At 38.6% G+C, this 250889-nt stretch overlaps 3 protein-coding genes across 3 annotated transcripts in view; all 3 read right to left on the bottom strand.

Moving 5' to 3' along the window:
- Positions 1 to 19952: 19952 nt before the first annotated feature.
- Positions 19953 to 178333, bottom strand: GAS7 (growth arrest specific 7). The gene is made up of 14 exons (XM_070934587.1): positions 178022 to 178333; positions 100478 to 100598; positions 55270 to 55347; positions 51743 to 51828; positions 44066 to 44119; positions 38385 to 38474; positions 36044 to 36159; positions 33220 to 33294; positions 31154 to 31232; positions 29156 to 29284; positions 27642 to 27765; positions 22133 to 22212; positions 20446 to 20544; positions 19953 to 20066 (listed from the first exon to the last, which is right to left on the bottom strand). The coding sequence occupies exons 1-14, from the start codon at positions 178238 to 178240 to the stop codon at positions 19953 to 19955; spliced, it is 1464 nt and encodes a 487-aa protein (XP_070790688.1). The 5' UTR covers positions 178241 to 178333.
- A 25370-nt stretch (positions 178334 to 203703) lies between these two features.
- LOC139312585 (myosin-1B-like) lies at positions 203704 to 227627 on the bottom strand. The gene is made up of 39 exons (XM_070937496.1): positions 227521 to 227627; positions 225925 to 226158; positions 225366 to 225509; positions 224674 to 224830; positions 223485 to 223512; positions 223035 to 223152; positions 222850 to 222942; positions 222696 to 222759; positions 222468 to 222566; positions 222257 to 222360; positions 222019 to 222157; positions 219742 to 219860; positions 219508 to 219657; positions 218873 to 219043; positions 218363 to 218669; positions 218180 to 218253; positions 217623 to 217710; positions 217414 to 217531; positions 217152 to 217275; positions 216932 to 217068; positions 216531 to 216786; positions 214885 to 215127; positions 214613 to 214789; positions 214378 to 214523; positions 214199 to 214289; positions 213721 to 214110; positions 212713 to 212839; positions 211862 to 211980; positions 211382 to 211578; positions 210032 to 210215; positions 209745 to 209910; positions 209297 to 209421; positions 208828 to 209136; positions 208533 to 208736; positions 207978 to 208103; positions 207718 to 207888; positions 207514 to 207618; positions 204983 to 205078; positions 203704 to 203969 (listed from the first exon to the last, which is right to left on the bottom strand). The coding sequence occupies exons 2-39, from the start codon at positions 226126 to 226128 to the stop codon at positions 203817 to 203819; spliced, it is 5823 nt and encodes a 1940-aa protein (XP_070793597.1). The 5' UTR covers positions 226129 to 226158; positions 227521 to 227627; the 3' UTR covers positions 203704 to 203816.
- Positions 227628 to 234687: 7060 nt separating this feature from the next.
- The window catches only part of LOC139312587 (myosin-1B), a 31594-nt gene continuing 15392 nt past the window's right edge, over positions 234688 to 250889 (bottom strand). The window contains exons 19-39 of the mRNA XM_070937498.1: positions 250885 to 250889; positions 250659 to 250795; positions 249763 to 250018; positions 248989 to 249231; positions 248716 to 248892; positions 248481 to 248626; positions 248302 to 248392; positions 247824 to 248213; positions 246870 to 246996; positions 245914 to 246032; positions 245163 to 245359; positions 244661 to 244844; positions 244374 to 244539; positions 243652 to 243776; positions 242861 to 243169; positions 242369 to 242572; positions 241670 to 241795; positions 241415 to 241585; positions 241222 to 241326; positions 239993 to 240088; positions 234688 to 234970 (exon numbers count right to left, since the gene is read on the bottom strand). The exon at positions 250885 to 250889 is cut by the window's right edge and continues 119 nt beyond it. Of these exons, the coding sequence (XP_070793599.1) occupies positions 234815 to 234970; positions 239993 to 240088; positions 241222 to 241326; positions 241415 to 241585; positions 241670 to 241795; positions 242369 to 242572; positions 242861 to 243169; positions 243652 to 243776; positions 244374 to 244539; positions 244661 to 244844; positions 245163 to 245359; positions 245914 to 246032; positions 246870 to 246996; positions 247824 to 248213; positions 248302 to 248392; positions 248481 to 248626; positions 248716 to 248892; positions 248989 to 249231; positions 249763 to 250018; positions 250659 to 250795; positions 250885 to 250889 (3530 nt within the window). The 3' untranslated portion in view covers positions 234688 to 234814. The remainder of the gene's footprint in view (positions 234971 to 239992; positions 240089 to 241221; positions 241327 to 241414; positions 241586 to 241669; positions 241796 to 242368; positions 242573 to 242860; positions 243170 to 243651; positions 243777 to 244373; positions 244540 to 244660; positions 244845 to 245162; positions 245360 to 245913; positions 246033 to 246869; positions 246997 to 247823; positions 248214 to 248301; positions 248393 to 248480; positions 248627 to 248715; positions 248893 to 248988; positions 249232 to 249762; positions 250019 to 250658; positions 250796 to 250884) is intronic.

Here is a 250889-nt window from a genome sequence, read left to right as displayed (position 1 = left end):
GGACTGTGGGTGGTGGTCAGTGGGGGGGTTGTTATCGGTTCAGTTCAGATCTTGCGAACCGGTAGTAATGGCAGTGGGAAGCTCCACCCGCCTGCCCAGACATCATCACAGATGCGCTGCACATGCACACAAGCTTCTGCGCATGTACGCACACCAGTGGTGGGTTTCAAAAATTTTTACTACTGGTTCTGTGGGTGTGGCTTGGTGGGCGTGGCATGGCTTGGTGGGCATGGCAGAGGAAGGATACTGTAAAATCTCCATTCCCACCCCACTCTGGGGAAGGATACTGCAAAATCCCCATTTCCTCCCAATCAGCTGGGACTTGGGAGGCAGAGAATAGATGGGGGCAGGGCCAGCCAGAATTTTTACTACCGGTTCTCCAAACTACTCAAAATTTCTGCTACCGGTTCTCCAGAACTAGTCAGAACCTGCTGAAACCCACCTCTGGCGCACTCCCATTGCGAACCGGTAGCAAAGGTAAATGGAACCCACCCCTGGCAGTGGTTGACCACTCCTTCACCTACTAATTTTATTTTAAAACTAAACTAATTTAAATGTAATTAAAAATGTCCATGCATATAAAAATAAAGGAAAAAAGACCAGAAAGAAACTCACCCTGCTGTGTTATTATAGGTGCAGCATATATTTGTTAGTTTATGTCTGTGCGTTTACTGGGGACCAATGTAAGGAACATGGATGCAACTAATAATTGGCTGAAATTTATTTCCTGAATAAGATCTTAATGCTACCTATTGATAGAAAGACTGTACAGTGTTATACAATTTTAGGCTATAATTTCCACAGTCTCTTGTCATTGGTCTACTGGTTGGGATTAATGGCTGTTGAAGTCCAAAACCTAACAGTTAGAAGAGACCATTAGATCCTCTGCTCAGTTTTCAGGGATCCAAATTAAAGCATGCCCCAAAGATGCTGATCAAGTTTCCATTTGAAAATCTCCACAGCATGGAATCCCACCACCCACAGTAATGGAATCCCGCGGTATTTTGAACTGCTCTTACAAGCACAATTTATTCATTCAATCTGAATTTGGCTTTCTGTAAAAGGACACCCATTATTCTTTGCCCTGTGTTCTAGAACGAGTGACAGCAAGTCTTGAGATTCTTCGTTGCAACTTCTTTGAGTACTTCAAGCTCTCTTGCCCCCCTCAGTTTTTTCCCCCCCTCAAGGCTAAGCATGCCCAGTTTTTCAGCCTTCATAGGATTTCATTTCCAATCCCCAGAGTAAAGAGAAGCAATTATTTCCTGTGATATGGAAACTCTATTTCTGTTCATGCTGCCTAAAATTTCACGAGCCTTCCTAAAGCTCTATAATGCTATTTGAAATCAATTACTCTTTCAAGATCATTTGTCTGGTGTGAACAACCAAACCTACATGAGTAGAGTTCAAACTAACTACTTCATTGTTCTCTGCTTGTTATACAGGAACCTCTCCAGACTGGTAGCTTTTGCTCAAGAATGACCAGATAAGGATCAAAGGCATTGGGAGGAGGTGGGGAGAATCGGACCTAGCCCTCTAGTATTTATGTAGTGAGTCCAGGCTCAAGAGTCTTCCCATCTGGGATGATTCGCATCTGGGATGGTTGCTCTCCAATGCATTTTCTTAAATATTACAAAGAGATGTAGCTCATATTTAATATCTCCACATCTGAGTTCTATTTCCTAACTGAAGAACTTTGTAATTGTCTCTGTTAATTTTCCTTCTGTTATTCTCAACTTATTTTTCTAGTTTTCTAATTCGATTTTAAATTTTACTTCTGTCTTCAAGAGTGTATTAGTTATTCCACCCAATTTTACATAGAATGCAAATTGGATGAGCATCTTTATTCAAATTGTTAATTTAAAAAATTGAAGCATACAGAACTGAAACTTTTGGCACGTTATTTAATACCACACTACAATTCAGTGAGGAACCAATGATGATCCCTTGCTCCAAACAAACAAAGTGCTTGTTTGCAAGTGCTATAAGCAAAGACCATTTTTACAGCTTTGTGACATTATTGCCACATTAAATAGGACTACCTTGAGTAGTTTAGAGAAAGAACCACAATATTCCCATTGAAATTGTTTCAAGTGAATCAGATGGCCTTTACTATACTTTTGGCACTTTAGATATTTCATTACAAGAAGTTAAACATCAACTTTGAAGGTCACCACTAAAAGTACTAAATATTGGCTTCCTTTCAGAAATACATTTTTGAGGCAAGAAAAGTAATATCTCTAGAGTCAGACAGACATGCTGTAAACAAATCAACCAACTAACCAAAAAAATCCAAATTATAGTGTATATCAAAAGAAGGTAAATTTGGTTTGCAATGTTAAGATAAACAATGTAGCTTGGAATACATCTCTTCATTGACCTATATGATTACTTTTATTTACATAATTTCTTTATTTTTATTATAGCCAGAAAAGTCATGAGCAAATACCACAAGAACCTGTAGGTTTGCTGTAAACATTTTCAAAGAGCTGATTTCAGGAATGTAGAAGTACCCCAGGTTTCAATTGTAAATAAAAACATTTTTTGCTATTTTGAAAGGAGAAGAGTATTTCTAATAATGCATCTAAGAAGATACATTTAATTTTAGGGAGGGAGAATGCCTATGCACTCAAAATAAATAGTGCAGACTAACTTTTCAATACTTTCTCCATCTACTTTAAGTTTCGAGTTCTGACATACTTGCCATTTTTCCTCTTTGGCCAGGTGCCCCCTTTCTATTCCATTTTTTTCTTTTATGTTAGTTATAAGATGGCTTTTACATAATTCAGCTGACACCATGTGTAGACTAAGCCCAAGAAAGCTTTTAGAAATAAGCTAACCCTTTCAACAATAGACTTCTATATCTTTAATGTTAAAAATAAAAGGCAATGGATTTTTATTTTGAGACATTTCATAAGAGCTAACAAGCTTTGAAAGTTAAAATATGTCAGATTTCTCAAATCTGTCTCTAAGAGAATGAGAGCTACAGAAGCTTGTTTTTTTTTTATGAATTAAAAAATAACAAAATTGCATGGGTTATAATTCTCATAATCCCTGACTATGCAATGTTGTCTATAAAACATCAATAATTGTTTCAGTGCTTCTCTCCCATTTTCTTTAACCAGAGAGATCTGTCTTTGCACAGAGATAGGAAATTAAAATAGGAGTGGAAAGGCTGCTAAATTGAATTATCGTCTACTTGGCATTTCCTCTCAAACCTTCATTCCTTTCCTCAAGCTTCAGAAGATTCATCAAGAAGTCATTTGAATTTAAGCCAGACTAAATTCCACAACAGACTTGATGAAAACTAGAACAAAGCAATAATTTTTCTGAAATCCAATCCTTAAATAATTCCTATGATCATCATATGACTGTACTAACAGATTCAAGCTGGGGACAAAGCATTTCGGTCACTAGTTATCTAGCTGTGCATTTCAAAAAGCTGTGTTTGACCTTGCGCATCAAGAGGAGAGCCCTCTCTTCCTAGCAATATCATCTAGTAAAAATCACCCCATGAATCACTGCCCTCTGAAAAATGAGTTCGCCCTCCCTTGCTGTCAAGCAGAATTTATGTGATTTGTGGGTCACTGGCTCCCAAATGCATAAGGTATTGAAATAAACAAAATGGCCGTCACATAAGAAATTCACAGCGAGGGGACCAATTGATATATCATCCTAAACACCAGCAATCTCCAGGTTTGGAAAGGGAATACAATTTTTTTCTCAAACTTTTTTTTCACAACACATTTCCCCAAATGCAGACATGTCTGAACAATCTGTTTGAGTATTTGAAATAATAACATTTGAAATCCTTGTTCATGCCCAGGAGCATGATAATAGCCATTTGAAATCCTTGTTTATCCCCAGGAAGGCATACCAAGAAAAAAAAAAGAGAGAGAGAGAAGAGGAAGATTGAGTGAAAGGCCAGGTTAGCTTCCTCTCCCCCCTCCCCAATTTCTTTTATTGAATTCTGGAAGGAGAACAGCTGCCACCTTCCACATGGCTTCTCCCCTCCTTGGGATTCCAAGCATAACTGCTGGATTGTCATGCAATTGTTTTTAAAGAAACTTCTGGATGTTCCTAAACCACACTTCTCAGCAGGTCTGGCCAACATGATCCATGATGAGGCAACTTAGTAGTTGTGTCTTAGCAATAACTGGATAGCAATAGCAGTTTCTATCCCTAAACAAAAAGAGGAATGGAGAACGGGAAAGAACTCATTGCTATTTGTGTTGACACAGAAGTTGATGACTAGACATTGTAGGCTGAACAAACCCTGAAAGGAACAATCAGCAGGAAAAAAATCCAATTTCATTCATTTCTGATACCTCCATGCTGCTATCCTCCATAACTGCTGTGGGCAGAATACAATAGAAATAGAACTTAAAAATATTAAGATAGTGACTATATACGGTGTGTGTGTGTGTATGTGTGTGTATCTTAATATTTCATTATTTTTAATATATGTATATTAAAGATATATATTCCCCCTATGCCTGAAGACAAAAGTTTTCAATCAGTGTGTATGCTATCTGTTCTAACATATGCCAATGAAACATTGACACTAATCTCACAATCAATACAAAAGTTGTGATTTCCGCAAAGAGCCATGGAAAGATACATGCTTGGCATCGCAAGATGAGATAGAAAGACCTGCACATGGATTAGAGAACAAACGAAAGTATATGATATCATCAAGAGAGTAAAATAATGGAAATGGAAATGGGCTGGTCCTATAGCAAGAAGAACTGATGGCAGTCATAGAATGGATTCCACTTGATAAAAAGCCTCCACAAAAGAGACCAAAACCAAGATGGATCGACGACATCCATCGTCGATCCATCAGTATTGCAGGCCCAATTGGCAAAAGAAAGCTCAGGACCATATTCGTTGGAAACATGCGGAAGAGGCCTTCATCCTTCTGCAGTGGATAGACAATGGCTACAGGTTGACCATAAATGAAAACCTAACAACCCTGAAGTATTAGATTCGCCCATTTTTTTTTCAGAAATTCAATTGGGAAGAGGTAGTTCTTGTATATCAGGGCAATCCTTTCCACAGGAGGGATACCTCCATTGAAAAAAACCTTGTTGCAAAATATCTGTAAGTGGAATTTCTTTGGAAATAGGGCACTTCAGAAAGTGTTTCCCAATTATTACAGGATAAGCAAATTCATTTTGGAGAGAAGAGTCCTGGAGGAAGTAGTTCTTAAAGGTGATAAACAGTGGTGGAATTCAAAAAAATTTACTACCTGTTCTGTGGGCGCGGCTTGGTGGGTGTAGCATGGCTTGGTGGCCGTGGCAGAAGGATACTGTAAAATCTCCATTCCCAGCCCACTCCAGGGGAAGGATACAGCAAAATCCCCATTTCCTCCTGACCAGCTGGGACTCAGGAGGCAGAGAATAGATGGGAGTGGGGTCAGTCAGAGGTTGTATTTACCGGTTCTCTGAACTACTCAAAATTTCTGCTACCAGTTCTCCAGAACTGGTCAGAACCTGCTGAAACCCACCTCTGGTGATAACTAGATTTTCATCATCTTTGTCTGCCTGTCCTCTGCAGCACAGACACTTTAATTTGGATTCCTGAACTAAGCAGAGGACCTTCTATGGTCCTCCAGCCAACCAAATCTTTATTACACACTTGAAGGGCATAATGAATAGCTTGGAGAAAGTAGAATTGCATCTCTCTGTCATTCATTCAGGGGCCATTTATAGAAGTGACATTAGGTCACCTCTAATCATGCAGACCACAATTCTGCTGTATTTATTATCATATTAGTGATGACTTGCTTTATTTCAGAAGGGGCCACATTTTAATTCTGCATTTCATTTGAAGGGAGGCAAAATGTTGAAGATAATGGATAGCATCTAGCAAAGGGGAATAACTGGAATTTGGTTCTGTTTTGCATTTTACAGAGATCAATTGTATTTTAGGAGTTTTACTTTTAAAAGATGCTCACAGGTACTCCTCACTAAACGTCCCTTTGTTCAGCAACTGTCCACAGTTAATGAACAACTGGTTGGGCTTGCCACTAATCCTTGAAATTTTAACCATTACAGGGCCCTCTGATCATGTGATAAATGTTCAGGCCAGCAACATTTATAACAGCCCCTCTTGCCCCTACCACCTGATTTTCATCATCTTTGTCTGCCTCTCCTCTGCTGGGCTCACCATTCTGGCTACACACAGTAAGGTGCTGAGGCTCTGGGGCTTCTTGCACCCTTGCACACCCTTCCCCACATGGCAGCATGGTTGTTAAGTGAACCCAGCTTTCTCCATTGACTCTGCATGTTAGAAGCTCCCTGGGAAAGTCATATGTGGCAATTGTGTGACCCAGGGATGCTGCAACCATTGTAAATGCATCCTGGTTGCCGCACCAGGAGCCCTGGTGGTGCAGTGGTTAGAATGCAGTATTGCAGGCTAACTCTGCCCACAGGCTGGACTTTAATCCTGTTTGGTTCAAGGTTGACTCAGCCTTCCATCTTTTTGAAGTTGATAAAATGAGGACCTAGATTGTTGGGGGCAATATGCTGATTCTGTAAACCACTAAGAGACGGCTGTAAAGCACTGTGAAGCAGTATAAAAGTCTAAGTGCTATTGCTAAGTGCTATTGATCATGTGACTTTGGGAATGCTGTTACCATCATAAGTGCGAGGACCAGTTGTAAGTCACTCTTTTCAGCACCGTTGTAACTTCAAATGGGTATTAAATGAACAGTTGTAAATTGAGCACTATCTATGTGTGTTTATTCTATCACTAATTGCTGGGCTCCAAGCAGGGGTAAGCCAAGTATGTTTTTTTGAAGTTTTATCCTTGAAATGTTTACTTTTGCTGAGACCATGAGGACTATAAAGAGCAAAAAGATTGCAGCACATACCAGTATCAATGAATAGATGTCTCTCCACTTTAAGGTAAAGATTTATGACTTTACATAAAGAGAGAACCTGCCTACAAGATCAAACCTCAGGAAAATGTATCCTGACAACTTCCCCAAAGGCAAACCATGTCAGTGTTCTCTAAGTTATTCCAAAACAACTTGAAAATAAATTAACTATGTTGTAGCATATGCTTTATGCAGGTAACAGCCTACCTGCCCAGAGGGGGTAAATGGTGTAAATTACAAATTACAAAGAGAACCTGTGTCATATTCCAAAGCATCTCATTAGTCAGGAAATAAAACTAAGTCATATTTTGTGTATTGAGAAAAGAGCAATTGCTACACAGTAAGACTGTAGTCCAGCGATCCTAAATTGAATGCTTTGTTGGTAGTATTTATGTAGGGTTGATTCATATTACTCAATTCAGAACCAGGGGATGCCATAAAGTATCTCTTAAGTCTTTGGGGTGAAGTGTGCTGTAAGTTAAACTAATAAGCGCTTTGAAGAAAAGTGTATCTACCTTTATGAAAATTGTGAAGTGAGCCAACATGATGTAACATTTACAGTGCTGGGCTAGGATCAGGCAGACCCACATTCAACTGGGGTAGCAGACTCCACAAAGCCTGCTTCTGGGTCAGCTCCCTCTTGACCTGCCAAGAAGTAGATATTTGGAATGCCTCCATGGATTGATTGAACAGGATGATTTCTCTTCTCTCTAGATCTCTCTCAAATCTGTAGTAACTTGGGCCCAGGCCATATAGGGCTTTTTTATTATAATAATGATTAGTATTTTGAATATAAACACAAAACAAACTCCAGCCAATGCAACTCCTATAAAATTAGTGTAGTATCAATATGCAGTTCTCATATGGACCACCACATGTTGCATGAGTTGAAGCTTCTGAGTACAACTTTATGACTGCATCTCTTAGTGATGGAAATTCTGAGCTCAGTTGTTGTTGTTGTAAGTTGAGGACTACTTGTATTCTTCAAGAACAGCCATCCCAAATTGAGAGCACTGGAACATTTTGATTCTGAAGTAACTCTTGCTGAAGCTTCCCACTTAAAAAAAATAATAATAATCTACAATTGGCACACTAGTAACCATAAGTGTAAGTAGGAGTCCTAAATTATTCCTTCAAGGAGAATACAATGCCATCCAGAGTTAATTTAGGGACTACCAGAGAATCTGCTGACACCACATTGTCTTATAGTGATTCGGTTACAGTCTATTTTATCACATCCAGATTCTTTACTGGTGAGGCCACAACATCCACATTTTTTGAATAATACAAGATGGAGATATATAGCTGGGTATCATCTACATATTGATGATACCTAGCTCCAAACCAATGAATGAGCTCTCAATTAGACTTATATAAATGTTAAATAAGGGAAATAGTACTGTGCTTTGTAGCACCCCATAGTGAACTAACAATGGACTCAACCATTCCTTCCCCACTAAAATCACCTAGAGCAACCCACTTAGGAAAGAGAAGTATTGAAAAACAGTGACCCATAATTCCTTATCCTTGCAGGTTCTCAAGAAAAATACCCTTGTTGATGGTATCCAACACCACTGTGTGGACTGGCTGAGAGGGAATTGTCATTAACACCAGACAGGAAAATGTCCTCTTTAAGTAGAGGCATACCACCACTGTCTTCTTCACCATTCATCTAAAAAAGGAATCAATCCTCTCCTGAACCCTCCCACCCAGAGCTGCCTGAAGGAGCCAAATGGGGTAACGATTAGAGATGGCCAAGATTGTACTTCAGAAAACTCCATTTAATCAGTTTCTATAGGCAGGAATCATAATTACTCCGTTTGATTCTGCCCATGTGAAATCAAGATCTAAACAAATGTGAATGATTTTATTAGTGAAATATTTAGCAAGTGTGTCATAGCAACCTAAAGGAAGGTCTTCCAGCCCACTTTCCCCACAGAGATACAGGTCATTAATAATAGGAAGTCATTCTACTGATGCGATAAAGTCATAATGTCTTGCCACCATTACTATTGTGGTGGCTTGTGCCTAAGGGTATATGGAAGAAGATGCTCATATACACTGCCTAGAAGTCCTGCAGAAAGAGGACATATTTTAAGAAATAAAATAAATTATATCATAAACCAGTATTATCAAGGCAACTGGGAAATGAGCAGCCAAGCCAGAGGCCCAGTCCATGAGGCCTGACCAGGGCCTGTAATATCATTTGCTTCTATGTACACCACAAAAAATTAATAACTTATAAAAGGATGCCCATTAAGTCAGCCATAGTGAGTAGACAAAGCTCTGTCACTGAAATCCAAATACTTTGCTTCGCACTACTGAAAACTGGTAAATTGGTTTCCTTTGTGCTTTACCATCATCCCTACAAATGGCCAATAATAGTAGTATTGCAATTACCTCTCTAAGATATTAGTTTCAATAAGGTTCCATTAATTCATATATTGTTTCTTTATATGGCCTATATATTGTACTCTGATGCGTCACCTTTGGATGAGTTTGACATTGTAAAATGTGTTGTGGAAAGAGTGTTTGTAAGTTTAAAAAATAATCATTCAGGACTTAATTTAATGGACTGTACAGTTTATTTTACATGAGATGAGACAAAGCTTTTCAAGTGCATAATACAAATTTGCTAAAATAGGAAGAAAATACAAAGTTTATGGAAATGTTTGTACATAAAACAATTTTTTATAGCAAATACTTTCAACATTTAAAGGATAGATCTTTAGCTGGGGTAAATCAGTGCAACTCCATTGACATTAACACACAGGAGACATACCTGAACCAACAAAGTTTCCCTTGAATCTTAACAAGCATTTACCTCTTCAGCCACAGTATTTTAATGATACAATTGCATGGGACAAAAAGCCATATAACATTGTTCAAAATGATTAAAGACTCATTGCTATTATTAATACAGAGGGCTTACAGTAGAATTAAGTTTCTATATGTAGTTCGCCAAAAATCAGCAGTAAAGTATTATGAAACTCAAAGCCATTACCGCTGGCAAAAGACATATTTTATTGTAAAAAATTAGAAAGTGTTTAGTAAAAGGGTAGAGAATAAAAATACCAGATAGGCAATGCCATTTTATTTTATTTTGTTATAAAAATCTGCCTTGGAGGAGAGTTGGTGGCTGGCCAAATCTATCCTCCCAAGCTAATATATTTGAAAAACAATTATTTGGGATAATGAAAATGAATACATTATCCAAATTTGTTTATACCTATAGCTTGTGTTAAGTCTAAAACATTTGGAAATACATGTATGAGTAAAATGAACTGCTCTGATATCAGGGATATACTGCAAATTTAGATAATTTAGAGAAAAGCAATGAAAAATAGATTCTCATGAAAATTAGTTTCAGAAATGAATAAAGTTTTTATCTGCCCTATTTCAAAAGCAACGGACACATATTAAGCATGATGATGGCTCCTATGAACACTTAAATGGAAATAATGTTTACTGCCTAGTAGTAGTAAATGTGCATAGGGTTTAGGTTTTGCTAATTGTAATGGGTTATAAATTCATCTTGCTAAGTTTTTGATTGCAACCATTTTCACTTGCTTGTTCAGCAACCAATGTTATTGCTACTACATAGTAATGACTACTACCAAGTACTCAAACATTGAAGATGGTCTCTTTTTTTTCTAGATTTGATCTAATGTTTTCAGTTCAAAAGATCATTGTATAGCATAACAAAGACCTATGTTCCTTTATAAATTCAAAAAAATCTAATATAATTGATTCAAACCACCTTCCATAAACATTTCTTTGAAAAAAAAAAAAACAGGTAATAAGCAGAATCATTTGTAAACAGTATCTGTTTGGATCTAAGATCACCAAGTCTGGAGTTTGCTGGTTAAGCATGATGTGTACCAGTTGTAAAAAAAATGCTGAAGTCTACACCTAATACTTTATTATTGTTAAATCTCTAAAAAAAATGTTCTATTAAAATTCACAAAGTGGATTTTTACCTCACAAGTGCAAATTCTCTAAAGTCTCTAGTTATAATCCCATTCATCTATATTCAGGAAAATATAATAGAACATGTTTCTCACTGACATGAACAGGACTGAAACAAATCATTTTAAAACATCATAATTGGCATCTGAATTTTAGCAAAAAACCATATTTGACTCTATTATAAGAATATGTCAAGATCAATGCAATCACATATAACGTGCTAATCTATTTTTGTTTTAATCAGGCTTCTTTTTTTAAAAAACACACACACGCACAAGTTCACACATCGTATTATATTTTTATATATATAAAAATAAAAAGCATATTTTTAAAACACAAAAAAATGGGCCCCTTGGAACACCTAAGCCAAATAAAACAAATGACATTAAAGCTTAGTGCAGATGTGACAACTTCTAAAAGTTCAGGAGCCACAATTCAGGTTAGAGGTTGAAATATTTTGGTCTGTTTGGGCTACTATGTCTATTTAATGACCAGAGAACCTTGGAAAGCAACCACTACCATTCCTATTCTTAAATCTCTCCCAAACAAGAAAAATAACCCAAAGAATCACAATGAAATTTGGCCACTTTGCTACCCAATTTTAATGATATGCTAAAATTACCACTTGGCCTCCTTAGCATTTCATGGTGATAAAATTTCATTTCATCCCAATTTCATTTTAAACTGTATTTTATCCAATTCCATTTTAAATTGTTTTTATCAGATTTTAGTAATAATTTGTGTCTGGAACTTTGCACTTTGATATGGCCCAAGGGCTAATCAATAAAGTAAAGTAAAGTGTGAAGGAGACCAAGGTCTGCAGGTTATCTAATCTCGTCTTAGTGTAATATATAAACTTGATGAGAAATTATTGTGTATTGTCCATCAACAGATTTAGCAAACAAATCATGGTACATGAATAGAGAATGCATTTCAGCACTTGTCTAGCTAGAGGGTTGAAAAGATGCCACCCACCATTCTAAAAAATGAATTAAATACTTTGAGTAGCTAACGTATATATAAACATAATCAGAAAACTTCATTGACTCAGAAACAGAAACCTATAAGATTCCTGCATTGGAAAATATCAAACTAACAAGGATATACTACTCTTCTTTTATAGCTATTATTGCCATGCCTTCAGGAAATGATAGTGGCAAACTGCCAAGACATCTTTGAAGATGTTTCACATCCATTTTGGGTTACAAACGTTTTTTGTTGACATACTTAGATGAAAAGCAAATGAAAGTTACAGAAACTGTAAGCAAGAAAATCCATATAGCATTGGCAACATTAGATGCCATGTGGTAGTGCCACCTCCTGGTACAATATATATAGTGTGCAAGACTACACTTAATAGCAAATGCCCATCAAGTTGCTAAGAATGATTTGAGAACATTGTGCAAGTTATCCATGATTTGTTTCAAATGGTCAATCTGAATCATCAATTCAATTTAATTTTGCACAAAAGCCCATGGAACTCTAGAACTGATCTCAAAGCAACTGAAACTGAACTGAATCCTACAATTCAAAGAATGATTAAACCCAATTCCCAACTAAGCTTCACATAGCTCTTCTTGTCTTTTCCTGTGAATGCTATGTCTCTGAAGTTTAAAATCTATTTTGATAAATGCTAGGGCCAAAAAATCATCTCTGCATCTTTGGGCTTATCTCAATATATTTAGCTATTTTTCCAGCTGCTTTCAGCAGAAATAACACCCATAATAATTCTTTGCTATGCTTTGGTAAAACATTAGCAAAGCAAAGAATATCTTACTGGTGGACAGAAAAAAAAATCAAGGTATTGGACTGCATAAAATTTATTTATTTACACTATTCACATATCCTTATCCACATTATCTACATAAGCACTGGTATTAACGTTCATAACTATACTCCTACATTATCCCAATAGATACTTCTTCTCTTCTGGTGGCTCTGGAAACTATGCTTCTGAACAGGAAGTTAAAAATCTCTAATGAAATGTTGTCACCAAACTATTAACTCCAAGGTTCTTTGAAAGAATCTACAGCTTTTCAATGGATAAATCTTGTAAATATACATGGTGTATAGAAATTTCCATCAAAATACTTGAAGTGCAAGCTTTTAATCCCGTTTTTTATATGGGAAAATTGTCTTTAACTAAATGTTCGTCCTGCTGTCAGAAGAAAAGCACAACAGCATTCCAGATGATCCCATTTCATCCGTCTATTTAGAGGCATATGATGCAATGTTTAAGTAACTTTTAAAAATACTTCAAGTAGCTTTCTTAGCCAGGGACACTATAATACTGATTGAAAATTGAAAGATTGGGTTCAAATCAATGTTTCAGTGGAGACACCAAATTCCTTTAGGCATTGAAAAAAACCAACTCTACCTGCCATTGGAATTACAATCTAAAAAGTCTTAGGAGGGTGTTTCAAATGTTAATTTTCCACTGTGGCCATCAGTGACTTGCTTTGTACAACATGCTCCAAATTTGAGTGGTAACAAATCAGAGGCATCACAACACATGCAAATATATTGTTGATTCTTTGCGTACATGACCATTAATATATTAATTATCTAAACATCTATTTTCTAAATTTCAAATGTTTGCAAATAAATCTATGAGGGGGAAAAAGGATCAGAAGGTATCCTAATATTGGTTTCTCTCAAAAATAACTTTAGAACAATTGTTATAATCTTGAATGTGATAGTGGCTATTTCTGAATATGAAGAGGAAAATCTGAACAAAACAGGGCAAGTAATACAGGTTTGTCATTCCAATTCCTGCAAAAAGAGCAAATACTGTACAGAAAAAAGCTAATTCAACTACTTACTGATTGACACATATCTCCCATTTATTTACTAAACATTTTCTTTTAATCAATCTGATATTTAAATAGCTCAATCCAAACTCCTTCATGGGTTAATTGCTTGGGATATTTTTCTCTTTTGTGTTATCCACAGAATGACTTTTTTTTTTTAAAAAAAAAATTCATCTGGCTATTCTGAGACATTGGTCTTATCTGTCACTTTCCTTTCTTTCAATTTTCTTGAAAGATGGAAACTTAAAGCTGTTTTTATGATGGCCTTTCTCTGCCACTTTCACACCCAACCCTGGGTTAGTAACAGAATGGAGACTCACCATGCCAGCAGAAAGCAACTGTGATGGTAGTTGACTACAGTCAGTGCCCATCAAAGTCTAGAAGACACTTGCATTTTCTTTGACGGCAGGCAGTAGTTGGCTTTACTTGCCATTCCTCCATAGGCCTGGGCTAAACAGAGCAGAAATGTTTGTTGTGTGCAGAAAAACCTGATAGAAGAAAATGCCCCTTGATAAGATTTAAGAATCTTAATAAGAATCTTCATCCCTGTTGCAAGGGATGAGGGGAAAGAGAGAGGTGTGCATAGAATTTGAACTTTTTGATACTTTTATTAGCCTGGGAGGACAGTGCCTTAAAAGCATAAGAAAGAAAGGTTCTGGGTGCCTCCAAAGGTGTGCATTTTACAGCTGGAATTTCAGCATGCTGTGTCATTAATTTAACAACAACACTGTTACTTTTTCCTTCCTTATGAGCCGTAGATATTGCTCTCTTAAAGATGAGTTCAATTCCGATACAGGAGAATGTAATTCTGAAGAGCAGGTAGGGTTGCACTAAGAAAAGGTAAACCTATTTGCTTAGGCTTTCTACCTGTATTAAAACAGAAATAATTTAAAGAAACTTATAAATAGAGAAACCATACTTATTTTTGACCTTTCTTCACTGAATTCAGGATTGGAAATTCAATGTTAAGTCTGCTCAGTCCCATTCACAAGAGAGACGCAATATTAAAGTAAGAAAAGCAGAGGTGTATTGTTATATTATGAAGTTCACAAGAGAACAGAACCAAGATTACATTGCAGAGGATTTGCTGTGGTCAGTAGATTTGAAGAACCAAACTAACTGTGTGTTCCAGATCTGATCTGTGACAAATCACACTGACAAGCATTGTGAACAAGCTAGATACTAACTAGTCAGCAAAATAAAATAATAAGGATCAGCTACTCATTGTGGGCAGATAATACAGGATGAAAATCCAAACAGAACCCAAAATACTACTTTCTATTCGGATGCTACAAAATCTGTAAAGAACATTGTCATATATGAGGTGGTTTCTCAATTCTCTGAATGCCAATCCTTATATAAAATGCCACCATCTATTTTCAGGAAAGGAGCAACAATAGAGTCACGGGAGCCTCAAAGTTTGTAAAAATTTGCAAAGATATTTATAGCAAAACTTTGGGAAGGAACCCTCCAAATAGCTTAGTGAGAACAGACTATATCCAGTGAACATGTAATCATGCTTGGAGAGGTAAAAGAGTGGCAGAGTCACAATATTAAATAAGAAGTCTACAACATTACATTGTTGATCTATGCTTGCATTCATCTCTAAACTGACATGGAACCAAAAATATGCCAAATATTGCACTTCTATTTCAGTAATCCAAAGTGCTTCCTTTGGGGAAAAAAATGCAATTCTCTCTTAATATTTTTCTCTCTAAAATACTTGGTTAGAAAGAGAATTTCACAAAGCATTACTATCTTGTGAATCCTGAAAGGAAAATAAATCAAATCTTGAGCTTTGGGAGTGTTTTAAGGAATGGGAGCTATGTAATTAAGAGAGATTAAGCAGCTAGAAACCACATTAAACAAAATCAAGTTGTAAATGTCTGGCTAATCTGATGAACATCCAAGCTAAATATGAACGGATATAAACATTCCGTGAAGCAAAAGGCACAAAGTACACTTGCAAATCATCCCACAATTGTAAGTCATACCAAAATGTCATGTAATAGGAATGCAGTGAGTAAGATTTGCAAAGGAAAAAAACAACCCAGTGGCAAATGCATTGCAATATAAAAGGGTAATAACAGGCACATTTAAAAGGCAGTGAGGTGTTGAACTTCAAAAACAGAAAAAGAGTCTCACAGGTCTGACATGCTAATCCTCTTCTCCCTCTGTGTCCCTAATATATGGGCTTTCTCATTCTACCTTTTGGACACAAGGAAATCTAGATGTAGACATATCACCAGTCCAAAACACAAATCAGAATGCAACTGAGCAGTGGAATGTTCCAAAGAGTAAAGCTTAAGAGAAAATATGCAGGTTTCACCCACAACTGCTTTCCATGGTGAAAGAAAACTTCAACAAGAACATTCAAGTGAGTTATATCTTGTCCTACAAAAAAGGAATGGAAAAAGAATACTAAAAGTAGCACCGGTGATTTGAGTCTGATGGGCCAAATAAATTTGAAAGCTCAATGGTTCTGAAGAAAGCTGGCTAAAAGACTTCTACCAAGCCAAAACAAAGGGATTGGTGGTTACTTTCCTTCAAATAACTACAGGTAGTCCTCGATTTGCAACAGTTCATTTAGTGACCAATCAAAGTTACAATGGCACTGAAAAAAGTGACTTATGACCATTTTTCATTCTTACAACAGTTGCAGCATCCCTATGTGTGTATGATCAAAATTCAGATGCTTGGCAACTGGTTCATATTTATAGCGGCTGCTGTATTCTGAGGTCACGTGATCCCCTTTTGTGACCTTCTGACAAGCAAAGACAATGGGGAAGATTCACTTAACAATCATGTTACTAACCTAACAGCTGCCGTGATACACTTAACAAATGTGGCAAGAAAGGTCATAACATGGGTCAAAAACTCACTTAACAAATGTCTCGCTTAGCAGGGGAAATTTTCAGCTCACTTGTGGTCAGAGGTGGAAGATCGCCTGTAAGGGATCCCAAATAACATATGTTTTAAGTAGATCTTCAAGATCTTTGCTATCTCGCTATCACCCCATGGTTATATTAATCATGGCCATACAGGAATGACTGCATGATTGCCATAAATTGCATGGAATGCTATCATGAGACTGAGAGCATCTGAGCTTTGTATGACACGTTGAAGGCTGCTGAACTCGAAAAGTACCAAAACCATGGTGGCCTGAGGAGTTTTAAGTGGTGAAATTAGCATCTTAAGCAATTGCAAGGCTTACATCCCTCATGTTGGCCCTTAATAGCTCAAATTCCCCAAAGACATAGAAATGGTTCCAATCTTTTCACCCAAACCCTGGGAAGCACAAAAAGGAGTCTGGTGAACAATGTGTATTTTCATCCTTCATATAAAATAATAATGTTTAAAAGACACGTAGAACTTGAAAGGAAACATAGATTAAGCTACAGTCAGGGAAATAGACTGTAGTATTTGAAATAATTACAGCTAGAGACCTACGAATCTATTTACAAGCTTCTCAGGGGCGGGTTTCAAAACCCGTCGCTACCGGTTCGCTCGTGGGCACGTGCGTACTTGCGCATGAAGCGCATGCACAGAAGCATCTGCGTGGGTGGGCGGAGCCTCCCGCCACCGCTATCAGTTCGCCCAATCCGGTGCGAACCGGTAGCAACCCACCACTGAAGTTTCTGTAAAATCTTGGGGATTTTTCTGCAATCAAATTACATTTTGCCATCAGCAATCACTGGAGCTTTCAGTGAAAGAAGAAAATAGAAAAGCAAAGTAATGTAATGGGTAAGATAATCATGAAAGATATAGAAAAAACAAAAAAAGAGACAATTGTTAGTTATAGAAACTAACAGCAGATACATGAAAACCAAAGGATCCAGGCAGTGTTTTACATTTACAATTAAGGTGCTTTGACTATTTTTTTATCTAGAAAAATAAGACGGATATTTTAAATTCAGTCAGATTTAAAGTGGAATCTTAAAATACAATTTGGAAAGAGCAATTTTCGTAATATGCCACGAGCAGTTTGCTTGATGATCGTGAAGAAAGTTAGAGTGGAATGTACAAAGAATTGCAGTCCATTTTATCAAAAGAACATATAGTTAAACAGTATCAAGTATGGAAAACAGAAAAAGCCCAGAAATCAATGGGCAGCAATTGAAAGAAGTTCTGAAAACAATCAGTTAGAGAAAGGTTGCAAGGAATACTGAAATATCACAAGCTTCAAAACAGGAAAGGAATTGAATAGATGCCTTAGAAATTATTTTTATATTGTTTTTGATCCAGGCCTTAATGTACTCACACATACCAGCAGGATAAATTGTACTTTTTGCAAATCTTGACAGTCAGCTTCTTGGGAAAAAGACAAAATATATATTTTTATTATAAACCTGTGATGCCCTTGGAGATGAAAAAAGAGGATTTTGTTGATAATAGAAAACAAGCTGAAGGGAAAGGGAAAGGGAAAGGGAAGAGAATCAATCAAATGAGGGCACATTTGAGTGGTAATTAACTGGAATAGTTTGTGTGCCAGTTTTCTTCATACTGTATTTAATAATGTAAGCAGCAAATAATCCAGCAAAAACAATGCCATTCTTATCCCAAATTTCTTCCTATATGTTTTTAAATTTAAGAAGCTCAGGTTATCTATATTACACTTCTGTAGTTAAAGTTAAAATCGTTACTTTGAAAATAGAAAGGACAAGAGTTATAGTGCTGATGGAAAGTCTGGTCAAAAAACTGACAAATGCATTCCAGGAAAAAAAAAAGATTTAAGAAATAAAGAAATGAATAGTAGATGTTTGTGACACATGTTCAAACAAAATACTTGGCAGTACAAAAAAAATTAAAGCTCTGAAGCAAATATTTGTCCTGTACAAACACCATTGCAAGACAAATGAAAAAAGGAGGGGAACAAAGAACATGGTGGTTTTTCCCCAACAGTTTCTGAAATACAGGAGCTCAGGATCAATTGATAAGGCCTTGTAGTACCATCATAAATAGCTGCACTTCTGAAAATATCTAGCTGTATAATGCATCTTTGGCTGGATTCATATAGTCACTTCTTAACTCACTTGTGCTGATTTTTGACCATCTGATAGTTTTATAATTAGACTTAATATGGCCTGAACTCTGTTATAAAATAAAACACTTTTTTAAAAAAAATAGCTGCCAGAGTGTGGGAACTCAAGAGCCAAAGGCTTGCAAAAACTTCCCCCGTACCCAAGTTCCACTTGAATTTTGCTGTGTCATCAATGCAGGGATCTCTGTGACATGAGCACAAAATTGGAAATCAGGGAAGACATATTGGCAGAGGCAAGATCCTACCCTCTGAATAACCTAACACTCATGTAGGTTATTTTGCAGATTGAGATACACTTTGAATTTGGTTTCTTGCATTCTTCCAAAGGCTCTTGAAGCACACATGACAAGAGGCAACTGTCTGTGTCTTGAAAGTGCTATTCTTCTAGTGTGTGTGTGTGTGTGTGTGTGTGTATGTGTGAATGGTTCCAATTCTCTGATCGTTTTTGCAGATCCTGGAGAAGTCAAAAAATCACAAGTAGCTTGAGGACTGCAGCCAGTTAAGTACCTGAGACAGTATAAAAGGGGGCCAACCCAAGCGTTTTTCTTTGGGTACATTGTCTCCTGACCCACAGCCTCCTTTTCTTTACTCAAAAAAGCCTTTTCACTGTAGCCTTGCAATAGTATTTGCAGTTATAGGAGACAATGGTTGTTAAAACATAACACTCTACACAGATATTATCCTCACAACATCCCTGTGAGGTAGGTAAGCATTATGAATTCCATTTCATAAAGTGTAGGTGGGAGAGGAGGTGGGAGGGGGCTTTAAAACCACCTCCCCACTTCCACCTAATTTAGTGGGAACATTCAGGAGGATCTCCCTGCTTCCAGAATCACATTCAAACTCATCCGTCCATAGGTTTGGCACAGCCTTATTTGTGTCTTAACACTACAGTACAAAACAGAGCATCATGCAAGGGGAGCAGCACAAAATAGATAACCACAGAATAGCAAGATTCTTTTTGTACCAGCAAACAGACCCATGGATCCTGGGAGCTGCACGTGCTTGGCTGCTAGGAGCCAGTTTCAAAAAGAAGGAAAAAGAGCAGCTTCTCAACCCTGGAATGTTGGATGTTTAAGGCATAGCAATATAAGAATGGAATAATGATCAAACATGACAGAAATAGTCCCTACAGACAATAATAAATAGATACGGAAGCTGACAGTGGAACATCTCTCCTGTTCCTCCTCTTGAAGCTGTATGGAAATCCCTCGAGCTGGGTGGACTCAAAAGCCCACCTGGTCACGGAAGTCTATATCTCCATATCCACAGGTCTGATGTTACCGGTTTTGTGTTCTTTTACCCACAGTTCTCTGTCTTTGGCTGGATCCACTTTCTGAAGCAACTGATCCACAGGTTCCACTGTCTGAAAAACACAAGGGCCACATGCCATTGTTTCCCAATATCTACAAATGAATACCTGGTAGACAGTTAGAGTATAGTACACCTGATGAGACCATTTATTTTTCTTCTTCAACATGCAGGTCTGCTCTTTTAGGTTTAACTTTATGGAATTAGGCATTATAAATGCCCACTTCCAATGTGGGTCTTGAATCCTGATCTTATACTGTCAAGAATCTCATTTCAAGGGCTCCATAAACAATAAGTAAACAGTACTTATTGAGAGAGCCGAGTTATCTGTTTTTATGCAGTCATATACATTAGCAGACAGAGGATTCTATCAGATTTCTATAAAGCTTGCAGAAGTACAGCATGAGAAAGGATTCCAAGATAAGTAGACTCACACTTTGGTTGAACATGTCTGTCTCGTGTCGCAACTGTGTATATTGGCAAAGGTGCTGCCGAATCATTTCCACCCTCTCGACTTCTAGCCTCTCAAGTTCCTGAAATGAAAGAATGAAATATGTTCATTAATGGATAAGGAATTAAGCCCCACCACTGTGAATCAAATATAAAGCAAATTATTATTCACTTTAGTCTGTTTTGGTACTTTGTAATTGCTCCTTAAAGCAAAGGTGGGCATTATCTAAAGCAAGATAATGGACAATTTTTATGGCCTTTGAGAGCCCCCAAAATCACGCTATCTTGATTTAGCTAGGTGTGATTGTTTATTAAAAGCCTAGGTATATGCTCATTAAAAAGTAAAATAAAATCAGAAATAGAACATCAAATTCTTTGATAGGTTTAATCCCTTAAAATATATTATTTTATTGAACTCTAACTTTCAGCAATACAAGCAAAACAAATCAAAATTTCTCACTATGCTACACTATTATGACTCCCCTTGAAAATTTTTCCTTTCCTTTCCTTTCCTTTCCTTTCCTTTCCTTTCCTTTCCTTTCCTTTCCTTTCCTTTCCTTTCCTTTCCTCCTTTCCTTTCCTTTTTCCTCTCCTTTCCTTTTCTCCACATTTCAAATATAATCCATAGTTCTGATATGAGTGGACAAATAAATATTTTCTCAAAAATTGTAAAATTGAAGATAGGCATATATGTGCTAAATAAGCCAATAGTGTGAAAAAAATGCAACTTAATTTTTTTATGTGTTTATGTTTGTGCTTTCAAGTCAGCTTTTTGATTCCCTGTGACTGTCTAGACTAGTCTCTGCAGTTTTCTTGGCAAGGTTTTTTGGAAGTAGTTCATCATTGATTTATTCCTAGGGCTCAGAGTGACTGGCTCAAGGTCACCCAACTGGATTTGTACTTCAGGCGGGACTAGAACTCCCAGTCTCTAGTGTGGTGGCTTAACCACTACAGGCAAAACTGGCTCTTACCTCTTTTACCATGTATTTATTTAACATGGTATCTCACTGGCTATCAAGATGTCTCAGCATTTTATAATATTAAACAATTTTAAAATGAAGACATTAAAAACAGTTAAAATGGCAATTAAAACAAACTAGTTGAAAATGTTCATCATTGCATTTAGAACAAAAGAATATATTTTTAAAGGCATTTAAAAAAAAAGGTAATTAAAGGTGCCAGGCCCCTCAACATTGCAGGCCATGCATTCCAAAGAGCTGAGTTAGTAACCAAAAAGGCTTAATCTTGACTCACCACCAGACAAGCTCATAGCAACTGTTGACAAACCTCCTCAAGTGATCTCTTAAAGCATGGAGATTCATATAGGAAGAGGCATTGCTTCAAGTGGGGGGTCTACATAGTGACATGACATGGAGCAGTTTCTAGACAGAAGTTGTAGGAAATGTAAAGGGTAAATGTGGGGATTTCTAAACATGTGATGGGACTGCTGGTTCCAAAGGTAGCCCCATTATTTATTTATTTTTTAAAAAAGATAATTTCAGTCTAAGGAAGGGGGAATATAGAACCAAGTTTGAGCAAAAATTCAAGTACAGGGATTTCAGAATTGGAAACACTGTTTAATATATAAACTAGTATGTGTTATTACACTCAAGGTGGGAAAAAAACACTTCTGAAATATGCACTGTAGGACAAAGCTAAAATTTAACTTACCAGAGAGGTGGTTACCATTTCTTCAAACCATTTTGACTGAGCTTGGTTATACAAATCCACGCATCGCATGAGATCATCTCCTAGAAAACAAATTCCCCAAACCATCATGTGAGTTCTTGCAATTCATTCATCTACCCAAAGGGGTGCTTTACTATTAATATCAATGCCATTATGATTTCACTTTTTGATCTTTCCTGGGATTGTATTGCAGCTATGCAGGGCAACTGCGCAATTTTACTGAAAGATAATGCTGCTTTAAGGAAATGCTATGTGACAAGACAGGTATTACATAATTGCCTTCTTGCATAGCAAAACACTTTTTTGCCTTTCAGTATGAAGCACTGCACTACACAGCCCTAGTAGTTAATTCAAATTAATTAAGAAAAAAGCAAAAACTAATCTCTTGATCCTTATTAGAAGTGAGAAAGTCATTAAGAAACATATTGCAAATTCAGCTGGTTGGTCGGCATGTCTCATTAACTTCATATTAAGAATGTTTAAGAGAAGATGAAGAAACAAACTTCAGTGCTATTACTGCCTACCCTTTTTTCCCTTTAAGGAAATCTCCCTAGGATTCCCTGACCAAAGAATAATGAAAAATAATATTTAACTACAAATGAAAAATTATTGTTTCCTTCCTTTGGAGATTCCAATTTATAAATTGCATTCTTAGGTTTAGATACTAGTGATCAAATTATACTTATCAAAGAATCCTTAGGTGAACAGAGTTGATACAGCTTCCACATGGAAGTTGTAAGATAAAATCCTTCTGTGATTTGATTGCATACTGCCTATTTATGTGTAGTGGATTTGAATTTGAAATAATGAAACAGCCACTCAGTACTTTAAAATACTGTTTCTTGGGCAGAAACAGAAGCCTTCACATTTCTTTTGAAATTTCTTCCCGCTCTACCTTGGAGAATTGCACATAAATAGTAAGGATGTGTTCAGATTTGCAGAAAGATGCCCGGTTTAAATTTGAACCTCAGCCATGTACAGCCTGTGTCAACTTCTGTTCACTTCAGGATTCAATGAAACATACGATTTGACCAGCAGTAAATAAACTTTGCATGCAGCTGTAAACAGAGGCACATGTCAGAAAACTAAACGGGAGGATAATTTAACCAAAAGTAGATGAATCTTCACACATTTGCCTATTGGCAGTTTTGCTGACTGAAACAAACACACTTTTCAGTGGCTTTTGTATGCTTGTTTCTTTCAAACCCAGTAATTCAATAAGTCTCAAATTCTGAATTGAGATAGAACAGTAGGATCTATATTAATTGTATACAATAATACATATTATTGTATTGTATTACTGTGCCCTCTGTGGGGGCACTCGCCCTCTGGAATGAACTGCCCCCGGAGATATGGATGATCCCTGACCTACACACCTTTCGCCATGTCCTCAAGACGTTATTGTTCCAACAAGCTGGGCTGGCCTAAACATTAATTTTAATGGGTTGCTTTTGGTTTTTTAATGATGTCGGGGCCAAATTATTTAATATGTTTTTAAATTGCTTTTAGATTTTATATATGTGTTTGTTTTATCTTTGGCTGTGCACCGCCCTGAGTCCTTCGGGAGAAGGGCGGTATAAAAATTAGATTAAATAAAATAAATAAAATAATAAATATATTTTATTGTAAAGCTGACTTAGGTGATAGTTTGACTCTCTCTCCTGCCATCTACTGTACAATGTGAACAGTAAATTTTTTTTACAAAAGCAAAGATAAGTAATTTCACACTGAAAAAAAATAAAGGTTAGCTCAATTCTGTTTGTCATTCAGTTTAGATCTCGAGTGATCTCAATTCTGTTTGTCATTCAGTTTAGATCTCGAGTGATCTCGAGATAGGGGACATAGCCATCGAGCCCTTGTCATGGTCGGATCACTCTCTCCTTCGCCTTGATCTTCGAACCGCTGCTCCCCGCCGCAGGGAGGCGGAACCGATAAGATGGTACCGCCCCAGGCGCCTGATGGAACCTGATAGGTTCCAGACGGAGCTTGGGCCAATGTCTGAGGTCCTGGCTCACGCCTCGACTGGAGACTTAGTGGCCGCCTGGGATAGGGCGGCCGCTGGAGCTCTGGATCGAGTCGTGCCTTTGCGGCCTCTGACCCGGCGCCGATCTCACCTGGCTCCTTGGTTTACCGAGGAGCTGAGGGAGATGAAGCGCCGGAAAAGACGCCTAGAGAGTAGTTGGAGGGCCAGTCGCACTGAATCTGACCGGACACTGGTAAGATCTCATATTAAGAATTACCTAGTGGCGATAAAAGCAGCAAAACGTACTCATCTTGCTGCTCTTATTGCGTCATCAGATAACCGCCCGGCCGCCCTGTTTAGGGTGACCCGCTCCCTGCTCCACCAGGAAGCGAGGGAGGACCCCTTGGAGGGAAGAGCCGAGGACTTTGTTCAGTATCTGTATGACAAAATCACTCAGATTCGGGAAGATCTGGACTCCGACTGGGTAGATCCAGTGGGGGTGACGGAGGCAGGTCCTGAGAATGTTATCTGGGATGAGTTTGACTCTGTGACCCCTGAGGACGTGGACAGGATTCTGGGTAGACTGAATGCGACCACATGTTTGTTGGACCCGTGCCCCTCCTGGTTAGTGCTGGCTTCCCGGGAGGTGACGCGAGGCTGGCTCCAGGGGATTATAAATGCTTCATTGAGTGAGGGTGTCTTTCCCGCCGCCTTGAAAGAGGCGGTGGTGAGACCTCTCCTCAAGAAGCCTTCCCTGGATCCGGCAATATTGGCTAATTATCGTCCAGTCTCCAACCTTCGCTTTGTTGCGAAGGTTGTCGAGAGTGTGGTGGCACGACAGTTTCCCCGGTACCTGGATGAAACGACGTATCTAGATCCGTTCCAGTCGGGCTTCAGGCCTGGGTACAGCACGGAAACGGCATTGGTCGCGTTGGTGGATGATCTCTGGAGGGCTCGGGACAGAGGTTGTTCCTCTGTCCTGGTCCTATTAGATCTCTCAGCGGCTTTTGATACCATCGACCATGGTATCATGCTGCACCGGTTGGAAGGGTTGGGGGTGGGAGGCACCGTACTGCGGTGGTTCTCCTCCTTTCTCTCTGACCGGTCGCAGTCTGTGTTGACAGGGGGGCAGAGGTCGACCCCGAGGCCCCTTATATGTGGGGTGCCACAAGGATCGGTCCTCTCGCCCCTTTTGTTCAACATTTATGTGAAGCCGCTGGGCGAGATCATCCGTGGTTTCGGGGTGGAGTACCATCAGTACGCTGACGACACCCAGCTGTACATCTCCACCCCAGACCACCCCAACGATGCCCTTGAAGTAATGTCCCGGTGCCTGGAGGCCGTACGGATCTGGATGGGGAGAAACAGGCTCAGACTCAACCCATCCAAGACCGAGTGGCTGTGGTTTCCGACGTCCCGATATAGTCAGCTGGTGCCATCGCTGACTATTGGGGGCGAAGCATTGGCCCCCACGGAGAGGGCTCGCAACTTGGGTGTCCTCCTGGATTCACGGCTGTCTTTAGAAGAGCATTTGACGGCCGTGACCGGGAGGATTTTTCATCAGGTTCGCCTGATCCGCCAGTTGCGTCCCTTTCTGGATCGGGACTCGTTACGCATGGTCACTCATGCCCTCGTCACCTCCCGTCTGGACTACTGTAACGCTCTCTACATGGGGCTCCCCTTGAGGAGCACTCGGAGGCTCCAACTGGCGCAGAGTGCAGCTGCGCGGGTGGTGATGGGAGCGACGTGGCGCTCCCATGTAACGCCCCTCCTGCGCGAGCTGCACTGGCTCCCGGTGGTCTTCCGAGTGCGCTTCAAGGTTTTGGTTATCACCTTTAGAGCGCTCCATGGCTTAGGACCTGGTTATTTACGGGACCGCCTGCTACCACCAATAGCCTCCCACCGACCAGTACGCTCCCATAGAGAGGGGCTCCTCCGGGTGCCGTCGGCCAAACAATGTCGACTGGCGGCCCCCAGGGGGAGAGCCTTCTCTGTGGGGGCACCTACTATCTGGAACGAGCTCCCCCCCGAGATACGGAGGATTCCGGATCTGCGTACCTTCCGTCGCACGCTTAAGACGTTCCTATTCCAGCAAGCCGGCCTGACCTAAACTTCTCCGCTTTTAAATGGGAATTTTAAATTTGGTTTTAAATTATTGGGGTTTTAAATATGGTTCAGCCAAATTTATTTAATTTGTTTTATCTCTATTTTAAATTTTGTATTTCCATGTTTTATTTTTATGGCTGTTCACCGCCCTGAGTCCTTCGGGAGTAGGGCGGTATATAAATTTAATAAAATAAATAAATAAATAAATAAAATAATAGATAAATACATAAAAAAGAGAAATACTTTAAATCAATTTATCTCTATAGTACCCTGTTTCCCTTAAAACAAGACATCCCCTGATAATAAGTCCAATCGGGCTTTTGAGCGCATGCGCTAAAATAAGCCTCCCCCCGAAGATAAGCCCTCCCTGAAAATATTTAAACGCATGCGTAGCCGGTCCCCTCCATTTCCTCTGGTTAGGGTTAGGGAGACAGATCTGGAAATCAGGTAAGACAGCAAGAGGAGCCCCGTCTTGCTCCACGTGCCCCAAAATAATAAGACATGAATATTTCAGGGTTCAAAAAAATATAAGACAGGGTCTTATTTTCAGGGAAACATGGTACCAAAATGTTCACATGATTCAATTAATTTAAGAAATATTGATACAATGATGACATAGATGCCTTCCCTTCTGCAGTTTATGTTTGAGACTCTCAAATCCATTTGATAAGGCCAAGGAGGCCTTCCTGGCTGGAGGTATAAGAGATGGTCCAACCCAGCTGAAGATTGTGCTGGACTCATGTCCTCTAATACTGGCTACTTTTCCTTAATTTCCTTAAGGTAAAGGTAAAGGTTCCCCTCGCACATATGTGCTAGTCGTTCCTGACTCTAGGGGGCGGTGCTCATCTCCGTTTCAAAGCCGAAGAGCCAGCACTGTCCAAAGACGTCTCTGTGGTCATGTGGCTGGCATAATTAAACGCCAAAGGCACACAGAACGCTGTTACCTTCCCACCTATTTTTCTACTTTCATTTTTATGTGTTTTCGAACTGCTAGGTTGGCAGAAGCTGGGACAAGTAACGGGAGCTCACCCCATTACGGGGCACTAGGGATTCGAACCTTTCGATCGACAAGTTCAGTGTCTTAGCCACTGAGCCACCGCGTCCCTTTTAATTTAATTTCCTTACATGCATCTTAAAAGTGAAAGTATGGGATAATCTTTATTACAAAGGAACTAAATCCTGGAAACAGGATCAATAGGGCCAGAAAATCCAAACTGGCTTTTCATATATGGTTTATCAGACAAAATATAGATAAAAATTTAAAGAATGCAGTTTTGATCAAGGCCAAAATTTAATGAATCATGCTCTTCTTCCTAGCTAAATCAATAGAAGGTTTTTTATACCCCATTTCCCTTTGACATTCAAATTTCCTTGTTTCTGTGTCTTTGTACCGCACAGTGTCCTCATTCTACATACACTCACCAGCTTGAGTAGACTTCCGCCTGGCCTTTTTAATTTCCTCTTCTGTCTTGTTGCTCAGTTTTATCTCCAACTGCTGTGTTTTCATCTCTAAATCCTTTTGCCTCTCTGTTAATGCTTTTCGAGCCTTGAAATAAACCAAGAGTCATAAATTTCTTCACAGAAAGAAATATCTATCTGCCTTTTCCTTTCCATAAGATTTATTCTTCTACAGACTAAATCACTGCAAAAACAGAGTACGTGCTATGACTTTTGTAGCTAGAACATCAAGGAAATGAACAGGTGCGCTATCTCCTGGATGAGACCTTGAGCACCAAACTATTAGGAACCAAAATACCACCAGTGTCTGAAAAAAGGTGGTATCAAGGTGATACTATTGAGGGCCCTAGTGGCACAGTGGTTAAGTGCAGTATTGCAGGCAAAAATCTGCCCACAGCCTGAAGTTCGATCCTGACGGGGCTCAAGGTTGATTCAGCATTTCATCCTTCTGAAGTCAGTAAAGTGAGAACCCAGATTGCTGGGGGCAATATGAAAATAATGCTGACATTGCAGCCCAGAGAATGCTGTAAAGCACAGTGGGTGGTATTTAAGTCTAAATGCTATTGTTCTTTAGTCACTTTAAAACATTGCTGAATAGATTACATTGTATTTCCACAAGTTGGTTCTTTTCAGGACCTTTTGCCAGCAGAAGCAAAGGATAAAATTATTGACCTACTAATTTCACTTATCAAAGTTGCCCAAACATAGTAATTAAACATATTCAGCATTGTTTATAGGACACTAAGACAGCATCTTCTGTTATACGTTAGAACATAGGACATAAAATATAGACCAGAGAACATGGCATAAATAATCTTGCCCTCCTTTCTCTATCCTGGCACTTTCTTTTCTTCCCAGGGTGACTGTCACTCCACTAGTATGGCCAACCAGACCGCTTGGAGTGGTGGCTTACAGCTTGAAGAACCATATTTTTCTTACAGTCAAATTACATACATACTATTTTTTCAAATGTCTGCCTGCCTATCTATCTGCCTATCTGTCTGTCTATCTATCTATCTATCTATCTATCTATCTATCTATCTATCTATCTATCTATCTCTTTGTCATCTCTCTTTCTGTCATCTATCTATCTATCTATCTATCTATCTATCTATCTATCATCTATCTATCTATCTATCGTGGTGGTGCAGTGGTTAGAGTGCAGTACTACTTCTGCTGACTGCCAGCTGCCTGCAATTTGGCAGATCGAATTTCACCAGGTTCAAGGTTGACTCAGCCTTCCATCCTTCAGAGGTTGGTAAAATGAGGACTGATTGTTGGGGGCAATATGCTAACTCTGTAAACTGCTTAGAGAGGGTTGTAAAAGCACTATGAAGCGGTATGTAAGTCTAAGTGCTTTTGCTTTTGCTATTGCTATTGCTATTTATTTATCTATCTATCTATCTATGCATAAGGATTTCTATGACAAGCTTTTGAGCATGCACACCGGTTTTGTCTTATTTATGAGACATTCTTACCTTTTCCACTGCTGCATACCTACTAACCAGCTGTTTTCGCAAATCAGCAATATGATGGTCATACTTTTTCATATCTTTCTTGAAGTTTTCACGGAAGTTGAGTAGTGGTTTCTCCACTTCTGCCTGGAGCTGGCATAAAGAAAAAAAGAAAAAAAATGGTTTAAGAGGTTTTAGATGTTAAGAACCGGGGCGGGGATGGGGGAGAAATACTTTGATTTAGTGTAGGAGAAGTGGGGATAATTCTTTCTTCCTTTTTGAACTTTAGAGCCAATTAGTTTCTACACATTGTGGGGTAGCAATAACCAATCTTGGCTAAAAGCTAATATAAATGAGTCAGATTGGTTTATAGTTAAAAAACAAACAAACTAGGAAATACCGGTAATATGAACTAATCAAGAAAACTATATGGACAGGTGCCTGAAGTTATTAGAACTTGAAGTTAACCTGAAAAGAAAAAAGCTATCCCTTTTGAATGGGAGGAAGAACTGGAAAGTGCTGTAGAAAGTTCTGAAAAGAAGAAAAAAGCTAAGTGATATAATCATGGATTTCATATCTGTTTTGATCCTCACATATCTGTGTGAAGCAAACACTTCAAAGCAAAGAGAGGAAGAACATAATCCTGAAGATTTCAAAGCAGTTGCCACTTCTACAATGAGATATATATGATTTTTTTCTCTCTCTCTATGTTGAACAGATGGGGGAAGGGATAGCAAATTCTGATACAAAATATGAGCCCTTAGGATACAATCAATTTGAGTCCTGCCACTTAGAATAGCCTATTCTAAAATTTCAGCATTTCAGAGAGGAATCAGTTACTTTCTAACTGTAAATCAGAATCCAAATTGAATCAGTACATGGTTATTTAGGCCTTTGTCCAAATATCATCAAATTATAAAATATTGAGATTGCAATCTTGTATGCGATTGTGAAAACAAGAGAGATTACTTACCTAATACATGGGGCTCCCCTTGGGGTGCACCCGGAGGCTGCAGTTGGTCCAGAACGCGGCCCCGCGGGGATTATGGGAGCAACGGGGCGCTCACATATAACACCTCTGCTGCGCGAGCTGCACTGGCTTCCTGTGGTCTTCCGGGTGCAATTCAAGTTGTTGGTGACCACCTTTAAAGCGCTCCATGGCTTAGGGCCGGGGTATTTGCGAGACCGCCTTCTGCCGTCAATAGCCTCCCACCGACCGGTTCGCTCACACAGAGAGGGCCTCCTCAGGGTGCCGTCGGCCAGGCAGTGCCGGCTGGCGACCCCCAGGGGGAGAGCCTTCTCTGTGGCAGCGCCTGCCCTCTGGAATGACCTGCCCCCTGAGATACGCACGATATCCGACCTCCGGACTTTTCGTTGGGCCCTGAAGACACACTTGTTCCATCTAGCTGGGCTGGCTTGATCCCATCCTCTCAGTTTTAATTGAATTGGTTTTAATTGGGTTATTTTAATTACTGGGCTGAAATTATTTAATTGTTTTTAAACTGTTTTTTAAATTTTATATGTTATGTTTTATCTCAGCTGTGCACCGCCCTGAGTCCCGCAGGAGAAGGGCGGTATAGAAATATAATAAAATAAATAAAAATAAATAAAATAAATGGCCATTTCTTACTACTATTACCACTACTATTAATATCTTGATGAGCACTAGGATATTATTTTTTTTTGGGGGGGGGACTGAAGAAATGATATTGTCCAATCCAGGGGTGTCAAACTCGCAGTGTCACGTTGTCGTCATATGATGTATCGTGACTTTTCCCCCCTTCGCTAAACCAGGGGTAGGCATGGCCAAAGCATGATGCATCCGGCCTGCAGGCGACAAGTTTGACACCCCTGGTCCAATCACTGATAAACATTAGCACATACTTAAATTTATTCTATCACAACCCATAATTTTGGGAATGAAATTTTGTCAGGATCAGGAATAAACAATGCAATCTCAGGTAATCTCAGGCCCATAAAAACATGATTACATTTAATAATTTAGAGGAAATGATTTGATACCTTAGAGGAAAATTTAAGATGAACCTCTGCTTCGTCAGCCATGCTTTTTTTTAGCTGAGACCAAGATTCGCCAAGTGTCCTGCAATGCATAAGTCTGGTTAATAAGAAATGACTTCTTCATTAGGATCTGAAACTCATCATTACCACAGCTAGTGGGATTAGCTATTAGCCAAAGCACAATGTTTAACATTATTCTCAATAATTCTCTCTCTAAATGTATACTCCTATTTCAATTCAGCGAAGCATAATCATGAATATCTTTAGAAAAATCTCATCCAAATCTCAGTAATAATAAATGAAACTCACAATATAAGGCTTAAAACTAACGTTTATTTCAAATAAACCATCAACTTTTATGTGTTCTTAGTTTTAGATTCAGAAGATGAAACTAATGAAACAGGAGATTTTGGTGAATAAAATTATACTTTTGGAAAACCAAAAGTTAAATCTAAATTTAAACATGTCATATGAACTGGCTATAAAATGTGAATTAACTCCAGAGAATTTTTCTATAAAACTCCCTTAAACTTAAGCTTTAAGATTGCTTAGAGCAGGGGTGTCAAACTTGATTTCATTGAGGGCTGCATCAGAGTTGCATTTGATCTCGGGGGTGGGCAGGTGGGCATGGATGTGGTGGGAGTGGCCAGCTCAATATAACTCGTATCAGGGGTGCCTGTGGTGGCCCAAGTGCTCTGCTAGCAAAACCAGGCTCCCGAGCTCCATTTTCATTGGCAGAAGCAGTGGGGGCCAGTCCTTCGCTGTTTCCAGGGTAGCCCCTCAAGCCAGATCTAAGCACCCCATTGACAGATTTGGCCATAGGCCTTGAGTTTGACACCCCTGGCTTAGAGGGATGGACCTTAATGATTTAACTAATGAGGGTATTTTGATTCTTTTGGCAAAATCATTTACAATGTAAAATGATTGGAAATAAATAATAAAAACACAGGTTTTAATCTGTTCTGATGACTGAAAAGAAACTAGATTTGTCAACATTAAATTTGTTAAATGAATTTTTATGCATTCTAAGCATAAAAGCCCATAATCTTATGACAGTTGATGTAATATAATTCAGTAGCTAACAGTGGAAATTACAAATCTATGGAATCAAACTTTACCTGTCATATTTACATATTATAACATATCAAGCCAAGAGTTTAGCATATGTGGAATGTACACGATAAATTTACCAAACTATCTATATTTTGAGCACTTTTTACACATACAGCAGATGGAAAATTTAGGAGAAATATTTCTATAGTCACTTAGAATACTTCAGTAGAATATTTTTATTACAACATGTTGAGCAGGCCATGTTCTGGACCCACAAAACAACAATAACAGCAAGCAGATCTAGATTAGTTTAGAACCTGAATGGGAAATCATATGGGGAATCAACGTAACATCTTCAGCAACATCATGAAAAGAAAGATAGGAAGTAAGTGACAAATGCATTTCATCTGGCTTTCTTCCCCTAAAATGTCTAAACAAGAGCTAAGGATAATCTACTCACTCTGAAACGTAAAGCGCCTTATTAATATATAAACTGTATATTATAGTACACGAGTATGGGAAATTATTCAAACAAATTATATTCACAAATATTGGGGGGGGTATATTGCTATTCCATATATGACTGTTCTAAAAGGTTTGAAAAATATTCTGTTCTTTCTGTATGGATGACATTTTATAGACTTGTTGTTATAGTGAATGCTTTTATTTTAAAAATTAACTAGAAAGTCCCAATGCTTTGACATTACTCTATAAAGAGTTACCTTGGGTCAGCTAGGTATCTTATTTCAATTGCAGCAAATATGACAACTTTGGACATCATTTTAAAAAACCCAACCAGTTTGATTAGTTCAATATCTTTGCCAATTCAATTCTTCCTTCATCTGCTATAATATATAGCTTACATATCACAGTCATATATGGAAGACGAATTAGACAAGATGGTCCAATAGTTTAATATTCTTCTTGTAGAAGAAGATGAATCTCCTAATAATGCAATCAATTTTAGAGCATACTGTAATCTGGCAGGTAATTAGAATACAAAAATGCAAATTTACCCTTCTTCCTGGGCAGCCAGGGAGTTCTGTGATAGTTTAGATAGGTTCTTGGCATATTCTTCTTCAATTTTTATTCTGGAAAAAAAAAGACCCACCAGTGACATCAGCCAAAAGCTGTTATGTATTAGAAATGTAGCTTGTAATTACAATCAAAGGCAGTACATTTAGCAGCTCACCTCTTGGGAACCTGTATTTTTGTATATTTATAGTTTTACCCACAATGTTTGCCAAGAAAATTAATAATTTAATAATTTCACTAAACTCATGGATTATAATCACAATCCGATATAGGATATCCATGAGTTTAATGAAATTATATATTATATAAATTATAATACACAAGGTTTGTATTTACCCACTTCTTTCCAAAAGTTTCCACTGATACTTATTTGTCAAAAAAGGTCCTTGCATGCACAAGGAAAGAACGAAGAGCAAAGCAAAGAAAGATTTACAAAGTCTGGCAAGTACAACTAGATTTCAAGCTAAAAAACATTCCCTGTGCTCTGAAGAGTGAAGATGCCCATGTTTTGTCAAAGGGATGGTAAATAGTTTTTATACTTAAAAGCTTCCATTGAGTCATGAGAGCATTTCACTATTAATTCGCCAAAGTATAATTGTAGGAACTGATGCTGCAGTCCTTTTATTTTTTTCCTCTCTGATCAGGCAGACAAGTCCATTCATGGAACAGAATGTTCCAATCGCCAGTTGCAAGTTGCTCTCCCTCCTATTATTATGTGGAAAACGATTTAGAAGAATGCTCTTTTTAAAAGAAAAATTATAAATAATGAGCAGCTATAAATAATAGCTGTTTATCTTTCTCTCTTGGTTTATCCTTCCATGTCACACAGACATTTTAAGTTATTTAAATGACCAGAGTTAATGTGAGCATTTGGGTGGAAGGGGTGGGGGTGGGGGTGGGTGGAGAGATTTCTGAGATATGTCAAAATCAGCAAGAAGCATGACTCATCTGGACTCGGAATGAACTCAAGCAAATTGTACTCCTCTCTTTCTGCAGCAAATATTTAAACGGGTCCTTAGTAATTATAAGAGCTGTTTTCATATTTAAAAAAAACCACCTGAGGAAACATAGCGCTTGCTAGTTTTTAATCCATCCAGCCTGGAGCAATGACATTATGAAACAGAGCTCCTGAGATTGAAATTCCTACCAAGGAAAGAGGAGGCAATGATTTTTGCCAACTCCCTCCTTCTCTCAATTGCTGCGCTCTCTGAAAATCAGAAAGAAAAGATGCTTGAAAACAATATGGGGATAGATAGGGACCGGTATGATTAATTGAAGATGATGGAATTTTCTTAAGAGGCCCTCTTTATAAGAATTAGCATATTTCTGTTGCTACAAACTTTTGATTGTTGATATTTTGCTACACAGAAAAAAATGTTTTGCTTCTTTTCTCACTGTAGATATCTTTCTGTATATAAAGTGAGAGAGCTGAAAGTGAGAAGATATTTCTACACACGATGGCTGTAATTTGTTGAAGATGGAGCTGCTTTTAAAGACCACTCAGAAATTTCAGCTGCTCCAATATGCAGCAACTCACATCTCATTGGTCCATTGTGATACTGCTATCTTACTCCATTGCTGTTGCAGATGGATTGGCTACTACTAGATCTCCAAGTACAATTCACAGTATTGGTTACTATTTTTAAACCCATTAATGGCTTAAAGTCTAATATATTTCAGAGACTGCCTTTCCCTGATCAAATTTGTTCACCTGATCCTGCCAATCATAGAATACCTGCTCAGGACTCTTGTGTAGCGTGACAGGCCCTCCAGGAGCCCTCCAGGTGGGCACTCTCTTTGACAGCTTCCCTCCTATGGAACCCTCAACACAACTCTGGGTCATCCTTACCCTTACAGTCTTTCTAGCTTTTCTAGAAGGCCTTTCAGTACTGATTCTGGAACCCTGTCTTCGTTTTTATTATAATGACATTGATTCTATTTTATAGCTGTCTTATTTTTATACTACCATGTTTCATTATATATGTTGTAAACCACATGCAGTCTGTTTGGATTGAGGCAGGGGGTCCTCGGGTTACAACGGTAATTGGGTCTGGAATTTCTGCCACTAACTTATATGGCCGTGAAGGACAATGTGACCACACTGCTTGACAATCCCAGCAGCCCCTGTTGCTGTTGACAGCAAGTCTTTCCTTCTTAGGTGGCTAGCTAAGGGTGAGCTATGAATGGGTGGAAGTCATGGAGCGTGGGTGGACAGGACCAAGTAAAGGCAGATGGAGAGATAGATGCTACAGGCAGGCACGAGTGGGAGCTACAGGTAAGAGCAGGTGAAGGAAAGTGTGTAAATGGGTGCTACAGGTGGGCATAAGTGTGTATGGATACTACAGAGTGCAGGTGGGCACTATGGAGCATAAGATCCCCCTGCCACCAGGGGCTCCTCTGGAAAAAAAGCAGCAGGAGCAACTTGAACTTCTGCCAGTTTTTCCATTGACTTTATTTAAGGGAAGCCAGTAGGGAAAATTGCAACAGGTAATCACATGACCTCATGATGCTGTTGATAATTGTAAGCCCTCTGTTACAATTTGAATGGTCACTGAATGAATGGATGATAATGGATGGTAGATAACTACCTGCATACATTTTATTAATAAATATATACATGAAACTATTAGAGTAAAAAAAAGGGTAACAAACCTGCCCTTCCATTTGCTGTCTGATCTCTGAATATTAGTTGTGTTTAACAGAAAATGCTCCACTAGACTTGTACGTGGATAGAATCAGGAGTCTCGCCATAACCCCAAACCACAACTGAGTCAATTTAGTTCATTACTGAGTTTTCTAAGTTACCTTTCCCGAATAAATTCTGCCATTTCTTTCTGCATTTGCTTCCCTTTCAGTTGTTTCTGCAGAAGAATTTCAAATCCCGATACTGTACTGTTCCCTTGGGGGTCCTTCTTATCAGTCTAAAGAAAATGAACAGCAAAAGAATGGGCCAGGTGAGATGTGTTAGAAAATGCAATCACATCCTTACGCTGTAACAGGCATTTGCAAATATGCTGGGAAATATCCAGCTGTCATAACACCCTCTCCTCCGTCCTAATAACAGAGATATAATTGGTGCTAACAAATCTGCCAGGATTTCTTTTTGTTTTTTTTTAAAGGCAAATCATGGGCACCTGAGCTTGTTTTTGCATACAGGAAAAAAGCAATTCAATAGCAGGGGATTTTACAGTCACAAGAACTGACAATGACTATTATAAAAGGATCTCATAATGGACTGCTCGGGATTGTAAAGGTTGAAAAAGGAACCATCTCCCCTGAGGCGTCCAGGGCTCTGGTTAACTGGGAAGTTGAAAGAACATTCTGGAATAAGGCAGTGGCAATCCAATTAAAATTAACAAGAAGTCTTCCTAAATGCAGTCTCCAATTCTAGGTATTTCTTCTCTGAGTTTGCAACTTCCAGGAAATTCTACCTTTTTTTTTTTATTACCAACATCTTCACCCTCACTTTTCAAAAGTTCAAGGATGCTTACAACCCAGTATTAAAAATTAAACAAACTTGAAAGATTTAGCAAACTGGTGAACTCACCTCAGGTGGGCAAATCCAAGTAAAGAACTGAATGTACTGAGCTCCTACCTATCTATGGGGTTATCTATGCCAGATGAATTGCAACAAGAACAAAACTGGTTGTATAGTCCCCCTAGTGGTTAGTAGCGAGTATAAACAGTTTGAATACAAACAGGCGGGGGGGGGGGGAGGGGAGGAGGAGTTGTACGGTGAGGCTTCTAATACCAGGCTCAGACAAATTGACATTTATAGGTCATTAATCTAAGAGTACAAGACAAATGAGAAGGGAGGTAGACCATTCATAGTGCATTTGGTAAATTTCACTTTCTCTGTCTCTGCATCAACCAAAAATTAACCAAGAGTTCTTGATGCTTTAAGGTAACATGAAATTGGTAACTTGATTGAGAAAGATATCAACCTAGACTTAATATTTTATTCACCCATTTAGGCATGATCATGCATATTCACACACACACACACACACACACACACACACCTTTCTTACTATAACTGTTTTGGAAACCATCTCTGTTGAATAAGACATGATGAGATAGATGCAAATGAGCTGAATGATACATAAAACACTATTTCTCAGATCTATATGGAATGTTAGGTTCAAATATGGCTGGACACACTTTTATGGTTCTAATGGCTACCGTGATTACAGAATGGAGATCATTACCCACTTATATGCAGCCACTGTCTCTCAAACACACACACACACACACACACACACACACACACACACACACACACACTCTTCTTCTTATCTTGAGCATATGGTCAACAAATAGAACAGAGAAGCAAAAAAGACTTTTGCAGAATCCAATCTGGGTCAGTCATTGGGACCAGAGATTTTGTCTTCTGAGCTTTTGGACTCGTGCTGGAGCCCTTCTTCAGGGAACTTCTCTATATGTTTACATAGAGTGTGTTACACTCTGCTAGAGAGAAGTTCCCTGAAGATGGGCTCCAGAACAATTCCGAAAGCTCAGAAGACAAAATCTCTGGTCTCGGTGACCAACCTAGATTGGATCTTGCAACATTATCCTGGGATACGTATATTTGGCTTAATTTGTGAGAAAAAAAACTTTTGACTGTCCCGATGTAATGCAACTTTCAGATTTCTGGTTTTACACTATGGGAAATTGAGGAGGGAGAATTTATGCTGTGCGAGCTGATCGACATTACTAGATAACAAGTGTTCAATCTGTGACTTTTGAAAGGAAGGCTCTTTTCTCCTTCTCCTTTTCTTCCCTCCCTCCTCAAAATAATTGTTTTTCTCTAGCCATTAACACAAAATAGGAATCTGCTGAGTGATCTGCTGCCTGATAGGTGGGGAAACACTTTTTACAGCTATGAATCACCCATCTCATGTTTAGAGCATTGCAGGCTGGAAGGCTAGGAAGTGATTCTACTTCATTCCAGTCTTCTGGTTTTCCAATATAATGATTCTGCTGGATTTCATACATAAAGAAAGAGAATAACTTTTGCAGTGTCTTATGCATCAACTTTTAGGCTTGAATTTTATCATGTTTGCTATCAGAGAAGTTAGCAATATGTCTCATCCTGTGTAAAGCTCAACTGCTGCAGTAAACAGCATATGGGAAGCTGCTCACTTACCCAGAAATAATCACAGTAGCTCCATTCAGAAGGTTTTAGCAACTGCTGTTCTGGCATTGTGTCAGGATGGGGAAAAGTCACACAGTTTATCTAATAAAGAATAAAGTAATATAAATATGCTGGACATGCAAAGCAACTCAGAAACAGAGACACGTTACATATGTAGAAGCCGGATGCTTAAACAGGACATAGATAAAGGCAGTTATTGGCGTGATTCTCTCTCCAGCCAGAAGATGTCATCAAAAGCAGGTAGAAAGGGCTTCCTCGGTCTGAAAGCTTCTACAATAAGCTTTAGAAACAGAAAAAAGACCTCGAGCAAGATAGAACCACAATTTGAATTACATTTTTTTTCCTTCAGAAAAATCTAGAAACCCTTCAAAATAAAGCTATTTCTTACAAACCGTATGTGCAGAACTATTCAGGTAAATTAATTCCAAAAACAGTTAAACCCAAAAAGATGGTGTAATACATGAAAGCTGCTTACCAGAATATATATACTAATCACAAACATGGTTATTAAGGTATATTTATTCAATTATCTATATACCTAGAACTCAACAGAGCACTAAATTCTCTCTGAAAGTTGCTAGGGTATTAGTATTCTCTGAATCCCATGGGTAGATAAAAAAATCCACATATAATCTCTTTAGCTGAATGATAAATGTAATATTTGTTTTATGTGGTTGTTGATGATATCACATGAGTTATGCATAAATCACTACAGGCAAGTGACTTCCAATAATTTGCAGATATATATTGTGGGTCCTTAAGAGAGAGAGAAAGAAGAACAATTAAGGGTTTAATTTTCATGCTTATTTTCTCTAAAGTGTACAACTGATCTCTGGAAAATGTTCACTAATTAAAATTATGAAGCTGCTGAGAGAACGTTTATTTCCTTCATTTCAGGAAAAACAAGTATACCAAAACAAATGCCTAAGTTTCTAATTATCATTGTTTTAGACATACAAGCTTTCCAGAAACACAAAGTACATCAGAATGCTCTTTATATGCCTTTTGAATCACAGAATTATAGAACATTGAACCACTTATGGAGTGGGTCTTGTAGATGATCTAGTCCAATCTCCTCTTCAATAGAGGAATCCCATACGATAGACTTTCCTGCAGATGGCCACCATACCTCCAGCAGATGAGAATCCATCACTTGCCAAGACAATCTTGTTTCACTGTTAAACAGCTTTTGCTATTAGGATGTTTAACCAAATACAAATCCTTTGTATTTAAACTCATTGCTTCCTATTTTGTCCTTGGAACAACTGAACAAACCTACGCCCTTTTTTCTGCATGACATTTTTTTCAGATACTTCAACATAGCTGACAAGTCTCTTTGTTGTCTTTTCTTTCCAGAAAAGAAAAATGCAGGCCTTCTCCATATAATGGAGAATATACTGATATTATCCAGTGTTATCAATAATAATTGTGCAATTTTGACATTGCTCCAACCACATATGATTCTATGCATTTTGTCTGGTAGGATGGACATGGAATATGTATGAGCATTTTTCCAAAACAAGAAATAAAAAATGTACAGATTATTTTTGTGGAGCAACAGGTATGGTTATTGGAGCTGTCTAGTGTTTCAAGACCTGAAACATGTGAGTGTGAGGACACTCAAATATCACCTATTCGCAATTCCCTACAGCTGCATCTTTTCTCAGAATCATGCAACAGTCCTCAACTGCAGCAAAATCTTAAGCTTGGTTACAAATAAGCCACAGATAGATGCTTCCTGTATATCTCAAAAGTCCCTTTTTGCCTTGAAATTCAAAGCACCTAAGGGCCCAAGCATTACCTCCTGATTTTACAGGAGCAATAAACCCAAGATGGTTCTAGCACTTTTATAAGATGGAAAATCTTCCTTCAAGCAGAATAGGTTTTTTAATCAAGTATTGCAGGAAGATGGAGAAATAGAGTGTTTTAAGAAAAGGGCATTTCTGTAACAAATTGCCAAAGGCATGGGTTATTGTTCTATTTTTGTAGAGTTATGGGAGTGCTCATGCCCATAAACAATTTTTTAAAATGTAAAATAAATCTGGAATGTATCTTTATATGGTGGCTATATGTGCTATGTGGGCAGCATCTAAGAAGCATCTCTTTCCTTCATACTCAGCATAGGTGTTTCTGCTTGTAGTGGCACTGCCTATGTTTCTAGGGTTTTAAAAATGTTTTCCAGGTCAGAAATGCTACAAAACTTTGAGAACGTTAGATTGACCAGAATTTGATAGGCAGAAATAAACACAAAATGGTAAAATTGTCCATTTTAAGATTACACTTAATACCCTGAACCTATGAAAAATAATTGCCTGTTTTCTACCTGAAAAATAACATCGCAGGAAAAAAATAACGTGATAGCTGTTCATTTCCCTCAAAAAAATAGTTATTATACTGTTTTAGGGAAGGAAAAGAAGAATATATGAAGATCCATGAAACAAAGACCAAAATCATAATGAGTGCTTCATTCAAGCCTCGGAACAGCATCACTGGGGACAGTAGAAAAGCTATCTAAAAATAGTATCCAAGGCATGTTCTGAAAGACAACATCTTGTCCAACATCTCCTGCTCGCAGTTCCTCTCATGAGGATTCCAAGAAATATCGAATGATTTCATTTACAGCCATGACTTCTCTATGAACACTTGTTGGCATCTGAAGGACGTGGCTGCCCAATGGAACATCATTTGGTCATAATGTGGCTCGGGGGCATTTCCAGATGATTTAAATACCGACTAAATCCTTTTAACAGAGTGTCAGTGTTGAATGTGACCGAGTGCCAAAAGCACAATTTCCTGTGAACTTGCTGAAAATGCTGAAAGTCACAGCTGCATACCTACTTGGAATATGTACTGTATGTTGTGCAGGTGTACAACGTACATATTGCAGGAAAATGCAAAGGGAATAAGAATAATCTTTATTTTCACACATCAAAGGATCTTTGCTGATGCTACTTTGAAACATTTGCCTAAAGTTAACACTGTTCTGTGTGAAAAAAATTTTGGGCAAGAGTCAAGATATTTCAAGTGTTACAGATTCCTGCTAGCATATGAGTAGGAGGTTGTGTAGTTCCACCTCTAATACTACATAAATAATTTGATTCTTCTTTCCCATTTTCATATACTGTGTACCAGCAGGTACAAGCATAATTCCTTATCATGAATGTTGTATTTAACCTCTTAAGTTTCAAGAATTGGTTGCATAAAAAGGCACCCGGTTTGGGACAAAGGATCTATGTCACTGTTCAACAGCACTACAATGAGGATATATTTATAGATATCTGATTTATCCACTCCATATATGCAATACTTTAATTGGAGGAACAATTTTTAAAATGAGATTATAGTAACGGGAGCATAGGGAACTAATTTTTGACCACAGAAACACTTTCTGGGAAAAATCTCAGTGAATTGAAACTGTATTTTCCATAGAAACAAAATAGCTGTTTTCATACCATATTTTAATATTATAGGAATGAATCCAGGGATAGCACCTCCTCCTGTAGGACATCAAACATTTGTGCAACCTCCGATTTTCTTCAAAATCTGCAAACCAAATAATGGTTTGTGCCTACCTGGAGACACCGCCATTATTTGGCTGTTCTGATACTAATGCCAACTTACATCTTGTTGATATGCCCAAAGTCAGTCATTCTGAATTGTGATATACAGGGAAGAAGACAAGATGGGGACAGACAAGTGAGCCTAGCAATGATTGGTGCTAGTATCTCTAATTCCAAAACATGATTTCGTATTATTTATAAACGGCATTCTTTGAGACCTTTTCAAAGTCTTCTGATCATCTGATATATTTTAATAGATTTAACAGATTAACTGTTGGAGTTAAATTAGTTGGAGTTGGAGGGGACCTTATCTAGTCTAAACCCCCACCTAAACTGGAGATCCTACACCATTTCTGACAGATGGCAGTCCAGTCTTTTCTTGAAAGCCTCCAGTGATGAAGCTCCCCCAACTTCTGAATTTTTTATTCTGAAGGAAGAAAAATCAACAGATAGTTTGTGTTTTCCGGTCTTTGGAAGTCAGAGGTAAACATCTGAGATATCCAGAAGAGCAAAGTTGAAAGAGACTTCGGAGGTCTTCTAGTCTAACCCTCTCCCCCCATTCAAGCAGGAAACTCTATGCCATTTCAGACATTTCCTTTAGAAATGATGATGTTACTCAATGTTGAGTTTGGAATTTAAAAAAGGAATGGAAGAAAATCTGTAGTATTGGTGCAAAATCAATCCACTTTAGAAATTAGGATAAAGGATATAATAGGAATAATAAAATACAATTTTTCTTTTGTTTCATTTGTGATTTACTGTGATTATTCTGACTTTGTCAGAAAATGACATTGCTTCAGGCAAATTTAGGAACAATGACTTCAGAAGAACTGTTAAGTAAAGTTAGCCGAGTTGACATTACTAAACACTTATTCTGGTGTAACAATTCCTGAAGTAGTCTAAAGCACAAATAAACAACAGAGTGAAGGCAACCAAATAAAAATGAATATCCTTTGTCAAAATTTGGGGCTGTTGTTTTAGTAACCTGCTAGTTGGAAATCAATGTAAGGTATTTATTTTGGTTGCTAACAGTTTCATTGAGAAGCGGAGCAATCTGCAATTCATTCAGTAAATCTGATCCTATTGCAGCCCTTCATCAAAACAAATCCAAAATCGCAGTTCCACAATAGAGATGCATTCCAAAAATCCAAATGAGCCCGTATTTTCACAGCCCAGTGTATAGCCTAAAAGGTCTAAGTTGATAAAACACTAAAATTACATTTCAAATCTGTAAAAACTGAATGGATATGAAAAGAGAACATCAACACCTATATAAATAATCATTCCACCATATACTAGTTCCCTGGTGTTCTCTCTCTTACTCAATCATTGAGGGATGTCATGTTGCTTCAACAGATTTCTTTCCATTATTGTTTGCAGCAAAAAGGCAGACCTCACATTTCAACAGAGAATCATTTATAGCTTTTTAATCACTGCTTTCAAATTTTGAACATGTGGTCCATGTTTATGAGCAACAATGGTGTGAAGAATAAGTTTACATTGATTTAAAAAACAGAATTCAAAATATAACATCTCAACCATCCACACTGAAAAACAACTTTAAAGTGTATGTATTTCGATGTATGTATGTATACTAGAGAAAAATAACTGTGTACACACACACAAAAGCACACACGCACAATTATTTCCTCTAGTCACTGAAATCTGAAAGGAAAGCCACTGTAGAAAACAGGTTTCATGAAATCTTGGTGTCAACTTTTTGCATTGTCTACACTGTTCACAAGAATGCTCCATTCTTTAGATGACTTCACCAGCGATAAATTGTTTGAACGAAATGAATGAAAACTGCTCCAACTGCAATTTAAAATTCCCAGCCCACAGAAGGGTCTCCCACCCTCTCTTTTGCTTTCTGATGTTTCTTTCCTATCTCTGTATAACAGGCTTTTTGCTAGCTTCAGCCTTTTAAACATGGCTTCATTGCAGCTACCGCTGAGGAGAGGAAGAACCATGTTTACATCTGGAAAACATGAGGCAGACCCCAGCACACAAAATCCTGTCTTCACCCCCCTCCAGCCTGGCCTGCAGTGCTACTTGCTGACTGGATCACCATAGCAACTGGATTGGTGATTATCACTCCAGGATTCTACTTACCGTAAAGGTGTTCTCCTTATTTTGCTTTCGAGTAGGTGATGGAGACCCAGGACTCTGAGGAGAGAGGCAAGAAGCATCATCAAAACTGCATTCCACATCCGACATGGTATGTTTCTTGGGAAATTGTGTGTATGTAAGGATATGTGTATGGAGGTGGTGTTTAAAGCTGAAGGCAAACCAATTGTGAGCAGAGTCCCTTCTGCTTGATTCCTGGATTAGCCTTTTCCCATGTCTGGAAGTGTCACAGCTTGGCAGCTGGGCTTTTGCATGGGAGAGTTCTGTATTGTGATCCTGAAGCAGCACATAAGCGCTGTACGGCCAGATAATTCATTCGAAAGAGGGTGACCCCTCCCCTTCCAATCACTGCTTTGCTTTGGTATTAACCCTTCAACTGCACACCAATGCTGGATTTGGACTCTCTCGGTACTAAGTCTAAAGAGTTATCAGAAACTCCACAGGTACACACCGCAGTTGGTATATATAAACAATGTTTTGATTGTAGGTTCAGACACCTTTCATTCCCCCCTCCCTTTTGGATGGCTTTGAAAACTCAGTCAGAAGAGGTAAAGACTTATTTCCTAAGTAGAGATAGGGAAGCAATTCATTTAACACAAGCTTATCTAATTTGCATTTTCCAGAATTAATATCTACACTGTTTCAGTGTCAAGATGCAGCTCTCCAAAAGAGTGCATAGGATAGTCTTTACTTTAATGGAATGATTTGTACAGAAATGCATGCATTGATACAAAAAAATAAAATAAAATAAATCCAACACATTTTTTTTTTACACCCAGCTTTCTTGAAACTAAATAAACACAGCTAGCCAGCATTAGGAAAAAAATATGGTCTTCTAAAATGTAAACTGTTATAAAAACAAGGGAAAATGAACAACTCCGAAAACATTAAATCCTGAACAAAAGTAATTGCTTCATCCAGCTATAGCTGTCTGCATGTGAAGCTAAAACCACAATGCAGCTGTCTCTCAGGCTTCCTCTACTTATATTTGCAAAAGACTAAAAGCTTTATAAAGCATTCCTTGCATAAAACTGACAGACACAAAATGAACTAAACAAAAAGCACTGGGTCCAATGCTCTATCAAGGAGACAACAGCTATATGTTTTAAACTGACATTTGCTCTGTTATTCCATCTCAAACCCCATGCAACAGCTAACAACAGCATGATGGACATGTCCTGCTGCCTCCTTAATTGCATCCATTATTCTTGAAAGGTTCATTTATTGTCTATATCTCTTACAAAATAAAGAAATAAATGTACACTGTATTACCCAGCACTACACAGAACAAAAAAAAAAAAGTACTTCAAAAACAGAGCCCACCTGTTATGTTTTGTTTTGTTTTGTTTTGTTTTGAATTGCATACGATAAAATGATAGACAATAGTAACAAAAACCTAGGAAACAGATTTAATATAAAGAATAACCAGTTCTTTAGGGGCCATATTCCCCAGGTTAGAGCATCTTGCCAGTCCATCCTTATCTGCACTATAGTGTAATCTGGAATAGAGCATCATGCTCTTCCCTCCTCTCTGATTTCTGGGACAGAATTTCTTCTTTCTCCTTCAAAGCATCCTTATGTAAGTGAATCAGCTTCTCTTAATTTCATTTTAAAACAAAATACATCTTTTATCAATCTTTAATCCAGGACATGAATGTAAGAGCCAAGAAACACTTTAATCTCTCACACATTTATATCTTAAAATGTCTCAAGGGTTTTTTTTTAAAAATAACACTGTTAGCATTAGTTGTTTACATGTAGAGAAAAGGAATCACCAAGCAGCAGGCCAGTATTAGTTCTACAACAAAGTTAGGGCTGATTGCTAATTTTACCGGAAAGAACCAGCTAATGAAGAATTCTAAATCCTCTATTTTCTTTATAAAAATAATCATTAAGAGCCAGTTTGGTGTAGTGTTGAAGGTACTGGCCCAGAAACAAGAAGGCTGTGACTTCTAGACCTGCCATGGCATGAAAAACTGGCTGGATGATTTGGGACCAGTCATTTCTCTCAGCCCAATCCGCCTTACACAGTTGTTGTTGGGGGAAAAATAGGATACATACACAACCTTGAGTTAAAAAAAGGCAAAATAAAAGTAACAAAAAATATTCGCTTTAAAGCTACCAGCTTTGCCTGAATGGAATGTACTTTCATGCTCAATAAACTGCTAGCAGCTTCAGTAGTAAACCTAAATTATCTGAGCTTTCAAACCAGCAAATTGCTTTGGTTAATATCAAAACTTCTTTGAACCAACTGTTTGTATCACATTAGCTAAGGATATTCCATTTTCCCCATTCTTTCCAGTTGGCTGACTGGGTTGAGTCTTGCATTTCAAAGCCAGTATAAGAAAAATCACTTGAGCCTTGCATGAAACTACTCTGATGACTGTCTGGCCATTTCAAATCACCTACAGTTAATGTGAATATGAAATCTATGCACTGTATATAGAATAATGAATAATCTATATAGAATAATGTGCTTAGTAATCATCTAATTCTGTGCCATTCAGATAGAATCCTCAATAAATCCAAAAGAAAGACCCTTAGTTTAAATTCTTACACCAAGACCAGATGAACTCAAAGTGATCGTTATCCTGGGTGCTACAAAACAACAACAACAATGAAGACCAAGATAGACACACACAAGAAGTATCTACAAAGCAAGGTTCACTCCCAAAGTGTTCAAAGTGGTGAGATATGCCAGAGGCATAAAGGAAGATACAGAATATAGTAACTATTCAATCTGCCTTTTCATCTAGAGAGAATGAGTCTTCAAGAAAAGTAAAAACTGGATGCAGAATTTGTTTGTTCAGTGGACCTATTCCAACCATGCATTTATTTTAAAAATGCATTTATTTCAGGTGATTGTTAGATTCAAAGTTTTAGAGAATGCACTCAATTTCAGACCTAGTTTTCTCCTCTTGTATGCTAACTTTGTGATTTTCTACATGCATCAAATGAAAGGCCTATTTAATTCAGCATTCTGTTTCCATAGTGGAAATATCAAATACCTACAGGAAATCCACAAGTAAGGTGTGAGAAATCTTCACACTTGCATTGCATTCTCAGTGTAAAGCCAAAAGTTTGCACTAAGACAGTGGTTCTCAACCTGTGGGTCGCGACCCCTTTGGGGGTCAAATGACCCTTTCACAGGGGTTGCCTAAGACCATAGGAAAACACATATTTTCAATGGTTTTAGGAATAATTTTATGGTTGGGGGTCACCACAACACGAGGAACTGTATTAAAGGGTCGCGGCATTAGGAAGGTTGAGAACCACTGCACTAAAAGATGTATTGCTTTTAACATTATAGGTGATACACACTAGCCAACATGACTGATAGAAATTGAAAACTTTATCTTTTTTTATTTGTTCATTTGGAAGATATTCAAGTTGGAAGTCAAATCCTAACATGCAGCAATGAATTTCATATTCTATACGCTAGAATAGAATAGAATAACAGAGTTGGAAGGGACCTTGGAGGTCTTCTAGTCCAACCCCCTGCTTAGGCAGGAAACCGTACACCACTTCAGACAAATGGTTATCCAACATCATCTTAAAAACTTCTAGTATTGGAACATTCATAACTTCTGGAGGCAAGTTGTTCCACTGATTAATTGTTCTATCAGGAAATTTCTCCTTAGTTCGTAGTTCTTCTCCTTAGTTGCTTCTCTCCTTGATTAGTTTCCACCCATTGCTTCTTGTCCTGCCCTCAGGTGCTTTGGAGAATAACTTGACTCCCTCTTCTTTGTGGCAGCCCCTGAGATATTGGAACACTGCTATCATGTCTCCCCTAGTCCTTCTTTTCATTAAACTAGACATACCCAGTTCCTGCAACCATTCTTCATATGTTTTGCTATATGAAGTACATTCTCTTATGTACCCTGAATTTTAACCTTATTGGATGAAACAGCTCTAGAATTATATTATCCTCTCAGTTTTCACATTTAATTGTTTAACACAGCTTCCATTTATCACTTCCTTTTTCCTATGCTATAGTAGCCATAGTTGTTGTAAATGTTGAGCATAAGAAGCAGCCCTTGATAATTTGGACTGTCCACTGTGTTTACAAGAGCACTGACCTCAATAAAGTTACCCAGTAGAAAGGAGGGGGAGGGAATTTGTTTTGACGCCTCAGGAAGCTAATGTAAAAAGAAAGGTGTGTAAAAGACCTGCTGTGGACTGAGTCAGATGTAGCCTTGTGAAAGGCTAAACATCAGCAGAATCCCCCACAATACCTAGTCCAAGAGTTATGGAACGAAAGAGAAAGGCCTAATTTTTGTTCTAAAAACAGAATCTTCATTGTTTGGGGTCCATCCTGTTATGTTGCAAAGGCAAAATTAATCTATTCTACAGTGACACTGCAAACATTAAAAAAATACTGGATAATGTTAAGAATGAAGATACTGCCAAGTATTGGAAATCTCAGTTGTGAGTGGGGCCTCTGTTTTTGGCAGCACTGGGGGTAGGGTGGGGGGAGACAGAAAAGATTGAGAGGAAGAGAGACTGAGGGCCCACGCAGTGTAGAAGGCCAGCAGAGCTGTTTTGACCAAGTTCTTCATGTTCTAAAAGATATGACTTGCTGACTCAATCAAAGCTTACAGTAGCAAATTTTTCTGAACCACCATCCTCTAACAAATTATTTGTGTTGGCAGCACATACTTTCTGATTTGCTATTCTACAATACGGTACATCCAAGGGGATTCACAGAATGTTGATATGACAATGAACCTTTCAATAACTTACAGGAGCTTCCTAAAAACTGCTGCTTCCTAGGTATACCTTGCAGAAGGTACACCTTGCAGATATCCAAGAATTTAACAATGGCAATAAGACAGCTAGTTTTTTTTTTAAACAGGAGAAGTTCAGGATATTGCTATTCAATGATGTAGCTAGTCTGAGCAAATAATATTAATTTGCCTACTTTCCTGAATAATGCCGGAATGTAAGTATTAAACAGTATTCATATCTGTAGAGGAAAGCCAGGGCAAAATAAAACTAAATTCTATGAGCTGGAACATATTATGTTGGAGGTAGTAGCTTAGACTGATGTTTTGTTTGTAGTGTTTGGTCTAAGATTGTTGTATCATTCACACAATGTAAACATTTGGTATATGTAGAACTATATAAATTTTCCCTGACATTTGTCTGAAATTCTGTTAATAAATGGAAAAAGGAAGAAATGGTAAGATGCATATCCTAGTCAATGTAGCTTTTTTATTGAAAGAATATGTTCTTTCCATTAACATTTAGGAAGGAATTTAGTATCTGATTTAGTATCTGATTTAGATACTAACATTTAGTATCTTATCAGTGGCCAAATAATAACATAACAAAAGGATCTGATAGGCTTTAGGAAGAGGTTCATAATTACATTTCTAATATGCTATTGTAATCTGTGATGTAACATTTCCATTATAACAATGTGGGTATTGTAAATGAGAAACTGAAATTGACACGTAAACTGCCAAAATTACTTTGCAATGTCATGGTTGGGAATGACCAAATGTATTTTAATCCACACAGGTGCAGAATTGGGATTTAAATTTTGGATTCAGTGCTGCATTCTAGAATACTGGGTCTTTATAACTCAGCTATATTTAGTCATCATGTCTCACCTTTTAAGACATGCAGAACATTCAAAGCAATTTCCTCATCACTCTGGAAATATTGAAGAGAGTGACAGAAGATTTCTAGGACTTGTACTTTTTATTTTTATTAATCACTTGGATGGTGAGATGGAATGCAACTGATTAAATCTGCACATGATACAATATTAGGCGAAGGGGAGATAGCCAGTATCATAGAAGACCAAAAAAAATCTTATTGTAGTAGACAAATGTACTGATTTTTTTAAAAAAAATGAAATTTAACAGAGACTTATGCTTAGGAAGTATAAATTAAACATATAGATATAGTTTGGTTTATGTATGGCTTTGTAATAATACTTAAAGTATTTTGGAATAGTTGTTGATTACAAGTGGAATATGAATCAATAGTCTGATATGGTTGCAATAAAAATTACTACAATTTTAGGTTTCATGGGAACTACAATTTTTACTTTATTCTGAATCGGTTGGCTCACAGCTCAGGCATTATGTTTAAAGTACTACACTTTAGGAATTCAGATTACTGTAAGTAGTGCAGGGTCAGAAAAGGGCAGCCAGTGATATCCGGGGACTAGAAACAATAACTTCCATTGAAAAATTGGGTATATTTAACCTTGAGTAGATTTGGAACAAAGAGAAATATAAGAGCATTCTCCAAATTCCTGAAGGATGTCACACAACAGAAGGTCTACTGTCTCGGAGGTAAGGACACAGTGTAATGGACTTAAATTTGAATTAAAATGTAAAATGATTATTAGAAAAAAATGGCTAATCATTAAGAGGAAATTTTATGACAGTGGAAACTATTCTTATCCAGAAAATTGTGTCCTTTCCTTTGCTGGATGAGTTCTAGGCAACTATCTGTCCGAGAAGCTTTAATTCCTCCATTCCTCCAATTAGCTGGGTGGGGGCTAAATTCAGTGGCCTAAATGTTCCTTCCCATTCTGTGATTTTATAAAATCAATCGGAGTTGTTAATAAATATCACTTACAAACATGGCTGGAAACTACAGGGAGTGCTGGGCTGCAATTTAGTGATGCAAAGATCACTTCAGGATGATCCTGGTGTTTAGAATGTAGGAAAGTAGAAATTTCTCAAAAGCCTCCTAGCACAGCGACATGCTGGACTGGTGTCAAGGAGTGTCATTATCACCACACTGTTATACTGAGCACAACAATTATACATAGAATTCTGAAGCATGTTTGACCTAAAGATCTAAACCACATATTTCTGCAAGAAAACTTCAAGCCATCTTTCAACATGTTCCAAAATAGCAATAAAAGAGGCTCATGGAGGAATTCCAATACCCCCACTTCCCGAGTTCACACATATCATAAAAAATGTGAGAAACATAGATTTGATTGAAGATAACAAAAACAAAACAAAACAAAAAAAACCACCCCATCTATGAGGTAAGGACCAAAGAGCAAAGAGTAAGCAGACAGCTAGTGTAATTGCAATTAAAACTTGGACAGAAAGAAAGTACATTGCACGACTTGCCTGAAGAACTTCATGCTACCAAATGATTACAGATGGCCAAAACTGAATAAAATCAATAGGAGCTTTGACATATAAAAACAGCAGAGAAAGAGAGATGGAGAGAGATAGAAAGAGAAGGGGGGAACAGTGGTGGGTTTCTACTGGTTCACCCCAGTTCGGGCGAACCAGTAGTGGCGGTGGCAGGAGGCTCTGCCCACCCATCCGGATATCATCACGGACACTCTGTGCATGCACAGAAGGATCTGCGCATGCGCAAAAGCACTGCACATGCTCTCCCAATTCCAAACCGGTAGCGAAGGTAAGTGGAATCCACTACTGGGGGGGAAGGGAGGGAGGAGGGGGGAGGGAAGAGGGAGGTGCTTCAGAACTATAATGACTTTGAAATTCACAGTACAAGCATGGACTTTGCTGTGGAGTAATGGTGATTCACATTTTTTTTTTTAAAACAAAAAACAACTTCCAAGCTTCCTTGTACTGGAAGTTACCACTAAACCTGTTTCTAAATAAAGCTAAATTTATTAAGGGAGGAATTCTGAAGCACATTATGTGAGTTTACCTGAGGGTCACTGCTGATTTTGCGGAGACTCATGTGGCTTGGCTCTAGCTGGGATGCCAACGTGCCTGGTATGTGATATCCGTTCACTGTAAGAAAAAGACATGCAGTTCAGACCAAGGAGGCAGGAAAGGAGGGGGTGGCTTTTAAGTCACTGTTAAAAATAAAGTATTTTACTTGACCTTCCTAAATGGTGATTAACATATTATTTAACACTCTCCAGAACCAATTCAGTAAATGAAATACAGTATTCCACAGATACTATTCACCTCTTTGTTAAATGAAGGAATATTTATTTTATTTTGTTTATTTAACCTACTGTGTACATGCTGGGGGTGGGGAGGAGGGCTTCCAAATGTTTTTTAAACAGATTACAATTACCATTAAAATAGAAAATAAATAATCCAGCAATTAAAAACCAAGTTAAAAAATGTTTTTTCTAGATTTTCTAAATGCTAAAAGAATGGGGGCTAACCCCTAACCCAAAGGAGAAGATTGCATAGCTGAGTAGAAATGAAAGTGCTGGGGAAAAGGATCTCTTCAAAAGATTTTTCCTCTATAACCTGGGAATTTGTGTTTTTTCAAACTCTATTCATGGAAGACATCTATAAGGATCTGAATGGCTTCTGCAGAACTTGGGGAAAAAACCTTTCTGCATGGAACTACAGAACAAAAACTCTTGGCAAGGGAATAAGGCTTATTCTCTTGAACAGAGAGGGGTTTTTTCCCCTTAGTCTTTTGAGGAAAGGAGTTCCCCCCTCCTTGTCAGTCACTTAGAAAAATTGCTACGAATGCCGCTGAAGAACAGCATCGAGATGAGAGCAGATGGCTTAAAACTTTCTGCAAGGGACTATGGGAAAAAAAAATTGAACGTATTCAGCCATCCTATCTTACCATGATGCTGCTCTTTGGGATGCCAGTTTTTTAAGGTACAGCGGAAAGGGTGGGACTTGTCACCTGACATTGAAGAGCCTCATCTTTCTTGATCAGGGAATTTTTTTAGAAAAAATAGTCAAATAGAATAGTAGCCGTCCAGGGCTGCATGAGGCTTATGGGAGGCGAATTGGACATGCCTGTTTCAGTGTTGAAAATAGTCCCTCAGCATCATCAACAGGACATTGCTGAAATATTTTCAGATTTTGAAACAAAAAGCAACATTAGTTGTTAACTAATGTTAACAATTGTGACAATGGTCACAATTCAAGGTGTTGGTTATTGCCTTTAAAGCCCTACATGGCTCAGGGCCAGGGTATCTTCAAGACCGCCTTCTACCGCATAACTCCCAATGACTGGTAAGATCCCACAGAGCTGGTCTCCTCCAGGTCCTGTCAGCTAAACAATGCAGGCTGGCGGGCCCACGGGGGAGGGCCTTCTCTGTGGCTGCCCCAGCTCTCTGGAACCAGTTACCTCCTGAGGTCCAGACCATCCCCACCCTATTGGCCTTCCGAAAAGCGGTGAAGACCTGGTTTTTCTGGCAAGCCTGGGACCGTTGATCTCGCTCTTGAAATCTGGCGAGATCCGGCCATGAATGGTGTGAATGGGTTTTAATGTTTTTAATGTTTTTATTTTTTAAATGTTTTTTATAATGATTTTAAATGCATTGTGAGCCGCCTTGAGTCTTCGGAAAGGGGCAGCATACAAATTGGATTAATAAATAATAAATAACTAAATTAAAACACACTTAATGGAATGTGATTGTTGTAGATAAATCCTTTACTGCCTTTAAAATCATATGGCAAAATTAGGTAATAAAGTGACACACGTTTGTCTCTCTGTGTATGTATATGTGTGCATGTGTGTATATATACACAAACACACATACATACATACATATATATAAAATATGCACACATATAAACAAACACATACATACATATACATATACTACATACATACATACATACGTACGTACTACATACTACATACATACATACATACATACATACATACATACATACATACGTACTTACAAAACAGAACTAAATGTTAGAAAATAAAAATGAGTCTGGAAGTATCAGTAGAAAGGGATTCATTATGAATTCCAGTTCATTATGATTTTGCACTTTCCTTCACTGTTTATTATTTCGTATCTCCTATAATTTAAAAAGTGGAGCGAATGGGGCAGGGAGAGTGAGATGAGTTCCAACCACAAAATTCAAGGATCTCAAAGAAACCAACACAAGAAAATGAAAGCAATGATGAGGATTTTCCAACAACGGCAAGGATTAAAATTGTCAAAGCAATGATTTTTTTTAACAATGGTAATGTACTGCTGTGAAAGCTGGACACTGAAAAAAAAGAAGACAATGAATTATGGATCTGGAGATAGTTACTAAGACTGTGAATCAATTCTGGAAGGAATAAAGATTGACTGCTCCTTTGGGGAAATTGAACAGCAAGCACGTACTTTGGTTCAGAAGAGTGGATAATGGAGTAGAAAAAACAACACTCAGCAAGGAATGGAAGGATGGAAAGGTAACCTATAAGGTGGGTAATCAGAATCAGGGATATCATAGGAAGATCCTTGCAAGATTGCAGATTCAGAATAGGTCAAGGTGGTAGGCATATGTAGTGGCAATGAAGTCCATTATTATTTTGAAGGGTTTGGTGACATATTTTGATTTCTCCTTCATATTAAGAAAAGTCTGGACGTTTAGACTGTATTCTCAGTTAACCTGCCTGTTTTTTAAAACTCTTGTTTACTGAATAAAAGAGAAGGGATAGGAAGGAAGGAGAGCTGCAAACCTGTGAAAGTCATATGCCATTCAGTCAAAGCCAGGTCTTACAGTCGCAAGACCATTAAAGGGTCAGAAAGTCATGGTGAATTGTTGTTGTTTGTAGGGACCCTCTGCACAAAACCTAGCACTGGGTACTGTGGAAATTGGAGTTCTCTGCTCTCATGTTTAAGGAGGTCCTGACAGTTTATTAAAGATTTTGATCTCATCTTGTTTGATATATATGCTTTTTACACAGTAGTGGGCTGCTGCGGGTTCAGACCGGTTCAGGCGAACTGGTAGTTCTGACCAGGGTTGGGCCTGCCCACCCACCCTGGTGCTATTAAGTCCTATATAATTGCCAGTTTCTCGATGCCGTGCACATGTGCGCACTCACATTTTTGGTTCCGGGCGAACCAGTTGTTACAACCGGCGGCAGCCCACCCGTTTTTATGTTATGCTTTTAAATTTCTATGAGTTCATAACAAGGCTTAAAAATCTCTTTATTCACAGGTGTGCTTATTGTCTTTGGATCCAAATTAACCAACTGATGGGGTACTTGATCACTGCCTTGACTCTTGGCAAAACAGCATACTGCATTCAGCGACTGAAGTTTGAACCTGATTTGATGGTACCTAAATATTATTCATAAGCCATATTTCTGCCAAGGAAATTCTGTGCATTCTCCTAGTACTACTTTCTCTCTAAATATATCACGGGGATTTTCTCATTTAATGCGGATAGTAGGAGCTTTTATGATCCCCTCCCCTTTTGGAGAAAGTAACTGCATGCGCCTGTGGATGATTTGTCCCCTACCTGTAGGCAAGGAGTTCTTCTGGCTCACAGAATTCTTTGGAGTTCCCGGAACACTGCTTGGTCGCTCCCAAGTAGTCTCTGTTAAAAATAGTAACAATATCAGTATCAATAGTCACAATCACTAATAGGTGCACATAAGACCTTTGTTTTCTACTCCACTTCTATACAACCACACATAATGGATCTTATAAATGCCAATCGTGTTAATTCATGAAGAAATGTGCTCTTTCATATAGTGTTCAATGCCAGTTCTTTCAGAGAAAATGGTATTCATTAAGATCCCTTTAGGCAGTCTTCCCACTTAAAGGAGGAAGTTGCTCTACAGGCTCAACAACCTACTGTGATTCTAGTCAGTTATGTGTCAGATTGAAACACCTTACACGTCTAGACTGTGCGAGTCAGAAAAGCTGGAAGAATACACCTCAATGCCTACAAACCCACAGACTGGGATTGTTTTTATCTGTTGTTATATTACCCAACCGCTACAGTTTTCTACAATATGTCAACACTCATTAGAACTGAGTTATCAAACTGTCCTGATATATGCAAAGGAAAGAGCATAGGTAGAGTGCATTTCCTATGCAACTGAAGAATCACAATTATGATGTCATCAGACTTTCCTTTAGAAAATAAAATAAGGGTTGTCTGTGCCCAGCTGTTTAGCAGCAACTATGTCCCCTTTCACTGATGTACGTTTTTTTTCCTACTTCAAATCAAGCATTTTTTGCTGAGTGCAAAAATGTCTCTTTATTTAGCTACTGGAACATGGAAACATCATCTTTTTCATCATGCATTTCATAACATCTGGGCTGAATGGGGATGGAAACAAGTGTTAAGGAATCACTGCAGCTGTTTCCAAATGATAATTGCAGACAACATCTCTGACTGTAGATGGTGCCATCACTTTGAATTAGCCACAGACTGCAGCTCCACCTTCCAGGTTATTTCTGCAGATCAGGAGTTGCTGCAAGTACAGATGATTTAAAGCATCTACTACAGTGTTTGTATTTAGAAGCTGTGTGCTTGCTTTCTAAGAGTCAAACAGTTAGTATTCAAAGAAGGGAGCAAATGTACATCTAAAATCTACATGTGAAAATGCTGCAAAAAAATAGGGAGGAAAAGCTTTGAAGAAAGGTCACTGATAAGCCCACACACATAATAATTGATTATAGATTATGAAAAAATAGAGTTATGTACCAGCAAGATTTGGTGAATGATGGGCAATGAAATTATCCAAAACTATAAATCAAATATCTGTGTAGTTTAATACTACACCAGGCCAGCAAAATACTATGCTGACTTGTCCTTCTCCTATTATTTTTTTTAATTATTTTTTTATTTATTTTTATATGCCGCCCTTCTCTGGAGACTCAGGACGGCTTACAATGTGTTAAGCAATAGCCTTCATACTTTTGTATATTTTATACAAAGTCACCTTATTGCACCCACAAACCGGGTCCTCATTTTACCCACCTTAGAAAGGATGGAAGGCTGAGTCGACCTTGAGCCTGGTGAGAATTGAACTCGCAGTAATTGCAGGCAGCTGGATGTTAAATGCTGCCTTAGTAGGAGGCATTAGCCTCCTACACCACTCAGGCTCTTTTCTTTTCTTTTCTTTCTTTTTTTTTTAGATTTCCAGTTATTGTTTTCTCAATCTTCCTTTTTCTTTGGACACTGATGGATTTGTGCTAATTGCTGATCTGTGTAGCCTGCATAACCAGCTTAGTTCCTGCTTTGCAATCTATCTTGTGGCATCATAATATCAGGTTTTGTGTGTCTCACTGGTTTCACCTAATAGTAAACTATAAACATTCAGATTGTCTTTCTGCCAGATCACACTGTGTTCACATGGAAAATGGACAAGTATCACTCACTGATTGCACGATTTGTTCTGCTTCTATTGCAACAATAACACAGTTTTCTGTACACAGTTTTGCAACTGAATTCCCTCCGAATATCCTGTCACGTATCATAAACACTATCTCCTGGTCCGCAGTACATAAACATGAATAAGAGGGCATTAAAAACACAAGAAAGACAATTGTATTAGCTATTGAATACCGTTTTCTAAACCTGCTGCTACCTTTTAAAAAGTATAAAAGATAAAATCCTTTTTATGCAAATTTTAATACACATTCTACTTTTTCAGAACAATATATTTTAACTGGAAAATCTAAGATTTCATGAAGCAATTCCACAACTCTGCCTGCTAAGACCTTTTGATTACTGTAGTGATGACAAAGCATCAATATGAATCATGACATCTGTAAATATACTGCACAGTGGCACTGCCACTTACATATTGTCCTTTATCTTAAGTGATAAACAAAACATGATAACACTTGCAGCATAACTAAATCAAAGCTACCATAAACGCAGCACCGAAGAAAAGCTCTATATGGAAATGCCTTACGTGATTATTCACATGTTCTCATGCTTGGGGTTTCTTTTCTTTCCAAATTATGTTTGTGGTTGATGGATCATAATCATCCATCATGAATCATTACATTTCAGTACACTACAATTAGAAAGCAGACCTCTGGTTCACATGAAAAAAATCCACAGTTTTCACTTGTTTCCGGTGATTCAGATTATGAATCCATTCGCCCAGTTAATGTATGAAGATAGACCATGATTCCTATAGCCATCGTGTAAATGGATGCAAAAGCTAAATTGTGGATGAGTTAATGGATAAACTTGTTGCCTTTCCAACATATTGGCTGAGAATTCTATGAAGTGTAATACAGTACACTTGTATTACTGAGGTTGCCAAGTAGTGGAAGATTGTATTATATTATAAGCTTCCCTGGCTCTCCCCAAATGTATGTCTATGCACAGCCCTAGTTTTCAGTACTAGTCATTCAGCAGCCAAACAGCCATCATTTTAGTCAGCCTCCTGGAGCTCTGTTAACTGAACACTCTAAAAAAAAAAAAAAAAAAGCATTGCCGCCAGTGATGCAAAAATATTCTTGGCTTAAGCATTCAAGTGCAAATTATTAGCCTCTGCAGGTTAAAACATAAAATAAAACAGCACTGAAGGCAAACAATTAGCAAGTGTAATATTATTAATGCTAAAATTTGCTTGGCATTCCATTTCCTATTTAACTGTCTGAGTTAGCAGCTTTTATTTTAGACTTGTTTGGAATGTCTGCAGAGTGTTGAGATGGTAATAGTGAGTCACAATAGGTTATTTCAGTGCAGAATGCAGAGTGCAGAATACAAGTACTTGATTAAAGTGTGGAAGCATTAGCATGATTTGCGATTTGAAGATGGAAAGAAAAACACTGAATAAGTAGTATTCAAGGAGCCTGAAAAATCAATAAATTCTGTCTCTGAAATCTTAACTTATCCTGAACTATCTGCTGAAATCTTCACATTCTTCTGTTTTCTGCTATTGCTATTTCTGCTATTTTCCACTATTGTCCCTTAATTGGATAATATTAAAATATACCTAGCTATTTTAGGATTAAATTTGAATTTTCATCCTTTCTTGGTAAACTATTAATCTTATATGTATTTATACATTTACATTTGAAGTGCTGATTGCACATGATGTATTTGATGTTAATAAAATGGAATTTAGATATGATAGAATAGATAGATAGTAGATAGCTAGCTAGCTAGCTAGAATTGGTCTACCCAAGACCCATTCCAGCAGCTCCTTTCGTGATAAGAAAGTAGATCATAAATGTATGCCTTAAAAATGGTAATAATTGTTCTCCATGGAAAATTGTAAGGCTATAGCTTTTCAATTACTCCCAGGAAATATGTCCTTTTTTGATAAAAGAAATATTCAGCCTTTCTGGATTCATAAGGAAAACCATGAGAGTTGCAAAGGAGTTAAATGCCACAGCGGTAGTGTGAATAACGAACACTTCTACTATTGTTTTAACACTGAGGGAAGCTATTGGAAAAACTTTCTTGAGAAGTTAATTCTCTGAGAAAATACCCATCTCCACAGGAGAAAATGCTTTGAAAACTGAATAGAGTAAACTACTTATAAAAGTTAACTCAAATCTGGGGTCATTCTGCACAAGAATAGTGAAAGAGAATAGGAGAGCTCTTAGGAGGATCTGCCTTAAAAATGGAATTATATAGGAAATAATCTAGCACCTGAAGGATGCTTTTTGTAGAGTACTTTTTGATCCACAGGAATGGGAAAAGATAACTAGTTTAGATTTAGATTTACTAGCCAACAAGGAGCAATCCTTTCATATTTTGAAATTGGTCATATTTTGAAATTGGTCGCAAAATGAGAGTGACATTTACCCACTGTGATAGTTTTTGCTAGAACAACTAACTGGAAGAGCATCAAATGCTGATAGGATGATAGGATAATCATTAGAGACTCAGGACTGATCTGCATTTTCTGCATGAAGAGAGGTCACCCTACAGTTTAGGAAGGGCAGGAAAGGATGATGTCATCCTCAGCTTGTTGCTGGGAAGATGACTTACCTAACGGTTCTTATTCTACACCAAAGGTAATATTTTCTTCCTTCTGTCAGACATTAGGAAGCCAATCCACCTGTTGCACTTCATTCCATCTTACACCAATGCCCCGGTCTCTACTGTAGCGACTTTGCCCTTCTCTGGATTCCCACTCTCTACCTTGATGAACATTTCATATGAGCTGCCTGCCTTGAAAGGGTGAACTTCCTTTTTTAAGTTAAGTTGTGGAATGGTGACATGCTGACTTTTTCTTAATTGGCTGAAAGTGAGAACTGTTAACAAAATAAAATAGCAATAGCAATAGCAATAGCGCTTAGACTTATATTCCTAGTGTTTTACAGCCATCTCTAAGTAGTTTTACAGAGTCAGAATATTGACCCCAACAATTGGGTCCTCAGTTTACTGACCTCGGAAGGATGGAAGGCTGAGTCAACCTTGAGACTCAGTGAGACTCGAACTGCCAAACTACGGGCAGCTGGCAGTCAGAGAAGTAGCCTGCAGTACTGCATTCTAACCACTGTGCGACCATAAAATTGAAAGGGACTTTGTAGGCCTTGTGTTTTTCTAACATGATTGTGCTTGCTTTTCTAACATGAATGGGAGCAGAAAGGGAAGCAAGGCAATTCACCATTTAGAGGCTAAGTTCAAGGTGGTTGGACAGAACACCTGGCCAGCAAAAGCATGGCCCAAAAGGAAGAAGGGGTTGAAATCTGGAAAGGGATTTCAGAACCTGGCTTTATTTCAGCCAGCTTAATTACAGAAGGCAAGCTGCTAAAGGCTGAAGTGGGAAAACCCACAGAGAAAGAAGAAAGAATTTATCTTCATTTTTATGATTATTGAAAAAAGTTAGGGATGAAGTAAAACATTTAAGTCATAGCAATCAATGTCTTTGTCCATGTTAGAAAAGATGTGATAATTCAAGCTATAAGTGTTGTCCCCACCCCGGGATGTAAATGGTGTGTAAAAGAGTAAGCAGATAGAATGATCTTTCCTAAAGAAGTTTTGAGACCTTATTTGGATACAGATAGTCCTATTACAAAAATAACAAAAATCTAACCTCACTTAAGGAATTGCTCAAATGATACCCCAGTAACAATGCAGTATGCATCCATGGTGGTGATGGTAGTTTTTCAATATTTTTGCAAATTATGTCATGTGAATTTCATTACTACATAAATAAATCAAGCCAACCCTGCTTATTTTTTTAAACCTTTCAGTATTGAATGCTGATCAATTCTTATTTTCTACATTCTGTCTGTATGAATGTGTTTATGCTCAAGAAGATAAATCTATTTCAGCATCTACTTCTGTCCTATTATCGTAGCACCATCAAGAGTGTCCTGACTTAAGGCATTCTTGCATGGTATGGGAGCAGCTCTGTAGCGGACAAAAAAGCTCTACAGAGAAACTACCAGAATATCATCGGGCTCCAGCTACCAGCCCTGGATGACATCTTCGAATCTCGCTGTTTGAGGAAGTTGTATAACATTCTCAGAGACTCTTCCCATCCTGATTACAATCTTTTTGGACTGTTGCCTTCTGGCAGAAGATACAGAACAATTAAAACTCGGACCGCACATTTTCTGAATAGCTTTTATCCCACAGCTATAATTGCACTCAACAATGAACTAAAGGGTCACCATCAGTGAGCTGTTGGAGAGCATTACTTGGTCTGTTGTATGGATGTTTGGGTGGTTTAGGGGTGGGGAATTTGTGGTGGGTGGGGGTATGTTTGGGGATTGTTATGTGTGTTGGACCTGGTCTTTGGATGTTGAGTGAATTTCGTTGTATGGGTATACTATGTATACACGTACAATGACAATAAAGTTATTATTATTATTTATAATTCAGATCTAGACATATTAATTTTAATATAGTTGTTGCTTTAAAAGAATTCAGAAATATTTAACAGGAGCAAGCTCATTTCCTCTTCCTAACCTTAAGGAAATGAATCTTTGAAGGGAATTATAGCACTTTTGTCCTTCCAGAAGTGACATCTTGTATTTTCATGCTTTTAGAGAAAAATAATTCAGCCAAACATTCTGAATTTTACACATGAAAAGATAAACTATAGTGGCACTGCTATCTAGCTGTTATATAACCAACGATTCCATGTCAACCTGCAGTGTTACACTGCCGAATAATGGCAGGTACTAAAATAACAAGGCACTCCATATTACAGCGGTTGTTAGAAGAATCCTGCTTTTTTAGAAAAGGCTTGTCACCTACTGGCATATAGAACGATTTTGCACTAAATTGTTGTATTTAATCGACTTGGCAGCCAAATCCAAGTGAATTATTTTAGCTTTCTCCTGAGTGTTAGTAAATGTATTCAATATACAAGATGGCATAATGCCATATAGCATGTGAAATGAGCACCTTCTGGAAAAGGAGATTATGTAAAATGGAGTGGAGAAGAGTTTAATGGCAGAATTGTAAATATAGAGGGAAGTTGGGGGGGGGAATCGCAGAAGAGACAGGTATGGAAAGTACCCAGAGAATCATCCAGCAATTTTCATAGGAGAAATGCCTTCTCTACAACATGGCAGAGGCATGGTCTCATGTCCAATCTTTGTGCCACTTGTATGTTGATGTTACATGCACAGGAAAAAAGTGGCTTGAACTGTGATGCCATGCCCAACAATTTGCAGATTTTGGTCTTCCCCCTGCATGCCAATGCCATTCCTTATACTTTGAATATGAGGACAATCACACTTGGCTAGCTATGCTGGCTGGGTAATTACATACTCCAGTAACTGTGTTGACATCAGTAAGAATGGGCGTTGGTACTTACCTGATACGCCTCTTCTCTGGCAGGCGGGCACGGCAGTCAGGATGGGCGGAGACACGGGTGTGAGTTGTTAGGACCGAGTCTGCTGAAGCAACAAAACCCCGCCTCCTTGCTCATGCTGGCAGTTTTTGAGACGAGGATACCATAGCAGACTGTAGTGTCTAGAGATAAAAAGAGAAAGGACATGATGAAATGTTAACCCCCCCCCCACCCCCTATAAGGGAGTAGAACCCGGGGACGGCCCCAAAGGGTGGGGCTGACTGCCGTGCCCGCCTGCCAGAGAAGAGGCGTATCAGGTAAGTACCAACGCCCATTCTCCTGCGGCGGGCACGGCAGTCAGGATGGGACATACCAAAGTCCTGAGTCCGTCGGGAGGGAGCTGGCCGGCCCCCCGTGCTTAGGAGACCTGATGAACTCCTTGAAGAACCCTTCGACCGAATGCAGCATCCGCCGAGGCGTAAGCGTCCAGGCGATAATGTCTGATGAAGGATGTGGGGGATGCCCATGAAGCCGCTCGACAAATCTCTTCCACTGATGCCCGTGTAGTCCATGCGGCTGAAGTGGAGGCGCTCCTGGTGGAATGCGCTGTTATTCCGCGAGGGACCGGGAGGGAGAGAGAGTCGTATGCAGTAGCGATACATGCCCTGATCCAACGGCCCAGGGTGGTTGATGAGATCTTGGCTCCCAGAGAAGCCGGAAGGAAGGAAACGAAGAAGGCGTCCGAGCGCCGGAAGGCCGCCGTCCGGTCGATGTAAATCTTTACCGCCCTTCGGACGTCTAACTTGTGCCAGAGCCGCTCTCGACGATGGTTAGGTCGAGGGCAGAAATCTGGAAGAATCAATTCTTGGGCTCTATGAAATACGGTATTAACCTTCGGAATAAACGAAGGATCTAAGCGAAACACCACTCTGTCTGGGTAAATGATACAAAGTTCCTTGCGAATCGAAAGTGCAGCCATCTCTGAAATCCGACGAGCAGAAGTCACTGCTACTAGGAAGGCTACTTTCAATGACAGAAACCGGAGGGAGACGTCTCTCAATGGCTCGAAGGGAGGTTTAGTAAGAGCCAAAAGGACTTTAGGCAAATCCCACGTTGGAAAGCGATGAATCCTGGGAGGCCGGATGTTAGTAGCACCCCGCAGGTACTGACGAATAAGGGGATGCTTGGAGATAGAGTCCTGTGAGCCACAGGACAGGACAGAAGCCAGAGCTGCCACTTGTCGCCTGAGGGTGTTGGGTGACAGCCCCGCAACGAACCCTTCTTGGATGAACTCCAGAACCTGTTTCACCGTAGCCGAAGAAGCCAACAGATGGCGCTTGCGACACCAGAGCGAAAAGGCTCTCCAGGTAGACTCATATATCCGAGTAGTGGATCCGCGCCTAGAAGCCTGGATGACCGTTATGATGTCGGCAGAGAGAGGAATTTCCGTCAAACGGAGCCGCTCAGCCGCCAAGCGGTTAGGCGTAGGAATTGGGGGTCCGGGTGTTTCAGCTGGCCTTGTAGAAGCTCTATCCGGTCGGCCGGTATCTGCCAAGGCTGGTCTGTGGACAGGGCCCTCAGGTCCGCGAACCACGGGCGCCGGTTCCAGAAAGGGGCCACCAGGATTATTTCTGCCCGTTCCTGGAGAAGTTTTCTGACGACACGCGGAATCAATGGAATTGGAGGGAAGGCGTATAGGAGAGTGTTGGTCGGCCAGTCGCAGCGCAGGGCATCCACCGCCTCCGCTCCCGGAGACGGGAATCGAGTAAAGAACCGAGGCAGTTGGTGATTTGAGCTGGAGGCAAACAGGTCCACCTCGGGAAGCCCAAATCGCGTCGTCACCTCCTGGAAGAGGCGCGGGTGAAGGCTCCATTCTGCTGGATCGACAGGAGCTCTGCTGAGAGAATCCGCTGTGCGATTCTCCGCCCCGGAAATATGCGCTGCTTTGATCGAATTCAGATTGCGTTCCGCCCAGATCCCCAGTGTGTGAGCCTCTCTCATAAGAGCCCGAGACCGGGTGCCTCCGAGCTTGTTGATGTGGGCCTTTGCTGATACATTGTCCGTTAGGACGAGGACATCCCGGCCCTGGACCAAATGACGAAATTTCTGAAGAGCGAGGAATACGGCCCTCAACTCTAACACGTTGATGTTCATACTCTGCTCTTGCGGAGACCATTGTCCCTGTGTTAGGTGGGAACCCAGATGGGCGCCCCACCCCGACAGACTGGCATCTGTTGTCAAGATCATGCGGTGTGGCTCGCGAAATCGGGTGCCCTTGCTCAGAGCTGTTGAGGTCCACCAGGACAGGGAGCGAAGCACCCGAGGAGGAAGAATTACTCGCTGAACCGAGGAGTCCCTGCGTGACCGCTGGTATGGTAGTAGGAACCACTGGAGGTCCCTGCTGTGCAGGCGGGACCAGGGGACGATTCCGAAGGTCGATACCATTTTGCCCAGAAGGCAAGACAAAGTGAGGATAGAAGTTGAACGTTGGTCTAGTATCCGGTTAACTAAGGACTGTAAGCTTAAAATACGGTCAGGAGACAAAAAAACTTCTGATGTGATCGTGTCAATTACCGCCCCCAGATGCTGGATCCGGGTGGAAGGAGTTAAATGGCTTTTCTTCCAATTAACTGAAAAGCCATGCTCTTGCAAAATTCTAAGGGTGTCCCCTAAATCCTTTAGGGCCTGAACTGGAGATCGGGACAGAATAAGAATGTCGTCAAGGTAAAATAAAACTCTAATAGGAAGGTCACTAATGTGAGCCATAAGGGCCGCCATCACTTTAGTAAAAACTCTAGGGGCTGATGACAAACCAAAGGGCAGAGCCCGATACTGATAGTGATTCCCCTGATAAGAAAAACGAAGGAATTGGCGGCATTCAGGAAGAATGGGGACATGGAGGTAGGCCTCCGTCAAATCAATAGAAGACAAAAAGTCTCCTTCTCTAATGGCCAACAAAATTGTCTGAAGGGAATGCATCTTAAACCGGCGAAAAATTAAATACCGGTTTAAGGCTTTAAGGTCTAGGATGGGACGCCAATCCCCCGATGGCTTTTGAACTAAGAACAGACGGGAATAAAATCCCTTCCCAAATTCCGATCTTGGGATCGGTTGAATGGCCTTAGAGGCCAGGAGGTGTCTGATGGCATTCCCCACCCGGGCCCTCTTATTCCTATCCAAAGACACGGGACAACGTAAATATAAATGAGGAGGGGAAGTTCTGAATTCGAGGGCAAGTCCAAATCTCACCACGTTTTTAACCCAATTATCAGAAATTGTGGTGTCCCAATGGGATGCGAAAATGGACAAACGGCCCCCGATGGCTATGGAGCTAGGTGATTTAACGAGCCCTTCGGAAGGGCCGACTGCGCCCTCCCCGAGGGAATCTCCTAGGGGGATAACGGGGCCCCTGTCTACCCTGATTATCCTGGAAGGCGGGTGCTCTGGTTGGATAGGAACGCTGATACCGCTGATGGTAAGAGCCGGTGTCTGGGGAACGAAAGGAGGAAGGACGAAAGGACTGTACCTGTCTAAAATCCGACCGACGAGAAAGAGCTGGCAGCACCTTGCGATGGTCTCGTGTTTCAATTAGCAATGGATCCAAAGCAGGTCCAAACAGCTTGTCACCAGTATAAGACGAGGATGCGAGGCGCCATTTGTTACGTATGTCGGCTTGCCAGTGTTTCAGCCACAATAAGCGTCTAGAAGTTACTGTAGAACCAATAGCTTTGGCCGAAAAGCGCGCGGCATTTAGAGTGGCGTCCGCGGAGAACTCCACCGATGCCACAATTTTATTAATATCTTGGTGGGTTCGAACGTCTGAAGCCGGGATACGGCTCTGCAGTTGTTTTAACCAGAGAATAGACGCTCTATTAAAAAATGACGCCGCTGAGGCTGCTTGAACTGACCAGGCCGAAGCCTGATGACCTTTAATCAGAGAGCGCTCGGACTTTCTATCCTCTGGTCGTAAAGCCTCCTCCGGCGGACCAGAGACTGGAGATGGGGAAGCTAAGGCCAAAACCGGAGCGTCAACCGTAGGTATCTGTAAGAGGTCTGCATACTCCGAAGCCACATTATATAACCTCTTATCAAGAGAATTTGGAGAAGGGCCTGAACTAGGGAATTTCCACTGCCTCTGAAGGACATCGGAAAACAATTTTGGCGCAGGGATGGTCTCTGACGCCACCGCGGGTTCTTCGAATAGTTTAGCCGCAGTATCCGATGCATCGGAAGGATCCTTGGGCTTAGAAGGTGGAATACCTAAGCGAGTGGTCATTTGAGCCTTATATAATAATGACCGAAACATTTGAGGACGGAATAGGCCCACGAAGGCGGGTTGGTTAGGCTCAAGGCCTTCGTCCTCTGACAACTCCTGGTCAATAATGGCTTCCTCCTCTAGGGAGATGGAACCTTGGCTGTCCTGAGAAGGTGACCTTTGCCCTTCCTGCCTGAGGGAAGGAACCTCCAGGGGATGAGACCTGAGGGAACTGGCTTGGTCCTCTAAATATTCAGAGACCCTTGAGGATGCCCTTTCCTGAAGACCCTGGGCTATGCCTTGCTTAATGGAAGTAGCGATAAGGGCCGCTAAGGCAGGAGAAAGCACCTGGGCAGAGTTAGAGTCAGGAGTTGGAACAGCCCTAACCTGAAGATCAGGTCTATCTGCCTCGTTCTGAAAGGTAGGTTCTGGTTCTGGCTCAGGGGCCAGTGTGTCATGGCCAGTTGGAAAAACCGAGGCTGCCTCAGAGAAAGGAGTTTCTTCCTGAATGGATCTATCAGGGGATAGAGGGGGCAAACCTGGGGCTTGCAGGGGCCCTTCCTGAATAGGCCCTGTGGGCGTTGTAACATTAGCAGCCGTAGAAGGTTGTGGATTGGGGTCCTGACGAGAAGAGGCCTTCTTAAAGGCCCGCTCGATCGCCTTATGCCTCCTCTCCTCATCCTTAGAATGTTTAGCTGATGGAGGAGGAGGAGGCTTTTCTACAGCCCTGGAAGAGCCCTGATGTCTGGGCCTTTTATTCATTTGAAGACCAGAGGGCCCCTCTCCCGGATCGGGCTCCTGGCCTCTCTTTCCCTTTCTCTTCTGAGCGCGCGAAGAGGGCTTCAAAATGGCGTCCGCCATGATGAAAACGGGCTGTAAAATGGCCGCCGCAATTAAATCCTAGCCTCTCCGTTAACGGGCCACTTACTGCGTTAGTATGGCAGTCAAAGTTGTCCCAATAGCCTCCGTTCTCGATCCGCAGCCTCAAAGTTGAGATCGCTAGCCCCCAGGAATCTGGAGCGATCGCGGCAATGACGGGGCTAAACGGATCGCCGCCTTGCTGCAGGGCAAAGCCCGAGTCGCAGCGAACGCCGGAACCAAGCTGGCAGACGCCACCGGCGGGGTTAATAGGGGCAACAGCGGTCTTACTGTGTGTTCGTCTGCCCGTAAGCGCCAAATTAGATCGTAAAAGAGCAATCTAGCCGTCCCAATAGAAAGGAGATACAGCGAAGCCTCTAGACACTACCGTCCCACTCGACAGATTGGAAAAACTGCCAGCATGAGCAAGGAGGCGGGGTTTTGTTGCTTCAGCAGACTCGGTCCTAACAACTCACACCCGTGTCTCCGCCCATCCTGACTGCCGTGCCCGCCGCAGGAGAATAGATTCTGTGTGTAAAGATATTCTCCACATAAAGGGAAATTTTATTTGATTTTAAAATTCCTCTATATACTGAGACGTTTATATATATAGGCCTCATTTTGGTGAAGGGCTAGCATAATTCAACTTCCACATCATATAGCTAGTGAACATAAGAAAAAGTTGACCATGAAGAAAGGGTTTTTTCAGAAGTTGTCTTTTATCCCTATGTGGTCCACACCTAATAAATTTTCATCACAATAATCCATGGCTGAAATAAAGCTCCTTTGGAAAAGTGGCAGATGAAACCTCCTCTCTCTACTGTGTCTGCTAGTTATAACATAACCTCACAATCTTTTCAGCAACTTTGTCTGCAGTTATTTAAAATGTTCACCCATTCATGGCTCTCAATAGCACCTTCTGTTCTCAGTGAATGTAACATGACTCACCTCAATTCACCAGAATTTATTTTAGGGGAAAAAACCCTAATTAGATCAACTTGACATATGTGATAAGTATCAGTAATAAATAATATTAGTACTCCGGTAAGGTGCTACATGCTACATTCAATAAACACCAAAACATATGCACAATTATGAATACTGTTAAATATAATCCATAAATTGTCTCCTGACAGTGATAAAACTGACAGAATAATTGATTGGCTGAAATGTAGCAATTACATTGTTCAGCTTAAATTACTTAATACAATAACAAGTCAAACAAACCTTCAACCCCTTATCCCATATATTTTTTTTAAAAAAATCACCATTTTATTTCTTCATCTTTTTAGCAAGATATTGAAACTAATTAATTGCATGATGTTGCATTAAATATACTTATGCACAGCAACAGCCTCCTCTAAATATTTATTAAATGCAAATAAATCATTATAAAAAGGAAAATCTCCCTATCTAGATTGATTTAGCCTTGCTCTTATTATTTAAAATACAACTCCAGACTTTCAATCATGTTGCTTAACTGTTTACTTTGAACTTTTATACTATTTTTTTTTTTGCAATTAGCTAACTTTGATGTACTCTCCCCAGTGTCAAATATGATGGAATGTGTTACACTGTAAAAAGAAGGAAGGAAGGAAGGAAGGAAGGAAGGAAGGAAGGAAGGAAGGAAGGAAGGAAGGAAGGAAGGAAGGAAGGAAGGAAGGAAGGATACAGTTATTGTATCTTTTTTTAAAGTGGTTGGTTGAGATATGACAGAATGCGTCTCCTTGGAATCTTTAAGGGAGGCTCTAAACCAGAAGTCTTCAAACTTGGCAGCTTTTAGACTGGCTGGAGAATTCTGGGAGTTGAAGGCCACAAGTCTTAAAGCTGCCAAGTTTGGGGACCCCTGCCCTAACCATGTTGGAACAACCCTGCTTCCCCCTTCCCACAACTTTGTCAGACATGTTTCCACCAGCCAATTTTCTCCAGAGAAACCCCTCTGTATCCAGGGAGAAGACAAGTGGTTTCTTCCATCATAATTTATGCAGGGTGGGGGTGTGGCTTAAAATCTTTCCCCAGAATAAATGTTACTGATTTGTTAAGGCCATATCTTTATGGTGTCTATCAGGGTTAAAGAACAAAAGGATGTTGAAAAGGCACCAAAAGAGAAGAAGAAAAAAGAAGAAATGAACAGTGATGTCTGCAGAGGTTAATTTCAATTGCTGTTCTTTCTTACAACTCAAATCGTAATTCATAAAATAAAATCCAGTCCTGATCTGCATCTAGCCTTCACTACTCCCTGGCTTGTTCCCTTATCTTTAACCCAGATGTGATAGACCTTCTTTTCTCATTTAATTTTCAGCCAGCCAAAAGCCCTCCTAAGAGACAAAAATAAAATGGAGTTTGCCAATCTTTTTGATAAAAACCGCACTTGATTGAGTTATCAGGATTTTATTTACCTGGATTTTATTTCACTCCATCCATTAGGATTTCATATTGCTATGAAATACTTAAAAAAAAGGGGGGGGGGGGGAATCTACAACAAAATTATTTTTTTTCCTATAAAGAAAGGGGGGAAATAAAACAGCAAGAAAAAAACTCAAATGAACCAAATAAAAAAAGAATAAATAATGCTCATGCCCACCGTCTCAGGCTTTTAACCATCTCTGCCCAAAATCTGAATTGACGAGTCAATTTGTTTTTCCTTATTTTTTTCATTATCTGAAATATTTGGATGGGATTTCTCTCTATCCACTACATATATTTTTATTTGCACATCATAAATCTCTACATTTATGATCACCAATTAAAACTAAAACAATTTTGTGGAATACATTAGAAAAAAGGATAGGTACAAAAAATGGAAAGAGGGACACATAACTAAGGCAGAATATCAGCAATAGCTCAAATCTGCAAAGATGAAGTCAGGAAAGCAAAAGCTCAGAATGAACAAAGACTTGCAATAGAAGTCAAAGATAATAAAAACAAACAAACATTTATTTCAACATATAAATAACAAGAAAAAAGTCAAGGAAATAGTCAGTCCTCTAAAGAGAGAAGATGACAAGGAAGTAACAGGCAGTAAAGAGAAAGCAGAGCTGCTCAACTTATTCTTTGCATCGGTCTTCACGTAAAAAGAAACTATAGCCCAACCTACCAAAAACCTAACTATAAAAGACAGACTAGAAATAAAAGTTAAAATAAGCAAGAAAATGGTAAAAGAACACCTTTTTGATCTTGATGAATATAAATCACTGGGACCTGATGGATTACATCCCATAGTTCTGAAGGAGCTGGCAAATGTTATCTCAGAACCATTGTACCATATCTTTCAAAAATCCTGGCGCACTGGTGAACTGCCAAAGGATTAGAAATGATGTGGTTTCAATCTTAAAAAAACAAACCAAAGAACACAGATCCGGGAAACTACAGATCAATCAGCCTAACATCAATACCTGGAAAGATATGGAATAGATAATCAAAAAACAAAGCTGTGAATATCTAGAAACAAATAATTAGTAGTCAGCACAGATTTGTTAAAATCAGATCACGCTGAAGCAATTTTATTTCATTCTTTATGAATGAAATACTTAAGACTTCAGAAAGGCATTCGAATAAAGTAGACCACAACCTACTTCTTGGTAAATTAGAAAAATGTGAGATAAACAGCATCACCACCAGATGGATTTGTAACTGGCTGACAAATCATACTCAATGAGTAGTCCTTCATGGGACTACATCTACATGGAAGGAAGGAAGGAAGGTACCACAAGGTTCTGTCTTAGGCCCAGCACTCTTCAATATCTTCATAAATGACTTAGATGGGGAAATAGAAGGGGAACTCATCAAATTTACAGATGACACTAAACTGGTAGGAACAACAAATACATGAGAAGACAAGCTCAGGATCCAAAGAGATCTTGACAGACTTGAACAATGGGCCCTATCCAACTGCATGAAATTTAATGTGGAGAAAAGTAAGGTTTTAAGGTGTATAGATTAGACAGAATGTGGCTCAAAAACTGTGAGAGGGACCTTGGAGTCCTAATGGACAAACATGAGCCAGCAGAGTGGCAGCAGCCAAAAAAGCTAATGCAATCCTTGGTAGTATAAACAGAGGTGTAGAATCAAAATCACTTGAAGTATTAGTACCACTTTATAAATCCTTAATAAGATCACACCTGGAATAACACATCTAGTTTTGGTCACCACATTACAAAAAAGATGTTGAGACTAAAATGCAAAGAACAACTAAGATGATTAAGGGACTGGAGACGAAAACATATGAAGAACGGTTGCAGGAATTGGGTATGGCCAGTCCACAGAAAAGAAAGACTAGGGGTGATATGATAGCAATATTCCAGTATTTGAGGGGCTGCCACCAAGAAGAGAGGGTCAATTTATTTTCCAAAGCACCAGAAGGCAAGACAAGAAACAATGGATGGAAACTATCCATCCTGGAGAAGCAACCTGGAATTAAAGAGAAACCTCCTAACCGTGAGGGCAATTAGAACAGCTTGCCTTCAGGAGTTGTAGATGGTTCATCATTGGATGTTTTTAAGAAAAGACTGGACAGCCACCTATCTGAAATGGTATAGGTCTCCTGTTTGAGCAGGGGGTTGGACTAGAAGATCTCAAAGGTCCCTTCCAGCTCTTTTCTGATTGAAATATATTTTAAAAAGTTGATGAAAAAAGAGGGCAATAAACTTTATAGTGAAATCTGTAACTGATTCCTGCTTACAGCATGATTCTTCTTTTTTTCAAATTTGTGCATATATAATTATCTCTGTTTTATGAGGTTGCTAAGAGTCAACAATGACCTGATGGAAAAGGAGCAATCAATCATACATTGTAAATACTCTACGCACATTTTGCACTGAATGCAAAAAAGGGCCAGCAGCAATGTCTGCGGCTAGCTTCATTCCCTTGACCTATTGGCTCAGCTGTGAGCGAAAGGACTTACAACACTTCGATATTTATTCAGATTTCCCCAACAGAACAGCAAACTTTCTATATTAAGGTGCTTTATACAAATGTAATTGGTTCCTTCTGGAATAATCAACCATATATTGGATCGGAATTATTACTACTATAGAATGAACTTGTATGCCTTGTATCCTTTCATAAACTTAATATTTTCAAGGATGTGGTTCTCTAAATTAGATAAAGATGAATGGTTATCAAATGCTGAATTTTTAAAATATACCCATCAGTTTAAAAAGAAATCTATATTGAGCCTCCCTTTTGCTTTTATAATACAGCCATACTATAGATTTGTGGTTTGCATTATGATTTTTAAAAAGATTGGGGTAGCTTTAAAAATTCAGATATTATAGTTTTACTAAAGAATACCAAACTTTTTGCTATGACAAATATTTTTATTTACAAAAACATTCCTACTCCATACTTTGGTTAAAATGCTGCGTGCAAAAATTTAAAATCCATATTGCAAAAGTAAATCATCAAAACCACACAAAGTAAATAGCTTGAACACAACAGGAAACTGATAACTAATTAAATTCAGCAGCAGGAAACAAACAGCAGGAACAACAAACCGCGAAAATGTCAAATTTGGAAACTCTCAAAAGTATTTCTTAAAAGTTTGGCATTCAATGATCAGGACCGGGGGATGGAGAGTAGAATAAACTTCTTCTAGGATAGTGTAACCATATATCAATGCCACTGTGAAGATAATCAAGTCCGAGAAATTCCAAGCAATTGCTGGGGAACTTGGAGGAAAGAGTCAGAAGATGATTTCAATGGACAACATATTTTTTTTAAAAAAAAAAAATCTTAAATCCATTTTACACTTCTCAAAAGACAGGAAATATTGCAAATATTTCCACAGGAATATCATGATTAAAAGTATCAACAAAAAGTTCATGTGACATCTGCTAAGCTACCAAAAATCTACAAAGCAACATCATGTCAGTGTGGAAAGTGTAAAAAGAAAGAGGGGACTTTTTATCATCCATGGTGGACTTGTAAAAAAGCAAAGAAATTCTGGGTGCAAATTCATCCAACGATGCAAAAGGTATTACGGACTAATAAGGCAATGAAACTGGAATTATTTCTATTGGATTTTATGGACACTGTACTGGAAAAGAAATATAGGAAACTAATACTGTGAATAGTAACTGTGGCATTATTCAATGCATAAAGATGGAGGAATAATGAAACATTAGTAGATTGAATTATAAAATTACAGAGTTTGCAAAAATTGTAACTCTTACCAGTTTGGTCAGGGAAAAAATGATAAAAACTTAAAAGAGTGAAAGTCTTATATGGGCGTTAAAAAAAGAATGAATCTGGGGTTTGGGGATTAAAAGAGTTAAAAGAGACAGGGAAAACGGAGAGGGTAATTACTCACATGAAGAAGGGAGAGAGTCATAATTCTTTTTTCACTTTTTAATTATTTTTTATTTCTCTTTTTTGTATTTTTTTCTTTAATTGTGCTGAAAAAGTTTATTAAAATATTTTTTAAATAAGATAGTTTCAACAAAAAGAGCCACATACTCATATGTCAGCAAATACAACTAAGAGGGCATCAAATGCCTAACAAGCTTAGATGCCTTACAAGACTGACAAATATCAAAATGATTGGTATCACTGTAGTATCACTGAATGCTCAAAACGTTCTAAAACCTAAAGAAGGAAGGTTAGACATTAGTCTAAAATTATTGGATCAGCAGGTTGAGAAAAGGAGAATTGGTTCCTTCTTTTCTTTTCCTTTTTTTAAAAAAAATGGTCTCTCCACAGCCTTCTTGAAAGCTACAAGAATTGTTTTCTATCTTAGAAAATAATGTACTTCCAATACAGTTGAACTAATCAGAGCTCTTCCACGAGATTGGCTGCATGGACACAGTGCAAGAATCATAGTAGTCTCAATACTCAAGATTTTGTCTTCAGACAACAGAAACTACTTGATGTAGGCTTATGTATAATTAAACAAGAGAAGCAGAAATTGTTATCATCCATCACCATTCCTATGCTTAGCTAGGACTATTGAGAATTATGGTTCATGACAAATGAGGGAAGCTACAAAGTCTATCTTCTGAAATAGCCCTAAAGGTATGTGTTAGTGAATGTCTGGTTTCTTCCTTCAACATTTCTCCAACTACTATTTCTACTGTTCCACCACCTCAAGCATCTCAATGAGCCAGGAGCTACTCATGGATAAAGCATATGAACTTACGATCCCTGGGTTACATGTGACATATCATTAGGGCCTGCTATATGACTAGTAAATTTTAATTAAAATTTTTAAGTGTGAAATTTTACAGAGAACCTAGAAGAGTGCAGAACATAGAAGGTCAGTGGCAGCTTTATATACTTAATAAACCAGTTACAGACCTATTTAGTGTAATGAGTCTAGTCTTGTTCATGAAAATGTCGAGAAGGCTAATTAATGAAAATGAAGGAATGCTTAATGTTATTCTGAATTGTAAACCATGTGAAATCTTATTCAAAGTAATAAAGGGTGAATCTGCACTATGATGGGGAATTTTCAAAAGTAGTTTTTGTAATTGCACTAGAAACATATCTAAGGAGCAACAAGAATAGAATCAAACTGTTTTACGGGTGTTTTATGAATGTTTTTTTAATCCGAGAAGACTGAACCTAGACCATACTTGCATAGCTACTATCCAAAGTAAAGCAAGCTGACTGTCAAAAATCTGTCTGTTTCCCAAGAGGAAGTATAGCAAATCAGGAGAGCAACCTATTATTGGTAAAAGTGGAAATTGTTTGAACTCCAGTCCACATTCTTCACAGTTGGGAAAGCTTCTACCCATACCAAAAGCCTACACCATTGTTAGAATAGACAACTGATACCTCTTTGAATGGGGGCAGCCTGCCAGCTCCATTTCAGAACAATGAATGTGTCCTGTGCTGAAGAGATCATCACGAGACTGACATCTTCCTTTTCTAGGCTTTGTGCTTTTAGTTAGAAAGTACAAAAAAAAAAAAGAATTATTTCCTCAACTCTAATGATCAATGTGGGCAGTTCCAGAAGATACTAGAAAATACTACATTTTCATCTCACTTGAAAATGGAATTCGTATTTCTATTAGGGTTCTTACTCTGAAGGAGTCCAGAGGCTAGTGACCAGCACATAACTCTAGCAGGTTAATAGACAAATAACCAGGTTCTGAGTAGTATCTCATAATCTGACCTACAGCAATTCACCAAGAAAGGAGTTGGGCAGGATCTAGAGAGCAATGTTGCATCCTTTTCTGGATCACCAGTCCCTTTGTGCAGTCATTCATGCACTGGTTATTTCCCAATTGGATTGCTGCAACACCCTCTATATGGGGCTACCCTTAAGTGTTCGAAGCTACAACTGATACAGAATACAGTGGCATGACAGTTTTGGAGGCCTGTCAGGTGCATATATGACATCACTGTTACAAGAGATGTATGGGTTGTCAGTTTGCTTCTGGGTCCAGGTTGTCACCTTTAAAGATCTCCATGGCTTGGGACCAGATTAGCTGAGGGATCATCTTTTTCCAACAATTTCTACCAGTCTAATCCTATGCAACAGATTGACCATCCTGCAAATTCCCACCAGCCAAAGAGTGTCAACTGGCGGAAACTAGAAGACTGGCTTTTTCTGTTGTAGCCCCTGCCTTATGCAATATTAGAATGATCCTAATTGGGTTTTTGGCCATCACATCAAAGAGAATTAACCCTAACATGGGATTTTCACAAATTTTATGTGGTCCATAACCAAGTCTGAACAAAAAGCTGTAACTGTTATTTATCATAGAGAACATGATAGAAGAATCTATCCCAGAAATCAGTTTTGGCCCTGACTCCAAGGACTCCCTAACCCTAACCCTAACCCTAACCCTAACCCTAACCCTAACCCTAACCCTAACCCTAACCCTAACCCTAACCCTAACCCTAACCCTAACCCTAACCCTAACCCTAACCCTAAGGCTAGTTTAATATTCATTGGCAATGAGATTTTCCCATGAATTTTACTGTACTCAACAGCAAGTCAGAATGAAACCCATCACTTTCCTTAGAGAACCACTAACAATTTATCCCTTAAGTAAATTTTTGCCTTTGACTCCAAGGAGCCCTAACTATAACCATATCCTAATCTAAGGCTCATTTCATATTCATTGGCAATGGGATTTTCCCATATATTTTACTGTGGTCCACAAACAAGTCCGACTGAAATGCTGTCACCATCACTTTTCTTAGAGAAGCACTATGTACCTGTTCCTGAAATGGGTTTTAGGCCCCAACTCCAAGGGGATCAAACCCTAACCATAACACTAACTGTGGTGACAGTTTAATTTTCAATGGCAGTGGAATTTTCCACTGAATTCCATTAATTTTACTGTGGTCCAAAAACAAGTCCAAATGAAATGCCTTCACTGTCACTTTCCTTAGAGAACCTCTAAGAATTTATCCCTAAAACCATTTTTCAACCCTGACTCCAACCCTAACCCTAATTTTATTTTCATTGGCAATGGGATTTTCCCATACATTTTACTGTGGGCCAGGAACTAATTAATTAAATACATGCTTCCAGGAGCTCAACAGCATCCCCTCCCTCTGTTTTCCCCTGAACAATCCTTTCTTGAAGTAAGGGAGTGATTGTCTTGAAGAAGAGAGTTGTCTGAGAGAAGGTGACAAAGTCATCCACAGAGATCCATATTGAGAGTGGATTTAAACTTAGGATTCCCTTATTCCACTTCCTTAACTGTCACTTGATACTAATTCTGATTTTGATTTGCAAATATTGTATCAGAAATACAAAAAGCTATATTGTCATTGTAGGATACATTTTTTTAATTTGTGTTTAGGATTTAAAAAGTAATCATATTGCAAGGTTATCTATAGTTAACATATGCAAGATTTTTTAAAAAGTCACATCTCATACTCCACTAGGTGTCATATTATTATTTTCTCAAGTAAAATACAAGACTGAATTTTGCCCAATAGTAGAAAAAAGATACAATTTTCACAATATCTGATTGAGAACTTAAAACTTGGATAATGCGCTGAAAGAGCAAAATTAATACTATATATTCACAGTTTGATCTCTTCAGTACTCAATAAGCCATCCTGGTTATACTAGCTTCAGTGCACTCTCTTCACTATCCTTCAGATATTCTTTCAATGTCCTTTTTCTTCTTCAACTGTTTTGTGCACTTGCTATTTCATGTTTTTTAAATTACTCTACAACCTTGTCTATACCTTGCTGGAAATAAGAAAGTGGCCTGACTAGTTAGATTTTTTGCTTTTTTTCTTGAGATTTTATCTGACTTCCTTTACATATTTCTTTCTGGTCTTCTGGCCATCCATGGTTAATTTCTCTTTTTTCTCTCTCTTTCTCATAACTGCCTATACTGGAATAGATAGAGCAATATAAAACATATCACTGCTATCAAAAGGGGAAAAATTCTTCTCTAGCAATTACAAAAAGAAAAAAAATGAATTTGGCAACTCCACCAAAAATTGCAGTGGAAGTAAATTTGATGGTTTAGAAATTTTTCAATTAAAAATCATTCTCAGTTGCTGTTGAAATAAAACCACAGGAAAGCATAATTTGAAAACCTCAAACAGGAATTCCCTTCTCTGAACTAAATACTCAATTGCCTATTTACAAGCACTTCAAGAAAAAGAAGCAGAATCACTGAAAGAATATTTTTTTATTCTCCAAGTGCATTCTTGTAGAATGAGTTCTTCATCAAGAATTACCCATTATAGCACTATACCTTGGAGTCCTTGATGCTTTCTGAGCTTGGTTGTTTGCTTGCAGACATTTTATTATGCCACTAGGTAATATCATTAGTGCTCTGAGCGAACAACCAAGCTCAGAGAACTCCACAGGAGCTCCAAAAACTTCACAGTTCAACCTTAAGCTACATATATTCTCTTCTATTGGAACATTGTACCTGTTCTCTTAACAATCATGATGGTCGTCATCCAAGCATGATTTTTGTTAAACAATAAACAATCAAGAAGTGTCCTAATCAAGGGTCTACCAAGGAGAAAACCATACCCTTGACAAGGCAAACTACTCCATATAAACAGGGAGCAAAACCCACACTCACCAGTTCTGATGATGTTGTCTAGTTGGGTAATGAAACATCTGCAAGCAAACAACCAAGCTCAGAGAGGACCAAACACACCACAGTTGGACCTTGAGCTCTATATTCTATCAGAAGATTGCCAAGCTCGGTATTTATCTTAAAATTACATAGTTTATTTTTGTCCCTGAGGCATCCACAGGCACTGCTTTAAAATGGTTTGCAATTGAAGTGTGAGTTCTGATGTTTACTGCAGCATAGTCCCATTCCCTTGTATTGTCTCATCTCATTTTTGGAACTGTTTACCTTCAGAGCACAAATTCCATCACCTACTTCACCAATGGATGGAGCTAAAGAAGAGACACTTCTCTCTGAATCATAACATTTAAACCCAATCAAAATATTTTTTTCATTGCAATTTATTGGTGAAAGTGGTGTACATTTTAGCATAGTGTCTATATTCCCCAATAAAAGGCCCTTGGCATGATTAACTGTAACTATTATTTTATGTATTGCCTAGAGTCAGAACTGTATGGTTTTGGGAATATTTATGACAACTTTGCAAAATAACAGTAAAACATTTTGAAGGTGTCCTGCCAAGATAAGAGGAATAAGATAAATAATAGAAGTCTATCCATTTGGCCCTCAATCAACTGTCACCAACATGCAGTTTCAGTACCAGGAAATCTACTACGACAGATTTAGATCACTATCCACTGATTCATCAGTTCTGAGACTAAATAAATCTTCAACTAGTTTAATACTAAGAATCCCGGCCAAGTAAACTTTACCTTGAGCTAAGCTATGCGACTACGTATATAACTACATCCATATTGCTTGCTTAGCAGTAGTTCAAAAGTTGTTTACTACCACATTTTTCTGGATTTTTAAAAAACTTTCCAGGCTAGCCTTTAGCCCTGCATTTCCCACCTATTTCACTTCTTTCAGACAACTAAGATTGGCTAGGTGTTGCCAGGTATTGCCAACTCCTATACAGGATTGATCCTATTTATCAGTAAAATGGCAGATAGGAAATATAATTGGCAGTAATCCTCACACTATCAGCAACATTTTTTTCTGTCATTATGATTCCAAGAATTGCTGTTGACAAGATCTGAACATGATTGTATATTATTTGCACTTTTTCATGCAACAGGTACTCATAGCTCAAGAGAAAAATAAGTGACATAAAAAAGGTCACAAGCCACAAAAAACTGTGTAAAATTTTACAGGTCTCATTGACACAAGAAGAAAATATTTTCGGAAACATATTATTCCCCAGGTAAATGAGGTGTTTTCAGGTATTAGGTTTGAAAATGTGCATGTTTTTCTTGTACAAAAACAAAAAAAAGTAGTATCTATCCTCCTCCCTAATTAGTCATTAGTTCCTTGTATTTATTTGAGAAAAACCATGCTTTTTATTATCTCAATATGGGTCTGCTTCTAATGAATCTTCACCATAAGTTGGGAACAAGTGCTACCTTAGCCATTCATTTATCAAATGTCAGAGCAACTGCTTTGTTCTGCTTCTGCAACTCAGCAACATCTTGTAACATCTTGAAAAACCAGACTATAGAAGGAAGGTTTTGAAGAACCCTTCTGTTATTTGATAATATGCTCACCAAAGAAGTGCACTTCCAAATAGGCAGATCACTTGAGTAAGACAATGCAAGCAACAAATATAAAAATGAGCCAAAAATGTATGGGCAAATTGCACCTAGCCATGATTACTAACTGTTATTAAGATAATTTTGCCTCATTTTACGACTTTTCTTGCAACATTAAGTGAATCCCTGCGGTTGTTAAGTGAATCTGGCTTCCCCATTGACTTTGCTTGTCAGAAGGTCGCAAAAGGGGATCGCATGACCCTGGGACACAGCAGCGGTCATAATTGTGAAAAACAGTTATAAGTCACTTTTTCCAGTGGTGGTGTAACTTTGAACTGTCACTAAATCAACTGTTGTAAATTGAGGATTACCTGTACTATGGAATTTAATAGATAAATAGATAAAGCCTGACTAGGTGGCTCAAGTGGCTAAGATACTGAGCTTGTCGAACAGAAAGGTTGGCAGTTCGGTGGTTCAAAACCCTAGTACAGGTCTCTTGCATGAGCAGGGGGTTGGACTTGATGACCTCCAAGGTCTCTTCCAACTCTGTGTTAACCAAGATACAGCAATGTCATCCAATGTTTAACATGCTAGCATCAAGATACAGCAGATGTATTTGCTGGAAAATATTTAGCTCCAACCAGTCATGGATCTAATTCAATTTCATACAATCCAAAGCCTCACCTGCAGTTGATTAAAACACCATCTATATTTCTTTGGTTAGAATTTGTAGAAATAGAAACTGAACTAACAAGTACTGATTGAACCAAATAATGTAAAGAGAAAAAGAATATCATTCTGGCAATAACAGCCAATTTGGTCTAATGGTGATGGCACCAGATTAGAAAGCAGAAGCCTGAGAGTTCTAGTCCCGCTTATCCATGTAAGCCAACTGTGTGATCTTGGGCCAGTCACTCTCTCAGCCCAACTCACCTCACAGAGTTACTCTTGTGGGGGAAAATAAGAGAAGGAAGTATGTTGGATATGTTTGCACCTTGAATTATTTCCAAAAATAATAAAGGTGGGTTATAAACAAACAAACAAATGAAGGAAATCTTGATAATTCAGAATATGAAGAGAGTTTCAAGCAAGCATCATTTTGCTGAACTTGAAAGAAAGTGAATGATGAAAAAGACAATCCAATTTCTCTAAATTAAGCAAATCTGGAGAAAATGCAAAAGCAATTATTTCATTTAATTGCCTTAAATTGAGACTTTAAAAGATATAGTTGCTATGCTAAAGCTTATGATAATCAGATAACCATGTAAAACTTCAACAGGTCGGAAAAAAAAGGTAAAGAAGGAAAAGGAGATAGGACAGATGCACATACTTTGATAAGTGCACATAGTATTATGTGTGCAAAATATTACTATGCACATGGTGCTCTCAGCAGGATCTTTACATCAAGCACAGCCAACCTTGACAATGTTAATATTATCTATTATCCAAGGAAGTCCATCCCTTGGATTTACCTTCCCACATGATATGGGATTGACACTTTGAAAATTTATTGATTTGAGCTCTGAATCAGGGGTGGGTTGCTCCTGGTTCTATAGAACTGGTAGTAAAACCAGCAGGAGGCTCCGCCCACACGTCACGATGTCATCATGGGTGATCTGCACATGCGCAGAAGCGCTCCCGTGTGCTCCCACTGTGAACCGGTAGTAAAGGTAAGTGGAACCCAGCCCTGCTGTGAATCAATGTCATAGTGAAATAAAACAAGGAAGCCACTATAGCAAAAATCTAACTTTATTTGATTTTCAGCAAAATGGCTTCTTTTTTCGTTTCTTTTTTTAAGAAAAAAAGTTTTCTTCTAAATATTACTGGCAATGGATTTGAGGAAAGAACATTTTAGCAATATATGCTGGAGTAGCTGGCTGGTTGCAACATTTGGAACACCAAAGTTTATGCAATAGCATTAGTAAGAGAAACACCCCGTTGAATTTGTACTGTCTAGCAAAACCTCTTGCAATATAATTCTTTAGACTGAACCAGAGCCAAATACAGACCTAGAAGACACTCCCTAGAACTGTTTAATACACATAGCAAACAGTCAACAGGAAAATCCTGGCTAGCCTACAGTCCTCCAGAAAAACAAACTGTACCAAATTATGTCTATATGAGCAGGGTGGGGGAGAAGAATAATGATAAAAGTATCTAGACAACTCAGAGAAGTAGTACTGATGTATTTTTATTCTTCGTGCCAGGTTTGGGGAGCCAGAAAACACCCCAACCAGTAGGAATTGCTTATAGGGAAGATTTCATTAGTCTTTTTATGTAACATGACATCCTGGTCTCACAGAGATAAACCTCGTGGTAGTATCCCTATTAGTGCAAAATGAAATTTCAAAACTCTCATTATGGCTGAGAATTGCATCTTCTGAGAATAGTTAACAATGAGATTTGAGTTGCTTCATTAAAAAAAAATAACTTGCCGTCTTGCCTCAAAGTTAGCTGGCAAAATTTATGGCTCTTTTAACTTCTATTTCTTTATTTTTAACTAGGGCTTTAATATTTTGTGTGTGTGTGTGTGTGTGTGTGTGTGTGTGTGTGTGTGTGTGTGTGTGTTCTCTCTTGGTTCCACAGAGCTGGAAGAGAAATATTTATTTATTTATTTAAAATGAAAGGCTGCCGATTTCTAGGTGACTCTGGGTGGTATTCGCTGTAAAGTAAAAAAACAAAATAAAAGAAAGCAAAAACAGAGAAAAAAATCTTGAAAGCCTAGACAAATACAATGCGCCCCCCCACAAAAAAAAAAAAAAAAAAACCCTCAAAAGAAAAACTAACAGGGACTCAATAGCTACTCTACCTCCAGACCCAATAAACTGAACTAAAGCATCCTACCAATCTTTAATTTATATAATACCATTTTTAAGTACTTGTGATTTACACTTCCAATGGTCCAAGTAGTTGTTTTCCAATCTCAGACTATGAGATGATAGATGTGGGTGGGGTGGGATGGGTTAGGATTTCCCTTGCTTGGGATAAGTATTATTTTATTTAGTGAAGTTAATATTAAGGTTTCATAGATTTAGAAGTTCATCTTGCTTATTAAGTTTTATAAGCTGCAATCTCGAAGGCCAGGAAACTGTGAGTTCTAGTCCCACTTTAGCCAGTTGGTTCTATGGGTAACAAAAACAGCAAGATATTGCCATGGCTACAACAGATAAAAGTGGGTGTAAACAAATATGTAAGTGCAAGGAGCAAGGAAAAGAGGTAGAAAAAAGTGGCATTTTCAGTTAATATGACTATCTTGGTATTTCATTATATAACAATCATGGTAGTTCCTTTCAAATATTATTTAGTCTAAGCACAATTCCACATGACATCTTCAATCTGCTTCTTTCATGGTCTGAAACTATCTGCAAATTTAACCGGTTTAAGAAATTGCTCTCCAGTTTTCAAGCTTCAGCAACCACCCAGGCTAAGCATTCTGTCGAGATGGCAGTTACCACGATCTGTAATGGGTTCACTTTCCCTGCTTCTTTATCCTTGTGCTGAGAAATCAAGTGCCAATTGCTTCCTTTCATGTGGGTGGGTTTTTGAGGATAAGTCATTTCCATTTGTGTTTGCAAATGAAAATCCAGAGTTCATAGAATTATAGAATTATATTTGTGGGGCTGCCTTTCTGGACCGGGACGCCTTGCACATGGTCACTCACGCCCTCGTCCCGTCTGGACTACTGTAATGCTCTCTACATGGGGCTCCCCTTGAAGAGCACTCGGAGGCTCCAACTGGTCCAGAATGCGGCCACACAGGTGATTATGGGGGTGACATGGCGCATCCATGTAACACCTTTCCTGCGCGAGCTGCACTGGCTCCCGGTGGTCTTCTGGGTGCGATTCAAGGTGCTGGTCACCACCTTTAAAGCACTCCATGGCTTAGGACCTGGGTATATATGAGATCGCCTTCTGCCACCGATAGCCTCCCACCGGCCAATACGCTCCCACACAGAGTGACTCCTCAGGGTCCCATCGGCCAAACAATGTCAACTGGCGACACCCAGGGGGAGAATCTTCTCTGTGGGGGCACCTGCCCTCTGGAATGAACTGCCCCTGGAGGTTCGCATGATCCCCGACTTACGTACCTTTCGCCGTGCCCTTAAGACTCTTTTGTTCCAACAGGCCGGGCTGGCTTAAAAAAAATGTATTTTAAATTGGGTGTTTGTAGCATTTATTTATTTATTTATTTATTTATTTATTTATTTATTTATTTATTTATTCATTCATTCATTCAATTTCTATACTGCCCTTCTCCCGAAGGACTTTTAACATAAGGGCCCAATTTATATATTTATTTTAAATTGTTTTTAAATTTTGTGAGTATATGTTTGTTTTAATATGGCTGTACACCACCCTGAGTCCTTCAGGAGAAGGGCGGTATAGAAGTTTAATAAATACATAAGCACATAAACACACACAAAGGAGAGGAGGTCAATGTATTTTCCAAAGCATCAGAAGGCAAGACAATATGCAATGGTTGGAAATTAACCAGAGAGAGAAGCAACCTAGAACTAAGGAGAAATTTCCTCACAGCGAGAACAATAAACTAGTGGAATGGCTTGCCTTTGGAAGTTGTGGGTCCATCATTGGAGGCTTTTAAAAAGAGACTGGACAACCATTTGTCTGAAATGATATAGGGTCTCCTGCTTGAGCCGGAGGTTAGATTAGAAGACCTATAAGGTCCCTTCCAACTCTGTTATTTTGTTCTGTTAATTGTAAGGGACAATCTCTGCTTAGTGTAAGAATTGCTTGTTTACCATGGCATCAGTGGACCAATGGGGAACATATATTCTTGCTGTCCCTTGAGTAAGGAGGCAAAGTTTGTCAATGTCACCCTGCATCTTGAGTTCATTCCATAAATACACTTTCCCAACATTTAACTTTGTAAGTCTCATTTGGAGAGGCTCAGCAAAAGCTTTATTACTGTTAGGGATTTCTTCTTCTTCACAATTATTTGGAAGAGGTTTGGGGTTTGCTTGCTTCCTTGCTGTACTTGTCCACACATACACAGACAATACAGAATATTCTTCTTCCCCTGCCCTTTCCTCTCCTTGCAGCCTTCTCTTCTTCCCTATCAGCTACCGAGTCTTTTGTCCTTCCACTGTTCCTTGCTTTTACGTCATTAAAAGCAATGAAGCAAGAAGAAAAAGGCCCACTATTTCACCACAGTCCTTGTTAAAACAACAAGTGAAAACAAAGAAAGATCTACCATTCCACCAATTTACTAGTGGACCATGAAAGGAAGGTTCACAATTTTACTGACTGAGCAGCTCAGAACAAATGGCCATGGAAGCAGTGACCAGGCCTGCCCAATAGAGAATTCCAATGTCTGGAATAGAGACATTGTTTATTTTGAAACAGGGCAGAACAGATAAGACTGCGCAACACCAGTTTGGCAGCAAACATTTTGCTGCAGGTACAGTTTGCCTTTGTACTGGACTACGGGGCAGGCTGAGAACACCATGGTCTCCAGAATTTTTAAGGGGGACACCACTATACCTATCCTAAGGAAAAAGCTCTATACAGCCACACTACATAAGAAAAGGATATTTATTGCCAAAAAATGTAAAGGGTATGGAGATGAAAATTTAGCAACCAGAGTAAAAGGCTACAGTACTTTGTGGGTGTAGAAGAACTTCGGTTGCAGTATTTAGAAGTCAGTGAAGGGAAGCTTGAATGCAAATCATCCAATCATTTTTGATTCAACAGATTGAGCATGGAATCAATTACTTCTTCAAGTTACATACATTGCATATCAACTCTTTAAGAATAATAGATGCTTAATGAACAGCATGAAAACTATATGCCATCCCAGTTGTTTGAGATGAACAAAAGGAAGGCATTCAATAAACCAGACCTCAGAATAGCAAAATGGTTCTGCAACCCAACAAGACAGACACCGACTTCAGAGGATAATTAGAACTGCAGAAAAAAGAATTGCTACCAACCTACCTTCTATTGAGGACCTGTATACTGCACGAGTCAGAAAGAGGGCTGTGAAAATATTTACAGACCCCTTGCATCCTGGACATAAACTGTTTCAACTCCTACCCTCAAAACGACGCTATAGAGCACTGCACACCAGAACAACTAGACACAAGAACAGTTTTTTCCCGAATGCCATCACTCTGCTAAACAAATAATTCCCTCAACACTGTCAAACTAGTTACAAAGTCTGCACTACTATTAATCTTCTCATCATTCCTATCATTCATCTCCTTCCACTAACAACTGTATGACTGTAACTGCTTGTATCCTTACGATTTATATTGACTGTTTCCTAATATGATTTGATTGCTTATTTGTTCCCTATGACTATCATTAAGTGTTGTATCTTATGATTCTTGACGAATATATCTTTTCTTTAATATACACCGAGAGCGTATGCACCAAGACAAATTCCTTGTGTGTCCAATCACACTTGGCCAATAAAGAATTCTATTCTATTCTACACAAAAAAATAAAACACTCTTGGGAATGGAAAAAAACAACTATTTTTTTTGTCTAGAGACAGAATGAATGTGTTCTCTGAAGGATTTATCCCTCAACTGTATAGTGTAAGGATCACAGCTGAATTATATCAGTAACAACTATAGGAAAGTCCTCCAATGCAGAAAAATACCTTCCAGCTGAATACACCACCCACACTATAAAAAACTGTAGCCAGCTTCCTAACATAATAAGAACACTTTAACCACTTCCATTCCTTTACTAGTGGACCATGAAAGAAGGAAGAGGGAAGAGGAATCAAATATAGTTTCAGCAAGGTTGAGAACTAAATCAACTCAACCTTGAATCAGACAATTGTTTGTTGTACTTTAATTAACTACTGTATTAACTTCCTTAACAATGTGTAGTAGTCATACAAAGACATAGGCTATCTGGAGGAGACATCAGAGATTATCATTTCCAAATATACAAACAATGAATTATTAATCCACCTTGGCTTTAATCTGAAATTCCATGAATTCAAACAACTCTCAATGGATGACTGGACTACGGGAATCTCAACAAGAGGAAACAAGCAAGTCAACTCTTGCAGAAATAGTTGCAGCTTTAGGATGAAAGATGAAAGTGTTACATAGCAGGGAGGTGATGGAAGATCTGGTGTGTTAGCAGTCACAGCTATTATCATGCACACCTACTGTATTTTCCACAGGCATCAAACAATAGTTTCAGTTCTGATCTTGACAGCTGCCCAAATTATAGCTCAATAGGTTAGAGATAAGAGCAATCTATAGTCTGAATTTCAAGGGCAGGAAAGATAATGTAGCCTTACCATTTTACTTTTTCTACAACTGCCTGTTTTGCAGTGATGACAACTATGCTTTTCCTGCTGCAAATGCTGCACTTGCTTTTTTTCCCCTGAAAACACATTTCCCATAACATTAATACCATAACAAACTATCATTTGGAGAGATCCACTGGAGAAAGATTATGGTCAACACCCATTTTTTTCAAAGAATCCTGTCAGTAGGTATACACAAACAAGAATATCTTTGGTCAACAGTTCCCATGAGTAATAGCACTGTTGTCAGAGTTGTGAGTTTTCACTGCCCCCCAGTGTTCTGCTTCATCCAGTGCTGAAAACATGTTCAATTATTTCTCCTTTTTCTCCACCTGTGAAATGAGTGAAAGTGGGGTGGGGAAGGCCTGAACTACTACTCAGCCAATTTGATATTTAGAGTCTGAGTCCTACGAAATCAGTCAACAGATACTTGACAAAACACATTTACAAAGTGCTGCACTGAGAAAGGTTACTTTAAACTGTTTTCCAGGATCCCATTTCCATTAGCCACAGATGGCATGCTTCATAGTCTATGACAGGGGTCCCCCAACTTGGCAGCTTTAAGACTTGTGGACTTCAACTCCCAGAATTCTGAGAGTTGAAATCCACAAGTCTTAAAGCTGTCAAGTTTGAAGACCTCTGCTTATGATGTTGAAAGCTCTAGTCCAAAAATGTCTTATTTATTAGATTTGTTTATATCAATAGAATCTTGGCAATTAACAAAACCAATACAATACGTACATACTATGGTAGGTCCATGGTACAAAACCAAACTCTAAAAATAATAAAACAGTGTCATAAAAGTGAAGCAATAATAAAAGTAGATTGCATCACTTCATTTTCCATGGGCTCTCTGAAATATTGAGTTTTTAAAAGTTTATGGAAAACCCACAGATGGCAATCTCAGCTCCTGAGGGCTAATGCATTCCCACTGAGAAGAAGCACTGAGAAGTAAGCATCAGTCTTCCTCACTTATGGAGATGGGCAATCACTAGCCATTTCTCTTGCAATAAATGGAATATATAGTCTAGGTCTACTTTGCAATCTGTACCTTTTTTACACAAGCATGCCTACCACTTGCTGCAGTTTTCAGTAATTGCCTTAAGCCAAAAGATACGTTTTTCCTCTTCATGAAATGAACTGAGATTTTGCCCTGATGCTGAACAAAAGGTTTTCTATTGAAAATGGATAAATACTTGACATGCAATACATAATTAACTTTACTATTACTGACAGTTAACTTTTATCTCCAATTTATCTCCAACTTACACTGATGTGTCTCAAAATTCTAAGTCATCAAGAATATTTGGACATTTGGAACCGGGCTAGGACACATTGATTTTTGTCCATTAACTTTCCACTTTAGAGCTCATCTTAAGGCATAATGAAAAGGAAAGAAAAAACATATAGCTCAAGAAGGATCTTTCTCTGCTTGAACTTACCTTGTTTCTCTCTTGAAAAAATGATTTATGTTGAAATAATAGGACTTTAATCTCATGCATCAGCCTTGAACATCCAGTATTTAACTTCTGTCTCAGAAAGGGAAACTATCTCTATATTCATTCCTGTCATTGCATTACGTATGTGCTCTGTCAATCTTGATTTGTTCACAAAAGGACAGTTTTCGCAATCAGACCAAGCCCAGAGTTATATAATTCCTAAAATTCCAGCAAAGCAGAATCTCTAGATTGACATAAATTGGCACAACACAGATGTCGCTTGATTCACCTAAAAAAAAAAGGGACCCACTGATAATGGCTGAGGAGTTTCTTACAGACAACACAATATCTATGTGGCCCCAAATGATCTCCAGACAGAAATAACACAGGCCATGGGGGGGTCATATTGAAAACAAGTGTTTTGGGAACTATATCACAGTGAACTTGGAGAACCTGTTATGGCAAAAGCTAAGGGAAATAATACTTTTGAAATTAAGTTACAGGCATGTGGAGATGCTTTTGTCAAAAAGAAAAAAAAGAAATTTCATTTTATCTTTCCTCTCCCTGTATAAGACAATCTAAGAGGTGTGAGACGGAGAGGCAGAAAATATTATCCACAAATATAAACATAGATACGTGTATGTAGGGTTTCCAAAGAGAAACTTCCTGATACTCGATAATACAATTATGGGATAAATGGTGTTCAATCCTCAGAAATGGGTGCCCCAGCTTCTCCCATTGCTTACTCTGTACAACCAAATTCTGCATTTTCTGAAGTAATTTTTCTTAAGACTGGAACCACCTTCCTGCATAAGTTGCCCATCAGAATTCCATAGCAGTTTGTTCCCGAACAGAGGTGAACCAATTTTGCAGGCATGAAATACTTAAAGAGGTTGCCTATTTTAGTTTCAGAAGGGTCATATTAAGGCTGATATTGCGATCACACAATACATTTCTCCATACCGCTTCCTGCTATTGTCACAAAGCTCACTGTGGAGTGGCAAATAAATCAGGGGCAACTGTAAGGCATATTTTCTTCCTTCAAAAGACATAAAGCACCCTATTTTCTTGTAGGAGAAATGGCTGTTTGGTAGACATCTGAAAAGTGATGTCTACCAAAACATACAATAGCTATTTTTGTTTTTGTCAAAACAAAAATAGGGTTACTTGTATTAGGAACAGTAGTCGACAGGAGGGCACTAGCTTTATTTTTAAAACAGGCAGATTCTGCCATTTTTTCGAAAACTGCAAAAAGTTGTAATATTTTCTAAAAGCCACATTACTTTTTTTCCAAGGGTAACAACACAAGATTGGGAACTCTTCATTTTCCAAACAACCAAAGATACCAGCAGTAAGCCCCACATTCTGTGAATAGAGTGTATTTTCTCTTTCTTGGGTACAAAGTGTAACAGTTTCCATGAGAGGCTCTGACACATCAGAGGCAATTGTGTTTATATTATGTACTATTAGGTTCCTCAATAGCAGAATTATATAGAAATAGTTCTCAACTTATGACTGATCATTTAACAAATGTTTGGAGTAACCTCATGCTTTTTCGCCAATAAAGAACTTCTGGCTATCATAAAATGTTGCACTGCTCCCTTCCCCCCAGACAGTCACATGACTGTATTTGAGTGCTTGGCAACTGGCTCATATTTACAAACAGCTACATATCCCACAGTCACATGTCTGTGATTTGTGAGTTGTTTTTTTTTTTGCTGGTTTACGGCTTTTTTTTTTTTTTTTTGCCAATTTCTAGCAAAAAAATACCCACTTGGGAGAATGAATTTATTTCATAATTCCCTTAACCATGATTCCCTTAACCATGTAACTTGTACTTACAACTGCCTGATTCACTTAGTAACCAGTGTAAAAACAGTCACAAAACCAGGCTGAGTCATATGGATGCCTCAATTTATGAACGCCTCAACTTACTACTGAAATTCCGTTCCCAAATACGGTCGTAATTCGAGGATTACCTGTTTTAGAAACAAAAACATGCTGGTAGTAGTTTCAATGCATTTGTAATATAAGGGAATGTGGAAGGAAAGTAGATGTTGTTGGAAACACGTTAGAGAAATATTTCAATACATCCCATCCCTTTAGATTTATATCATATGTCAAAGAGAGAGACTGCAGTTTGGACCTCATTGCCAAGTTTGAAATAACCTTGGATTAAGAAGGAACAGAAAAAGAACATTAGATTATTTCCCTTTTCAATCCTTTAAACACCCATGGCATGCTGTGAGGAACAGATCTAGCATTCTAGCCCTTGGCCAAAAAAAGTAATTTTTTCCTTTCAGTGCCTTAGCAAAGAACCAGAAGTTACTGAAAACACCCCACAACAGCAGTAGACCAGGAACATGAATCAAATTCCCACCAGCACCAAAGTATATTTTGTGACGGGCGACGCAAGGAACCAACTGTTTGAAAAAGATGGAAAGTCTTTGAAACTCTTCCTGCGTGACTTTGTTTGAAAAGTGGGACACGCTCCAATGCAGCAACATCCATGTAGTATTTCACCACAGGAACAAATATTATGGTACGGCCTTGGTTGAATGTGCTGAACATGAAACTGTCTTTCAAGGGTTGTTCAGAAACTTCATCTTTTCCCAAAAGTAACAGCCTGGTTTTTAATAAGGATTCATTCTTGAGAACATTCTATACCTTTGCAAGCAGCAATGTTCTAAGATTAAGTCTTTCCCCAGCTCAACTGAGAGTGATGATACCACTTTTATGAAAACCTCGAATTAACACCATACTCTGAGACTCTCCTCTGGAAGCAGCTCTCACTAGATGGCAAATAAGAGTTACACCATAGCAGAACCAAAACAATTCACTTATCACTGCCCCCAAAATAGTGCAGCACTTAGCACTTAGTTTACTACTATCAATAACTTAGTACATCTGTCATCTGAGATATACAGGTAGTCCTTGATCTATGACTGGTTGCTTAGCAACTTTCAAAGTTGCCACCTGCACCATCTGTCAGGTGATTAAATGCTCAGCAACCAGCCAGCATTTACAGATGATTCCAGCGTCCAACAATTAGGTGGCCACAATTTCTTTTCTTTTCTTTTTTTTACTGGAAATCGATGTTTATTTCCAGTTTCTGACCTCCCCAAAAAAGCCTTCTGCAGACAATGGATTTGCTTAATGACCATGATGTTTGTTTAACAACAAAGGTTGCAAAAAAGGTTATAAAATTAGGTGCACTCCTGTGGTGACCTACTTAACACTGCTGGCATGCCTTACAAACATAATTCAATTATGGTTGTAAATCAAGGACCATCTATATTATCAAACGGGGTGTATAGGGTCTTCAGGGAGGGGTAGCACCTCTGGTGTAAGGGCCTGTCATGTCCTTTTAGGGCAGCTCATTTTAGGGCAGCTTTTAGGGCAGCTCGACTACCTTTGGTCCCCACCTGTCACTCAGCCCTCACCTGTGGCTCCTAGTAGCTGTAGCATGCACAGTAGCCACACCAGTGGTGGGTTGTCCCCAGTTCAGACCGGTTCACAAGAACCGGTAGTAATCCACCCCCTTGGATGTCATCATTGGTGATCTGCGCATGCGCAGAAGCAAGGCACTCATGCGAGCGAAGCAAGCACGCATGCACGATCCCGTTGCGAACTGGTAGTAAAGTAAGTAAAACCCACCCCTGGGCCACACCCCAGGTAACAGCTTCGACAGACTGGCCAAACCAGGTTGAGATTAGCCATTGGGTGATTGACCTTTTGTGAGATAGGGACTTTTCTATCCCGAGCATGTAAGACAGTTTCCGGCGGACTGAGCGGATGAAACCTACTAAAATAGGACAACGGTTATGAAGGTCTGCACAAGTGATGTGGTACGCTAAGAGCACAGCAAGACACAAAAGATGCCCTGGTCAACCACTGCACCCAGCCCATCTCCCACTGTCTCAACTCTTGTCCTGCTATTGGAGCAAGATGGAATCTGGGAAGAGAGAGTGAGGCTGACTATGTGCACCTCTCCCTCACTTTTATCCAATTCACCCGCAACTCTTGACATCTCCCAATTCCCATGAATCTTCAAAGTCCTGTGGCGATGGGCGAGCGACAAAGCAGCAGGTGTGGATACATTGGGAGCTCTAGCCATGGACCTGCACACAGGTCTCGTCTTCTCGCTGACTAAAGCAACAGCTGGATTTGGCGTCTACCTGGGTGACTCTTTAGGACCGCACTGCTCACCTCCATAGTAAAAAGAAGGGGCTACAAAAGTTGCCCTAAACACGGTTGCGTCATAGAACCCAGGCTTATACTTCCATACTTTCAGCCATTTGCAATAAAAGAAAAATATGATTACTGTTAAAAAATCCAGAAAGGAAGATAATATTTTAATTATAGGTCAATGTGAACTCTAAATTAATTTTCAATGTGCATACACTTAAAATGAAATCTCCAAAACTTTACTACGCTGCTCATGCTAAATGAGTGATAATTGTTGTATCTAATATTATTTCACCCGCAATTGCTAGATCACATTAAATATGGGGCCAAAAGATTTTGATGCAGTAAGAATTACTACAAGACAATTTTGCAATTTATGTTTGCTGTTATCCAGCTTTAATTTACAGCAATTTATAGATTTCACTTACAGCAGCTCATAACAGGGGAACAAAGTAATGCTCCCCAGAGAAGAAAAGATCTATATTTGTACCAGCTAGGAAAACCAACTTCCTTTTTCTCTTTTAAAACCTTAAAGAAAAAAAAAACAAGTTCTCATTTATATATAATTTGTCTTTTCTTCCCTTTCCCCAGCCTCTGTATTTATGTTTCAACCAGTCAATGCAACTTTTAACCAGTCTAGCATATTGAATGCCAGGCTCTGGCTAGGAATAACCCCCTAGAGCAAATACATTCCAGGCTGACTCCAGACAAAGTCATGCTTAGTGTGTATTGATTTAAGTCCATGGGAAAAGTTAATCATCACTAAAGTCCCACTGGTTTCATTGGCTCTAACTTTAAGCATCACTTGGCCCGAATTCAACCTATTGTTTGTAATGCAGTGCTATAATTTTTTTTTAAATGTATAGCATTTTTTTCCCCTCAGAGTCACAGGGCACTTTTTCTGGGGTAAAATTCACTGGACATTTATTAATTTTGAAGTTCAAACCTCTTTGAAAGTAAAGCTACATAAAATCTGATGAAATATATATTTCACTTTGCAATTTTCATCTTCTTTGTTCCTGACTAGAAAGTCATAGTTAATTTACAGCTAACATGCTATCCCTAACCGTAGTTGATAATCCAAGAAAATCTGAAAAATGGTCTTATCTTAACAAGAATTTGGGGTGGGAGGAGGTATAAGCTCCCTTTTGTATATTCTCATGTTGCAGTCAAATATTTTAACCTCTTAAGGTTTCCTTCAAGAGATAAACCCATCCACGTGAAAGTGACTGCATTTTAGGAATACAGAATACAGAAAGGAGCCTATTATTCACTTTCTTCATCTACAGGTCGTCCATGATTTATGACAAAAATTGGGAATCGTAAGGATACACTGGTATCCTTACCATTTATATTGACTGTTTCCTAATATGATTTGATTGCTTATTTCACTATTATTAAGCGTTGTACCTTATGATTCTTGATGGACGTATCTTGTTTTTTTATGTACACTGAGAACATATGCACCAAAGTCAAATTCCTTGGCCAATAAAGAATTCTATTGAGTATTAAGCAAAGTGGAAATCAAGGAACTCATCATGTGACCAGATCCAATTTTATGACCATTTTTACCACGTTGTTAAGCAAAACAGGCTTACCCTGGTGACTTTGCTTATTGGAAGTTGGCTGGGAAAATAGCAAATGGTGATCATGTAGCCACAAAATGCTGCAGTTGGTCGTAAACATGATCACATGGCTGTGGAGTGGTGCAAGAATTGCAACTTTAAGGTCAGATCATTTTCTCAGTGCCATTGTAATTCCAAAACATCATTAAATGAATAGTTCTCAGTAAGCACATACCTATACTTCTATTTGAACCAAATTCAGACATGAATGAAGGCGAATATATATGTCCTGGGATAATGTTGCAAGATCCAAATTGGGTCGATGACTGGACAAGAGATTTTGTCTTCCAAGTTTTCAGATTTGTACTGGAGCCCATCTTCAGGGAACTTATCTCCAGCTAGAGGGAAGTTCCCTGAAGATGGGCTCCAGCATGAATCCGAAAGCTCGGAAGACAAAACCTCTGGTCTCAGTGACTAACCCAGATTGGTTCCTACAAATTCAGATAGCTTTTTCCTGACAGTATATACACCCAGAAAGGTGGTGTATGTTGTATTTGCTGATGTATGGAATCATGTGCCCCAGATTTTCTCCTCCTCAGACAAAAACTGAGCAATTGTCTGTGTTTAATTGGACTAATGAAAAACTATCACACATCCATTTTCTTTGGTCCACAAAGAAAATGGGATGTAGGTATATTTTTCATATACCTACACCCCATTATTATTCCACATGAAAATAATGTAATGATACTTTGAATTTATTGCCAAGGTAACAGTATAACCTTTGCTCTTCATTTTTATCCCGGGTGATGATCCTGCTCAGGGCAAGTATGCTTCTTATTAATGCCAACCTTGCTATATTTCATTATAACATTTCACTGATTTGGATGACTAGAAAAGTGTTTTAGGAAGGTTATATTCCATCTCTCCATGCACAAATGTTGGTTCCATCTCTGAGACAGAGAACCAGAATGGTAAAATAATGATTGTACCAGCTTAATGTTTAGAATGGGTTATGCTAAGAGATACCTAATTTTCTATATCAGCTACCCTCATTGAAAGGCATATTTATTTTATTTAATTTAGTATCACATTTTGACCCAACAGAAGGAAGTAGAAACTAATCACTAACCAAAACTAATGAAAGCATTTTTCCTTTACCTTTGATGTGAAGTTTATATTTGCTTAGAATAGGAAGTGTTAGGTATATAAAAGCTAACATTTCATATGATTCCATTCCTATGAAAAGGAACATCTAAATATTTATGTAGCAATAATTTATCACAGGCTTCCCTAAAATTCGAGACAAGATTAATCTGGTTGTTGCAAGACTGAGATGAAATCCCTGAGACTTTCCTAAACACAGCTAAAGATAGTCCACAAAGCAGAATTTCCACATAAAATGAGGATTAGGGATTTGTCTTATGTTAAAAAAAAATGTTGCTTGATTATGACACTTAATTTTGCAGAATGGAATATGAGTAAGATACACAACAAGAATAAATACTTCATAAAGAGGGAAAACCCCAAAAAAGGATGTGTTAAAATTTTTGCTTGCACTGATGCAAAAGGAACTTGTAATTACCAAATATCCTGTATTCTATGGGATAGATGAAACAATACAACTATAGTTGCAAAACATTTCAATACCACACTTTCCTTATTTCAGGTCAACTGTGGACACTGCTCCCCTTTTAAATGGAAATTTCAGTACCTGGTTTGATTCTAACTTGTAGTCTTTAATATCTAATGATAATTTACCCTCAAACTGTAGTACATCCTACGGTTTTGTGCAATGTATTTTCTATGAAGCCATGCTTGAGAAGTTTCTTTGTCATGGATGACATTAAACTAGAATAACTCCCATATTTTGATTTTGTTTCCTGTTTTTCCTCTTTTTTTTCACTTCCTGACAGCATCAATGTAATTTTCTTTGCAATAATATGAAGTGATTTCCCATAGTTTTATTTCATTTTTTTCCTAGTCTAGTCTATAGTCCTCGGTTTTTCTAGTGGGGTCTCATTCATGTACTGATCAGCTCTGACCTGCTTAGCTTTCTCTAGATGCCTCGGGAAGAAGAAGAGGGGGGAGGAGGGGGAAAAAAAGAAGCAGTAATAATAGTATTACAAGTTGAAATAGAAGAATCCCCATGAGAGAAGGCAAATAAAAACAAATACATTGCATTATGACATTTGCGTATAATGTGAAAATGGATAAGGATCAGACTCATAGATGTTACATAATCTATTTTGCAGAATAGATATCTTCCACTTTTTTTTTCTTCTATTCAATTGTGCCCAATTCTCAGACACTGCCTGGGCAAGTCCCTGCAGTTTTCTTGGCAAGATTTTTCAGAAATGGTTTGACACTGCCTCCTTCATAGGGCTGAGACAAAGTGATTGGACTAAGTCACCCAGATGGCTTTGTACCTAAGCGGTGGAGGGCTAGAACACACGGACTCATGGTTTCTAGTCTGATGTCTTAAGTGCTACACCAAACTGGCTGTCTACTTTGCCATTTTATTTAACACCAAAACTGTCCCACACATTAATAGTAGTGTGAAGAGATATGCAGATGTTTTTCCCTTTCTGCAGTGTTTCTTGGACTGTAAGACACTGTATGATCACCTAGTTTTTCAAGAGAGCTATAAATCTGTGAAATTGAGAGATATTTCCAATGTTGAAAAATATAAAATCCATGTACTGTCATTAATGTTGTATTTATCATGGGGGAGGTGTGATAGGGCAGGGGAGGCCCAAGTGTGTGAGACCCAGCAAAGCAGGAAGCGGGCCCAAGGACTATGGGGACCCAGCCAGATGAGAGGTAAGCCCAAAGGATTCAATGATGTGGGATGGGGGAACGATGCCTATCGTTCCCCCAAAAGGGCAGTGTTCCTGTGGTCAATCGTAAGGATATATGGATTGCCAAGCACCCAAAATGTGATCATGTGACCATGGGAGCAATGCAACAGCTATAACTTTGGTCCAGTTCATAAGGCCCTTCATTCAGTTCTGTCATAATTTCAAAGGGTTGCTGAATGAATGACTACTTGTATACTGTACATACAGTGCAAACCTTTGAAGCAATGTGCTTCAAACATGAGGGAGCACATACAAAGCTTTTTTTTTTCCTACTCTATATAGCAACCATATATTTTTCCAAATGCATGTTGCTGTTTTGGGAATAAGTCTCCCCATAAGCATGCACACCACTTTGCTATGCTGAAATCTAGGAAAAGAAGCATATGCTTTAATGATTCACAAGTACTGTTTCGTATGTACTCCCTCATGTATAAAAAAATTTGCTAAAAGGTTTTGCATGATCCTACCTGCAACTTCTTCCATCACTTTGATGTGCTAATCCCTTCATTAATTTACCTGCCTTGCAGCAAACAGAACTTCTGTTTCCCCATTTTTTGTAATGGGGAAGTGGTGAAATCTTTTAACTTTCCAGGGAAAAACAAAAATTGCCTCTGTGCCTGCAAAAAGCTGAGATGATTACAGATGAACTGTGAACTCAGGGAGAAAGGAAAGAAAGGAATTAAAAGATTCTGAAGTTTTTAAGCTCTGTCCATTATGGTGTAAAACTCTATGAAAACATTCCTAAATTCTTTTTAACCAGTTATTTCAGGCTCTTTTTCATTTGCTTAGAACTTCTGAACTATAAGTTTGCTCTCCCCAGGAGTTATCCTCTCAAAAATGATTTGTATTTTTTGTTTAAGAACATCCAAATTATTTGGTCACTTGAGAACTGAAAAGGAAATACATAAAATTTAAGCACTAAATATTTCCAGGTCTGACTCTAAACAGGAAATCAGTAAAATGTCACATAATTATTATGGCTGTTTTAGGTGCAGCAGATTTAGCTAAGCTTGATTTATGCTGAATATTTTCATAATTTCATAACTACTTGCATATTTACATGCATAGCAACCCAGAAAATGTTAACATTCAATTCTTAGACATCCAAATGCAAGATACAAAACAAATAAAGTCTTCCTTGAATGGAGTTTGACTCCCAATGGCTGTATGGATAGGGCCAGTCAGTTTTCTTAGCAATAGCAATAGCAATAGCACCTAGACTTATATACCCCTTTACAGCCCTCTCTAAGCAATGTTACAGAGTCAACATATTGCCCCCAACAATTTGGATCCTCATTTTACTCCGAAGGATGGAAGGCTGATTCAACCTTGAGCCTGGTGGGATTTGAATTGCCAAATTGCAGGCAGCTGGCAGTCAGCAGAAGTAGCCTGCAGTACCCCATTCTAACCACTGCGCCACCGAGGAAGTTGGAAATATGGAAATTGTTTGCCACTGCCTTCTTCTGGAATCCTTTTCTCATTTCTCAGCTTGGACTTTTTCACAGCCTTGCATTTACATTCTAAAGGGATCTGGTCCTGCTTAGCTTTTCAACCAAAGTTGGCTAGATGTTACCACCTGCTATGATGCAGAATGCAGGTAGTCATCAATTTACAACCATTTATTTAGTCATTCTTCAAAATTAGAGCTGGACTGATAAAAGTGATTGAGAGCTTATTCTCGCAGCATCCTCACAGTCATGTGATCAAAATTCCGGCACTTAGCAACTGACATGCATTTATGACAATTGCAGCATTCTGGGGTGTGTGTGTGTGTGGTTTGGGTTATGTGATTACCATTTGAGACATTCCCCACGAATGTCCGACAAGCAAAGTTAATGGGGGAAGCAGGATTCACTTAACCACATGATTCACTTAACAACTGCAGCAATTTGCAAAAATGGTTGTAAAATGGGGGCGATTGACTTAACAACCACCTTACTTAGCAGCCGAAACTCTAACGTCAATTGTGGTAGTAGGTTAAGGACTACCTGTAAGTAACTCATCCGAATATGATTCATTTTCTTGTTGAATTAACTGGTTAAAAATGTTGACAACTATGAGTACATAAATTTTATTATCATTTGCTGTGCAATTGATATATTTGGCCTTTCAAGGATGAGTGAGAAATCTAAAAAGGAATTTTTAAAGAAATTTAAAAATTCAAAATATGAGCCTCTTTGGGATAAGCTGCTCCACTGGAGTCAGGTCTGTTCAAAATGGCTTTCAGTATGGTTGCTTTGTTCTTTCATTCTTACTGTCTACATTCAATTCCTAATGCCAGTAAAAACCCTTCAGTTTTGGGAGGAAACAAAGTAAGACCTACAAAATTCACCAGTTTGAGAATGGAATATTTTGCAGAACTGCAGACTGTACTGAATCTCTTCTGGTATGTACCACTCCGGCAGGCAGTTTTTAAAAATTTCCAGAAGTAAATCCTCTGAATCAGAAGAGGTTCAGAATGTCCCATACCTAGAGTTTTGGCAAGAATTCTAGTCAGATACCCAAGGGCAGCTCAAACAATTTCTGGTTTACTTCTGGAAACTAGTAAACTGACTGCTAGAATGGCATGGTCCAGGAGAAGTTTAGCACAAATCAAGATGAAAAATAGAACATTTTCAAAACATTCTGTCCCAAAATTGTACAGAGAATGTCTGGTAAGAGAACAGAGGATATCACTTTCTCTGGCAAAAAAAAATGAGAGTTGAGATAAATGATTTTATTCTGGGAATAATATGAGAAGACATTGGAAATCTAGAGAAAGGCAGATAATCAGGTTGTCTACAATGACCAGCCAAGAAACACAGTTATTTTATGGATTGTACAAGAAGGTGTTTGGCTACTCTTCATACTGTTAAGTTATGTTTTCTCTACCTTCGATATTAGAGGAATGGGGGAGGGTTTTCTAAAAAAATAAAACTAGTGTGTAAATGAAGCTTACCATTGGTGAAGGTGTTCACATAATATCTTCGCCCCTGAGGAGACATATAACTTTGCCAGCCAGGTGGAAGATGACCATTTTGAGAATCTTCTCCAACTTGAGGAATGACCTTCCTAGGTTTCTGTTGAAAGAACGACAGAAAAAGCAATATTTTTCAGAGAATCTTCAAAAGAGTTTATAGAAGAGGTTATAAAATGAAATTCAAACACACCCTTAAAATTTCCTGGGAACAGAATATAGCAGTTTGAATACTCAATACTTTTTAGATTCCAAACATCCCAATTATCTTACCATCTGCAGCTTGGGAAATCTATTCAGGACTTTCATAAAAGAAACATTCCAAGGGAACAGGGAAGATAATGGAATGTTGTAGAACCTGTACTGTAGCAAGTCAACAATATTATTGCTTATGGTGGTTGGAAAAGAAACATACTTCATGCCCTGCCTGAAAGGCAAATTCATACACTGTCAATGTTTATACTACCCTTGTGCACCAACAATGTTGGTAAAATCCACCAACTGGATGAGTTTTAGCAACTAAATGCTGCCCCTATAAAACCATTCTGCAGAACTCAGGGACCAACAGTTATATAAATATTTTGCTGATGACATTCATCCTAAACTGTTCCTAAAACAACAACACAAGTACCATCTTGCAGATTCACAATTTAAAGCAAGTGAAGCTCAAGATTATCACTTTGCTTCTATCCACCTAATGCTTTAGGATCAGGAATCTACTCAAGCTCCTCAAAGCATATTGCTACATTCTCAAGACATAATTCACCATATATTGTCCAACAGAGACTTCTGCTGTCATTGAAATATACAAACATTGAGATATAGATGGCAGATTTGAGAAAGGAAGAGGCAGGAAATGTTGGAAGAAATAGGATGTGAACCCAGTTGCATCAGAAACAAGAGAATATGTGGGGATAGCAAAGCACTTGAACCTATAAGATTATATCCAATTATATTCAGTCAACAGAAGAATTGATGTAGCTGATGTGTCAAGTTACATTTCTTCCTGCAGCTTCCTGAACAACCAAATCTGCTCTGCAGTCAGAGGTGGGAACAGTGGGATTATCCAGGTCAGAAAGGTATGCAGTATACTGCATTAGAGAAGATAGCAAGGACAACTCTCATGGCAGAAGCAGACTTCTACTCAAGCTAATGCCACATTGTGTCCCAGTACCAAAGCACTGCGAAAATCATCATCTGTGTGACAAAAGAAGAAATACAATTAGGTGATCCAATACATACAAGTGGAGCCAACAGCCTTTTTTCAAATCCACAATCATAATTCCTATTATTGCAATTATACAATATAAGTGCATACCGCACCCGGTAACAAGGGGACAAAGTGCCACGCAAAAGAAAGCAGCCTATGGATTCTCTTACCAGGCTGCATGGAATGGGGTGGAGAGAACAAACCAATTAGACTTCCAGCTCATCATTTTACAACATCCCTATGCAACTGCAGTGGAAGAAACAAGAAGTTGCAAAGCAGAAACATGGCTGGGCATTGCTCCAAGTTGATTACAAGCAGCTGTGCATTAATAGCTTTTGGCTGTGTCCATTACAGCTGGGAAACTTGGGGCCAGCTCTTCTCTGACCAGCTACAGTACTACTCCAGCTCCAGGAGTGGGCTGCAGGGAAAGAAAGGCATAATACTAAGGCCCTTAAGTCTCATTATCACAGTAGCTTAACAGTATTACTCATTAGAATGGTATATGCTGCACATGACTCAGTTCTGCTCCTATGCACAATACTGTTGTTCATTACCAGGTGTTCAAGACTCCATATAAGTCAGGCATTCATGAAAGATTCCACTAGGTCACCGCGGCCACGGATATATTCCACTGTCTTAGGGCTTCCCTGGTGGAAATAGGATCTCTTCTTTCCCATAAGCAGAACCCACCTTTGGAATCTGAACTCCTGGCAACGATTTGGTTTCTTTACTTCAACTGGAATGTGCTAATGCTATAGGTTCATGCTCATTTCATAAACAGATTGGCAGAACTGAAGCAGGTAGAACAGGTATATGGGATGTTCTTGAAGAATGAGCCACAATGAAGAATTTCAAGACTTTCCACCAGTGAGGATAGAGAGAAACAGAGATTAAAATTTAGATTTTAATAAAGTTCATTAGCTTCTGTTTTCATTTTACATCTATCGATTGGTCTTACTTAGTAAGCTAAATGACTGCCTCTTCTAACTACCTCTAACACATAAGAAACTTTACAAGTAAAATATTTGGTCCATCCGGTTCAGCATTGCATACAGTACATTGACTAGCAATTGCTCCCCCAGGATACATTGGATACATACCTTACATTCTGTGCTAAGGTCACTTCAACATTATTACTATTTTAATTTCTCCAAACCTCAGAAACATTTTGAAGGTGATCAGACTTCAGTGGAAAGAGCAAGCAGGCAAGAAGTAATGAAAACAAGGGGAATTTGACAAAATAATTATCTGCTTATTTTGCTTGAGATATTGAAGGGGACTTGCAGAGCTCTAAAGCTACCATTTTCCTTTAAGGACACAAAACTTGGGAGCTGGGAAGAAGGGTGAGAAAGAATTCCTTCATTTAAAAAGTTCCTTTCAAATGAAGCCACTCTACCTCAAAGAAACAACCCCACCTAGTTTCATGGTGGTTTCAACTATACAAGCTGAGTCAAAAATGCTGTAAATCAGGTCAGCCACATTCCAACATTGCTGGTATTGTGGGAATATACAGGTCCAGGGTAGCCTGCAACCTGTCACAGAAGACCCGTGTGGAAATTCCATAACAAACTCTTCAGTTTTAACTTCAATGTAGCTGCTGGACACTCTTCCATGCACACAATATACACAACATTGTTTTGGAAGACAGAATTTGTTTTCTCTTTCCCTAGCCAAATAGCAACAGAAAGGAAATATTGACTGTTGGTCAGTATTTTTCTTCCAAAGTAAAGGGAAAGAATGCATGGGTAGAGTGGAGGATGGGCAGAGAGGGAAGAGAGTATAAAATGAATTTGTGATTCTACCTCACTGCCATTTTTACAGGGAAACTCTGAATTTAGGTAAATTTGATTGGGTATTAAACCAAAAGCAAGGCTTTTGAGTATTCAGTTCATTCAAATAGTTACTAATCATTGGGTGAGAGGCTTTATGTTGATAAGCAAGGTTCTTGGAAGATGACATGCCAATGTTATGTGAGTGCTCTAGCTGCCTCTTGTTTTCCACATATTTTCAACTGGTTTTAACTTCTGTAGCAATTTGGCACTGAGTTACTTGATGGAATACTTGTATCTTCAGGAACTGTTTGGAAACTTGCCTGTAGACCTTATATACACATTACACAAGGAGAAACTTTTCATGTACAGACTTCTCCCTCGAGAAATGTATTTAGCATTGTTGTTGCTATTGTTATTACTATCGTTAATGCCTAAAGATGATTCTCTAAAGACTTATTTTTGGCTTAATTATTGTTCTTGATCTATTTTGGAATATTATCTGACTAATTTTAGGCTAATGCTTCACTATATTTTATACTGCTTCTCAGCTTTCAAGGATTATTATAAAGATTTGTGGCTATAGTTACTGTTTTGGTTGTTATTGTACTATTAATTTTTAAATGATGGGCTACTGTGAAAGAACTCTTATATTAAAATGTCTGTAATAAATATTCACATAGAAATGTTCCTTAAGATGAGAGCCATTTTAGTTTAGTGGTTAAAATGCTGAACTAGAAACTGAGAGACTGTGAATTCCAGTCCTCTTTCTGGCACAGAAACTTGGATGACTTTGGGCCACCTGTTCCCTGTCTCCCTCAGCCCAACCCACCTCAAAGGGTTATTGTTTGGGAGGAGGGTGCATTATGTATGCCACCATCAATTATATAAAGAACCAAAGATATAAATCAAATAAATACACACTGGAGGGGGTGAGGATTGCAGAGGAATATCCAGGTTTATGGCACTATAACAATTTGACATTAAGCAAACGCTTTGAGTTGATAAGAAGAGCCCACTCCCCATTCCCTAAAGTCCTTAATTAAATCTCTGGGATTTATTGACAACTGGAAGAATTAGGCTTTCTTTCCTGAAACCAAGCAGGTGGGATAGTACAGGATACTTAATAGAGGACCCTTAAGTCCTCTTCCAATGGCCAGTCGGAGGAAAACGAACAATAATAATGCTGAGTTTGGAACCTCTTGTGATAAGGTCATAATTCCATCCATATTCTAGAATCCCAGCAGTGTATTTGCAAGCAGTCACAGCTGCATGACAATCTATAACTGTAAAATCAAGTCTAATAAAGCTACCGAACTGTCCAGTTAGAATCATGAAAATAAATCTGTGTACTTATCCAGTAATTGCAATTTTGCACCCTCTCTTAGCACCCATCTGTGTACATCTGTCCATGCAAAAAAGTGAACAATTTAGCTTTCTGCAGAAAGACTCTTTTCTACACATATCCAATCTGTGCATATGCTGCTTTCCATAACAGCATCATGTGGGGCTGCTACTTTTTGCCAAGAAATTAAACTATACATCAGCCAGCTTGAAGAAAATAATTGGTGTTCCAAGGAGGGCTATAGAAGCAGCAGTGTAGAACTTAAAAAAACAAACTTGTGAACCGTTTCTGTTTCAAGCAGAATCCAGGCAAATACACAACACATGTACTGTTGAACTTTTAGAAGATGCTCAGCTGTTGACAAAAACAGACTGTTACTGCAAGTCTCTTTCTTCTATTCAAGTGTACAAGAAGATATCATCTCACAAGATGAAGAGAAGAACAATCTTCAATACATGGCATGTTATACACTATTTTTTTTTAAATTATAACTACGGGGGAAAAATATAGGGCTGTTGCTTATATGGTTTCTCTTTAAAAAGTTATTCTTCAATGAACATAATCAGTCAATCCTAAAAATGTAGCCCAGATGTTTCTGGACTCAAATGAGCCTGGGAATTACTCTTATCTACAAGATTTATTTACTACTCATTATGTGGATCCTAGCTGAAGTTATCCAGCAGTATTGGTGAAGTATTGGAAATGTACATATATGCTTTATTTACCTCTGAAAACATGTTCCAAGATTAAAACATTGAGACTTCTTATCCTGAATTTAAAAACAACTTTGGATGATATAATGATTCATTTATCTCTCTTATATACATCAGTGCTTTCATTTAATATGCACCAAGAAAAAAATTCTTTCAAATTAGAGGCAAAAACTGGGAATAGCACATTCAATAGGAATTGATTACGATTCTACTGTGGAATGTTCACATATAACTGCTAAGTTGTTTGTTTGTTTGTTTTGTTTGTTTATCACATTTGGAAGCCACCCATCTCCCTCACGGAGCAATTCGGTGCAACTCTCACAGAGAGCTTCTCCAATAGTTCTTGGAAATAGTCTGATTAGGTCATGAGCACAAATCTCTATAAAAAAATACACAGAATGCCTAAGAGTTGAATATCAGGAGAACTCCCTCGTCACCTCTCCCTCAAAATAGCCCTTGAATTGTGCATCAAAGAGGCAGCGAGGTATTTCTCCATTAAGCAATAATGTTTAAAAGAAAATGAGAGAACGATGTGTGCCAAACGTATTGTTTATAACAATTGGATATATAAACACTGAGATCCTCACAGTGAGTCCCAGAAGATGAACTGGCTATTGTAAATGCAGTCTGATAATGCCTATTCCTGCACACAGCGCATAACTTCATGAAGAAATGGATTGTGAATCTACTACATAGAACAGAAAATGAGATTCTTCTGTTGTTTGTAATACAGCCATTTTTTTTTTTGCACAGTTTTCTGTGTGGAGGTCTAACAGTGTTTCCTCTGTTCTTTGCATATTAGTAGAATTCTGGGGCAGGAGGGGGTTAGGGAGCGGCATGTGTGGATATGATATGGGTGTTTTGCATGAACAATGCCGCTATCGCATATTTTAAAAGTCAGTTAGCTTCTTCTGACACAATCTGTTTAAAAAAGATACAGAATATTGCCCTCCCACCATCAATCTCAACCATCAGGATTTCGCTCTAGGAGTCCAAGGACATATTTTGCTTTAATCATACTCAGCAGCTTCCTGCCAACCCACAAATTTGCCCCAATTTGTTATATGTTCCCAAACACAAAGAATTCACTCTCCCACACAATCCCAACATTTTTTTCATCGTCATTATTTAGCCAGATCTTTAGCTTGTTTTACAAAGCCTATGTCTACTTCTTTCAGCAATACTTAAGCAGCTCTTTATAACTGTTTAATGGACACTGCACTAAGCCCACATTAAAGATACTCCTTTAAATGTGCTTTTTCTAACAAGTAATAAAATTAGATGCATCCTGACCCTTCATACAGTGTGGTCTGTTTTAACCAGAACCACTAAATATATTACAGTGGTGACACTCAGAATTTGATCGAGGTCTTTTGCAATTCCCAAATCCATGCAGAGTCAAAAAACTCAGATGAAAACTGTGTCCAAAAATTTAGTAAGACTAAATTTCAAGCTGAATCATCTTCTATAGACATATCAAATCAAGCATTTCTCAATGTATCAAATTTACCGCTATAGAATGCCATCTTACCAATGGGAGCTTTTGCCAAACCTCTTGTAGAATCTATGATCCAAGCAGAACTGACTGAAACCTTCCCTTCTGTTTGCAAGATGAGGACGGAAATTACCCACTGCCTGTTCTGCTGTCCAGGCACAATTAAACAGCCAATGCCTTATGTTAAAACTCAGAGGAAGAGCAACTACTTAAAGGGATCTCTTTTTATGTGTCAACACATTTCAGCACTTCACTCTGTTCTTTGGAAATCAAAAGGGTGCATTCTAGAGGCTTTCCAGATGGGAAAGCTAGTGGAAGTCTTGCCAATTTTCAAATGTCTGTGTAGGTGATGGAGAGCACAAAGCAAGGGTCTGTATCACTGACCTAGTGCTCCCTATATACAGACAGGCTTTGTCCAGCTTTCCTTGGTCCGGTCCCAGCTTCCTTGGCCTTTTGTATAGCCTGTCTGTCTCCCTACAATCTTTTCCCCTGACTTCATATAAAACCAAGTCTTTATACTCAGAATAACCCAACTTCCAAACAGTGTTGCGAAATTAAACCCCATCACATGATTCAGTGGGCACTGTAAGAATGCAAGACCTAGCAAATATAGGATGAATTATGTTTGCTTATGCAGTCCTGAAGTGGGCCCTTATCTCCACTATTTTCCAAAAGAGGAAAGGTGAACAAACATGTTGGCAGCATTGCCTTTTTATACAAGAGAAAGAGAACATCCTGCTTTCTGCCTTCATTGTGAATTGACTTTTTAACGTCAATACATAACCAGTGTTATAACATAGTATAGGTATAGTCCTGCTTAGAATCTTTCAGAGAAACAGTAGCTGTTGACAATAGTCTTGAATTAAAGTGATATGACAGAATGTAAGGATATATTGCAGCACAAGCTTGAATTCCACACTTCTTGGAAAAAAAGTTTGTAGATCTTTTGGCACAGCATTAATTTTTGTGGAAAAATGACTGTCCAATTCCTTAATATATATTACAGTGATACTGAAAGTCTGAACTGTCATAAATTGTACTATCAGGAAGATATTGGCAACCTTTTAATTAACTGAAGTGTTTTTAAGGCACAAAAGAGTTGAAAACAAAGGTCTCAAGGATGCTACCAACCTAACAGTCAACATTTCCATAACTTCAGGTATTGATTCAATATGCACAAGATGTACATCATCTTATGCTGGTTACAGTTTCCACATTTCAAAAATTCAGTGTGAACTGTGTCAGAAACCATTATTTTCTTTTCCTGACAAATGTAAACTTCTGTTTTTAACCTCTTGAAAATATTTATCTCTGTTGCCATCTTTATCATATTGATAGTGTATTTTCCAACTGAGATTTGTTTTGCTTTGCTTTTTTAAAAGACTTTTAAATGGTCATTTTGAAATCAGGAACAGGAATTTAGGAAGGAGAAACAATTCAAAAACCTTATAAATCAAATCAATCAACCAATCTTTTTAATTGAAATTTCAAATGTAACATAAGATCCCATTTGATGTGTTTCCCCATAGAGAGTATACTTTAGCATCAATTTATTTAAATGCTATTCATGTCTGGCAGCTCAAAATCAAAAGTACTGTAACTTTCTACGACAAAGAAAGAGAGAGAGAGAGCGAGAAAGCCTCCAAAGCTATCTTATACATCTGTACCTAGTGTTAATCATTAATTTGGGAAGAGAAATTGCCTTATCACTGAACATTCCACCAACTATTTGAAATATCCTGTTCAAAAAAAGGATGTTTTTGGTGCTTTTTTAAATATTCTGATGCTTTTTATATTTTTCCTTTTATTTTTATTCATCCACATTAAAAACAAGAAAAAAAAAACTCCATGAAGTCTATACTCTCAGTGGTTGTGTCATACTTTAATTTTAATAATGATTTTATCGCATATACCCATTAGTATTCTGCTTGGTCAGTAGCAGATAGATACATTTTATAAAATTTTGTTCTATAAAATGAACTAGTCATGACAATGACTAGTGCTGCATATGCTGATTCCTCAGATGAATCTGCCACGGAAATGGCTTCACATGATTTCCTGATTCATCTTGAAAAGGATACCCTTTCACAGTGAAAGTTCAACACTTGCTCAACAAAAAAAAAAATACTTCTCATTTACAGGAAACCCCTCATAGAACACAGGGATCCTAAAGAGGAAACATCTGTGTATTCATAAAGGGAATATATTTCGCACTATAAAATGGCTAATCCTAAAAGTTCACTAGTATCCAAGGCCAATTTTGCAAATAACTCTAGATATAGAGAGCTGTGTAGGCAATACAATACTCTAGAACTGTGAAATATTGCTAGCACAAAGCAATGCTTTTTAATAGCCATAGCAGTTAAACGTTTTAATAATTTACGTACTATAATAATTTACATACTATACTTAAGAATTTAGGGGTGGCGTGGTGACTAAGTGGTTAACATGCTGGGCTAGTCGGCTAGAAAGCCGGCAGCCCAGGTTCAAGACCTGAGTTCTACGTGACGGGGTGGGCTACCAGCCTCACCACAGCTCCTGCCAACTGCAGTTCAAAGCATACAAATGCAAGTAGATAAATAGGTACCACTTTGGTGGGAAGGTTACAGTGTTCTGTGTTGTCATGTTGGCCACATGACTGTGGAAATGTGTATTTGGACAGCACTGGCTCCATGGCTTTGAAACAAGAGATGAGCACTGACCCCTATAGTCAGCAAAACATACTTAAACATTTAATTATGAATGCAATAAATATTTGGAAACACTGGAATCATTTGTATGCCATTCTCTTCCAAGTATCCACTAAATGCCATTTCAGTGTTGCTTCTATCTATAATGAGCAAAATGCTTCTTAACTAAATAGGCATCATCTTATATATATAAAGTATTTATTTGTAAATATTTCGTGCTAGTTTCAATTATATCTCATATTTGAAGTGAAGTAATAAAAAAGATTACCTATTCTTCACAATCTTATTTTCAATAGAAATCCTTAAAAAAAGAAGCAGCACTAAGCATTATGGAAGAGTAAACTTTAAATGGTTAAATATTTCAAGTCATTTTAACTTTATTTACAAAGAAGATATAAAAAATGGAAAATATACACACAGGAAAGGGGAACAGAAGCTCCAACATGTTATACTGACTAATACAAAAGAGGAAAGTGCTTCATATCACTGGATTTATTCTACTAAAATGTTACCATTACAACAATTTCTGCTTTATTTTTATGATAACAATTCTGAAAATCAGGAAGGGGAAAGTACTGTTTGACCTTATTGTAGGGCTTAATTTTGAGATTCATCTTGGTGTACAGATGTATATGCAAAGCACATATACATAGACATGTTACTAATCTGTAGAAAAAGAACAAATATAACACATACTATACCAGGCTGACCACTGAAATCTGAAGCATCATGTTCAATTGTTTATAAAAATACAAATACAAACCAAAACACAACACAGACATCTCCCAGCCCTTTATATACCAGATTGTATCGTTCACTATAACTAAAGCTTTCAAACAATATGTTACATTTATCTTAATTTTGATGGTGAAGGTTGTCGAAAGACCTTATACTTTAGCCAACATAGTAAAGCCATTAGACTGCAAAAAGAAAAAAGAAAGAAAGAAACCAAGATAAATCACTTTAGAATTTTTTTTCCACCTCGGCTGCTTTTCTTCTTTCATATAACCTGTAAGCTGTATAATTCAATTGAAAAACAAATTGAAATCAAAAGGTACTTCAATAAAGTATTAGTTTAAGGGTGTGCACATTTATGCAAGCATATTACTATATGTTTTTCCCCCCTAAAAAGTGCAGCTTGTCTTTTAAATGAATCATATAATTTATAGATTATATTAGAGGTGGACAAAATTCTGAGGTGATTTATCTTGGTCTGGTTTTTTATATCTCAAACATTTGGCATTTTAACGAGGTGTGTGTGAGTGTGTGTGTGTGTGTGTCTGTGCGCACACACACACTTCACATCCACTGTATCTATCTAATTTGAATCTATCTTTCAATTCAATAAAACAAGGAATTGTTATTCCTTAGGTCCTTCAGTAGAGAAAAACAGCAGGAAGGTGGAACTTGCTCCTGCTCCCACTGATTTTTTTTTGTTGTTGTTGTTCACCTGTGATCATTCTGTTTCTCTGTTTAGGTAAAGGAATATCTGTGAAACCATGAACCATTCGGCCATGGGTTGTCTAGTCTAAACTGTGAGTCTTCATTGTAAAAAATACAGTGACTGACAGCTTTAAAGGGGGATTAGACAATTTTATGAAATATATAATTATCAATAACTACCAGGCACACTGAAAATAAATTATGTTCACATTCAGTGTCAGTAATATCTCTAAATACCACTTACTAGGGCTCATGAGCAAGGAGATGCTATTATACTCATGTGTTATGGCTTCCCATAGGGATCTAGGAATAGATGATTGGATTAAATACACTTTAGGTCTGAGCTAAGTGGTTGGTGCTTATTAGCTGCATAAAGCATATTAATATATTTTATTACATGAAGTGCAGCAATTACTGTCTTCCAAAGAATTCTGGCATGAAAAAAAACCCTAACTTTTTCAATTCTTTGTTTGTAGCACAGTGTGTAATGCAGATAATTTCTGGTTGTTCTTTCAGTGATGCTGAAAATATGCAAGTCAAACTGGGACAAGCTGACCTAAATCCTTTCCATCTCAAAATTTCAGGTACTGAAAATGAGCTGACCAAGATTACAACATATATGCTTTGCAGAAAGTTCAACCTTCTGCACCTTCAAGTAGAAAACTACTACAGGGGCAAGAATGAAAAAGAAAAACCAATCAAGTATTGTGAATCCTGGCCTATGGAACCCTGATAGTCCGATTCAATACAAAGCAGCTTATTACTCAGATAACAGAAATGATCAATACTTAGAGCAGAGGTCTTCAAACTTGGCAGCTTTAAGACTTGTGGACTTCAACTCCCAGAATTCTGGGAGTTGAAGTCCACAAGTTTTAAAGCTGCCAAGTTTGAAGACCTCTGACTTAGAGTATGTCTATGACATAGTGTGGTATTTGTCTCATGTTGTAACACAATACATGGACAAGTATGTAAATGTTTTGCTTGTTGACCAAATCCAATAAAAAAACAATCCAGGAAAAGTCACATGACCCAAGAAATCTCCCCCCCCCAAAAAAAACCAGTATTTTGCAGTCTCACATGGGAAGTGAAGAATAATTTTATCACTGTGGTAATGTCCACATCATTCCTCAGCACCCTTAGTTCTCATGTAGCTGAAATTTTAGTTGTTTCTTGCAACTTTATAGAACATTTGGTTTCCATGGCACCAGATATACCATGTGAGATTAAGATTATATTTAGAAACTGGAACAAGGAACATGTGAGCACCCAAATAGATATGCTACTGTTGTTATAGTAACCAACAACTTCTACCTATCAAACTGAGATTTTTTTTCCGCTGTTGATAGAATTCCTTGCTGAACAAAGACCGCCCACCTCAGAAATTTTACATTATCAGGAAATAAGCCCAAACTTCCTTTTATTCCTTAAAGCAATCAATAGAGCTTGAAGCAATGCTACAATAGCTATGACTGGATGTCATTCAACAGCTGTACTAGGGTATGTCATGAATTTGATGATATTATGGTGCCACATGGCCCCTGATGACCTTTCAGGAATTATTCAGCCAGCTGAATGGTTCTGTGCCAATCGTATACCATTCTTCCTATGGATACTGACAAGATAGCTCAATAAAGGGCTTTGTTGCCCTTCTCAATTCTACAAAACAGTCTGTTGTTGTTGTTTTTAGTAATCCTTGAAGGGAGTCACAAGGCAACAACCAGGCCAGCTGCAAAACAAAAGCTTTATCTATGGCTTGCATCACTCTTTCAGAGAGAAAACAATGCAACCTAACAAGGAATATGTCCCAGACTTAATAAACCAGAGATATTCTACTCAGCACATGTCTAGAAATAGTAATTTGTGACTTCTTCAACATCAGGATGGGAATTAAATGTCTATTAAGTCAACTCTTTCTTAATCCAAAGATTTCAAAGACTTTCCTTTATGCTTTTATCCACACTTCCCACGCCCTAACCAATTAGAGATTTAATATATTTACAGTTTCCTTTAGTTATACATCTTTCCAAATAATCATATGTGTGTGAGAGAGTACATCTCCATATGCAAAAGTAATATACTGTATGTTTATCTCTTACCAGTTTTGGCCCAAGTCTGAAGCAGATGGGAGCCTATTGCAAGATAATACTTTAAAATGACTTGCTAAACATTTCAGACACTGTTGTCCAAATTCTACTGATTCAATAATCATTATCAGCCTTTATGGAGCCATCTGAAGCCTTCTGCTTCATCTAATACATGAGGTCTTGTTCTATTTTTTAGTAATTTGCTCTGCCATTGACAAATAGTGCAAAGTTCTTGTGCACTTATAATTACATCTATAAGTGTTTCCTATTTAAATAAGTGTAGGAGGGTCCATTGCTCAATGTTCATGAAGCGGTGTGACAACCTGTTTCCTTAATTTTACCAAGTACAAAGCTCTTCAGGGAGTTGAAGGATGGCAAATAGCTGCACAGTCTTCATGCTGAAACACCATGCTGAAAAAAAAATGCATGGGAATATTGCTAAATTACACATAGTCTTTAGTGGCTGTTATAAAAGGAAATAGGCAAAATCAATTTCATAATGAAAGATCAATGGTGTATTTTTTCCCTTTCTGATCTGGATTAGATCTGATGATCAAAAGAATCCTTAGACACCAGAAACTGAGGTAGATATAAGCATGAAAAAACCCCAACTTATTAACCATCCCTTTGAGTTTCAGATTTTTCTTCTTAAAATATACATTAAAATCCTGTATATTTTAACCGAAATAGAAACCTTGGCAGGAAAAGCCACAGAGTATAAGATTCAGCTTTGAACTTATATAAACCAACTTATATAAAGTTCTAGAAAGGATACAAGATTTATTAGGAATATACAGTTCCTTTGAAGTAAAAACATTGCCCCATCTCAAAAAAGAAAAAAAAATAGAAAATATCTAAAATATCTTCTCAAAATAAAATCTCAGTGAGGATCTTCCAATTGTGCAAAACTTTTGTTGTTGTTGTTGTTGTTGTTGTTGTTGTTGTTGTTAGTGCGAAGCCGTGTCCGACCCATCGCGACCCCATGGATATTTATTTATTTATTGGTTCAATTTATATGCCGCCCTTCTCCGGAGACTCAGGAGGATAACGTTCCTCCAGGCCTTCCTGTCCTCTACTATCCTCTGGAGTCCATTTAAGCTCACACCCTACTGCTTCAGTGACTCTATCCAGTCACCTCGTTTTCTATCGTCCCCTTCTTCTTTTGCCCTCAATCTTCCCCAGCATTAGGCTCTTCTCCAGTGAGTCCTTCCTTCTCATTAGGTGGCCAAAGTATTTGAGTTTCATTTTTAGGATCAGGCCTTCTAAAGAGCAGTCAGGGTTGATCTCCTCTAGGATTGACCGGTTTGATCGCCTTGCAGTCCAAGGGACTTGCAGGAGTCTTCTCCAGCACCATAGTTCAAAGGCCTCAATTCTTTGGTACTCAGTCTTTCTTATGGTCCAACTTTCACAGCCATACATTGTAACTGGGAAAACCATAGCCACACTTTTGTTGGCAGGGCGATGTCTCTGTTTTTTAGTATGCTGTCTAACTTGGCATGCGGCGAAGAGGGGGTTGAGGGGTTTTTTAAAATTGTCATTTGCCAATCTTTTAAGGGGTTTTGGGAGGGGGGAGGGTTGTTTGGCAAAGGATAGGGAGGGTGATTTGTTGGGGAGGGGACCAGGCCCGGCACAGGGTCGCGCTAGGGGAGGTGCGGAGCGGGGATCGGAGGGGGTTGGTGCTGGTAGGGAGGAGGGCGATGTCATCAGGACCGTAGGTGGGAGGGGCAGGTATGGTGGGAGCAGGGGGCCATATCATGTTGTGGGGGCACGTATCCGCTGTCTTCAAGCGGTGACATGCTCCGGCCCCCAGTGCTCTTCTCGTTCCCTGGGTTGTCCGGAGTCTCAGAGCCTGGGTCTTAGGCTGATGCTGTGCAATGCCAGGTCCGTGGCTAATAAAGCCCCCCTCATCTATGAGCTGGTTCAGGAGGGGGGAGCGGACCTGGCGGGTATTACTGAGACCTGGTTGGGCCTGGAGGGGGGGGTCCCCCTCGTAGAAATGTGCCCACCGGGTTTCCGCGCATTCCATCAGCCAAGGGCCCAGGGTAGGGGTGGGGGGGGTGGCGGTTATTGTAAAGGAAGGTCTTGATCCTAGGGAGGCCACTGTACCTCAGATAGCCGGTTGAGAGTCTCTCCTTGTGAAGTGGGGCCATGGGAGGCAGATGGGCCTGCTGGTTACGTACCTGGCTCCTTGCTGCGTGGCAGCGACCCTGCCCGAGCTCCTCAATGTTATAGCCGGGGTGGTGGTTGATACCCCCAGGCTTTTAGTCATGGGGGATTTCAACCTGCCGTCCATCGGTGAAGCATCTGAGGTGGCTCGGGAGTTCATGGCTTCCATGACGGCCATGGACCTGACCCAGTTAATTCAGGGCCCCACTCACATAGGAGGAAACACGCTGGACTTGGTTTTCGTCTCTGGTCAGTGGTTGAATGGCTTAGATACAGGGGATATAGTTATTGAACCCTTGTCATGGTCAGACCATTCTCTCCTTAGACTTGACTTCCTGACCGCTATGCCCCACCGCAGGGAGGCGGAACCAATTAGGTGGTTCCGCCCCAGGCGCCTGATGGATCCTGATAGGTTCCGAATGGAGCTTGGGCCATTTCCTGAGACTCTGGCACGCGACTCGACTGAGGACCTGGTGGCCGCCTGGGATAGGGCGGCCGCTGGTGCTTTAGATCGGGTCGTGCCTTTGCGGCCTCTGACCCGGCGCCGAATCTGCCCAGCTCCTTGGTTCTCCGAGGAGCTGAGGGGGATGAAACGCCGGAAAAGACGCCTAGAGAGTAGTTGGAGGGCCAGTCGCTCCGAATCTGACCGTACACTAGTGAGGTCTTATATCAAGACCTACTTAGTGGCGATAAAGGCGGCGAAGTGTAATTACTTTTCCGCTCTTATCGCGTCGGCAGAAAATCGCCCAGCTGCCTTGTTTAGGGTGACTCGCTCCCTTCTCCATCTGGGAGCGCGGGAAGACCCCTTGCAAGGTCGTGCTGAGGATTTTGCGCATTATCTGCACGATAAAGTCGCTCAAATTCGGGAAGGCTTGGACTCCGACTGGGTAGGTACAGGCGGGTTGTCCGAGGTCTGTCTTGAGACGGTTATCTGGGATGAGTTTGACCCTGTGACTCCCGAGGACGTGGACAGGATGCTGGGGAGGTTGAACGCAACCACATGTTTATTGGACCCGTGTCCCTCCTGGTTGGTGCTGGCTACCCGGGAGGTTACACAAGGCTGGCTCCAGAGGATTATAAATGCTTCCTTGAGTGAGGGGTTCTTGCCTCCCGCCTTGAAAGAGGCGGTGGTGAGGCCCCTCCTCAAGAAGCCCTCTCTGGACCCAGCTGTTTTAGCAAACTATCGTCCAGTTTCCAACCTTCGCTTCCTGGCGAAGGTTGTTGAGAGTGTGGTTGCGCGACAGCTCCCGCAGTACCTGGAGGAAACCGTCTATCTAGATCCGTTCCAGTCCGGCTTCAGGCCCGGGTACAGCACGGAAACGGCATTGGTCGCGTTGGTTGATGATCTCTGGAGGGCTCGGGACAGAGGTTGCTCCTCTGTTCTGGTCCTATTAGACCTCTCAGCGGCTTTTGATACCATCGACCATGGTATCATGCTGCGCCGGTTGGAGGGGTTGGGAGTGGGAGGCACTGTTTTACGGTGGTTCTCCTCCTATCTCTCCGACAGGTCGCAGTCTGTGTTGGCTGGAGGGCAGAGGTCGACCTCAAGGCACTTGGTTTGTGGGGTGCCACAAGGGTCGGTCCTCTCGCCTCTCCTGTTCAACATTTATGTGAAGCCGCTGGGCGAGATCATCCGTGGTTTTGGGGTGCAGTGCCATCTGTACGCTGATGACACCCAGCTGTACATCTCCACCCCAGACCACCCCAACGATGCCCTTGAAGTGATGTCCCGGTGCCTGGAGGCGGTGCGGGTTTGGATGGGGAGGAACAGGCTCCGACTCAATCCCTCCAAGACTGAGTGGCTGTGGCTGCCGGCGTCCCGATATAGTCAGCTGGTGCCATCGCTGACTATTGGGGGCGAGACATTGGCCCCCACGGAGAGGGCGCGTAACTTGGGTGTCCTCCTGGACGCACGGCTGTCCTTAGAAGAGCATTTGACGGCCGTGGCCAGGGGGGCTTTCTATCAGGTTCGCCTGATACGCCAGTTGCGCCCCTTTCTGGATCGGGACTCCCTATGCACGGTCACTCATGCCCTCGTTACTTCCCGCCTTGACTACTGTAATGCTCTCTACATGGGGCTCCCCTTGAGGAGCACTCGGAGGCTCCAACTGGTGCAGAATGCGGCCGCGCGGGTACTTATGGGGGCGGCATGGCGCTCCCACGTGACACCTCTCCTGCGCGAGCTGCATTGGCTTCCAGTGGTCTTCCGAGTGCGCTTCAAGGTGTTGGTTCTCATCTTCAAAGCGCTCCATGGCTTAGGACCCAGTTATTTACGAGACCACCTTCTGCCTCCGATAACCTCCCACCGGCCAACACGCTCCCACAGAGAGGGTCTCCTCAGGGTGCCGTCTGTCAGGCAATGTCGGCTGGCGACCCCCCGGGGAAGAGCCTTCTCTGTGGGGGCACCCACCCTCTGGAATGAGCTGCCCCCAGGGATACGACTAATCCCGGACCTCCGGACCTTCCGCCGGGCCCTGAAGACTTTTTTATTTCAGCAAGCCGGGCTGGGTTAAAAAAAAAATTTTTAATTGGTGAATTTTATGGGTAACGGGGTTTTAAATTGGAGAAGCCTAAGATAATTTAATTTTGTTTTAATGTATTTTAATATTTGTATTGTGTGTTTTTAATTTTGGCTGTTCACCGCCCCGAGTCCTTCGGGAGAGGGGGCGGTATAAAAATTTAATAAATAAATAAAAAATAAATAAACTTTGCCATAGCTTTCCTCCCCAGGAGCAAGCATCTTTTAATTTCTTGGCTGCAGTCCCCATCTGCAGTGATCTTGGAGCCCAGGAAAATAAAATCTGTCACTACCTCCATTTCTTCCTCATCTATTTGCCAGGAATTGAGAGGGCCCGATGCCATGATCTTAGTTTTCTTAATGTGTGCAAAACTACAAGTATATAAATAAAAAAAAAATCTTGAAATTCCACATAGTCGGTCAAACAGTGTCGACTGGCAGCCTCCAGGGGAAGAGCCTTCTCTGTGGGGGCACCTGCTATCTGGAATGAGCTCCCCCCGGAGATACGGAGGATCCCAGATTTATGCACCTTCCGCCTTGCCCTCAAGACCTTTTTATTCCAACAGGCTGGCCTGGCCTAACCTCCCTTTTTAATTGTAATTTTAAATTTGTCTAAAACACTTAGGGGTGTTTTAATCTGTTCTGGGCCAAATTTATTTGATTAGATTTTTATACTGTTTTTAAATTTTGTAATCTGTGTGTTTTATCTCTTGGCTGTTCACCGCCCTGAGTCCTTCGGGAGTAGGGCGGTATATAAATCTAATAAAATAAAAAATAAATAAAAAAAAATAGTATATTTCTTGCAGTAATACTGTTTCATGCTGTACTGTAGGTAGAAACCAAATGTCTGTCTGTCTGTCTGTGTTTGTATAGCCGTCCATCTCACAATAAAGTGACTCATACTTGTAAACTTGGGCTGAGAGAATGTGTGTCTGGTCCTAAATGTTTCCATAGTTGAGAGTGGATTTGACCTTCAGTTGAACTGGGTTTTACACCTTAATCATTATACAGTACCATTAATTTAGGCAACACTTTCATGTTCTCTTGACGAGAACTTGCTCTTAGTGTAACATCAACTTTGGCTGCAAGGCAATAGCTAATAAGGCATGATAATAGTCAGAACTAAGAGAAAGAGAAAGAGAAAGGAGAGGCTACATGGCTGCAAAGAGTGTGTTTCTCTGCTTTCATTAGCCAGGTGAAGAGTGTCATGATACTGCTTTCAATCACTCAGCAATAGCTTGCAGGGAAAGGGAATTATTTTCATTATTCTTTCATTCCTTGCTTAGGTTAACTGTAAGTTTGAGTCCTCTGGCTGTGCTACTGGGTAAGAAGAATTAAAACAAAACAGCCTAATTTCTCTCTGCTTGGTTACCTTACAGGCTTGCAAGCGAACATAAACTTGGAGATAGAAAAGAAAAAAACATAGAGGAGAACCACACATCAGGATAAAAGAGACATTATAGCATAGGGGTGTCAAACTGGCGGACGGTGGACTGGATGTGTCATGTGCAGGCCATGCCCACCCCAGCTCCAAGAATAGGAAAAACATCATGAAACGTCATGTGATAGCAACGTGACGCGGCAAATTTGATACCTATGTTACATCAGTATATACATGCCTTCCAAAGTTTCCCAATTGAAAACAGTGACATTTCTATGCAAGAGTGAATGAACTCCCTCTAGTACAGTGGTTCTCAACCTTCCTAATGCCACAACCCTTTAATACAGTTCCTCATGTTGTGGTGACCCCCAACCATAAAATTATTCCTAAAACCATCGAAAATATGGTCTTAGGCGACCCCTGTGAAAGGGTCATTCAACCTCCAAAGGGGTCGCGACCCACAGGTTGAGAACCACTGCTCTAGTAAGTCTACTGGGTGATTGCAAGGCCAATGTATTATCCGAAATGCAATCTGAAGTCAGGCATGCAGATCACTCCAAATAAAAGAATATTAGGCAAAGGATAAGCAAGTCGAGTATATACTCAAGTACTACATAGCATTTACATCATTTATCAGCTCACATTATACCTTTGGAATTACTGACCCAGCAAAAAAGTCAGTGAACCCATAGCAGAAAATCTATAACCTGAAAAAGTAGATGATAATGAAAAGGTGCTTCGTGTAGAGGTTTTTCTTCTAATAAACTGTATCTTTCCCCTCCCCACACACATACATAATGGAAAAGTAATAAGAGATCAAGCAGGGGATCATAAAAGTATTTAAAACCCAATGAAGCAAGGCCAAGGGCACTTTTCCTACAAAAATATATGGCAGAGCTTTTGGAAGTATGTTTCAGAAGAATATTATGCCCTCAACTAAACAGATTTAAACTAATTCATGTGCACATAAATACATATTTAGGGAATACATAACCCCAAAGAAATTAAATCAAAAATAAAAGGAGCCAAACTTTTAAGGGGGAAAAATCCACTCTCCACATCTGCCAAAGCAATGCTACCCGCTGGCAAAGTTAATAAGCTCTACTATTAGAAGCAACGAAGTCTGAAGCGTCAGAGATGAATACAGATGATCCAGCAAACGGCAAGGTGATCCCCTCTCTTTCCCCAGCTTCAAAATTGGGAAGAATACCAAGAATTGTTCCCCAGCTGCACTGCCAAGGCACAGACTAGCATTTATCACCACTACATGCTTTGTTTGCTTTGGAACAACAAAACAAGAAAGGGAGGTGTTCAATCTCTACCCATAGTCTTTGTACCAGAAAATGGTCACAGATGGCTACTTCTGCCTCTAGCTATTAGAATAAGCACTTGGGATGGAGTATCTTTTTGATGGGAGTCTGGCCTTCTTTCATTTCAGTTTCTCCAAGTGTTGAGTCAGAAGTGGCAGATAACATACTGAAGGTACAAGATGTGCTATGGTATGCTTTGCTATAATAAAGATACAAAAAATACCTATGTAAAAAGGATAATGTCAAATAAACAGCAGTACACAGTCAGCAAGCACTGATGTTGTTACCTTGTTGGGTAATAAAACATCTGCAAGAAAATGGGTGTTGGGCTTACCTGTCATGCCCTTTCTCTAGTAGGGGGGAACGGCAGTCAGGCATGGGATGACTCTGTCTGGTAGCCAATCAGGAATGAGTCTGCAGATTTGTTAAGTCCCGTCCTTCCTGCTGCTCTCCAGTTTGTCAGCGAGGACCTCAATGCAGAGGTCTCCAACTGTAAAGATAAATAATTAATGGTGCCCGCCCACCCCGACATCCCTTGCCAAGCCAGCTATCACCGGGGAGGGGCTGACTGCCGTTCCCCCCTACGAGAGAAAGGACATGACAGGTGAGCCCAATGCCCATTCTCCTCCTCGGTGGGAACGACAGTCAGGCATGGGACATACCAAAGCTTGTTGTCGTCCCGGGTGGGAGATGAAGCCAGCTCCGCTGATCCTAGGATGAATGGACTCTCTGTAACACTCGTCTGCCGAAGACAGCGTCAGTTGATGCATAGGAGTCCAAGTGATAATGCCGGATGAACGGGGTAGCCCACACCGCCATCATAGCCACACTCCTGGTCGAGTGTGCGGTGATACGACGAGGAATCGGTAAGGACTGCGATTCATATGCAGTGGAAATTGTAGCCCTTATCCAGGGGCCCAAGGCCAGAGAAGAGACTTTGGAGCCCATGGAAGCCAGCTGGAATGAAACAAATAAGGCTTCCGTCCTGCGAAATGATGACGTGTGTGCAATGTAAATTTTCAAAGCCCTTCGAACATCCAAGGTATGCCATACCCTCTCAAGATGATGTACTGGAGTCGGGCAAAAATTGGGCAACACCAGTTCTTGGGCCCTATGAAAGATGGAATTGATCTTTGGTACAAAGGTGGGATCCAGGCAGAGTACAACCCAGTCTAGGTGAAATATGCAGAGGTCTCAACATATTGACAGGGCAGCTAGTTCTGAGATGTGACGTGCAGAGGTGATGGCGATGAGAAAGGCCACCTTGAAGGAAAGGAAACTGAGTGCCACCTCATGTAGGGGTTCGAAGGTGGCTTTGGTCAAGGCGGTCAACACTTTGTTCAGGTTCCACGTGGGGAACTGGTGAATAACTGCAGGACGCAGATTAGAGGCCCCTCTGAGGAATTTATGGATCAAAGGATCTTTGGACACAGTTGACAATGAACCGCACGCCAAGATGGAAGAGATGGCAGCGGTCTGTCTCCGTAGAGTGGCTGGGGAGAGACCTGATTCAAATCCCCTCAGCAAAAAGTCGATGATGTGAGCAATCGAGGTGGTGGGGACTAGGCCCTAAGTCCTGCACCAGTTAGAAAAGTGCACCATGTGGCCTCATAAATGCAATTGGTTGAAGCGCAGCGAGCCGCTTGGATAGTTCTGATGGCTCCAGCCCAGATGTTGGCTTTTTCTAGGAGGCGCCGCTCAGTCTCCAGGGGGTTAACTGCAACCACTGGGGCTCTGGATGGACCAGAGCTCCTTGAAGCAGGACAATCTTGTCATCGGGAATCCGCCAGGGGCGCACCACTGATAGGGAGACTAAATCTGCAAATCAAGGACGGTGAGGCCAATGCAGGGCAAGGAGGATCAACTCTGCACGCTCCCCCAATAGCTTTCTGATTACTCTGGCTATGAAAGACAGAGGAGGGAATGCATAGAGAAGCAGCCCTTGAGGCCAAGGACTGCGTAAGGCATCGACCGCCTCCACTCCAGGTGTCAGGAACCTGGTAAGAAACCTAGGAACCTGATGGTTGGTTCTGGAGGTGAAAAGATCTACCGCTGGGAGGCTGAATCGGGAGGTCAATACCTTGAATAGAACTGGATGGAGACTCCATTCCACCTGGTCTATTGGGTTGTGACTGAGTTGGCCCGAACGTTTGCAGCGCTCGAAAATGTGCTGCTTTCAAGGAGGCTAGATGACTCTCTGCCCAAAGGCCTAAGCCGAGCGCCTCCTGCATGAGGGCTTTTGAGCGGGTGCCGCCCAGCCTGTTACACATGTGCCTTGGCCGAGACATTGTCTGTCAGTAATAGGACATGCTGGCAGCTGATCAGGTGGTGAAAATGTTGAAGGGCCAGATGAATGGCCCAGAGTTCCAGCCAGTTGATGTTGTATTTTCTCCCTTGTTGAGACCACTGCCCTTGTGCTAGGTGGGGACCCAGGTGGGCTCCCCATCCAAAAAGGCTGGCGTCTGTTGTAAGGACTATGCAGTGGGGTTCCCAGAACTGACTGCCCTTGCAAATTTTGCAGCAGAGGTCCACCAAGTCAGAGATTTGAGGACCACAGGAGGAAGAGGAGTTCTCATTAAGGTGGTGCTCCTGCGAGCCCTTTGGAAGGGAAGAAGGAACCACCGCAATTCCCTGCTATGAAGAAAGAACTAGGGAACAATGCCGAAGGAGGAAACCATTTTACCCAACAGGCAGGAAAGAGTGAGGAGAGAGACCGAACGCTCCCTATAGCAATGGAGAGCCATCTCAGAGAGACTAGCCTGATGGTCTGGTGATAGCGAAACTTCAGATTTGATAGTATCTATTAGGGCCCCTAGGTGCTTGATAAGAGTAGAAGGGACTAACTGGCTCTTGGACCAATTGATTAAGAACCCGTGAGCCTGCAACTCCTGAGGGAGGTGTGGATGTCCTGCTGAGCTAGGGACTCTGAGGTGGAAAGAATGAGAATATCATCTAAGTAAAAAAGAATGTGAATGGGGAGGGAACGGATGTGGGCAATGAGAGGCCATGAGTTTAGTGAACACCCAAGGGGTGGAGGAAAGGCCAAAGGGCAGGGCCCTATATTGATAATGGTGTCCAGCATAATAAAAGTGGAGAAATTTACGGTGGGCGGGAAGGATGGGGATGTGAAGATAAGCTTCTGTCAGTTCTACTGACGAAAGGAAGTCCCCCTCCCGAATAGATTCTAGGATAGATTGGAGGGTGTGCATTTTGAACCAGCGGTAAATAATGTACCGGTTCAAGGACTTAATATCAAGAATAGTCCTCCAGCCCCCCGAGGATTTGGGTACCAAAAATAAGCGAGAATAGAACCCTTGTCTGTGCTGGCTCTGCAGAAACACCTGGATGGCCTTGATAGTCAGAAGATGACTAATCGCTGCAGCCATATATTGGTGTTTGGATGGATCACTAGACAAAAGGCATGGTAGAAAAACCTTAGGGGGAGTGGAGTGAAATTCAAGGGAAAGCCCCCCCCCCGAACAGTTTCCCTCATCCAAGAATCCGATGTGGTGGATTCCCAGCGACTGGAGAAAAAGGAAAGACGTCCTCCAATGTGAGAATCCTGGGGACATCTATCTGGACCTGGTCTACCCCTTCCCCCCCCCTGAAAGGACCTTTTGGGGAAAATTCATGAAGGTTGCTTAACCTGGCTGTCCTGTTGTTGAGCCCCTCTGGTTGGGAAGGCCCTTTACGAGCGATGTTGATAGAATCCACTGTCTGAAGCATGAAAGGACTGTGAACAAAAATAGCCCTGTTGACAAAAATCAGTCCTCCGGGAGACAGAAGGGAAGATTTTGCACCGATCTCTGGTCTCAACCAGAATGGGGTCGAGGGAAGAGCTGAAGAGCTTTTCCCCGGAATAAGGGGAAGAAGCCATACGCCACTTATTTCTGGCATCAGCCTGCCAATGCCTGAGCCAAAGAAGCTTCCACGATGTGACTGAGGAACCAATGGATTTGGTTGGCATCCGCTGAGAATTCAACTGCAGCCAAGATCTTATTAATATCTTGGTGAGCTCTGGAATCGGAAGAAAGAATCCTCTCCTGCAGCTGTTTCAACCACAAAATAGAAGCTCTGTTAAAGAACGAAGCTGCCGAAGCAGCTCTTACCAATCAGGCTGCTGACTGATGACCCTTGATCAAGGTTCTTTCAGCTCTCTTATCTTCTGGACATAAGGATTCCTCCAGAGGTCCAGCCAGATGAGTCACTGAAGAGAGAGCCACAACAGGAGCATCCTGAGTGGGTACCTGCAGTAAGTCAGAAAATTCTGCAGCCAGATTATTAAAACGTTTGTCCTGCGCATTGGGAAGCGGACCGGAACCAGGTGATGCCCACTGCCTCTGAACAATATCTGAAAACAAATTTGGGCACCGGTAAGGTCTATGTTCTCACAGTCTGTTCTGAGAAAAGAGAAGCAGAAGGATCTGCCTCAGCCGATGTAGATTCGGTCCCCAAGGGGTTAGCAATCAATTTAGTATTCAATTGCGCCTTGAATAATAGTGATCTAAACAGCTGAGGTTTGAATAGGCCAATGAAAGAACGATGATCTGGCTCAAGGCATCATCATCTGACCATTCCTGATCCAAAGGCATCTCTTCTCCCGATAAGGAGGCTTGACTAACAGAGCCAGGAGAATCAGGCCTATGTTGTTCCATCCTTGATTCCTCCAGATTACAGGAACCAGGAGATTGGTTGACCTGGCTCACATAGTCAGAAACTTCAGAAGCGGCTCTTTGTTGGAGACCCTGAGCAATGCCAAGTCTAACAGCATCCGATATCAATGAGGCTAAGGCAGGATTAACTTGAGTATTCTGCGGATGAGACAATTGACCAGATGGGGGAGGATCCACTATAGATGCTGGAGGAGTAAGGCGGGAGACCCTTTGAATTGGCCTGAGGAGAAACCTCCGCTGGCAAGGTTGCAAACAAAATGGCCACAGTTGCTGATGAGCGGGTGGGCTATGAGGTGAGACATCTGGTGATAATGAAGCCCGAGGCGAAGGCTGAGTAACCGGAGGATGAACTGCCTCAGGGGATACTGCGGCCGGTGCTGGGCCTGGTTCTGATCTGGGAGGGGACCTGGCCTTCTTTAGAACCTCCTGTTGTGCCTTCTGAATGGCATGCTCAATGTTTCTGTGATGCCTCTGCTTGTCTTTATAAGCCTGGGAGGACTTGGAATGTTGTTTAGGGGAAGGAGCCTTCCCCTTAACTCGTTTGGGTTGGTTCTGGGTTCCAGAAGTCCCTTCTCCTGGGTTACTATCATGGCGTCTCTTCCTCCCCCGGGCCGGAGCCATGTGGGTTGATTTAGATAAATTAGTGTCCGCCATTTTGGATTTTTTTAGGCACCGGAATCTGGCGTAAGCGGTGGGATCCCCCAAGAAAAACTGCTACTCACTGTGCTGCCACAGATACCTGTGGCTATTGATGCTTCTGGTTCTATCAGAAAGCGGTGAAGAAACTGCTGGTAAGGGTCTCGATTGCTAGCCCCAAGGCTAAAACTGTGATCAATCCAGTCCTGAATAACCAGCCTTGTGCCAAAAAACGCTGCTGAGCAAAGGCTCTAAACGCAGCCCAGTAGCTCCCGCTGCGAGAGTGCCTCAGAGAAACAGCAAGCGGAGCTGGTGTGGGTCAGCGCCGCGGAGCGAACTTGTGAGCGCTGCCTGTTGGACCTCCGTCTGGCGGTCCGGAGCCACCATGTGGTCTTCAGTGGGTTCGGACAATGTCCTTCACGCTGGAAAGGCTCAACCCGTGAAGGGAGCAAGGTGGTATTAGATTTAGGAGAATATTAAATTCAGTTGAGAATTTAGCAGAGACACGACTGTCCAAGCAGACCTAGTCAACAAACTGGAGAGCAGCAGGAAGGGCGGGACTTAACAAATCTGCAGACTCAGTGCTGATTGGCTAACAGACAGAGTCATCTCATGCCTGACTACCGTTCCCACCGAGGAGAACAACCAAGCTCAGGGACCACCAAGGACTCCTAAGTACACAATTAAAAGCCTACATTATGTGGGTCACTATGGTTGAGCTCCATTACATTTCAATAAATAAAGGACCTGTTTATCAATTACTGTTTGACGAAGAATGAAACAAATGGAACATCTAGAGCAGGGGTGTCAATGTGTCACATGCTGGTCACGCCCACACCTGGTTTAACAAAGGGGAAAAAGTTGTGGTATGTCATATGATGACACTGTGACGACATGAGTTTGACACCCCTGATCTACGGACTGAATATTGGGGGAGGTGGTTAAAGTATACACTTATGAAGTAGTTTCATAGTAACAGTAGCTTAACAGAAAAATAAAATATTTTTCCCATTTTTGCAATACTTTAGAATAAGGTCTTATATAAAATAGAATGGCATTATTTACTGGGACTCTTGTGAATTGGCAAGAAGTGTAATGTGCATATTTATAATCACATAAATTTAGAAAATTTAGCAATGATATAAGGTTATATGTACAACTGATTTTATATATTTGGAAGACTGAATTTTAAAAAAGAGAATAGGAAACACCAGGCCCACAAGGGATCGTATATTACATCAACTTAAAATCCAGAACCACTAGGCCTAAAAAAGAGGTATTAATCTTCATGTGTGTTGTCAGGGGGGAAAAAAAAAACATCCACTTTGTTCCATTCCACAAAACAACCCATTCCTTACATTCCTTTCGAGAACACTTCACATACACAAAAATTCCATTTCAGAACCTTCCTTTTCCCCTTCCCTTTCTGATTATAAACAGGCTTCTCTCCTCTTTAATTTCTTGCCTTTGTGAATTCACACCAAAATTCATCAGGCCTCAGATTATAAATCAATTTTCAGTACTGGGTGCACATCCTAAAATGCAAGTATAAAATCACCTCTGAACATGTGCAAAGTATTTGGTCTTAAAATTCCTCTGGGCAGAGTCTCAGACCAAAGTTTGCAGTATAAGTGTGAAGCCCATCATGATTTCTTTTGCAATTTTCTCCCACCCACCTCTATTCTCAATCTCTTTCCTGTCCTGACAACTTGATTTACGATTTATTTCAAAAACAAGCAAAGAAACCTGTAAAAAGATTTCAGTGGGTATTTCTTAACATAGTATTATTTGATTCTGGTAGATATCAGGAGTTGGAAAATGAATGAAACTATATTTCCTTGAAGTAACGTGGTGGTTCAGTGGATAAGATGCTGAGCTTGTCAATCGAAAGGTCGGCAGTTCAGCGGTTCAAATCCCTAGTGTCGTGTAACAGGATAAGCTCCCATTACTTGTCCCAGTTTCTGCCAACCTAGCAGTTCGAAAGCAAGTAAAAAATGCAAGTAGAAAAATAGGGACGGTAACAGTGGGAAGGTAACAGTGTTCCGTGCGCCTTTGGTATTTAGTCATGCCGGCCACATGACCATGGAGACAGCGCTGGCTCTTCGGCTTTGAAACGGAGATGAGCACCGCCCCCTAGAGTCAGGAACGACTAGCACATATGTGCGAGGGGAACCTTTATCTTTACTTTATTTCCTTTGAAGAATGTCTTCAGCCATCCACTTCTCTCAAACATCAGAGAAAAACAGCCCATGGTAGCACTACCTAATTTGCATTTAGTATTTAAAGTTGAATGAAAAAACTTAGGAATCTATATTTGTATTCAAAAGAAGTAACTAATCTAGGAGTTATAAAACAGTCTGGGTCTCTTTTTTTAGCATCTGGGATACAGGTAGTTCTCGACTTTTAGCGATTGTTCAAAGTTATGATAGATCCTGGAAAAGGGACTCGTGATCCAGATTCAAAGTTCTAATGTTTATTTATTTATTTATTGGTTCGATTTATATGCCGCCCTTCTCCGGAGACTCAGAGCGGCTTACAATGCGTTAAGCAATAGCCTTCATACTTTTGTATAAACCTGCTTAGTAGGGCTTTCGCCCCCCCCCAAGCGGTGTTCTTTTTTTTAATACAAAGTCAACTTATTGCTCCCACAATCCGAGTCCTCATTTTACTTACCTCGGAAGGATGGAAGGCTGAGTCAACCTTGAGCCTGGTGAGATTTGAACTCGCAGTAATTGCACGCAGCTGGCAGCTAAGTGCTACTTAACAGCACTTTAGTCTGCTGCACCACCAAGGCTCTTCTTGGTGGTGCAGCTGACTACCCTGCCCCCATGATCATGTGACCACATTTTGGCCCAATGTTTGGGCAGTTACTTGGTAACTGGGCCACATTTATGTCATCTGCAGCACCCCACAGTCACATGACTGCCATTTATGATGTTTTTGCCATTGGCATTTACTTCTAATTTCCAGCAAAAACTGCCCCCTAGTGGTTTGCTTAATGTTCCCTTTATGAGCACTATGTGTGCTGGACAACGGCCACATTCGCTTAACAGCTTCCTTAAAAATGGTAATAAAATCTGGTACGGATATATGGTAACCTGCTTTGCAACCATCACTACTTACAGCTGAAACTTACAATTTCTTGGACTGAGAGACCCTTCCCATAATCACTTGCGTCTTAGTGACTACTGATCTGGATGATTATAATTTGGAAATGGACAATGCAGTGCAGGGGTGAAATCTACTTACCTTCCTTACTGGTTCGGAAGCGCAAGTGCCGTGCGCATGTCACATGCGCATAAGGTAAAAGACACATTACTTCCTGGTTAAAACCAGGAAGTAAAGACACCCGGGCTTTGCTCCGCCATCGCTACCGGATCGCTACTGGATGGGGTGATCTGGTCCGATCCAGGAGCATTTCAATCCTGATGCAGTGGCACAAGGGGTTATAATGACACCTCAGAGTACCCATGTAACACTGCTATTTTCCAAGCTGTATGGTTGTCCGTAGATTTCCAAGAGCTAGTTGTGACTCATAAAGCCTTTTTATGGCATAGGGCCTGTTTATCTGTGGGATCACTTGTCTGCAATTACTTCTGTCCATCAGATAAAATTTGACAGAGTGGACATGCTCTAGATGCTATTACTTAAGCAGTGTCATCTGGCAAGATCTAGAAGTTATACCTGAAATTCAGGTTAGCCCTGACGCTACCTGCCTTTTGAAAGGGCTCTTATGACCTGGCTTTTCCGCCAGTCACTGCACCCAGTTTTGGAGCTTTCCATTATAGATTTTTAAATGGTTTTTAGATAAATCGCCTTATTACTTTTGAATGTTTGTTCCTATTGTTGTTTCATTGTGTGTGGCTTTATTTGTGTATGCTGCCCTGAGTTGCATGTCAATTGGGTGACTGCCTAAATTGGTTGAATAAATAAATCAGCAAATAGATAGACAGGGTATAGTGTGATTTAATAAAGAGTCAGATATTATCTAGGAATATTATGTTTCTACCTACAATGGGCCTCTGTAAAATACAAGTCCATGCTTATGTTATCATAATTAGCATCACTAGTGTCATATGATTAACTTGCTCTGACAAATAAGCAAGACTTTTTTTTAAGAAGTTCTGTTCGGTTTTGTATAGGCAAAATTGTAATATAAAACTCATTTTTATATTACTCCTGGGAGACGATTGATCATGAAAACAAACTAATGTTGTTGAATGTTAGATAAGTTGAAATGAAAGTACTGTCATTTTTAGTGCTTCCTGGCTTTGTTTCAAGGTTCCATAAATGAAGTGATTACATTTGCAAAACAGTGGCAGAAAATTTAAGAAGTCAGCAAAAGTTCAGAAACTGCAGGGAGTATTTTTAGTTCCTAGTTGAAAAAAGGTAATGTAATTGCCCTTCAAATACCCAATCTAATTCTTAGAATAGATCTTGCAATTAATTACAAACCTGCATGGATTTAAGGGTGCTACCGACTCTTAATCTTTTGAAGCAGTAAGGCTGTTAGTAACAATGCATAAGGGAGAAGCTTTATCCCATTACATCATCTGGCCTGCTGAGCTTCAGGTGGAAACAATTCAATCTATGATTCATATTTTCTTCAGGTTAAGTTCCCATTGAATAAACTTCTAAATTACTGATAGGGGGTTTAAATGGGCTTAAATAATTTAAGGATGATTCAGACACGTGAATCTTCTTTCACTGAGCTTTTCTTCACAGCCCTACTATGTCTTTGTTTTGGGCAGTGCCAGCATAAATTGCCCTTATTTGGTTTTGCTGAGTGGTGATGTCTTTAAAACTTTCATGTTGGACAAAAACTGTTAAGAGCAACAACTGGAAGATTCCTTCAATTTTTCTTTCTTTCCCATCTAGCATTATCTATTAGGAGGAACATTATTTACCAATTACTCTCCCAAATGTGATCTGGGACTGGGATTAGAAATGAGAAAGAAAACAGTCTAGAAGACTAAACTGGTGGAGTTAGCCAATTCTTGCTCTGATTTTCACAAATACAAGTATGTATATTAATTTAACCAGTGGATCATTAGACCAAGAGAGTTGTCCAGTGAAATTCAATTTTTTTAAAAAAAATCAACCAAAAAAGTCACATTTGATTTAAATAAAACTATATTTGCAAATTTGGATTATTTCTGATCTGTGATCAATGCAAACTATAGATACTTATAGAGTCAACAAACAGCTTTGGTTGCAATGTCCTTTTTCAAAATCTACTTGTTTCTTTCTTATTTCCATCCTGACATGTGACTGTTTTGCTAAAACCTGAGGCAGTGGAATGAGATTTTTGTCCAATGCTCTTAAACTGAGCAGTAATTCCTTCCAAGGGAAATCTTTAGAAGAGACTCATCTGCAAATTGCCGACCATTCTAGGAAGAAGGAAAGACGTACTTTGTCTGGAATATGAAGTGCTAAACCTTTTTTTTTCTCCCTACTGCCAGTATGGAGAATCACACTAGCTATATTGCATATATACACATTTTCTCTCTTACATACTTGTGTGCAGGATGATCATTTAAAAGGGCATTGACTTTGCTTATTTTTCTACATTTTTTCTACATCTACATATAGCTATATCAAATGAATGGGTGGGACTCTTTAGCACAATTCTTCCCCTTTCTCCTGTCTTGCATACATTCACACAGATACGCAGAGCTACCCACCTTGTTTCCTTCCCTTCCTCCCACTTCCACCTCTCCTCCAGACCATAGGATTTGCAGCTGAAGTACAAATCAGTCAGGAAATAGAGTAGGCACTGTGCTAAATTCCTAAAGTGAACATTGACCAGCCTGCAAGATCAAGAGAGTCAAACTATATGAACATACCCACCATAGATAGGAATTGGGGTCCTGCCAGACAATAACCCAATGACTCAAACATAGGTTGCAATTTCTACAGTTTATGGCTACGAAGAAGCACAATTGGGAGTAAGATTCTCTGCATTCCCTAAAATACACCAAGCTTTAATTTTGAAAAACTATGCGTAAAATGAGACTGCATAGATATTTTGGCTGCCCTAAATTTGAGGAATAAAGGATATGGCATCCCATCTCACTTTTTTCCACACTGTATCTTTCAACCTATGATAATTTGACCTATGCGCTACTATGTAACTTGTGATAATCTGTCCTGATGCACTACTGCATCAAAGTCCCACATGTATGCATACATCCCAAGTCAACCCAATTTTTAAGGAATAGCTCTAATGTTTTTTATTTTTTCAAAATAACTGTAAAAGTTTCAAAAGAATGGTTACCTAATGATTGCCTAACTCCGAGTAATGCTCTGGAAAGCACCATTCAAACATTACAGGGGGAAGATGGCTCTGTAAAAGCTAAGCTTCTACTGTTGCCCAAGGCAAAATGGCTCGGGATCAAAGAGGAGATAAGCCTCAACTGGCCAAAGGAACTGGACAAATCCCAGCATTATCATTGTGATGCTGTATAGTGTAAGGCTTGTGTTGCAAGAAGGAAAACAGTATTTTAAAACTAGAACAGCTAAAGATTAATTAATTAAGATGCTTCTTTGGTGAGCTCAGGGTAAGATGATGGCAATGTCATACGGATATGTCTTTTTAAAAAATGGTTAGCAACACACCTTTCTGTTGTAGCTAATGGGCAAATTCATTTTTTTAATATAAACTCTCAGATCTAGGGTGTAAAACAATGGATGATCACTAGAAGGATGAATAACATTTTATCACTTTGTTGCACTTACTGGTGGTCCATATTTTTGCAGTCTAGAACTGAGGTCACATTTGTATATATTTGCATGCTTTATAGCCAAATCAATTAACTATTAATTTTCTTTGAAATCACCCCTTCCTGTCTCTCCCCATTCAACAATCAAGAATTTTTTTAGCACTCTGAGTATGCCCTGGAAAATCAACAGCATTGATCAGGACCCAAAGTGTTCCCAGCATGACTAAGTTTCTAGCCAGCATCCCAGTCTAGGCATGACTGTAGCAGGTTTAGGCATCCATACAAATTGATGTAATAAATTTACTGGGCGTCATGGGAATTGTAGCTGTGATATATCATGAATATGAACTGTCTAATTAGTATGCATGGTTTCTGGCACAAACCATTCCCCCCATTTTTAGGGTAGCATAGTACAATGGTTAAAGGCTCACTGAATGACTTTTGGATTTTTCCCCATTTCTTTCATAGGGTTTTTTTTTAATTTGATTTATATGCCGCCCTTCTCCGAAGACTCAGGGCGGCTTACAATGTGCTCAGCAATATTGTTGTTGTTATTATACAGCAGTGGGGCACTTGATATGAACAGAGATACTTGCCTTGAGCTCCTAGAGAATAGACAAGATGTATATTTCATAAACAAACCCCATTAAAACAAGATTTGAAGCAGCCAGCACTGTTAAAAGTCATTCGGTAAATAATTGCAAAGTGGTTTCCAGTCACTGCTTTACTTACATGGGTCTTCTAATAGATATGGGTAGGAATACAGGTCATGTTCCAGGCTGCACAATACACTTACTATAAATTGCAGCTATTGACCCATAATAAAATACAATGGCACACTAATGGACACTTCTCTTGTGGAAAGGAGATTAAGAATGGTACCTAAACAGAATTTCTGGATAGATCGTGACCCTTGCATATTTGATGAAGGCTGACAATATTGTCAATCAAGTACAGTTTCCAAAAACACTATAAGCTACTCATGATTCATCTGAGTCCAGTAGTTTCTAGAAGAAATATTATTGGTACATGTTATGAGTATAACAATGCAACAGCCAGACAAGCAGAAAGTATTAAGAAATAAGGTGGATAAAATACCGTATTTTTCGGAGTATAAGACGCACCTTTTTCCCCCCAAAAAAGAGGGTGAAAATCTGGGTGCGTCTTATACTCCGAATGTAGCCCCACCCAGCCTTGCAAACAGAGATTTCAGAGGCTGAAAAAAGCCTCTGAAAGAAGCTTCAGAAAAAAAGCCTCCAAACAGAGCTTCAGAAAAAAAAGCCTCTGAAAGAAGCTCTGTTTCAGAAGCTTTCAGAGGCAGGAAAAAAAGCAAGACACAGAACTCACAACCAAGAACCTGTTGCTAAAATTCACCTCTGGAAACAGCTGATTGTGGGTATTCTGGGAGGCTGATCCACCCACCAATCAGCTTTTTTCTTATTTTCCTCTCCAAAAACTAAGGTGCGTCTTACACTCCGGTGCATCTTATACTCTGAAAAATACAGTATCTCATGGGATGGGAAATCCCATGGGTATCTAGGGTTCAGCATAATATTATGAAGGTGTTTCTTCAGATCTACCCATTTTATAAGAGCAGTTCATAGTATTAAATTACAAGTATTTATAATTTGTAAATGAATATAATTGTGACACTCCACAAAAGGACATACAATTCCATAAATTCGTAGATTAAGCTGCTACCTTTCAGTGAATCTCCCATATCTTCATGTCAATAGTGACATCCTAGTCCCTGGTACAAGCAGCCATAGCAATAATAGCAAAGTTTGAAATACATTTATCTGGAAATAATTGCCACCAATTTGATACACCTTATTCCTTGATTAGACATGCATAGAATTGTTCTGACAGTGTGTTATTTACAATGCTTAAAAATTGTAATCTTATTCTCATGTGAGAATAAATGCCACCAAACTCAATGGGGCTTCTAAACATTTTCAACATAACCCCTTGGATTCCAATGTAGTTTGCCTACAAGAAACAATCTAAAAATATATAATCATATATCATAAATATATAATCATTAATCATAAAAAATATATGATCTGCTTCATAAGAGTATTTGGCTTAATTAACAACCTAGCTTTCTGTCAACCCCATCTCTAATAATAGGAACATTTTAGCAAAAGTCGGTGCTGGAACAGTCTATACTTATTCCTGGATCAATACTAACAGTGAAGCTGCCAAAATTAATGGTATCAGCACACACATAGAAACAGAAATTCAAAATATACATTATTTGGTAGTACTTTTGGCAAGATGCCTCATATAAAGTCTATTCTTGGGATAGCAGAATATGCTCATACCAACACAATTTGATTTATTTGCATGTTGACATAGTTTTCAGCTCTTGAAATAGTATGCATTATTAAAGTTGTGAAGTGCTCTAGATTTTAATGGGAATAAATACTCTGGAGCACCCAACAACATATGCATAAGCAGCTGATGGTAATTTCTTACAGCAGCTGCATCATTTTTCAGGATTATGCTGCTGCTAAGGACCACAAGAACTCATGAAAAAACATAGTGATTATCAGGAGTTGCTGACAAGGCTGCACAAATGTTTCCCCCCTTGTGTACATGTAAACCTGCACACTCACACACACTGGAGAACTTACTTCCCTTCAATGCCAAAGTCCTGCACAACTCTTATAATTAATAAAGCTATAGGACTCCATGCTGTCAGGAGCTCTATCTTATTTCTTAACACTTTCTACTTGTCTGGCTATTGCATTGTTATACTCACAACATGTATAAATAAGATTTCTGAGCTTGAGTAAGAAAAAAACAATAAAGAAAATAACATGTAAATTACTAAAGTAGTATAAATGCATGAGACTCACAGGGTAAATCCACCTCTTATCAGTAGATTCATGTTAACTACAAATCTCTTAGTATTCCAAGCATTTGCATCTGGTGCTCATCTGTTGTGATAAAAAAAACTAATAATGTATATACTACAGTTTGCAGAAAGAATTATGATTTTGAATATTGAAGATTCTCATACTGCAAAACTTTATCTGTTGGCAGGGTGATTGCTGACATTGAAAACGACATTACAGAAAAACAAAAGGTTCAGAAGAATGGAACAATTCCTCCTATTGAATGAGAAAGCTGCAGTCCTTGGGAATTTTTAGTTTACAGTACATTAGTGAACTACTGTAGGAAAAGGAAAAGGAAAATGATTAAGTTTGTCAGAGTCCTCCAAGTTGACACTAATTCTTCCTGGTTAGTACATGGAGACATCCACATATTTTCCTCAGCTACAAAAGCAAAGCAAGTTGATGTTTGCTACCATCTATGGTGTGTGTGTGTGAGGGGGGGGGGGGAGATATTTAATTAAGACTATAATCCTGGGCTACTCCAGTGGTCTCTCATCCAAATGCTAACTAGGTTCAACTATGTTCAGTTTATCAGCCAGAGTTGCCTATGTGTTGCTACTTAAAAGGGGGATAGCCAAATTTAATAGGATTAATAATTATGGTTATTTGATATCGGTTTACAAGAGCCAGTTTCGGATACTAATTAAGGGATTGGGCTAGGAACCAAGAGATTGTGACTTCTAGTCCCACCTTAGGTACAACACCAGCTGCGTGACCTTGGGCCACTCACTTTCTCTCAGCCCTAGGAAGGAAGCAATGGCAAACCTCTTCTGAAAAACCTTGCCAAGAAAACTGCAGGGCCTTGTCCAGCCAATCTCCAAGAATTGGGCATGACTGAATGGTAGAAAGTAAACCTTCAGAAGCAGTATGCTGAGGAGCACAACCAGAAAACACTTTTGTCATCCTGTTTTATTTCCCATAGATTTCTGATTGGCAATTTTGGCAAGAAAATCTTGGATTAGTTTCTGGCTTTTACTCAGGGTCTTGCTAATCATATTCCAAACAGGATGAAGACAGAGATAACAAAATCCTTAGCGACTATGGGTGAGAAAAATGGGACTCCCTAAAGTTGTTGGACTAATTGTGTCACCTGATGCACAATGCACCACTTTTTCAACTCTGGCTGAATGTGAACTGTTCAGTGTGGGTTTTATTTCTGGAGGTTTGGTATGTGACCAATGTACAGGACCAAAGGATAAACAAGGCTGATGGGGTAATGCATATTGTCTGAAATTTTGATGCAGTGTGCAGAAGTGACTCATTACATAAGCTTTGTTGTTCATTCAAGTTGAAACATGCACTTCAGATTATAAAAAGTCCTTTGTGAAGTTCGGGTTTTATTTACCCATAACAATGCAATGTTTTTTTGAATTTCAACTTGTCTCCTATTCTGAGTTAAGTACTGGAGGACTGCCTTTATTACAAAGTTTTGCCAAAGACACAGCCTTCCCCGACTTGTTAAAACTAGGTGAGCATTTAATCATTTCTAACATGTAATCTATGTAAAATACTAGTGCTTGAATAAATAGATACGTAATTTTTATATTCCGAAGAACATTAGGAAAGTGGGAGCCGTATTTGGGGCACTATAATCTTATGAATATATAAATCCTGCAAAAGCCCTCTTTATTTGTTTAGGCTGCTGTTCAAAATGTTCCTGCACATGACAGAATGCTAGAGAAGCAATGCTACAAAACAGTGGGCAGCAGCCATGCGTTTTTCATGAATCTGATGATTATCTCCCACAACATTCTCCAACACAGTATTTCATGGAGCAGGTTTTGAAAAAGCACCATCATTTAAACTGTGCAAGGCCTAAATGGCTAGAAAGAGTGGGGTAGAAAATAAGACATCTGACAGAATCAAACTAAACATCAATTGAAAGACCTGCAGCGGTATTCCTAAACCTGATGCCTTCCAAGGCACTCTGAATGAAATGCTCCAAATTCTCAGCAGCATGGACTTTTGCTATGCTGGCAAAAATTTTGGGAACGGCAGCCTCACATCATTGGAAGAGCAAAGGGCATTGTACTGGGGAAGACTGACACAGAGCAACAATTGGCAGGCTGCTGATATATGCCAGGGTCATACCCACATACAGTGAGCTTCCCAACACTATTCTTTTTTCCCCGCTCCAGCTGAGTGAACTTCCAACATCAGAAACAAACTTGGCAAAAACAATACTTAGAAATGGCTGGGGATACAGCATTTGCAGGTAACAATAGATATACTTTGACCTCAAACTCACACTTCTGTATTTTCCAGCCTCGGATCAAGACAAAAATGAACTGAGTGAACTGGTAAAAATGAAATTTGAAAATAACTGGCAAGTACAGAATTTGCAAGAAAAGCCTACAGATAAGGAAATGTATAAATCTTCTTCATCTGGGACCGTTCTAGTCTCAGATCAGAATTGCAAGACAAAAATGGTACACGGTTATACTGAAACCCTAAACTAAGAGCTATATGCTATCAAAAATTTCCATGTAGGCTTATGGAGGACTATCATTGCCATTTATTGATTTGATTTGATTTGTGAGTTGCCCATCTCAAGGCAACTTCCCCCCCTTCTTGGTGCATACAAATCAAGCAAGATTCTTTTATGTCCTTTTCTTTTTATGTTCTTTTATGCTGATCTAATAGGGTTGGGGTTTTTGGTTTTTTTTTGCAATTTAATAATGTAAGATGAGCCTTTATAAAATAGTTTTAATATATCAATACATACATTTTGAAAAAATCTAAATTTTGTTCACATCATTGCAGAATATGTCTATATACACATTTCTCTCTCTCTCTCTCTCTCTCTCTCTCTCTCTCTCTCTCTCTCTCTCTCTCTCTCTCACACACACACACACACACACACACACACATTTTTCTTGACAATTTAATCTTGAGTATACCTAGATCTCAGTCTACTTTCCCATTTCCATACTTGCTCAATCTCCTTCTCTCTGATTCAGCAATCAGCTACTAGTTTCTATTTTATTTTCATCTCCCTAAAGACTATTTCAAACATAGAAACAATCCAGGAGGACATACTGCTATTGAGTGTTTGCTAATAAACTTTATTTACATAAAAACCAATAGCAGTGGCATAGTATGGCTTAGTTGCTCTTATGTGGGGAATTTCCTTTGTTTGGCGGGAAACAGAGAGGCTCCGTCTTCTATAACCATAAAATTGACATTCTTCCCCTCATATACAGACACCTTTTAATCTTCCAATATACAATGTTCAATGTGGAAATAATAAGGCTCCTGGGTGGCCTTAGACAAGTCACCCTCTGTCACAATCTAAACTACTTTTCAGACTTTGAGGATAAACCAAGATCTAGTTACCTTATAAACTGTTATAAGCCTTTGCAGAAAATTAACACACTGGATCATTTTCAAAAGTTACCACACTAGACAAAAAACTGTGTTGTCTTAAAACAAAGTTGTCTTGATTCAACTAGTTAGACTCAATATTTCTGATTTTTTTCTTTTTTTAAAAAAAAAGCAAATATAAGCAAGAAATAGAGAATAAGGCTTTATTGATTCTTCTGGAGTCCTTGTGGCTTGCAGTTCACCAACTAGGCTACTTTTCGGAAGCTTTCTAATTTGGGTGCAGGTTTTAGGATATTTCCGTGTGTCTCTGGATGGCCAGAAGATAATGGGTTGAGTTTCTGGTTGATTTCACAGGAGTTATGTTTTGGGTTCCATCAGGATGCCTGACTAGGTGGCTCAGTGGCTAAGACACTGATCTTGTTGATCTGAAAGGTTGGCAGTTCGGCGGTTTGAATCCCTAGTATAGGTCTCCTGCGTGAACAGGGGGTTGGACTAGATAACCAACAAGGTCCCTTCCAACTCTGTTATTGTTACATCAGGATGAGTGAATGGATGAGATTTAGAGATATAAAGTATGGTGTCATCAGTTTGCATCATGCCACAGAATTTCTCTTTCATCACATCCCGCCACTTGCAACTTGATATGGACAGAGACACTGATAGCTTTGCTTCCTCTTTCTGCTTATATTATAATTTGAATATACATGTGTTTGTGTGTGTGTAATAGAATGTAATATAATGAATGCTGTAATGTTTTCAAATTTATCCTTGAAGCAATCCAGAAACATTACTTAGCTCAATAAATGATGGTTCAAGTACTCTCTGGAAAACAGGCTATTATGATCTTATTGAGTCAGAATACCACTCTTTGTACAGCTCACAATTTATTTATTTACTTACTTAATAGCATTTATATATAATTCAAATCTTAAAAAAAAACCCTCTGGACTGCAAATTATTAAAAATTCCAAGTAGTCATAGTTATAGTTTAATTAAATGTCCACTCACCAAAACAAATTTTAAGTGCATTACAAAATGTGAAAAGTTGCAGCCGTACCTCTAGAGGCAGCATGTGGAATCAATCCCTATGTGTGCAAGACACTATTTTTGGCTTTACAGTTAATAATCAGGACATTGAATTGGGTTCAGAAACCTACTGATAACTAGTGCAGAGACTGCAAGTTAGGTATAACATTGCAATAGTAAGATACCTGACTCTTGCATTTGAAATCATCTGGGGCTTCTAGTTCATTTTAAGAAGAAGCTCTACACAGAATATGTTACAGCAATGCAACATACTCTATATAGCCCTACATTGAGTGTGTTGTATTGATTACAGCGTAAGTTACCATCTTCAGAACTTCCTGAACCCAGTAGAGTCATATCTGATACATTAGTCTAAATCAGTTAAAGGTCCCAACTATGGTTTCCTCTTGTTCCAGCAGATGCCATGAGTCCAGAAGGAACCACTGGAATAGAAAACAGGGCCAAGACTGTTTGTGTAGGCTCCTTCTACTTTACCCACCCTTGTATTCTTGCTTAACTTCTCCACTGCCCTATAAGATTCCACTCAGCAGCAGCAGCTATCAAAACATCTCATTTAGCACAGACTGCAATGTATAGCAAGCCACGCAATATCCTCAAGATCTTCCACTTCACCCTAGTGCCCATCCACTATTCTAATTCGGAACAATCAACCATCACTCTTCTTTCAACCTTCCCTGCACATTCCAAGTCTAAATCTTTCCAGAGGGCCCATAATTCCCCCATATGTTAACTCAGCCACCCAAGCATTTTAGAGGCGCCGAGAACTTCACTCTTCTTAGTTACATGTACCAGTAGTTATATATGTACACTTAGTTACATATCTTGCATATCCCTGAATTTGATACTAAAATCAGTCCTTCACAGTTGGTTATTGTGGCTGGACTCCGGAGCTACCTGGTATCTCTCTCCCTCTGCAACCTACAGCCGATGCAGATTACTCTTACGAAGCTAATATCAAGGATGCTTCTAAATTTCTGTTGCTCTGGTTGCTGTTCCAACCTGTTCCAGCCTCCAGTTCTGGCTTCCTTCACTATCTGATCTTGAATGTTTGTTCTAGCTTCTACTATTCTGAGTAGTCTTTGCTGGATTGCATGTCACCGTGTAGGATCTGTTTTCCGAGCTGGATTTTCTGCATTGTTTCTCCTTGTCTACATAGCATCCTCCTCTTAGGCTTCATAAACTCTTACTCCTTGGTCATTTCTGCTTTAGAGACTTACAGTGTCTTCATAGCATCACTCACTCATCACTGAGGGGTTACAAAGCATGGTTCCATTACTGTTATTTGGAAGAATAAAGTTATTTGGAGACAGATGACTCTAGACATCATTATTAATTGTTAGTGTGGAAATGACCCCTATTTCTGCCACCATCTGGTCCATTCTACTTTATCTTTCTAAAAGGGCTCAAAATCAGCCCTCATTTCATATCCTTTATATGTTCCCTTTTCCAACTTCCCATTGCCCTTTCAACAACCTCTCAGTCCTCAAACCATCCTCTAGTCCACCCAATCCTCTCTTTCTTATCCTTCAGAAGTCATTTTGTAAAAACATTCTCATCAAAAATCCTCCCACCAACTAAACATCGTATCTTAGTAGCTCAGTGATATCTTTAAAAAAAAATATTTTTCTTGATCCAGTTCAAAATGTTACTATTATCCTATATAACTCTTGACAAATTAGAGCTTCTTCTCATATATGTCTATTCCACACTGTTATCAACACAGCCCATCATACTAAAATCTGTGAGTGGTATGTGAGTAGTTTAGTAATTTAGGAGTGGCATTTTTTATTATCTCCCAGTTTTAGAGTATAGGGGTGTGTGTGTGTCTGGTTTCCCATTGCCTCCTTCCTAGAGCTGAGAGGCAGTGATGGTCCAGACTTACCCAGCAGGTTTTGTGCCTAAAGTATGTCCCAACTTCTAGACACGTGCTACAATCTCTAAACCAAACTGGCTCTTTAATTCCTTGATGCCTTTTAATTTCCTTGTATTTTGTTGCTATGCTACATCTTTTCATATAGTCTTCATGGTTTAAATGTAATATTGAATTATTTTGCTTTTAAGGATTTCCTCTGTATTTTTATTTATAACCAAGTAGGCTTCTAGCCGAAAATAATAAATGTTACAAAAACATAACAAAATGATTGATTTTATATTAAAACAGAAAATCTGGTCCTTAATAAAGGATATAACATAAAATATGTTATATTTTAATTATTGGAATAAATTAATTCTTTCATAGAATATATTTCTCTACTGACCCAATATGTCCATTATTTTTGCATATAGTTCCACAGTGCTTTGTATATAGTGGGTGATTCTTACTTTTTGCAATGTTTATATAACAACCTAATCTTAAACTGATTCTACTCCAAGACTTCAAGTACATATGTGATTTGACTGATAACAGTACTTAAATATTCAAGGATTATTTCAAGCATCAAAAGTGGCATCCCTGGCATTTAAGGCATCTTCTTGTCCATGTTTGTTGATCATTGAGATTTATTCCTTCTAACATGCATAATAACCCTGCAGTCTTCACAATGTAGCTGTTCACAGCAATTTTATTTAGCTTTTTTTTATTTACAGCACAGAATTCAGGTGACTAAAAATCCTATTAAAAAGGGCAACTTATTTCCTACAGAATATGGCAAACTGACAAATGTTGATAACAAAAGGAAAAGCAACCAACTCTACAAAAATGATGTTGGATGCTGTAAATACAGAATTTCACTATGAACAAGAAGCAAGTCATAATGGAAAACTAAAGAGGTCAGAATTATGGACAGGAAGTAATAAAATGAGATTCAGTTGGAAAAATATAGTTAAGGAAACATTAGCTAAACATAATTATTCAGCAGAAGGAAGGTCTTGGGAGAAAAAATAATTCTAGCAAATATAATCCCTCCCTCCTTCCCTGCAGCTGGGAAGCATGTGTTACTCTACCAAAATACTGTACAGTAAGTGAGAATATACAGTCACACCGCTATATAGGAAAGGCACTTTATAGAAAGAAGCTTCTAATCAAAATCTGAAGTTAATACAATTAACTTTGGGTAAGATTTTATTTTCTGAATTCAAGAAGAAAAATAAAGTGAAATAATACTCTATTTAGAAATAAATAATTTAATATTTTAGTGTTCTGAGCTTTCGGACTCATACTGGAGCCCATCTTCAGGGAACTTCTCTCTAGACCCATGATGGCAAACCTAGCTCAGCTCCAGCATGCATGCATGTGCTGGGCAGCTGATTTTTGGGCCTTCTGGGCCCACTGGAATTGGAAAATGGGCTGTTTCTGGCCTCCGGAGGGCCTCTAGGGGTGGGGGTGGGGAAGGCGGTTTTCGCCCTCCCCAGGTTCCTAGAAAGGCTCTGGAGCCTGGGGAGGGCAAAAAAACAGGCCTTCCGGTCCCACTGGAAGTCGAGGGCCTCCGGGGGTGGGGAAGGCTGTTTTTGCTCTCCCCAGGCTCCAAGAAGGCCTCTGGAGCCTGGGGAGGGCGAGAAACAGGCCTACTGGGCCCACTGTGCTATCGCGTGCCAAAAGCGGAGGAAGCATGGGTGAATGTGTGTGGGGGGGCAGGGCGCATTGAATCATGGGTGTGGGCACGCATGCACGTGATCCCCCCACAACCCCCTCCCACTTTTGGCACGCGACGGCAAAAAGGTTAGCCATCACTGCTCTAGTCTGACCCAGATTGGATCCTGCAATTTAATATTCTTCTCACGGGGCAGGAAACTAAAGTAGAAGATTCTCCAAAAGGTTTATTTTGAATAGAAATATGCACAGTTATCCTTTCAGATGAAATTTCTGAACTTTATTTATTTAAATAATCACACATGTGCACACACACACTCAGAGGTTGTTTTGTTTCTTGCAAAAAGTGTTCTACAATTGAGTATTGCCAGTTTTATTTTTAACTCAGATCTACTTTCTCACACGGAAGAACTGACGTGCAAGGAACTCATACAAACATATTACTGTCAAGTAGAAATCAGCACATATCATACATATGATTTAATCCTGCATATTATTTAAAAGGGGATGTGAATTTATTGCTCTAATTCAAATACAGATTGCAGAATTTATACTGCAGTGTTTACAAATTAAATGATTGGTAAACAAAGGATTAACCATGCCTCTTCAGTTTGCTGTTTATCCTGCCAAACTGCCCCCTTCTACTGAGGACTATTATACTGTATATGTGGAAGCAACCTGGATTTGGCTCCAAATCTGCTGAGCTAGAGAAATCAAAACACACTAGCTTTGGCAATGCCTAAATAATTCCTTTAAGTATCTTCACTTTGTTCAGGGAAAAAGAATAACAGTTAGCTAAAAGGTTTACAGAAGTGCAAACTGAGCACAATTAGAAAATGTTGTAATTCAAAAGCGTATGAACAGATTAAAAATTCATGAGATTGGTCATTTAAACATTCTTCTATACTGTGCATTGAAACTTTGGGCACCAATGAAAATTCGTGGTTCCGTTATCTCAGAAGATGATACTGTCACCAGATTTGGGTAATGACACATTCAAAAACACTTTTCTAAAAGATTTTAAGATTTTAACAATGAAATTAGCAGTTAAATATAGATCTCAACTGCAAAGCCTATTTGTAAGAAATGAGGCAGACCCTCATAGTGAGTGTTATGTATTATGATTTCATTCTCCAGAGGTGAGACTTACAGGAGTATGAACTACAATGAGCAACTAATAAAATAAAATTTCAAATCGACATACTTATCTGTTTTAGCTCAGCTAAATGTTTGCATGGATTGTCCTCTACCATATGCGAGGCAGCATACTGGATGAAATGCTTCCAATAAACTGCGGGAAGTCTTATAAAAAGCAAAAACAGCCATGCTGACCATGAGAAAAACAAACAAGTTTCAAACTAAATTTTTTATTAGCTCAACTCAAGGTTGCCAAAGAGCATACAAAGTTTAAAAAACAGGAGGAGGAATAAACGTGGTTTCAGTTCAGTTACATGATGCTAGATAATGAGAGGCTGCACACACACATCTATCAAATAGAGAAATGAGATGTTTTAAATTCCTAATTGTCAAGCAGAACATTAACCCTCCTTTTAAAAGTAGTCTTACATAAGAAACTTTCTTTCCTTCACACATACGCTTTGATTCCAATTACTGTGTCTCATACACACATAACTCAATCAGCTGGGTTATATTTAAACTTAACAATAATTGCTTAAGTATTGTTCAACTGCCAGTAACTCTGGGCAGTTTATAATTGTTAAAAAAAAATATTTAAAAGAGGTAACAATACAAAAATATAAAAAGAGCACAAAATAACAAAGATAACAAAGAAAACTAACCAGGCGGGAAGAAGGAAAAGGAAGAAACGGGCATCAGTCATCCTCACCAAAAGCCCAGGTGAAGAGACTCATCTTCAGGGTCACTTGAGAGTGGGGGCTATTTGAATATTGGGAGGAGCTTCATTCCAGAGGTCAGGCACTGCTACTGAGAAGGCATATTTCTGGGGTCCCGATTGGTGGCATTGTTTAACGAATGGAAATTGGAGTGTGTCAAGTCTGCAAGACTGAACTGGCCAGGCAGATGCTATGGAAAACTGATCGTCCTTCAGACCTTGTGCCATGTAGGGCTTTGTAGGTAGCAACCAGTATTTTGAATTGTGTAAGTTAACATCTACCTTGAATTTGGGTCACACGAAGCCAGAAAAACAAAACAGAGATTCACTAATATGCATTCATTTTTTACAACTTACTTCTGGCTTTCAGAAAGAGAGGCACAAAACGTTTAGAGTATTATTTTGGTAAGTCGGCAGTGGCTACTTTCGTAAGAAAAGATTAGTGTGAATACTTGACGCACTCTGGCATTATTATTCTCAGAGGTATCTAATAGGATACAAAGTCTCAGAAAGATACACCTTCATTACTAAAACATCTTATGGAGCATTATGCCATGAACTGTGGAGAAAAGTCAATGTACATATCTGATGATATGTGCTACAATAAAAATTAGAAGTGACATTCAGCACCACATAGTAAGTGAGGAAGATATGCTCTATTTATTTATAGAGGGCACATTAGCTTCCACAGAGACTGGAATGTTACAAGATTAATTAGTTGGTTCTAATCAACTCAGGTTCAGCTTCTAGAGACTATATGGATATAAGCTCACCACCTTGACCTGACTTTAGTATAGGACTACTATATAAATCTTCCGAGGACGCTCCAGTAAACCCTTTGATCATGTTCATCCACCTTATTAGATGGCTTCCCTTTCGACATCCCCCAATTTTACCAAGCATGACCTTTGTTTCCTAGTCCATCATCCACTTGCAAATGTCTCCAATACAAAGGTATATCTCTTTCATTTTTTTCTCTGTATCAGTTTTCACAGCCAAACCTTATGCTGGGGAAAAGTTTTGATCTTTGTTAATATAAAAGTATTCTTATTTTCTTCCCTAAAACTAATACCATCTTTATTTCTCTAACATCCATTATCTCTTCTTGAGTCGTCCACCCCCCGCCCCCCAAATGGGGGAACTACCACTTTCACTTCTTGCCATGTGAATTCTATACTGAGAATATCTTTACTTTCTTAATATTTAATTAACTTGGATTTTTCACATTCCATTTTTACTTTCATAGCATTTTCTTTTAAGTTTTCTTTACTTTTATTTTACAACATGCCGTTGTGTGCATCTTAATTTAATTTATTCAGTTTAGCCACTACCCAACTCCAAATTGACTCTGGACAGTGTACATTAAAATCTCATATTTCTCTCTCTTTCTCCCTCCCTCCCTCCCTCTCTCCCTCCCTCTCTCCTTCTCTTTCTTTCTCTGTGACTTTATTATCCTTTGTATCCTTAAGAAAAACTTAAGAAATATACAGTAAATTAGGAATGGCTGCAATCATGGTATATATCCACACCAATATTTTTCAAACTCCACAATTTCTATGGAACCTTGGATTCCATACGTAGAGCTGTTAGCACTGTAATCGCCTTTTCAGCTTTAAACAATTCATTGGATATATCATTTGAATCTTGTGCTTCTTATTTGACAGTCAATCTTCTATCTGTTTTCTATCGTTTTCTAATAGAACGGATGTCTGGCTACAATTACATTCTACAGATGTTTCTATTATTCTATAAGCTTGTTTATAAAAGTACCAAACTATATATATAATTTCTTTAGTTTCATTTTCCTCTATCGGATCCCTTATGGGGTTATTCTTGAGTATTTCTACTCCAGCTTTAAATGTTATTGTGATTACCTTTTGATGTTTTTAAATTCATTTTTGTACCTTTCTTGTTACATTTTTCAGTGTAACATTCTCATTTTTGGGTTGACATATTAAAAACATGTATTTAATTGCTGTACATCCTTCTCGATCAAGCTTTTCATCCTTCATTTTTCCCTGGGTACCATAAGTTTGAAGTGAAAGTCAGTTAGGTTTTTTTTTTTTCACTTTGAGATTTGGAGAATTTTTTTCTGCTTCCGTTTTCACATATCTCTTACCTCTTTGTGGAGCTTCTCAAGTCATCTTTCAGATGAGTTGTGTTCCAAACCTGTCCTTTGTACTGATCTTTTCTTGCCCTGTTTTTATATTTTGCCACTATGTTCTTCAGATCATATCTTGCTAGCACATCTACTGTTTGATTTTATTTTAGCTTAATTTATGTTCTGCTCCACAGATTTCCATTTATCTGGTAGTGTCTTGGTTGACTGGATCCCACTTCTTCATCTTCTGTAATAAAATCTGTTTGATTCTAATATTGTCCGGCCAGGGAGTTCCACAGGCAAAATTTACATTTATGGTGCCTTAAGCCAATGTTGGCAATAAACAAGTAACTCCCTTCACAGAATTTTATTAACTTACCTGCTACACTGTTGAATTTATCCAATCAAAATCTTCCTGTAATTGCAGACTCTTCCATTTCTGTCATCTATTATATTCCTGCCGCCTATTAGAAATAGTTTTCCTTCCTTCCTTCCTTCCTTCCCTCCTTCCTTCCTTCCTTCCTTCCTGTCCCTCTCTCTCTCTCCCTCCCTCCCTCCCTCCCTCTCTTTTTCTCTCTCTCTTTCCTTTTCGATCCCTTCTCCCTAATTTTGCCTGTACTTTGTATTCAGGGGTGGGCTGCTGCCCTTGTAACAACTGGTTCACCTGGAACCAAAAATGTGAGAGCGCACATGCAGAACCTGGGGGGTGGAGTTAAAAGAGAGATCAGCCAAGAATCCATACATAGACACAAACAGACGAAGTCAGCCTCCCCTAAGGTTTGTTGACCCTTATTTAACTCCAAGCAGATGATAAATGTTAGTTGAAAGATTCCTGTGCACAGGCTTTTTAGTAATAAATCAGTTTAATTGGACCAGGTCTTTCGTGCCTGACATATCTGACTATTTACCTGACTCACCCAGCAAAAGTAGCATTCTACTACTTTGGGTCTCCATCTGCAGCACACTGTTTGCCAAATTTTGAAAACTTGGAACAAACATGGGAGAAGGAGATTGAGGAACTAAAATGTGGGGGAAGCTCCTTTCTTTGTAAGATCAACAAAAAAGACATGTTAAGCATCTCCTGTAAAATTCTGCACAATCAGCACAATTAGCTGAAGTTGGAGCTATGTTAAAGTTAAAGCTCTATTTCTTCCTACTATTCTTTGAAACACCAGATAGGCTGGTTCAAAGAGTTCTGCTTTAAGAGACTGAAGAGGGAAACAAGACCTAGGAACACATCCAAAGTTTGTATCAACGCAAAGGTTTAGTATCACAAAATGCAGTTCCATAAGCCACTTGGAGAAGAAAGATTTATTTATAACTTACACTTACAACAAACGACCCTTAGCCTGACCCCAAATGAAGACTGTACTATATTATTCAAGGAATTCATAAAACTATGACCTCAGATATCTTGTTGACTTGTTGACTTGCCTTGTCTTTGACGGATCACTTAGGAAGCTGGCACAGACACGTTTGCAGGGTAAGACACTATGTACAGAATTTAACTATGAAACCAGCAAACTAGCAAAGTATCCACCATCTTTTTACACACATTTTCTTATTGCTTGCTATTCCTAATGCCTATTATTCCACATTCTGGCTTGCGATTATTCTACAGTGGGGTGTCAAACTCAAGGCCCAGGGGCCAGATCCGGCCCATGGGATACTTAGATCTGGCCCGCGAGGCTGCCCTGGAAACAGCAAAGGCCCGGCCCATGGTGCTTCTGCCAGTGAAAATGGGCTCCTGGCTGCCACGGCCTCCTGAAATCCTCTGCCAGTGATAATGGAGTCGGGAGGGCCACACACGGGTGCCCATTTTCACTGGCAGAGTGCTTGGGCCACCACAGGTGCCCCCGACATGAGTGATGTCAAGCTGGCCATGGCTACTCTGACCACACCCACCCCAGCCCCCCAAGGTCAAACACAACCCTGATGCAGCCCTCAATGAAATCAAGTTTTTTTTATAGGTTTTTTTATTTTTATTTTTCATAAAATATTATAAATGTACAATCTCTTTAAACATTTTTATCACACATATTATATTTCCGTTTCCATATTGGTTCATTCTTCATCCTAAACACCTCAAAAAATATTCAGAGTTGCTCTTCTACCATTCCATATCTCCCTTCTTCCACAACAACCATTCCTCTCCTTCTCCCCTCTTCCCTCCCTTCTTCTATTCTTTTCAACTTTCTTCTTTCTTCCTCTCCTTCCCCTTCTCTCCTTCCCCTTCCTTTCTCCCATTTGAAATCAAGTTTGACACCCCTGTTCTACAGCTTCTGAAATAGATTGAAGTTTTCTTCCAAGACTGTCTTTTCCATGTACCTGTAGCTATTGTAATGCATTGTTTACTTTCTGATCGCCCTCCCTAAAACTTGCAGATCTTCCATTGAGGTAGTGAGGACCGGCATATTATTAGAAAAAATAGGATCTGGCAAGATCAAGTCATGCTGTCAAGCATTTCATCTAACACTCTCCTCAAAAGAATACAGTTGCCTACTCTATCTGCCTTGATATAACATACATATTACTACTCAGCTTCAGCTGATGTTAGGAATCCGTGAAATGATTAAGACCTACCTATGTCTGGCTCTGAATTCTGCTTACTCAGGCTGTGAAGAACTTAGCTTCTTTATTTCTGCCCTACCTAAGTGTTAATTGTTTAATATCATTCATAAATTGTTTATACAATACTTTAACCAGAAGCAATAAGAAGAGACTTTTTTTTAATCATGGTAAAATATATTCTAAGGTAGTTCATAAATGCAATTTAGGTATTCATGATGCCACTTTGTTTTATTGATTTACCGTATTTTTCCGAGTATAAGACGCACCTTTTCCCCAAAAAAAGAAGGTGAAAATCTGGGTGAGTCTTATACTCCAAATATAGCCCTACCCAGCTTCTCAAATGGAGGTTTCAGAGGCTGAAAAAAGCATCAGAAATGTAGCTTCAGAAAAGAAGCCCCCAAAAAGAGCTTCAGAGGCTTTTTTTTGAAGCTCTGTTTCAGAGGCTTTCAGAGGCAGGAAAAAAAGTTTTTTCTGAAACAGAGTTTCAGAAGTTTCAGAGGCAAGGAAAAAAAGCAAAACAAAGCAAGGCACAGAGCTCACAACCAAGGAACCTGTTGCTAAAATTCACCTCTGGGGACAGCTGATTGGGAGTATTCCAGGAGGCCGATCCACCTGCCAATCAGCTTTTTTCTTACTTTCCTCCCAAAAAACTAAGGTGCGTCTTATACTACGGTGCGTCTTATACTCCGAAAAATATGGTACTTTTATTCACTTTTTTTTTTTTAATTTGATTTATATGCCGCCCTTCTCCGAAGACTCAGGGCGGCTTACAATGTGCTCAGCAATAGCCTTCATCCTTTTGTATATTTATACAAAGTCAGCTTATTGCCCCCACAACTGGGTCCTCATTTCACCTACCTTAGAAAGGATGGAAGGCTGAGTCAACCTTGAGCCTTGGCGAGATTTGAACCCTGCAGTAATTGCAGGCAGCTGGTCTTAATAAGCTTAATAACAGGGTGCTTTAAACCCCTGTACCACCAAGGCACTTGAAAATTTTTAATTGTCATTTCTGCAATCACATTTTCATATTGTCTATTCAGGAATCTGAAACATTTCTTTAAATTATAGTTCAATCTTTGTTCAAAAGATTCTTTTCTGAATCTAAAAATCATATAAAAAGTATGGTATAAATATTCATTACATATATCTAAGATCATTTCCCATATCATCTAGCTACAAACTTCTGGCTAAAGGTTTTATTCAAAGTCTCAAGACCACTTTTTGAACTGTGTCCGGAGAAAACATCACACTGAATCAAAACCTGCAAATATCATGTTTGGGTATTGCAAAGCAGCACCTGGAATAGCAAATCAGACACCAACTATGTTATTGTTAGGTCAACACTTATGTTCAAGATTGGAACTCCTGAAACTTAATTTAAAAAGAAGCATTTAGGACAAATAGCCAAAACAAATTGATTAACACCATCATGCTGAAACATTGGACAAGAGCAATGGACTATAGTGCAAATACATAACTTGAAAGATCATGCAACGAATGGCACCTCTTTCATTTACTATCGAGATTGCTCCTGATAATATTCGGAGACTATATACTAACCAGGTAATGAATACAGAAAGAAGTTGTACATGACATAGTTGAAGAGTCAACTGCAATTAATGAATTACCATCAGCAGCAGCTACCCCTAGACTCTAGGGGCCTAGAATATTAATGTAATAGGTGATTGCACCAGTACCATCAGACACACCATTTCAGTGTTCCTATTAGGTATGACAAATGTTACTCTATTCGCATAGAAGCTACCACAATGTCTAGACTTGTAAGTATGATAGACTCTATAACTTGATTGGGAGGGGCAAAGTATATAGGTTTATTGTTATCACTGGTTGATTACACATACCTGTGACCTAGTATTATTTAATTACTCTGGGCTGTACAGATATGTTGTAATTCAGTCTCAATAGAGTTGGTTCTTCTAGAGGTTTCGTTAAAGCATACAACAGAGAAATCAATTCCTGACATTAGTGTTTTCAGCTGATCACCACTAAAGACACAACAGGTGTTTTGTCAAAAGCACATGGTACAAAAGCCACTAAACACTCAAGTCACATGAATTGGCCTTATCTGAGGCCAACATTTGGCTCCCCTTTTTTGTCTGCCTGCTACAAAGAGTAACTATAACAAAGCCTTCTATTATAAATGGAGATTTCCATTGTAATCTAGAGGTCTCTTTAATTTTTGTGTGGAGGTGGTAAATACATGCAGGCTCAATCTTTCCCATCTCTTAAAGGGTGAAATTACTGACATTTTTTCTATAACATCACTGAAAAATTTCATAAGCAAAACACACATAACAGCTACTATTCAGAAAAGAGAAAATCAAGTTTCGGTAATGTTTTTCTTCTTCTGCCTGATAGTTGCCATGGTCACCAGATGACTGTGTATATATCTGTGTCTAATTAGCCACCCCCACATTGCACCATAGCAACATAGCTAATATTGTTCTCTAAAGAATTTTTTTTTGGGGGGGGGGAGTTTCAAGCATATAGATTTATAATGAATCATATAAAAGTAAGCAATTGGTTTCTTTAAAAGAATAGTCTCGCATGCATAAAATAGTAAAATAAAAAGAAGACATAAATATTATAATATATATTTAGGAAGTCAGGCCTTGGCTATAAAGCCTTTTTTTCACCACATTCTTGGCTTGAAAAGTGTTTTTCTGAAGGATTAACACAAAAGAATCAAGATATCTTCAAGATGCTACTCTATTGTGCAGTAGCCTGAGATGAAAAATAATAGTCACAAATTAGGGACAAAGCTTGAAGGAAGCCAGCAAGTAAAACTTTCTTATCTTCTATCTTGTATTATCTTCTCTTTTTTTTGAGTCCATTAACAGCAGCTAATGTCTTGCAAAAAGGAACAAAGGAAACATAAGGGGCATGATAATAATCCATATGTTATGACACTATCTCCCACAGATATCTTATATCTGATCTTCACATTTCTTTCTCTTCTTATAGAATCATTAAAAATCATTTGACATGGCAACCTCGTCAAAAACTCATACCCGCTCTACCATCATGGAAAGAAGGTACCTGCTCCAAGAAATGTTTAGAAAGAAATAAACAATAAACACCTCATCATCATGTTTTTATCAAGTCCTATTTTCTGACTATTTCTGTCTGGAGTCAATAGGTAGTTATCAGTTTATCAAATCTACATGGTCTGGTACATGTAATGATCTCTTTCTTTGCTTGTACTTTGATTCCCACCAAGCCAATTTCAGTAGAATACCTTTAAATCTTATTTAGAAAATAAATTCCAACAGATGGGTGGAGTTATTTTCCCATGTAACAATATAGAAACATGTGGACCAGGTTTCTTTCTGTGCTCAGATCTTCCAGTTCTCACTCTGGCTTATGATTCTACCTGCTATGTCAACAAAGCTAACCAAGAAATGTTAAACTAACTTCAAATATACCTGTACCAACTCAGTCCTTTGGTAAAGAGCATTTTCTGTTGCATTCCAAATGCAGCTAAAAAAATAGCTTCATTATTTTTAATATGCATCTTTAAAAAGTACATAACAAAGAAAAAGGTCATAAAAATGACATCTAAACTGTTATAGTGCTATAATTCTATGTTATGAGCCATTCAGAGAAGTTGCATGGTTGGGCAAAAACCTTGGGCCATCTCAGTTTAATATGTTTGTATGAACAAAGCTTTCCTTATTAACTATGCTGTATTTATGCAACTTAGATCTATTACAAAATTATTTATTAATAATTAGCATTATCACAGATCTCCATAAACTTGTAAGATCAGGGCTACTACAATACACAATCGCGATAAAACATCTTTATGCAATACAAAATAAACCACACTATCACTATCACTCAGTTATCATTTAAACAGCGATTCTATCATCAGGGAATTTCAACAATAATGGAAAAGAAATCAATATACAAGTGAACCCTTGCCTAAAAGACAAAGGAAAATTTACATTTTATCACCAGTTTAAACCTCATTTGTGATGCCTAAAGTGAATAGAATTGGTGACAGGAGACTATTGAAAAACAATAGTATAATGAATCTCATATTCAGACAATATAATGAATTTCATACAATGGCTCCTTTCTCTCCCATTAACAGTAAAGGATTCTCAACTACACACTGGAAATAAGTAACTGTTTCTCACTGAAAAATCAGAACCCAGAACCCAGAAACTAGGCATGAACAACAGGCATCAAGCTACTGGGACAAGCATATCATATGAAATATTATGACTATATTTGTTAAAAGCTTACTAAAACCTAAATAAAGAACAAGAGGCAATGCATGAATTGGCATATAAAAAGCAACAATAATTTTCAAGGATAGAAAAATGTGATGATGATCTCCTGCCGCCAATTTCTTTTTTATAGTAATTTTGTTAAAAATTACAGCTAAATAAGATAAAAGCTAACATGAACTAAAAATAAATCAATAAAAAGAAAAATGGAAAAGTAATTATTAAGACATCAGCCAGCTTTGTTCGTATATCAAGCATAGGACCTTTTTCTATATCATTCTTGTAACCTGTCATTTTTACAACCATTTTAAAGATCTATCTCTGTCTTGTCCGGCAAAACATGTTTCTCTTCCCTAACATCTTAAAAAACACTTTCTACCTGTAATGGCAGACACACTTAAAATTAACTTCTGGGTCTACTGTTCACAAATATCTTCACTATGTCCAATGTTAAAGTATTTCGCTCCATTCTCTATTAATAGAATGGAGCAAATTTAAATATTCTTCACCTTTACAATAATTGTAACATTTAGTTCCTTCTGGTTCCCTCTAGTGTCCAATCTTTAAGTCCAGTTCAATTTTTTTAAGGACTCAAAACAAAAACATTTTCTCACAGGAAGGAATATTATTATTAATTCCAAACTTTTATTTCAAATCCATCTGGACTCTTAGTCCATTGGTAACTTTCCAAAATCAACATTCTAATCACCTATTTGCTTTTATTCCCTACCACCACCACAAAAAAAAAAAAAAAAAAAAAGTCCGTAACTTGTATTTAAATTTTCTTTTTCTAAAGGTTGAAGGAAACTCAACTGGTGCTGTAAAACCTATTGATCCAAAGATTCCTAAGGGTTGAAAAGCAGTTAACAAATCATTTCCAAAAGTCATTAGAAAAGGAAGCATGGAAGCACAGTGTTCTTAAATGTCTCAACTGTGGAAAGAGCAAAGATAACTTGCCCTCATCTCCCAGAGCTCTAAAACTGTTGGAGACCATTGCCTTGTAGTCTTCTGTCTAGAGCACTTCAGGGTAATCTCAAATCCTCTCCTTTTCTGGAGAGGAATGCTCAAAGAGCTGGTCTACCCTCCAGCTCTTCATTCTGCTGTAGTCATCAAGTTCTGCTTTTAGAAGAACTGCCTTCAGTTTGCCAATTTTTCCACAGAAGTCTTTCTTACCTTCAGTTTCTATTGCTCAATACTTCTTACTCTTTTTTCTGAATTTCACCTCAAATAGAATAGTATAATTGCTAGATCTATCTATATCAGGGGTGTCAAACTTGCGGCGTCACACTGTCGTCACATGACATATCACTACCTTTTCCCCTTTGCTAAACTGGGGGTGGGGATGGCCAGAATGTGATGCACCTGGCCCGCCGACCGCAAGTTTGACACCCCTGATCTACATGTACATACTAGGGTATTTTTCTTTTCAAGCAAAACAGTATGATCAAAGATGTGGCAAAGATGGAGTAGAATTTACAGAGTCCAGTAAAGCAACAATAAAATATTTCTTGATTTTACAGTTGTACAGACCTTGCTTAGCAACTGCCTCAGAGAAAAACAGTGTACAATTACAACAGTGATGAAAAAGTAACTTTACGATCAATGCCCACATTTACAACTTTTGCAGGTCTGTAAAGCAAAAAAAAGCTGAAGTAATATTGTAAGCAGAGTCATGGTTTCACTTAAATATTGCTTCGCTTAATGTCCAAATTGCCAGACCCAGTTGTGGTTGACAAACAAAGATTATCTGTATTCAGAAATAAAATGGAAGGCTTTTTGGAATTTTTAATATTTTTTTACTGCTTTTGTTTTACAGAAATTTGCAAACTACTTTAATGGAAAGAATATTTTGTAGCACACAAAATTAGCGGAGACAGCATTTAGGATTATCCACATAAACTCAGCTGTATACAAAACTCCTTATAATCCACATTTCTATATATTCATTAGACATGTAAACTGAGAAGCCTTTTAAGATAAAGCAGTGTTGCATTGTATTTTTTATCAACTAAGCAAAACCATCTGCATTCTATATTCTGCACTTGGACAGTGGATAGTGCTTTGTTTCAGGTATAAAAACACTTAAGCAACAGCCTTAGACAGTCTTAGACCTAGACCACTAAAGGTCCATATGTCTATAGCCCAAACAGCTTCCAATTCAGTGCCAGAGAGTTTTTAAAGAATCAGGGTTTTAATTCTGCTCATCTATCACATTTAAGTATACATACTTAAAAGACCTCTGGAAAGACAAAGATACTGGATGCATCCAGTTAAAAACAGAGAGGAAAAAGAAAAGATTCCTGTGATGAAGCTTGTCAACAAGAGTAGGGTAGAAGGGGGAAAAAAATAGGAAAAAAAGAAAAGAAATAAAATGCACACCTACAAGGAGCAATGAGGATAAAGTTCAGAGTCCTCTCAAACCTGTAGTATCCATGGCGGAGGAAGACAAAATAAGCCCATGCTGAATCATTTTCTGCAGCACATACAATTTCCCAGCACACTTTAGGTGAACAGTTCAGCCAGAATCAGACCTGGCAGCGAGCACCAAACTCTCCTTTTTAATTCTTTTCAGAATACTGGACATCCAAGAAAAAATTAGGGAAGAAAAAGGAAAAGATTGGATCTTTTGGATAGAATTGGATTTTCCAAAACAACTGGAAAACTGTAGCACAATTCACCAACAGATATACAGTACTAGAAACAAGTCAAAATTAAGTGTATAAACTGGGCATAAGTTAATCATTATGAACACTTGCTTCATATGCACTGCTGCACTGACTTTGATGTACAATTGGTCTCACTCAACAATCTCATTTTCCCACAATCTGTACCTGCTAATACCAAAATTGGATTGTATGGTTCATGCTTCATCATACTGTCTCTCTCAATTAGTGCTTTAGTGCTTTCATCTTTTTTCATGTGAAAGTAACTAACCCCATTATTTTTGCATAATGCATGTAAATTACTGGCATTTAGGAGTGCATATATTTAACATAACTTTAAATATCTTTAGAAACACATGTTTAACAAAAAAAAAACAATGTAAGGCCAGTAAGGGATAAACTAAAATTAAGTGGTAATAGACTGCTAAAAAATATCTTCCAGCAGCAATGAATAGGAAATGAATTCAAGGTTGTCCTCTAGAAATCCTATATAGAAGCAAGAGTAGTCTTGAACTCGACACAAAACAAATATACACTCCATCTGATGTAATAATTAACCAGACTAATCATATAGCAAAAGTAAATATTCATTCATTCATAGAGGTTCAGTTTAAAAGATATCTTTATTCTTAAGCAGTTGGTACTGGATAAGAAGTCGGGAGGCTGGTGACAACTTTGGCTTGTAGAAAACTCCCTCCTGTTGTGAATTGCAGTTCCTAGTTACAGCTGGCAAGATCCTAACCCTTAGCCTTATGTGATATGTTTCTATGCATACCGCAGAGCAAACAAAAATTAAAAATATGACTTCTCTAAATTTGATTCTACCACTTCCTAAATCAATGCTTGTGTCCTGCCATCTGCCTGTTTATCTAAGTCACTATTCCACTAACTTCCACATTAGTACTGCTCTACTGCTAAAAGGAAAAACATCCCATGGTAGAGATTTACCGCAATCATAACTCTATCAACAATTCACTGTGCATTCATGGATCAATACAGTGTGGCAGATCAGAATTGCTCAATTTGCATCAAGTTCTATGTACAAAAATTACATATGTCCATTTACTGTATCAAAGTGTTTAGAGATTCCTGTTACAAGAAATTTCCTCCCAGTTTAAAAACTATTAGCAATAGCAACAAAGGTTACATTTTCATGGAAATGTCTGGTGTTTGTAATGAAACAATATTGATAGAATCATAACTTAATTTAAAAACATCACCATTAGATGGATTTGTAACTGGCTGACAAATTGTACTCAATGAGTTGTCCTTAATGGTACTACATCTACATGGAGGGAAATAAGCAGTGGAGTACCACAAGGTTCTGACTTAGGCAGAGCTGTGGAGTCGGGAGATAAATGTTCCGACTCTGACTCTGACTCCGACTCCTCAGTTTTTTGTACTTCCGACTCCGACTCCGACTCCGACTCCCCGACTCTGACTCCTCTGTATTAATATGCGAATGTATTTTATACATTCCTTGAAGGAAAGAAAGGCAACATACATGTCATTACCACAGGACTACTGGCTGGGAAGCCAACAGTCTACTGTATTGAACAGTTTAAGCAAAAGACAAACACAATGAAAACAACAAAGTTTTATTAATTTTTTTTTATTAATTTAATTAATCAAGTTGCTGGATAGTAGCAGCAGGCATAAACATCAGGAACAGGAACTTTACCAGTTCAAAAATACAAACCACATTATTTGGTTGTTTTAGAACAAAAACAAAGCTTATCTATATGAACCAAAAACAAAATCTGTAAAACCTAGAAATGGTTTATATTAATCTTGAAATGTAGTTATAGGCTTAGCAAATGCAAATCAATTCAATGTAGAGTTCTAAGGAAGAGAATTGCCTCTGCCAGATCCTCTTTCATAGAGGCTCTTAAGTCAGACTTTATTATTTTTAGGGCTGAAAATAATCTTTCGACACTGACTTGGGTGGGTGGCATTGCAGTAACTATTCTGGCCACATCACTAACGATCTCTGGATAAACAAGGATGGCTTCTTCAACAGTAAGTTTTGATGAGCGATCATACTTTTCAACTTCTTTTAGTGCTTTATAAAACTCCTGTTGGAATTTTTTTATTTGGACATTTACTGGTTCTGTAACGCTTATGCGACGTCGCTTTCCTTTAGCAACTTCCATTTTGTCTAAGAAGGAATCAAAGTCTAATTCTTCGTTTGAAGAAGATGATTCTGAGTTACCACTATTGCTTAAAAGAACTCCATCCTCCTGTGGAGGTATTTCAGGTCGTAATCCCTTCATGCGAACTGCTACATCATAGAGGGCCTTTTTCCCAGTAGCAATCTGTTTACTGTTCAATAAAAGTCGGCTCATTGGGTCGACATAAATAGCCGCTAACAAGATTTCATTTTCCAGCAAAAGACTCTCTCTTTTCATCATTGAAGATGCAATGCCCTCAGCTATTAACCCTCCATTTTTGTTCAGGCGATATAACAGGCTCTTCCATTCCAAGAGGAATTTACCCGGGGTTAGATCATCACATTGCAACCTCTTGGTGACAGTGAAGGGGTGAGAAAGAAGGTTCTCCAGCTCTTTTGTTTGTGTCCACTGGCTTGCAGTTAATGCAAGATTTTCATTGTCCATTTCTTCTATGAAGTCTTTAAGTTCAAGCAAACGCTTCACCATTAAATAAGTGCTTCCCCAGCGAGTTGTTTGATCCAAAATGGCTCCTTTTCCTGCACGTCTTTTCAAAATTGCATCTGTTTTTGGGGCCCTGGCTGCAACAGTTACTTGCCGTAATTTGCCAATTAATGTAGCTGCATGGCGATCTTTTAATCCATCTCTTATGGCAAGTTGCAGTGTATGAACAGCACATCGCATATGATGAATAGTAGCAAGCTTCAATGCTTCTTCAACAAAGTTGTCTAAAAAAATGTCAGCATTCTCTTCAGTTTCTAAACTTTCTCTAATACTTGCAGAGCTGTCTTCCTCTAAGTCTAATATCTGTTTGATACCTTCTTCATCTGCCTTCATCTTCTCAATTGTGCTCAACATGTTAGAAGCGTTATCTGTCACAACACATAAAATCTGTTCCTTTTTAATTTCAAAATCTTCTAGAACACCCTCCACTAACTTCTGAAGGTAATCACTGGTGTGATGTGCCTGAGTGTCCTTTACTCCGAGGGTCCGTGTTATTGTTTTGTTATTTTCATCCACAAATCTAACATTAATAGCGAAATAATTGACTCTGTGACGTGTGCATGCATCCATTTTAAGGAAGACAAAACGTCCTTTCATAACTTTCTGTAGTTCTTCCTTTTTACATTTGGCCTCCTCAATTATAAGTTTCCTTATACTTTCTCTTTCCAGAGAAACACCAAGTTTTTTTGCCATTTCTCCATTTAGGCCTAAAAAGGCTGTCTGTGAAAAGAAGGATAGTGGTACACTATTCTTTACTACCATTTCAATAATGTGGTGTTTGAATTTTTCTGGTGTCATCCTTATGGTAACTTTGTCAGATATAAAGAATTTTCTTATTTGTGATTGTTCTCCAGTAGATTTCTGAACGTTTTTTGTCACAGAAGTAGATGCAATGTTTTCATTGCTATCTTTCTCATTCACGGCTTCTAACGCTTTGGGATGAAAACGCTGTAAGTGTCTTTTCAAATTTGATGCTCTTGTAGGTGCATTTTTATCAGGCCCACTGAAACTGCTAATTTTTGCATCACATTGTTTTTCACCATCATCATCTTTTCTAATACATTGGCACACGTAATGTTTTCCATCACTTGATAATGCAAAGTGCTCATAAACAGTAGACTTTGTTGTGTTTGTTGTTAGCAGTCTTTTTGCCATTGTTTAGGATGCCTCTTTCCCTAAAATATAAAATATGTTATACTAACTGGCATATAATTAGATTTTTAATATCAACATACACAGTCTTGTAAGTTGTACGTACATGGCTTTATACAAACAAATAAGCTATATATCCCAGCACTAAACCTAGACATGATTTGTCCTATACAATATAAACACTTACAGTTGAATCCAAGAAGCTGTTCCACCAAGTTCTTCTAAGCCAGTGGTTCTCAACCTTCCTAATGCCGCGACCCTTTAATACAGTTCCTCATGTTGTGGTGACCCCCAACCAGGGGTGGGTTCTAAATTTTTTTACTACCGGTTCTGTGGGCGTGGCTTATTTTGTGGGCATGGCTTGGAGGTTATGTGACTGGGTGGGTGTGGCTAGCTGGTCATGTGACCGGGTGGCCATGGCTATGTGTATAGAGGGCTGAAAAAAGTCATTTCTGACAGGTCCTCGCACTTTTGACTGGTCCTCACACTTATGACCATCCTCACATTTATGCCCGTGCAGCATTTTTAACAACCATGTCACTCATTTCACAACTGCTTCTCTTCACCATGGTGACAAGATAGGGCAAAAACGTAAAATGTGAGGACAGTCGTAAGTTCGAGGACTGGTCAAAAGGGAGAGGACCAGTCAGAAATAACTTTTTCAGCCCTCTGAGTAGTCCATATACATAAAAGGATACAGCAATAGAGAGGGATGAAGGAAGGGAAGGGAAATTAGAGTAGGAGTGAGGGTAAGAGAGGGAGGAAGAGAGGAGGAGAAGGAGAAAGGAAGAGGAAGTAGGGAGGAGAAGAAGAGGGTGAGGAAGAGAAAGTAAGAAGGAAAGAAAAGAGAGAGGTGGTAGGTTTGAGGAGAAAGATTGCTGTACAATAAAAAAGATGAAAGGGAAGAAAGCCAACCCCAAACAAATATAAAGATATTAAGATAAAGAATGAATTGTTAAACTTTAAAGAATAAAAGAGAACAAATATGAATAAATAACAATAATTAGAGGCTAGGTTACCCATGGGCGCTGCATTCCCTGTAACAGCAGAACACAACACTATGGAAAGTATAAGTATTGCCACTCCTAATTGTGCGTTGCGTGCCTTATAGTGAAGCACATGAAAAGCATGCTTCTTCACGGTCACTTAACGTGTTCATTTTGCGGTTACGTGAGGCACTGCATGCATTGGTCTTTATTCTTACAGTAGAGAAGTCATTAATTATAACTTTTTGTGAATTGGGACATTTAAACTTGCTTTTTTTAAAATTCCAATCTAAATTTAGTAGGAGTCGGAGTCGGAGTCGGTGCATTGTTTGCCGACTCCGACTCCGACTCCAGGTACCCAAAATTTCCTCCGACTCCGACTCCTCGACTCCGACTCCGACTCCGACTCCACAGCACTGGACTTAGGCCCAGTACTCTTCAATATCTTCATAAATGACTTAGATGAAGGAATAGAAGGGGAACTCATCAAATTTGCAAATAACACTAAGCTGGCAGGAATAGCTAACACCCCAGAAGACAAGCTCAGGATCCAAAAAGATCTTGACAGACTTGAACAATAGCCCCTATCTAACAACATGAAATTTAATGTGGAGAAAAGCAAGATTTTACACTTAGGCAGGAAAAATCAAAGGTACACGTACAGATTAAAAACAGTAACAGTAAGAGGAACCTTGGCGTCCTAATGGATGATCACTTAAATATGAGCCAGCAGTGTGTAGCAGCAGCCAAAAAAGCTAATACAATCATTGGTTGTATAAACAGAGGCATAGACTCAAAATCATGTGAAGTGTTAGTACCGCTTATAAAGCCTTAGTAAGGCCACACCTGGAATACTGAGTCCAGTTTTGATTACCACATTTTGAAAAAATGTTGAGACTTTGGAAAAAAGTGGAAAGAAAAGCAACTAAGGTTATTAAAGGCCTGGAGACAAAAACATATGAAGAACAGTTGCAGGTATGGCCAGTCTAGAGAAAAGAAGGACTAGGGGAGGGGACCTAACCTATCAAATGTTTGGAATTAACTGAAAAATATATCTTGGTACACAATTCTATGAACTGTTGAAGACTCCTTTGTGAAAAACTCAAATGATACGCTGGGTTAGAAGAATCCACACAAATCAGAATATTTTAGCTCTGCAATGCAGCTTAGATTTTTGGTATTTTTCTGCTATACATTTTGGGTCAGGAGGTTTCAATTAACAATAAGCTCACTTGTTCTGTTGTTGTATGCATTCGTATAAAAATTGCACAATAGAAAGAACATAGCAGAGATACATCACAATGAAAATATGCCACAGTGACTCAAAAATGGGAAGAGAGGAAAGGAGAAAATAATTTCTTTCAGTAATCCTCTAGCCTGTAAGTCTTCAAAACCTACCCAGTGAATTTATGTTAACAAGCAGAAACCACATATTTATCTCTCAAAATGACATTTAGCTGAGTAGGCTCCTTACCAAGGAAAATCATTGTGGTATTTTGTATAATAAAGCAAGGGTCCTATGTTTCATTTTATACAATAGCTAAAATATCAATCCTTACTTTTTACAGTTACTTCAAGAGTATTCTCAACTACTAACTTCTAATACCTTAGTTACTATTAAGCTATTATAGTATACACTTGGAGAGAAACCAAAAAACAGTAGTATTTAAGATTTCATAATACAGGAAATAATTACAATATCTTCAAACTTTTGTTCAGTATTGAGGTTTAGGGTTCAAATATATACAAAACCAAAGTCTTCAGCTAGGGTGAAGTACCCATTCTAATTTCCAGATGAAGTACCATTAATCTGTTGCCCTACAACCTATTTGGAAAGTCATTCAGACAATATAGTGCTGGTAAGAAAAGGATAATCAAGAAAAAGTAAATTAATGAACCTGAATAATTTCAGCATTTGTTATTTTAGCCGCTACAGGCTTTTTTATTAAGCAAGCTTTTGTAGGATATAAAGAAATATGCACAACTATCTCTCTATTGCACAAGAGAGGTTCATTTTCGTGCGTTAGAAGCCTAGTTTTGTTCTAGTGAAAAGAATTGCAAAAGCTCACAGCTGCCAATCAAATGAAGCTATAATCCCACGCTGTTGTGATACATATTTATAAGCAAAAGTAAAAAGGCAAGCCCTAATAAAATACCTGCAATTATAATCATGCAGCCAATTCAGATAGCATAAGCCAAAGAACTGCATCCTTATAAAAGCAAATCACTGGTTACTGCATATAAAAATGTTCAGTTCTAGAAAATTATGCTGACACCAATAAAATGAATGCGCTTTGGGGCAAACTAAGTTCATCATAACTTTGGGAATTCAAATTAATTATGTGAGTGATTGCTCAATAAACTTGAATAAATGAGCAGAGACTTCATTTTTTTTTCCAGGGGATGAAACACACTCCTTTAACATCTAAAGCATTTAGTATGTGATCAGTTTAAGAAGGATTGGTTTATATAAACCAACTTCTGTTAGGTATTATTCACACTGTCTAGTCTAGGAATGGGAAGCTTGCAAATCTCCAGCTGTAGCTAAATAACAACTCCCAGCAACATCAATCAGAATGACTAATGCTGGAGAACGTGGCTGAAATCCAGTTTACTCATCTCTGATGTACTCTGAAACACAGTCAGATGTGGACATTGAATATATGTTGCCTTTCTTATGCTTCTCAGTTCCATGTTCCATTCCTTCACCTCACCAATTTGATGACCAAACCCTAAATATGCTGAACCCTACATGGGGAAGTGGAGCTAGATGACAAAATCAGGGAAAATACTCCAGTGAGAAGTCCTTCTTTCCCCTCCAAACACACACAACACTTTTTTTTTTTTTTGCCTACTATAGAGTTCACCAAAATGTTATATCTAATGACAATATGTCTGTACATATTGTCTGAAATGACAATATGATTTCTGTACATTCCGGAAGCCACATCATTCTGGAAAGTGTAGAATAGGGTTTGCCCTGCAGAACATTCTTATCAAACATTAAGGCAAAACTGTCAGCACACTAAGATTAGACTAGCACCAGACACTGCTGAGGTTAACAAATGACAAGGTTACAATGGGAATGAGCGGGCAGTATATATATTCCTATTGGCTACCCCTATTCAAACTATCTTGATTTTGAAACTAATGGTGAGTAAATCGCATTTGGTGAACCATCCCTAAGGAATCAAATTTGAAAAGAATTTTTTAAAAAAATGTTTTTAGCACGTAAGTTGGCATAATGAAGACAAAAGAAAGGTATTCAGTTTTTTAAAAGATCAAAATGAACAATTTATAGTGATAGGACTGAAGAAGTGAGCTAAAGCTAATGTTTGATGAGTAAATGATGCAAAAAGGAGTCATCTGATTCACAACTTAGAAAAATATTGCAAAACAATAATCAAATTGTTTGGCAAAAGAGAAAAGAAAAGAAGAACCATATTAAAAGTATCATCTTACAGTCAAACTAAATGAGAAATTAAGATATTTCGCTCTCCTATGTTTTGTTTGCTTTCAAACTGAAACAGCCACAAATTGGAAATGTGTAACTGGGTTAAATCCAGTGGTGGGATTCAGCCAGTTCGCACCACTTTGGGAGAATCGGTTGTTAACTTTCTGAGCAGTTTGGCAAACTGATTGTTGGAAGAAATCATTAGGGCAGAGAACCGGTTGTTAAATTACTTGAATCCCACCACTGGTTAAATCTATCCCATAAACTGAGCTACCTCAAGGGGCTGTTCCATCAGATGAGAATACATGTAAAGAAATCTTAACCTTTCTCTCCAGTCTGTCTGAGCACTGCCAACCCATTGCATTTGAAACATACACAGACAGAGAAAAGTTCTACCATCTCTTCTAGTATACATTCCAAATGGGCTTATATACTTAATTCAGATGCACTTCGTACCGTAGTTTTTCAAAAACGTGTAAGATACCAAGAAGCAAATGTTTTCCATTTCATCAAACAACTTTATCCCATGAATCAATATTTCTTATATTTCCACATTTGCTCATCTTGGATATTTAAAACAAGTCTGCTAATGCAAGGATAGGCAACCTACGGTAATAATCAAAAGGTCACATACAACTCCAGTAAGTGATTTGTGCAGCTCCTGGTATACCTTCCAACCAGAACTGCTAAAAATGGACAGCACAATTCCATTTTGTTTTATTTATTTATATATGTTTGTATTTATTTGAGAATTTATATGGCCTCCCATTCACTTTCAGTGAATCTAGGTGGCTTATAAAAAAAAAATAAAAACCCAATATTAAAAAATATATATTGAACTGGGAAACATAAAAATTAGAATGTCTGAAAATAATTTTAAAATATTAATAATATTTTAGGATGTATATTAATCTTTTTAAAATGAAAAGGGAGAAAAAGAAAAGGCATTTTCTGCCCATTGTGACTTTTACCCTGCCAATGTTAAGAATAATTTACAGTTTCCAAACAGCTATCTCCCATTCTCTAGTGGTCCCCAACCTTTCTGGCTCCACAGACTGATGGCAGTAGCAATGGTGGTGAGGAGGGAATGGTTTTGCACGTGCAGCCTTTTATATTTTTAAATACAAAAATAAACCTCTTTAGATAATAGGTATTCACGGTATTTTGCAGGCCAGCTCCAGGTTGGAGAGAAGTTTTTGTAATAAATTAGATCTTTTCTATGACAATGTTACTGAGTTAAACTGGGACATACAAAAAACCAGGACAGTATCCTGTGCAGTTCTAGGCAGTGCTGGCCATAAAAGATGCTTGACAAGGGCCTGAAACAGTTGTTCAGACAGAAATTGTGCACCAGGGGATCTGGGCAAACATTTGCAATGGAGCCCATTAGTTTACTGGGGCTGAGGTAGTCATCTCCTGTTGTGAAACATCAAAGAGCAAGAAAAACTTTGTCTGAGCCACAGGAGAACTGTTGTTATTTAGAAGAGACTGGGCTGGGTAAAACAGTTTGTTCTTCTTCCAGACTCACGTAGTTCCCTGTTCACTGTTCATTCTGTGGAAAACCTGAGCTTGCTTCTTATATAATCTGTTAAACAAAATTGCCATTGGGGTGATACAGTAGGAGGCCTGTTTTGCTTTTGTTTGCATCAGCATTTCCCATTCGTTTTCCTTGCTGCCACTTGTTCACAAAGGGGACCAGAGAGATTAAATGAGACACATTTTACCACTGGTGTATGTTACAGATTTATAAAATACTGGGTGGGCTAATTTAGTATATTGAGATATAAACAATTATCAGGGAGATTCATTAAAAGTGTCTCCTATCCCAGAGTCCAATTCTCATAGTTTTTATTTCCTGGATTATTCTAGATTTACAAGGCATGTGAAGACAGATGCATAGTAATTAGCATGTTTGGAGCTGCAGTATTTTATTTAAGCAAACAATATTATATCTGTTCATCTGTCTCAAAGTAGACAGGCCAAAAGCCTTTCCAGTCATCTGATTTTAGCATAAAAAAACCATAGCCATTAGCCTCTCCATAACCCAAATGCTCTCCCTGAAACTAGTACACCTGTTGTTCAGATAAAGTCGAAAGGTTGTTGTATCAGCAGGACACATTTTCCAACATTCATATTCTAACATCTTCTATTAGAAAATAGCCATTTTTCTTCAAATGGCTTTTCTTCCAACTGTGAACACTCTGTGGAATAAGACCGCTGCATAAATGTTATTTGTGCCATTAGCAGTCCAGGAACAACTGACAACTCTCCATGCAGCAGTGGTAACTCTTCATCACAATTAAACGTTATTGCTTTTTAAAATACTTTTAATCACCAACATTCCCATTCAAGCACTAGGCTATTCTAGCCTTACAGATGGGTGTAAGAGAAATCCACACAGATTACTGAAACAATTGAACTTTTTCAACATGAATGTTGCTGGACATCTGGTGTGCCTTGTGATTCTCAACTTTAGTTCATTGCCAAAGGCCCTTCAAGTCAAAGCCAATTTACACCATGAGGTCATACAATTGAGAAAACGTTATGTGACTCAACCTTGAGATTTAAAATTTAATATTCTTACATTTTTTGCTATTTTTAAGATATAAATGATTAACATATCATAACAACCAATAATAAGATCTCTCAGCTTATTTTTTTACTTCCTATAAGACCACCAGTACAATAGGAAACCCTAACATATCATATGTCCAGCAAGAAGGGTGGGAAAAGGTGGGAAAGGAACATTATATATTTTTTCATATTCAAAGTTTGGCCTCAAAACATTTCCTGAAACAAAATTAGTCTGGAACTGCTTAAGTTTAAACAAGAATTCAGCTTGCTGAATCCAGGCTTTTATATTGAACAAGGTAGTGTAGCTTGGAAATAATCCAAAGGAATGAACCTGTTTAATAGCAGACCCACAGGAAATAATCTTGAACAAGTCTTGCCTGGCTGGATTTGTGGTTTATTTATAAAATCTTTACACTACCCTTCAGGATAGTATTAAAAATCAATAAAACAAATACCAAATAAAACAAGAAAGACAGAAGGCAACTTGAAAATAAGAGGACTTCAAAAGAGCTAGAAATGAGTGCATACATTCATATATGATTTGATCTCATAATATGCACTTGCCAGAAAAACATGAGATATTAGACAAGAGCGGGATTCCATACTCAAAAACTAAAATAAAGCCATACAGGTAATCATCTTCTTACAATTTGTTTAATGACTTTTCAAAGTTGCTTATGACCAGTTCTCACACTTATGACCACTGCAGCATCCCCACAATTACACGTTCAAACTTTGGGTGCTTGCCAACCGACATGCATTTACAATGGTTGCAGCATCCCAGGGTCCTAGGATTGTCATTTACAACCTTCCTGGGAGGCTTCTGACAAGCAAAATCAATGGTGAAAGGCAGATTTGCTTTATAACCGCATTATTCACTTAACAACTGTAGTTATTCATTGAACAACAATGGCAAAAAGTTCATAAAATGGAGCACAAGACATTTCACAACTGTCTTTCTTAGCAACAGAAATTTTGGGCTCAATAGAAGTCGTAAATTGAGGACTATCTATATAGAAAAACTTGGGTAAAGGACTTTCCAATAGATAGTACTGGAAGATATAGTACTGCACTGTAGTAAGTCACAAGAAAGTGGCCTTTCAAAGCCAAACAGTGATGTTGGTATTGCTTGACAATATAAGGTTTATTGATTAGAGAAGTAAAATATACTTAAATAGATGAAAATGAAAATATGGCTCCTTTTGGTGTGATTTCTTTTGCTGCTTAACCAGGAAAGTCTTTTAAAATGTCAAATCAAATGCAGGCGTTAAGGGAAAGAGCATCACTTTGCACAACACAAAGTATGGCATCTCTTAGAAATAGCGGCCAATTAGAGCTCTATGGCTTTTGAACATGGTAACCACCTCCGAACCTGATTCTGGATAAAACTAATAAAAGTGGATTAAATAGTCCTGAGACTACTGAGAAGATCCTGCTATGAAGCTACAGGTTTAATTAATGGGGATGGGATTTGAATATTTACTGCAATCAAAGTACTGTTTACCCTTTTAATTCTCACTATCTAAAGTAGGGTATAATAACTAAATAGGAATGGAAGGTCAAATCTCTTTATTGAGCAAACTGTCCCCATATCAATTGCTGTGTAAAATTTAAAGTTGAATTGACTGGTCATTCTCTAGAATAGGGGTGTCACACTTGCGGTGTCACGTTCTCATCATATGACATATCATGACTTTTTCTCCCTTCACTAAAATGGGGGTGAGTGTGGCCAGCGCATGATGCATCTGGCCCGTGGGCTGCAAGTTCAACACCCCTGCTCTAGAAGATTTGCATAAGATTAACAAGGGTTTCTAATCTCAGCAGAGGCACATATGTTTGCATGGCTGTGGATATATATATATATATTTCTGTGCAGACATACATACGTTTGTATGCTTTTAAAGTTCCATCCTTGTTCTGAACACATATTCCTGGGTTAAACATATGCCTGGTGCCTCATAATTTCATACTTGTTTTCCAAAACAAGTATGCATTTGCATTTGCTACCAACTGTTGGGCCGTGAGAATCTAATTAAAAATACATTAGAACCCATAAGAATGTCTGTCCATAGTTAACTGGGAAGAGAGAAGAAAGGTATTCAACTAAGGTTCTGTTCTTATCTATGCATAGAATAAAATCCCTGACAAACTTGCCTTTCTTCTTTAGACAACCCACTACAGATAGGGACAGCTCAGCAAATAGGGGCAAGCAGAACATCCAGTTGCAAAGCTCTCTCGTCATTCCTGGAGTTGTACATTATTCTTCATAAAAGAGCTGTCCAACCACAGGAGGCGGCAGCAACAGCTATAAAAAGCCCTGTTACCCTATAGTCGTGCAAAATCTATCCTGCCAGCTGCTTCTTCACATCCATGAAGGAGAATGAGAAGAAGTAGATTTGATACATGTAACAAAATAATCTTCTCTGAAATGAACATAGGCAAATGTCTCCATTCCAAGATCAGCTGCATTTACTAAAAACAGTAAATTCCGTGAAGCAATTCATTGGGTAGGCCTAGGTCTAGCAAGCAGAAAACTATTAGCTGATATAGTAATATACATACTGGTGCTGACCACCCAACCCTATAAGGCAGTGATGGCGAACCTTTTTGGCACCGAGTGCCCAAACCAGAATGTGTGTGCATGGGTGTGCGCATGTGCGGCCACCGAAGCCCCAGAAACTCGAAGACCAGTGCGCCCCAGCCACCTGGTCTTTGGGTTTCCAGTGTGCATGTGTGTGCATGCCAGCTGGTCTTTGTGTGTGCCGAAGCACCGGAAACCCGAACACCAGGTGGCCGGCATGCGCATGTACACCGACCAGCTGGTCTTCGGGTTTCTGGGTCTCTAGCACACACAAAGATATGTGCCGGAAACCACAGGAGCAGCTGGTGATGGTGCGCATGGCCACAGAGAGGGCTCTGCGTGCCACCTCTGGCACGCATGCCAAAGCTTCGCCATCACAGCTATAAGGCCAGTTCCCTTTTTTCTTTCTCCTCTGAATGAACCTGCCCATCCTTTCCACTGAGAACATACTTTAAATTTTTAGCTTGTGAGAGGGATAACGAGAGCCAGAGCTTTCATGTAGTCTTCCCGTTTCTGTAGTATCACTTACCTTCAGAACATTGTTTCAAAAAAGTAATTAAAATTATCTTGTTCCAGGCATTTGAGAACTAAGGAGCATTGGCTGACTTTCACTAATTTTCAGACTTTTTAATATTTTGACTTTTTTTTGGAGGAGGAGTCTGGGTTGTTTTTAATGGTATGTTGTTGTTATAAACCACCTGGACTCTGGTGAAGGAGTCATATACTAATTTTGTTTTATATATACGTGTGGGTTGGTGAGTGGGTGGATGGCCAGGTGGGTGGGTGTATTGGAACAATTTAAACTGCTGTCCTATGAACTGTGACTATTTATTTGGGATAAATTCTACTGAGTACTGAAAAATGTATTTCCAAACAACTATGCATAGAATTGAACTGCCCAACCTTACAATAAATAAAGCAGTTCAGACATTAAAATTAAGTTTTCACTTTAGATATACACAGAGAGAGAGAGAGAGAGAGAGAGAGAGAGAGAGAGAGAAGGCTAAAGCATACACAACACTGTATTTTTCCCATCAGTTCACTTCTTAATTTATTGCTTGAAAGAAAAAGCTGGGATTCAGGATGCATGCTGGCAAGATTTCTTGCCCATTTAAAAGCATGTAACTCATACCTTGCATCTAAATGAGACACCAGGAAACAGATTGGTTAATTTCTTAAAAATGAAATGAAAATCATTTACTGCAGAAAATATAATTTTTACAATTTGGAGCAGAAACTTAGAACAGAAAAAGTGGGTCATGTACCCAAAGGCACATATTCCATGCACATTTTTCATATGGAACATCCTTCTTCAGTTCTATTTCAGAGGAATATAATCTTGAATTGGGTATCTTAAAATTCATTAAGTTGATCATTTATTTGTTAATATCCATTACTGAAACTCTGGAATTCAGCCCCCCCCCCCTTCCCCCAATTTATTTCTGAATGAAGAAGGCTTGAACACAGTTTGGAGAATCAAGTCTTCTCAATATTGAAGTTACTTTAAAAACATTTTCTTTCCTGGATGAAAGAGAAAGAGAAATGGGGCAGGTTCAAGCTTAATATTTACCATGGGTAGCCTGATTTACTCAGTATGCTAACTCCTTCATTAAATATGGTTTGTTGAATTAATCACAATTGGCTGGGTTCACACAATATATCACTAAAACTAAACAACCCATATTATGCCTTAGTACAATCTTTGCATACAGATCGTATCTTCTCATAACAATAAACCATGGTATAATCTTGACACTGACTGCAGCCCTAGCAGAAAAAATATTCTTTCTGAATAAATCCTTTTCAAACAAATGCTATCTGCAGTCCTCTATAATAATAGAGGAATTGGGCTCTTGTATTAGACTGGGTTTATGAGCTGTGGTGGTGCAGTGGTTAGAATGCAGTATTGCAAGCTAACTCTGCCCACTGCCCACTGCCTGGAGTTTGATCCTGACCAGTTCAAGTTTGACTCAGCCCTCCATCCTTCCGAGGTTGATAAAATGAAGACCCAGATTGTTGGGGACAATATGCTAACATTTGTAAACCACTCAGAGATTGCTATAAACTACTATGGAGCATTATATAAATCTAAGGGCAATTACTATTATATTATCTGGGCTGCAAACATATGGACAGCTGACATTTTTTGTATCTTTTTGCTACCATTTCATGGTCATCCAGATTTTTACAGCCTGGATATGATAACCCAACTTTTACAGGACCCACCCACTTCCCATTTTTGATATGTTGGTGGGTATGGAAGAGCATGCATTATGTCCACACCAGTATATTTTTAATTTCTAGTTATTGCTTTGTCTTTATGAGTTTTAAAAATCTATCATCATAATGTGTTCTTCAAGCCATCCAGATTTTTTTTTTTTTTTTTACATTTCAGACTCATTCATGGAAGCTGTTCACATCCTTAATTTTAAATACCTTGATTCCTAATGTCTGGCTTTGAGCCCACTTTGTAGAATCTGACTTCCAAATGAATGAATGGCTGGCTGGCTGGCTGGCTGGCTGGCTGGTTGGTTGGCTGCCTTCCTTCTCTGAGAGCTACACAACCAAGAAGAAGCCTCTTAATAAAGACAAGAAAGGGTTCCTATTCATTTTGGTTCCATTAACTTCTCTACCGTTCAGATCCCAAGTTTATAAATAAGAGCTGGAAGAGATCCCAAGAGGACATTGAGACTAACCCACTTCCAGAGCAGAACACTGTTCCATCACTTGAAAATAGGGACTGTTTCATCAGACCAGTTGTAAAAGAAAGCAGTGAAAACACACATGATTAAAAGCATATGGTCAAAGCAGAGTTATAATTTCCCAACCCCACAGATGTTTTGCCATATCCTCTTCTTTTTGTGTAATCGCCTGGCTTATAATTAGTCTCAACAATATTGTATGAATTTATATGCCTTACAGCATGAATAGGGTTATAGGCATTACCCTTAAACAGGCTTAACAGGAAGAAACCCATTGAAGGCAATTATGTTTTTATGGTGAAACAAACAGCCTCTAATAAGAAGCAGTTCTGAAGTGTGGTGAAAAGAACACCAATGAGGAGATTAGATATTAGTGCAGCAGCCAAAGGGTTTTAAGCTTCCAAAACAGGAAAGGGAGTGAACTGTCAGGCTACATCAAATTACCCTCCATATCGGAATGTACACGAGTCCTTTCTCAAGTGTCTTTTACAACCTGGCTCACAGGTTTTGGTTATTTTATTTAAACATACAAACATAAATATAAAGCTACAACTGTTTTAGTATTAACTTAAAATGGTGCCCACAGAGAATTCAGAGCCAAATGTGCATAATTTTGCAAACTGTCAATTGCTAAAGCTTCTAAGACTGTATTCCATAGAATTTTATTCACTTGTAAAATACAATTTCTAGGGTTTCCCTTACTTGTTGCAAGGAGCAAGCAACAATATTAACAATCACTGCACAATAATCCTGTAAACAATAGCAGGACAATTTTCAACAGAAACAACATTAAACTAATTGGGAAGCAAGAATACCTTCACAAAAAAGAAAGCATTTTAGCAAATTAATGCAGAGAAATGTACATAGCTTTTTCTCCAACACAGCAACTGACCAACCAATTCAGTGATTTCATTAGTTTATCACATATGGCACAATTAGAAGCCATGATGTAAAGCATTATATTAAACGGCAGAGCCTGAGCTAATTCCTTGTTAATATTACAAGGGAAGTAAAAGTGTCCAGAACAATTATGCCATGCTGACATAAAAATGACACATGTATCATAACATCATCGTGCTAATAATGTGAATCATGTGGTCACAAAACAATGCAAAATTATGTGAGTATATAATTTGTGATACATACAATATCACTTGTTCCCTCTTATATTTTCCCCATTGTGGACACCCACAAGGAGCACTATTCATACACATCTCTATTTTTTTGGAGTTTATGGACAAATTTAAAAGGTTGAATATGAAATTCAAATGTACTTCACAACCTAGAATTTCATATCACAATGAAGGAAAAGTAAACAAAATAAATCACACCTATTAAAGCAACTGTGTAGTATGGAAGCAGGAGATGCTTATTTGATATGGCTTACAGAGTACACTACAGTAGTAATTATTGATATCATGTGTCTATCCCATACAAGCTGTATTTCCAAAAACCACTAAAGCTATACTATGGTTTATTGGATTTTGGTTTAGTGTAAATCTAACCAGTGTGGTGTGAAAATAATTGTTCATGGTTATTGCGTTGCAACAAATTCAGCCAACTATGTATCTTTGAACAGTGTGACAAGTTACAAAAGATTCCCTGACTGGTTCCCTGGAACTATTCTACTCAACCAGATGGCCATTACTATGGCCACATAAATATGATCTAAGCCACACTATGCATGATTTAGATTGCTACCCAAAACCACAAACACATTACTTGAAGAGTCATTCCCATCTACATTACATAAATATGCCCATTATTTACAACTGCATACTAACATTAACTTTGTTCCCTAGAAAACATTCTAAAATTGCACAATGGTCAACTAAGACCCATATTGCAGTCAGAATAAGTAATATTATGCCATTACTATTGACTTGTCTAATTCATCCTGGAAACCTATCACATCTTAGCAGCATGTTGCATTTTTATGATATGTGCACAGTTCCCCGCTAAAACTTAGATGTGCAGTCAGTAATTCTGGTTACATTAGATGTCCTTGTAGTTTGAACACTATATTTTAAAGTAGGATTACATCAGCCAGAAACTATTTTAAAAGAAATCTACATACAGGTACAGTACAATATTTGGCAAATCTCCCAGCTAGAATCCAGAGTTAGCAACCTGTATACAATATCAATTGCTGGGGAACATGAGTTAGAGAATGCTATGGTACTCCTATCCTGTTTTTTAGTACTGACAGACATTGTTTGGTCTCTGTGGGAACAGAACCCTACTTTACACAGCAGCACTTGTTGCATTAGACAATCCTCTGACAAGGTAAAAGCATTGCCAACAAGCTTTCTAAGCAACCTGTGAAAATATATATAACAATGCAGATGATGGAATTGGCTTAGTGGTGCTATAGGACCATATTATGGTGACACCACTCAATTAAACTTGCAAAATTGTACACTTTCTAGAATAAGATTGTGTGAGCAGAACAGTGCTGATACTGATTATTTACAACATTATTACTACTTTATTTACTACTGCAATGCTCTCTACATGGGGCTCCCCTTGGGGTGCACCCGGAGGCTCCAGGTGGTCCAGAATGCAGCCGCGCGGGGGATTATGGGAGCGACGGGGCGCTCCCATGTGACACCTCTCCTGCACGAACTGCACTGGCTTCCTGTGGTCTTCCGGGTGCGATTCAAGGTGTTGGTGACTACCTTTAAAGCGCTCCATGGCTTAGGGCCGGGGTATTTACAAGACCGCCTTCTGCCGCCAATAGCCTCCCACCGGCCAGTTCGCTCACACAGAGAGGGCCTCCTCAGGGTGCCGTCGGCCAGACAATGTCAGCTGGCGACCTCCAGGGGGAGAGCCTTCTCTGTGGTGGCACCTGCCCTCTGGAACAACCTACCCCCAGAGATACGCACGATACCAGACCTCCAAACTTTTTGTCGGGCCCTGAAAACACATCTATTCCATCTAGCCAGGCTGGCTTGACCCCATCCTTACGGTTTTAAATTTATAATTGGTTTTAATTGGGTTATTTTAAATTGATGGCCAAAATTATTTAATGTTTTTTAAATTGTTTTTAAATTTTATATGTTGTGTTTTTACCGTGGCTGTTCACCGCCCTGAGTCCTGTTGGAGAAGGGCGGTATACAAATTAAATAAATAAAAATAAATAAATAAACATAAATCTAACCAAAGTAAAAAATGTATGTATTTTAATTAGATTATGAACCACAGGGCTGAAGTTTAAATAGAAGATCTTGCCATTCTCTTTTAGCCCAGTAGTGCTCTGTAAGAACCTAACCATACATAAATATTGCCGTTTTCTCAAAGAAACTTGGAAAGAGTAAATGTATCACCTGTGTGGTATTTACTATCTGTATGTGCCTGTTTGAACACATTTATGGTGATCATATTGATGATCATAACCACAAGAAGGCAAGATGTACAGCCTAGGAAGAAGTACCCATTAAAAAAAGAAGCAGCTGGTTGCACAGCACCATATGTGTACTACATGAATATGTGATAACTGATTACAGGGCAAACCAATTCTCTGATTGCACCTTTGCACACCAAAGCCCATTTTCATAGGAATGCAAACAGCTGCCTTATAAAAACAGATCAATTGTCTGCTAACTAAATGGTAAAAGATTCCCAAGGTTTCAAATAAAAGTCTTTCCTGGACCTAACCTGGAGATGCCAGCACTGAATACACCCTTTCCCTAAATTCCTTCCTAGCCAATGGAAGCAATGGCTTGGAAATCTGGGGGAAGGAAGCGTAGTTGAGCCAAACATCTGAAGCTGGATGGAGCAACAGTCTGACTCAGGATAAGGCAGTCTATTTTCCTGAGCAGGAGGGGAAGTTACTCACTGTCATGAGCTGAAATGAGCTTTAGCAGTTTCATACCAAAAGCTTTAACACGAGGAGGGGGGGATGGGGAAGAAGGGAACCCTTGGTGCACCTTTGGAACTCCCTGTGTAAGGAGGAAACAAGAAGGCTCCACCACAAAGTGGAAGGGGAGATGGCAGAGTCCTTGGACAAGCTGGAGAACATCTGTGATGCGACCCTTACAACCCAGATAAACCTCCAGGTGGCCTCATTCTTGTTAAAAGAATGCAAATGACCAGATTGTGGGCAAGGAGTATAAATCCTTCCATTCCCCACCACCCAGTCAGAGCCGAAGAAGCTTCTTGAATGAGAAGCAAAATGTCTTCACAGAAAAACCAGAAAGTTGCCTGGGGGGGGGAGCACTTTTGGGACAACCCCGACCTAGACGACTGAGAATCTCCATAAGATATCTGTGAGGTTTGCACAACCTCTGCTTGTCATCCTTGGGAAAAGAAGCCAACAGTCCTTAAAAACGAGTGTTTTTTTAAACCTGAAGTAGCTCCCAGCAACAGCCGCCCACCACCACAGCTCTCCCCCACACCCGCTCCGCACTAGGGAGCAGCCCACGCGCCAGCTCTCCTCCTCACCGGGTGATTTTTCCACCCACCCAGGCTACGAAGGAATCCCGTCCCGCCCCTCACGCTCAACAGTGAGTCCCACCGAACAGGCTTCAGCCTACACCCCACCTCCCTCCAACACTCACACACACACACACACACACACACACACACACACTCCGCCGCAAATCTTGTAGCGGCTTCCGAGCCCGCGGCCAAGATGCGCGCCCACAAAAACCCCACTCCGCAAAGGGACGCCTGCTCCGCTGCAGCCCAACAGAACCGCCCCGAGTGTTTCCCAACCAGCGCTTGCAAACGACCAAGAAGAGCCACGCACCGACCGGGCAACTGCACCCCAGACCAAAGGCGGGGAGCAAACTTCGCCGGACTTCAACGGGCAGCCGGACCACCGGAGGGGAGGAGAAACTACACCCCGCTGCCCCCGCGACAGGCTTCTCCTCAAGGAGGTTCTGGAGCAATACTGATACCTCCGACACCCACTCTGGGCGCTTCCCTGAGGTCAAGCCAAAGATGAGCCCACCAATGACTGACCTCTCCCCTTCGTTCTTTCCACCCCCCACCCCCGCCTCTCACCTCAACGAGCTGGACGTAGCTGGCCGGGAACCAGCCCCTCAGCCCTTCGGCCGTCTCCCCTTCCCACCAACCGCCGTCGGGCCCCGCCTGGAGGACGGTAAGCAGCTCGCCCGCAGCGAAGCGCAGTCCGTGCCGATGTCGCTCTCCGGAGAAGGGGTAGAGGGTTCTGCAACGCGCCCCCAGCACAGGCACCACCCGCTCCTGCCCGGGCGGTGGCATCACACAGCAGCCCCAGGGACTTGCTCAAGAAACTCGGCTCTAGCCGCCACAGGTGCCGAGCTGATCCGCCTCTGGCTGCCGGCAGTCCGCTTGCTTCCCTCTCGACGCTCCCCAGTCAGCCCAACTGGCGGATTGGCCGCCTCGTTTCCCTGCGCCGCCCCCTGGGACAGGCGGACCGACCGCGGCTCCGCGCCCGCCCTCTCTCTCTCTCTCTCTCTCTCTCTCTCTCTCTCTCTCTCTCTCTCTCTCTCTGTCTTCACACACACACACATTCACTCCCCCTTTTCTCTCCCTCCCTCCTTCCCTCCCCCCCTCTCTCTCTCTTTCTCTCTCTCTTCACACACACACACACACACTCCTTCTCTCCCTCCATCCCTCCCTCTCTCTTCACACACACTCCCCCTTATCTCTCCCTCCCCCTCCCTCCCTCTCTCTCTCTCTTCACACACACACACTCTCCTTCTCTCCCTCCCTCTCTCTTCACACACTCCCCCTTTTCTCCCTCCCTACCTCCCTCTCTCCACACACACACACACTCCCCCTTCTCTCTCCCTCCCTCTCTCTCTTTTCATACACACACACACCCTTCCCTCCCTCCCTCCCTCTCTCTTCATACACACATACACTCCCCCCTCTCTCTCCCTCCCTCTCTCTCTCTCTTCACACACACTCCCCCCTCTCTCATACACACACACACACACACGAGCCAAAGCGAGCCCTCCCCTCTACGTGTGGCTGATATTTCAATCTTAAACTGGGGTGGGGGGGAGAGCGAGAGGCAAAAAGAGGACGGGGACGAGATGCAGCGGTTCGCCTTCTCACCCCCGCAAGTTTGGCTTCCCCGCCACCGAATCGGAAAGAGGCTTACATTTCGCCGAAAGAAACCTGGCATCGGACTCGCCATAAAACGCTCTACAGTAGGAGGCAATCTATGCATCCACGGGGCTTTCATTCACCCAACGCGTGTTTGGTACAGGTGCGCGGGAGAGAGGCAGGCAGAGCCTGTCAGCCATATGTGTTGGCGAAATAGCAAAAAAAAAAAAAAAAAATTCGGTCCCTGCCTTCAAAGTGTTCGGTTGAAACAGGCAAGTGGATAAACCCATTGGTTAACCCCAATTCAGCGGCAAGACACCTGTATAAAATTGTTCTACCAGAGGAGAAAAACGTAAAATATCATCAAAACATAGAAAGATGTCATCCTAGCCTTTCAGTGGCTTGAGAAATGCTGGACAAATCATCACTACCACCACCACCGCAAATGGAAACTGTAGGTTATATGATGGATAAAGTGTTTATTTAGGGACAAGTCATTTATTTTAGTAAGGGAGAGATCAGGGAGAAAAATCTGTTTTATGAGGTTGCTAAGAGTCCATTTTGACTTGATGGCACGTAATCAATATATTTCAGTAACTTATTTGGCTGTCCATCTCACAATAGTGACAGTTGTCACTGGTCCGAGTAGAGATTCTGTATGTGGAGCTTATTGGCCCATGGCAAACAAAATAAGATAATTAACATCGAAATGCAAAGTTTATCTCTACATCTTATTGTTAAAAGTATAGTTATTATATTCACAATACACTTGGCCTGTATCTACAATGACAGCTAACGATGATAAATAGTTGACTGATAGAATTTTAATAAAGTTTTATGAGTGTGTTTTGGAGCAGTATCCCATCCAGGATCAAAGTCAACATGGATACGAAAGGTGAAGATTTGCTTCCCCTTAACTCTTAACTCTATTTGTCTCCAGATATCCTCTCACGTGACTGCAAGATAAATTAAAAAAAAAAAAAGCACAGTGAAAAGAATGGTGGGACTAGAAGATCTTTAACGCAATGAAAATAAGTTGGAATGAAAAGTTAACTTATGTAGAGCTTCTGGAGCCCCAATTGGTATTCTTTATTGGATAAAATAGTGAGATAACCTATAATGTATTCCCAACACCAGTCCATGGACTGGCACCGGGACTGCATGCCAGAAACTGGGTTGTACAAACAAGTGAAACTCCATCCATGGGATGGAGGCAGCATGCCAAACCATGCCCCCTCTGGTCCGTGGAAAAACCTCTCTCCACAGAACCGGTTCCTGATGCCCAAAAGGTTGGGAGCCGCTGACCTATAACCCCTGAACTTTACTAATTTGTCTGTATACATAACTCAGTGTTTAATGAGTGCTGAGTGCTCAGTGTACATGCAGGGAGTGACATTCACCCTGATGGTAACCAAGCCACCCATATTATCAATGGTTACATTCAATCTAGAAATGAAGCCTGGAGTTTAATGGGATCTCTTGGCTATCAATAGGCAAGCTTTGGAGCTCTCAGAGGGAAGAATGTTTTAAATTAAATGTTCACAAATTGTAAATTACATGCTTTGAGAGGGAGATTACTTTGTTTTAAGATGATCAGGTTTGACCAGGCAAAGTTGGAGCACTGTCCAAACTGATGCCTCGCTTGTGTTCTTGCAATCTGGTGGTTAGGAGTTACACCCAAAGGACACCCAAACTCATTGGTAACCCCACACTACCAATGCAAAGTGTGATGTGAGTTGTGTTAGTATAAACAAAGTGAGAACACTGTCACTCCTATCTTGCTTTGCTTTGGGGAAGCCAGAAATAAGGCCTAGGGTGAGTTTTGAGAAATGGCTAAACCCAAAGGTATAAGCCATCTGTCAAAATTATTCACCAATCACAATAATACTGTAACTGACAGACCGTCTTCCATTGGCTGGTGACTTCCAGTATGGCATATGGTAGAGCGTCTGTGCCTCTATAGAATGTATGTGTATGTTTTAGTGATGGTTGTTAAATTGTTCATCCTTCTAAATGGGAAAAATAGTATGTAAAAAGCTAAATATGACCAATCTATAGGCAATGGCACAGCACAGTCAAAATAAATGTAAATCAAGAAAGTACGATGGAATTTACATATCTTTTAGTAAATGTTAAACTTGCTCATCTCAAATCCCAATGTAATCCCCATGATTAGTTTTATCATGGGGATTACAAATGAATTGATAATTTTAGAAAAGTCATGGTACTGTAAAGTTTGAAAATTCCTGTTCCAAATCATGCTAAAATTTATTTATTTAAAATATTTGTATACTTGTCCATCTTTCAACTAACTGGACGATTCCTAATCAAAAATTAAAAGACAATATTTTATAACTCAATAAAAACAATAAAAATTAAAAGACATATAAAATAATTGAAAATTATAAAACTCAACTGATTAAAACTAAAAACAACAAAAACCTGGCACCAAAATCCTGGTGGAGTTTCTCTTTATGCAAGACCTATACATATATTATTCCAACATTATTACTAAAGCAACACATTACAGAATATGACATTATGCCAATGTTGCTGTAATATTATGAAAGCATCGTAGGCAGATATGCCAAGGCAAATGTTTTATATCAGTGAATAAGAGAGATAAATGGGGCAGTCAGAACATTTCTTTTATAAGGCATACTTTTATTTCCTTAACAAAGTTTTCTATAAGGTAAAGTATACCTTCACCTACCCCCTACCCCCCAAAAATGAGCTTCTGGATTTAGCCGTATTAAGAATAAAGTGACTATTCATAAGCTTGAAATAAAAATATTGGTGTGCTCTTGCTTTGAAATGTTATCATAATGATAGGCTTATATCACTCTGAATTAGGTAATTTGGACTGATGAAATTGATAGCTAACTTATAAAGAGATGGGAAATCTATACTCATTATTGGGTTTTTAAATTTTGCATTGTTATTGTAGACCTTCAAGACATAAATCATAATTTACCAGTTGTCGTTATTCTGTAACATGAATGTTAAGCTAAGGATGCCTCAGAATGACAATAAAGTGTGAAGCCTTTAGACCAGTGGTTCTCAACCTTCCTAATGCCGCGACCCTTTAATACAGTTCCTCATGTTGTAGTGACCCCCAACCAGGGGTGGGTTCTAAATTTTTTTACTACCAGTTCTGTGGGCGTGGCTTATTTTGTGGGCATGGCTTGGAGGTTAAGTGACTGGGTGGGTGTGGCTAGCTGGTCATGTGACCAGGTGGCCATGGCTATGTGTATAGGGACTACTCAGAAGGCTGAAAAAAGTCATTTCTGACAGGTCCTCGCACTTTTGACTGGTCCTCACACTTATGACCATCCTCACATTTATGCCCGTGCAGTATTCTTAACAACCATGTCACTCATTTCACAACTGCTTCTCTTCACCATGGTGACAAGATAGGGCAAAAACGTAAAATCTGAGAACAGTCGTAAGTTCGAGGACTGGTCAAAAGTGCGAGGACCAGTCAAAAATAACTTTTTCAGCCCTCTGAGTAGTCCATATGCACAAAAGGACTACCCAGAGGGCTGAAAAAAATGATTTCTGACAGGTCCTCACACTTTTGACCGGTCTTCGCACTTATGACTGGTCATCATTTATGCCCATTGTAGCATTCTTAACAATGTGTCACTCATTTCACAACTGCTTCTCTTCACCATGGTGACAAGATAGGGCAAAAACGTAAAATGTGAGGACAGTTTGAAGACTGGTCAAAAGTGCGAGGACCAGTCAGAAATAACTTTTTCAGCCCTCTGAGTAGTCCATATGCATAAAAGGATACAGCAATAGAGAGGGATGAAGGAAGGGAAGGGAAATTAGAGTAGGAGTGAGGGTAAGAGAGGGAGGAAGAGAGGAGGAGGAGAAGGAGAAAGGAAGAGGAAGTAGGGAGGAGAAGAAAAGGGTGAGGAAGAAAAAGTAAGAAGGAAAGAAAAGAGAGAGGTGGTAGGTTTGAGGAGAAAGATTGCTGTACAATAAAAAAGATGAAAAGGAAGAAAGCCAACCCCAAACAAATATAAAGGTATTAAGATAAAGAATGAATTGTTAAACTTTAAAGAATAAAAGAGAACAAATATGAATAAATAACAATAATTAGAAACACACATACAAACATACAATGTATTTTCTTTGAACAGAGTATTTGGCCGGTTCATAAATTTAAACAGTGTTTAGTCATTTCATTAAATTTACAATTTCTATATTTCCTTTTTGCCATATTTATTCCTCATCTATTTTTGTAAAAAACCAATATTACCCTTCATCCTCATCTCTAATCTTAATCAAATTCAATTTTTCCCTTCTATTCTATATTATACCCCTTCCCATTGTCATCTATTTTTATATCCATCCTCACATTGGTTAATTATGTAATATTACAGTTGTTTAATATGAATTCAACATTTTAATATAAATCAATTAGTTATATAACTACCTTTTTTGTATATTAATCAATATGAACATGAATATTCCAATTATTTCCATGCAATCCAATTTCTTACAAATCAATTAATTATATTTACCAATAATAATAAACCAAATAATTTCCCCCATATATTCCCCCAAACCACAACTTAACCATTTCTGCTTTCAACACAGTATACAATTAATAGTATCTCAATTATTACAATTCCCTAGTTAAATAGAGCTTTTTTTCTTTTGTGTTTTAAAATCTCCTCTTTTTCCCTAAATTTCCCGTTGTTTGCACCTACCTTTTTTGGTGAGGAAAAAGAAAAGAAATCTGCCTGCCTAATTTTCCAACATGCAAAGCCAACAGCCTGCTTTACTTTCTCTTTCGTTTTTCAGTATAGCTAGGGGAAAAAAAATCTGCACTCTTTCCAAGCAAGCAGCAGAGCCCTGAGCAAAACAGCTGAGAGCAAATCAGCTGGGGGTCAGGAGCCGATCTAAGCAAGGGCTGGGTGAGATCATCCGTGGTTTTGGGGTGAAGTATCATCAGTATGCTGATGATACTCAGTTATACATCTCCACCCCGGACCACCCCAATGATGCCCTTAAAGTGATGTCCCAGTGCCTGGAGGCTGTACGGATCTGGATGGGGAGGAACAGACTCAGGCTCAACCCATCCAAGACCGAGTGGCTGTGGTTTCCGACGTCCCAATATAGTCAGTTGGTGCCATCACTGACTATTGGGGATGAGTCATTGCCCCCCACGGAGAGGGTTCGCAACTTAGGCATCCTCCTGGACTCACGGCTGTCTTTAAAAGAACACTTGACGGCTGTGGCCGGGAGGTCTTTTTATCAGGTTCGCCTGATTCGCCAGTTGCGTCCCTTTCTGGATCAGGACTCGTTAAATACGGTCACTCATGCCCTCGTCACTTCATGCCTGGACTACTGTAATGCTCTCTACATGGGGCTCCCCTTGAGGAGCACTCGGAGGCTCCAGCTGGTCCAGAATGCGGCCGCGCGGGTAGTTATGGGAGCAGCATGGCGCTCCCATGTGGCTCCCCTCCTGCGCGAGCTGCACTGGCTCCCTGTGGTCTTCCGGGTGCGCTTCAAGGTCTTAGTTACCACCTTTAGAGCACTCCATGGCTTAGGACCGGGGTACTTACGAGACCGCCTTCTGCCACCAATAGCCTCTCACTGCCCAGTACGCTCCCATAGAGAGGGGCTTCTCAGGGTGCCGTCAGCCAAACAGTGTCGACTGGCGGCCCCCAGGGGGAGAGCCTTTTCTGTGGGGGCACCCACCATCTGGAACGAGCTCCCCCCAGAGATACAGAAGATTCCGGATCTGTGCACTTTCCGCCGTGTCCTCAAAACATTCCTGTTTCAGCAGGCCGGCCTGGCCTAACTTTCCCTTTATATTGCTTTCGATTTTATTTTAAACTGGGATGTCTTGAATTATCTAGGACCAGAGTGTTTAGTATATTTTAATTGGTTTTTGTTTAATTAACATTTGTATTACATGTATTTTTTATCGTTCGCTGTTCACCGCCCTGAGTCCCTCAGGAATAGGGCGGTATATAAATTTAATAAATAAATAAATAAATAAATAAATAAATAAATAAATAAATAAATAAGGGCTAATTAGCCTATGCTGAAGCTCCGGGGGCCAATAAAATTACAAAAAAACACCGAACCATTTGTTAAATTGCTGGCTCCCCCGCCCCTCGCCCACCACTATTTATTGGCAATAAATAGTGGTGCGGAGGGGCGGGGCAAGCCAGCAATTTAACAAAAGGTTCGGCTGCACCACTGGCTATAGGGCGGCCCTTTGAAGCCCCGCGGCAAGAATTTAAACAGTTTTTTTTCCTCTAGCCATCGGAGGCAGCAATAGATTGGGAGTGGGTGGGGTAAATGAACGGCCGGCGATCCAACAGAGCAGAGAGTGAGGGTGAGTGAAGGCGTGGGGGGGCGAGAGAGGGCTTTGGCGACCCCTGTGAAATGGCCGTTCGACCCCCAAAGGGGTCGCGACCCCCAAGTTGAGAACCGCTGCTTTAGACAAAAGAGGACTTTTGTTTAATTTGGGCCATGCATGTTTAATTTCATGTCTGATAAATTTTACTATCTGTGGTTTTAAAAGTCAGTATCTTGCACATCTCATTCCAATATAGGCCGAAGGAGTCACATTAGGCAGAGATCAGTTTCAGCTAAACATGCATATTTTCGCCAAAAGACAGAGAATATGGACATCATAAACTGCTAAACCGAAACCTACATAACAAGAGAGCAGCAAAGTACAGGTGGTCTCGACTTACAACATTTACTGGTAAGTAACCGTTCAAAGTTACAATGGCACTGAAAATGGTGACTTATGATTGTTTTTCATAATTACAACCTTTGCACCATCTCCATGATCATGTGATCCAGATTCAGATACTTGGGCAACTGGTTCATATTTATGACCTTTGCTGTGTCCCAAGGTCATGTGATCACCTTTTGTGACTTTCTGACAAGCAAAGTCAATGGGGAAGCCATATTCGCTTAACAACCAGGTTACTAACTTATCAACTGCAATGATTCAGTTAATCATTGTAAAATCCGGCAAAACTCACTTAACAAATGTCTCACTTAACAACAGAAATTTACTTATGATCGTAAATTGAGGACTACTTGTATAAAAGCAATCCAGAAGTAATCCATTTCTTCTCTAATGAATGTGTTTGTAACAACTGTTACTATTGTGGGTATTTTCCATTGTATTGATAGTTTTGGTAGTAATTTACCAAAGTACTGCCACACACAATTATTTAAACTGGAGTTTCCTGGACAGATTTAAGGAACAACTTCCCTTTAATTTCAGTTGATTGAAAGTAACTGCTGGTTGTCTCAGACTGATTATTCAGGACCATTAGTAAAAATGGGTGTTTGCAGAAAAGTCCATGTTCCTAATGATATAAGCAAGAATCCCTGCTGGATAAGGTCAAAGGTTCTTCCGGTCCATCAACCTGTTTCCTGCAGTAACTTTCTAAGTTCATCAAAGAAGCCCAACATAGCTTTTTTTCCCCCTGCACCTTTTCCAGTTCTGTGATACCCTTCTTGAAAACCGATTATTTATATTGCTGCAGAATTGCAAGTGTAAATTCAATTCCAATTTGCTTTATAATGTCATGATATTGGCAGTTCCATTTTCAACTCTAATGACCTATAGATTCAGAGTTGTCCCACAGTATTTTTGTTGAACTGGCCACAAAACACAGCCCCTTGTTAATCATTGCCAACTGAGCTCCGTTCTGTATATTTGAGAAGTTGGGTTCTTTGCTTCATTGTGAATTTTTCTGCAGATATATCTATTGACTTTCATTTGTCACTTTGTTACACAGTCAGCCAGTTGGTAGACATTCCTTTGGAATTATTCATAGCCTGCTTGGGTTTTAACTCTTTAATAATTTGGTGTCACCTGCAAGCTCTGCTATTTCATTATACACCCTAACTCTAGGCTATTCATGAAAAAAGTTAAATAGCACTGATTCTTCTTTCACACATCTCATTATTCTATAATTCAATATTATATTAACATTCCCACTAATTTACCTGGAGGAAGTAAACAAACTTAGCCTATAATTTTCTGGAATTTTTTTTTAAATAAATCAATGGTTACATTCTAATTTGATATGAAGGGCAGGCTTAAAATAGTATATTACTGATAAGGTTTCAAATCTTGTTACGTGTTCTATAGTGCTAGTAAAAAACAAAAAACAACAGGCAATTCTTGCCATAAGATGCTATTTCAGAAAGGATCAGGTAGAACTTACATTCTATACCTTCCCATTAGTATTTCCCCCTATATTAATATTCCTTCTTTTCACAATTCCATCTACTCCCACTGCTAAGGAATTCTAGGTAAGGAAGTTGGATCTGGGATATCAGGCATTGTTACACTTTGCCCCCGAAAATTCTGCTCTCTACTGAGAAAAGCATCTCCTCATTTTATTCCATTTATAAAACCTGACTAGATAAACAACTGAATATTGAAACACAGTCCTTCAGTGCAGCTGAGACCAGCAGGCTAGTTTAAGTAGCTGAAAACTTTTAGCAATGCAAATCTGCAAATCTGTCCTTGAACATCTCAGTTCCTCTCTTCATTCATATCCATACCATGTCCCTTTAGCATCTGATGATTGAGGCCATTGTCTTAGGGTTGGCCTTGTTTTTTCTCAGGATTAATATCATGGAACCACTTCTGCTGCTCTCTTTCTGTTCCTTCTTTCCACTCTTATCATTCCAATCCTTTCTGTGTCTTGTTGCTCCTACTTCTGCCTTGTGATCTACTTCTGCCTTGCAATTATTTTTAGCTCTCTTCGTTTGACCTTCTCATCTTCAGTTCTCATCTTCACCAGCTTCTCCATTCTCTTTATTTCTTCTTCAAGTTACATTTCTTCTATCTCCTCTTCATAATTGCATTTGCCAAAAATGTGAAAAGGTATGTTCTTATGTCTTTGGCATGTGAGATTACTTGAATAACTGTTCTCTTGGGAATTTATTAAAACATTTATTAAAATCAGGAATTACCTTCCAGAAATCTACTTTTTCCTAAGCTGCAAGAGAGAGACCAACCCCAAATCAGTAAATTAATAACCAAGATTTCAAGTTTAAGAATGGACGCAAAACTTGATCTCCCCAGTTCTGGAACAGCATCTAACCACAATAGACTGGATCTTATTTTGACTAAACCATGATTTAGAGCCATGTGGTGCAGTGGTTAGAATACAGTACTGCAGCTACTTCTGCTGACTGCTAACTGCGTGAAGTTTTGAAAGTTAGATTCACATGGGCTCAAGGTTGACTCAGCCTTCCATCCTTCTGAGGTCAGTAAAATGAGGATCCAGATTGTTGTGGGCAATATGCTGACTCTGTAAATCGCTTAGAGAGGGCTTTAAAGCACTATGTAGTGGTATATAAGTCTAAGCACTATTGCTATTACTAATTGTGAAATGCTGGCCTCTCTTATTCAATTTCCTTCTGACACAGGACTGGGTTGACTTCTGAGTATGAATGCCTGCATTTTGACTTTTTTCCTCACTCCCCTTCTATAGCCAAAGGACTTTCAAGACAACAAAGATATAGTGTCCATGTGTACAGCTCTGCCGAATTTCCATACCTCATTTTCATGGGTTCTCTTGGGAGTCTGCATGCCCCAATTATTTGAGATTAAGAAGTGGTACAGGATACCCCTAGCAGTCACCCTTACTGGTTCCAAATCAGTTCCTGATTCATATGCTAGGTATCCTGAAAGCACTTTAATTTCTACATGCTTTTCCCACAGGTTGACCTCATCATTTCTGGAAGAGACATTGCAGGCAGGTTATGGCCCAGAATTAGAGTGGCTAATCCTAACTAGCTGTGAGCTATTAACTTTTCTCCAACTGCAAACTTCTACTAGTGTGTGCATATGCAGAAAGTGGAGAAAAAGCTTCTTTCACTTTTATATCATGGCAATGTTCCAGACATCCAGCAAGCCTCTACTCCTCCCTACTACAATTTTATTCAAAAGCTCCAAGTATTTTCCCCTGCAGCTGGAATAGAACTGGAAGATGTGGCAGGTAGTATAGTACATGCTCATAATACAGGATAACTTACTTTGTTCTGTATCTGGGGCAAGCTGGGGAAACATGAAAGACCTAGTTATAGCACAGTGTCAAAGATCTGTATTTGTAGAATTTTGCAGCATATTTTCTTTTGGTTGGTGCTGAGATTTTGTGATGAATGAAAATGTGGTCAGCTTCCAAATCACATTAAAATCTCTGTTTGATCAGCAATATGGTATATGCTTGCAGAGCTAGGTTGGATATAAATGTTCAGAAATAAGTATATGCAATACTGTGCAAGAACCTCTGTATTAAACTTGTGCAAGAACTTCTTTGTTACACCTAACATTGTCATCATCAAGCAGTCATCTAAATTACAAAAACTACAGAAGGCTACAGTATGCCCTAATATGTTTATTAGTATTTCTGCTGATGCAAGCTTTTCTTTTTGCTCATTGAAGTTATTTTACATATTGAACTCCACCTATATTATGACTTCAATCTCCATCAAAATGCCCTGCCATTTGCCAATGACTTTCACCTATTCAATCAATCATAATTTTCCTCTGAATACTCTGACTTCTGTTTGGCCAAGCTTGACTCTTGAGTCTGGAACATAAGGAGTGTTGCACTGAATATTATGTTGGTTTGCTAGGCCAATCTAGTTAAACATTCTGTTGCCAATGAGATGGTAATGAAAATTTCACAAGCAGGAAAATATGACAGCAGCGCTCTTTTTATGTGTTCCGGAGTCAGCTGGTATGAAGATGCTTGTTGTCTGTTGATAATGGAAATAAGATACAATGGACATGAATACTAACAATTGATAGATTTATCCTTGAATAATTTGCTTAATCGCCTTTGAGTTTGGTGACCATTATTGTCTCTTGTGTAGAGAATTTGAGAAATTAGCTGTGATTTAGTGAGTGAAGAAAAGTTACTTGAATGAAAAAGTAGTATATTAAAAAAAAGACTTAGCAACTGTTTACAATCCGTGCACAATTTATACCCTTCTATCACTTCCCCCATTTCTCATTTTTTTCTAAATACAATCAAAGGCCTCCTTGCCTGTGCCCTTGATAATTTTGGGTATCATTTTCAGTGTTTTCCCCTGATCTACCATATTCTCTTTGGAGGGAGGTTGCTTGTAGAATTGTACACATCATCATATGCATGATTGCACCATGGATTTATGCAACTATATGACTACAGTACAATTATTGCTACTGATAGTCCTGATACAAGACAGTATTTGTATCTCAGAGTTGAAATGTGAGGTCCCTGATGCTCTCTGAGCTTGATTGTTTTCTTTCAGATGTTTCATTACCAAACTAGGTAACATCATCAGTGGAAATGGGGTTTGCTTTCATTTTATATTTTAGTGGCATACTCTTGTCAGTTAATAGGAGTGGTCTTAGTGGTTCCTTGATTTGGTTTATTGTTTATTATTCACTTGTTTGGTAATTCCTTGATTGGGGTATTGTTTGCTTCTTGATTATTGGTATTAATCTCTGCCTAGCTGAGTGTTGATTGCTGGTGAGGAAGTGTTTCCATTTCCATATTAGCTTTTTTATTTTCTCTGTTGAATGGTATTTAGATGTTTATGTCTCTTTATGTCTAATCTCTGCTCATCAATACCCAGATGAGCAGAGATTGACACCAAGATTAACATCAGAACAACAGTCAAGAAGCAAATAATGCCCCAATTAAGGAATTGCCAAACAAGCTAACAATAAACAACATTGGTGAAGGGTGCTTATGGAATGCTTTGCTCTGTAGTATGGATCTAACTTCCTTCCCTCTTTAGGGAGTTGTCATCAGCTCAGATTATATATACAGTATCTTTGTTTATGTATATGAATGAGTTGTTTTGCATCAACATGTTTTGTACTTTATTATGTATTATGAGTATTATAATATATATTCTCATCTGGAGATAATTTTGTGGAATTCTTCATTATCTTATTTTGTGATTTGTCTGCTATGTCTTCTCAATATTTATAAGCTATGTACAAGTTTATTACTCTTGTTTTTCCTTTCTTCAAACTACTGAGGAAGAATAGCTATCTTTCTTTCTTTTTCTTCTAAATGTTAAATTTCTTATGATGATTGATGTTTTCAAATGATTAGATTCCTACACTGCACCAGGCCTAATTGCATGAAGCTTTGATGCCTTATTCAACAAACCAGTCCATATATACTTCAGCTTCTTATCAGGCTTGATATCTTGGACTCACTAATTGTGGCAGAAAGTCATAGGCCACTAGTGAGTTGAAGAGGTTTCTGGACAATAACAACACTTCAGCAGAACATGTAGTAAGGCAGAAGTTGAAATGGCTCCTTGCATGAGTTTGTATCCAGCTCCATCTGCTGGGATAGGAATACAGTAAATGAAAATGAAAAAGGGTAACTTTAGGATTGCATTCCATTTAGAATTATCTTCAAGGAAAAGGAAGCCTTCTATAATTCACTCAGGGAATCATTTTACATAATACATGGTGAGTGATTACTGCTCTTCCTGCTTTATTCAAAGGAAGATTCAATAGTCCCAATGAGAATAAACTATAAAACATCACATTGAAAACCACAAGTTTGATTACCAAATGTGGGAACATAAATAACATGAAATTATTGTTACTATTAAATGAAGTTGTAAGTTACCTAGAACTTTGGCAAGGATGAGAAATGTCTAAAATAAGCAAAACCAACAGCAATTAAACACATAACAATCTAAACTGTTATATCTAGGAGTTAAACATTTATCCAAGAAAAAAAAGGGGGGGGCAGAATGAAGCACAGCAGAATACATAGAGGACCATCAGCTTTTCCCAAAGACCTTTGCGAGTTCTTAGTATGACATTGTGAATAAAACAAAGAGGAAATAGTGGGAAAGTTATTTTACAATGACGATACACAGTGGTGGAATTCAAATTTTTTTACTACTGTTTCTGTGGGCGTGGCTTGGTGGGTATGGTGTGGCTTGGGCATGGCAGAGGAAGGATACTGCAAAATCTCCATTCCCACCCCACTCCAGGGGAAGGATATTGCAAAATCTCCATTCCCACCCCACTCTGGGGCCAGCCAGAGGTGGTATTCGCCAGTTCTCCAAACTACTCAAAATTTCCACTACCGGTTCTCCAGAACATGTTGGAACCTGCTGAATTTCACCCCGACGATACAACTGTAAAGGCATTGTATCTTGTATTATTCTAATTCCTGGAAGTAGAAGAACATAAACAGAACATGTGTCAATGCATGGAAAGAAGTTATTAAATGAAGGCGTTTCGAATTCACAAATCTTAGGTTGTTGTTTTTTTAAAAAAAAAATCCCTAACTCAGGTTATTCAAAGGAAATAAATCATCCTGAGAAACAAAAGGCAGCTAGTGGAAAAAATGAAAATGCTCCGTTTATCCTGACAGAGCAATTAAAGAAAGCAATTATGCTCCATTGTGGGAACGTTTCAAGAAAAGATTGGACAACCATTTGTCTTTGGTGGAATAAGGACTTCTGCCTTGGGGTGGAATAAAGACTTTTGGACTAATAGACCTCCATAGTTCCTTCCAGCCCTATGATTCTATGATTCTGTCCAAATGTCCGGCAATACCTTTGGAGTCTATTTTAAATCCAAAGTACAAAATTCATCTTTGAGATGCATTTAATGATTGCTACAGAGTAATTTTAAGGCTTTGGGCACCCTATTTCACAGAAAGGAAGAGCCCTCCAGAGCTTTTTGATTAAGATGCATTAAAAGAGATTAGGTTATGGGTACAGAAATCTCAGCAGTTGGAATGTGCCCCTCCTTTAGAATTCATTTTTTCTGTCCAGATTTCTAAGGTGGAGACTTTTTCAGTCAGTTACTCATGGCATGTTTAAGAACTGATGAAGAGGCTCTTTTCTTAACTGATAACGGAGGAATGCCTGGCAGATTAGAAAGGGAATCTCCTTCTAAACGCACCATTATACTGCATAGTAGAGACCTCACCCTTCTTGCCTCTTATTTCATCTGACGCTTATTGAAATCAGATGGATTTGAACAGTATAATAACATCCCAAGCAATCCTGTTATACTTAAGTCTTGGTTTTGTTGGTGAGCAAACCTTAAGGTTGAAATAATTGGGTTAATTACATCCAGACTCAGTATCTCCAAATAAGAGTTTCCCCCTCATTTTATCTGGATTAGGTTTTGCCTACATCCAGTCTTCCATTGCTATCCACATTAGTTCAGTGTTCAAAACAGTTTTTTTTAACATATATTTAAAACAAATCAGTAAACAATTATCCTCATATTTTGAAACAGACTTCTCCAACCAGATGCCCCTCAGATATGTTGGACTACAATCTTCATCATCCTCAGCCACCACAAGAATAGTAATCCAAAACTACTGGAGGACATCAGATTGTGTAAAAGTGACTTTCCACATGGAACTCAACTACCTGTGCCCCCTTTCAAATTCAAATTTTTATTTTGGCTATTGCTTCCTCCACTGAGGAAGTCTGGATTTTCCCACACTGATAGTTAAACACTCTCTTCAAGGTAGAGTGATTTTGTTCAGGAAAATAATGCAAGTATTCTCCCCAGTAGCCTACAAGACCATTATTTTTATCAAAACTCCCATCTGTGATTTTGAAGTAGTAATAACAAAACACTGTGATGCATCATAAATCTGTGGCAGGACATGGATCAGAGCAGTCACAGATCTTAACACATTCACAAATTAGTTTTTAAACACACGTTCAAATTACCGTCTGATAGATGTCTTAAATCATTATCATGCAGGAAGTATTGGTTTATTTTGGGGTTCTCTGATGCACATGTAAGGACTAAGACTACTTTTTAAAAACACTAAAACTGAAATTCCATATATGTGATAATACGAAGAATACCATACTAGCTGCTTGTTGTATATTGGAATTTTTATAAGGAGATTTTTCTTTTATTTATGCAAAAATATGTGTGTCAGATTTCTGCGGTCTAGATGTATAGAAATGTACTTGTATCTATATGACATAAGCATTTCAGTATTTTTCTCTGAATGGTGTATCTGTTCAGCAGCCATCTGTATATAAAGCTGCTATTCTCTAAGCATGACCTATGAGTGAAAATCTCTACAATTAAATATAAAATGCCATGTTTGTAAAATGGTTAAAAAAAAATGAGGGCCTAATTCCTTAAACCCAAGAATTTAAGAATAAATACTGTCATGAAAACTTTAATCCTTCAATATTTGCATTTGGTAATGGATGAGTAAGAAATCCTGCCTAGCAGATCACCTTAGATACTGATCTAGGACTTGAACACATCATTAGTATCTGTAACAGCTGTTATGCTCACTTTTAGTTCCTTGATAGGAGCTGTTAATATGCAGACCATTCCTTTAGCTTTTCTCCTTCAACTAACTCTTCTCTTTAATGCTTCCAACTTCCTTCTTTCTCAGTGATCATAGCCTAGTCACTTTTATTTAGTGCAGTGCTAACTGAACCATGAGATGGATGACAAATAAATTTGATAAATAAATTTATGAGGTTTGACTTGTCACTGAGATCATTCAAGGTCTGAAGATCATGATTACAGTGAACAAAAGCAATGATACAAATCATACTTTAAAAAACTTAAACCTGCAAATAAAATACAAATGTTCGAAAATGCACACATCTATTTACCTAGTAATTAATCATCAATGAGCTGCTAGTTTAAATACAACAATTTAGGAATGGAATGCAGGATAGCTAGCCTGATTTACTAGCTTAATTAGTCAAATGTCTAGGTAAAAAACCCTAGAGACCTCTGTATTTAACCTTCCCTTGTAATTTGATAGCAGGAAGCATTATAAACATTTTAAAATTAATGTTCAGTCTATACTAGTATTATATATCCTTCCTATTCAATAAACCTTTAACAGCTTTCAGAATTCCATTCGTTGGTTTTTTTAGAGTTTCTTTTTTTCTTTTCTTTTTTAATCATAGGTTTACCTTGATTTTTGAATTGGGTGTTTAATGCTTTATAATGGCCAGGAAAAGTTATGATTTCTGTATTAAATTTGTTGCTCATACTCTCATACTTTCCACCATTTTGGTTTTTTTTTAATGTTTTCACAGATTTGCGATTTTTGATGTGATATTAAAAAGACAACAAGTCTGTTCCATTATATATTTCTATCCATCAAATACTATAGATGTACACTAGAAACCCCTACAAGGTATTTGTACTCTTTTGCTATTTGCACTATTGTACAATACAAAAATACAAAATCCTTTAAGGTACTCATTCTTTGAAACCAGACCAGTTTAAAGGCATGGAGGCCTTTCATATGCAAAATATGTTGAGAGGGAAAACAAAATTTCAATTTAAACTGTGATTAAAACATTCATTGCTCTGTTAATTATCACAGATAATGAAAGGTTTTTGTGAAAAATACCTACCAAAGTGCTATTGCCAAATGATACCACAGTTCTTTTTTCTTTTACCTATATTCCTTGGGGAATATCACCTATAAGAAATCACTTGAGAATGAATAGGAAGCAACAATGTCAGAGGCTGTGTTGGGGGTGGGGGGGAACTTTACTAAAGCAGAGCCTAAAGCAGAATGGGGCTAGATGAATCAAAATTGGAATTAAGATTGCCGGGGGAAATATCAACAAACCTCAGACATGCAGATGATACCACTCTAATGGCAGAAAGCGAAGAGAAACTAAAGAGCTTCTTGATGCGGGTGAAGGAGAGTGCAAAAGTTGGCTTGAAACTCGATATTAAGAAAATTAAGATCATGGCATCCAGCCTTCTCAATTCCTGGCAAATAGATGGGGAAGAAATGGAGGTAGTGACAGATTTTATTTTCCTGGGCTCCAAGATCATTGCAGATGGGGACTGCAGCCAAGAAATTAAAAGATGCTTGCTCCTGGGGAGGAAAGCTATGGCAAATCTAGATGGCATACTAAAAAACAGAGACATCACCCTGCCAACAAAAGTGTGTATAGTCAAGGCTATGGTTTTCCCAGTTGCAATGTATGGCTGTGAAAGTTGGACCATAAGAAAGACTGAGCACCAAAGAATTGAGGCCTTTGAACTATGGTGCTGCGAACTAAGACTCCTGCGAATCCCTTGGACTGCAAGGCAATCAAACCGGTCAGTCCTAGAGGAGATCAACCCTGACTGCTCTTTAGAAGGCCAGATCCTGAAGATAAAACTCAAATACTTTGGCCACCTAATGAGAAGGAAGGACTCACTGGAGAAGAGCCTAATTCTGGGAAAGATTGTGGTCAAAAGAAGAAGAGGATGATAGAGAATGAGGTGGCTGGATGGAGTCACTGAAGCAGTAGGTGTGAGCTTAAATGGACTCCAGAGGATAGTAGAGGACAGGAAGGCTGGAGGACTGTTGTCCATGGGGTTGCGATGGGTTGGACATGACTTCACAACTAACAACAACAACAAAGCAGAACCTAAACTCAAGCAAGAGAAGTAATCAGGTAGATATAATTGAAAAATGAAGACTTTATTAAACTTTGTTAAATTGTTTTTGAATACCAAAAAAATCAATCAAGAATCTATCTTTCCGGTGACAAAACAGTGAGGCATCTTCCTTCTTTGCATGTGTAAATTAAGCTTTATGATGTACAAACACTAATTTCTGACTGAGAAATAACAGTAGCTTCCTGCAGGATCTTGGCAATTAAAACGACTTTATGTCTTTCAGCTCCCATAATGAAAACTGTAGAAATGGTTTGCCAGATGGATCTGCTAACATACTATAAGATTTCAAGCAACTACCCAAGCATACAAGCAAAATTGCCTTTTTGGTCTTTTCTTCAGCATGTTGCTCTTGGATGGCGTCATTAATCTTGCTGTGCAACTGAACAAGGTCCATCCCTATTTTTTTGGTGTGTTCAGAAGGCTTGTATTTTGGAACAACGAAGATTTCAAAGATACTAGGCTTTGAAAGATACATCCTTTTATATTTCCTTTGGGATGATTATATTGAAAAGCTTCTACTCATAGTGTAAACTACAGTACATGGGCATTAGAAAAGGGGAATGGGGAGTTGTTCCAGAGAGCAGTGGACAATGATTGTAAATTTTTTCCCCTCCTTATCACAAATAATCCCTAAGAATATACTATGTAAGAATCTTGGCGTAGTAAACCTGCTCTGCACGCCATTCAGAGGTTGGGATTAGGAGATTTACAAGGATAAAAGGACACTTCAGTGTTTCAGAGTGAGATTCAGTACATTTTGTTTTTTAAAAATGAGTATAGTTGTACTTTCAACTACATCATCAGTAAGCTCTTGTTCATACAATTGGGAAATAAACTGTTTTTATCTATTCCAGAACTGTCTGCATCTCTTTGAGCCTGGTTATCCAATTCTAATTCAACAGCACCAATGCTATTCCAGATTGTTGTTGCCTCTAACCACATCATAAGATATTTAAACTGAAAGTGTTAGTAGTTGTTGTTTTTTTAAACTAGGGGATAAAGATGTGGATGCAGAGAGGAGATGGATATTTGAATATTTCAATTTTCAATATTTTAAAAGCCTATATTGTGGTTTAGCTTTTTCAAAACAGTCCAGGTTGGCTTGGTGCTGAAATGTCTTATTTTGGAATCTTGAACTCTGCAATTACAATCTCAAAACAGAAATGCAACATCAAAACTAAATTATATATCAAAATAAATATTTTTGAGATGCTTCTTAAGCCAGATTCCAAAGCCCAGTGGGGGTGGGGGTTCTGGTTTGATTTAGCTGCTTGAGTACTTCATGAGGGAGTAAGGCATTCTCAGTGTAACCATACATCCTATTTGTAGTCAGGAGGTGGCACTAAAATTCTTTTAGAAGCTTTCACTGAGTAATGGAGTATTCACTATGACACTGATTATGCTATCACAGTACTTAATGGTTCAGGGAAGACACTATGGAAATAATTGTTTTTGGTACTGCCTCTGGAGGGCAGAATAAGTCCATCCATATAGCATGTTGAAATTAACAGTACTATATCTTGGAAGCATCCATATTCAAAACATCTTTCAAGGCATCTGGAAGGCCTCACATTTCTTGTTGAGTTTGCTTCTACATTTTCTCTAATAGCTGTTTCTGTAACTTCAGCAATCTGTTCTGTCAGATCAGATTCTTTCCTTTGCAAGTTTTTTAAAAATAAAATTATTAATATGATTCCAAATACTGTATTGTAATCAAACTATGAATTTCTGCAGTCAGTTAGATGCAATATTTTTGACCAAATGTTTTTCCAGGTAATAAACAATAAGACTTTTGCTTCATATATAAACATACATCTTATTTTTATCTAGTATGTTGGAAATCAAGCATTAAAAATATTTTTGACCAAAAGTTTCTCCAGAAAATAAAAACAGGCTTTTGTTTCGAACATAAACATATATCTTATTTTTATCTAGAATATTAAAAATCAAACTTTTCTAATTTGACCAGAATATTTAATTTAAAAGCATTCAAAGGTTCAAAAGAGAAAAAAATATTTGTAATCTAATAAATTAAATTAATAAGAATGAATTATCCCAATATGACAATTCCTTTAATTCCTGAGAATAGGAATATTGATAAAGCTTTCACCTAATGTTAAAAATTAATAATGTCTAATTGGAAAGAAATTTAGTTACCATAATTTTAATTCAGATATTTTAGGATTTTATTCTTTTTCTTTGATTTGGCCAGATAGTTGAGTTGAGTTAAAAATATAGTAAATAAATAATAAATAAATAAAACTATATCCCAAGAAAATACTACTTCAACAGAAGTTATTTATCACACTGAAAGCATCTGAAGCAAAAATGTTCCAACTGTAGTGTGACCTACAATATTCAGTGGTGAGAAAAGTAACATTTTACACTTGGGCAAGAAAAACCAAATGGAATAGGAGGTACCTTGCTCAAAAGCAGTCACTTAAATATGAGCCAACAGTGTGCTGCAGCTGCCAAAAAAAAGGTCAATGCCCCAATAGAGGGATAATATCAAGATCACATGAGGTGCTAGTACTGCTTTATACTGCACTAATGAGACTACCCTTGGAATATTGCATTCAGTTTTGGTCACCACGACACAAAAAAAGATGAGAAGAGTAACAAAGATGATTAGAGGTCAGGAGGCTAAAACATATGAAGAACAGTTGCAGGAACTGGACTGTCTAATCAAATTAAGAGAAGGACTGGGAGTGACATGATAGCAGTCTTCCAATATTTAAGGAGCTGTCACAGTAAAGACAAGCTTGGCTGTCTCAGGAATTCTGGGAGTTGAAGTCCACAGGTTGTAAAAGAGCCACATTTGCCCACCCCTGGGTTAACCTATTCTCCAAAGCAGAATGTAGCCAGGACAAGAAGTAAGAATGGAAACTTTTCAAGGAGAAATCTAATCTAGAACTAAGAAATTTCCTAACAGTGAGAACAATTGCCTCCAGAAGTTGCAGTAGGTGGGCAGTCCATCACTGGAGGCTTCTAAGAAGAGATTGGATATCCATTTGTCTGGAATGGTATTTGGTTTCCTGCTTGAACAGGGGGTTAGACTAGAAGACCTCTAGGTTTCCTTTTAACGCTGTTATTCTGTTACACTGTAGCTGGACCATGTTCTGCCTACTCTTAAGATCTACGGCTAAAAGGCAGCTCATAAAAGCCCACATTTGTAATTTGATGATATGAAAACTGAGGGGAGGGAGGGATAGGATACCATATCTCATTAAAAGTTCATCTCTGTTAGTGGATTCATACAAGAAAATCTCCGTTTAATGCAGAGCTATCTAGTGATGAATGTTTATGGATAAGATAAAGGATGTCTACAGCATTTAGTTGATAACGTCTTCATTGGGTAATCTTTCTCTGTTTTGAAGCTGTAAAACAAATATTAATTCTACAAAGTGGAAAGAGTGATTGTGTGAATTTGCTCTTACAACAGCTCTATATCCATCCATCAAAGATTCTTCGGAAAAGACATTTACATAGCATGTTTTTGGTCTTTTGCCTGTCTCAAGCCACTCTTTATACTAATTCTTTTTAAAGTTTCAATAGGCTGAGAGGATGACTTCTGGGAAACTTCTAGTTCAACTTGATAGCTACTTTGACTCCATTCTGCCATCACGTATAAACTACAAATACTGATATAGCAGAAGAACACAACACTGCATCCACATGTGCGTCTGTGGGGGGGGGGAGGAGGAAGCATGTTGTGACCTTTCATAGAGCTAGAAACAGCACATAACATCTTTCTACAAATAAGAGAGCACCAGCAATCTGTGATAGCCCACCACTGATACCACTTTGGATTCACCTGACTTGGGAAACCTTGAGTAGCACCTTGGTTCTCCAGCCTAATTACCACTACCATTACTTGCCTGAAATTGGACTGAGACTTGCTCCTGCTGATCTATACCAGTGGTTGGTTGCTACCGGTTCTCCCCGGTTCGGGAGAACTGGTAGTGGAAATCTTGATAGGAGAGCAAACCAATTCGTTCCGAACATCAGTTGAGCCCTCCCCACCCACCCTCGCGCTATACCTACCTTTATTTCCTTTGTTTTCAGCTCAGCTGTAAGGCGCGGCAGAACAGATTGCCATGCCGTTTTTTTACCCAATGCACTTATGCGAAGCACAAGTTAGGCGATCGCACGCAAGGTGCGTGCGCGATGCGAACAGGTGGCAAAACCACTGATCTATACCATAAAAAATGGAACTGAAATAAATGCTTGTGCTCTGAACATAGCAGACATTAAATGGGAGAAGTCAGCCTCTTAGCTCCTTTGTTGCCATTGCTATCCCTTTGGAAACAGATATAGGCATCCTAGATCCTATGCAATACACGTTGACTAATTCATTGGCTTACAGCAACCTTCCCCACTCTGGTGTCCTTCAGATACAGTGAATTACAACTCTGATTATGCAAGCTATAATCCAAACAACTGAAGCACAACAGATTGATGAAGACCAGAAAAAGGGAAACGCAGCATAATGATTTATACTATTTTTGACCACGTGCTTACAGAAATATCAAAGTAAGGCAAGCAAGTCACTGAGTTTGGTAAGGAGACGAAGAAATATGCCTTAGTATTTGCCAGACTTTTTAGCAGTTTTACTTTAGTGAACTCCAAATGAGAAACTTCAAAGTAAATGAACAATAGCAATGGGATTAGCAGCCAGATGCTTCTACTGGCAAATTCCTCAGCTGTGAGATAACTTGCTCAAAATTAAAGTACTTCTTAAATACTCCTCAAATTGGTTTTTTCAGAACTGCATTAGAGAAACTAAACTGAGATGCTTCCAGATGAGGATTGTATTATTTAACTTTCAGCATTAACTTTATCATTAATTCAAGTTTTCCTCTATAGAAGCTGGGTATGAAAAACTAAGTGTTCAGAAAGTACAAGAGGGTTACAAAAGAAAAGGTATATAACACCAAAAATTATCACTACAGCCACATGAAGGATCCCTACTAATCTTAAATATAACTCTTGAGGCTTTATTAATGCCTTCACTTTACTCTTGCTATACAATGTGTATCAGAAGATATGTACTATACATATTTGAAACATCATAGGAGAAACCAACATATGATTTCAGAATGTGTTTCTCTCAGTATAAAGAAATGAAGTTGGACTGCAGATGTGATGTATTGCTTGATTATGTGGCATCAAGTTATTTCTGACTCCTAGCAATCACAAAAATGCATTTTCTCCCTGGCAACATATCCCTAATCTATTATTTCAAGTCCCCTAGCTGTGCATTCATCACCATTGTAACTGAACCCATCTACATTGATTACATATTAATTAACTCTTTATATGGTAATGTTTTATTTCATTTAGTTATTAGTTACACCACTGCTGCAACCAAAACAACTGGCTTATTGTCTCAGTTTTGAGGAAACCGATAAAAGCTGGTCAGGGAATATTGACTAAAATATAAATACTTTTTTTTGAGATGTATATCTCTGAAAAATACATTTATCTATATATTTGTTACATCATGTCAAATAGACGTGCACAAATTGGAAAAGGGAGCTCTTATTTGATTTTGAATGTGTTCTTTCAGTCCCTAAGCCCCTGAGTCATGTCAGACACATGCCTATCTATGTAAGGCATTCTCAATGAAGAACAAAGCTGCTCTGTACGATGATTTCACTTAAAGTACTTTGAAAATTGAAAAATGAAAACATCTGTCTCTGTTTTATAGAAAACTGGATATTGGAGTTGGAAACTATCCCTCTGTTGTTTGTTTGTTTGTTTGTTTGTTTGTTTGTTTGTTTGTTTGTTTGTTTGTTTGTTTGTTTTTTGTTCGTGTTCTATGGCCGTCCATCTCAGTGAATGATTCTGTACAGCTAACAATTCAGAAAATATATTGCGATATTACTTGTTAAGATGTCACCCATAAAAGACAGAGCTAACAAACAGACATTGCATAGACCTAAAACTACTTTTATTAGAAAGGAATCTTGCAAGCCTGAATGTCCTTCCCTTCCTTTCTTTCTTATCCTCATATGAAATGGAAGGGGAGGCTGTATGAGGCATTTTCATAAATCATTTTCTTGGCCTGGGCTCATGCCTCCTTTGTTTGACTGTTGCCTTGGCCATGGACCTTACCTTTGTCCTTCAAGACTGTCCTCTATATTCATTACATCCTTCAAGAGTCTTGTGAAGGAGAACATTGGACAAACAGAGGTATTGCACCTGGTTGTGGTTTATAGGTACTCTCTCTCCCATTCTGAGGAGCAATTTGCAGAAATTTCTGTGGTGTTACCACTGTTTTGCTGCAAGCCGTATCACATGTTTTCTTGTGGAATCCTATTTCTCAGTTATTGTATATTAATCAGAAGAGACCTAGCTGATTGGCTGACAGAAAAGAAAGAACCTTTTAGGCAATGACTACCATTTCATTACCTTTTACTGAAAGAAATCTGTATACCCTCCATCTTTGAAAATTTATCTTTCATGCAGTATTTCATTTAGTGGTTTCTCATATTTGCTTTACGTTGTTTTAAGTATTGCTTTAATCTCATAATTAAAATATTTCTGTTTCTAAGTGTTTTTAAAAACTGGTTTTGGTGTTATTTGGGGTATTATTTTTTTCTCAATAAGGTATCATTTTAATCTCATAATTAAACTATTTCATTTTTACTTTTATAGTTTTTAAGCAAAGTTTAGGTGGTATTTGTGTGAAAGATAGTATAGAAATAATATGAGCGAATTTATGAATATACATCCAGGGATGTGATTAATAAAGAAACACGATGAGAAACTAGAGACCACTATCATGTGGCACTGATGTCCTATTTCTTGAATCATAATTTGTTGAACAACCAAGGATACTTGGCTACATTAGTCTTTATTCCAATTCAGCTGGATTCATAGTTTATCTGAAAATAATTATCTACAAATGAAATCATATCAGGGCATTCAAACTGGTGTCTGCTCTATGTTTTTAACTTCAACTTACATCAACCCTAGCATAGCACATGGCAAGTGATTCCTGCAGAATATTCATAAATGTTTATCGTGTTCAGATAGTGTTATCTCTAGCCGCCCTGAGTCTTCGGAGATTAAATTAAATTAAATTAATTAAATTAATTATCTCTCTAAGGAGAAGTTTCAGATTTCCTATGGGAGAGCAAAACCCATAATAAGATCACATCCTCTTTATGTATGCAAACATTTCTATCATCTTTATTTCCTAGACACTGAAGACAGAACACAATAATTACACATCCGAGTGACTAAGAGATCCACATTTTGTGCATTTCTTCAGTCACCTTGAAGCAGAGAAGTTTATTCTTCCCCTGGTGTCTGTTTTCCAATTTCTCGAGACTTCACTCTCAGTTTGTTCACTTGCGATTCTGCAATATCAGCCCTTTCTTCAGCTTCTTCCAGCTCATGCTGAATTTTGCGGAATTTGCTGAGGTTAAAATTAGATTGCTCTTCCTGAGAATGAAAAAGGTATGGTTAAAAATAAGTCTACTTATGTGATATAGATAGATAGATAGATAGATAGATAGATAGATAGATAGATAGATAGATAGATATAGATATAGATATAGATATAGATATATAGATGTGTCATGCAAAAAGGTAATAGCTTCTGTGGTGAAAATGAAAGAACTGAGTCTCCATTGTACTTTCTCTTGGGAATCAAGGACATTCTTACGCCTGGACTGTGGAAGGAGCAGTGAGGTCACCAGGCAACCAGACAGCATCTTGATTGGACCATGTGACTAATTGTTTGGAGTTGAGGAAAAAAATTCTCTTTTAATTAGGTGAAAGCTGTGGGAACCTTCAGAGTCGGTTTTCACCAGGTCTGTGCCAATAAGGCTATTCTTTGAAGAATTCATCTGCCTTGGAGTTTTACTTGCTATGGGGTTATTACTTGGAACTTTGACACTCAACTCAGTTGGATCTCATTGTGTCATATTTGGACTTAGGCCTGACAGTCCCTCAATAACATGGTCCCATACCAAGTACGGTTTTAAAAGTGGAACCAGCACCTTTAATTGTACCGAGAAGCAAACTGACAACCAATGTAGCTCTTGGAACAGAGGTGTAATGTGCACCATCCTAGGGGTGCACATAGCTGTCTGTTCAGCTACATTTTGCCCAGTTGAAGCTTCTGGGACACTCTTCAAGCGCAGCCCCATGTTGAGTGCATTACAGTAATCTAGAGATGACCAGAGTAGAACTTCATGGTCCAGGAAGGGGCACACTTGGTATACAACACAAAGTTGTGAAAAGGGCTTCCAGGCTACAATTGCCACCTTTTACTTCAGCAGGAGTTGTGAATCTAGAAAGACTCCAAGATTATGTACTGGGTCTGCCTGGGGCAGTGACACTCCATCCAGTACCAAAGATGATAAAATCCCAGATCCAGAGGCCCAAACACCCGAAGCCACTCAAATTCATTTGAAATATAATTATTACTCCATTGCAAATGCATTACTTACAGTTTCTTCATATTGTCTCTTATATGCTTTCACTTTCATTTGCAGCTTGTCCACCAGATCCTGGAGTCTCAGAATATTCTTCCGGTCTTCCTCAGACTAAACAAAGTTATGAAACAAGTGAGTTTCTATCATTTGAATCCCTTTAAATGATTTTTCCAAGTGTATGAGTGTGTGTGTGTGTGTGTGTGTGTGTGTGTGTGTGTGTGTATACCAAATTTATATTTGCTGATAAAGAAATAAAGGGAGACTAGTATAGATCTGAGTAAGGGTATGGCTAGCTGATGAGAGCTAAATAGCTTGAAATAGATCTATACTAGTCTCCCTTTATTTCTTTATCAGCAAACATAAATTTGGTATAAAATGATTTGTCGTGAATGCGACTGCTTGAGGGCTCCTGGATTGGAGCTGAAAGGCAAAAGGGAAGCAGTATGCTCCCTCCCACATTGGGGTAGTCCAGGTGCTTCAATAGAAAAACACTTTATACATACATACATACATACATACATACATACATACATACATACATACACACATATATATAATAAGGTTGCAAAAATTTTGGGCTCAATTGTGGCCATATGTTTGGTGTCATGGTTAAGGTACCCGGTTAGAAACTGGGAAACCAGGAGCTCTAGTCCTGCCTTAGGTATGAAGCCAGCTAGGTGTCCTTGGGCCAGTTACTATTTCACAGCCCTAGGAAGCAGACAATAGCAAACAATTTCTGCAAATGTTGCCAAGAAAAGTGTAAGGACTTATCTGGCAGTAGCCAGCAATCAACAATGATTTAAAGTACCTCCTCCCCCAAAAAATTCCTAAGGTGATGATTAAGACCGAGTGGCTGTGGCTGCCGGCGTTCCGATATAGCCAGCTGATACCATCGTTGACTATTGGGGGCGAGACATTGGCCCCCATGGAGAGGGCTCGCAACTTAGGTGTCCTCCTGGACACGTGGCTGTCTTTAGAAGAACATATGACGGCCGTGGCCAGGAGAGCTTTCTATCAGGTTCGCCTGATTCGCCAGTTGCAACCCTTTCTGGATCGGGACTCCTTATGCACAGTCACTCATGCCCTCGTCACTTCTCGACTGGACTACTGTAATGCTCTCTACATGGGGCTCCCCTTGAGGTGCACACAAGGCTCCAACTGGTCCAGAATGCGGCCGCACGGGTGATATTAGGAGTGACATGGCGCTCACATGTAACACCTCTCCTACGCGAGCTGCACTGGCTCCCAGTGGCCTTCCGAGTGCACTTCAAGGTGTTGATTCTTACCTTTAAAGTGCTCCATGGCTTAGGACCTGGGTACCTACGAGACCACCTTCTGCAACCTATAACCTCCCACCAACCAGTACGCTCCCACAGAGTGGGTCTCCTCAGGGTACCATCACTAAAGCAATGTCGACTGGTGGTTCCCAGGGGGAGAGCCTTCTCTGTGGGGGTACCTACCCTTTGGAACAGGATACCCCTAGGGATAAAAATAATTCCAGATCTTCGTACTTTCCATCGGGCACTTAAGACCTTCCTCTTTCACCAAGCCGGACTGGCATAATTAATTTTTTCTTTCCTTTTCCTAATTGTGTAAATTTTATTCTGAAGATCCTAACTTAACTGATAAGCCAAATTGACTTAATTATTATTTATTGTTTCTATTCACATTTTTATATATATGTTTATTTTGACTGTTCACCGCCCTGAGTCCCTCGGGAGAAGGGCGGTATAAAAAATTAAATAAATAAATAAATAAATAAATAAATAAATAAATAAATAAATAAATAAATAAATAAATAAATAAATAAATAAATAAATAAATAAATAAATAAATAAATAAATAAATAAATAAAAACATTACCAATCAGGTAACATCAATATGATGGACAAGGAGTTACTATTTAGTGTCCTTATGGATCTCGACATACGGCCACAATTGAGCCCAAAATTTTTGTTGCTAAGTGAGACATTTCTTAAGTGAATTTTGCAACCTTTCCTGTCACAGTTAAGTGAATCATTGCAATTGCTAAGTTAATAATACAGTTGTTAAATGATTCTGACTTTCCCATTGACTTTGTTCATCAGAAGATGATCACATGACCCTGGAACACTGCAACAGTTATAAATATGAGTCAGTTGCCAAGAGTCTGAAATTTGATCATATGACCATGTAATGGTCATAAGTGCAATGGTCATAAGTGAAAAACGGTCAAAAGTCACTTTTTTCAGTGCCATTGTAGCTTTGAGCAGTCACTAAATGCACTGTTGTAAGTCAAGAACTACCAATATTATATTGTAAATGGGGATAGGAAGAGGTAAGGTGGCAAATTAAGTCATATATATGTCAAAATATTCAGAGATTTCAAAATTTTCAGCTAAAATTATGTACAAGTTTTGGAAAGATAAGATCACAAATAAACATACTGTATGCAAATGAAAAAGGGCCAGTACTCTTTTCCCAATATTCTTTGGTTGATAAATAATGTTTGATTGATAAAAGTGGTTGATTGATAAATAACTTCATTCCATGCTTATCACACTTACCTGGTAAGTTAGTTCCTTCACTCGTCTCTCATATTTGCGTACACCCTTAATTGCCTCAACACTACGCTTCTGCTCATTCTCAACTTCAGCTTCAAGTTCACGTACCTAAGGGAAAACAGGCTGAAAATTAGTCATCATCTCCACCCTATTGCATACAACCTTACATACAAGTGTCTATAAACATATACAGAGATGGATACATACTCTTTGTTCTAATTTCTGAAGCTGCTTCTTGCCTCCCCTCATTGCCAGTTGTTCTGCCTCATCAAGACGGTGCTGTAGATCTTTTACAGTCTGTTCTAGATTCTTCTTCATTCTCTCTAGATGGGCACTAGTGTCTTGTTCTTTCTTAAGTTCTTCTGCCATCATGGCTGCCTGTTAATGAAGATACTATGTTCAAGAGATGACCCTGCTATAAGTATATAGAGGATCAGATTTCAAAAGAAGGGCATCAATCAACTTACATCAGTAATGGATTTTTTGGCTCTCTCTTCAGCATTGCGAGCTTCCTGAATAGTGTCCTCCATTTCACCCTGGATTTGGGTAATATCTGTTTCCAGTTTCTTCTTGGTGTTGATCAGGCTGGTGTTCTGTTTAGGCAAAAAATACTGTTAGTTTCTAGTAAACATGAAATGATTAATTTATTTTTAAAAAACCAGGAAATAATATTCTAAAAAATAAATTTGTATATTGCAAGAATAATGCCTGCAACCTTATTTTATATCTGTTTATGTGGTTTTATTTTCATATTTCCCTCAGAATTTCAACAAAGACAAAAGTGTCATAGCATCTAAACTAACACAAAAGAAAAAGGAAGATCAATACTATGTTTACAAACACTTTATATAAAGATCTGCAAATATCATTTAACTATAGTTTTATTGTCTTCAAACAATAGCAAAATAACTGAAGAATATTCAAAATATTCCACTTTTCCCCTTTACAATAAAGAAATGCTTACATAGACTTGTCATTCTCAACTACTGTTTACAGGAGGATACAAATAATTAGATTCTTACTTGTGTGTGGAGGAGCTGCACACGCTCACTGGCATCCAGAAGCTCCTGTTCAGCCACTTTTCTGGCCCTCTCTGTCTGTTCCAGAGCTGCCCGGAGCTCCTCAATCTCAGCCTGCATCAAGTTTGCTCTGCGCTCAGCCATGGATACTTGTTCCTTCAAATCTTCTTGGCCTCTCAAAGAATCATCCAAATGCAGTTGTGTGTCCTGTGAAAAAAAATATTTTAAGGTATAACTCTTGAAATCTTAACAATTGTAGTGATTTCCTGATGCTTTCTTGAACCTGCCTAGAACATACCTTGAGCAATCCTTGTGTGTTCCTGAGGTTCTTTAGTGCTTCAGCACCTTGACGGTTGGCATGGCTCAGTTGGATCTCCATCTCATTCAGATCTCCCTCCATCTTCTTCTTAAGACGCAGGGCATCATTCCTGCTCCTAATCTCAGCGTCCAACGTGCTCTGCATGGACTCTATCACCCTCACATGATTCCTCTTCATTTGATCAATTTCTTCATCTTTCTCTGCAATTCTTCTGTCGATGTCAGATTTCACCTGGTTGAGCTCCATTTGGACGCGCAGGAGTTTGCCTTCTTCATGTTCCAGAGAAGCCTTAAGAATATCAAGTATATCAGCTGTTATTAAAGAGTCATCTAAATAACAGCATTGTCCATACTTGTCTAACTGGTTTTCTAAAACATATTTTAGAGTGCTTTAACATGCGTTAAAAAAAATGAGCTTTTGTTTTCTTTAAGCATAATAACACAATTACCTCAGCCTCCTCCAGGGAAGCTTGGAGTTCACATTTCTCCTGTTCAATGTGTTTCTTCACTTTTTCCAGTTCGTGAATGGCTTTTCCTCCCTCAGCAATCTGTTCCGTTAGGTCAGCTATCTCCTCTGTTGATTTCACACAAAATAAAGAGGGTAAGGTGGGTACCGTTTACTAACAGTTTTAGGCTGAATGTTTGAGAAAAGAATATTTCCTTGGCTCTTCCAAGCTCATCCATTTGGAACTGATCAGTTAATACTGCATGAGCAGACAACACTTCTACATATGTATATCCTAATCATGAGGAGAATGCCTATAGGGGATTATCTTATTATGCTTGTTACTTGTTGCTCCATAGAAGGTGGTAGAACCATTACATAATCAATTTTTCTCACTTTTGTATCTTCAGTGTCCTAAATAGAAGCTTATAGTAAGAAGCTTATAGACTTACGCTGAAGGTTCTTGTTTTCACGCTTCAGAGTTTCCAGGTGATCCAAGGATTCTTCATATGAGTTCTTCATCTTGAAAAGCTCTGTGCTCAGAGACCGAGACTCCTTCTGGGAAGCTTCCAGTTCAGATTGAGCTTCCTCAAATTTCTGTTTCCAGTCTGCCAGAATCTGTAAAGAGTCATTGAGTCATCAGTGTCATACAAATTTGATAAAGAAATAAGATACTAAATTTAATTGGCCCAACGTCTTGGTGCAAAGTGTTCCTTTTTAATCATCAGGAGCAAAATACCTTATCAAAGTTCTTCTGTTTCTTATCTAGAGCTGCACAAGCTGCATTGGACCTTTCCACATCAATCATCAGGTCCTCCACTTCATTCTGCAACCTCTGCTTGGTCTTCTCCAAGGAAGCACATTTGGAATTCACAGCTTCTACATGTTCCTCAGCTTCCTGCAAACGCTGAGCAAGCTTTTTCCTGGAGCAATGAATGACCAACTATTAGCAATGAATCTGCTTAGAAAATATGAAAGGAAGACAAATTCACAATCATATGATATGCATAAAAATGACACACACTTCTCTATTATTGGCATGGAAACTATTTCATTTTCAAGCTTTTTAAGAGTTATGCAAATCATTTCTGTATTATGCAAATGATCTCATGAAGCATTAATTTGTCATGCAGGACAGATTGAAAAACTTTTGAAAATGAGAATGGTTATTGGAGAATGGTAAACTCTAAAATAGTTTAAATAATTAAGATTAATTTTTATTTTTATATTGTCTTATTGATAACATTATTTCAGACTTAAGTATCTTATGCAGATATGCAAAATTTGAATTCCCAATGATTGATAGCAAATTATAAAATATTTGAGCTGTTTTCATGAAATGTATTATTTTAATGTGATATAAGATAATAATTGTGATTATCATTTATACTTCCATGTTCTCATTTGATGTCTCATGAATCCTCACACAAATCCCTCATCAGATTCAAATACCAAATAATATGCTGTTTAAACTTTAATTATAGGAATAAATTAAAACTAAAGACATTTCACTCTAAATGGATAATCAGCATAAAACTTGGATTTGAACTTATTAAATTTTCAAAAAGTGAATTATATTTATATGGGCTGTTGCAATGAATTACTATTTTAATTTGCAAAAGGTCATGAAATTATTGCATAAAATGTTTTACAGAGATTTGTTCACTCTATACAAATACACTTTTTGTCATTTAAATGCAATGCTTGAAGAAAGTGGGAAAGGAGATAAACTACAAATAATTTCTTTCCATAAAAAACATTATTCTGGATTAGTTATTTTGCAAGATTTGGAGTAGTTTACAATGATCCTGTAGTATTAGCCATTATTTGTCTTGAAGTGTTGTAGTTTAAGCTAAGAGAATATCTGTAAAACTACTGGACTGTCACTTCTTGGTGCTTTCTTTTTGCTGCAAGCGGAGACTTCTGCGTAGAGAGAAAATAGTTTATGATAGCTCATAAACTATTTTAAAAATAGTTTATGTTATCACTCTCAGAGATGTGGCTAAAATTACTTTCTCTTATGGTAATTATACCTCGTTTGTCCTTGTAATTTATTTTTTACTACAAAACTATTCCAAGTCCCACATACTTGGCCTCCTCTAACTCTTCAGTGCGCTGAATTGCATCAGTCTCGTATTTGGTTCTCCATTGGGCAACCTCGCTGTTGGCTTTGGACAGGGCACGCTGTAGCTCAGCTTTGGCTTCCTGCTCTTCCTCAAATTGTTCCCGGAGTAAATCACAATCATGACGAGCTGATTGCAAGCCATGAGCCAGTGCATTTTTAGCCTAGAAAAATGAAGATGTCTTAAATGCTTTCCCCAAATTTAATGGTGGCATTATTAACAGCTCCCACTTGTGTTACTTTTTCTTTCAGGTTTGCTTTTTGGCCTTTAAATGCAAATCTTTCAATTGTTCACTTTTTTAAAATATGAGAGTTGCACATAGTATTGGCAATTCTGCTTTGTAACAGAGAAAGAGAAAAGCACCTTTAAGCACCTTTAACTTGGAAGTTGCTCAAGGATGCAAGTAAGTGATGTTTTGCACCTGTAGATCTTCACCTAAAGCATACCTTTATTTCCTCTTCAAGTTGCCTCTTCAATTCTTCAATCTGTTGGGTGAAGCCTTGTTTGCCTCTTGAGAACTGGGAAATCAGAGAGTCTTTTTCTTCCACTTGGCGGGCAAGTTCACCTGAGAAGCAGAAAAGAAGAAGACAGGAGGTTGACGTGACTGAACTAATTGTTGAAGAAAGTACGGATGAATAGCAGCAACTGGAAAATTTTAAAACAGAGATACATGGCATTTTGATATTAGTTATGTTTTAGGTTGTTTCTAATATCTTACTGAACAACACTTGTCACTTAAAATACAAATTTGGGGAGGGGGACCTCTCATATTTCCCAGATAAATTCTGTGATACCTCTGCTATTAGTAAAATTTGCATGCCTCATCAAAGATGGAGTTGTGAAACATAACTTGCAGCAAGAAAGAAAACCAGGATCATTTTCATATAGGAGTAACTATGTTGTGGTCTACAGTACTTAATTTAGTAAAATCAATTTTTTTTCTGGCAGCAACTTAAAAATATTTCCTAGCCAAATCACAGGTGACAAACACTTCTGTTGTTTTATATTTTGAATTTCACTAGCCAATGTTGTATTCCTTGGATGTTAGCATCTTCTGATCATCATTGTCATCATCATCAACAACAACTTTATTACGGTCACAGATCAGCAATAGACAAAATTATTACTGTTTACAATAGTGCTAAAAAGATATTACTACTACTAATAATAAGTAATAGCATCCATAATAATAAAATACATGGTCTCTTCTTCTGATCTTATTTTGCCTGCAAACTCAAATACTATTAGTGGCATGTAGAATAAATCACTCCTAAAATACTTCAGCATTTCTTCTTACCTGCTTCTGTCTGCAAGCGAGCTTTCTGGGCAGAAAGGTCATTAATTGTACGCTGCTGCTCTTCCGCCTTTGCTTTAATCTCACTCAGTTGATCTTCTAAGGATCGGGATAATTTCTCAAGAGTTGACTGAAATAAGCAAATAGAAAAATATTGAAATATTCTGCAAACTACTAAATGAGAACTTTGAAAATCTGGAAGGTAACATGGAACTGGATTATGCAGGTGGCATAGAATGTAGCAATTCATATTGGATGAGACCTGCATATACCACATAGCACCTGTTTTACAAACAGTGCATTGGCTTTCAGGTACAATTCAAAGTGTGAGTGGTAATCCATAAAGCTTGTTATGACTTGGCATCTACATTTCTGAAGGAATGCATATTCTGCATGGAATAGAATGGGCATTGAGCCAGAATGATGATTTTAAGAGTGACACCCTTGAATGAAGTCAGTACGGAGAAACATGAGCATGCTGCTTCTCCTATATATTCCCCTATGTTATGGAATACTCTACAGCTAGAGATTTGAATGAAGGCCTTCCTGACAATTTCCCAGAGGGTTCTAAAGACAGATCTTTCTTCTACACTTGAGGAGGAATTGTTATATGGGTTTCAGCAATTATTATTTATTTATTTATTTTTATTTTTTTATTTATTTAATTGGATTTATATGCCGCCCTATCGCCACAGGACTCAGGGCGGCTCACAATAAGCAATGTGAGAGATGCTTTACATGCTATGGTTTTATGTAATTCTGAAAACCACCAGGAATCTTTAGAAGTTGATAGTATAGAAAACATAATTATAATGTTAATAAATTATAAATTAGAACAGCTCATAACTGATCATTATCATCAAAACAGAGTGATCCATCTATTCCTAGGTGAAATCCAAGAAAACTACCTGATCTGATGAAGATAGTAATTGAACAACTTAAAGCATGCCACACTTCTGAGAGGATGCAATAGTGCTTACAATTATCTCTCATGCAGGAAAGTATCTATACCTTGGTTTTAGAGACAGATTCCATATTGCTTGCAAGATCATCAATCTCCATCTTCAGTTCACTCTTCTCCTTCTCCAGTTTCTGCTTCACTCGCTGTAAGTTATCAATTTGCTCTGCATATTCAGCTGCACTATCTGCATGCTTTTTGCGGAGGGCAGCACCGGTGGCTTCATGCTGCAAGGTGGCCTCTTCAAGGTCCCGGCGCATTTTCTGAAATTCTGCCTCACGTTTCTTATTCATCTCAATCTGAGCTGCAGTTGCTCCACCAGCTTCCTCCAGACGTTCACTGATCTCCTCAAGTTCCCTGGAGAGATCACCCCGCTGTTTCTCTGCTTTGGCGCGAGATGCCCGTTCTGCCTCAATCTCCTCTTCCAATTCCTCAATACGAGCCTAGAAAAGGAGAGGCAACCATGAACCCTGAAACCGGCTTCCAGATATCTTAATTCACCATTCATGAAGGAACTACTGTATGACAGACCTGCAGCTCCTTGATCTTCTTCTGAAGCTGGGAGCCCAGGACCTGCTCATCTTCAATCCTGCTCTGGAGTTGGCTGGTGTCAAAGTCCTTCCTTATCACAACAAAATATAATGGTTAGCCACCAAATCAAAAAACTCCATTTAGCACAAAAGTCCCTCATAATAGACATTAATACTTACTTCTTCAGCTTTTCATCCAGCTGCTGCTTATCATTTTCCAAATCCATTGTGGATTCCTGAGCTAGTTTCAAATCCCCTTCTAGCTTCCTCTTAGCTCTTTCAAGGTCCATGCGAAGTTTCTTTTCTTGCTCCAGAGACCCTTCAAGCTGAAGACAAAGAGATCAGAGTAATTATGCCATCACAGCAATATCTCCACCTCAATCCAATTCTTCTCTGGAGATGATAGCATGCTTACGTCATCCACTTGCTGTTCCAGCTTGGTTTTTGCTTTGGTCAGAGTGTTCACTTTGTCTTCCTCTGCCTGCAGATCATCCAAGGTCTGTTGATGGGCTTCTTGCAGGGCTTTCTTCTCCTTGGTCAGTTTGGCAATGGCCTCGTCCAAGACCGCTATCTCTTCAGTAAGGTTTTTCACCTTTAAACGTTGAACAGACAGAATTAAAATGTTCTATCTATTTTGAAATGGCAATAGTGGGTACCAATTTAATTTCAGCATATTCTTTCCAATACCTTATTTTCTGTAGCATGCTTCTCCTTTTCAACCTTGGCCAGTGTTAGCTCAAGATCATCAATGTCTTTCTTCAGTTCTGAGCATTCGTCCTCCAGTTTCCTCTTCTTGGCTGTCAATTCAGCATTCATTTCTTCTTCATCTTCAGCTCGCTCAGTGAGCTCCTTAATTTTAGCTTCCAGTTGGATTTTGGTTTTGATTAGCTGGTCACATCTCTCCTCAGCATCCGCCAAGCCATCAGCTTCCTGTAAGTACCAAAAGAAAAAGGGTTAGTAAAAATATTTTATCTCCTTATTTCCTTGGTCAAAGGAACAGTTCTAGATCATGACGTATATGTCCCTACTGACAAGGAATATGCCTTGTACCTAATACTAGCAAGTTGTTACATAACCGAATGCAAGTAGTTCTTGACTTACAGCAGTTCATTTAGTGACTATTCAAAGTTACAACAGCACTGAAAAAAGTGACTTATGACCATTTTTCACATTTATGACTGTTGCAGTCTTCCTGTAATCTCATTATCAAAATTCAAATGTTTGGGAACGGACTCATATTTATGATGGTTGCAATATCCCAGGGTCACATGATACCCTTTTGCAGCCTTCTGACAAGCAAAGTCAATGGGGAAGCCAGATTCACTTAACAACCGTGTCACTAACTTAACAACTACAATGATTCACTTAACAATTATGTCAAGAATGGTCATACAATGGGGCAAACTCACTTAACAAATGTTTCCCTTAGCAACAGAAATTTTGTGCTCAATTGTGGTTTGTAAGTTGAGAACTACCTGTACACATTTTTTTTTAATGAAAACATTGTGTTTTATGAGTTTTATAATGAATTATCTCAAAGTACACTCTTGAACTATTTTCAGCTCTCTTTGGGTTTTATAATGCTTATAGCCTGGAATCCCTTATCAAAAAACTATCTTCCTGATTCCTATTTTCTTTTTGAGATCAATTCTCCTGGCAAAATCTTTGTGGGATGAAAGTTCAGATTTTCATTTCCTGCACAAACATGATAAACAGGCTACAATCTTAGACATATTTAGGACACTTAAAACAGAGGATAGATTCAGTTTTCTGCATTTTTGCAGTTTTCTGATTGTACCCCATATAATCTTTTGTGTTCAAATAACTGGATGCTGGGAAATACAAGAGGAAGAAATAAGATACATATATTTTACGGGCCTCAGATATGTTCTGATTATAATTGCTTTGACCCTTACTAACAAAACAATTCACAAAATAGAATGGTGGGAGTGAGCAGAAGTTCAGCACATCACTGAAGTGGAACATGATGAAGCTGGAGGGAAAAAGGCTTGAAGTATGGCTGGGGAGGAGTGGGAGAGAGATATACATGGATGCAGGAAATATTACTGAGAAGCAATGGATAGAACAATGAAATCCAAAAAGAGGGTGAGGCAAAGATTATTTAAAAATAAATAAATAAATAGTGATTTCTTCTGGGTTTCCATTTGTAACTTAATATCCATCAGCTCAAAGCTGCATGAAAATAAATGAGCAAGCTAAAAATAATTTCATTGCAAGATTTTCTGTGGTTTTGTCTCACGCATAATCTGTACCAACAGACCTCAGAATAAGAATATGGGTACAAAAAGTTCTAATGTCATCAAAATTCTTACAGATTGGACTTGGAGCTGCAAGTCATTTTTTTCCTGCATGAGGGTCACCATTTTTTCTTCCAATTCCTTCCGCTTGGCTTCTGATTTCACAAGATCCTCTTTTGTTTTCTCAAACTCTTCCTTCATGTTGGCCATTTCCTTCTCTGACTCTGCGCTCTTCAGCAGGGGCTTGATCTTGAAGTACAATTTCATCCAAGGCCAGTGCTTCACGTTCATGAATGAACGAACATTGTACTGAATAGTGAAGATGGATTCTCTGGAAGGAGGGCAAAGAAAATTTTAACCATGATTCTACTATCAGCTTGAGATAGGACTGATATATTTGTGATATATTGTCATGTTGTACTCATAGCCTCATTATATTAATGTCATTATGAGCCTTTATTATAAAAAATATCTACCTCCTTTCCATCATTTGTTTGAACTCTGTTCTCATCAGAAAACCACGGCACATAGCTTGGGTACGTGTAATAAGCATAGCCAACTTATCATCTCTCATTTCTTCTAGAAGACCAAGAAGGCCAGCTTTGAAAAACACCTTGAGGGGGAAGAAAATGCAAAGTTTGTGGTCTTTTCAAATAAACCCAATTTTCAAACTTGGGGAAAGATAAGTAACTTTACCTTGGTATGACCAAACCTATATTGAGTATGGTCCACATCAATAGATCCAAGAAGTTTCTCAGAAGCCTTCTTGCTGTCAATGAATTGTCCCTCTGGGACAGCACTTGCATTTAATATTCTATATCTGTTGAAAGAAGGATAGTTTATGCTTCTTTTAATGTTTAAAAAACATTAAAAGATTCTAGCTTCAAGGATTATGAGAGTTAGAGTTACAAATATGGGAGGCACAAAACTCAAGAGGGCTAATATTTAGCAGACCGACCTCTGTTTGAAGTCACCATAAATGATCCTGCTAGGAAATCCCTTTCTGCAAATTCGGATGCCTTCCAGCACACCATTACATCTCAGCTGGTGCAAGACAAGCTCGTGTTCCATGACACCTTAAACAATGTTGGAATGTATTGGCAGTATAGAATTGAACTCAAATATACTAATTCTGCTTCATGCATAATTAAACTATATAATTCTTACCAGGAGTTTTAGTTTCATTGGGGATGAGGCACCGCACAAAGTGAGGGTGAGTGCTCTTCAGATTGCTCATCAGCTTGTTTAAATTCTCCTGTAGGATTAGAAATATTTGCGACATTTAAAGTAGATTTCATAACTACCAATACTTTTTAAAGAACCGACTTTAAATTATCTATTAGATTGCTATGCTATCTTTCTCCTACAGCTAAACATGGCATTCATAGCAGTTTTGCCTCAGGTTTGATCACCATAATCCCTATGAAGTAGATTAGGTTGAGAAACTAGAGACCAGCTCCAATATACCAATGATCTGGAACCTGGTTCTTTCATAGTCCAACATCTTAACAATCATATGGGGCTCTGTGATTGAGGGACCAATGGAAGGGAAAATCTGAAACAAAATCAAGCAATATTGACTATATTTTTCATGTTTTTATATTGTGTAGTTTTGGATCTCTGAGTCAGTCTTTCAGAGGAAGGAACTCAGTAATAGATTTTTTTAAAAAAAATATTGAAAGTAGATTTGTATCAGATTGTACAAATAATAAAATTGAGCTTACCCTAAACAGAGCAGATACAGTCTGGAATGAAGACCCCTTCTTCTTTCCAGCTTTCTTGCCACCACTGCCACCATCTAAAGAAGAAAATATAAATACATATTATGGAATTAAAATGTTGTTGACAAAATACATCATGTTTATTTATTTAGATTTGAAAGGTATGTTCTTTGGATAAGTTCTTACCAACATCTGCAGGGCGATCAGCGTAGAGTAACGCCAAGGTCTTCATGGATGATTTCTGGTACAACTGAATGACACTTTCATTCAATGGGTCCTTGTTTTTTTCCAGCCAGCCGCTAATGTTGTAGTCCACAGTGCCAGCATAGTGCACAAGGGAGAAATGAGCTTCTGCTTTACCTTTCCCAGGCTTAGGCTTTTCAAAGTTCTTGCATTTGCCAAGGTGCTGGTCATAGAGTTTGTTCTTGAAAGAGGTGTCTGTCGCCTTAGGGAACATGCACTCTTCTTCTAGGATGGAGAAAATGCCCATGGGCTGTAGAGAGCAAGACAGATAGATCACTGCAAGAAATACTCTTCACTGTCACAGAAATAAACTTTTCATACTCAGCATTTAGGAATTGTTAACTGTAGCAAGATGGAATTAACCATTCATTAATTTTACAGATGTGTATTCCATATCAAGTTTAGAAAACATATATAATCTTGGATGCTTAAAAACTTTATTTTTTAAAAGACCTTCTCAATGAGTTCAATGCAGGCAGCCAGGTCCATCCCAAAGTCAATGAACTCCCAGTCTATTCCTTCTTTTTTGTACTCTTCTTGCTCCAGGACAAACATGTGGTGGTTGAAAAACTGTTGCAGTTTCTCATTGGTAAAGTTGATGCAGAGCTGCTCCAAGCTGTTGAACTAGACAATGCAAAGTACTTTGAAAATAACAATTATCTTCACCAGTGTTCCTTTCTCTAGGCTTTCTTAAATATTTTACGGTTTATGTGAATGAACAAATATCTAAGCTCCTTCTTGAATCAGTTCTGCTCATAATATTCTTCACCGTTAAACCATTATTTTCAATATGCTCTATCATCACTACCTTCAGTACTTTGAAAGCCTATATCTTTGCCACAGCTGACTTGAATTTATGATCCACACTCTCCCTGCCAAAATATTCTACAATTTCTTCTCTGTGCCAGATATTTCTATTTAAATCATCCTTCCAGTCAACAACTCAGAAATTATTTGTCTAGTTTAGTGCCTTTGCATTCAGAACATTGTTGAACTGTACTTCATTCATTAACTGCTTAAATATTTTACAATATAAACATCATTTCTTTGCTCTCCAACACTATGCCATCAAGGGCCAATTTCCTTACATCAAAGATCTCGAATCCAGCAATGTCCAACACTCCTATGAAGTGCTGTCTAGATTGTTTGGTGTCCAACTGCTGGTTGATACGAATAACCATCCATAGAAACATCTTCTCAAAAACAGACTTAGCCAAAGCACCAACATTATTGTACACCTGTGTAGAACAAAAGGGGTTATATCAGCATATAACTGGACCAATGATCCACTCTCTATGAAACCTTTTCTTGTTAATCCTTACCTGCTGAACAGTTTGACCTTTGGTGACAAATTCATTGCCAACTTTGACTCGAGGGTAGCACAGAGCTTTCAGCAAATCTGCCGAGTTGAGATTCATGAGATAGGCAGCCTTGTCCGCAACTGAGCACAAAAATAAGAGAAAAGATTTGCAAGCAAATTGTATGTTTTCTATATTGGAAAAGCTATGTGTAAACAAACATTGTTCATATACTGTTGTATAGGTAAAGGTAAAGGTTCCCCTCGCACATATCTGCTAGTCATTCCCAACTCTAGGGTGTGATGCTCATCTCCATTTCAAAGCCGAAGAGTCAGTGCTGTCCGAAGACGTCTCTATAATCATGTGGCCGGCATGACTAAATGCCAAAGGCACACAGAATGCTGTTACCTTCCCACCAAAGGTGGTCCCTATTTTTCTTCTTGCATTTTTTACGTGCTTTCGAACTGCTAGGTTGGCAAAAGCTGGGACAAGTAAGGGGAGCTCACTCCATTACATGATACTAGGGATTCGAACCACTGAACTGCCGACCTTTCAATCAATAAGCTAAGCATCTTAGCCACTGAGCCACTGCATCCCTCAAGTATACTGCTGTATACTTGAACTATATATATATGAACTGTTCATATTCTTGAACTATCTACTATTGAAGAATTCTGACTGTAGTGGCATCCTGGAAGAGAGCCTTCTCTGCTGTTGCCCCTCCTCTGTGAGGAGATGGATAGTTTTAAAATTTGGTGAATGAATGAATGAATGAATGAATGACATGCTTTACAAGAAATAAATACACAAAAAAAGTAGACCATATTTTCTTAGGATGTTGCTGAATTTTTCTGTGTCCAGGAGGGAAAAAATAGTTATACCTATCTGAATATAAATTAGCTTCCTAAGGTTAAATGAAAACTATTGCTAAGTGACAACATTTGATAATCCATTATTGCATATTTAATTTCAAATTAGATATATTTTTTTTTAATTTGATTTATATGCCGCCCTTCTCCAGAGACTCAGGGCGGCTTACAGTGCGTTAAGCAATAGCCTTCATACTTTTGTATATTTTATACAAAGTCATCTTATTGCCCCCACAAACTGGGTCCTCAATTTACCTACCTTAGAAAGGATGGAAGGCTGAGTCAACCTTGAGCCTTGGAGAGATTCGATTTTACTTTAATTGCAGACAGCTGGTGTTAAATTACAGTGCTCTGTCTGTGAGCTATCCAGGCTCTTCTGGATATTACAGTGCAGATAGTCCTTGCTTACTAACCATTTGTTCAGTGATCATCCAAGTTTATGACAGTGCTGAATAAGAAAACTTGTGACCAATCCTCAAAGTTGTGGCCATTGCAGCCTCCCTGTATTCATGTGTTCATGATGAAGATACTTGCTAAACATCATGGATTTACAATGATCACAGCATCTCACAGTCACATGGTCAACATTTGTGATCCTCACAGCCAGCTTCCGACAAGCAAAGTCAATGAGAAAGCTGGCAGGAAGTCACAAGTTCTAGTCACATATCATCTCACTTAGTGACTTGCAGTGGTTTACTTAATAACAACAGCCAAAATTGATAAACTGCCATTTTTAAGTCAGACATAGTCACATGATTTTTTTCACCTTATAACCATGCCATTTAGTAACAAAGTTGTTAGTCCCAATTCTGGTGAGTAAGTAAGGATTGCCTGAATATATTAGGATGTGATTAAAAACAAACAATATTTACTTTATGTGCATAGGACAATGAAAGAAAGCATTATTTTCAAATTCTAACTTATTATCTCCGCAGTACTGAAGTCAAGTCAGATTAATTTCCTACAAGGTATATCCAGGTATATCTTCAATGTTTATTTCTTAACATAAGTATTACATGTAAAAACTGCACAAAATAGCAATTAACATATTCTGTCTTTTCTGCATAATTAGGGAGCTGTCATTTACAAATTCATTATTGACTATGTATCCGTCATCTTAATATCAGAAAGATGGTGGGTGGGGCAGTCTAGAGAGGAAATTCCCTGGCTTTAGTGCAACTATGAAGTTTATTTATCTTCATTCAAGTTATCAGATCATCTCCTATGAAGTTATTAGAGATGTGAAAGGATGTTTCACTTAAATGACTAACAACACAAATATACACTGCTCAGAAGTTAGCTCCTCCACAGCCTTAGAAACACATTCTTATGTATTAAACTTCAGCTGTTCGAATTAAAACAGCTGAACTTCAAGAGATATTTTGTGTGATTTTGTTTGGGCAGGTAATTCCATCACCAACTGTGAAAATACCTTCCGTGCCGTCTGGCTCAGCCTGTTCCTCTCTCTGCTTCTGCTTGAACTTCATGTTCCCGTAGTGCATGACGGCTCCCGTCAGCTTGTAAATGGCTATCTTTTCATCAGCGTTGAAGCCCAGGATGTCAATGGCACTCTGGCAAGGGAATGAAGATAAGTAATTATTTTTCATATCACTTCAACCTAGAGTACAGTAATAGATTTTTAAATATTTATAGATCTTTGTATCATTTACATCTGTAGCTATCAGCTCTTCTTGATCATTTATGCTGGCAACCGTGATTTCTCCTTGGCTTACAAAGTGAAAGTCATATGGGTTTGTGGAGATCAGGAGTGTCTCTGAATGAAAAATAAAACTTGCTTTATTCAAGACAGAAATCATTTATGGCAACAATGAGCTCAAAGTTAGCATATTGTCATGGGAAGAGTAAAAAGATGCTTTTTACCAATCAGTTCTGGTTTCTGGTTGGACATGATCTGGTAAAAGATGTGGTAGCTCCTTTCAGCCTTGAGCTGGAAGGTAACTCTGGACTTCTCCAGCAGATCTGGCAAGAAAGGACAAACAAGCAAAATAAAGAATGTGAGAAAGAAAAATGGAGAGAGAAGGAAAAAAGAATTGTGGGGAAGAAACCCCTTACAATGTAAACCCCTTACACACAAGCATGATCTCTTACATGTCTCAATGTCAGCAGAAGCCAGCTTGCCTGTGGCACCAAAATGGATTCTAATAAATTTGCCCTTTAAAGAAGAAAAGAAATATTATCACAAATCCAAGGCTGCATCTTCTGTGTATTTCTACGTCATGCCAAGTTTCAACATGAAACTTACAAAACGTGACGAATTGTCATTCCTGACAGTTTTAGCATTTCCAAAAGCCTCCAGTAAGGGGTTGGCACTGATGATTTGATCTTCAAGGGTGCCCTGAAAAGAAATATCCCTGTCAGACTCTGTATCATCAATCCTTCAAAAATGTCATGTAATCACAGGTCATTCTTTTCTGGCAGACAAGCTACCTGCATTTTGCCTTGTTGGGCTGGTTCTTCCTTTTTCTTGTCAGGAGCAGCTGCAACTGTTGCAAAGTACTGAATGACACGTTTTGTGTTCACAGTCTTTCCAGCACCAGATTCTCCACTGTTGACCAAAGGGGTAAACAGAGTGTTAAGATGCAGTTCAATCTCTCCACAACTGAAATGTGAGCTCCCGTTACGGAAGAGTAAGCAAACTAGGACATCAAAAGGATATAAAACCCAAGTGACATGGTCACCCACTTTGAAACTTGTGAAGTTTCCTTATTATGTATTTACTAACAGTAAAAGTATAAAACGAGATATTTGAAGGAGCAGGTAGCCAAGATCTGGTTCTATGTTCTGGAAGTCTACAAGTATGTTAAGAAATTATTATTTAACGATTTGGAGTACTCTGCCATAAAGCAAATACAGATTTTAATAAGGAAATGAACTTACGTGATCAGGATAGACTGATTCTCACGATCTGGAAAGAAACAAAAAAAAAATCACAGATTTTTAAAAAATTATAGTTCCCTGTGAACTTCCATGAACTGAATGGGAGCTCATGCAATATTAAAACTGTCCACTTAAAGAAGAAAAAGCCCTGAAAAATCAAACATTTATTTGTCGAACATTATAAATGTGCAATGATGACAAAATATGTGAATATTATGCAATGGAATGTGTCATGAATGAAAGTTAACTATACAGATGGAATATTACTTAATCAGCCAAGTTGGGGAATTTCTATAAAGCATTCCTTTTTGCTATAACAGCATTTCTCTGCACTTACAGAGAAATAGAATATGAAGCTATAGATTATAGGCTTTATTGAACATTTATAAATTGGCAGTTCCATGCATTTCTTTGTACATAATTCTCCTTACATGTACAAAGAATATCATATGTGAATGTTACTGGCAACTTGGAAGCAGTTACATTTTGGGTGCACAAGATATTATACTCAAGATTTAGCCCTATATACAAATGATTGAATCAATTAATCTTTTGGAATGATAAAATATACTAAACCACAAATTAATAAAATTGACTGTAATTTCACAATACAGAATGCTATGGGGAAAAAAAGTTTGTTAAAATTAATCAAGCATTAATATCTTGTCTGTCTGTACCCCAAGAGTATTTAACTGGCTTAGTCAATCGTGCTGGGGAAAATTTAAGAGCTGGACATATAAAGACTGCATATGTTCAGAGGCCTGGCAGAAACATCAAGTCTCAGTTTCATCTTTAAGGTTTTCAGAAATTGAGGTTCCATATTTTAGGGGGGGAAATTGTTGCAGAAACTAGTGGTAAAGCAAGAAAAAGAATCCAAATCTAGAATTTGCTCTTAGTCTCAGAGGAGAAATTTGACCTATACTGTTTTCATTGGCATACACATTGAATATTGATTATCCTTTTTCCTTTTTTGCATGACACATTTGACATTTCATATTTCTTTCTCTTAAAAAATAAAGCAAGAAATTAAGCTGCAGGAAAATTATTACTATTAGTAAATGATTAATTTCTATAACTCCACAGGATTAAGCATATTATGCATCTGACCTAAAGGCCACATTGTGTAGGAAGCCCACTGAGGTGACTCATAAAATTATTCTCCTTCTTTCTTAATTAACCATTTATTTACCAGTTAACATGGATTGATATGCATTATCAGAGATGGAGAAGATGTGAGGAGGGGCCTCTTGACGCTTTTTGCCTCTGTAGGCAGTTACCACTTCTGGATTATACACTGGAAGCCACTTGTAGGGATTAACAGTGACACAGAAGAGACCTGAGTAAGTCTGCAAAAAATAAAACAGAATTTGCTTAACCTATTTCGTCTTTTGCTGAAAATTTCTTCAAAAAGTGTTTTCAATCAAATATTTATTTAAAAATCTATAACATAAACAAATATATAAATCAGTGGTGGAATTCAAATTTTTAAACTACCGGTTCTGTGGACGTGGCTTGGTGGGCATGGCAGGGGAAGGATACTGCAAAATCTCCATTCCCACCCCACTCCGGGGCCAGCCAGAGATGGCATTTGCTGGTTCTCCAAACTACTCAAAATTTCTGCTAACGATTCTCCAGAACCTGTAGGAATAGCACCCCTGATATAAATATATAACATCTGTTTCCTTGAAACATCAGGAAAGGAAGACATAATTTAGAAACAAGCACTGTAGTTACTTTGAATTTAAAGAGCAGGGTTACTAATGAATTGATTTAACAGTAAACAGGAGAACTTAACATAAGTTATTTGGTGTAAAGAATTCTTAGGAAGGCTTAAAACCAGTCACTGCATAAAAAGGTAGAAAAATTCCAGAATATGCTTACGTAGATCATCCAGGCTGCATAACGCTCTTTGAGATTATACAGGACAGCAGGTTCATGGAGATGAGTCATCATGGCCATGTCCTCAATTTTGTCATATTTGGGAGGATTCCTGGAAAAGACTTGGTCATCTTTCACAGTTACAGTCTAGGGAGGAAAGAACAGACCTGCATGTATCAACTTAGAAAACAGAAAGAAGAAAACTGTAGTAATTGCACTTTATTGTCTCTGTTCAACCCATGAGATCTTGCATAATGAACATGCTTTGGGACCTTTCTATGAAACAATGTCACCTAGTGGGACCTTTTATCACAATGCCTGCCCTATTGAACTTCATTCCCCCTGAAATTCTGGTTTTGCTTTCAGACCTTGAAAACACAGTTTTTTCCCTTCGCTCTGGGCCAGAACTCAAGATGAACCCAACAAAAATGGAAGTGTTTTGAAGGAATTAAACACTGAACTGTATAATTTCCTTGATGGAAGTTTGCTTATAAGAGTTATAAGAGTTAGGCAACTATAACAATCAGTCAAACAAATAAACAAACGTAGATATTTTACTTACTTCTCCACTTTCAGTCTTGACAGTAACTTTCCCTCCTTCCCTACTCTCGATAGTGCCTTTCTCATAAGAGATCTTGGGATCCACCACAAAAACTGAATTCTTGGCATCAAAGGGCTTATTTTGGGCCTCAATTCTTTCCTTTTCTGTCTTTCGAAGAAAAGGGGCAGCTTCCCCAAATGCGGCCATTTCAGCATCTGAAGCCATAGCTGCAGTTTATATTGTGCAGGAAGAAAACTAAAGGAAAGAAACACACAAGCCAATTCATGAAAATGTGGAAATCCTTATTAACTTTGCTTTTGGCCTTTTTTCACAACATGGAATTTGTCTCTGTTCTTTGATTTGAACCAAAGCATCTTATTATGTGGAAATAGAAGATTTTACTGCTTACACAAATATTGAATTTCATGTCATAAATCTTTTCATATCCATGAGATCTGTTCCATTATTCATGATATTGGATTATGTAAACCACTAAGACTGAAAGAGCAGCTAGAATTCATCCACCAAATTACCTGATAAATGTAAACTTTGCTTATAATTGTGAATTGCCCAGGTAATTGAAAGACAAAATATAAATTAATCAAATAAATATACACTTGAGATTTCAAATATACACTTGAGATATACACTTTATTCTTTGGGTAAGAATAATATGGGAAACATATTAAAATAGAGATACTAAATTTAAGAAATAAGGATACTATAATCTATCTTGACAATGCTCACTTGGACAGTATATTTTATATATATATATATATATTATGTATGTATGTATGTATGTATGTATGTATGTATATGTATATGTATATGTATATATATATATATATATATATATATATGAAATGTCCTAATAGTTATAAAAGTTTAGTTTATCTCATTATTCTCCATATTTAGATTGTCATGAAATTATTTACTGTTTCCCATTGGTGTCATACATAAACAATTGGATTTTGAAATTTATTAAAATCTAATTCAGCAAAGTTTCTTTCTCTGGAAGTTTCTTTCCCTGGAAGTTCACTTAAATTTGGGTATGCAGCCTACTTGGCTAAAGTAGAATGTCTCAACTATTGGAATTTGAAATATATTTCAATTATTATTATTGCACTATTATTTCCATCTGGTGAGTCAACAGTGGGTCAACACGAGGAGGCACTTTAAAATAATTCTGTATTTCCTCTTGAGATGTTAATTGCTTACGACCATAGTTAATTTTAAGCACAAACTGTGTCTTAAGGGAAATTTCATGTCAAAATCTTTTGTACATTCCATATTCTTCAAATGATCATGCACTCGTATGTTAAATCTTATCATGATCCAAAATTTGGACCTCCATCGTAGCGGTGCTTTTGTGGATTTGATCAATGGCTTTGAAGCAATGCTGACAATCCTTTAGAAAGTTTGGTACCAGTATCTTTGAGGTCACTCTCTTAGTTGACTTGTAATGGAATGCAGCCTCAACGCAATCTATGACATATTATACACAGTACACAACCCAAAGGAAGCATTTTCCTCCCTGAACTGCATGCATATCAGTCCCTAGTATTTATCTGCCATTAAGCTGGCTGTCTCCAGCGATGTAATCAATCAGGGTCTTACCTTGTGTGGTACTATGGGTTTAAATGCAGACTCGAGCTGGCCAGTTACTGCAAAGTAAAAATGATAGATCCTTTACAAAACGTCCAGTATGTAGCTTAAATGGATGAAGTAGATTTTAAATCCCTAGCGACATAGGCAGCCCTGCTCAGTTGTGCCAAAACCAACAGGAATGAATTGAGATGTGAAGAATTAGGGTGAGTTCCTATTCCTTTTACACCCTCTTACCTTTAAGCTGTTGGTGCAAGGACCTAAGAGGCTGGTCCCTAGGCTACTTATATATGAAGTGATTTGCATGCACAGAACCCTCCTCTTCTTTCTAAGGTCAAAACTGTTTCAGTAATCTTAGCAACTCTTAGCAAGATTCTCATACATATTTGACGCAAATAGATTTAATTAGACATATCAGCACCATGGATCAGTCTATAAATAATTTGCCAAAGGGAGCGGATTGTGTATGGGAATTTATATATTGTGCTTTGATTCTGTTAATTGGTTGAAATACTGTAAGTAATAATTCCTGATCTTTATAAAGTGTAATTTAGAGGCAAGAGACTGAATTGAGATACCTCCAGCACTGGATTGGAAATGTATATTCCTGGAAAGGGAACAGGTGGCTAGCAAAAATATTAAAAATTAAAAAGATGGACGTAGTCATCAATACAGGTAGAAAAGAAAATGATAATAGGACAAGAAGTAAACACATGAAAGGGGACAGTAAAAGAAACACCAGCCCTAAAGCAAAGTTATAGGGACAGATTAAAGAACACCAGCACTAAAAGAGTAAGTGTGATTGGCCTACAAAAACATGTGGAAAAAAATAAAGGGCTCACCAGAAAAAGTGTCCTGAAGTAATACAAAAACAATTTGGTTTAATTTATTGTTAAAATAAAAAAAGAAAGAAAGAATGCAGACTAAGAGAAAATACTCTGAAAAAGAAGAGAGTAGATTTTGATGGAGGTTAATGTATTCCATAGGTCTGATGTTTCTCAATGAGCAGCTGTGGCTATAGTCTCAAAATTAAAGACAGCAAACTGGTACGTGTTTGAGATTATGTATTGCTTAAAAAAATTCCCCATCTTCAGAAAATAGCTTTCCTTCATGTCTGCAGTAAACATAGCAAACCATAAAAATTCTGGGTCCTAGAAAGACTTCAGAAATATATTTTCTTAACTAAGAGGCCTAATACAAATTTTATAATGGGTGTATGTGTGTTTTAATTTGTGGGCCAAATTTTTTATATATTCGATTTTAATTGGTTTTAAATTTTGTAAATCTATGTGTTTTAATGTGGCTGTACACCGCCCTGAGTCCTTTGGGAGAAGGACGGTATAGAAATCTAATAAACTCTAAACTCACTCTAAACTTTTGGCCCAGCTTCATTGCAAAGGACAAAAAAGAAGTCCAGGACATCTCTCTAGCTGTCATCCGAAGTAACTGCCCCTCTTGGCAGGGTGGCTCTGATTTTGACTGATGTGACCTTAGGGGAAATTTGTGGAATCGCATTTCAAGTTTGGCACAAACTTAATTTACACAAGTGTTTGGCATTCCAAGAATCAATACATTCCAAGAATCTGAAAGCTGAGAGCCAGAAATTCAGCTGGTGTAGGACAATCTTTATTTTTTATACATATAGTTAAGGCCTTTAAAAAAAAATCTAGTGCAGGGTTTCAGCATATCAACATTTCTCTTGTTCCCTGAGTTAAAACCCTAGTCCTCAGCTAGCACGGGGTAAACCAAGTGGATGAAGGAAATAGTAATTAAAAAAAAACAAAAAAAAAAACATTTTTCTGGTTTTGAACCAGCAACCTATTAGCCACAGTGTTTTTCAAAATATTAATAGGAAAAGAAAGATCTTAGGAGGTCTTAGACAAAAGAAACCATTATACTGTCTTAAGTGTATTCTCCTCTCTGCAAAGAAGTCCTTGAACTTCTAACTTTAGCTTGTAAGGAAGTGATCCAGCTAAAACAGAGGGTATTCATGGTGACCTAGATCAGGGAGGGAATAGAGAATTGATAGAAGGGAATTCTATTTGTAGCTCAATGTTAAACTGAGGGAGCCTTTGAGGTCTCTGAGCTTGGGTGTTTTCTTGCAGATGTTTCATTCATTACCTAGTTGGATAATGAAATGTTTGCAAGAAAACAACCAAGCTCAGAGAGCACCAAGGACCCCACAGATAGAGAATTGTTGGAGGGCCCCCTGAAGATGGGCTCTAGCATGAGTCCAAAAGCTCTGAAAAATAAATCTCTGGTCCCTGTGATCGAACCAGATTGGATCCTGCAGCATTATCCTGCGACATGTATGTTTGCCTTCATTCATGAGAATTGTTTCCCTTATATTTGAATACGTGTGAGAGAGACTTGCCACTTTTTCTGAATTTCTGAACTCATACCAAGCAGAAAAGATTTGCCATAACTGGGCTAGAGCAACAGGTGAATAAGCCAACTATTGGCAGTGTTGCCCAACCTGGTTTCAGTAGTTACTGAACTACTGTATAATGCACTTTGCATGGGACTGCCCTTGAAGAATATCCAGAAGCTTCAACTGGTATAAAATTTATTTATTTATTTTATTAATCAAATGTAGCTGCCCATCTTAGAAAAGGTGATTCCAAGCAGTGTACAATAATCAATGCAGCAGAGCAGGAAGGTACCAGTAGTATGTATGATACCATTGTTCTACAAGCTCCATTGGCTTTCAGTATGCTTCTGGGTGCAATTCAAGGTCCTGGATGTCACCATTAAAGCCCTTCATGACTTAGGACTGGGTTACTTACAAGGACTGTCTCTCCCCAGTTGTTTCTACCCATCTATCCAATCTGGCAGGAACAGGATGCTGACAGCTAAGATACTGTGAGCTAAGGAGTGTCAGCTGACAGAGCCCAGCGGAACAGCCTTTTCTGCCATGGCACCCGCCCTTTCATCATTCCCCCTGAGATTAGATTGGGCCCATCTCTATTGGCCTTTCATAAGACCTTGAGAACCTGATTTAGTGCACAAGCTGGATGTGGGTCAGAGCCTGGTTGAATGGATGACAGATTAGATTGCTGCTATGTGTTTTTATTCTTGTTTTACAATGTATCCTGCATTTTTATTTGTGTTCTTGTAAGCCGTCTAGAGTCAAGTAAAAGTGAGATGTGTGGCTAGATAAATAACATTTACAGTAATACATTTATCTTCTAACCATTATTTCTCCAATCATAGAACCATGTTAGAAGACAACTTAAATCTATAGAAAATACGTGTTCAGATGAAGTGTCATTATCCACGTATCTGACTTTTGAACTTACAATTCTTTCTGGTTGGTTACTTTGGCAATGATTTTAAATACACAAAAACAATTTTAGAGAGGGAATCTTCTCTTATTTTGGGTACTGAGCTCTGCAAAAGATAACTGAGAAGTTCTATGGTATGGTTACATAGGTTTAATAAATCTAAGAAAAGAACTATATAGTACATGCAAAGCATCTAATTATTTGAATCCTATTTCCTTGAACTTCTTCTAGAGAATGACTGAGGGAATGTAACTTATACATAAAAGGACAACTATCAAAAGATGGAACAGGACAATATATTCCACAAATAATTGATTAAGCCAAAATGTCTCCAGTGCTGCAGCCCACCTGTGTTAGTCCATATAAGCAAAAGTGAGGAGGAATTTGGTAGCATCTCTTCAGACTGAATTGAATTTTCATGAATTGCAGTTCACTTCATCAGATCCACGGAATGAATAAACTGATGTAAGATTTAAACTAGTGTGGGATAGAGTGGGAAGGGAGGAAAAGTTAGGGTGATTATGCAGATTATATGTGGGACATGTAATAAAAACCTTATAAGAATGTAATATGTTAAACATGTATTATATTTTATTGAGATTTTCTAAGATTGCCTGAAAATTTTGGGTGTGTGAGTTCGGCTGTCTCTCATTCAATTGTACTGTTAAAGATGTTTGGGGGTTTTTTTTGTTATAAAATAACTGGAGTTTGTAATGGAGTGTCCTGGAATACTGTGATATTACTTCCTTACTTCTGTCTATGCATTGACATCCCACATACAGTATTTGACATAGAATGCTGGACCAGCTGGGCTATAAATCTGATAATATAAAATCTTTTTAGATGGGGTATTAAAAAAACAGGTAATCAATTTAAGACACCTTCAAATATTTGTATATTAAGAAACAAATCTAGTGCTTTTTTACCATTAATCTTATAGTGAAGCAACCTCTCCTTTAAAGAGCTATAGTAGTTACCTCCGATAATAAACGTATGTATGTATGTATGTATGTATGTATGTATGTATGTATGTATGTATGCAAGTTTTGGTGTATTCGGGTCTTTTCCCATGTAAGTTTGGGAGTATTTTGGCGACGTTTCAACAAGGTCCCACTTGTCATCTTCAGGCTGGTGTCTTTAGCTTCATGCTTGTGCGAGGAAAGTGTGATTGGAGCTGCCGTTTCTCTATAAATACTGGTGGGGAGGTGTGGGGTGCTGGCTTTGTTGCTGTGAGCGGGTTGGTTGTCTGTGTTGTAACATTTTGATTGGTTGATGGAGTTGATGTCTGCAGATTAGTCAGCTGTTTTGTAACATCCTGTGTGGGTGAGGTCCTTGATGTGTGCCCATTAGTCTTTTGTGTTTTAACGACCTGGGTAATGGGCTGTGTGTTAACATCCTGAGTTCTAGAATTGTGATATCCTGAGTTTTTTGATGTAATGTCCTGAGCAGATAGCTGTGATGCCACATCCCAGGCTTTGATTTGGTTCCGAGTTTGAGGTCTTACCATGTGTTCCTGGCATGTGCCAGTTTGCTTTGTGTGGGGATCGGAGGGGCGGTGCAGCAGCTGGTGATGCTGCCGTTATGAAACAGCTGACTAATCTGCAAACATCAACTCCATCAACCAATCAAGATGTTACAATACAGGCTACCTTTTTTCTTTTTTCTTTCTACTTTCCCTCTTTTCTCCTTCTTTGTTTTTGTTTTTCTTTCCTTCTCTTTTTCACCTTTTATTTCCATTCCTTTTAAATTGGACTATATAAACATATGTATTTGGTTATGAAATAAGACTATAAATGAATGAATGAGAATATGATTTTTCTAAATGTTCTAAATGCTTAAATGAATTTTTGAGATTTAAAATAAATATGAAGTAGATGATCTTAAAATATATGAGAAGATATTTGTTAAAATTTATGCTGAGCCAAATTGTGGTAACTGAAAAACCAATTTATATAATATGTGAACTAGTTAAAATGAAATAGCTAAAACAACAGATGTAGGCATGGAGGAAAATATGCTGGTAACACCAGCCAAATAAGAGAAGGAGACTTGGAGAAGAATATATGCTGGAAATCAGCCAAAACAAAATATGCTGGAAATCAGCCAAATAATAGTGGGAGGTTCGGACCAGACTATGCTGGAATCAGCCAAAATACAATACGTTGGAAACTAGCCAACAATGGGTCGAGGTATGGAGGTGACTATGCTGGAAATCAGCCAAAATAAAGCATGCCAGAAATAAGCCAAACAAAAGCTGGAGGTATGGAGGAGGATATGCTGTTAATCAGCCAAACAATAATATGCTGGAAATCAGCCAATAATAGGAGGAGATAGGGAGGAGGATATGGATTTTGAGATAAATTTGAGAATATGAAATATGCAAAATTAAAGGCAAATTGATAAAGCTTTAAGGTTTAAAGATCTGAAGAAGGGGTCAAGAGATTAAGAAGTATGGACTGAATTTTGATTTATTAATTGAAATAAAAAATAGAGCTGTATCTAAATTGAAATTACGATATGTGGTTAGGAATTGTAAGGTAAATAATTAGACTAAGAGATTAGAATATTTTTTTTTCTTTTTTTAATGTTTTAATATTGATGTTAAAAGGTGTAATGAAGAGAGCCTGGAAAAGAACCAGAGATAATTGAATTTATAAATGAGCATAATAATGAATTAAATATGTACCTGGAAATTAAATTGGTGGTGATATAATAGAATGGTTCTGATCAAGATATTAGAGTTTATGACTAAAAATGTTTCTATGTTTTGACTTTGAATTTTAAAAGATATAATGGGAAATTGTGAGTGGAGCCTTTTTAAAATGTAAGCAATTGTACCTATTCATGACCGGATCGAAACTTCGCTCTTGAAAGAGATGTATTTTATGTGTTATGTTGAAAAAAATAAAAAATATTTTGCAAAAAAAAAAAAAAGATGTTACAACACAGGCAACCAACCTGCTCACAGCAACAAAGCCAGCACCCCATACCTCCCGACCAGTATTTATAGAGAGACGGCAGCTCCGATCACGCTTTCCTCGCACAAGCATAAGCCGAAGACACCAGCCTGAAGATGATGAGCGGGACCTCGTCGAAACGTCGCCAAGATACTCTCAATATTACATGGGAAAAGACCCAAATACACCAAAACTTGCATACCTCTACCCGTGAAAACTACGAAAACACACACATATACATACATATATACATACATACATATACTGTACATATATTTGTCAGGAAGGCTTCTGTAGGAAGGCCCAAACTATTACTGAGTCTGTCTGTAACAGAATCTTGCAAGTTTGACTATACTGTCCTTTCTCCTTCTTACAGTTCAATGAATTTAGGGGGAAGCTGCCTAAGTCACTTTATTACCTAGTTGGATAATTGTTATCTCATTGTTCTGGATTTTAAAAAAATGCTTCAGCCTCTTTTACCTAGGTAAAGGTTTCTGTATATCTCTATTAAAGCCAACTTCCTTACTGTCTATAGCAGGGGTGTCAAACTCGATTTCATTGAGGGCCGCATCAGGATTGTATTGGACCTCAGGGGGAGTGGGCATGGCCAAGGTGGGCATGGCCAGCTCGACATAACTTATGGTGGGGGTGCCTGTGTTGGCCCGAGCACTCCACCAGAGAAAACAGAACTTGGGAGGATTGTGCACGGCCCCCCGAGCTCTGATTTCACTGGCAGAGGCACCACAGGCCGGTACTTTGCTGTTTCCAGGGCGGCTCCACAGGTCAGATTTAAGCACCCTTGAGTTTGACACCCCTGGTCTATAGTCTTAAAGCATATTTTTCCTTCTATGTGTTGGGAAGTTCATTTTTATTAAGAGAGGACATGAAAAAGATGTATTAAAAGGCTTAATAATAATAGGAAAATAAATAACAGAATGTGGTTTTTCCAATTGCTATAATCTTTATTTCTACAAATTGAGGCAAAATAAACAGTAATTACAGGGAGCGACAAAGAGCTTCACATTTTGCGCTTCTCTTGGGTCACTTTGCCATTTTCAGGTAAGTTTATTCTTCACTTATAACCACCTTCTTATGAACTTCTCGGGTCTTCACCCTGAGTTTATTCACCTGGGACTCAGCAATGTCAGCCCGTTCCTCAGCTTCTTCCAGCTCATGCTGAATCTTGCGGAACTTGGAAAGGTTCACGTTGGAAAGTTCCTCCTAAAAATATTATTGAAATTAATTATTATTATTTTCCATTTATTGACAAAATCTGGAAAAAATTTAGAGATTTAGATAGTATGATTTTTTAAAAAAGGAAGAAAATGTAAAGGATTATATTTGTGTCACATCCATTTTTTTTGTTTTGTTTTGTTTCAAATCCACAAGTGAATCTTTTTCTTCTGTTTCTGGCAAAATAGCGGCAGGAAATTGTTCCCTTGCATCCCATTTTTTCCTCATTGGACATGCTTCAGGATGAAAAGTTCATCAAGCTACCAATCCAAAAATGCAAGTTGATATTTTAATTTTTTCCTCAATAATAGACTATTTTAAAAGTAAGGAAAAAATTAAGTGTTGGAAAACATAAGAGGATTTAAAAAGATGGAAAATATTTTCCTGCTTAGCTTTATTTTTAGAATACTATTTTATGTGGGAATTAAATAAAAGTTTAAAAAATGGTTCTTCAGAATTTAGTAATCTTTGACTAATTATAGTGTTACTTGGATTTTGTTAGCATTAAAGATATACTGGAATTATAAACCGGATTCTTGCTGCCTATCAGGAAATAGCTAGTGTATATAAACGCAAGAATTAGAAGACATCCTATGTCCCTTTCAATCTTTTAAGTCTATGATTACTTATTTTTCATTTTTTTTAATTGCCAAAAAAGAAGCAGCATGTGCATTGAGAGCCCTTTCTCACATACACACCAGGATTAAGGAGAAAATGCCAAATTAGGCATTCCATATAACTCAGGATTACTTCCAGTGGCATAATTTAGACATATTTCAGCTTAATGGAGCGATTTGTAATTTTTTTGTTTATGAGTCAAAGGTCCAGTTTGAGACTGCCACTGCTGAGATACTTGCATAAGTGTAAAGTGGAATAACATTCAAAACAGGGAAGAAAGGTAATTGTGTCAATTTAAGAACTGTTGTCGGGACTTCCGGTTGACACTGCAGGCATCGTGGATAGTCTCCTCGGACTGCCAGCCCCACGATTTCGTAAAAGCCGCTTTGACAGCGCTAATCGGCTGTCTGGCGGCTGAAAAATCTCTCCATCGGGAGAAGAAGGAGAGGAGAGCCAGTGGGTGCGAGTAGAGCTCCCCGAAAGCCCTCTGGAATAATTCCAGAGGCTTGGAGGGTGAGAGCTCCTCGGTCAGCCCACTAAGAAGCTCCGGATATGGGACAACTCTGTTTTAAACAGAGCCAGACGCCACGACCAATCCTGCAGACAAAAGTGAGTTTGATTAAATACAAGCGCAGGCAGAGCAGAGACAGGAGAACAAGCTTTAAAAGTAACAGTGCTTAACTCCAGATTTACATTGTTTCTAATCGAATCTTTTTGAGCTGGAGGCTGAAGATGGCGCCTTTGTTATGGGTGTGAAAGTGAAAGTTAGAAGCGAAAGTGTTTATTGAGAACTTTGCACTTTGAGACTGGATTAAAAGCAGTTGCCAAGAGATGTGGTGATTTATTTTACAACCAGGAAGATCAGAAATGACATTTTACAAGCTTCCTACAAGAATAAGGTTCAAGTGGCTGGACAAGAAGTGGTGGTTCTGAAAGAGATCCCTCCAAAAATGTTAAGAAGCCAAAAGGACTTTGGCTTTTTGGTAAATGAACTGAGAAACCAACAAGTGCAGTACAGATGGGATGTTCCAACTGGTCTAATAGTGAATTATAGTGGAGAAAGATACCGCTTAAACACAGTTTGGAAGGCAAAATATTTTTATGTTAATGTCCTAAAAGCTGGACATCCACCCTCACCGGGGGGGGGGGGGTAGAAAGAAAATGGAGATGTTACAACAAGAAAAAGATGGAAAGCAGATACAAACTTATGCTGAAGTTGCAGCTGGAGGAACCACCATGGAAGAGGATTTGGAACTTGGGGGCCCACCCCCAACTCTGGAACCATTTAAGAAGGAAGAGCTAAGAGAACAACGACTGACTGAGCAACTTATAAACGTCAAGAACAACAATTAAAAGTGCAACAACTTCAAGATTTACCTCAAGAAATTCAAAAAACAGAAGCAGTGGGGGGGGTGTAGGCCGAAGAGTAAGGTGGAGGAGGATGTTCAGCTGATGCTCTTAAAGCTTTGAAAGGCCAAAGATGGCAACTAAGTTCTTATCCTGGAATGTTAATGGTTTAAATTCACCACAAAAAAGAAAGTATTTCATTATTTGAAACAATTTAAGAACAATATTATTTGTCTGCAAGAAACACATATTAGACTATCAGACCAAAAATATTTGGTAAATTCAAGATTAGGTACACACTTTGCGGCATCAGCGCCAGAGAAGAAAAATGGGCTAGTTATATATGTAAAGAAAGGATTATCAGCTAATTTAATTGAGGCAGATATTCAAGGAAGATATATTGCAATTGAATTATTAACTCAGACTGGAAAAATGCTTTTAACTGGAATATACACCCCTAGATAACTAAAAATATGTCCATATCTCAAAGAAAAGATATAGGGAGAATAACGGGGTTTGAAATAGTTAAAAAGGTTAAATATTTAGGAGTATATATTGCAGCCTCAAATACGAAACTATTTAAAAACAATTATGAAGTTCTTTGGCAAAAAGTGCAGAAAGAAATGGAAAATTGGAAAAAGCTACAACTATCTTTACTGGGAAGGATAGCAGTAATAAAAATGAATGTATTACCTAGGTTCTTATTTTTGTTTCAAATGATATCAGTGCTTAAGAAAGACGGAAATTTGAGGGAGTGGCAGAAAGGGGTTAATATTTTTATTTGGGGCGGGAAGAAACCAAGAGTGAAACTGAAAATTATACAGGATGTACGCAAGAGAGGAGGTCTTAAAATGCCTAATTTAAGATTGTACTATGAAGCAGCTGTTTTATCACAAATTAGCGATTGGTTTAATTTAACTGAAGAAAGAATGTTAAATATAGAAGGTTATGATCTGTTATATGGATGGCATGCTTATTTGTTATATAAAAAAAAGTGGATAAAATGTTTAAGGGTCATATACTTAGAAATGTGTTGCTGAAGGTTTGGAAAAAGTATCAATATAAGCTAAACTACAAGATACCTATATGGGCAAATCCCAGACATGCAATAGAAAATATAAGTATAGAACAAAAAACGGAGGTGATTACTTATAAAGAGCTTCTTTTTATGGAAAGGGGTAAACTGCAATTGAAATCTTTAAATGTATTGAAAGAAGAAGGGATAATTTATACTTGGTTTCAGTATTGTCAGCTTCAAGCTAGATGGAGGGAAGATCAAAAAATTGGTATCATGCAAAATGAGGAAAACCTGGTAAAACAGATTAGAGATCAAAGTCAGATGCATATTAAAAGATTGTATAACGCTTTATTGGAAATAGATTCAGAAACGGAATTGGTTAAGGATTGTATGATAAAATGGGCACAAAACTTTCAGGAACCAGTGATGATGGAAACATGGGAAAAGATTTGGGTTAGAAATGTTAAGTTTACGCAAGCACAAAATTTGAGAGAGAATTTTTATAAAATGTTTTATAGATGGCACTTAGATCCTAAAAAATTATCATGTATGTATTCGAATTTGCAAGCTAAATGTTGGAGATATGAATGTGATGATTCAACTTATTATCATATATGGTGGACTTGTAAGAAAATCAAGGCATTTTGGATAAAAATTTGGTGGGTGATGCAGAATATTCTGAAAAAAAGGTTGAAATTTATTCCTCATTTGTTTTTATTGGGTATAACGACGGATTGTACAGCATTAGAGACTAAACTGATTTTGAACTTAATATCAGCAGCTAGGCTGTTGGTAGCGCAATACTGGAAGAAGGACTCTTTGCCTACTATTGAAGAGTGGACATTGAAAGTAGCGAATTTAGCGGAAATGGCGAAAATTTCAGCATATTTGAAGGACTATACACAAGAAAGATACATATCGGAATGGAGAAGATGGATTGATTATATTCAAAATAAGTATCAGACAAGAAAATATCAAATAGCTTATGAATGAATGTTAAACTTTAGAAGTATTATGTTATTCATAGTGGAGTTAAGGTTTCAGGGGGGGATTTGGCAGTTTAAGAATAGTTACGCTAATTTAGCTTATGATTGTTAATTGAAATACCCTGTATTTTGCTCTGGGAAGTCTGTGGGGGAGGGTGGGATGGGAAGGGGGGAAGGGGTGTGGGGGAGGTGGGGAGGGAAAAAGGGTGGGGGGAACACTGGGGAGGGAATTTTCTTTGTAAAACTTTTCAATAAAAAAGAAAGAAAGAAAAAGAACTGTTGTCCTAGTTGTGAGGAGATGGCAGTATAAACTACCAAATTGCTATCTCAACTGTCAGGAGGCAGGGTCAAAACATTTCAGTCTTCAGCCTTTCCCTTACAGCTCAGTTGTATACTCCAGGAACCATGGCAGGAATGTACTCCATCCTGATCAGGATTAATATCCTTAGCATTTATCCTTAGCATGTTCATAGAAAAATTAGTACTGAAAATGTGATATAAATAGTATGTATGTATGTTTATATCAGTGGTGGGTTGCTCCTGGTTTGGTCCGGTTCTTGCGAACTGGTAGTAACAGCAGCAGGAGGCCCCACCCACCTGCCTGGATGTCATCATGAACGATCTGCACATGTGCAGAAGCTTCTGCGCATGCGCAGAAGCGCGTGCGCACGCTCCCGTTGCAATCCAGTAGTGGAGGTGAGTAGAACCCATCCCTGGTTTATATATATATATAACATTTCTATAATGTATATGAAATTAATGATTTCTTATAAAAATTAGCTATTTAATAACTTCACAATCACAACAGCTATGGTATTAGTGCAAGCTTCCACATGCAGGTGAGTACCAGGCCTTCCAGGCCTTCACAGGGCCTCTTACACAACCCTTCTTGCATCAGTCACAATTAGCACAATATTTTATGCCCCTCAACTCATTCTGCCATATGCAGGTTAATTTGGTTTGTAATAACCTTTATTCTTTCTCTAGTATTCTCTTTCACAATTCTAGTTCAAGCAACCCCAACTTCAGAAAAATACTTACAGCTTCTTCAGATTGCCTCTTGTATGCTTTCACTTTCAGTTGCAATTTGTCCACCAGATCTTGGAGTCTCAGAACATTCTTTCTGTCTTCCTCAGACTGAACAAAGTAGAAAACACATAAAATTATGAGAAGAGATAGAGATAGATAGATAGATAGATGGATAGATAGATAGAGAGAGAGAGAGAGAGAGAGAGAGAGAGAGATTCAAAGGTAGATCTTGGATTCTCAGAACATTCTTCCTGTCTTCCTTAGACTGAACAAAGTAGAAAACACATAAAATTAGGAGAAAAGATAGAGATAGATAGATAGATAGATAGATAGATAGATAGATAGATAGATAGATAGATAATAGCTAGCTAGCTAGATGATAGAGAGATAGGAGAGAGAGAGAGAGAGAGAGAGAGAGAGAGAGAGAGAGAGAGAGAGAGAGAGAGAGAGAGAGAGAGAGAGATTCAAAGGTAGATCTTGGATTCTCAGAACATTCTTCCTGTCTTCCTTAGACTGAACAAAGTAGAAAAACACATAAAATTATGAGAAAAGATAGAGATAGATAGATAGATAGATAGATAGATAGATAGATAGATAGATAGATAGATAGATAATAGCTAGCTAGATGATAGAGAGATAGAGAGATGATAGCTAGCTAGATAGATGATAGAGAGATAGGGAGAGAGAGAGAGAGAGAGAGAGAGAGAGAGAGAGATTGAGATTCAAAGGTAGATCTTGGATTCTCAGAACATTCTTCCTGTCTTCCTTAGACTGAACAAAGTAGAAAAACACATAAAATTATGAGAAAAGATAGAGATAGATAGATAGATAGATAGATAGATAGATAGATAGATAGATAGATAGATAATAGCTAGCTAGCTAGATGATAGAGAGATAGAGAGATGATAGCTAGCTAGATAGATGATAGAGAGGGAGGGAGGGAGAGAGAGAGAGAGAGAGAGAGAGATTGAGATTCAAAGGTAGATCTTGGATTCTCAGAACATTCTTCCTGTCTTCCTTAGACTGAACAAAGTAGAAAAACACATAAAATTATGAGAAAAGATAGAGATAGATAGATAGATAGATAGATAGATAGATAATAGCTAGCTAGCTAGATGATAGAGAGATAGAGAGATGATAGCTAGATAGATAGATGATAGAGAGATAGGGAGAGAGAGAGAGAGAGAGAGAGAGAGAGAGAGAGAGAGAGATTCAAAGGTATCAAAAATCTCTTTCCTCACCTGGTAGGTCAGCTCCTTCACTCGTCTCTCATATTTACGAACACCTTTGATGGCATCAGCACTACGCTTCTGCTCATTATCAACCTCAGCTTCCAATTCACGCACCTGAAATACAATAAACATTTAGCCCTTCTATCAGTAAGCTTTATTATATGGTTAGAAATGCATGAAGGTGCATACAAGAGATACATACTCTATGCTCCAATTTTTGGAGCTGCTTCTTGCCACCCTTCAATGCCAGCTGTTCTGCCTCATCAAGACGGTGCTGCAGATCCTTCACACTCTGCTCTAGATTTTTCTTCATCCTCTCCAAGTGGGCACTGGTGTCTTGTTCCTTCTTCAGTTCTTCTGCCATCATGGCTGCCTATTTACAGAGAAATAACTACCATTCAGAAAACCATTCAGACCAATTTTAAAAGAGTTATAAAGGAAAAGTGTTCCAACTCACATCTGTGATGGCTTTCTTGGCCTTCTCTTCTGCATTGCGTGCCTCCTGAATAGATTCCTCCATTTCAGTCTGGATTTGTGAAATATCTGTTTCCAGCTTCTTCTTGGTGTTGATCAAGCTGGTATTCTGTTTGGGGGAAGAACAGGCTTTTCGTAAAGCAAGAAGGCTGACTTTGTCATTTGGACTTCTATTCTTTTGTAAAAAATATTGCCGAACGTATTTATAGTTATTAAAAATACACTAGACAAATTATGCTCTTATGATGAGACCAGCCTGCTTTATTGTCCCCTCAAGCTACAGAGGAACAAGATGTGGTAGAACAGTGCCTCCACTGATTCTGCTGTGGATAGAACCAACTACACTCAGTCTGGCAGAGCTGAGACATCTTATATAAGTATTAAGAACTGGGGCCAAATTTGCTTAATTTTTTGTTTTATCTTCACTAATTATCCTCTTTAGTTGTGCTTTTTAAAATGCAAGCTTTGAAGCGGAGACGCTCTTCTCTCTTTACTACTTTACTGGGTTTTTCAATTAAAGAGCAACATGCAAAAGTTTCAAATAAATAGCAGAGCTCTCATGGGAATCTACATCACATCATTCTTTAAAAAAATGCATCAACCTCTACAAGTTCATATTTATATTTTGCATGCTTGCCTTCTTACATTAATGCAGTCATCAATGTTATGATTGCTCACTTACCTGGGTATGGAGGAGCTGCACACGTTCACTGGCATCCAGAAGCTCCTGTTCAGCCACTTTTCTGGCCCTCTCTGTCTGTTCTAGAGCTGCCCGGAGCTCCTCAATCTCAGCCTGCATGAGGTTTGCTCTGCGCTCAATCATGGCCACTTGTTCCTTCAAATCTTCCTGGCTTCTCAAAGCATCATCCAGATGTATTTGGGTATCCTAAAACAGGATATGGCAATATTTGTCTTGGGATATGGTTGCAATATAAGGGAAAAAATGCAACTCTTTCTTGAATATCATGCTGGAGGTACTTGATGGAATAAGAGATGATCTCACCTCCACCTGCACCATGCATCCTGCTCCATCCCTCCCCATCTTTAAAATACAATTTACTTTTGTGGTTTTATTGCTTTTGATGTTGTAAATCACCCAGTATTGCCTGGTGGTAAGATGGGCAGCAAACAAAATAAATAAATAAATAAATAAAATATAGAAGTACATATGTACCTTGAGCAGTCCTTGTGTGTTCCTGAGGTTCTTTAGTGCTTCAGCAGCTTGACGGTTGGCATGGTTCAGTTGGATCTCCATCTCATTCAGATCTCCCTCCATCTTCTTCTTAAGCCGTAGGGCATCATTCCTGCTCCTAATCTCAGCGTCCAATGTGCTCTGCATAGACTCTACCACCCTCACATGATTCCTCTTCAGCTGATCAATTTCTTCATCCTTCTCTGCAATTCTTCTGTCGATGTCAGCTTTCACCTGGTTGAGTTCAAGTTGGATGCGCAGGAGTTTGCCCTCTTCATGTTCCAGAGAGGCCTTAAAGCATAAAAGATAAATTTATATAGCCATACAATAGGACCTTCCAAAAGTACATGTTCTCTGGAGAAAAATGAATTCAGATGGTTGTTTTTCCATGTTCGTGAACAGAATCAAGATTCATCCAATTAATCGATTTTCAGATTTTTTTTTTAAAAAAATGAAATTTAAAAAATGAATTTTTTATTCTTAGCATATGGATGCTTGCTGCTAAATACTGTGATAATAGACTGATTGCTGTCTGCTTCTCATGGTGTCTTCAGATTGGGGGTCACTATGATACATAGAATTTACTGAAGGCCAAGAACTGCTAAGGCCTTTCATGATCTGATTTAGACTTCCTGCTGGTCAACAAACTATTAGGGTAAATGGGATTTTGCACTGATCTGGTAAGTGCCCACCTATTTTCTTTCAGTCTTTTAAGTAGCCTGTTTAATTAATTAAAATGTTACTTGCTTTTCTACGAATAATGACATGATTACCTCAGCCTCTTCTAAGGAAGCCTGGAGTTCACCCTTCTCCTGTTCAATCTGCTTCTTCACTTTCTCTAGTTCATGGATGGCCTTTCCTCCCTCAGCAATCTGTTCCGTTAGGTCAGATATCTCCTCTGTTGGTTTTACACAAGATAAAAAAAAAAGAAAATATGGACAGCATTGGCAATTTTCATCATTCATCCTTGCTCTTCAGTTTATGGATAAAAATGATTATTCAATTAATATTTGAATTGTTCTGCATTGTTAGATCATTGGCATCAAGCAAAGTTTATATTTGCTCTCTTATAAGAATTTATTATCAAAAAGTTTTATAAGTTAAACAAGACAAAAAAAAGTACTCTGCATTTTGCCACATCAACCAGGAACATACATAAGAATAATACATGTGCATGGTTATTCTAGCCTTGGGTTAAAGGATAGTATGAAGATGTTTCAGTCACATAGGATATGTTTATTTCAATATTGTGAAACATCAGCTAGCTGCTATTTCTGTCTTTTTTTTTACTACTTTAGAGAAGTAAAACACTTGAAGGGATTTTCTGCATTGAGTACTAAAATAATAACACCATCTGTGGTTACTTCAAATGAGGTATATTATTTGCCTCAAACAACAAAAGAACTCAAAGGCAGTTCTGCATCATCCAATTTCTTTTCTTAGCTCTCCCAGTTAATAGATAGTTCTATCCATGACTAAAAGAAAAACAGCTTACGCTGCAGATTCTTGTTCTCGCGCCTCAGAGTTTCCAGGTGATCCAAGGATTCTTCATATGCGTTTTTCATCTTGAATAGCTCTGTGCTCAGAGACCGAGACTCCTTCTGGGAAGCTTCCAGTTCAGACTGAGTTTCCTCATATTTCTGTTTCCAGTCTGCCAGAATCTGTAAAGGGTCAATGAGTCATCAGTGTCATACAAATTTGATAAAGAAATAAGATAATAAATTTAATTGGCCCAACGTCTTGGTGCAAAGTGTTCTTCTTTAATCATCAGGAGCAAAATACCTTATCAAAGTTCTTCTGCTTCTTATCTAGAGCTGCACAAGCTGCATTGGACCTTTCCACGTCAATCATCAGGTCCTCCACTTCATTCAGCAACCTCTGCTTGGTCTTCTCCAGGGAAGCACATTTGGAATTCACAGCTTCTACATGTTCCTCAGCTTCCTGCAGACGCTGAGCAAGCTTTTTTCTGATAGAATATAATTACAGACCATATTAAGGGAGGCCTGGGATCATAATACCTCAACACATTGGTATAAGAGCCTTCTTTCATGTTATCATGTGCAATAATGCCATTTGTGCCCATCACTCTGACGGCAGCACAAACCTTGTAGGACCTCAGCACTTACACATAGACACATTTTATAATCATATATATATATATATAGAGACAAATTCTCATCATGCCTAGAAGATGTATTTTGATGTTTTAATGTTTGTGTTAATGATGTCACCATTTCTGTTTCACAGACACATTTGTGTCACACACAAACACATTTTCACTTACTTGGCTTCTTCTAACTCTTCTGTGCGCTGGATAGCATCTGTTTCATATTTGGTCCTCCATTGAGCAACTTCACTATTGGCTTTAGACAATGACCGTTGAAGCTCAGCCTTGGCTTCCTGCTCCTCTTCATACTGCTCCCGGAGCAAATCACAGTCATGGCGAGCTGACTGCAAGCCATGTGCCAGGGCATTTTTGGCCTGTGATAAAAAAAATTAGTAAGAGTAATTTTCAGAATTTTGTTTTTACCTTTCTATGCTTTACCTTTACCTTAATATGTTTGTTATGTCTGTTATTTTTTTTAATCTACTTATGTCTGAAATCTATTTACATTGTCCAGTTTGCTTTATTGCCAAATAAATTTAAAATGTAAAACAAATATATTAAACTCTCCTAGGTCCATTCCATATCTGAACTTACCTAATACCTAATTTACAGAGCAGTTCCTTCTTCATTAATTCTCTTTCATCCATCCATCCATCCATCTATCCATCCATCTATCCATCTATCCATCCATCTATCCATCTATCTATCTATCCATCCATCCATCCATCTATCTATCTATCTATCTATCTATCTATCTATCTATCTATCATCTATTTGGCCAGCCATCTTAAATTGATGATGCTGGATGTCTAACAAGAGTTTAAAATATAAAAACATAACTATAGAAATAATGCACACATTATTCACAACTATACTGCAGTACCAAATAATGCATAAGATCTATGCAATGCATAGACAAATTTCACACCTTCACTTCTTCCTCAAGCTGCCTCTTCAGTTCCTCAATCTGCTGTGTGAAGGCTTGTTTGCCTCTTGTGAGTTGAGAAATCAATGAATCTTTTTCCTCTACTTGGCGGGACAGTTCACCTAAATAAAAGACATTTTATTTATTTTATTTTATTTATTTATTTATTTTGTCAATCATATATAAGATAACAGGTAAAAGTATAAACGTAATTTGGATACATAAAAAGAGTAAGTAAAAAGGGATATTAGGACAGGGACGGTAGGCATGCTGGTGTATTTATGCACGCCCCTTACAGACATCTTAGGAATGGGGTGAGGTCAACAGTAGACAGGCTAAGGTTAAAGTTTTGGGGGTTTGGGAAAGAAACCACAGAGTCAGGTAGTGCATTCCAGGCATTGACCACTCTGTTACTGAAGTCATATTTTCTGCAATCAAGTTTGGAACAGTTTACCTTGAGTTTGTATCTATTATTTGCTCATGTATTGTTGTGGTTGAAGCTGAATATATAATCAAACTAACTATTTGATTATAGTTAGTTTTATAATGGTCACAAAGAGCAAAAATAACTAATACGTCTTCTTGAAATTAGTAGGATTTATTTTCAACTTCAAACAGGGGTAGAAACAAAAGGGGAATTGTTTGGTGTGGTGATTAAAGACACTAGGCTAGAAATTGCACAACTGTGAGTTGTAGTCCTGCCTTAGGCATGAACCCATCTAGGTGACTCTTGGCCACACTCTAAGTCCTAGAAAGAGGGTGAGACTCTAGTGAAAAATGTGGACAAGAAAATTGCACAAATTTCTCTAGGCAGAAGGAAGGAAGGAAGGAAGGAAGGAAGGAAGGAAGGAAGGAAGGAAGGAAGGAAGGAAGGAAGGATTGATTCAAGTATTATAAATGAACTAATGTTTATAATGGCAAAATATTACAGAATAACACAATTTGTTCCTTTGTGTTACCTGTTTCTGTCTGCAAACGTGCTCTTTGAGCATTGAGGTCATTAATTGTGCGTACATGTTCTTCCTCCTTTGTTTTAAGCTCGCTGAGCTGGTCTTCTAATGTACGGCTTATCTTCTCAAGATTTGCCTAAATGTAAAATGTCCAAAAAAAAAAAAAAAAAAAGTGGCCTTTCATATATTGAGCACACAGTTCCAAGCAGAGACTTTTAATGGTTCTTTAAAAATAAAATGTTTATCTGTATAAAATAGGCAGCCCCCAATGTCTTTTGTCTTCCTCAGATGCTAGCTGTATTACACTAGAATCAAAAAGGACATTTCAGACAGGGGAGGATAGAGGAAATGTATTTATCTTATAAATCACAAATAGTTCTTTCTGTTTTAGAATATATCTAGATAACATTTTGTCGTTTAGAGTTTTAACAATAACAATTCTGATACTATACAAAGGATATAGTACCAGAATTTGCTTCAGAAGGCCAGTAAATTACAAAGCAGTTTTTAAAAAATCAAGTGCCAAACTCTTACAACCAATAGATAGCGAGAGTTGTCTTCAGAGTATATAACTGAAGTGGCATGCTCCCATATCTTATATTTAGCCCATCATATATTTCAATCAGAAATCATGTCTCTCTTGCACAGTTTGTAAATTTTATACACATGGCTCAAAAATTATGCAAATGAACATATCATCTGTTGTAACACACATTTTATAAATAAAAATCATATGTAAAAGGTTTGTGGGTATCTTTTAAAATTATTTTAGAATCTGGAAATTCAATATAAATATTAATTGCTTACTTATGGCACCATATTTTTATACATTCAAATGCTTACATATGCATAAGAATTACTGAAAACTGCTTTGTCCACATTTTTAAATAAATCAAATGATTTGAAGTAGATCCTGACTGTGCCTAACAGAACCATTGCCTATACTGTACTTCTATAGAATACCTTAGCTTTAGAGACAGATTCCATATTGCTTGCAAGATCATCGATCTCCATCTTCAGTTCACTCTTCTCCTTCTCCAGCTTCTGCTTCACTCGCTGCAGGTTATCAATTTGTTCCCCAAGTTCAGCTGCACTATCTGCATGCTTCTTGCGGAGAGCAGCAGCGGTGGCTTCATGCTGCAAGGTGGCCTCTTCAAGGTCCCGGCGCATTTTCTGAAATTCTGCCTCACGTTTCTTGTTCATCTCAATCTGAGCTACAGTTGCTCCACCAGCTTCCTCCAGACGTTCGCTGATCTCCTCAAGTTCCCTGGAGAGATCACCCCGCTGTTTCTCTGCTTTGGCACGAGATGCCCGTTCTGCCTCAATCTCCTCTTCCAATTCCTCAATACGAGCCTAGAGAAGGAGAGGCAACCATGAACCCTGAAACCGGCTTCCAGATAGCTTAATTCACCATTCATGAAGGAACTACTCTATGACAGACCTGCAGCTCCTTGATCTTCTTCTGAAGCTGGGAGCCCATGACCTGCTCATCTTCAATCCTGCTCTGGAGTTGGCTGGTTTCAAAGTCTTTCCTTATCACAACAAAATATAATGGTTAGCCACCAAATCAAAAAACTCCATTTAGCACAAAAGTCCCTCATAATAGACATTAATACTTACTTCTTCAGCTTTTCATCCAGCTGCTGCTTATCATTTTCCAAATCCATTGTGGATTCCTGAGCTAGTTTCAAATCCCCTTCTAGCTTCCTCTTAGCTCTTTCAAGGTCCATGCGAAGTTTCTTTTCTTGCTCCAGAGACCCTTCAAGCTGAAGACAAAGAGATCAGAGTAATGGTGCCATCACAGCAGTACCTCCACCTCAATCCAATTCTTCTCTGGAGATGATAGCATGCTTACGTCATCCACTTGCTGTTCCAGCTTGGTTTTTGCTTTGGTCAGAGTGTTCACTTTGTCTTCCTCTGCCTGCAGATCATCCAAGGTCTGTTGATGGGCCTCTTGCAGGGCTTTCTTCTCCTTGGTCAGTTTGGCAATGGTCTCGTCCAAGACCGCCATCTCTTCAGTAAGGTTTTTCACCTTTAAAAGTTGAACAGACAGAGTTATAGTAATCTATGTATTCTGAAGTGACAATAATGGGTAGCAATTTAATTTTGGTATATTTTTGACCAGTACCTTATTTTCTGTAGCATGCTTCTCCTTTTCAACCTTGGCCAGTGTTAGCTCAAGATCATCAATGTCTTTCTTCAGTTCTGAGCATTCGTCCTCCAGTTTCCTCTTCTTGGCTGTCAATTCAGCATTCATTTCTTCTTCATCTTCAGCTCGCTCAGTGAGCTCCTTAATTTTGGCTTCCAGTTGGATTTTGCTTTTGATTAGCTGGTCACATCTCTCCTCAGCATCTGCCAAGCCATCAGCTTCCTATGAAAGGAAAGTAGAGATCATTAAAAAAAAACAGTTTCCTAATTACAATATTAACATATATAAAATTCCTATTCTAATGGAAAATCTTTTTACTACGAAAAATGCACAGGGATCAACTCTCTTTATATTAATTGGAACAATAATCAAAGGTAAATTGTTCTTGTATGTTGAACAAGTCAAATATATTCACTATTTATTGATTTATGATGCTGCCCAACTGTAAGTCTTTAATGAATATTGGTAGATAGTTAAATATGAAAACAAGAATAGTTTACCTATTACAATACAGTTCTTATATATATTTATATGTTAAGTCATTTAATTCTTAATTATAACACTGTGTAATAGTATTACAGACATAGAGTAAGTAAATATGATTTTGAGAGTATGTAGCAATATGAGGAAATCTCTTAATAATCCCAACCAAAAACTGCAGTGAACTTTCATCTGTGGGCTTCAATTTACTGCTTGCTAAACTGTACTAGATCATTTAATCAAACAATAATATTTAATATCTAACAGGCTTACAGCTTGGACTTGAAGTTGCAAGTCATTTTTCTCCTGCATCAGGGACACCATTTTTTCTTCTAGTTCCTTCACTTTGGCCTCTGCCTTGGCAAGATTCTCCTTTGTTTTCTCAAATTCTTCCTTCATGTTGGCCATTTCCTTCTCTGACTCTGCACTCTTCAGCAGGGGCTTGATCTTGAAGTACAATTTCATCCAAGGCCAGTGCTTCACATTCATGAATGAACGAATACTGTACTGAATAGTGAAGATGGATTCTCTGGAAGAAAAGCAAAATAAAACTGATAAGTTTAGAAGAAATTTGGAATACACATATATAATACAAAATCATTTATAAAATTTTCACTAACATAAGTTAAAGAATATAATATGTAAGAAATATAGATTAATGCCACTTCACAAAGCTTTTCAAATCCATTTTTTAAAAAAGATTTATACAGATAAATGTGAAATAAATATATTTTTAAATGCATAATTTCTGCCATGTTGTGCAATGAACTTTCCTGAGAACCTGAGATTTTTCATGGCTACTTACGTCATTCATACATGACTTCTCAAATCTACTACTGCTAAATGTTGCTAAATGTTCTATACTATATATTATAGTCTGTTGTGCATGCTACAGTCGTTTTCCAACCATCAGTATAGTCCAGGGATGGGTTCTACTTACCTTTACTACTGGTTCGCAGCGGGGGGGCACGCATGCGCAGAGGAGGTGGAGCCTCCTGCCGGTTTTACTACCGGTTTTACTACCGGTTCTATAGAACCGGTGCGAACTGGGGGCAACCCACCACTGGTATGGTCCATGGTTCACAAGTTGTCTGTTTGGGTATTGAAGGTGATCCTTATATGTGTCTCTTTGTGTATGTCTCATTTTATTTGTAATAGCCAAACTGTACCTTCTTTGCATCATTTTCTGGAACTCAGACCTTGCTAAGAACCCACGACACATAGCTTGGGTACGTGTAATTAATTGTGCCAACTTATCATCTCTCATCTCCTCTAGAAGACCCAGAAGCCCAGCTTTGAAGAACACCTGGTGGTGGAAGAGAAAGTATAATAAATACTGTATATAATTGTCCCCATAAACAATGTTGCATTCAAACAGTCGAATTGTCATCTTACCTTGG

The sequence above is a fragment of the Pituophis catenifer genome, unplaced genomic scaffold (genome assembly GCF_029215685.1).
Source record: "Pituophis catenifer annectens isolate HBS135680 unplaced genomic scaffold, rPitCat1.0.hap2 SCAF_2, whole genome shotgun sequence".
Taxonomy (NCBI): Eukaryota; Metazoa; Chordata; class Lepidosauria; order Squamata; family Colubridae; genus Pituophis; species Pituophis catenifer.
This window is presented reverse-complemented; position numbering and strand designations above follow the sequence as displayed.

Coding starts and splice junctions, on each gene's coding strand:
- GAS7 (XM_070934587.1), bottom strand. CDS start 178,240: ATGCCACCGCCCGGGCAGGAGCGGGTGGTGCCTGTGCTGGGGGCGCGT. Junction 33,295..36,043: donor GCAGAATTTATTCGGGAAAG/GTAACTTAGAAA, acceptor TTTTTTTTCCAG/AATAAAAATTGAAGAAGAAT. Junction 20,067..20,445: donor CAGACATGTTCAACCAAAGT/GTGAGTCTACTT, acceptor TGTGTTTTTCAG/ACAGTGGAACCTGTGGATCA.
- LOC139312585 (XM_070937496.1), bottom strand. CDS start 226,128: ATGGCTTCAGATGCTGAAATGGCCGCATTTGGGGAAGCTGCCCCTTTT. Junction 214,111..214,198: donor AGAAGATCAAGGAGCTGCAG/GTCTGTCATACA, acceptor CTCCTTTTCTAG/GCTCGTATTGAGGAATTGGA. Junction 208,104..208,532: donor TGCAGCTCCTCCACACACAA/GTAAGAATCTAA, acceptor TTGCCTAAACAG/AACACCAGCCTGATCAACAC.